This window comes from Gorilla gorilla, chromosome 10, assembly GCF_029281585.2.
Source record: "Gorilla gorilla gorilla isolate KB3781 chromosome 10, NHGRI_mGorGor1-v2.1_pri, whole genome shotgun sequence".
Classification (NCBI taxonomy): Eukaryota; Metazoa; Chordata; class Mammalia; order Primates; family Hominidae; genus Gorilla; species Gorilla gorilla.
Window position 1 is genome coordinate 42,245,680 of NC_073234.2, and position 288,358 is coordinate 42,534,037.

Genomic DNA, 288,358 nt, shown 5'->3' on the forward strand with positions numbered 1-288,358 from the left:
TACAGTGGAGGCAAGGAATTGCAACTTTTTTTTTTTTATTATTGTACACCTTGAAGGTGAGGATAATTAAGTCCTGTTGTGGGGTTTGAGGGCCAGATTCTAATTTTTGGAGTTTTATTTAATGTCGGGAGCAGATTGGGTAATAAAATGTATATTGAGAATAAGATGGCCTTTTCACCTTTTAGGGTCTAGGGCTGTAAAGCATCTCAGGGTTGCTGCCGAACGAGCCATGAACTGGGCTGGGTTTTTATATTTGATGAAAAAGCCTAAACGCTTCTGATTTGCGATAAAGAAAAAGGAGCATTAACCTTGACTATGCCTTTGGCTCCAGCCACTTTTTAAGAGTACATTGCTGAGCAGGTGGGGGAGGGCTAGTCACGGAATGAAACTGTAAGCTGGACCAGGTGTGAGGAGGGGAGGTGATAAAAAGATTACAGGGTGGAGGAGCAGAGGCTGAGGAAGAATTGGGACCTAGCTTGGCCTGGTGAGGAGGGGAGAGGTCAGATGGGTCTGTAGAAAAGGAAGATTAGAAAGACTCAGCGATGCTTGGGGTTGGGACTGAGGGGACAGGTGGGAGGGAAAGAAGGAAGATTTGGGACGACTTGCACTGGGCACAGAGACTAGGAAGGGACTGATGTGTAAAAGAATGCCTGGACGTCAGGCATCTCAGACCATTTGCCCATTTTACGACAAGAATTATTTAGATCTTGTAGAATGGAAAAATTGAAAGTGCCATTTTCCGGCTATTTGGAACTACCGTCGAGTTTGTATTGGGGTCAAGCGGCATTGCAGAAGAAAATGAGATGCTTAGATTTTAGGTCAGGTGACAGTTGAAGAGGTTTTAAGTTCTTAAGAATATAGGCTAAGGGAGAAGAAGGAGGAACGGAAGGTGGAAGCTTGCCCATAGTGAAGGAGGCAAGCCCAGAGAAAAGAGTAGAGACATGGAGAGGGGGTAGGGGTTTCTTGCCCTCCAGAAAAGCAGAGAAAGGGTTGGGGCATGGAAATAAGGAATTGGGGCACAGAGATAAGAGGTTGGGGTGCAGAAATAAGGGATTGGGGCACACAGATAAGAGGTCAGGGTGTGGAAATAAGGGATTGGGGCACAGAGATAAGAGGTCGGGGTGTGGAAATAAGGGATTGGGGGTTCTTGCCCCCTAGAAAAGTGGGACTTGCTGCTAAGGGTGAAGGAGAAGGGGTTGAGGGGTACTTGCCCCTCCCCTAGAAAAGCAGAGAAGGGGTAGAGACAAGGAGAGAAGGGGCTGGGGTACTTGCCCCTTCCCCAGAAAAGCAGAGAAGGGGTAGAGACAAGGAGAGAAGGGGTTGGGGTACTTCCCCCTTCCCCAGAAAAGCAGAGAAGGGATAGAGACAAGGAGAGAAGGGGTTGGGGTACTTGCCCCTTCCCCAGAAAAGCAGAGAAGGGGTACAGACAAGGAGAGAAGGGGTTGGGGTACTTGCCCCTTCCCCAGAAAAGCGGGACTTGCTGCTAAGGATGAAGGACCAAGGCAGGCGTCCCTGCGTGGTCTGACACCCTTGAAACGTGAGTGTATAATCAGAGAGGTGTCCCTGCAATGATCAAACACCAAGGGAAGACTGCCTTCCCAGTCCGTGACCGGCGCCAGAGTTTCGGGTCCACGGATAAAACGTGTCTCCTTTGTCTCTACCAGAAAATGAAAGGAATTGAAATTAAGAGAAGGGAGAGATTGAAGTGTGGTGCCAAGAATGAAAGGAGAAAGAGGTTGAGGGATAGTGAGGGAGGTTGGAGAAGAGAGTAAAAAGAGGCCGCTTACCGGATTTGAAATTGGTGAGATGTTTCTTGGGCTTGTCAGTCTGAGGACCTGAGGTTGTAGGTGGAACTTTCTAACGGAGCAAAGAGCAGGAGGACGGGGGATTGATCTCCCAAGGGAGGTCCCCTGATCCGAGTCACGGCACCAAATGTCATGCGCGTCCGTATGAAGAGACCACTAAACAGGCTTTGTGTGAACAATAAAGCTGTTTATTTCACCTGGGTGCAGGTGGGCTGAGTCCAAAAAGAGAGTCAGCGAAGGGAGATAGGGGTGGGGCCGTTTTATAGGATTTGGGAAGGTAATGGAAAATTACAGTCAAAGGGGGTTGTTCTCTGGTGGGCAGGGGCGGGGGTCACAAGATGCTCATTGGGGGAGCTTCTGAGCCAGGAGAAGGAAATTCACAGGGTTAATCACTCAGTTAAGGTGGGGCAGGAACAAATCACAATGGTGGAATGTCATCAGTTAAGGCGGGGCAGGGCCTTTTCACTTCTTTTGTGATTCTTCAGTTACTTCAGGCCATCTGGGCATATACGTGCAAGTCACAGGGGATGCGATGGCTTGGCTTGGGCTCAGAGGCCTGACATATACCTAATCATAACATCACTTTGTTGTGTTATGGTATAAATATCTAAAATTATAACTTGTTAATTTACAATAAAATTTAAGGGTCCAAAAAAGCAAAATAAAATATCTTTTAGGCTTCACTCCTCAAGTAAAACACAATAACAAAAATAAAAAACAACAACAGCAAACAAAACCTCTTGCTTCTTGTTGGATATTGAATAAAGCTTTATGGTTTGCCAAACAAAGCTCTTCACAATCCGATGCACTCTGTCTTTCAAATCATCTCTTCTCTCTCCCTCTACTGCCTCACTGAATGTTTCTCAAGTCCTGGACATACCGGGTCCTTTCATGATACTGCCTATGCATAAATTCTTCCCATTTCCTAAAACATTCCCGCTCACTCCATTTTTTTTATATAAGCTACAATTTATCTCTCAATACTCAGCTCAAACATTAGGTCATCAGTGAGACTTCTCTAGTATTGTTGAAAGGACTCTTGCACTGGTCTCCCTGCTCCCATAGCTCCAAAATATTATTACGCCATGATATCATAATTTATCTGTTCATATCTTTTGCTCAAAGCTGTGAGTGCCTCAAAAGCAGAGTTGTTAGTGTACTTATTTTTTAAAATATCTCCTCCCATTCAAAATGTTTCTTCTGAGTGTTGTATAAATATTTCTCAAATGAATGACTTGATATAGTAAAATCAGCAAGAAAATACAGTTTGTAAGGAAGTTAATGAGGTTGTTTTGTATAAATATTCATGTATTATAAGCCATCAGAATCTCCAAACACAACACACAGCAATCTCCCTCCCACACACAACAGGCCAGGGACTCACCCAGGAGAGCATGCATTCATGCCCAAATCAGCACTACATGTGCGTGTGGCTGCACCCTCTCCCAACAGCGCTCGGAGTCCCCCTTAGGGTGCTTCTCTCAGCCACCTTCCACTCTCTTTCAGAGCTCAGATTCTCAACTCTCCTTCCTTGCTACACTGAACCTGATGTTGTCACCTCACCTATCTGCATGAAATGGTGTAGAAAGTATGCATACTGCTACTTTCTAAACCACTTATATTAATCCAGATTCCAATTTTTTAGCCAATAGTGGGCTATGTATTTCAGTAGGTGTTTATTTAATTTTCTTATAGAATGAAATCTCTCCCTTAAGCTTCTCTGATTTCTTTCCTTCATTATTCTCCCTTTTCTCTTTTTCTGGCCCTTCATAATCTATTTCTGGGGCTCTTGGCACATTTCCTATTTTATTTCTCACGGGTTTAGATCCACCCATTCCATGTATGAATGTAAAGGAAGAGAACGCAGAGAGAAATGGTTGCAGGGGTATAGATCAGTGACAATAAGCCAAGATCCCCTGCCAGGTTGCACCAACTGTCTTTTTTCCCACTGCCTTTAATTTGATAGCAGCCAGGTACCAGGAGCATCATCAAACCCATGGCAACTCCCCCTGTCCTTCTCCTCACCCATAATAGCAATTCCAATCACCTGCAAAGAGATGTCAACAGCTATGTTAGTAGTCTTTGTATATCTGTTAGATACAAAAAGGAGCTGGACTTGTTCTATGGGGTCCCAGAAGACAGAACCATCACTGATTTTTGGAAAGTATAGGAAAACAAATTCCCTAATAAATGAAAGCTACCTGACAATGGAAGAAGAGGCTTTGTGAGGAGGTGAATTGCCTTGTCACAAAATTTGTCAAGGAGATTCAGGAAGAAGAGACCTCTGGGATCACCCACTCTGTGAATGCTACTTGATATAAAGACTTCTTTTCTTTTTCCTGTTTTTCTACTTTTTACCCACATTTCAAGAGATTCAGCTAAGATTATGAAAGCTGCTGAAACAGATAGTATATGCTTCAGTTAGCCAGTCTTTATGTCCCTTAATCAATGTTACTGTAATAAAAATGCCAACTTCAGTAGAGATGGCTAGACAAGTCCATGTTGACTGAGCCCCATGATGTGGAGTACTGATCCACTAGTAGACTTAAACAGTTATTGTATGCGTTCCTAAGGGACAAAATTTATTTATTTTAATCATTAACTTTATGTTCTTAGATTAAATGACATATTCCTTTCTTATGTCTCACTTGGGCACAATATTTTCTTTCAAAATATTAAGGCACAGAAGTGAAGCCTCACAAAATCACTCCTAGAGTGATTTACAAATTGAAAATTGTAGTACGTTATTGGGGGAAATTAATTTTTAAATAGATTTGCTTTTTATATAACTTTTGAATTATTTAATTGTCAAGCTTATTCTGAGTTCACATCTCATTAGTGCTAACTGGTATGGCTTTCAGATTTCCCTAATAGAAAAATTCTTGTTAATTTGCGATGTCTGACACAATAATGAAATATTTCAGAAATTAGATCTGCAACTCAGATTTATGAGTGAATCCTCAAATGGTACAACATGGGACTTTTTCCTTTGTTTATGAACCACTTGCAGTATTGTAATGTTATATTACCATGAAAATAGTTCAAATTGTGTTTTTGAAATGAAATCACATATGTGAGAAATTGGACACCAAGAGGGTTGTATTCATGAATAAATGGTTTATTGTCCATGACTTCAAATGGTGGGTTTAATGCTTAGAAGAAATATTCACATTTTACCTCCTTTGAACAGTATGAACTCGTATAAATGCTCGCTTACAAAAGTAAGTTAAATTTTATACTTGAAAATACATTGTTAAATTTTCAGATTTCAGCCCCAAAACCCAACAAATTTTAAAGCTGAATTGCTTGTGACAATGTGAGGTAGGATGAATTAAGGGGAAATTACTGAGTTGAAAGGAAGATCTTTCAATCTGGTCCATTTTCACTATTAATTAACTGTGACCTTGCATAAAGCCTTTAGCTTAATCTTTAAAATGACAGAGGAAAAAGGAATGGGATTATATAGACTCTAAGATTTCTTCATAAGGTTTTTTGACTAAATAGTTATCTAACATCACTCATGTGCAGTCAACCCTTGGGCTTTTGTATTCTTCTTCCTCTTAATATTTACTCTAATATTAATTTAAATCTGAATTGTAAAATAAAATATAAAACGGTACACAAAAGTTAATATTCAAATAGTGATTCACTACAAATTGACAATTATTAGTACATCCTTTTTGCACAGTAACATTTTCACCCTACATGAAAATGGTATCAGTGTTCTCAAGGTTATAAAATATGGCATATGTTTTATTCATTTATCCACTTATTCATCATATATGTATCGTGCAACTGAGAACACATTGTAAGAGGCAATGTTTGGGTGGTTGTATTTCTGTCAAGAATAACTGGCTCCAGGGCCATGGTTTGAAGTGTGGCTGTCTTGGGGACCCCTTCCCCCACACCATACTGATGGCCTTCCCCGGCTGTAAACACCTTTTCACTGCCAATTCATCAGCCAGGGCAATTTTGAGACTTCTGTTGCCCAACCATTCTGCTTCTCTTCAAAAAGCATTTCAGACCTCTGACCTAGGGCACTGTATTCTAGACAAGGGCCACTCAGCTCTTTCTATGGGGATGCCAGTCTTAACCAAAGAAAGACATGAATGACATTTTAGTCACTAAAAAGAATAGGATGTGGAGTCAAGATTGAGGAGTCAGAGCCAGTTCTACCAGTTTCAACAATTCTCTCCTTGTCTCTAAGAACTACTTCCCTAATATTCAAAATGGGTATTAATATCTACCTTACACTTATTGAAAAAAGCAAGTAAAATTAATAAAAATACATTTTTGAAACTGTATGGTGGTATATAATTTTTTATTGTCTTATCTTTTCTCCCTCTCAAGTAGTCTCAATAATCATATGCTCTTTTCTCTCCCTTCCTTCTTTCCTTCTTTCTTTCCTTTCTTCCTTCCTTTTCTTCCTTTTTTCCTTCATCCTCCTTCTCTCCCTTTCTCCTTTTCTTCTTCCCTCCTCTCTCTTCTTTTTCCCTCCATCTCTTTCTCCCTTCCTCCTTTTATTCTTTTCTCCAAGACATTTTTTGATTTTCTACTATGTATCAGCCACTTTGTTCCTAAGTAGAGTATAAAGATGGATAAAACTGGTGAAAAGCATGAACTCTAGAATCAGACTGCCTGAGTTCAAATCTTAGCCCTGTCATTCACCGGCACGTGCCCCAGAGTAGTTAGTTAACCCCAATGTGATTCTATTTCTTCTTTAGTAAAATAGAGATAGAAGTATTTTTCCATGCAACAGGCTTAGCACAGTGCCTAATACATTGTCAGTCTTCAAAAACGAAGAATGCACAGAGATGTTGAGCAGGGAAATAAACATACAAGTAACAAACTCTATTTAGAAATACTGTGAAAGTTTTCACAAAAGAGAAGCCCTTGGGATGGGTTTTGAGAGATAAAGAAGAGTAGCAATAGACTAAAAGTAGCAATATTTGTTCTTAAATTAATAAATTGAGTAAGTGGGGAGACATTTCACTCATTCATTCAGAGATGTTTATTATGTGGGGACCAGACTGGGCACTGAGGATATAAAAATGAATATGTTATTTAGGAAGTATTAATAATGTTTAGGAGTGGTAATGATATAGTGGTAATGCTATAACAGAGTTGTATGTATATTTGTCTTTTAGCTATATATACTAAAAGATGATATAAAAGTGTCTGGGATTTGCCTCAGCATAACCCAGGGTGTGAGGAGATCATGTACGTATGAGAGTGTATAGAAGAAACGAGATTGGACAAGAGTTGATAAGCTGCTGCTCCAAATTCATCCTCTATGCTTTTATACATGTTTGAAATTTTCCTCAGTCACAACTTTTATAAAATGAACATGGAACAGGCTCCCTTTACCGTCAACTGTGGCACATATGCCTTGCAATATGATGTTCGCATAAGGCTATTTTGAAACAGTGGCTGGGAACCCCAAGGTTAACGAAGGATGTTGAGGTTTTCAGTGACTCTCTATATGGATGTTTTTCTTATTCATCACATTAGTGGCTCCCTTGATAGGGACCTTGGAATACTTCCTTTTTTAGTGTGAAGTAAATGAGAGAAGCAGGTGGAGATCTTGTAACATAATAGTAGGTAGTTTCCTCATTCTGGTAATTATATGGCACTTCCATTGAAGCTTCTGGAATACTAACATTCTTTCAAGAGATACATAATCTATCACTTTTCTGTAGAGGGATTCAAAATTGGAGACACAAAAGTGAATTAGTCATTATGTTGCCTCTCCATAATGAAATAGCTGATGTGCTATTACCTCACATTGCTGTCTCACAGCCTTTATGATTTTACCTGCCTCCTGAATGTCTGTGTTTAATACCTTTCTCCAGATGTCTTAATCTGCATTTAATTCCTGCTTGAATCTAGTTTTATCTTTTGCTCAGATTTCTAAGGTCTTTAGGCCCATTCATGTAGTTTCTCTATTCCTATAGTTGCTTGCCAAGCCACCAAATTTAATATCATTAAAATTTTCATTGTTGTGCTACAGCCTTTTTTTCCAGATCATTAAATAGAAGCAAATATGTGGGAGAAAGTGTAGGAGGGAGCTGCAAATAGCATTGTATTAATTAACTAAAAAAAAAGAAATGTTTTAATTTTAAAAGACATAAATTTCTGTCTAGATGATGATATAATGATTCATCTGAGATTATTCATATATTGCTTCTTATATCCACCTCTTTCTAAAAGAAATGTAAGTTAGGGCATGTTTACCAAAAGTTTCACTAAAATAGATTAAAAGGTAGAATTGAGGCTATAAAATAAATAGCAGCCAATATTAATGGTGGCTGATTTCATTGCTTTGATGATTAAGCACAAAATTGGACTACCCTAGAGTTACACAATAATGTTTGACTATCTTCTTTTCTTAGAACTAGTTATCAAAAAAACATTAGTTTTTATATGTGAACAGATTAAAACTTTTTACCTCTGTAGTTTACTAGACCAGCATCCTAATTAAAATTAGACACTGATGCCAATTTAATCATTGAATCACTTTATTTTGTTATTATTAAATTCAATTGAGGTAAAATATATATTGAATAGCTTTGGATTCTAGATTGAAAATGATAAAAAGGGAAATTGCATGTTAGTACTTTCTTTGCATGTATCACTATATATATAAAATGTAATCAATACAATGAGTACTATAATAAAAAGAATATATAAACTCTTATGGGAACAAGGATTAGAGGAGGTATTAATTCTTCCTTGTGCCTGTAAGTGTGAAGAAGGCAGAAAAGAAGCCATTCTGGCTTCTACCTCAGCTGATGCCATGAGGAGAAAAAGCAAAGCCCCAGACAGAGTCCCCAGTTGGCCATCGAGCCATAGCTTGCTGTACCAGTCACCCCAGCTGAAGGCCCAGTCCTCAGACAGCGGAGACAATCTGTCCTCCCCACCTTCCATGCTCTGTGCAAATTCCTCACTCACAATAACTACCATAGAATGGTTGCTGTTTTATCCATTCATTATCTTATTACATTTTTTGGAGAGAAGAAGGATTGTCATACAATAATAGACAACCGAGAAACTGATCAATTTCAGGCCTGGATTTCTGTAAGATCTTCCTCATCCCTCTGCCTATGCTTTGTCTCCGTTGGTTTCCACATTACTCTCTATGCTGCAGAGGAATCTTTGAAGATACATCTCTAATTACATAACTTCCTTGGTTAACAGACCGCAAGGATTCCTCATTGCTGTCAGAATGAACTCTAAATCTCTTCATATGACTTCATAGGTCATTTACAATCTCACCCTTTTCCCCATATGCCCCCTCAATTGTATAACATATCCCAGCCGTATGGACAACCTGCAGTTCTGCCAGATGTGCCACAGACTTCTCAGCCTGTGAAGGCGCCCGTGCCTCTGCCTGAAATATTCTTCGTCACTTACTCCGAACTTCCCACCTTCCCTTTCATCTGGTTAATTCATATTTATTCTTCAGATTTCAGTTGACATATTTAATCACTTTTTCCTTTAGGTGTTGCCTCCCCAGAAACAACACCTGCAAACCCTGTGTTGTGAGGATCCCTAAAATCCCTCTGCACCTCGATTGCTCCGAAAATACCATCATCATGGATTTACTCTTCAACTTTTCCCCATCCCACCGCCAAGACTAAATTCTGCTAGTGGTTGACACCCATAAAAGCTGGCATACTTCTACTATTATATCAACTTCTGCCATGTTCTTAGTAAAATATCTCCATGGAAGGCCAAGGAATCCAGTTTCCAACCACGATTAACAGATTGTCTCCTATTTTTGGAGGATACTGCTCAAGAGTATTCAAATTTGTGTGGCAATCCTATTTAATGCATATTTATTAGAAACTAGGAATAAGATAGCTAATTCTTTCTGAGTTGTCATGGAGAAAAGATGTCCAAACCTGGGCTGAATAAGAAGCTCTGGATCCCCGAGATTCCTTTCATATTCAAAGCTGTCAAGTTGCCTCTTTATGTGAAGGTGGTAACTCATGATTTCTTCTCAAACCTATAACTGCATGCCATCGAGGAAGAAGAAATGGAGGCAGTGATAGGACAGGATGATGCTTGAAGCAGAAGGTACGGAAGATTACATGACTTTCAGCTGTTCTATGTAATAGGCCTGGACAGAGGTATCAGGTTCAGTCTGCGCTTATAGAACCTTAGGAAAAGACGCTAAGCAGAATCAGGGAGCATCTCTGAGAAACAGCCCCAGTTCATGGCTGGCCTGGATTTGTTTCCTCTTGAATTTCCATTGGCAGAATCTGCAGCTCTCCTCACTAAACACCTACTTTTGTCTGGAGAGGTAAATTCTATACTTTTGTGATTTTTATACTAAGATTTCCAATGAATAAAGCTATAGTTTTCATAGTTAGTCTTTATTTTTCTTATTCTTATGGCCAAAAGTTTTTATATTTTGGCCTTTCTTTGGAACTTTCCATGTTTCCTTTGGGCTAATAACTTTCAGCCTTGTTACCCTTTCCCCACTACCCACAGTTCCTTCAGGACTATCCCCCCAGTTTTTCTTTAGCTTTTTTTCCCCAGATAACATTTTCAGCTTTGACAAATTTGCATGAAGTCAAAGGGCCCCCACAGGTGTTCCTGGACTCCACTCTGGAAAGCATTGCATTAGGGATCTGGTCTCTTGGCTCCTTGTCATATTGCATTGCAAAACAAGATTACTTGCTGTGACATAGCATGAAGCAAAAGCAGAAAATGCTTCATAAATAAAGAACAAAACTATTGGAAACTTTGCCATTCCAGTATAAATGAGGAGTATCCAATGAGAATACACTTCTACAGACTGCATTTAGTTGTTTCAGAATTTCTGCAAAATGAATTTATTTTTCTTATTATGGTATTTCTTTGCAGTTGATGGGTCCTCAGCAGGCAGAGGAATGGTATACATAAACATGTCTCTGCAATCCTGTAGAAATGTGAATCATAAAAAGCTATGGCATACATTCTACTCTACTGTGTCACAATAATCAACAGTAGACAAATTTTGTTTGAAATTCCAAAATACCGACTGATCTTCCAGTAAGACACACTAGAATAGTCTTAAATAATGGTAGAAATGAACTTTCCAATTTCTTTACAATAGAAATTCTTACATTTAATACATTTTTATGAATCCCTGGTTTTATGCTACATGTGCATCTAATAACAATATAATGTTGTCCATCTACTATGGGCTAGCATATGAAGTACTTTGAAAAATCTAGAAACATATTTGACATGATCCCTACTTCAAGACCATTAGTTCCTGATTAATCAAACTGTAAAAGAAATTCTCAGGAGAAAAAAAAGAAAAAATGTATAAGATTAATGCTAAAGGATAATCAAAGATTAAATATCCGATGGACATGCCTGGAATTATACCCAGAAGGAAATAATTTAAGATTCATACCTCTAAAATTAAACAAATTAAACGATTATCATTTCTGCCATTCTACAAATATTTGTCAAATGCTTATACTGAGCACAGAGTAAGATTAAGAAAGATAAACAAGAGCTCAAGTTAGACACGGACAGGTAGGGAAGGCTGGGGTGTTTCTTTGGTTGAGGTGGTCAGGGAAGTCTCCCTGGAAAGGCATATGCACTGAGAGCCAGCAGCTGCAAAGGAGCTATGAGAAATAGGAAAGAGGAAGACAATGACCTGTGCAGCATGCGAACTAGTACAGAGCTCCCTCAATTGCTTTTGGTTCCTAACATGAATCGTGTGTTTTCACCTCAATGCCTGAAATACACGTTCCCCTCCTTTTGCATACCTTTCATTCATCCTCTTAGTCTACACTCAGTTGCCCTTTCCTGTAGGAAGACTTTCCACTTTTCTTAGGCTGCATTTCAGGGCCATTCTTTTCCCCTCATGACTATCTCTCCAATTTTACATGGCCTATAGGACCATCTCCTCCAGTTAACTATGAATGATTCAGGAGCCTTGAATGGGCTCTTAAAACTGTGCCTTGAATGGGTTTCTACTCAAGTAGCCTAGCAGAGCTCAATAACTACAGTAGACATTTCAATGGTACCCAATATCCAGTCTTTAATTCATGCAACAATTATTTATTAAGCACACACTATATACTACATATCCTCTCTTCTTTGCTCGTTGAATTCTATTTTGTTTTCAGCAGCAATTTCTGGCCAAAGGATTTTATTTTTAATTAATAAAAAATGCTGGCTGGGCGCAGTGGCCCACGTCTGTAATCCCAGCACTTTGGGAGGCCGAGGCAGGCGGATCATGAGGTCAGGAGATCGAGACCATCCTGGCTAACACGGTGAAACCCCGTCTCTACTGAAAATACAAAAAATTAGCCGGGCGTGGTGGCGGGCGCCTGTAGTCCCAGCTACTCGGGAGTCTGAGGCAGGAGAATGGTGTGAACCCGGTAGGCGGAGCTTGCAGTGAGCGGAGATCGGGCCACTGCACTCCAGCCCGGGCGACAGAGCGAGACTCCATCTCAAAAAAAAAAACAAAACATGCTGAACTAAATCTCCCAGCCACTCTTGCGCTAGATGACAGCATTCTGGTGATAATATATTAACAAAAGGCTACTGGGGGATTGGGGGGAAATTTTGCTTTCCTGATATATTAATGTATGGCTCTCTTCTTTATGACTTCCTTCTTCTGTCCTAGAATACATACATACATGAGGCTGAATTATAAGGGGGAAAGCTATACAATCAAGATAAAAGAGGAAATATCTAGGAATCTGAGTCCTTGATTATTTCCTGAATCAGCCATACAAACCTCATTCTTTTTCATGAGAAAAATAAAACCCTATTAGCAAAACCATTTTAGTTGGGTTTCTGTTATATACAGTTTAATGCAACCCTACCTGATAAAGAATCTAGGAGGATAGAGACAGTATGGAGAGGAAGCTGATAGTTACACCCCAGATTTACAAATTATCAGCCAAACAACCTTTGGCAAAATATTTAGTTTCTCTATGCCTCAGTTTCCTTATTTATAAAATAAGGACAATAATAACAGCCAGTTCATAATGTTGTTGTAAGAACTGAATGAGATTACATAAGCCAAGTTTCATGCACGTTGTCTGGAAAACAATAATCAAGATTAGCTGTTATTATTATTATTCAGTATTTGCTTGTTGAATAAGTGAATGAATAAGTAATTTTTTCTCTTCAGACTCTCTAATGAAGTTATCACCTTTGGGAAAGAAATAAAAGAAATATGTGACAACAGAGACATCAAAATCAATAGATGTTTAAATCAGTGTGTTACCGATTTTACAGAGTACTTTTATTGAAAGTAAACTTTTTATTTTAGAACATCTTTAGGTTTTTTACCAAAAAAATTTCAAAGATAGTAAAGAGAGTTACCATATACCTCATATCCAGTTTCCTCTATTATTAACTTCTTACATTAGTATGGTACATTTGTCGCAACCAATATTGATACATTATTATATATTAACTAAAGTGCATTACATTATTTAGGCTTTCTTACTTTTTATCTGCTGTCCTTTTTTTGTCCCAGCATCCCCTCCAGGATAACATTATGTTTCGTGATCATGTCTCCTGAGGTTCCTCCTAGCTATGACAGTTTTTCAGACTTTCCTTGCTTTTGATGACCTTGAGAGTTTTGAGGAATACTCGTCAGGTATTTTGTATTAATATTAAGTCCCTCAGTTGGGATTTTTCAGAGGTTTTTCTCATGATTAGACTAGGGCGATGTGTTTTGCAGAGGAAGACTGCACAAGTAAAGTACCATTTTCATCACAACATCTCAAGGGCAAATACTGTCAAGATGACTTGTCACTGTTGATGTTAACCTTGATCACCTGGCTGAGGTGTCGGGTTTATGCACTATGAAGTTACTATTTTCCCCTCTTTCCATACTGCAGTCTTTGGAAGAAATGCACTATGCACCGCCCAGATTAAGGAGTCAGGAGTTATGCTCCACCTCTGTGATTTGCCCTAAGAGGTGGGCATCCTGAGTTTATTATGGTTATGATGAGGTTTTTATAATGATTATAATCACTAAAGTCCTGGATCTTTTTCACCAAGACTGGGGGAAAAACGTAGACTCAAGAAAGGAAAAAGTGGATATTTAACAAGTATTGCTGACTGACTGAATGAATGAATGAATCCATAATACAGCAACTGGAAGTTATTGGTTTGTTCAGTAAAGAATTTCAGAACAAATAATGATCTGAGATGTTTTCTTTTTAGTGCTCCCAAAGGTGACCTTATAAGAGTTAGAAATAGCCACTGTATTTGAGTCATATGCATCCTATTACCAAATGATTTCTAGGGCAGCAAAGCCTACGAGTTAGACCATTGCGTTCTGCCACTAGACACACATGTTCAAATCCAAGGTCCTCCTCTTTGCCACTCAGTGTCTCATCTCTAATACAATAGTAGTACCTACCTCCTGGGAGAGCGGTGAGCATTGAATATGTAAACATTTGGAAAGCCCTTGACATACTGTCTAGCACCCAGTAATTGCTGTGAAACATAAATTTGATCCTTTTTGCATATACTATATTTATAGGTTTTTATATTTCAAAAATTAAAATGTAAAAGGTCTAGCAAGAGGGGATGATATCTTAAGCCTATGCAGTTTTTTAGAAAAACAATTAATTAGAAATTAAAATATATTTTAAAGAATGACAAGCATCTTAAAAGCAAGTAATTTGTTTGTTTTTTTGTTTTGTTTTGCATTGTTTCCCCTATAGAAACAGCTTATTTTGATGCTGAGGATAAATGGCATAATTTGTGTTTGAACTGTTTCTTTCCTAATTGTTTTTCCTCTTTAGCTTTTTTATCCCTTACTTTGTGCAGAACTTTCCTATTGGGTCACTAGTGAGTAAGACCTTTGAATAGACAGCCAGTATATTCACTGGTACACTCTATTCATTTCAAAGTGTTGCTTTTCTCACTTCGCTCCTTTGCACCTAAAGTATTTTAAATTTGATTGCCGGGGAACTACCCTCAAATAGTAGATCCAGTATGGGAAACTGGACTTGTTTAACTTTTGCCATTAAGAACACTATAAAAACGGAGCAAGCAAAAGGTTTCTTTCTTCTAAAAACAGCATTCTCCTGGAGTCAGATAGGTGTTAAATATTTATCATGCTCTCTCACTTACACTTACAATTTCAACTTCACATTCAGCTTCATCGTAAGTCATGAAAAGTCCTAACTTTCTGGGCTAAGATTCATTTATGAAGGAATCTTAAAGAATTCTACCACCAGACGCTAAAGAAAAATAGGTCATTGTTTGTGATTGAGTACTAGTTGGAAGACCCAGAGGGAAAATTTGACAGGAATTAGTGCCTTTTCCAACGTTCCCATAGCCAGCTGGAGATAGCGCTGACTCATCATTGGGATCAGAACACAGGGTTTTCAAGACGTCCTCGCAAGGCCTTACTCAACAAATGCTTTTTGTGGATATAGAGTGGCCCAAAGGAGAGAATTTACTGCTTCATATCTGAGTTATAATCAATTCAGGGATTATCAAATAAAGAGGGATACTAAAGAAAAAACGGTATCAATAGATCTTCTCTTTCTATTCACAGTCTTTTCAATTTGATCCTCTACTACCTTCTAACACACACTAAGATTCATTAATATTTAATACTATGAAGGCCCCAAAAATGTGTGATAAAAAATCTTTGAAGCATGCCTAATCTCCCATGCTCTGACCTCCACACACAGCACGTGTTTTTGTGCCCAAAGAAGCATCTTACTTAAGGTGTTTTTTCTCTAATCCAAAGCTATAATGTGGAGACTCTAAACCTAACTGCATTTTAAAAGAATGTATAAATGAATCTTTTAGTTCATTTTGTACGTCAAAAGTGGTTCAATCTAATAATTATTGTCATCAACACAATTAGGGCACACAGAAATCTGAAATTCAAGAAATTAATATTGGTACATAGAAAGCCTCATGATTCATTATTTGTATGTAATGGGAAAGAACTATTTTAGATTATGCTTCTCCTCTCCTAACACAAAGCCAGCAGTTGTACTGTCTCCATCATTCAAATGCAATTCCCATTCACACACAGACATACCACTTACAACACAAACACACACACACATACACACACACCTGCAACACTTAAGAGATGATTTTTCATACTCCATTTGTGCAATAAGAACTTGAGCTAGTTTTCAGAATATATTAGAAACACGTAAACCTTCTTTGAAAATATGGTTGATGAAGACTCCATGGAAAATCTGACTTTGAATAAATGCAGTGAGAAGTCCCGAGAATCTTCTGCAATATTTATTAAAAGCCTTGCCCAGGGAAACAACTACTGCAGGCCAACCACGTGGGGCATAATTGATAAGGGGTATAAGAGAAGCAGAGTAAAACATGCCAAACCGATGGTGAAAAAAGAGAGTGCAGACCAAATCAAAGATATTTTTTTCTCTGATTAGTTCTGGCTAAGGGTATCATCAATTCCTTTTTGAGAAGTTATTAGGAGTTAAGACATAATCTGTACTGTACATGTTTTATAAATTGTAGCATGGTCTTATAGGGAATCAATGAAGTTTATGCAGATAGACAAATAGACATGTAAGTCTAATCATTCCCATCAAGATTCTAGTGGCTGAAACATACTTGTTGCTCTTTAAATGTACACCTTAGGTTACCTACATATCACAGTAAAAAGGACATTACTAATCCACCTTCACAGCCACACAGATAATTGGGTTTGCTGGCCAATGGCAGCAATCATCAGTGTTATATTAATTTCCTATAGATTATAGGAGGCCAAATGAGGAAATGGAATAGAAGGGATAGAATTTGAATGATCACTGTCAATGCTGGTTTACAGCCCTCTATGTGTGTAGTTGAACCATTATAAGAAAAGTATAAACATTGTTTTCACTTGCCACAATCAACTCATAAACCCAAGTGAGTTTTTCCACCCCAGGCACTGCAGACAGAAGGGGGCATTGCAGCTCTATAAAATACACTGTGGATTTTTTTTTTTTATTTTTTTAATTTAGGTGTACTGAACTACCACCAACTACAAATTTGTGAGGGTCTGTGGTTTAACTCCAATCATAATACAAATATGGAACTCTATATTCTACAGAATGAATTGAGTGACAGCAGAGAGACACAAGAGCTATAGTTAAGACACTTTTCTAAAAAAAAGTAAGATGATAGTCAAGAGACCTTTGGCAACTTAAATTTGATTTGGTAATAGATAAACTCCACCCTTTCTACACATTTGGTACCAGTGCTATCTCCTCTTCTGAAACGTAAAGGCAACATTTCTGCCTTGGGCAATTTGAAACCATAATGAATTCATTTTATTCTTCTTGGATATTATTCACTGGGGTGAGAGTTGCAAGAGAGGAGAACAAGAGTGAAATATCCTTAGACAGGCAGTTTCAATGATGTGGTTCCAACAATGATCATGCCAGATGTCTGATGGCAAGTCCTATTATTGTGATACTTCCCGCCCAATAAGAAGTTTGGAAACTCAATAGATGCCCTGAAACTATTGCTTCCAAAGCTCAACTTAGAGTTCCTCCATCTCTTTCTGACCCTTGGTGTAGCAGTTTAATCAAATGTATCAGAACAGACAGCTGTGGTTCCCTTTTCATTCTGAAAATAATGAGACCAAGAGTCTGTGAGTCTCTCCAACAGACAAGACACCTCCTCCATTGACAGACATCTCCTTCCAGCTGCTTTTAACAATTTGAAATTGATTGAATCTGCAGCCTTTGAGGGATAATAGCCCCTCTTAACACTTTGAGAGGTACACAACTTGAAATGTTTCATCGTATTTCATTTCAGTGTTTCACACCGCTCTTCATTTAACCATCCAGGAAATGTAAACAGGACACTGCTTCACACTCCTGAGAGCCTGTAACGTTAAAACTTGTTTGCATGACCCTCACTGAGTAGCCTAATTAATCATCTCTGGGTGGTAGACTACACAAAATCACATTAGTCAGTTAAGTACGCATTGCCTATATCAGCAAATACTCTGCAAATATATTTTTTGGAGGTGGTGAAGGTGGCTGTCTTGCTCTTTAATGTTTAAATGTTTAGCATTTATGTTTTATTTGGCTGCTAAAATTTCAAATTTCCTATAAGCAGAAGTATACATATGACATGGTACCTGAAGCACAGTTTAAATCAGAATCATGTCCTAATTGTAACAAATTTCTGAAAGGCAAATAGTATTAGCTTAGGTTTTTTTTCTAAGGCAATACTAGAATCCATGTTCATCATTCAGACGTCCATAATCATTAGCGGCTCTTACTTGGCTACCTACCAAGAAGTATTCTTTGCGCATCATAAACTCTTTAGACAAGGTTTCCTAAGGGCTGCCTATAATCCGAGAATATTTAATTTTGGGTGTCAGTTCCTGCAGTGTCATTATAATGCCCAGTCTCCTATCTCTCTTACTGCCTTGTATTTATTCCTAACTACATCACAAAGATTAACTGGATAATTGTTTTTACATTCTCCCTGGATTCTTCAGGATTAGATTCCATAGAAAGGGAACCCATTAAACCTTTCGGGTGCAAAAGCACAAAGAAGCAAACAAATAACCATTAACCCTCCCACCACCCCCAGATCCCTGCCAGTAATTTTATAATATGTGTTCAGCATATGCACATCAGACAACAGGAGCTTCATGGAAGAAAAGTAGAATATCACTCTTATTCTGATAATTAGACAAAAGGACACAGAAAACGGCTACACCAGCATACATGACCCAGATGAGAACTATTTTAAAAACCTTTTTTTCTAAAAAAAAAAAAAAAAGAGAGAGAGAGAAAGAAAAGCCTGCCAGTTGTACATGTATTTCTGACTTTTTAGAAAGGTTCTAGCTGTATGAGATCTGGAATCAAAACCTAATGTGACCTACATAAAAGAAACGCTCTGATTCCCTAATTAAACCAAGCTGTGGCTGCAGGCTCTGCAAATAGCTGCCAAAAAATCATCCAATCAATCTTTCGACTGTCCTCCAGGAATGTAGCGAGGAGGGTGGAGAGGCCGAAGATGGCCGCGAGGATGCGGAGGCCAGGGAATGTCCTTGTTCATATGCTTGCCCCACAGTGAGGGTCCTGCATTTCCAGCACACAACACCGAGTACAGTACACGGAGCTGAGAAGCAAGGGGACCAGCAGGGGCTGAGCAGAAAAACAGACTAAATGTTTTAACAGCTGCTCTTTTTTTCTTTACCTCTTTCGCCCAAGGATCTGATTTCCTTCTGAAGGGGTGGGCTTTCTACGGGCCACGGGCTCTGCTCAGCAGGCCTGTTTACTTTGAGAAGCAGAGTTCTCCTCTCCTCTTCGACAAGAGCTTGCTTTTGAGGAGAGAAAAAGAGTGGTTAAAAAAAGGGGGGGAATTTTTTACAGAGTTCATATTAAAGCATAACCAGTCACAGAAACTGCAGTTCATCTGAATTTTAAGCAGACTGGTAACAAATGAAGAAAAAAAACTCACATTCTTCCTTCTGAATGTCTAACAGGAAAATTGTTCTTCAGGAAAGATGGAATGCCATTCCTATGTAACTTCCTCTTCTATTTCAGAGTTCTTCGATGATGCAGAGGGTATGTTAATTGAGAAGGATTAGAAAAATAATGCAGCTGCTAAAAATTGGAGGCAAATAACTTACAGAGAAGCAATAAAACAAATGGCAAAGGTGCTTTCTATAAGCCAAACCTCTGGGGCTGCCAATATCAGATAAAGGGCAAAAACTCTATTTGAAAAGAGCAGTTATTTATTTTCTTTGCTGAAACTTCTTTGGTTTTGCTATAGAGTATTTCACCACACAAAACATTTCATGAGAGATGTTGTCTTTCTCTTTGGCTCACTGCATAATGGCCATTCATTTAAACATGTACTTGCACTGGTAACACATAAGGTGGTTTATTTCATGAGAAGCATATATTATCATTGTGTGAAATTTGAATAATCAAATGTAAATCATAATTGCAACCACTACCCAATTATTCCAGCTAATGTCGGAAAGCCAGACAAAAGTTACCTCCTACTGCATCCTTGTCAGACTTTATTTCAGTTTGTATTTACTGAATCCATTTATTTCTGCAGCACCTCAGCTCACTCTCACCAGCCACAGGTCAGGCTGCTAAATTCCTCACTGTTTCATATTCATACCATGTCTCTTCTCTGTTTACCCCTCATCCCTTTCCTCTTGAGTTTCTAAGCTTCTAGCCTTCTGAGCATTACCACTCTAGGCTGATTTTTACAAAGTAGCCTCCTCCTTGTTATCCTCCTGCCACTCCCAGTTCTAACACATTGCATCCCTATATTCTGCACCATTCACATTTACGTTATATTTCATTCTCTTTTGAATTGTCCTGTATTTGGCTTCATGCATCATATTCCCTCAACTACATTGCAAACACCTTGTAAAAAGAAACAATACTCAGAGTTCTTTCTGAAAAGTTGAAAAATCCTTTAGCATGATACAGTTTTTTAGTTCCTTAGAAGTTGTGTCAGTCTTGTCACTGAAAGTCCCATGTCCCAGAAAACCCTTTCATCTCAGCTGGGCTGGTTGGTAACCCTATCCACTAAGCATAAATGAAAGATTCAGGAAAAAAAAAAAACAAAAAACCTGTGACTGACTGTGGAAACATTAAATAATTATAATGTTTTCAATATTTTTATATTTAAATGGAAAAACTAAAGGTCATCATCAAGTGAATTAAAATATGACAGGGAAACCTAATCAGTATGTACTATTTACAGAGATCTATTACACATGAAATATACAAACAAGAGGAAGACAAAGGCATGGTTAATATAAACCATCGAAGAAGATGGAGTACTGGTTTATACTAATCTCAGAATTCTGTCCTCTCCTCTATTTATTCTACTTCTCTACTAGCCAATGCGAACAGTGAGAACGGAGAGATGATTATCCTCCAGGCTCCCCTGGCCAGAATAAGAATAACTAAATTACCTATACGCTTGGGTCATGCACACATTATCCTGCATCTCAACAATTTGCCTTTTGATTTTTCTTTTACTGCCTTAATCTTAGTGTTGTATTGCTGTGAGTTTACTGGGTGTACTTTAGTCCCCATGGCCTGTTAAGGGATTTTATAACAGCTTTCAAGTCACGAGAATTTTTTTTCATAATATTACTCTAGGAAGTTACTTGAGCTCGGTGGACTTGATTAATTTTTCTAGTTATATAATTAATAATAATCATATTACCATCCTACCCATGTCAATGTGTTATCATTTCAACAGTACAATGAATTTGCTAAATAATTAATATATTCACAAAATTATTCTTGAGTGTTTCCTTTTCAAGAAGTTTTCCTAGCCCTCTGGAAGGTGTGAGGGAGATGGGCAGGTATAGACAAAGATGAGAAAGGCCCTGCCCCTGCCCTTAAGGGGCTCGTAATCAGGTGGAGGAGGTGGGTGCAAACAACGTCATGAAATGGATCTGAAGACAGATAGAAAGATCAGTGAAGGTATGACAAGGATTATGAGTAGGGAGTTAGAGATCAATTTTGACTAGAAAGCTCAAGAAAATGTAAGAGAAGAACTGATCAGAAACTTTAAAAAAATGCATTTGTGACAAAGAGAACCCCATGAATATATAGATGAATAAAGCCATAGAAGCAGTGGAATGGAATATACATGTATACAGTGACAGTAGGCAGGGAAGGGAAGTAAGGATGTGTGAGAGACAGAGGGAGACCACAGTGAGAGACAGAACTGGAAAGGTGGGTCAGGTCTAGAATCAGGGGGTCAGAAAAGTGACTGATGTTAATTGAGCTTTCACTAGGGGCCAGACACTATACTAAGTGATTTGCAGAAGTTATTTCATGTAATGCTTATTTCAACCTTGAGACAGTTATTTTTATCTTTATTTTACAAACAACAAAACAGGCTTAGAGAAAAATAATAATATACTCACATTCACACAGCTAAAAGCCACAAAGCCAGGATCCAAACCCAGATCTGTTTATCTCCAAACTCAAGTAAGTCAAACTCTTTCCATTTTTTCACATGATTTGGATTTTATTACAAATACAAGGAGTTATTAAAGATTCATGAATAAGGAAAGAAAAGGACCAGGAGAGATATCTGGATTAATTGTATGAATGTGTTGGCAGGTGCAGAGATTAAGATGAAGAGACAAAAGACCATGAAGATTAGCGCCAGGCTAGAGTCACTGAGAAAAGCAAAACATTGGAGAGAGATTTCAAAAGTAAATCCTAAGTTTAAGATGTAGTAGATCCATTTGGTTTATTGGTCACAAGTCACAAATGATTTTAAGGAACAGTGCCTGTGAGAACACTGGTGTCATCTATCAAAGTCATAGTCTATCTGCCTTCCTAGAATATGGAAAATGGAGATTAAACTTTCTCCTTGACACATTTGTAGATTTTTTTTAAGTATGCAAATCAGTATTAGGAAAATTACTTTGTTTCTGTTAAACAGTAGAGTAGTGCCTCTCAATTCAATAGTCATGGGTATTTATTTTGTGCAAGACTACTAATTCAAGTGAGTCTCATTCATAGTGAACAGTATTTTGGGTTTTACCAGTTTTATAGATGGGTTTAATCCAGTCTGCACCTCCATAGCTAATGAAATGCCTGGTTTACATAGAGGAAGGTAGAATCCATGACGATGGATTCAAGATCAAGTTGTGATTCAAGGAGCAAAAATGTGGTATGGCTTCCTATCTATTTTGAACATGTTACTGAGATAAATTGATTTTTGGCTGGATGCGGTGGCTCATGCCTGTAATGTCCAAGACTGAGACGGGCAGATCACTTGAGGTCAAGAGTTCGAGACCAAACTGGCCAACATGGTGAAACCCCGTCTCTACTAAAAATACAAAAATTAGCTGGGCATGGTGGCGGATGTCTGTAATCCCAGCTACTTGGGAGGCTGAGGCATGAGAATCGCTTGAAACCAGGAGGTGGAGGTTGCATTGAGCTGAGATCTCCCCACTGTACTGGGTGACAGAGCAAGACTTCACCTCAAAAATAAATAATAAATAAATAAATAAATTGATTTTTAATAGCCAAAGGCTGATGAAATCTACAATATAATAAGATAAATGCTTGGCCGGGCACGGTGGCTCACGCCTGTAATCCCAGCACTTTGGGAGGCCGAGGCAGGCAGATCACAAGGTCAGGAGATCGAGACCATCCTGGCTAACGCGGTGAAACCCCGTCTCTACTAAAAATACAAAAAATTAGCCAGGTGCAGTGGCAGGCACCTGTAGTCCCAGCTATTCAGGAGGCTGAGGCAGGAGAAAGGCGTGAACCTGCAAGGTGGAGCTTGCAGTGAGCAGAGATCGTGCCACTGCACTCCAGCCTGAGCAACAGAGCGAGACTCCGTCTAAATAAAAAAAAAAAAAAAAAGTGCTTTAAAATTGTTAGCATATTGGAAGGTTCCAAAAGAATAGTAGAATCAGAATTAATTGCATAAACTAAATGTTGAAAGAAGTGTCTTAATATTTAGAACTCTTTATCCATTGGTGGTAGAAACTTGTCAGAATAGCTTCGATCATTGCAGTACTGTGGCTCAAAGATAGATTGGATAAAGTAGTAGAAATACTCATAGTATATATTCCATCGGACAAAGAGCAGATGGCTGGAGTGGTCTCCAGTGCATGTCTGCTCTTCTCTATTACCATGTAATGTTTACCTGTAGAAACAATGGTCTCTTCCAAGCCTAATGATGATGATAGGGGTGATAATCCTAATTTATTAAACACCGATTACATGCTAGGTACTATACTAGCTATATCACATACGTTTTCTCATCTTATCTTTAAAATGATCCTCTGATGAAGACACACTGGCTCCTTATATAGAGTAAGAACATAAGTTGCGGAAGTTTCAAAAACTTGCCCAATGTCACTTGGCACAAAAAGTGGCATATCTGGAATTGAAATACAGGCTTATCAGACTCTAAAGCATGAAATCCTTATTCTACTCCAGGTAGGCTCTCAGTCCTAGCTGCATATTATAATCACCTGGGAAGCTTTCACAAAATTTCAATGCCCAAGCCTCTCTGCTAGAGATTGATTTAATTTGTTTGGGGTAGACCCAAGTACAAGCATTTTTTAAAAATCTCCCCAGGTAATGGCAGCCAGTGCTGACAGTCACAGTTGTGTACCATGCTAGCAATCAAAGTGTTACGAGTCTTTGGGAATGTTATTTGAAGGGGAAATAATAACCTTCTTATGTCCATTCTTTTCGCTTTCCACCCACCTCTCAAATGCACACCCTACTTTCAGGTTACTGAACAATAAAAAACTTTTAATTATTCAGTTTAGTTAAATAACCTAAAAGGTCACAGATAATATTCAAGCTAGATCTTGGTCCCCAAAGAGAAGGTCAAGGTACTAGGCATCAAGTTTTTGTTAGTGCATCTTCAGATTTTTCAACACAGAATTCCAGGCAAATGTAATTCTGTCTTTAGGAAAAGCATGATGTTAGTGTCTACATGCCATTTTTAAAAAATCTTAATGCATAAAATGTGTCTTAATATGTCTGAATCATCACTCAGACTTCCCATTCAGGAGGTGCAAAACCATGAACAAAAGAACAAGGGAGAGGTAGAGGAGAATGATCAAGTGAATAAGACTAATAGGCAGATCAGAATGACAGCAAGTGGCTGGTGAAACACTCACGACCCCAGGGTTCTAGGAAGATTTGACTGCACATTTTGGTACCAATGTTATGGAGAATTTTTCTCCTGTTCTAGAAGGAGAATAGCTTCTAATGAATATACCGTTCTTAGTATTTGTTTTTATAACTTTATTTTTCCTCGGTGTCGGAAGCACTCATTTCCTTTATTTGCCTTGCTTTTTCTTCAATCCTTTTCTCTTTTTTCCTTCCTCTTTAAATCCAAACCACAAACATGCCCTGTTCAAACCTGTGCATTTTCGAGAACACAGACACACCCAAGCTGATGAAGAAATCGAGAGACAGGGCTAGGAATGATTTCTTAATGCTTCACTAGGTGCCTGGTTCTTTCTTCTCCATAGCTGTTTCACTGTCAGACAAGTAAAAGAGGAACCCCAAAATGATGACCTCTTCCTCAACCTTCTGACAGTCAGACTAGGTGGCAAAGACAGTGATGCACCCCAGAAACTCCCTGGGGTTCTAGGGACCATGACAACCCTTCTCCTCCCCTCTGGGACTTTCTTTATCCAGAAGAGAGCCAGACATTTTAGCCATACAACTCAGATTTTACACAGAATTGCTTAAGAGGAGAATGTATACCAGAAATCAGAAACATGGAGTTTGGAGAAAGAGTTCAATAATTGAATTCAGGCTGATTATTTATCTGCTATATGGACTTGAGAAATTGTTATTTAAATTCTCAAAGCCTCATTTTCCTTATCAGTGAATAGGAATGAAAACATAACATGCTTATATGGGTTGATATGAAGATTCAAAGAGATATGTCTATAAAACCCTGAGTATACTCCCTGTTCATTTGTACAAAACGTATTTATTAAAAACCTAACTGAGCCAATCATGATTGGAGGTGCTTAGGATTTACCACTGGATAAAATGGACAAAACAACTTCCCCTTGTAGTGCTTACATTCTAGTAAAGGGAGACAGCAACAAAAGGAGCAAAGGAATAAAATGCACTAAACCTTACATGGAGACTAAATATATATTATATGTCTAATATACAGACAGCTTTCAGTAAATGTTAACAAAAATAAAGTATAATGCCTCAAATTATTAAAACACTTGCTAGGTAAAAATATCAAGTATGTTTTCTCATAACCTCATTCTATAGAAGCTTATGTAACAAATACATTAAGCTAGATATAAGGAAATATTGCATCTTCTAAACTTTTAAAGAAGTGTTTGAGACAAAAATCTAAGGTTCAGTAATGTTGAATCAGCTCTTAGATTGACGTCATAAAAAAGAACCACATGTGCAATTACACTAAAACTATTCCCCAAAGCTTGTATAACTCTTTGGGTTGAGGCCGTTGGGAACCAATCCCTAGCTCTAAAAGACTCCATCACTATTTCTGCTTGAGCCACACACAGATGTGGGCAGCTAGCTAACACTGTGTGTGTTGTGCTATATGGAATTCCTTGCTTAGTCTCACAGAGACCTCCCACATTTTCAAGGCATTTAAAGTTTCATCTCACCAGCAAGCATTACCTTGTTTCCATCACCTCAGTAAACGGATGAACATTGCATCAAACACTGCCCTAATCTTTTGCATGATTTGGAAAAGTCTGGTTTGTAAGCTAATAATAAACAATATATTTTCCACTTAAAAATCAAATTTCATTATATCCACGAGCATGGCTGTGTGAACGCAGTGGACTCCCTACAGAGTCAGAACAAGGTTTATGAAATGAAATGACCCCTAAAAAGCCATGGTTCAAGGCATCATGGAAACATAAGCTGATCACATACAAACAAGCTGGGAACTTTTGTTTTTAGGAGGCCTCTACAGGAAACACTAAATCTGCTGCTAGATTTCAGCAGCTGCATCTGGCAGGCTGTAGCATGCATTGCTTTGCTGTTTGGCTTACTTTCTGGCTGGCAGAGCTCTAAGGAGGATGTTAGCAGCCAAACAGGTTTGAGCTGTGAAACTATGAGTTCATGTTAAACATAGAATTTACATAAAATAAACTAAGTCTCAGTAAATAGGATTTATCACTTCTAGGAAGGGAATATGTGTCTTAGTCTTTTTTCCCCCAGTATTAGCCTCCTAAATGTTTATAACTTGATTTTTTTCCCATGTATCATATACCCACTCCTTCTGCCTCATTCCAAGAATACTAAACTTTACAACTTCTTTTGTTGGGCAGGCAATATCTCTGTATTTTTATCTTTAAAACAGATTAGACCTGGGAGGGGCAACATAGCACAGTGATTAAAGTTGGGTATTTAAAGCCAGAATGACTTAAACTGCTTCGTAGGTGTGAGACTTTGAGCAAGTCATTTAAACTCTAAATCTCAATTTCACCATCTATAAAATGGGAGAGATCTGTCTCATATCTCTGTTGAGAGAATTATGAGATAATGTATAAAGCATTTAGCATACTTCCTGGCACATGGGAGAGATTTAAGAGAGCTTGCTTTCTTTTTGGAGGATTAATTTGTGAATAATTGCAGAGGGGATCATTGCATGTGGTTCTAAGTACATGAATACATTTGCATGTAAGCTGCAGTAGGTATATGTATAATACATATGTACCAGATTGAAAGTAGTTCGGTGGTTTTAACATAAAATGGATATAATTCTGATTGAGGGAGCCATTCTGTTCTTTCCTTCCCAGAGCCCCTTTGAACTTTCTGACCCTATATTATTTTGCAGAGGCAATGACTGGAAATTCCCTTTACATCCTACTCAACCCTCAACAATTCTATCTTGTGTTTTGCTTGTGATTTCAGGAAGACACTTATCTCTGTGCCCAGGAAAACACTTTAATTTGCACCAGTCCTCTAGAGTGTTGACTTTCCAAACAAGGTTTAGAAGAAGTCAGCTGGTTAAGAAAAATATCTAAGCCAATGAAACATTGGCTTTAAATTATTTTAGATCATGATCAAAGTAGTCAATCACCAAGAAACTATAAAAGTCATTTGAAATATATGTTCAAGATCCCAGATACACCTATTTTTATCCTGAATTACATAGGCTCAACAATTCATTTTTAAAAAATTCATTGAATATCTGTTTGCTCAAAAATATATTTCTTTATGACTGCAAAGATATAATGAAACTTAAGTTTACAAAACACTGTAGTTAAAAGGGAGATGATCTCCTTAAGTCTGTGTGAATAAGAACTTTTTCTCTTACAAATGAAAGAACGCCAACTCAAACTTGTCTGTAGGGGAGACAAGTGTTTTGTTGGATCACAAAACTGAAAAGTATAGCGGTAGACTGACTTCAGATATAGCTGAATCCACGTACCAAACTCATTGTCATAATGGTCATTCTGTCTCTCTTTCTCTCTGTCTCTCTCCACCCAAACCGCATTTCACATCTCTGCTTTCTTTATTTTGGATTCTGTCTCAAGCAAATTCTCTCCATCTGGTGGCAGAGATGGTCCCTGACAGCTTCATGCCTTCATGATTATTTCAGCTTATGTATTTTGAAAAATACAAAAGGGCTTGCTTTCCCCCAGTTCTATACAGTTTACAAATACACACTATTCCTTTTTTTTTGAGACTGAGTCTCGCTCTGTCACCAGGATGGAGTGCAGCGGCCAATCTCGGCTTCAGCTCACTGCAACCTCCACCTCCTGGGTTCAAGTGATTCTCCTTTCTCAGTTTCCTGAGTAGCTGGGATTACAGGCATGCGCCACCACGCCCAGCTAATTTTTGTATTTTTAGTAGAGATGAGGTTTCACCATGTTGGCCAGGATGGTCTCTATCTCCTGAGCTCGTGATCTGCCCGCCTCGGCCTCCCAAAGTGCTGGGATTACAGGTGTGAGCCACCGCACCTGGCCACAAATACACACTATTCTAATCCTGTATTGCTCATATGCTCAACCCAGGGGAGTCACAGACCATCTCTGTGTCTGGGAATAGGAAGCCCTGCAGTAGCGGAGCTGATGGCCACTGACAGTGACTGAGAGTCCTTCTGGAATACATTGGGAGAGGGGCAATTCCCCCAAAAAAGAATGCCAGGAAGACAAAAATAAGGTGTTTGCTATTCAAATCCTTTTTTTCCTAGATAAGAATACCGAACTACGGCTTAAAGAGAATAAATGACTTGCCTAAGAGTAAACAGCTGCTGATAATCTGGAAGTAAAATTCAAGTTTCATGACACTTTCCATTACATTACATGCTTCCTTATGATAAGGAGGAGAGAACAATACATAACTCCAGAGCCACTGTATACCAGAGTGGCTAAATGCACAGCCCAGACATCCTGGTTTTAATCCTGACTCTTACAGCCTGCCAGGTCTGTGTGCTTGGAAAGATAATTTATCCTTCTGTGATTTAGTTTCCTCAGGTGGGAAACAGGGAGAATAGCATCTGTTTCATTGTGTGGCGAGGAACAAATGAGTTACAAACATAAAGAATTTAAAACAGTGCCTGGCATATTAGTATGTACAAATGTTTGCTATGATGATGATGAAATGCTTATAGGAAGCAAAGCACTTTGCATACATATTATGCCATGTAATCTTCATGGAAGTTTATGAGGTAGGCATGAACATCCTCACCTGACAGAACATACTGCATCCTTGAGAAATTTAATCACATGTTCAAGATTTGACAGCTGAGGTTTGAACTTCTGTCTGACAAGAAATCCTGTGTGTTTAACATGATACTAGTATAAGTGTCACAAGATGTGTTCAAAGAAAATGCTGTATATGTCTAAAGGAGATAGCTAGCACGTCCAACTGAAGTGTTAGGAATCTGATATCAAGAAAGAAGAAACTGACCCAGCTTTTGGCAGGTTGTATTTAAATAATTTAACTCAACAAATATTCATGTGAGCACCTACCTTGTCAAAATACAGCAGTGGGCTAAACCTATAACAGCTTGTTAACTTCAAATTTGAGTTGGAAATGAGTAAGTAAGCAATTTAGGCAAAAGGCTCTAGATGGAAAGATACCAAAAGAACAGGGATGTGGTGTTGGAGAAGAGATCTGGAATAGTAGTCAACTTGGACTTGTCGGATGCACTATGCAAACAATTAGGGAGAAAAGGAATTGGAAAATACTGGGTACTCCTACATTATGGAGGCATCTGGAACACTAAAGAGAGGCTCCAGCCGGGTGTGGTGGCTCACGCCTTAGTCCCAGCACTTTGGAAGACCCAAGTGGGTGGATCGCCTGAGGTCAGGAGTTCAAGACCAGCCTGGCCAACATGGTGAAACCCCGTCTCTACTACAAGTACAAAAATTAGCCAGGCATGGTGGCGCTTGCCTGTAGTCCCAGCTACTTGGAAGGCTGAGGCAGGAGAATTGCTTGAACCTGGGAGGAGGACGTTGCAGTGAGCCAAGATTGTGCCACTACACCCTCCAGCCTGGGCAACAGAGTGAGACACTGTCTCAAAAAAAAAAAAAAAAAAAAAAAAAAAAAGAGGTTCCAATGCATTCAACCCAGTGGATGGTGACAGATTACTGAGAGGGATGGAAGGAGGAAAAGGACAATAATGCAAACTCACACACACGCACCCCAAAATACGACCTGGAAAACCACCCCCAACCCAGATTCGAATGACATCAGTTGACCAGCTTATTGAATGATATTTCTGTTTAATAAAAAGAACAAATTTACTTATGTTAATTTTTGGTAACGTTGCAAGCTTTTCCCAAAACAAATCACTTGAAATGCTATTTCTGTTTCTAGCAAAATACCTTTTCTTAATGTTTTTCAACTTTGCATTTGGTTCTGTTTGCCTCATGGAAAAGATCCTGTTTGAAGTATCACTGAAATATCTGCATCACCTACTTATATTGCTATTGTCATGAGTAAAAAATGAGAAAATGAGTAAGGTTTTACCATACATAGTGGTGCAGAAAAAACATTGTCAACTTTTAATATATTCTTCTGCAGATTAAAGGTTGTTAGGTCTTGTGGATTTGTAAAAAAGGGAAAATAGATGTTGTCATGGTTCTTCACAACAGTGGCAGGGATGAGATTTTTGGCTACAGTATATTTCCGGAACATTATTGTAGCAATGAAGACACACTATGACCACAAGAAGATTTTTTGGCCTACCAAAGTATGCGTTTAAAGATGGGAAATATTCAAGGGATAAGAGTTGTGGAGTATCTAAATTAAATTTTAAACTTAACACATTTAGCCCCTGTCCTCTCATTCAATCAATGGTCAATTTTAATACGTTAACAACGTGAGTCTGGATGTGAGAATGTAATGCTTCAATGCACTCGTTCCTTTAAATTTCTTACATGTCATTAAAATGTTTAATCCACAACAATTCCAGCTCACTTTGCAAATGAAGAAATCCAGAGATGGTTGCTTCAGGTCACACAGTTGGTAGGCACCAGGGTCTAAATTAAGGCCCAGGATCTCTGACTCTCCAGGCTGCTGTACAGTTTTATCAGCAAACATTCATTTTTTCACAACAAGTACTTATATGTTTTCGCATATTTAACATTAATACAGAGGCCGAAAGATAAATAACTGCTACTCAAGGTAACCTGTCTTTGTTTGTTTCCAGCACTCCAGGAAATAATCAAGAAAGTCTAGCTACATAAAAAACATTAAATGAATAAACAATGTGCTTAGCAATTCTGACCCCAACTTTTTATCTCATCATCAGGTACTAACAAACAGTTCTGGGACCCACATAGATCCTTGGTCCCCACTTTAAGCAACACTGATCTAAATTCTTGTAGAGTTGGCCATGGAAATCCAAGCACACTAAAGATTTTGCAGTATCCAGAGAGAAAGGATAACAATACTCAAATAAGCACTATAAATGATGACTTCAAAAGGCTCCGTGACAAGGATTGACACTCTTCTTATCTATGAAACCATTTTTCTTTGTGAGTTGAGGAAAAACACATATTCTAAGAATGAGGTTAATCTTCCTTTACCCGGCACGTGTTACTCCTCTTTAACATGAACTTTTTATTCCCTACAGCTCCCCCTCCTCTCCTGAAACCACTACACACCTTATACACGTTATGTACAGACAGCCATGGGCATGGATCAAGAGAGAGAGACAGAATGCTTTTGCCTAAGCCAGGCATCCCCTACAATGTTAAGGTTGGCTTCAAAAATGGAATGGAAAACAAAGTTTTATGTTGAATGAAATATTCTTTTCGGAGATTTTATTCCCTCTACTCTTGGGAAAGTTCCTGAATAAAAAATACAGAGGTAGCCAGGTCACTCACCTCTATAAATTGGCATTGAACAGGGTAGGTAAAACACAGGAAGCAAAGCTATGTAAGAAGGAATACTTAGAGCTAATTACAAGCAAAATTTATTCTTTGTCTGCCTAATGCCAGAGTATTCTATCAATTCAGTTTAAAAACAAAACTAAACTAATACAACTTAAAACACCTTCTTACATTCTTCCTTTAGAGGGGGTCCAGAAAAACAACATAGCTTCAAGTATATTCTTTTTTTTTTTTTTTTTGAGACAGAGTCTCGCTCTGTCGCCCAGGGTGGAGTGCAGTGGCGCGATCTCGGCTCACTGCAAGCTCCGCCTCCCGGGTTCACGCCATTCTCCTGCCTCAGCCTCCCAAGTAGCTGGGACTACAGGCGCCCGCCACCATGCCCGGCTAATTTTTTGTATTTTTAGTAGAGACGGGGTTTCACCGTGTTAGCCAGGATGGGCTTCAAGTATATTCTTAATGTATACATGTCCACACTGAAAACTCTTTTGAAATTCTAAGAAAACTTTGGAGACACTTAAACCATGACACATTTTCCAGGGAGTATTTCAGGAATTCTTTAAAAAAAATATTTTGATAAGATGTAAAATCAAACATGTCTTCTCCCAAATGACCCAGAAACTTTTACCCAACTATTGCCCAGTTGTGATTCTATTCATTACTGAGACACAATTCTGAAGACTTAATTTTACCTCATTGGGAACATGCACTTTTAGAAGATAATTAAAAAGGACACAAAACTTTGGAGCTTAAATCACAGAAGAAACAAGAGCTACACTACTTAAGGAAAGGGGGAAGAAGAAAGGCTACTTCTGTTTGTGATGCATTAACATAAATGGCTGAACTTGAATTACCAGCAAACTGCTAATATATTAGTAACCAAACATTACTTCTAAGTAAAAGTCAAATTATGTAAATTTTTTTAATATGTCAATATAAAATACCCAATAAAAACACCCAAATATGGATTATTAATTTTAAAATGAGTGAGACCTGTGCAAAATTTCACTCATCCTTGTTCTGATATCAGGATTAATTTCTAACAGGTCTGCTTATATCTTCTTTTAATCAGGAATAAAGATTTAGCATAAATAATAAAATGATGTTCTTCACTTTGCTAGCATTTCATATTTTCAATACAAATAAGTTCTGGCATTATTCAAAACAGAGAAAGAAAACTTGAAGAGTAGTCAAGTAAATTATGGTAATAAACTTGATGGCATATTATGCAGGTATAAGATTATATTTATGCATGATAAGGATTAATATGCAGAAAAAATTATAATACTAATTGGAAGATACTAACTTTGTATCTACTGCATTAAAGCATCATGAATATTTTAATGTTTATGTAAGGTTGATGAGATTTCTATTGTTTTCTGTCTTCCTTTTTAGATATGTAGTTATGAATTATAATGTGTAATGTAAACCAAAAGAAAACATATATTATTTGAACTAATGGGTTACCTAATAACATTTGTTTAAATATATTTTAACCTAATCCACATTTTCTCAATAAGTTGGAGTAGCATTTTAAAAAATAAATATGATTAGTTTAAAATCTTTTTCTAATGAAGCTGTGTTACATTTAAATTTAGTGGGCATTTTTATGGCCTACAATAGCATATGAAGTTTTTATTTACATGAAGAAAAGATGAACACTTTTTAATGAGTAGTTCCAGTTTTAGAATAACTGTGAAATTATTCCACAGGAAATAGTGCATTCTCTATTCAGCCTTCACTCTGCCAAAATAAACAAGCTGAAGAGTAAAAGCCCTCCCCAAAATGCCCCGTAGTTAATAGACATACTTTAAATTTACCTACCGAGGACCACAAAAATCAGCTTTTACATCACTCCAAGTAAACACAAATCTATTTTCCTAAGCACTCCAGTTAAACAGTAAAACACCAGGCAGAGCTACCAAATATTCATTCCAGAAAACAAAGCCCATGAAGAGTGTAATTATTTTGTTCTTTCTTTAAATCTCCTTGCCAAGAATCTGAACTGGATTAAGTATTCAACGCCAAGAGATTAAAGATGTATATCCCTGTAGCTAACACTGCACACATCTCCACATAATCACTGGGATTAACTTTCCAAGGAAGTAGATCAAAGCTTTATTTCCTTGTGGGTATCTGATAATAAAAGCCAAAGCTAAGTCAAACTCTCATCACTTTTGCATCTATACTTAAGCTACTGGTTCAAGAATAATCAGAATATGTAAAAGATAAGGTCAGTGAGAAGAAAAGAAAACAAAAACCCACCCTATTTCACATTTACCAGTGACAATACTAGACAGGTAAACAATGAAAAATAAACAGGAAATTATTTGAAATTTTCAGAGCATAATAATAATAGTAGAGAAATAATGAGCCTTTGTAAAATGTGAGTGAACATTTACTGAAATCACAGTATATAACTATGTAAACTAAAAATAAATCATCCCAGCTATTTTATGTCAAATCTTGACAATGAATTATGATGAATCATTGCAATTAGCATCTTTAACTGCAGAAAGTTTGTTGCAAACTAGATGATATAGTTTTTTTAGTTCCAGCCCATGTTAGGAAAATTGGCTGCTAAATTGAAGAACTCGAATTTTCTCTACAAATTAATTGATTTTTTGTACTTATTAGTAAAAAATTTAGGTATTTTAAAAATAAATAAAATAAAATCATATAACCAAGTTGTGGAGTAGAAGTTTACTTTGACTATGTATTCCTGGATACTGCTTTTTCCCTGGTGGTTGAGAGAGATCCACAGAGAATTCCAAGGGGAAGAATCTGGCCTTTTGTTATAAATATTTCTATATTTCTACCAGGAAAAACTCTGGAGCTCTCTGCTGCTAAGTACATCACAAACATTAAGCCATATTTGATGAATCAGCCTTCTGTTACATTTTAAGAAATAGATTTATTTTTTCATTGTTTCAATTTCCTTACTCGAAACACCTTTATCAGCAACCTTTGTGAGCAATAACAAAAATAAACCAATATTGAAGAGACAGAAATATTCCAAGAAGGAACTCCTAGAGAGACAATTGTTTCCTCTGGGCATGTTAAAAGATTTTGAATCTTCAGAAGATTTATCTTTTGCATAGACTAAACAGTCTAACTTAGGAAAAATGACCTGGGCTTTAAAACATCTCTAAAGCTTAGAGACATTAGGACTAGTATCAATGAAATTACAAGACCTTAAGACAAAACAGAAAATCTTCCAAACTTTGGGTGTATTTTTATCTCACTCAATTTTATTAAAAGATGTTAAAAAAGCTATCAATACAAAATCATTCTGTATGAAAAATATCTTTGTAATAATGCTACTTTAATGGTCATTCATAAGCATGTAATTACACTTTTCGGTAACACCTAGGATATCCAGAAAAGTTAGTCACTCAATTACATCTTTTCTGCCATACATTAATTATATAATATATATTTATTTTATATTTTCAAATATCTAACGTGATAGTATTTACATTTCCCTCATATTAATCACCCCATTATTTTACTCAATTTAAATATTTCTAAAATTAATATTACTATTGAAAAATAATATATCTTCTTTTCTGGAGGTATATTAACTTTCATGCAATGACGGGCATATGAAAATTTTCTTTTCTCATAAAACTTCTAATAGAAAAATGTGATCTAATTATATATTTTGGAAAACAATCATATTGCTATAAATTATAACTGCTGCTCTGGGAACAATGTAAAGAGAAATCTAATTGTTTATGACAGTGTTAAACTCTTATAATAAGAAAAAGTACATAATCAGTTAATGGTTCATGATTTCTCAATTATAACTTAATAATTGAATTTACTCGATCAGATTTTTACATGGTGAGCCAAACTCTACAAGGTGATGGGGGAAAGCTAGCCTCCAGGGAGCATGTCGGTTACTAAGTTTAACCACGTGATCATGAAATCATGAAGCTGATCTCAGGGAAAGTAAATCATTCAATTTCTCAGTACATAGAAAAGAAAGGAAGCATTTGGCTTGTATCTAGGGTTTGATTCATGTCTTATGTCTCTGTCTATTGGCTTGTAGGGGTAACTTGCTGGAAAATAAGAGCTTTAAAAAAGGCAGTCATATAGAACTAGACCAATGTGCTAAGGAAAGTGAAACAAAATTGATGGTAGAATTTCTCGCTTCTTGTTGGGTGATGGGAGAAACACAACTGGGCAGTTAAAAGGCACAAAAGTCTCCAGACACACCATCTTTTATGTTGGCAGTTCAGTCTGGCATTCATGCCTTCTCTAGCCACTATCTACCCTCCTTACAATCTAGATTATACAAAGAAAATAGTAAAGCCAGAGAACGTCTCTCCAGAAAGAAAAATAAATCTTCCCATCGCTATGATCAGGCCTCTTTAATACTAGAGTTCAACCATGATAATCACAGGAAGGACAGATTTCAATTAATGACAAACCCTACTAGCAACAACACCAATAGAACCAACATTGACAGCTACCTGTTATTGAAGGTTCACTCTATCCAGGGCACTGAGCTAAGCTTTCTCCTCCATTATCTCATTTTACCAACAATCAACCCTTTGAAGTGCAAATCATATCATTTCTCTTTAGAGCAGAATGTTGAGAGACTTTGTACAGACAACTTCCCAATATTACAGCTGATATTTAAATGGAGACCATTGAACCCAGAGGTCACTGAGCTACGCTGTCTCTGAAGGCAGTCACTATCAGTACCATTAAACTAGTGGGACACTAAAATGAACACTCGTAGATTTTGCAATGAGCTTCTGCTAATTGTTTCTTCAGGTTTAAAAACTGCATAAATACACACACACACACTCACTTAATTTTTTGTATTAATTTTTGTTTGATTATTCATTTTACCTTTTGGATAAGTCCTCTCAGAATCATAAATTCCCTTATGTATTTAAAATAAAATTTTATTTGTGATAACCACTTTTATGTTATTCAAAGCAATGCTTCCAAGTCCCTCTTTTCACATTGCCTTTTCCCATTTTCCAAATCAGCTCCCCTTTGTGTATGCCCTTATAACCGTGTCATTAGCTATAATAATGATTGATCTATCCTCCTTCCAGCCTTTAGCCATCTGTGCAAGCAAAACTTTCAGCCGAGACATTTTAAGCATTAAACATATACTGGAGCTCTGTTCAATAGATCTTTCATAAATCCCCAGCCCCCAGCCCCAGAGAGTAAGAAAAGTCAGGTCATGAGCAGGAAGTAATGGAGACAAGGCAGTTTCTGAGCTGAAACACAGACTCAAAGCTGGTTTATTGTTGTCATGACTACGAGTTCCACATGCCTAAAGTCACTGGTTTCTGAAAAGAATGATGCAGTGTCTAGCCTTACAGCTGGACATATAAACCAAATTAGTCTGCCATGCCTCTACCTGCTTTGTGGTTATTAGTGAAAAGAGCAATATATCACACAATCAGTCATGCAGCAGTTAAGCTCCGCACACACTGCTTTTTCAGATCTGTAACTCATTTTTCTTCCAGCTCTCCAGAACAATAACTTGAAATCTGCAGGGAAAAATCAAAGAAATTTTGACAGATATTTTAAATTTTTGAATGGAAGATAAACCAAAAAGCAATTTATAGTGTTTTTTTTTTTTACTAACACCACCTTAATTTTAAATCACGCAAAGAGTAAGAGGATTTCATAAATTCTTTATAAAGGAGCTCAAAACTTCACTGATTTGCAAAAGACTTAAAAAAAAAAAGAGGGTGTTTCAGAAAGGAGAACCCTAGTTTGCCTGCTCCAGATGTGAAATGAGAGCCTTGAGAGCTGGATTCTATTCCTTGCTCTCCAAGTGATTAATTGAATGACCTAGGGGAAGTAATTTAACCCAGCCGTGTAAAAAGAAAATATGCATTTACCCACAAGAACAGGGTGTCTAAGTTGGATCCACACCTGCACCACTGATATCACTGCCTCTTCTGAAGCACTCTTAAGATGCCCTCCCTTGCTTGTACCCCTCCCTCCAGTCTACCCTCATTTGTCTCCACCTCCTGCTTTAAACTCTTCCAATCTTATCAAGCTCATAAATATTTTAGATTCCCTGCCTCCTTCCTCCACCTGGTTCTGTTATATCTCTAGTATGTACTCAAAGAAAGCTCAAAACTGTAAAAGATTCAGTCTATCTTTGTCATCTCACTCTCCTGGCCCCAGTCCATTTGGGGCTCCTTTTTCAAACTCTTGGCATATTCATGCTGTCCACATGGCTGTTGGGAGTCTCACTCTAAAGTATCCAACTTGGACTTGCCCTCACTAAGCAGGTATCTGTGTCGTAAAACTTCCCTATATCCTCTCTCCTTTCTCCTGTCAATGGTCAGTTTTCATCATCTCTCCCTATTTAGTACACTTTGTATGGCCAGTTCATCCTAGGTGGAAACAGGTATGAGGAGTGACAGTGGAAACCATTGCTCCAATGAGCAGTCAAAGGTAGCAAGACTGGAAGCAGAATTGCTTCTTCGGCAGGGACACATAAAATTAGGGGTAAATGAGTGGGTGCTGCCCATACTACAGTATAATCTCATGTTGATAATAAATTTAATATGCTAATTTGTTCCCCTTTGTAGGTAATATACTCACACTTTAGAGGAGCCATCAGCTTATATTAATAGAATGAGTATAGTGATATAGTGATAGAAATTTCAAGTATTATGACAGCCAGCGAGTGACACCTTTTTGAGCCTGGAAAGTTGTTTCTTGGGCACTTGGATCTTAGGTAGTTGGATTGCGTCAAGTCTACAAGTATTTGAATCCAGGTGAGCCAGAATTATCTGCGACTGAGAAAAATGCAGGATAGAAGACAATTTTAAAGCACTGTGCGATTGCATGGAGTCAGCCAAAACAGGAGTTCAAACCATATCTCATCGTATAATCTGTAAAGTCTCTTAGAGAACGTTAGGTACCTGTTCTTTGGCCAGTGGGCACAGTACAGAACAACAGATCCTTTGAGGATCCCTATACATGGTTGATCATATACTATTGAGGATATTTTGCTAGATTTATTTACATATTAGAAAAACTTTTCATTAAAATGCACAATGACTCATCTGATTTAGATTTGTTTTAGTTTTTTTCCCCCAAGTACTAAGAAACAACTTTAATTTAAATAACCACTTTACGATGCCTCCAGGCAACTGCAGCACATGTTTGGTTATTGATGGTCCTGTAGAGCTTTAACCAGTTATAGAACTCTATAGAATGTATTTGTTTTGGCAGCTTGGCTTTCCACACAAAGGTAAAGATCTTGAAAAGTGTATACAAAGTTTTTAATATCTAGTTAGATGACCGGTTGTATGTTTCTAAATATAAATGTGAACATACATATTTGAAAAATCTACCTATATGACATTAAAATACAATTAGATTTTATTTGAAATAATTAAAAACTAATTGGTCACTTAATAACATTAAGTGACACATAAGGAAAATGAGTTAAATAATGTTTCTTAATGAAAGAATATTTATTCTTAACATTAATTACCCTAATCATGGCTTTAAACATGCTTTTGGATGATGGCTGGGTCAAAGAGGTCGCCAGAGTTAGGGAGGACAGTAGTAAGGAAACACACCTGCAAACATCAGAAACATTTTGGTGTCTACTTTCACTTATAGAAAAAGAACAAACAAAAATTTGATAATTTGGAAATACCCTGAACAAGTAAAATTAGCAAACCTATAGCATATTCTTTATTCAGGGATGGGCCATTGTACTATACCCCTAAACAGTCCATTATTATATCCCTAGATTACTTTCTATGTTAATGGAATGGAAGTCTCCAACTTCCATTCCTCACCCTAGTCTTCTGCCTACAAGTATATACCATCCCTCTTAACAGGCCTCACAGAGGAGCATGAGACTTAAGAGCCAGAAAGTAACTGATAGATCGACAAGAAGTAAGACTGCCTATGAAAGGCAGGGGTTGGTGGAGACTGCCAAGAACATTAATCCATCTTCATTTCCCTAATGTTCATCTTTATAGTCAATCTCACAGTATGCTATGAAAGATAAGACAATGGTTAGGTTTTTTAAAACATTTTTAGGTTAGGTAAAATTTCTGCTAATGAATGAGAATAGTCATCATTCAATCACCATTATCAGAATCAATACACCACCCACATCAGCATCCCTAGATGTGCAAAGGTCTTCCAGTACTGCATGGCTGTGCAAACACAGAATCTGTGATTCTGTGGTTCCCTTCCACCAACTGAATCATTAGGACTATAGTCCTGCAAGACAGGTGCCTTGAGGCACCCAATTGTCCTTCAGCATCATGTCCTCTTTCTTTGTGTCAACATGGGAGTAAGAAGGCCAGGTGGTCTGAATAATGTCCATAAAATTCCATCCCCTATTTTCCCATGTGACCATCTTGCTTCCTGGTTGCTATGGATTTTATCTGTGATGTGTAGTATCTGATTCTTGCTGATCCATTTGTATACAACACCATGAGGAATATGTGCAAGTCACTGTTACATCTGAGTAATCCACAAACCTCAAAATGTTTCTCTCTTTTCCACCATGGTCAATTAACCCTCCATTCCAGCACTCTCTGCACCTAAGAGAGCAGAAAGAAGCATATTTTACACACCAGGTTGAGGCTCCACACAACCATCCTCTCATCTTCATCAAGAAACTGTGATCTAGCTTTATTGTTGCTGCTATAGTTGGTTTCTCGTAGCTCCTTTTTTTTTTTTCTAAAGGTCTCCAACACAGGTTTAAAGAGAACAGAGCCAGAAACTTTAAGCCCTGCCTTGAGGTGCCCAATTGTCCTTCAGCTTCATGTTCAATACTCAAGCAACTGCTTCTCAAATCTCTCTCTGATTACAGTGAAAGTTGTTTCCCAACAGCTGAAGGATCATACTCTTCTTGTGCCAACCTAGACAAAGCCAGTCATTTATTTTTCCTGTCAAACTCTACCAGCCCCAAGATATGTGATATGAACCTAAACTGCAGGGTACACAGCTTAGACCTCAATTGAAGAGCCTAATATGACAGGCAGAATTAATTGCACCTAACTGGAATGGAAAGAACACCAGAATTAAGAGTCAAAAAGCCTGGGCTTCCTCTGCCAAGCCTGCCCATAATCCTGCATACAAGCCAATTCACCTCCCCATCTCTGCTTCTTAATCCAAAATTGACACTTTTGTCTAAAACCTTCAAAATATTTTGAACCAAATTAATTATTTAGAAAATGAAAATAGAAAAATGTCCTGCCTATCTCAGATGATTTACTAAAGTATCAGATGAATTAGCTGTATAAGAGCTAAAACAGTTATTGAGCATCTTGTGACCTCTGATCACACACTTGGAAAAAGGAGGAAAATGGCACTAAACTAGATGTTGGCTAAAGTTTCTTCCTAACCTATAATTCTGTGGTTCAATTAAAGTAATAAATATGCAAGCTCTTTCAAATGTATACTATTATTAAAAATATGCATAGCATGTTTTTATTTTGAATTGACTATCTGAAAAATCATCAATGTGAGCATAAACTAAATTTTCAGCACTTAAGGTATATTTTTTAAATTTCTGGAATAATAAATTAAATGACATTCCCTATTTAGAGTATGAGTATTTCCATTTTAGAGAAATGAAAGTATAAAATTATCCATTTTAGTAATCCTCTAATTCTCACAGAGAAAATGTAAAGCTACTGCCATTTAATATATAGAGAGCACTTCACATTTTCAAGACTTTTAATTAGATACTCCTCACATACACCTGAAGAGTCAGAGTTAGTCACCCTCAGCTAATAGATGAGGAAAGTAGAATATAGAAAGTCAGGGGAATTGCCTAAGATCTTGAGGCCTTTTAGTAGAAGACAAGATTGAAGAAGGATGTAGACTCTGAGGATTGTGCTTAAAGCTGGGTCAGTGCTTCCCGCCACAAATCTTTGTATTTCAGCCTCCTCCTATCACACAACATACCCAGTAACAGAAACAAAGAAACAAACCACTGTCCTAATGTTTAAAATTTCATATTTAATTTTGTTCTTATGTATAAATGTAAGATTTAAGTGTCATCCATTCATTTGCATTTAAAAACAAACTTTAGTTCTGAAGTTAACTTAAAATTTTAGTTTAAAATCTGCTGTCTTTATTCATGTAGCTGGTTTGTTAAGTACAATGCAAAAGATAAACTTAAGATTCTAATTTTTAAAATTGTTTCCCACTTTCTTATAATTCTACTTCATGGAGGGAAGTTTGGGGTTGTTCTATTTTGATTTAATTTGCTTAGTTTTGTTTTGTTTTTTAATAGTTGGAGAGATAGGGAAAAGTGTTTGCCTCGTCACTGGGTCTGGCAGGCTCCTGTCTTTTCTGGTCACTTTCAGGCAATAAACATCCCTATGATCACATTACATTGCCAACACAATCTCAAGGCAGTAGTTTTAGGTTATCCAGTTCCAGATAATAATCAGAATTATGAGTACCAGTAGATGTCCATCATCTCCCTCCTTCCAGCCAAGGTTTTCTAGAATGGAGACAGAGCTAGCGTAATAAAGGAGCAAGAGAGAAGAATTCTTACGTGGCTAGTACCTGGCCCCACTGTCTGGGACTGGCAGATGTGTAAAGTTAGGCCTGAGGAGTGCTTCTAGCCTTTGGAGGTTCTCACGCAATGTCCCTTGTGTTGATTGGGATAGGGTAAGTATGCTGTGGTAACAATAACCCCTAAGAATCAATGGCTCAAAACAACAAAGTTTATTTTCTGTTGACTCAACATGTGCCTCCAGGGTGGCAAAGCAGGCTGTGCTTACTGCAGTCATTCAGAGACTTAGGCTAATCAGGATTCCACCTCACAAGACATGATTCTAAGATCACAGTGGCAGAGAAAAGAGAATAACGTGCATGTGCTGGCTCTCACATGAAAGTCGAACACCACCTCTGCTCACCTTTCATTAGCCACACTGAGTTTACCAGGGCAGATATTTATAATTCTCCTGAAAGGCAGGGCACTGAATATACGAAAATAGCATTGCAGACTACCACCAGTCTGGCTTCAGCTCCCATGGTACAGGATGTTTTCTTCAGCTAGACATCTTGATCCTCTCTACAACTCTGATTTCCCAATGCCCATCCTCCATAAACTCTCACTTTTCTGTTATTTTATCCTCTGGCAGAAACAACTCTAGGCCAAAATTCCTATCATGGACTCTATACCTATGGCCTGGAATTCACGTACTTTTGGCCAGCCCTCTTAGAGGACTACCACTAATTCACCAAATAGCAGCAACTTTCTCTCTTAATCTGTTCTGATGGTAGGAGAGCTCACCAGGCAGCCAGCAGCAGAAATAAATACCCCCACAACTTCAGGTGTCACATACTAAAGTTCTTATCTATCCCACCTTGAGTGGGAGGTACAGATTCTCAGGGCAACAGTTCTCCCCAGTAACATTTCCTTGGGGATTTCCTGGAAATTCTCTTTTCTTGACTTTCTCTAGACTTCTGTATTCTTAAAGCATTTGACAAGATTAGAAGTTATGGAACCTGGCAGGCTGTGGTGCCTCACGCATGTAATCCCAGCACTTTGGGAGGCTGAGGCAGGTGGATCACGAGGTCAGGAGTTGGAGACCAGCCGGGCCAATATGGTGAAATCCCGTCTCTACTAAAAATACAAAAATTAGCCAGGTGTGGTGCCGCATGCCTGTGATCCCAGCTACTCGGGAGGCTGAGGCAGAAGAATCGCTTGAACCCGGGAGGCGGAGGTTGCAGCGAGCTGAGATCACGCCATCATACTCCAGCCTGGGCGACGACAGAGCAAGACTCCATCTCAAAAAAAAAAAGAAGTTATGGAACTAGTTCTTGAGAGTTTTCTTTGACAATGTTGTATACGGTCTGTCACTCACTGAGTATCTGATATCCATCTACCATGTACTGACTTCTCTGCCAAAATTTCCAAATCAAGTCTACCCTGCCCTCTTATCTTTATCACAGAGGCTGTTTCGCTTACAACAATTGTTGATGGTCATGTCTGAACTATAATATCCCTCCACTCTATTTCTGGTAAAATTCCTACAGCACCCATCCATCCACTAGTGTGGACATGGTCTCACTTGGGGTCGATCACGGTGTCTGAGTCCCCTGGTCTTAGTGAGTGGTTGAGGGATAAACACGTGACCTGACTAGCATGAAGCAGGGCTTTTTTTTTTTTTTTCTTTTTTGCTGAAGGGGAAGGAGAAAGGTTTCTCTTCCTCCTCAGCTGTCTAAAGGAGGAAGAACAACTGCTCTGCCTGGGAAGGCAGTGTGGAGGGAGCACAGCTACCATGCCTCCATACTACAGGAGAAATAACCACTCTACCTGGTCAGAGCTTCATGCTCATTGGGCCATGGAGTCAGATTACCACTCTTAAAAAGAAGTAACAGACTCTTGCCCCGGATCCTGTTTTCTGTCTTCCAGATATCTAAGAAACACAATGGTCTCTTTTTCTTCTTTGCTGCCATGCAAAGTTAGGGTACATAAGATCTAATTTCAAGAGATAAGCCTGACCAAAATGTCTCTCTCTTTCTCTCATTTCTGTTAGCAAAGAAGTGCATGAAGCAGGCCCTCAATCCTCTGTGAAGCTGGGTAGATAGGTAGACAGTTAATTATGTAGAAGCATAGGTGGTTCTGAGACTAAATTTGAGGAAGGAGTAAACCTATTCTACAGTCAGTCCATTGTTTTGCAGTGGTTGACTTTATGCACTGATCCCAGTTGTTCTAACAGTTGTTACCAGTTATTCTCTTTCAGGTAGAACCCAGAAGTTAGGAGGTGTGAGTAATTGGCTTAAAGCACCAGAGGATTTGCTAACTAGAACTGGAAGAGAAAGAACTACTTTCTTTTCAAACAATGAAACTGGAGGAATGTGAGTCTGGAGTTCTACCACACACAGAGAAAACCCATCTGCATCAGTGAAAAAATAAAGCCAACCCACAAATAAAGGCAGAGAGTCTCGAAGGTGATGACCTCCAAGGCCTCCATCATCCCTAAGGACAGCTCTGCACCTATACGAGCTGCAGTTGCGTTACAAGTACCAATAAACCACCTTTGTTTGCTCATGCTAACTGGAATTGGGCTTTGACATCAGCAACTGAAAAAAAAAAAATCCTGATTGATACAATTCCTGACTGCTTCTTAAGACTACTGACCCCTTCCTCTGTATCTTTTCAGCTGCCTATTCCATTGGCCCAGTGCACCAGGGATCTAATAAGAATATCATTTAGAGCCAAACTACACTGGGAAGGACACGTACTCACCTCCGCCAAACACATGCTTACTGGCATTTCCTAACTAGTAATAAAATAGAATAAGTAGATGTACATACTTAGAAGAATAAAGTGGAAATGCACAGGGAAATCTACTCATCCAGTTCACAGCTGTGGCCCATATCCCCAGCACTCAGCAATATTTGGCTCCATTGTTCCCTTTATCACATTTGCTTCTTGAAAAAAAATCTTTATGGTTCATGTCGGCTCTTAGAAGTAAAGCCAAAGACCATGTTTATACTAAAGCATCTTTTTCTAAGGATTCAAGTGCAGGGGGAGAAATCTTAATATAAGTAAGGAAAGAATTATATGGATCTTTATTTACCAGAGATAATTATTTTATAACACACTCAGAATGCTCTTACCTTCCTTATGCTGCAGATCCTGGTGTAAAATTACAAAACCATTATATTTGGTAAAGAAAATAAGAAATTTTAAGGGTTGTTAACCCATCGTGTTTTTATCACGAGGAAAACCTGCGTAAAGTTATATAGCATGGGTCCTTCTGTAGTTATGATGCACTGAGAAAGTATGCAGTAAGTGGAGGTCCAACCTGGTACTAGCAAAACACAAAGCGGGACACAGATACTCCAGGACATAGTGATATTATTTTAAAATGGATGTTTAGATGTGGGAGAGGCAATAAATAAAATGGGTTTCTGTAGCTCTATTTCTTTATTTTTATATTAGCTAAAGAGTCTGCTTATATACATAAAGTATATAAAGAAGGTAACAGCTACAATGCTTTGATGCTTTGGCAAAAACTACCCAGAGTGTAAAAGTACCCTGTAAATAAAAGCCTTACCTATGGGTTGCAGGTGCTTACTTTACCTCAGGACAATATGAGAAAATAAATAAGTAATGTGCATATAACATATAATGACATTCTGATGAATGTATTTCCCTCAAGGCTCTTTTAAGCACCTGTTGCCGTACAGTGTATGTTTCTTTGTTCTGGGTGCACTAGATGAGTAAATCATTTAAGGGGTCTTAATCGAAAATTTCCAATATTTTATAACAATATTTTATATGCTGTATAGATGCCAACTCATATTATTGAAGGAACAAAGATGTTTATTTTGTAAGAAGGAAAGAGCACCTAGGCTATTGGAGATAGCAGTAATCTGACATGTAATAAGGCTGTGTACTCTTCGCCCTGTTCTCTGCTCATGGTTCTCCCTCTGTGATTATATTGGCATGTGTGTTTTCAGACACAGCAGAAGACGGGAATGAACGACTGGAATTTCAGGTCCACCATGTACAAAATGGGGCCAGTCAGTGTCACAACCTTCAAATTGTGTGGTGAAAAATTATGCATAGTTTTGAGTCACTTGATTTTAAAAATGATAAAGATAAAATGATTGGGTTTTAAAATATTCTTTGTAATTCCTACTTTTTGTGAAATATATTCTTATCTGTAGAAACAAGATATTGAGGTAAGGGGTCATTTAAAGTCATTTAAAAGATGTACTGCTCAGAAACATTCTAAGACCAATAGGGCTCGCTTTAGTAAAAAGAGAAAAATAAATCCTAAAAATATTAACAGATTTTAACTTGGGTTCTAAGTTAAGACAACATAATATCAAACATCTCATAATATTCATCAGATTTTTATTAGAATTAAGGCCTCAGACAGGCAGAAACTCTATACAATATGTGAGCAGGTTGTGGGTACATCAGTACTCACAGGTTAAGTTTGTTTTGTCTTTTTTTGTCTTTCTTACCACCAGCAGAAGAGATAAAATTGCAGTGAATTTGTATCCTAATCCAACCTAATTCCCTTTCTTTACCAGTAAACTGTATTAATTGGTTTTCTGAAACCGAAATATTAGGACTACCAAGTGGAAAATAATTTGTTGTAAGCCTTCTAAACACTGTGATTGTCTCTAGTGATTTTTCTTGCAGGAGGAAGAGCATCCACGAGACTGTCTGCACCCTGAATACAGCCTGTAAAATTACCCTGTCCTGGCCAACGTAAGAGGGACAATCAGCAAGTGGTCATGATTATCAACAAGAAATAAACAATGAATAGATTAGAGCCTACAATACTAAGCAGTCTTACTGCAAATACACTGCACTTTGCCACTCTAAGATGGCACACATTAAACTTTCCATTGTGGATGAATTTACATCTACAGCTTTAAAGGAAGAGTCTGGAGAAGCATAGCAGCTTCTGGGCCTCTCCTCTTGGGCATCGCTTTCCATACACTTACATGTTAGGCATTCAGAAGAGAAGAAAGGAAGTGACAGGGTGTGAATACTCCTGGCGGAGATTTTCCTGTGGCCCCCAAATTTTGTAAATATAACAAAATTGTTTGAAAACAGTAGCAGCAATCACCAGCCCCAATCAAAATCATTTCTGGCGGCAAATCATTTCAAAATGTATCTGTTATTGATGAACAGTGCTCATTTTAAAAATTGTTTTTCAAATTTTTAATTAAAATAACATACAAATTTCTGTGCAGTAGGATAAAGAATAGTAGGTTTCATTTGATCAATGCCTATTATACATCAGGCACTGCACCAGAAACTTTCTAGGAGCTATCTTAATCCTTGTAAGAATTCTATAAGCAACTGCTATTTTGCCCATTTTATAAACAATGAAACTGATAACCCTACCATGTTAAATAGATTCCCCAATATCAAGCATCCAGTAAGCTATGAATATTTAAGCTTAGGATGCTTGAATTTCAAATCTTGGGATATTAAATTTCAATATTACTTATATCTCAGAGATTAAGAAGATAACACACACTTTTTTTGTTTTTGTTTTTTTGAGATGGAGTTTCACTCTTGTTATCCAGGTTGGAGTGCAATGGTGCAATCTTGGCTCACTGCAACCTCTGCCTCCCAGGTTCAAGTGATTTTCCTGCCTCAGCCCCCCAAGTAGTTGGGATTACAGGTGTGTGCCACCACATCTGGCTAATTTTGGTATTATTAGTAAAGACAAGGTTTCACCGTGTTGGCCAGGCTGATCTCAAACTCCTGACCTCAGGTGATCCATCCGCCTCGGCCTCCCCAAGTGCTGGGATTACAGGTGTGAGCCACCACACCCAGCAGATAAGATGCTACTTTCAATGAAATATTTTTTCAAAGAACCTGTTAAAGATACTGTTGAGTCTGCCTACAAATGTGAAGAAAAGATCTCTTCTTTTGCATCTTGAGGTTCCAATGTCCGTGCCCACACTTAGCTAGTACTTCTCAGTGCACTTACCTCCCTGAAGGTGAAACCAGATGGCTCAAGAGCTGTAGTTCAGGCCAGTTACCTTCACTATTCTATCATACAGATTTCTCCAGAGAACATTCCTTCTCCCACCCTAGAAAAAATAAGGAAGTTAAAACATAGTCTAAGTATTACAAGACAAATTTATAAAGTTTTATATGGTGCAAGATTTTTCAAACATTTATGAGTGTATTTCTTCTCATAATTTTTCCCTGTAAACATTATGGCATAAGAATAGTTTCAAGAAACTTTTGAGAATCACAACTATATATTTTATTTATTATCACAATACAGTGAGAATATGGCAATAACTGTTAACAAATTGAGCAACATCAGAGGCAGATACCATTTTACTCAGTTTGGAAATGAGTGTTTGAATGTTCACAGGTAGGTCTAGAGCTTGATATTCAGCTCCCAGACTGCATACATAGTAATGACATCTTGTTCCTAGGTTACATAGCAGTGACTAATTTCAGTGCAGCTGAGTCATTTCCTTTAGGATTGGAACAGATTACTTTCTCTTTGGTTAAGCACAGGTATATTAATGTGTTTGAATTTGGGAACAAGGTTTTATTAGATATAAAGGTGATAAGAGAGAGAGAGAGAGAGAGAGAGAGACAGAGAAAGAAAGAGAGATGCTTACAGTGTGAGAGGATGAGGAAACATGACTGATAAAGGAGCACAGATTTGTGTTTCAAACCCAGAGTTCATTCTGAATGGGATACATGCTCACTGAAATGGTAAATACATTATTTGCTAACACTTGAAATTATCAGTTTTCTCTTCTTTTTTTTTCCTTTTTTTTGAGAAATTGAATTTGATTAAATCAAATGCACTTATAATGGGGTTCCATCATGTTGATATAAGAATTGTTAGGGTACATGGAGAGAAAAATATTTCTTGGATTATTCTCCCTGGTTACTAAAGACAAGAGTCAATGTCAGAGGAAATCCACTGTGACCAGGACCCCGCTGGATTAGTTTCTTAGGGATGCTGCAGCACAGTACCACGAAAAGGAGCCTTGAAACAACAGACATTTATTCTCTCACAGCTCTGGAGCCTAAAAGTCCAAAATCAAGTTGCCAGCAGGGCCGTGCTCCCCTCTGAAGGCTTAGGGGAGATGATTCCTTGCCTCTCCCAGCTTCTAATGGTCCAGTCTTTCCTTGCCTTTGGCAGTCTACCTCCAGCCTTTGCCTCCTTCTTCCTGTGGCCTTCGTCCCTGTGCATATGTGTCTGTGCTCTCTCCCCTAAGGACACCATGAGCCACTGGATTTAAGGCCTACCGTAAATCCAGGATTATTTCATCTGGAAATCCTTAACTAATTACATCTGTAAATACCTTACTTCCAAATAAAGTCACATTCTGAGGTTCTGAGTGAACATAAATTTTGGGGGACACTATTCAACCCACTGCACACCCTCAGACATAAGCAGGAGATGCAGGCCCTTACTCTGTCTCCCACTCTTCAAACAGCTTCACAGATGACAAACACAAAAATATGGCCACACATGCCGGGGGCACAAACAAAAATGTGTATGTATTAAAGAACGCATGAGCACCTCTGTATCTCAGGGTCTGACACTCAGCACCATCACAGCACAACCTGTGAGCCTAAACATCTCTTCTGTGACTCAAACAAATTAAGCCCCAAGGAAATGTTTTTCCTAATCTACTGCTCTATGTTCCTAGGACAGAAGGCATCTATCTACAAATGCCATGATTATGTGGGTTGGCAGAGAGTGGTTCTGAATGCAAAAAGAGTGTAAGTGGCAAAAACAGTTAAGAAAGAGAAGACAGAGTTTCCCTCAGGGTGGACCTAGGCGTGCAGCAAATTCAGGTTCTCTGGCACTGTAGTGGTAGTCGCCGGCCCAAGTTAGAGGCCAGCTGAGAAGTCTTCGTGCCTCAGATTTGCTGACCTACAGAATGCTTCAGTATCCTTAATTTTTTTTTTTTTTTTTTTGAGACGGAGTCTTGCTTTGTCGCCCAGGCTGGAGTGCAGTGGCGCGATCTCGGCTCACTGCAAGCTCCACCTCCCGGGTTCACGCCATTCTCCTGCCTCAGCCTCCCGAGTAGCTGGGACTACAGGCGCCCACTACCACGCCCGGCTAATTTTTTGTATTTTTAGTAGAGACGGGGTTTCACCGTGTTAGCCAGGATGGTCTCGATCTCCTGACCTCGTGATCCGCCCGCCTCGGCCTCCCAAAGTGCTGGGATTACAGGCGTGAGCCACGCGTATCCTTATTTTTGTAGAATGTATAAAGAATGTCTTTCATGTTGGTTGGAATCTGGCATACCTAATTTAGGTATCTGGCCAAAAAGAATACATACTACAGCAGAAAAATATGAAGAATATGAAGCCCAGAAGCAAACAGACCAAACTCAAGCCCAGGAGTTATGCAGATCTCAAGATAGAGATTTTGAAACTATGGCTAAATTACATACTCCAGTAATGGTGGATGAAGTTGTTCATTGTCACCACAAAAAGGACAGATTTTTTCTAGATATGACATTTGGTTCGGGAGGGCACACAAAAGCCATTCTACAGAAGGAGTCAGATATTGTTCTGTATGCCTTGGACACAAACCCGACAGCTTATGCATTAGCTGAACATCTTTCAGAGTTGTATCCTAAACAAATCCGAGCTATGCTGGGCCAGTTCAGCCAGGCAGAAGCCTTGTTAATGAAAGCTGGAGTGCAGCCAGGGACTTTTGATGGAGTTCTTATGGATCTTGGGTGTTCCTCCATGCAACTCGATACTCCTGAAAGATTTTTCCCTTCAGAAAGACGGCCCCTTGGACATAAGGATGGATGGTAGCAGGTACCCTGACATGCCCACTGCTGCTGATGTTGTGAATGCTTTAGATCAACAGGCACTTGCATCTATCCTGAGAACATACGGGGAGGAGAAGCACGCCAAGAAAATCGCTTCAGCAGTTGTTCAGGCACGCAGCATCTGCCTCAGCAGCTTGCCAACATCGTCGCAGGTGCATTTCCTCTCTCTGCTATTTATGCACGAAAAGACTTGCTACAGCGACCTACCCATATTGCCACCAAGACTTTCCAGGCTCTTCGCATATTTGTGAATAATGAGCTCAATAAACTCTACACAGGACTGAAGACAGCTCAGAAGTTTCTGAGACCTGGTGGTCGCCTTGTTACCCTCTCCTTCCATTCACTACAGGATTGTATCGTCAAAAGAACTCGCTTGAAATAGCATGACAGAAAGGTTTAACCTAAGTGTTAGACAGCAAGTGATGAAAACATTGCAATTGAGTTCAGACCACGAAAACACAGAAGAAGCCTCTATGAGAAGAGCTCCTTTAATGTGGGAATTGATATACAAGAAGGTACTTAGTCCATAAGATCAGGATGTACAAGATAACCCCAGAGGGCGCTCAGCCAAGCTTAGAGCCACTATCAAATTATAAGTTACCATCACCTTATTCTTCAAATTTTTTCCGCAATTTCTCTAGTCTTTACTCATGGTATGTTCCTGAATGTCTTGATATAGGTTTAAGTGTGGGACAGTCTAAAAATTGATAACATTTAGCATTTTTTTTCCTCAAAAAGAAACTGTGGAAAATATTAGCATGACAGAGAAATTTCCACGCAGGGAGCAGCAGCATCTCAAGACCGGAAAAATGTATTAATTTTGCATCACATTGGACTCTTGAAATGCAATCCTTCCTCTGGCCAGGAAATTTTTTTTAATAATACTATATTGTGTTTATCTAAATACGTAAACTCAAGCTGTCAAAGATATTATAATCATATCTGCATGTCCTACATTTTGAATTTAGATGTTCTAATTTGTGCTGGGTGTGGTGGCTCATGTCTGTATTCCCAGCACTTTGGGAGGACGAGGCAGGTGGATCACGAGGTCAGGAGATCAAGACCATCCTGGCTAACACGGTGAAACCCTGTCTCTACTAAAAAATACAAAAAGTTAGCCGGGCGTGGTGGTGGGCACCTGTAGTCCCAGCTACTCGGGAGGCTGAGGCAGAACGGCATGAACCTGGGAGGTGGAGGTTGCAGTGAGCCGAGATCACGCCACTGCACTCCAGCCTGGGCGACAGAGCAAGACTCTGTCTCAAAAAAAAAAAAAAAAGATGTTCTAATTTGCAGTCTTTCTCTGGCTCAAGTAATAATGACTATGGAATGAATTTTAATGTCCCTACTTGTGAATAATTCCTATAGCTTTCTCAAATGTAGGCTTTTTACCAATTTTATATTTTAAAATATTTGTTTAAATATGTGTTATACTCATAAAATTTCATTTTTCAAATTATTGTCTATTATTTTTAACGGATTTTTCAGTATGATATGGCCATTTTGTTCATGTATCTCAAAGTAAAAATGTAAAATCCTTACAGAGAATTGTTTCACAAAACTCATATTTCATGTCAACTGTATCTAATAATAGATCACAATGCCTTTAGTAAGTAATAAAGTCTCTTATTAGAATCTTGTATTTTTAATTGAGCTAATCAAAATAATTCAGCCAAATCTATTTGAAATAGAAAGCTATCTATTTAATATAGTAAAATCAACACTCCCTTAATGTTGTTACAAAGATATGGTAACTGTAATAAGGGTAAAAGTTTATTCAGGAAAAGAGTGCTTGGTAGAAGATTCTTTAACAAATTGATGAGATTGATTCATAATTCACATGTCAACTTTTTATATGTAATATGTACTTCTAATTTATTCAGTTATTCAGTGAGCACTGAACTTGTCATTAGAAAAGCAAAGGTAAGTACAATATACATGGCCCACAATACATGTCCTGTAGAGGTTAGTAGAGGAAAATTATGTTAGTTATAATCACAAAAATCAATACAAAATGGACACAGTGGTAAATACTACAAATAGGTCATGCATGGTACTGTAAGAGCATCTAGTAAGGATTTTATCTGTTGTCAGAAACCAGGTATGAGAACATCATACTTGAATTGTGACCCGAAGGATGAGTTGGAGATAATTAGTCAAACGGCACATGGGGTATGGAAGGAGGCATGTTGATGAATGATACATATAAATACTCTCTTAAATAGTTAACCTTGAAATCATATTTATGTGCTATTAATGTGCTTAGTAAACTTTTTTCAAATACAGAAAAAAGATTCTCCGTTATGGTTACAAATTTTAAGTTGGTGAATCCAAGTGAATGAAATATCAGCATAACTGTATGGGCAAAATAGATTAAGAATTAAATACATGAATTTACCTCAGACTTATTTTATCTACCTCTGTAATATTTAACTTTAGTACCCAGGCTTGTTTACTACTTCTGCTTTACAGGCTTTATTTAAATCTGAACAATCCTACAGGGAAATGAGGATTAGAAAAAAAATCTGGAGAACAATATGCTTGAAATAGAAACAAGAGAATGCACCTAAGTTAATTCCCTGAATCCTACTTGAACGATGTATGAATTTCTCTTTGCATGTAACTCATATTTGTGAATGAGACATATTCCCAAAAAATTATTATCCCTGTATGTGGTTGGAAAATAAAAGATCACATTTGTATATTCAACAATCATTCACCTATTTCACAAGTCCTTTTTTCATCCTTTATAGTATGGGAATTATTTTTTACGTTAAATAGAAACTGAATGTACTGGGTTGAACAGTGTCCCCCGAAAATTAATGTACTTCCTAGAGCCTCAGAATGAGACTTTATTTGGAAATACTGTGATTGTGGTTGTAAGCAAGCTAAGATGAGGTCATACTGGAACAGAGCAGGCCCTTAATCCAACATGACTGGTGTTCCTTATAAGAGAAGACAGGCCAGGCGTGGTGGCTCACGCCTGTAATCGCAACACTTTGGGAGGCCAAGCCAGGCGAATCGCTTGAGGCCCAGGAGTTCAAGACCAGCCTGGCCAACATGGCGAAAATTCAACTCTACTAAAAATACAGAAATTAGCCAGGTGTGGTGGTGAGTGCCTGTAATCTCAGCTACCAGGAGGCTGAGGCACAAGAATCACTCAAACCCAGGAGGTAGAGGTTGCAATGAGCCGAGATAGAGCCCTGCACTCCAGTCTGAGCAACCTGAGTTTGAGACAGAACGAGACTCTGACAAAAAAAAAAAAAAAAAAAGAGAGAGAGAGAGAGAAGACAGAGACACAACGGAGAATGCCACATGGAGCTGGAGGCAGATATTGGAGTGATACATCGTGGCAACCATCAGAAGATAGGAACAAAAGCATGGAATAGTTTCTCCCTCAGAGTTCCAGTAGTTGCTACCCTGCTAACATGATTTTGCACTTCTGGCCTCCAGAACAGTGAGAGAATATACTTCTGCTGTTTTAAGGTACCCAGTTTGTGGTAATTTGTTATAGCAATCCTAGGAAATTAATACTCTGACAGAAAAAAAATCTTGGATAATATGCATGAGAAAAATCCTTCAATAAACACAAAATTGGTTTCAAAATTTTTTCATGTAAAGATTAACTTTTCTGTAATTAGTCGTGTTTTATAGTCATTCTTGCCTGTTTCTTAGTCTTTGTTGTAGGATGCATAATAAAATACCTGAATGAGTTTTAAATGGTTAACTTTGGAGAATGGTTTTGAAAAGTTCATGCAGTATACAGAAATAAAAGCTGACGTTACAATGAAATTGCATCACATTTCCAATAAAATATTTCTGAATCTCAAAAAAAATAAAAAAGAGAAGACAAGTGCATTTGTCAATTATTTCCTCTCAAATAGATTGTTACATAATAAAATGTCACTCTCCAGTAGTGCTGAGGCTCCATTTAGTTGCTATTCTTCGCAGTATTCTTTTTTTTTGAGATGGAGTTTCACTCTGTCACCCAGGCTGGGGTACAGTGCGGTGGTCCAATCTGGGCTCACTGCAGCCTCTGCCTCCTGGGTTCAAGCAATTCTCCTGCCTCAGCCTCCTGAGTAGCTAGGATTACAGGCGTGCACTACCACCCCCGGCTAATTTTTGTATTTTTAGTAGAGACGAGGTTTCACCATGTTGGTCAGGCTGGTCTCGAACTCCTGACTTCCAGTGATCCATCCTCCTCGGCCTCCCAAAGTACTGGAATTACAGGCGTGAGCCACTGCGTCCAGACTCTTCATGATATTCTAATTTGTGGATTTGGTTTGTGATCCAAAATGTGTGTGAATTAGCATGGTATTCACACAGTTTTACTTGCCAGCTGGGGAACATTTGCAATATTAAACTTTTAATATTTCTCTTAAGCGTGAATATATATGTACATCTATCTATGTCTAAATCACATACATATTAAGTGTGATACTCTTTATTTGGGCAACTAGGTAAACACTGACTACAAAAATTGGGAATAGTTTCATTTTAAAAATATTTAATTAGTTAATTAAATTTTTAAGTGTTAGCTTTAAATAATTGAGATTTACTGTTTTTATTTTTACTTATTGTAAGCTGTAGTCTATATTTTAATTTTAACAGATGACATTGCATATTTTAGAAAAAACTTTATAAAATAATTTTAATATTTTACATTCCAGTTAGTTTATACTTCTGATGGTAATATATTCAAATTGCATACACACTGAAAGTAGTTACATTTTATTTAATTTATACTATGTTGAAGGTATATTCAAATAGTGTATACTTTAAAATTAATTGAGTAGAACAAAAATCAGAAAAAAATCTTGAGTATAGTTATATAATTAGTGGTTGTGACTAAATGAAGACAAAGTAAAGTTGATGAAATTAATATATAATGATATATTGTGTATATTTTTGTTTCACTACTCCAAATTTTGCCAACTCATCAGTGAAACACTCATATCTGCACAACAATAATTAAATTCATTTCCCTGATATTTTGCTTTTCAATCATCAAAACAATTACTGAAAATATTTTTAAACTATTATTATTACAAAACTATTGCAACACAAAAGGATAAAACACGTGTATAATAATTTGTTAGCTTGATTTATAATTGTTAAATACTTAAATTACTAAGAAGCACTACTTCATTAAGGAACAATCTATCTTATGCAAAACGAAAGAATAACTTGATAAATTTTAATTAGTATTTTATTTCTCTTAAGTGGCCTCCCTTTATTCTCTTTTCCTGGACCATGCAAACTTTAGCAGTAGTCAGGGCCTGAACCTGTTCTCAGAAGATAGGCGGCAAGTGATTGGTACATAGACAGCTACTTTTCAGGTGTCCCTATTTAGTTTACTAGGGCTGCCATAACAAAGTAGCACAGACTGCTGGCTTACACTACAGAAACTTATCATCTCACAATTCTGGAGGCTGGAAGTCTGAGATCAAGATGTCAGCGGATTGGTTCCCTCCGAGGGCTGTGAGGGAAGGATCTGTTCCAGGCCTCTCTTCTGAGCTTGTAGATGGCCATCTTTTCTCTGTCTTCATATCTTGTTCCCTCAGCATGTGTCTGTGTATAAATTTCCTCTTCTTACTGGATTAAGGTCAATCATATCCTTTAGGGCCCACCCTAATTACCTAATTTTAACTTAATTATCTTCTAAAGACCCTGTGTCTAAATACATTCTGAGGTCATGGGAATTTTTTAAAATCATATGCATTTTTAAAATTCAGCCCATAATACCCATACACAGACATGAACATGTTTGCACTTTGGTTTCTTTCTATTGGATTGAACTTTATTGTCCATAAATGCTTGGATATTTTTTGCAAGACAATTGACATATGTCACCTGGATTTTAGCCACAAAGGACAAAGGCTTTGTAAGTATGATCATTTTTCTGGATTTAATTTTGACTCATTACCTTAAAATCATTAACAAAATTTTATATGATAATAGCTCAGCTAATAGATATAATGCGGCATTCTCCCAAAAATCTAGTTTTGCTGTGTTTGACAGAGGAAGTAGTCCTCTTCAACTTTATTAAGATTTAGCAATGCTTCATTTTTTTGTCTTATGCAATTATTCTTCAAGGTAATAAACATGAGTCATTCTTTTATGATTGTTAATCTATTTTTATGTATCTGCATAATATGTACTTCATGGACTTTAATAAAATCTGAAGTGAGGTCCCCTTGAGGCCATTTCCAGGCTGGTTTTGCTGCAAACTGCAGTGAGTGGAAATTCAGTTAGCTCAGCATACAGTGTGTTTCCCTTTAAAATAGACGGGCTAATAGGAAGCATGTCTGTGCTGGCCTGGTATTATGGTTTGGCCTCAAATACTGGTTGTTAAAACAAACTACACACCATCCAAGACCTAACTGCCAATAATTCCATGGTGTAACATAACTTAGCTGAATATGCTTTTAGTTTGGAAAAGGTAAATAGGAAACAAGGTAGCAAGAATAAGCATGTCTGTAAGTATGCCATCTAACTCTACTTCTGGAAAGAATCCAGGAGATTACAGAAGGACTAAACTAAATCAGATAATTCTGTCAGTTTTCTGTTATGAAGAAATGTTCTATCTGAAATAATCAGTAAATACTTGAACTATTTATGGGTTCTACCTAGGATGTAAATATGAGACATTAAACTGACTGTCTGGTAGCATGGAAATTTTGTCTACACACAATGGAATTCCAAATATTTTTTTTTTCTGTAAGGGCATTTCCTATGGTCTTTCTCTTCCATACCTCTGCCAAATGTATAATTGCTCTTAAAATCATTGTTTCTTCCACATCACCACATTTTATTATTGCATATGTCTATCCTTCCTATTTATTGCAAATCTCTATAGGCCAGAAATGCTTTTTCTATTTTTTTAATTCACAATCATATTGTGTTACACAGTTTAAAAATAGAATAAGAATAGAATTAAATGAATTTTAAATTTTACAATCAGAGAATGAAAAGGGTCTTCAAAAGTCACTGCCGAATTTCACATTTTCGGGAAACTAGATGTCTACATTAGTGACAAACCCCATAGAAACCCACAAACACGTCAGAGAAGAGCTATGAGCCTTAACATAATTTTTTAATGCATAAGCCAGTTCCTAGTGCCATGCTTTGTATCAATGATTACATTCACTGCCAGCCACACTGTGACGATATGTACTTCTCTTACAGCTGGAAAGTGGAGAGCTGGTTGCTGGATGTCAGTTCTCTGTCATTTGGTGCCCACATCACACAGAAAACCCAGCGTCGGCATAGTCCTTTGCATCAGTGACAGATGTCAGTAATATAATGTTGATAAGCAGTTGCGTTTGGAAATTAATATATTTAAGTGTTCTTCTCACATGACTTACCTTCTTAACAATTACTGAATATTACTACATGCTGATTGAGACATATATTCAAATTCAGGGTAAAATTTTGTTTGTGTGTGTCAATTTTCTATTGACACTTGTGATTTCAGGAAATACTTTCATGCCTCCTTAACGCAAACACTACTCTTCATCTTATCTCCAAAGTCCCAGAAATGGTCTGGCACATAATAGGTGGTCTTATTTATTTACTTAGTTAATTATTTAAATTTGGCCATTCTTTGAAAAACAACGATGTTCTTGATGACACCTCATCAAAGCTAGTTTATTTTCTTACCGTGACGGCTTTATATTCCAATTTCCCAGTTTTGTAAGGGATTCTTCTTTATTTATTTACATCCAACTGAAATCCCTTTTGCTTTAATATAAGCCATGTTTTTCTCATACTCCGGAACAAAGAAAATATTAATTAAGCATCATTTATTTATGCATAATACTTTTTGCCCATCAATTCTTACTTCTAGAGTTCGACCTTCCCTCCATAACTCCGCTGTCTGCTTTTGCCAAAATAAAGCTTCATTTGCAATTGTGTTTGCAAGCCTGTGTTTGTGTGTATGTGTGTATATACTGTGTGGTAAGGGTGGCTGTGCTAAATGGAGATGGCAAATTGATTATTATCCTAACTCTTCTCAAGAAACTCATGAGTTATGCATGACCATTCTATGGCTAATGCGGGCATAGGACATTCTTAGGAACAGAGAAGCAGATGCTGGCAAATTTCAATGCCCTGTAGTAAACTACATTTGAAAAGCAGTAGCTAAAATATATATTTTTAAATACAGGTATAAAACAAAAATAGGGGCATAAGACAAAAATGAATTTATACAACCGTAAACCAAATAGATATGTGTAACTATTTTTTGTGGTTAATATAACCGGATGCTGGAAAAGAATACCAGGAATCACGGCGGGGATGAGGGAAACTGGAAATTTCTAACAATTGAGAGGACCTGGGTTTGTCTGATGCCAAGATATGCTTTCCCACTACACTTCCTCTTAATTATCATATTCTTAAATCTTTTAAAATATACCACCTTCCATTAGAAATGCTGTTTATTATCTACAAAGGATAAAATACATTTAAAATTCTCTGCTACTTACTAATTTTGGGAGCCTGGTTAGAATGTCCAAACCTCAGTTATCTCATGTTTTAAAGGAATGTATGATACCTTCTAGGACTGCTTTAAAGATTAATTGAGACAATGTCTATAAACACCTGGCAAATAATACAAGTTCAGTTAATATAGGTTGATATTTTCTTGGCACATTACTTTTGGCATTGTAAACCCTGCCCCTCCCCAAAATATTGGTGGAATGTATGCATGCATAACAATAAACTGGAGTAGACTTTTTAAAAGAATAAATACTTCAAAAACAAGCTTTTACATAGAAGCCATTTTGAAAGAGCTCCCAATAGTCAAATATACAACAATTTGAGCAATAAAATAAAAATGTGGTGTTAGATTATAACCCAAAATATAAAATAAATATAAATGAGTCTATCCTGATATAAATTAGTAAAATAAAAAAGGGACAAATGTCTTTTATGAAAGGATTCCGATTAATATATGTAGATACTCCCTATGCCAGTTTAATCATCTCTCCTGTCTTGAGTCTGGGCTGCATTTAGGACTTAGTGACCCTCTTACAAAGCATACAGTGGGGAAAGGAGAAAAACTTTACAGTGAAAAGACCTGAAAAACACTACATGAAACAAGCAATCAAGGTTAACGTCGCCAGTGGTGGTAGGTCACAGTACTTCATAAAACTCCATGACCCCAATCTGACCATGAGGAAAACATGAGACAAACCCAAATTGGGGGGCATTCTTCTAAATATCTGACCAGTATTCTTCAAAACTACCAAGATCATGAAAATAAAGAAAGTCTCAGACACTGTCACAGACTCAAGGTGACTGAGAAGATGTGAGGACTAAATGCAAGGTGAAATCCTAGGTTGGATCCCAGAACACAAAAAAGACATTAATGGAAAAACTGGTGAAATCCAAATAAAGTCAGTAACATATTTAGTAGTAATGTACCCATTTAGTAGTAATGCACCCAAAAAATTAAATAAATGAGGAATTATGCACAGTTCTATAAGGTGTTAATATTAGGAGAAACTGGGTAAAATGTATTAAAACTATGTACTACTTTTGCAACGTTTTCTAAATCTAAAATTATCCCAAAGCAAAAACTGTATCTTAGAAAAAAAAGACGAAAATCTTTATATGTAGCATCATGCATTCTTCATTAGCTAATTTCAAACATAAAGAAAATCCACCCAAGAAACTGAAATTCTGCCTCTTCTGCTCATCTGTAATATTATAATACAGTGTTTAGTGAAGCTGTGAGGCTTAATCAACTCGAAACGCAACATCACAAAGCTCTTTGAAATCCCAAGATGAAAGAAAATTATATAACTATGTAAATAAAGTCTTAGTTTGACCATTCAAAATGTTTCTCGGTACATACCTAAATAAAGAAATGAATCTGTGAGCTGTTTTCTCTAAACAAATACATTCTGTGTGTAATGATGAGTGCACAGTGCCAAAATACCTTATGGGAAGTTGCAAAATCCAATCAACTTAATTATTAAACATCTTGTGTCATGCAGTCTCACCCCCACAAAAAGTATTCTTGCTTACCACACCTGTATTTTTGCTTTTTGCTTTTTAAGGTATTAAAATTTAGACTGCATTCAGGAGCAGAATGGTACTTAACTTTCTATTTGAAAACTGTCAGGCAGCACTTTTAACGTATTGTGGGATGAGAGCCATCGTATGATTGGTATTCCATCAAAATTACCACTCTGCAGAAATGATTCAATTTAGTTGGAGTAGCTAAATTGCCTTCATGTGACTTCCATATTTTTCGACACATTTCCCATTGTCTAATACTCAGGGTCATTATTGGATAATATTAATATTAAACAGGGACTCTGTTCTCTGTGGTTCTAGAGACTCTCTCAGACATCTGACACCCTTAGCCCCAGCCTTTGACCTTCCACATCATAAAGTTTAAATTTTTGGTTTCAACTGACAAACTTATAATAGACTGTCATATTTTTGGTTAAACATGGCTGTAGCTACTAATACATCCACACTACATTATATTTAATTTGGTCAGTGCAAACTAATGGTCAATCTGGTGAACAAAAGTTTTAGTTCAACTGTTGACCGAGCTGTGCAGCTTTTATTGTTTGCTTCATTAGAAGGTTGATCCCACTAATCCAAAATGAACTTAATTAGGATGTCTTTTTTGCTTGTTCTCAAAACATGTATTTAAAATTCAGGTCATATAACAGGGAAAGCATGGGCTTTAAAGTCATGCAGATCTTCCTGACAACTTTATTAACTAGCTGTGTGACCTTGGCAAGCCACTTGACCGCTCCAATCCTCAATTTCTTTTTCTGTAAAATGATTATAAAAAATATTAACCTTACATAGCTATTGTGAGGATGAAATAGATTAAAATGTGCAAAAGTACTTAGCATGATGCCCGACTCAATAAGTCTCCTTTCAACACCAAAATGATGTTAGAGACTGTAGTTACATTCCAAGTAGTTCACAAAAACCAAGACAGCCACATTATGTAACAGAAATATGTCTATCTCAATGAAAAAAAATAAAAGAAATCATATTGTTGCCACATGTCTAATTAATGCAACATAGGAAATAAAAAATTAAATAAATGAGGAATTAAAGTTGTGTTCCTACATGCAACTTAAACATCTTGATTATTGGTGCTTGAAAGAAAGGTATATTTCATAATGAAAGTTAAAAGTACCTGAAGCTTTTCTAGTGGTTTGTTTATCTAATAAATATTATCATTTTCCAGGCTGGGCACTGGAAAAAGGGAAAAAAAATTATGCAGTGAGCAAATGAAGATGGGAACACTTCACTCTTGTTGCTTACAGTCTGGTGAGGGAGATATTTAAGAACAGATTTATACTTTCAGGCTGAGATAAGACCCCTGATGATGCAGTGAATAGAATGATGGAGATAATGATTTCCCTGGATGGTGGAAAAGGAGTAAGGACATGGTAGGGAATCCAGAACCAACTGACAAAGGCAGAGTGTTTATATGTGAGAGTGATCTATGGGATAAAACGGTAACTGACTTGTAATTGGTGAAAACAAGAGTGAGGATTTGTTGGTGCTTCCCCACGGGGAATGACTCAGGAAGGGAAAGAATGAAATGGTGAGGAGATAGTGTTTCTCCTACATTGTGGCTAAACCTGGGAGGGAGCTGAGTGCAACCAGTTGTTTGCATGTAGAGATGTGTGTTTGTGAGGCTGACATTGGCCACTAAGAAATGAATACAAAGGTAGTTGATCCCAGAACAGTATAGATGACCTGTTTTGGAAGAATACAAATATACATAAAGCATGCCTGGACAATAAGAGTATTAGCAATAGGGCTGTACCAGAACCATGAGCTTTAGAAAGGATAGTTACAGTCAGCAACCAAAAAAAAAAGGATGTTTTCTTTACGTGAAAAATGCTTCAAACCTGTGTGAGTAATTCTGGAATTTTCAATAAGCCCAGTTGTTATAAGGAATGACTCACTCTTGCCTAATAAGTGAAAGAATGAAGTTTTAGAAACAAAATCATCTGTTCCCCAGCCGGAATGGTTTATTTCACAACTGAAAGTTTAACATTAAACAAATATAACTCAAGTCACAATGCAATGATGATTGATGTTTTTCATCAACATCCAATTATCATTCCATCAAACACTGTTGTCTGGGCCAAGTAAAACATAGAGTATGCATCTAGAAAGGGTTATTCTCTACACCTTTTCAAAATCACTTGCAGGATATAACTACACTTACTGAATTTCTGACTTGTTAGAGCATGTCACAGGGAACCTCTCCAAGTGAATTTGGGTGTTGTGTTATCGCATGTGCTTTCCAAAGTATATTAGTTGCTTTTGCTATTTGAACTTAAAAAGGAAGCCCCTTTCATTTCTTTAACTTACTCCTTTAGAATAATCTGCATCTGTGTGTTCTTTGTCTTTTGTTAGCTGTGAAGGCAGCTACTTAGGTATCAGGCATGATGGCAGGCTGTGGTGTGAGGTCTTGTAGGAGGTGAGGGAAGCTGATGGGATTTCAGGAAAACAAAAACAAAATAAAAACATCCCTTTGACTGGGCTTCAAAGGAAGCCATCACATTCAGAAACAGCTCTTCAAGAAAACACAATCACTTCCCATTTTGTTCTGTGCTAAGCCAGTGGTTCAAAAGAGGAGTGATGGATGGCTTGGAGACTGCTGCAGTTAAAAAAAAAAAAAAAAGAAAAAAAGCCTCACATTCCCAAGGATGCCTTTTGTCCCAGATCACTCTGCAAGCAGCTCCCTCAAAGAGCCAGGAAGCTTTCTCACCAATTCTCAACCTCTCCTCTGGGGAGGCAGCAACAGCTGCTTCACCATCAGGAGTGACTTGCTGAGGAAGACAAAGAACGCACCTTTCCTGTCTGAAACTTCAGGGAGGGCTGAGCACTGAAATGTAATTAATTGCTCAAATTGGAACTTGGCCAGAACCCCAAGGCTAACAACGTACTGTTACAGGAGGGGGAAAAAAAGCTTTAATGAACTTAGGAAGAAGAGATCTAAAAATTATATCAAAACAGACAACACAACTTTTCCCGCCATGGCTTATTTCAGCAGGGAGTGACTTGGAAGGGAGGTGGGAGGGAAGAGTCTGGGTCTCCTGGAATTCTGGCTATCCAAAATCTGAATGAAATCATTGACTTTGCCTCACTTCTAAAAACTTGCTTCAACCTAGAATGATAATTAGGAAGCAGATCTGGTTTAATGTATTATTAATTTAATCTTAACCTTAGTTAAAATTCATAACTTCCTATTAAGGACATGGGTTCCTGTTGAACTGGCCTATTCCAAAGCTTATAAAGAATCTGTAAGATTGCGCAAGCAGCATGCAGAGGCCTGAACCTAGCCCATGACAGGTTCTTCTCCCATCTCATCAGAGGCCCTCTGAGCACCGTCCCTGAGAACACAGGGAGAGGAGCACGCAGCCATGCAAATTTAAATTTAATTCCATGCAGCCATGCAAATTTAAATTTAATTCCATTCAGCCAGCATTGGTGGGCCAGCTGGGTGCTAAGAGATGTTCAGTATCAAAAAGAGTATCACAGACAAGAGATGTTAATGAACCACTTTGGGCTTGGGGAACAAAGAGATAGGCAGCCTGTGATTTGAACCCAGAACATTAGAGGGAACCAGTACTGAGAGCACTGACTATAGACATCGGCTCAGAAAGCACAGCCAGATGCACCAGATACAGCACACAAAGTTCCGAGATGGTCCGTGTGCATGTGCAGGATGCCATATTTGCCAAGCGGAATAGTGGTTTCCCAGTGGCTGGGTATGGCCGACGACAAAGGACCCAGAGCAGGAGATGTTTGGCAAACAAGAGCCCTGGAGGTTATCATTCACTCTTTCAACAAATACATATATTGAGCATCTACTGTGTTATAGACATTGTGCTTAATGCTGGGGATATAAGTGATCAGCATGGTGGACACTGCTATCTAGGAACTTAGTTCACAGGGAATAGTAAGCCAGCGAAGGATCTGAATTTGTGGGCCAGATTCTAGTCTCCTCAGCAAGTAAACCAGAGGCCAGCCTTCATGTTGGAGTTCCCCATTCTAGATGGTGACAGGTTACAAATAAGGAACTAAAAAACAGGAAAATCAGTCTGCTAGATAACTAGTAGGCTTTCAAAGTAGGTTTCTCAGAGCTATCAAATGCCCCTGCATTGGCAAAGAACAGAGAGAAGAAAGAGGAGGTCTTCATTTGGACCAATATATCTATATACTTTCATCTGGCTTCCTTGTAAATAAACGTACTTTGTCCTGGTTGAAGAATACATTTCCTAATGGAGTGATTAAAATATCAAAGTAATACCATGCTCCAAGTTTGTCATTTAATAAATGAAGCTTATTTATTTATTTAATAAAACAAATAATACTTATGTATTTATTTTAAAATTAGTAAGTGGCAAATAAATAAATTTTATTTCCCTTTTAGTAATTTTAAAAATACATAAATTGTATATATTCTATAAATATTTATCAAGCATTTACAATGTACTAGGAACTGTGCCAGGTCCTCTAGATGCCAAGATTAAAATAACAAAAGTCCTGCCCTCAAAGAACTTGTAGTCAATTGGAGAAGACAGACAAGTAACTAGCTATTATAGCTATGCCTTAGCTGCCTTTTCTACCTCCATCCCTATCCTACTGGGATTCGAGTAGATCCAAGGTAGATTTAGGTGCTAGAGGTCAGAGTTCAGGCTAGACTAGGAAATCACAATGAAGGTGGATTGAAGCAGAAAGATCCACTTCAGAGTAAAATTGAGTTAAATGCATCAAGTGATTCAAAGGCTAAATTGAACACTAAGGTGAAGAAACAAGCCCAAAGTCTGCAATACTGGGTAGATCTAGAAGAAAGTGAGATGAAAATTGCAGAAGGAAACTGTGTGTGATAGAGACAGAGAAGAAGGTTGATCAAAAACTGAAAATATAGCTTATTGATCTCTAGCTTTATAGGGTTGGGAGGCTAGGCAAGTTTAGAAAAGTCAATACAGGGTAAAATAAAGACAAATGTATAAAGCTCTGGGAACATAAAGGAAGAGGACAGACCTCATTTGTGATGCAGCAGAGATGGTGAGAGTGGGCTTGCGGAGGTCTTCACAGATGAAGCAATGATGATTTGATTCTCTAAGCCTGAGCAGGAGTTAGCCAGACAGGGGAAGAAAAGGGCATTCCAGGCAGAGGCAACCCCCTATAAAATCACGGCAGCTTCGGAAACCTTGTCACAGTTGGCTTGATAGCTGGGCTTCTTAGGAGCAGCTGGAGATGAAGCTAAACTGAAGGCAGGAGTCAGATTGTTAATTTCATTTTAACTCTTTAATGAACTAGTTTAGGGAGAAAATTTTCATATTTATATAATTTGGATAGTTAACCTATAAATCACAAACTTTTAGATTCAGGGAGAGTATAGAAAGTATCCAATAAAAATGTTTTTATTCACTCCCTTAAAAATAAGTTTCTATTTAGTCCACCATAAGCCAACTAGAATCATTTGTGACTTGCTAACAGTTGAATTTCGCTTCCTTTCTTAGGAAAACATTAAATCTGCTTAGTTCAGTTAAAAAAGTGAACATAGCCATTTTCATGCCTCCTGATGAAATTATGGCCCCTTATATGATCCCAATACTTAATCACTGTTAAATATAAATTTAACTGCTGAGGGTTTAAGTTGCAAGGCTTGTATTTTTGGGTCTTCAACCTCTCGTATATTTATTTCCTCAGATTTTTCTGACTTTGAAATTGCATGAGATCGATTAAGTCATTAGCCACAAATTAAAGATTTGCCACAAGATTCTTCAGTCCTTTTTAGGCTAACATGTTGCTGCTGGCTGTTTATGGAGCTAATCTTAATCCAACATCAGGTTGCACTTGGTTACTGTTCCATCGTTTAATCAGTTGTTTGGGTGCTTGTGGTGGTGGTGGTGTGTAAAATACTGTTCTTAATTATAAAACTCCTATCCTTGGATCAGCTTGTCCCAGATAACATTTGTTTCATCTTTATGCACATTCTTTTAAACATTACCAAATGTGCCATCACAGAAAATCACTGATTAAACATTTGGAACAAGTAGCTGGAATCATTTGGTGCTAACAGCAGCCAAGGCAGAGATTTGTGTTATGCAAAGCAGGAAACTGTGAGCACTTTCATCAGGTCTATTTATTGTTCAGCTTAGTTTATACTCTTTATTCTGGATGAATTAATAATAATCCTTTAGAATCACAGAGCACCTTTATTATAAGAATACAAAGCATTCTCTCATACCCTCTCTCTACTCATTTTGCAACATCCCCATAATGCAGGAAGGGTCAGGTATTCAGACAGGAAACCAAAGCAGACGCTAAATGACTTTCCCCAGGACATATGGTTAGCCACAGACAGAACCATAACAAGAATGCGAGTCCCTTGACATCAAGGTCAATGTTGATGCCATCAGACTGGTGGTTCTCAAAGGATGATCTGTGAAGCCTCTCAGCTTATCCATAGTCTGGGGCTTGTGACGTTAAAGTCAGCCTAAAACACTTCCACTCATTGCTGCCATTAATTCCACACAATAAACATCTGGGATGTGACAATAGCTGTAATGTTGTTTGCTGATGTGAGGTCTCCCATCTTCAAAAAACATAAAAACAGTCCTTTCCTTGAACTTTCTTTGTGGGCTACTATTCATTTCATTCACTTCTTTCTTTTCTCCCTATCAAGAGCAGGACTCAGGCATGCAGGCTGCAATGCTAGCACATCTTCAAACTAATAACTTAAATATTTGTTCAACACTTATTTAGTATAGATTGGTAGACACTGATTTCCTATTAGTAAATGTATTCTAGAAAAATGGATACACAATAATTCACTTCAACTGGCTGACATAGGTTTAGTTCTTGTTCTTCAGTTTTATTTTTGCAATAATTTTCCAAATCAGATGACTTCTTAGGAAACATATTAAAGGATTTGAAATTTAGGCAATAAAATAAATCACTTGTTCCAGTAAACAGCACCACACCCATACATTATTCAGTTTCAGATTTAGCTGACTATGACCGCTGAGTTAAGATTACTGAACTTTCACATGTGTGCTGAAAAACACTACAACAAAAACCCAAAAACAAAACAAAAAACACAGAAAGAGAGATCAGCATCTAAGACAGGAAAGTTCTAAATATTCAGTGGAGGGCATAGTCCACTTTGCTGAGAGAAGGACCAGCTTTCATTTTGCTAGTTATGTGAAGAGCCCTGTGTAGAGCTTTAAAATCACTGGCACCATATTTCTGATTTTTTTTTTCAAGATCTATAAACCTGTAGTCCTAACCTTTCTCACAGCTCCAGGTCCACATTCCAATGGCCTGATTGAGAAATCCACGTAGAATACACTGCTCTATATCAAACCCAGCAGGTCCAAACTAACTTAACATTTCTCCTTTGAAGGAGCCACAAAAGTTCTATAAAGGAGACACAAAAGTATTTTTTTTTCATTTACACTTCCTTCTGAAGGGCCACTAACTTCAGCGTTTACCCACTCATTCATTAAATAGTCCATTCAAGGTTCCTGAACACTATTCTAGGCACTAGAAAACCAGAGAACCTCAAGAAATAACCTAGTGAGAAATGATAGCTATCATCCAAAAATTATAATTATTTCAACTGCTCCACCCTAGCTCTGTTACCTCTTCCCTAAACAACTGCACTTCTCTTGGACCTTAATCTATCTGTTTCTTTCCTGAGTCTTTCCTTTTACTCTACAACCAGACTGATTTTATTAAAATCCTCTCATAAACATTCAGTGACTTAGCAGAGCCAGTGAAATAACAGCCTTCATTATTCCTCTCTGAAATCCTGGCAGGGTGTTGTAGAAAATCAAGAACTCACCTGTGCTTGGTGACGAGAGCCAAGACTAAACCTCACTATCAATGTGAGCATGACATTATGGAGCTCTCATTTGTAAGATGAGAAGACCAGATTTCAAAAATTTACATTTCTAAAGTCCTTTCCAATTTTGAAACTTTATGCTTTTGTCAACATATATATCCTCCAACCAACAAGCTTCTTGCTTTTCCCTTGCTGCCCCTGTTCCTCTACTCCAGCATCATGCCTCTAAAATACCCTTCTTCACTCTTCCTTTTCTCTCCCGTTAAAAATCATACACATCCTTTATGGCTTTGTTCAAATGTCGCCTTTTAAGCTCCCAACTATAAGTGAGCTCTCCCCTCTCAAACCCTCATCTGACTTTGTACATGCCACTTTCTTAAATCAAGTATCTGTATTTAAAGTGGCTTTAAAATTTACACACTATAAATCAGATATAATTTAAGATGTAATTACATTAGGAAATGAAATCTAATTATAAGCCCCTATTTCTTTGAACAGTAATGGAAAAAAAGACCCATTCTAAGTAACATACTCTACTTCTGTTTCAAGCTTAGCCTTCTGCAGATTAACTTAGTCTATTTAAGTGCACATGCTTTCTTGGTTATCTCCCATCCCTTCACCGTCTCCTTTCTTCCCAAGTAGTTTCTAAGCAATGAGATTTCTAGAAATCATTATGGTGGCAGGTGTGAGAGGTCCCTGAGACATTTTCAGTCCTCAGCTCCTCACTGGTCTCACTGATCTGTGTTGCTGCACTTGACCTTTAGGCGAAGGTTTCTTTTCCCTCTGCATCTACTGGTGTTCCCCGAGCCTTAATACACTTGCCTACACCTGCTGCTGATGCCCACAGGGTCCACAGTGACTCCTGACCCAAGGATTTCCATTTGGCCTTTTACTTGCCCTGACATCAGGTCTCCTTGGTTCTTCTTTCTGCGAAGGGGAATTTCTACATCTACTCATGCCATACATACACCACACGGAACCAGAGTTGGGTAGGACTTCATCTTGAACATTCTTTAAACTGAACACATACACACACACCATCATTTCTACTTGACGAGAGTCACTCTATGCCATTGTTGGATAAGAGTAGGAGACAGTTATAGACCTTAAAATTGTACTAATTATTATTTCAGAGCATGGTTTCACTCAACCTGCTTTATCTGTACTTGGGAATATGCTTTATTGTCCTTATTAGAAGAAAACTGTGTTTAAATCCTGGTTTATTCTTCTGTTTATCCTACTCTACAATCTAGCTTTAGAGCTTTGCAAATTTTCTGCCATGTTTTTCTCTATCAGTTTATTAGATGTTGATTTTTCTTCTTTTTTTTAATAGCATAGGAAAGAAAAGCAGGTATACAGAATAGACAGGTCTTAGGAAATGGAGTAAAATTATTTCTGTGTTTTACAATTTGAAATTATAAATACTTATCACAGAGGATACATTTGAAAATTAGGAAAAATTTCACTGTGATTGAATGAATTACAGTGTTTATATGATATGGATGATTTAAAAGCCCATATAATCTTAAATCACATTTACAAAAAGTATCATATCCAGGCCTTAGGAAGTTGATCAATTATGATTTGTATGCAAGTTACAGAAAAATGTACTACATTGCTTTAAACAAAAAGGTGCTTATTGTTTCCTGCAACAAGTAGTGTGGTGATGGCAGTCCATAGAGGCTATGCCAGCTCAGTGACAGAATTCAGGGCCTAGGCTCCCTCTATTTTCTGGCATCAGCATACACATCCTCATAATTGCATGAGCGGAGCTACACTTTTGTATTAATCCGTTCTTATGCTGCTAATAAAGACATACCTGAGGCTGGGTATTTCATAAAAGAAAAGAGATTTAACGGACTCACAATCCAATCCAGCTGGGGAGGCCTCACAATCATGGTGCAAGATGAGGGAGGAGCAAAGGCATATCTTACATGGTGGCAGGCAAGAGAGAGAGCATGTGCAGGGGAACTCCCATTTATAAAACCATCAGATAACGTGAGACTTATTCACTATCACGAGAACAGCATAAAAAAACCCCACCCCCATTATTCAATTACCTCCCACTGGGTTCCTCCCATGGCATGTAGGGATTATGGGAGCTACAATTCAAGATGAATTTTGGGTGGGGACACAGCCAAACCACATCAACTTTTAAGCATTACGTCCTTACCCTAGACAAGAGAAAAATAAAGGATCCTTCTCCTAGTAAATTTTTGCCCTTTTATTCAGGAAGAAGTATTATTGGGACTTCTTCCTACATATTAGCTAAACATGCTACAAGTCCTCTGCACCCCCACTCCCATAGCTGGAAGAGAGGCAGGGACAGGAAGTGCTTTAATTTTTTTACCTCTGAAGACAAGGGATGAAAAGTGAAAAGAGGGTTGTGAGGCCACAGCTTGACTATTTTTGCACTAGTTAGAAGATTTCTGAAATAAGGTGCTCAATTTGAGTGTCATCTTTAAAAAGAAACAGATGATGAAACAGATGTTGCTAAAGAGAGAAATATTTAGCCTGAAGAAGAGGAAACTGTAGGAAACAGCAATAGGCATTATTGCTGTCTTAAAATGTTTGAAGGGCTAGATAGGAAGGAGGAGATTTGTTTTGTGTTCAAAAATGCAGCTCTAGAATCAATGTGTGGGACTTACTGGGGAACTATTCCTACTTTATCTTAGAGCTCATTTGTTTTCATGGAAAATAAACTGAATCAAATTATATTAAAACAAAAATAGTTAACAATGACAACACAGAGGAATGTTATAGAACATGATGTACAAGAGTTATTCCAGGACCTCAAAGCCATTAAGCAACATCTCTCATTCCTCCCCTCCCCTCCTCTCCTATCTTTTCCACCCTCCCTTCTCTCTCTCTCTCTCTCTCTCTCTCTCACACACACACACACACACACACACGCACACTTGTTCTCACATATCTGCTTCACTTTGCACATCTGCAGCATTAGTCTCTCTCCACACACAACTACTCTCCTGCTAGACTCATCCTTTTGCTCATGGTCCACCTCAAGAATTCCAAAAAGATGAATTTCCACAGTTTAACAACCCAGTTTCTGGTCCCAATTCCAAATTTCTGAGAGGAAAATATCTCACTGGACCAACAAAAGCCCTATGTCCACCCCTGGTTCTATCAGATGTGATCAGGAAAAATAAAGATACATGGCACTATCCTTATTTACTGTGGATGAGGCAAATTCTCTAAGAAGTCTTGTAGATGGAAGAGAAATCATGGCCACATCAAGTAAATATTTCCATTATCTGCCCTCTTCAATTCATCTTACTCTATACTGTCAAATTCATCTCTCTGGAAGACAGTTCAGTTTATATCACGCATCCACCTATTCACAAATTTTCAATGACTAAACTTTGTCCATAAAATACTGCCTGACATTCAAGGTCCTCACAATATGATTCCAATGCACTTTTCTCATTTTATTCTTTACTATTCTCTTCCCTTGTTGTAGCCAATAGAGCTAGCTATTGTACCCTTTCCTCTATAGTTTGAGTGACCACCTGCCAGTTTACCCAGAACAGTCCCAGTGTTTTCATCGCTTTGTTGTAATTATTAAATCTGCCCCCATTTACTCTGCAATAGGTCCTGGTTTTGATGATAAATGAAAGTTCCTTCTATCTAGAGGCCCATCCCCTTATCAACACTAAATTCCCAAGGCTTAACAATTATTCAACGTGCAGGAAAAATGCCAACTTATTTTTACATAAAGCATTATCTGACATAGTAAGGCCAAAATAACACCACCTTCCTCTTTAACTCCTATTTCATTTGCTTCTCCTGTTTATGATCCATGAAACATCATATACTTTGTTATAATTGGAACTTCTTACCGTCCTTGTTTTCACTTGGAAGACCCAAGTTAATAATTATATAATGATCTTGTTTTGGTTAGAAGATAAAACCAAGGGATGTGTTCAGATAACCTAGATGCTTATCATTCTATAGACATACACCTTGAAAGCTCTAAGTAAACAAACATGTATGGATGAATAAAATCACCTGAAACTCAAAATTTAAGTTGCCTCAGTGGCTGTTTTAGGAAACTGAAATAAATTTCTTTCAGTTCCTGTTAGTTTAAAGAGTGGTTGACATATCAGCTAGCACAACAGAGGCAGCTGGGCTGGGGATGGTGGTAACTCTCAATTCAGTTCTTACTCTCAGCCACCTCAGACTTTCTTACCTTTGTTTGCAACCACCTTCCTGGTGCTGGAGCAACGCCATTGCATAGTCACAGAGTAGGGACCCTTAAGACAGACCAGCCTGGAGCCAAACCCCAGCTTTGTCACCTATAACTCTATGACCAGGGCAGTTGTTCATTCTCTGTAAACCTGTTTCCTCACCCATGAAATAAAGTGTGATAGTGCAAATCCCATAGAGTGGTTTTGAAGACTAAAGGAGATAATGTGTATAATCAGCTTGCATAATATGTGTCCATATTGTATTTTTATCATCATCTGGTTCAAATTCTATGAAATATGTATTCTCAGGAGTACATGGAATTACTACCAGCGTTTAATAAAGCTACTAACAAAAAGCACTGCCAACAGTTGGAAGGAATAATATATCTCACTAGCATAAGTGCCACTGTTTTAAAAAATAAAAAGATTAGAATCAATAAAATAGAAAATAACATAATAGTATTTTGAATATGTTTAACTTATATTATTGTTATTGTTACTATTAGTATATCAAGAGAGGCCACAGTATAACTGCTAACAGGTGACTGGACATTTGCGTTTGGATGTTAAAAGTGATCTTCATATTTGAAAAGGTTGGTCGTTCTTGCCTTTACCAGAAGGGCTTTCCAACAGTAACACGGACCCTCTCAAAAGAGAACTTTCATTCACTTTTCCACAATGTTTATGACTGACTATTCTCCATGAAATATGTACTTGGCTTCGCTGGCTGCAGCAGGGCTGGAGCACTGAGGCTGGACTGGCACCTGTGCCAGAATGTTCTGGAATTGAACAGGTGGGTGGTGACTGTTTGCCCAGTCAAGGAAGTGACAAGGAACTGAAAGTGCAGTCAGGCACAAGAGCCTCTGGGAAGTGCCAAATCAAATTCCCAGACACCTGTGCAAATATGCTGTCAATTAAAAGTTGCTGGGCAGGAAGAGAAGGTTCAAGTGTAAACTCAAAGAGATGCAGCTTGGGGGACCTAGGGGAGATAAAGTTGAAAGTAAAGGCTATGATGAGTGGCATGGGATTATCTCTGCCTTAATGAGCGAGCAATTGCCTCAACTGTTTAGTGGAGGTCAGAGCATATAAAATCTAAACTGGCACGTGAACAGTGTGTATATTGTGGTCCAATCATGCCATTTTTAATGTAGACTTCTGATATCTTCTACTTGAGCGTCAGCACTTTATGTACAAAAGTAAATTGACTTAAATTTATATTCTACATAATGTCTAGAAGAATGTCTTGCACATATTAGGTGCTCAAGAGATATCTGCTAATCATTAGCACTGTTCAGCATCAGAACAGGCAGCCTTCTTTGATGGTAAACATTACATCCCTGGAGGTATTTAAGCAATGTCTCATTAACAAGTGTGTACTGCAAATTAGAAAAGGTTTAATAAAACATCTGTTATTGAAGCCATAGAAAAATTGAACTTGAAGACATCCAAAATTGATTTCAATCCAAGAATCAAAGATTCCATATTCTGAGAGTTAACATTCATAGCTTCTATGACAATGAAAATTTTTATTTAGTGATTTAATCTGCTGTGTTATTGAAAAAATAGATTTCAAGCAATACTCTGCTTGATGAAAAGCATTTTCTTAATTTCCTATGGATTTAAAAAATTGTATAATTGCAAATGTTCATTAGCATATAATTAAATAACCCCGTTTCCCTGGTTACTAATATGTGCCAGGGTGTCATAATTATACGAGTAATTATGAAAGGAGAATATATGATTTGGCAAACTTCTGAAAATTATTATAGATTCAGAGAAGCTCTACTTTGGGGAAAAGACATTAAAATAGGGCAGGATAAAAAGAATATAGAATAAAAGAATAAAGAATATAAAATAGGGCAGGATAAAAAGATAATAGAATGAGAATATTACATAATAATGCACCATACATGAAAAGTCTGTTCTAATTTCTAGGGAAATAATAGAGGAATGCAATAAAATCTGTCCACCATCCATGGAGGTCCAAGTGTTTGAAGATGTTTTATGTACTTTGCCTTTTTATTGTACCTCTGATTTTGGTTAGTTTATGGCTCTGCCTCAAGTTTACTTTTATGGAGATTAATGCAATTTATACATTATATTTTATTTTATGATATACTTAACAATAAGTGCATAGTAATTAAGGCTGTGTGAGATTAAGGAAAAATGCCCAGGAACTAAATACCTTTTAAAACAATATGTTCTTTGAGTTTAATAGCATTTGAACTATTTAATAGCTTAAATTAAATTAAAGTTAATAGAGTTTAATTAAAGTTATAGTCAAAGGAGAAATATTCTCTCATTAAAAAGAAAGTGTTGTTCTGGGGTCATGAACGTTTTTCTTGATTCTCAATGAAGAAATCACTTCTTGCTATGAGGAGTCTCCCAGCATTACAGTCTTGTCAAAGGACCATGAATTAACTACATTGTGTGAGAGTTAAGAGTATTCCATTTCCATAGGTAACATTTGAAATTCAAAGAAAACCCCAATGTTAGTTTACAGAAATTCTTAACATGTCAGGCCAATTAAAATTCTATTACTTTCTACATATAAATATGGAAATCAAAATTTTTACACCAGCAAAAAATGATCGACATAAAGTGAAAATGGAGAGTAGCTCCTTTGGCCAATGTTGCGCTTGGGGTCACCCAGAGATGCTGTTTCTAAATTGAACAAATAAGGACTTGCTTAGGACTTGTTTGTTTCTCATTCAGATTGTGCAATTATCGACTTATTTTTTGCACTGAATGGAAGCCTAAAAAGTAGGGTCAGGAGAAGAATTGATGAGATGACAGGAGACCCATAGAGCTGCTGAGAGCCATCAGGCTGACCCTGGCTGATGTGTGCCTTTCTGGCCTCGGATGAGACTCACTCTTAAAACTATCCCACTCACTGTCAGGCTGTCTTTCTTCTTAACTTAGATTGGTTTGTTTTTCTGGATGTATAGATTAGCATGTGGCATATGAGCCAAATACTCTCTCCTGTTTTCCTTAATTAATTAAATTCTAATTCTCTTAAAAAAATCAAATTCCAAACTTCTAAAGCAACAATGTAAAGTTAATTTTTAATGCAATTTTATTCAATGTGTATCTTTTTCCTTATAGACACAATACAGAATTTTTAAAAATAAAAATAAACCCCAAATAAGGCACCCACCCACACATAGCAAGGTAAGGGGGGAAGAAAAGGAAATTATATAGCTACAAAATAGAGGAATAAAGACTATCCAACTACAAACTGAACTTTTTTCCCCTTTTGGCTTAAATGAAATGAAGCTGGAGTGATGCTAATCTACATTGTTATTTTCGTGGAAATAATAAAGAATGACATAAAGTCTAATCCCATATGCACTGGAGGCCAAACTACCTAACTCTGCCTTGATTTTGGTTTGTTTATAAATGTATCTCAAATTTTCTTTTGTAATAATTAATGCAGCAATTGTTGCATAGCACTTGCTACAATGCAGCTGTTGAATAATGATTGAAAAAATTAATTAATTAGTGAAAGAATATAAATTTCAGATGTCTTCAGTCATTTACTTAATTGCAATCCTAATGAAAAGCCCATTTTGAGCTATCTTGTGAATATGATAATAGAATAATTCTATCATTTCTTAAAAGAAAAAAGGAGGGACTTTTTTCAATCATTAACTTAAATCCTTATCATTATTCTTAAATTTTAAAACAGATCTTTAAAAGAATATTTTCAATTATAGAACTTTAAAAGAAAATATATAATTGCGAATGTGATTTGATGGTGACTGGTTTCTTCGTATTAATCTTTGGTTTGCCTATCTTTTTTTAATAAAACAAATGGGGATTAAGGTATCTTATTATCCAAGTCACAATCAGCAGGTTGGCAGAGTATAAAAACCACGAAGAATATAATTCTGGTTATGCTTCTGATTAGCTGTGTGAATTTGGGCAAGCCATCTAGCTCCCTTGAACCTTAGTTTCCTTACCTGTAAGAAAGAATCTCACTCAAAGGTTGTTGTGAAGATCAAATGAGATATGAGTGCATTATAAAACACTATGTCAATGTAAGGTATTTCTGCCATAATTACATAATCTCATTTTGCAAGTTAGACCAGTCAGGGATTAGAAAATATATAGGGAGAGTGGTGTAATGCAAAGAATATTAGATCTGGACTCAATAAACATATTCGAGTCCCAACAACTCTATTTTGTGACCTAGAGCAGAGCCCTTCACCACTCTGAACCTCAGTTTCCTCATTTACAGAATGGGGATAATACCGTTGAGATCTAAAATATATATAAAAGCACTTGGCAAATTTACAAGTGCTACATATGTATCAACCATAATTCTCAGTAGCTATCGCGTTTACAGTAAACGTGTGAAAAACCACCTAAATCCACCTATAGTTGTTCAAAAGTCAGACGGAGATATTACGTCTCAGCACTGATGCACATCACCAGACACTTGGACTTTTAAAAACCATTGTACGTGAGACGAGGTAAAGGTGGAGAAAGGAGTACTGTGGGGACTTAATTATCAACTTAATGGCAAAATCATTGAAAAAAATATAAGATTTCAGGGCCAGGTGCGGTGGTTCACACCTGTGATCCCAGCACCCTAGGAGGCCAAGGCGGGAGGATCACATGAGGTCAGGAGATTGAGACCGTCCTGGCTAACACAGTGAAACCACGTCTCTACTAAAAATAGAAAAAAAAATGGTCGGGTGTGGTGGCGGGTGCTTGTAGTCCCAGCTACTCCGGAGGCTGAGGCAGGAGAATGGCGTGAACCCGGGAGGGAGAAGTCGCAGTGAGCCGAGATCGTGCCACTGCACTCGAGCCTGGGCGACAGAGCGAGACTCCATCTCAAACAAACAAACAAAAAGACAAGATTTCGGGAGTCTGTTTTGTTGAATGGGGTTTTAGTAACTTGGTAAACACAAACACATGCCAGATTTAAAATGTGGCCTCACAAGAAAAACAGTCAAAGTTGTGATGTGGAAAGGTGTTAAGCTTATGGAAGGTGAAGCAGAAGAAACCTCTGACTAGATTGGCAATGAAATAAAGAAATGCAATTGACAAAATTAAGGAGAGGCAGGAGCCAGAGTCTTCTCTGTGAGGAAACTTAAACAGTTGGGCTTTCTCCATCTCCAGTGGAGATGCAGGCAGGGCTGCAGGGTCCCGGGAGCTTCTATGTCCAACCATAAAGAATCAGGAACCTGCAGTGAAGGCAAAGTGTAGCCATCTAACAGCTACTTGGTTTTGTTCTAAAACTCCAGGCGTTCTTCTACTCAACTGGAAAGCTCCCAACATGTTTTTCCAACCACCAGGTCCAATCTCTTCGTGAAGAGCCATGACCAAGAGAACAGGATTGCTTGGCTGGAAGGGATCTTAGAAATCTAAGAGTGGTTGAGGGTTTGCTCTTTGGTGTTGATCTTCCTGGTTTCCAGGTCCAATTTTGCAACTGGGTGTGAGTCCTTGAGCAAGTTATTTGGCTTCTCTGAACCTCAATTTCCACAGCTGTAAAAGAGGAATTATAATGTATACATTGGATTTTGTGAGGATTAAGTGAGAGGATTAAATGCTTGTAACCTGGTACATTTTAAATAAACAATAAAGTAATTGGCTATTATTTTATTTAATTCCTTCATTTTATGGATACAGAGAAGATAATAACAATAAATATAAGTAATGCCTGGTGTAGCACTTCACCTTATGAAAATATTTTCCCATGCATTTCCTTATCTAATTCTTTTGCTGCCCTACAGAATGGGTTACTATTAGCATTATTTTGCAGAGCAGGAAACTAAAGTTTAGGCAGATACCATAACCCGTTGAAAATCATGTGAGATAATGGCTATTTCAGGACTCAAATGCAGGTCTTTTGAGTCTCAGAGCAGTGTGCTTTCATCTGAATCAGGCTAACCCTAGGCAGAAGTATTAACAGTCGCTAACATTCGCTCTGGGTTAAGCACTGGCTGGGCATTTAAATGTGTTATTCCATTTAAACCTCACAACAACTTTATGGTAAAGACAGTATTTGAGTTTCCATTTCAAAAAAGTTAAAATAACAAGCACAAGGGTCACTGAGTTATTAAGCAGTGGAGCCAAGTGTGCACCTAATCAGTTTCGTGTTTTATCATTGAACTAAACTGTCTACAGATAGAAGCTATGCAAGAGGACAGTGTCTTAAAAGAGTGTGATCTTCCAGTAAGTCATAGCCTGTCTTTATCCGGCACCAGGAGAGGTGTGGGAGAACACGGAATAATAATATGCAAATATCATTACATATAAGCATTGTGCCAGGCACTTTACATGTATTACCTTCATAGCAACCTCAGAAGGTATATGTTACCCCCCCATTGAAGACATGAAGGAATTATTCCTTGCTTAAAATTACACAGCTAATGGCAGAGCTAAGATTTGAAGCTCTTGACCTTTCTGCAACTGTGACACTGCAGCTTTTAGAGCACAGAGGAACTTAGACATCATTGCTGCCAGTTCTCACCCTCACCTATGAGCAAACTGAGATGGTAAGATCCCATGTTTGTCCTCATAGGTAGAAACTGCAATAGAGGTCAACTTGTCCAACTTCCAGCCCAGTGATCTTTCTGCCTCCTCATACAATACAAACATGACCCCTGCCTCAGGGAGCTTATACTCCAGTTGCAGAAACACGAATCATCAGAAAGCAGCATAAGTGAACATGTATTGGAGACTTCACCCTATGCAGAAGAGGCATGTTTTCTAGAATTTAAAGAGAAGCAGAGTCAGTGAGGACAGGAGAGGCAAGTGGGCAGAGGCTTTCTACTTTAATGCACATAAGAATCACTTGGAAGAATCCACTTAAATGCAGATTCCCAAGCTGGAACCCAAAATTTGAAGTCAGCAATGTACATTTTTTAACAAACAGCTCTGACTCTGAAGTATGCGCCAAAATTCACTACTTTGGGAAACAGGAAATTTGTGAGTAGGTTCAAAAGAGCAGTAACGATCAAAACGGGGTATAGACAATAGGAACAGATTAAGGAGGATTTTGTAAACTAGGCAAAACCGTTTCAATTTGTATGATAAATTGGGACATTTTGGAAAAGGGGTGAAGATTAGTAAGAGCTGTGTGAAGAATGGTTTAAACCAGAGAGAACAAGGAATGAGGAGGAAAAGATAGAAAGGCCTGGGTGAGAAAGGGTGTGTTTTAGAGGCGTTTCAAATGAAGCCAATAGGAGCGGCAACTGGTCAGATGGAGGGGATAAAGGAGATGGATGTAGGAGCACCTGATGGAGGAGGAGTAGCTGGGCCTGGCTGTAGATGCACACGGCTCTATCGAGCTAAAAGTTAATAAATACTATTCTAGTTGTACACCATGACAAAGTTAAAAATTCTTCATGAAACATATAGTCATAAAAGGCATAAAGTGTTCCTTTCAGCACTTCCTACGTGAAAAAGGAAGCCAAACCTCACATTCCTCACAGTGTCCTGAAAAGAACCCTTTTAAAAGACACAAATTAAAAAATGTTGTGCTGATACTTGATCTCACCCAAACCAAGAGGCCCTGGGTTTGGCTCAGAAAAGGGTGATTATTTAACTCTTCTTCGGCAGTTTTCTTCATACTCTTCATTTCTGCCCAAAGAAACAGAAGTGAAAAACTAATGCTGGATATTCAGAAAACTATTTTCCAAAAATTTTAAAATGCTCAAACAGCATTTTAAAAAATCTTTTTTGCAGGTAGAGGAAAGATGAGGTACTAAAATTGGATATCAAGGACTCTTAGTCTCCAATGAGTAATCTTGTTGAAAAAAAATAAAAAATCAATAAGATGACCGTACAACTCAAACAATTTCTGCTAAACCAGATAAATCTCCAATAACTGTGAGAACTTTCAGATTTTTTTTTTTTTAACTAAAGGGCCCAGGTCTTTGAAGTTTTTTTTTTTTTTTCCATTAACACTTGAAAAACAGTAGCAGGACTCCAAAGTCTAAATACTGTTTAAGATAATTTCAAAAATGAAAACCTGAGACTTAAAGGCAAACCAACTAAGTGATCATATGTATATGTTTTCTTAACTAATCATACACTGTAGCTGAGCACTCCAGAGACACCGAAAGTTTGGAGTTTAAAAACAAACATTTTAATTGGATTACAAAGTCCAGTTCACTAGCTAGAACATTAGCAAAAGTCAGTAGATCTGCTTTGTTAATCTACAAACTTTTAAAAATTAACTTTATACGCGATCATTTTATACATTATACATGATCATTAATATAATCCAAGTTTTTCAACTTGAGAACTTCAAGTGTTTATAACTTAAAAAGAAAATATAATTTAGCTGCTCTTATTTAGGAAATTTATTTGAGGAATATAACTGAGAACTCTTCTATGAAATGAACTGGTCAATTAGGGTTCACATTAATAGAATTTTCAGTATATTTATTCCAAAATTAATTTATTCATTTAAAATATTTAAATATTTTATTTAAATTGTAGTCATTCTTATTTAACAGTTCGATTTAATTTTTGAGTAAATTGAGCATCTACTATATAATAGCTACTGCTAGGGATTGAAGAAAAGATGGTTGAAATGTGTGGGAAGGTGGGATTACAAAAATGAATAGCTCAGAGTCTAGTGAGAGAGAACTGTGCAAATGGCTAGAATTTAATGTGAGAAATACTGTAATGTATTAACACCCAATGTTGTAGATACACAGAAATATAAAGGGGAAGATTTCATTTGAAGCTGATCTTAAACAATAAGTAGGAACTAGCTGGGTAAAGGAGAGTAGGGTTCAGGGTAAGGCATTCTTGGCAGGTAACAAGACATGGAAATGCTAAGAGATATGAAATGACATGCCGTTTTGAGAAAACTACAAGTACATCAATGTGGAAAATCAAAGGGAATCTTAGAATGACAGGATCTCAGAGAGGATCTTAGGAATAGGAAAACACAAACTAGCCAGATTGGGAAGGGGGTTACATGACAAAATCCTATAAGAAGGTGGAAGCTCTTGGCAGTTTTTACTAGGGGAATGCCATAAAACAATTGGATCCTAGAAAAAGAACTCCTGTCTGAGTGAAAAAAATAGATTAGAGTGAAAGCATCATTCAGTTTAGTTACAAAGCTAGCGCAGGCATAGATGTAGGCAGGGATGCTGACAAGTGTACAGAGTAGATTAGATATCCAGGAGGTCCACTGAGTAGCACCAGGGAGTGGGAGGAGCTGAGTGAGAATAGGAGCAAAATTTCCAGCTTGGTTGCTGAGTGAAAGACTGTTGTGCACCAAATAAGCTGGGGGATAGAGCCTGCCATATATATTATTTTATATCTAAGAATAACTTAAATGCTAACTAAGACATCAAGAGCATATGCTCCTCCCCTGGCCCCCCACTTATTTATTCAGGACTCTGGAAAGTGGATGTGGTGTCAATTTACTGTCTGCCTCATGGCAGAGTATGTCCCACAGCCACTGATGTCACTCAGTGGAGCACAAGGTGGGCAACAAAATGGACTGGAGATTCATAAATTTCTAGGCTATCCATGGTACTTTCCCATCTTTGGTGGATAATTATCCCCAGGAAGAATCCACATTAGGCTTTATTATTGAGGAAGACCCTGGAAGTCAAGGGTTGAGAAGGCAGAGAACTCATGGCCAGGGAAGATGTGATAGAGCATCCGCATAGAAATCCAGTTCTGTGAGAAATTTAATCCCTGAGAAGTTAAATGTTTTCCTGTTATCATCCTCCTAAGATCCTCTCTAAAATCCTGTCATTCTAAGATTCCCTTTGATATTACCACGTTGATGTACATGTCGTTTCCTCAAAGTAAGTCAGCAGCATTCCTTTCATATCTATTAGCATTTCCATATAGTTATTTGGAAATGGTTATTGAAGGGATCTCTTCATACTGCCTACCTATGTCATTTTCCTACGCCATTACCCAGAGAGAATATGCAATTTGGTCTGTATATAAAATCAAGTACATAAATAACTAATATCGCAGTTCAAGAAATGGTTTGAAGAGAGGTTCAGAATACAAGTGGTGCTCACGGAAGGGCAAAGAACACCCAGTAGTGAATCAGAAAATATAGAAGTAAGACATGTTGCTTTGAATAATAGTTTCAAATTCAATGAACAGAGGGATTGGAGGGAAAGACCATCCCACTCAGAGAGAACGGCATGTCCAAAGGCCCAGGGAAGAAAAAATATTTTACGGAATTTCAAGTAACAAGGAGGAAGAGGAGTATAAGCAAGGAGAAAGCAGACACAGGAAAAGAGAAGAGCCTGGCAAGGTTAGGGGTGGAGAAATGTGGATGGTAGAAACAAAACGGAAAAAGAAGCCACGTAGTAGATAAACGTGTCCACGAATGCCCTGTGTCCAAGCTTCTCAATCTCTATAATGAAAGAAGAAATGCCTTCCTCTCTTTCTCCCCATAAGCAATTTGGCATTTTCACTCTGTTCCTACAAGGTGAATAGAAATCTAGATATATAGTTATGAATCTGAATGATAATAGCTAATGTTTACGACCTAGGCATTAGAGTCATAAATTATCTCATTTATTTATTTTTGTTTTAGTCTGATCTTATTTGTTACTCAAAAAAATCTTATTTTTGACTGGATTCAGACAGAAGTAGAAGCTCGCTGAGAGGAGAGTCTGCATCTCTTGGCACTCTGTTCCTGGTGCTTCTCTTCAGCCTCTTTCATTCTCTTGGCCGAAAGTTTAGCATATTCTGCAGCCTCTTCCTGATTTTTTTAGTACGCTGCTTCTTCAGAGCAATACGCCACTGTTTGTGCTGCAGGACACATGGAGTAATAAGACGCTGAATCTGTGCTTCAGTCCTAGGTTTCTTACCTTCTTTGTTGAAGGGCTTTCTTACAACATGCTCACGGACACCATCTTTAGGGAAATTGAAAAGTTTGTGGATTCTGCTAGCTCTTTTGGGCTCCAGGCAACAAGGCACCGTAGTACCAGTCAGTCCAGGAATATCCTTCTCTCAAGTTGAGAACGCTCAGATTGGCATCTACAACGTAACCACTAACAGATTTCGCTTTCTTTCTCTAGTTCTCCTTGGTCTGTAACAGGAATGCCCCTTACTCAGTAGCAGGTGGACACAGCCATGGGTCAAGACACACTGCTTCATAGGGAAACTTTGTTTCTCGTTCCCATCATTTATTCAAACAACGTAGCCCTTCCATTCTTCACCTGGAGCGTCAGCAGCAACTTCTGTGGCCATACGCTTCTCATAAAAAGTAAGAATTTTGCATTCATCAATCACTTACATGAGTTTCTGGCAGCCAGTGGCTGCGAAGAAGATGTTCAGCTTCATCTTGAAGCTGTTGATGGTGGCCTCCCAAATTATCTCATTTAAATAACACAAAAACTCTATGAGGCAAGTAGTATTATTATTCTTCATTTTAGATGGCAAAGCTAAACTTTAGTAATGTTCATCCAGTAAACAGGAAAGCCAGCATTCAGATACCAATGCAAAACTAAAGAAAAGGATTTGTTCATGTGCTCTGGATATCTGATCTCTATAAGTGTTCTGAATGAGTCAATTTAGTCAAATCACCAATTTTGCCATTTTTGTAAAAAAAAAAAAAAGTAAGTCAACTAAAAATAAACATCCTATTCTACCAGCAGCTGAGAGGAATGCTTTTCTTCCTTTCAATCAATCACAGGTTTCTGACAACCTTCACAATCAGAATCAGTCTAGCATACTACCGAAAAATTCCTGCCTGAGCCCAGTGGGCCCCAAGAACCTTAGAGAATCAGATAATCCCTTTACTAAACGGCATCATCAAAAATGTTACTTTTTCCCTCAAAATCAAAATATAAACATTGGGGGAGAATCTATCTTAAATAAAAGCAAGAAATTAATCATAAAAAGAATTTGCTTGAAAGTGTCATAATTTTGCAACGGTTTTACTTTTCTTCCATATGTGTAAGGGAGAAAAATGTGCATGTATAAACATAGGCTGTTTTACCTTCAAGTGACTCCAAGAAAGAGTCATTTTTCAAAACAGAGTATTTATATGTAAAACCTGCATAATAGCAGTAATGACTGTTTTTTGTTTAGTTTTTAAAAAGCAGCCCACCTAAATGAATTCCTACCTGCCAGACAGAATTGGAGTTAGCTAAAGAAAAAGAATACAGGGACAGGATGGGGCGCTAACTAAAATGCCTTTTCCAAATTCTCAAAATGCAACTAGATGGACTATTCAAATTAAGCATTGAATATAAGATTCAGAGGAAAATTCTGTTACAGAAGCAGTAGACAAAGAGACAAGAAGTGATACCAACTGCTTCCCTTCTTTTTGTACATTTTCCACCTTGAATCCCAAGGAACAACGTTCCAAACCTCCTATTCTTTCCTGGCTCTACGGTGCCTCTGAAATCAGTGATCCTGATAAATAAAATCCCATGAGGTCTGAAAGCAGTAGTTTCATGGACAACATTTAAATTGTTTCCATGTGCTTTCTGCTTGCACAGGATCAATCATCATGATTGGTGTATTATAACTTGCCGTGACTAAATTGGTCTCTCTCCTGTTGTTTTCTTTTCCCCAAGGAACTCAATTTTCCAGCAAAGAGCCTTCTGTTTCCCTCTATTTTTTAAATTTTCATATTAACTATAATACAAAAGACTAAATGAAAATTCAGACTCAGAGATTCTTGTTTTTAACCCACTGGCAGGCATCTATTCCAGTGAAATGTTCATTTAACATACTTTATTTTACATTTCCATTTATTTTTGTATTAATTTTCAAGTCCAATTTTTGGATTAATAAGGCTCTCAGTATTAATGAGAAAATCATTTAGAGTACAATGGAATTTCAGTCAAGAAAATATTGTTCTATTTTTGATACATTTTTTATCTTTCAGATGCTGTTTTTTAAAAATAATTAAAAGAAAAGTAAACTTTAGAACAAGGTGCACTTTTTGATATATTTCATATAGGACATGAAAAAGGAAGAATGTGTTATTTAAATCCCTGTTCTGAAGCATGCCTTTCCTCTAATTTCCATAAAATATTGGAGAATTGTTGGTGTCAGCTATATCAACTAGCTCTTGATCCTATACAGTATTGCACACATAGATTTTTGGTTTTGTTCTATAATTTTCCTTGATAGGGTGTACATTGCTAAAAGGCAATGACCATGTCTCTCTAGAGTAATGATTTGTTCATGTGCTCTAGATATCTGATCTCTATAAGTGTTCTGAATAAGTCAGATTAATAGCAAAATACATATGTGATCAATGCCCCAGAATCTCTATAAGTGAAAGTAACTATAAACGAGCAATTTGAAAGCAGTAAGATCCTCATCCTTTTCAAAAGTGTCTATATTTCCACCGTTTTTTAGAATGCCATAAAGGCCACATTATTAAAACCAAGAGAGAACATAAATGTACATGAGAGAGGTCACATTCTGGCCCTTCTCAAACTTTTCCACAGAGGCATCACTGGTGAGGACGAAAATGAAGAGTGAATACATACACCCTGGAGTTGGAGGGCATCTCCCAAAGCAACCCATCTCCCATCTGAAATTTCTTTGAAGTCTTCTAATATTGCTTTAACATGAATGCAAATTGTGCCTCCTGCTCCCCAATATATCTGTTTGATTTAATATGAAAATTAAGTTGCTTATCTGGGTTAAAACTGACAGATGAAGAAAGTGTGGCTTGGAACTCCTGCACTCCCTTGAAGACCTACCAAGGCATGCTAACCTTTAAACTGCTAATATTCATTAGCAAGATGCCAAATAGATGCATTGGCTACTTGCAATTGATTCCTCATTTTTTGGAAAGATTGAGTGAAGACAGAGATTCAGAGACTGGAGGAGAAGCCAGCAGCGAAGGAAAGCAAGCTTCAACTCTAATGATACTCTGATGCTCCTGGGAGGAAAGGAATGCCACAAGAAAGAGATAAACTGCAGAAGGAAGGCTTGCAGGGAACCACAATCAAATTTACCTCACAATTTGCCTAAGGCCAAAGAAAGAGGCTTAATAGAAAATCTGGTGATTTAATTTGGTGATTAAAAAAAATGCTCTCAAAAAATGAGTGAAAAAAACGCAAGTAATTAAAACTATTCTTTTAGCAATAAAGGAGAGAGAACTCATTCATTTGCACATTTTAAAAGCATAAAACTAAAAAATGTTGGTTTCTCGTATATTAAAAATAAAGTTATACAGTAAATCTCGTCTTAATAAGACATCTCCAATTATATGATTCAGCAGAGTGTAGGCTGTAATTGTTTTAATGACATTTTAAATGATGAACAAAAGAAAAAAATTATGAAGGGCTAATGACATACAATGAAGCAATATGCCATCATTCTTTAGGATATAAATATTATTCCAGAGAAAGTCTTAGTTTTAATTAAAATTAAATGGAAACACACAATATTTGTACTAAAGTCATATTATAGTGCTATGTTCAAGGGAATAAAAATTTGAATGTAAATGTGATCCCAAAGCCAGGTCTCTTTTGGTCAGGGATATACAATATCATGTTTTCCTGAAATTCATACCTTTATATCATTAAATTATATCTTATTAAAACATTGAAAAGTATCAGTGCGTCCTGAGAATATGCATTCTGGATGCCTTTTAACAACACATGAAACTGCTAAAATTCTAAACCCATATTCAATCAAAGCAATCAAAGTTATCTTGTTTCTTTGCCTCAACCTAGTGTATATAGAATTAGTTGATTGTTTTTCCAAGCTCTTTATGGTGGAAGTTTCACATGTGTGAAAAAGATGAACTCTATGTACCTACTCGTCACTCAGCTTTATCAATTTTTCACCAATCATGTTCCTTTTATTGTTTTATTCTTTGCTGGAATATTTTATAGCAAATTCCAGACATCGTGTCATTTTACCCAAAAATATTTCAATGTTCATATCTAATCGATTTTATACAATCTTCATTGCCATTATAAAACAATTTCTTCATGTCATAGTTGATTATATTTACTATTAAATTCAACAGTTATATTTTACTAAATACGGTAGATATAATTTAGTATTTCTATATTATTATGTAAGTGTAAATATTTAGTTTGGCCGTACATGTATTTTCCAGGTCTAATGTTTTAATTAAGTTAACTGGTAAATTCAGTTAAAAACAATGTTAAAGGGATTTTTTTTTTCTTTTGCTTGTTTTTGCTATATTAACCAGTCAAATCAGTTAAATTATCTGTGGTTACAGACCTCATCTTAAATATAAGCATCTGGGTGTATACACACTGGGCCAAATCAACCACATCATAGTCAACTTTTGTAGATGACACATTATGTCATCATAAGAATAGATGATTAGTATTAAAGCAAATAGATTATGCTGAGATTACTCCAAAGCAATTAAAACAGAGAGGCAGTAAGGGAGTGGAAGGAGAGCTTTGGAATTCACACAAATATAGGTTCTAACTCCTACTCTGCTACTTAATGCCTTTGTTAACTTCAACTAGTTAGCTAAGAGCCTGAGTCTCAAAACCACACCTGAAGCACAGGGATAAAAATACCATTGTAACTATTGTGAAACATATAAATTCTTACACGAATTATAAAACATCTGCCATATGATAGGCACTCAAAATTTCTTCTTTCAAAACTTCTTAATCAATATCCAACAATGAGATGGAAGCAACCTAAAAAATCACCCTCAGTTCACATGTCTCTTAAACATTTTGTATAATATTTCAAACACTGTCTCATACGATCAGCAGTAATAGACCATCGTCATTCAAAAAATACAATTTCTTTTTGCTTTTTCATTAGACAGATGTAAGAATTTACTTGTTTCTCTTATGTTAGGCAATATGGTAAAGAAAGATAACCAGCAATCTAAACTTTACTTGGAACAAATTACCATGAAATAAATCATCTCAGTCATATTTTTCTCAGATAAGTAGCTCAATGAGATATGTCTTTGGGGGTTAAGAACTTTACAAAGCTGTTATTATTGTTTTAAAGTTTACAGGTGAAGCAACAAAGGCTCAAGGACACAAAAAGTTTCAGAATAAAAACTTAGGACACATTGTTTGAAACTAAATGCATTCCAATAACTTATCCTTTATTTAGATTTAAGGATGTGTATGAAAAGCATTCTATTGCCCCAGAAAAGGAGGAAAAAGTCAGTAACACGTATTTAGACATTGTATCATTTTCTACATTATTCTGGAATATCAACATTAAGTCATGATGTATCTATCCAGCAATAGCCTTGTGAAAAATAAAATACATACATACACACAAAACCCACCTGTTCCAATAATTCCACTGCGCTTTTGCGGCTCCCTGAAACTCTCTTTGTTGATGAAGATGCTTTGTAATGCAGCAAGGTTGAGGGTTATTGATCTATAAAAGTCTTTATGATTCAGCTGCTGTGGAACTGTCTACAATACCCAGGCCTCAAGGGTGTGATTTTTCCAGTGATGCCAGGTTGATTCTTGGAAATTTACATGCTGCTATCTGTTTGACAATAAATTGCTCTGGAAACTCTTATGTGATACACATTCAGGGCTCTTTATAATAACAAGCTGTATATCTTGATGGCCAATTTGTCTTTTTTTTTTCTTTTGAAAACTGGTCTTAATCTACTGCAGAGGTCACTTATGAACAGAATGCATTGCCTGCATTGGTTGTGTGAAGTAAGCACATTCTCTTAGCTTCAGATTTCACCCCAAAGTACTACATTGCTTTGTGCTGCTTACCTGAGAAACTGACAAGATTCAGTTTTCAACAATTTCTTTTTATATGAGAAAACATACTTAAAAGGTAGTCATTAAGGGCACAAGCTCCAAAGCCAGACCGCCTGGGTTGAATTCTTGGCTCTGCCATTTACTGGCTCTGTGATCTTGGGCAAGTTGCATAATCTCCAGCTTTAGGTTCCTTAGATGTGAGATAAGAAAACATGTAAAACATGTGGAATCATTTCATAGAATTTTTGTGAGGATAAAATGAGTTAAGAACATTGAAAATTCTTGAAAACCACCTGGTACATAGTAAGTTCTCAATAAATATGAATCATTGTTATTATTAACATACATAAAAGATCTATCACAATTAATATTTGAATGCCTACTTCTTGCCAAGCACACTGTGTCAGTTACGTTCAAAATATTTTAAACAATTTTCACAGTAATATTTAAATATACATCTTTATCCTTGTTTTGCTAAAGAGTAAACTAAAACCCAGAGAGGTTATGTAAATTGCCTAGACAAACAGAGTTGACAGAATGCTGAGCTGGGAATTGAGTTAAGGAACAAGGATTATAACTGCTCCATGGTGACCTTACATTTGGCCCTCCAGGAGTCTGCTGATGGGTATACAATGCATTCATATTATTACAAAAGTTTGAGATTTTTAAAAAGACATTTTCTACGTTAGTTAACATAAATATTTTAGTTATTTTTAAATGCAGTTACAATAATTGCTAATTATTCTGATGATAGAAACATTTAATAAACTTTTGCAATTTTCCTTGTAGAAGCCCAAGGATGGATGGGCCACAGAAGTGTCTCCTGGAAGGGGAAAAAGCCCATGGATCAACGAGCTTAAATGAGTTTAAAAGCTCATGGATCAATGAGTTTAAAGTCAAGCTCTTTCCTTGTTAGCTCCAAGACTAACTGATACTCTTAGAATATGCCATTCCTTCTACCTACATGTGCCACCCGCTCCCATACCTTCTCCATGGCAGGCTCTTTTTCATTCTCAAGCTACAAGCTTAAGTTTTTTCCTCTCAGAGGAGTCTCCTATGTCTAACCTATATGATCATCTCTATTGTTATTTACATCACCACTCTGTTCATGTTGTTTGAAGCCCTTTTCATAATCATCAATTTAATATGTTTACTTGCTTGTTGAATACATCCCTGTTTATAAATATAAGATTCATGAGAAAATGGACTATAGTAAATATTCAATAAATAAATGCTAAATAAAAAGTGAATGAATGACCCACAAATATATAGATTTCATCTCACATTTTTCAATTTTTCTGGTCTTAAAAAGATAGCTTCTAGTATCCCAAATGTAATCCTTTATTCATGGAACTCTTTGTTTTTTAGGTGTATCACTAAAGCTTTTTAAAAAATCATAATACTCTTAGATATACAGCATTATACATCACTTAGAAAATTAAAGAAACCCATCAATTAACCTTCTTTTACATACTTAATTTCAAACAATTGTATTCTTTTTCCTCTATTAATGTCAAATATACATTATGAAGTAGACATTGCAAAGTATGCACTGCAAAATGAGGACAAAAATACAACTGAATTCATAGAGTTAAAGGGATAATTAAGTCATATACATGTTAAGCACTTAGCGGAATGCCAGTACAGGTTAGTCCTCCTGTAATTTATTGTTTTTTTTTAATAAATATAACAAAGATGGTTTTTTATTATTTTAGCATTGCCATTGGTTGGTATAGTATAATAATGATGAAAAATCATCAATACTACTTAATACAATGTTTTAAATAGAAGAGGTAGTTCATAAACATTCATTGTTGCTCAAAATAGGGATGTCTCAGTTTAAGAAAATGTTAATACTAAAATTCAATAGGTCAATTCTTTCCATCAGAAAAAGATTATTCATTTTATGAATCATTATACCTGTTTTTTTGTTTTTAAATAGTAGCTTTCACAATGGGATTCAACTCTTTCTATAGAATAATGACAAGTGGACAGAAACATCAGTGCTAGTACTTGGGGGGAGTGGAAAGAAGGCATCATGAAAGAGCAGCCACATAACATTTTATAAAGAGTTATGTGTCCTTTCAAGTAGATAAAACATCACATAAATTATAATACAAATGAACAGAAAATGTGTTTCAATGTTCCAAACTTTAATTTATATCAGCTTTTCGAGAACATATCAATTTAATCAAATAGCACGACACCTGCCATAGAAAGAATCAATATGATATGGGAGACGAAGGGCTGTTGTGCTGATGTGAGCCACAGGAAGTGATAAAACCATTAGTTCTTAGTGAAGCACCTAATGTCCCCTCAGATAATATAAAGAAGGTCTTTAAACAAATAGTGGTTTGGGGCCAGACGGCATGGCTCACGTCTGTAATCCCAGCACTTTGCAAGGCCAAGTTGGGTGGATCACTTGAGGTCAGGAGTTCGAGAACAGCCTGGCCAACATGGTGAAACCCTGTCTGTACTAAAATACAAAAATTAGCTGGGTGTGGTGGTGTGCACCTCTAATCCCAGCTACTTGGGAGTCTGAGGCAGGAGAATCACTTGAATCCAGGAGACGGAGGTTGCAGTGAGCTGAGTTGACACCACTGCACTCCAGCCTGGGCAACAGAGCAAGACTCCATCTCAAAAAAAAAAAAAAAGGAATAAAAGGGTGTTTGGGCAGGAAGCAGTAAACAAGCACTTCTTTTATTGTATAATCTTAACATTAATAGCAGCGTTCATTTACTCTTCAGGTATGATGCAGAGCAAGGGTTGGCAAACCTTTCTATAAAGAGTCAGAAAATATTTTAGGCTTTGGGCCATAGAGTCTCACCCTCAACTACTCAATCCCACCATTGTAATGCAAAAGTAGCCATAGTTGTCACATATATGAAGAAGCATGACTGTGATCCAATAAGACTTCATCTACATAAACAGGTAGTGGACCAGAATTGGCCTGCACGCTGGTAGTTTTCTGACTTCTGATGTAGGGCACTATCAAAACTAATGTTTTGGGAGTAACTGCCATATGTCTAGTCCGGTGGAATCTCTTTTACTTCCAAAATTCTTTTTGTTACTTTACCTTCTAATAGCTTTCCTCACAGGTTGTTGTGAAGATTAAATGAGAAAATCTATGTAAAGTGCCTGAGACAAAGTTTCCAAAACAATTTAGCTCAAATACATAAGCATAGACTCTAAAGCTAGATTGCCTATGTTGAAATACTAGCTCTACCCTTTATTAGCTATGTGGTCTTGTACATGCTATTTAATTTTCCTGTACAGTAAATCCTCCCTTAATGTCATCATCCATAGGTTCTCAGAAACTAACTTTAAGCAAAACATTTTATCACAGGTTATTGACATAAGAAAGAGATAAGTTCCTATATTTCTGGTCACAAAACATCACTAAACTTCTAAATAAAGACCTCAAACACTTCTAGTATTAAACATTGAAATAAATGTGAGTAATACACACATTTAAGAAAGATTAACAAAAACAAGTATGATAAGTGTTTACCCACTTATTCCAGTTCAGGCCTTGGATGGCTGGAGCCTCTCCTGGCATCTAGGGGAGCAAGTCTGGGACCACCCTGGTCAGGACACCATTCCATCATAGGACACACTCACGCACACCCACACTCACTCAAACCGGGGCCATGCAGATGCAATTCACCTAATGTGCATGCCTCTGGGATGTGGAAGGAATCCAGAGTGCCTGGAGGTAACTCAAGCAGACAGAGAATGTGCAAACTCTACACACACAGTGGCCCCTGCCAGAGTGAAGTTTTTTTTTTCCTCATCAGTGTTAAAATGAAATAATGTTGAAAGAAACTATGTTATTCAAGGATCTGCTGTACTTCAACCTTTCGCACAGTGAAATGAGATAATAACAACACTTAGAGGTTACTGAAGGAAGATGAAATGAGTAGAAGTATATGAAGTGTTTAGAACAGTGCCTAGCACACACTAAGCACTATATGAATGTCAACTATTGTTATTGTACTGTTATTGTTGCAGTTTCATAACTCAGTTAACTTGGTTCTCTCTATTTAACTGAAAATCAGAAAGAGCTACATTATAAATGTGGTATAAAAAATTAATGGTAGGAGAGCTAAGAAAGAAAGAGACCATGATATGCTACAGTTAGGTTCTGGAGGTCAAAGTGGACAACTCAGTTGGGGTCAAATGGTGTAGAATGTTAAATGATATGAGAAGGATGTTGGACTTCATCTCCAAAGAAAAGAGGAATCGCCTAAGGAAATTTGCCAGTTTGGATCTAAATCTGATTAATGATAAATAACGGGATGGTGAGGCAAACATGAATTTTAAAGACCATGTCCGGTAGATTTAACGAAATAAAAATTAAAAAGCACAGGGCCCCAGAGCCTTATGCTCTGGAAATATCGTGAGTGCAACGCTGCCTATGTTGCTTAGATTTATGCACATGGAACCTGAGCAGTTTCCCCGAAGGTTCGCATTATCCTCTAGTTGACCTGCAACAGTGGGAGGGGTGCAGAAAGGAAGGGCCCAAAGCCAAGAACAAGTTTGTCCCAGAAATAGAAGGATTGTGACAAGAAGCTAAAGCCAAAAGCAACTCATTTTCTCACACAAGATTGAGGAAGAAGAAGAAAGCCTAGTACAGAGACCAAAGCCATTGTAGCAAAAGAAAAGAGTGAATAAAAACATTTAGATCAATAGACAAACAGCAAAAGGGCCATCTGAGCAGAAGTCTGTATTTCACTATATTTCACTACAGTAGCACATGATAATACAGGACTATGTTTTTAAATACAACCTACCTGTAGATTAATATGGTAGAATCAGCAGAAGGCCAAAATGCACTAGAACTCTGGGTGACCAAGAGACACCATGGAAATAGCTGGCCTTGGGGTTCAGGGACATGTACAAATCTAGGACAGATCTGGTTTATCTAGAACAGTGCTGTCTAATTGAGATGTAAAGTAATCCATATGTGTAATTTCAAATTTTCTAGTAGTCACATTTTTTAAAGTAAAAAAAAGTGAAATAAATTTAGGAATGTATTTCATTTAACCCAATGTATCCAAAATACTATCATTTCAACATGCAATCAATGTTTTAAAAATGAGATATGTTACATTATTTTCTTTTTACTAAGTCTTCACAATCCAGTTGACACATATAGCACATCTCAATTCTGGTGATGAATTTTCACTGGTAATACTGGCCTTTATTTAGATTTATAAAATTTACAGATGGAAAAGTAGATTTATGAACCTAAGTTGCTCCAAACGTACGTAAAAGTTTTCTAATAATTGAATTGAATTGAATTTTTAAATTGATTTTTAATTAATGAGAATCAAATGAAATTAAATTCCTGTTCCTCAGTCACACTAGTCACATGTTTTATGTTCCTTAGCCACATGTTGCATGTGACAAATGGCTAACATATTGGACAGCTCAGAAAGCTAGAACCTGGTAGGGTTAGTCCTGAAGGAGGGACACCAATAATTGAATGTAAAAAAGGTGCTTAAGAGACTGAATGCTGGATGTCCTTAGGGTTTAGAGCAGTGTTCTTAACCCACTGAGTTCTACCATATTTAACTGTATCTATATCACAGTATTTAGAATTTTATTATGTTAATACTGCACTCAAGTCATAATTATGTCATAGTTGAGGACAAAAAACTATATTTTATAATAATTTATGTATTTTTATAATATATAAAAAACTATATTTTATAATAATTATTTTTTAATCTTTATAATGCTTACCACATTGTAAGAACATAGTGATCATTAAACAGTTGATCAATTGGTTGACATAACTGATTACACTGTAGTTCTTCATAAACATTTAAATACTGAAAAGCCACAGGTTATTTTGATCAGTGCCTCATTGGAAAGGCTTATATGAAAGAAAGAAACAATGGCTAAGATGAAGAGGGAAGAATTTCTAGACATGGAGAATAGAATGCAATGGCTTAAAAATAAGCTAACTGTAGGGATAGTGAGGTAAGCGGAGTAGGAAGTAGGTGCCTTTTGGGTAGAATAAAGGATATAAGCTAGAATGTAGCCCAGAGGGCAGTCTATAGTTTTGAGAAACAGTAGAAGGTCCTGAGCCACAAAATTAAAGTAGGGGCTTAATATGAGGGAAGAGCCACTGCATGTGTATAAAAGTAAAAGAAACAGCATATTATAAAATTGCACTCGAAGACAATTCTTGCTGTGATGTATCTGATCATGGAAAGGTAAACACAGGCTAGGCACTGTTATTTGTACCTATGGAAATGGATAGGGAGGGGGAAAATCAGAAGATGCTGCAGTTATTGCTATAAAAAACTGGCCATAGAATAATAGAATGATAGAGCACTCATTTAAAAGTTCATAGAATTTCCAAATGTGGTTAAATTTTAGCCAGAGAAAACTTTAAACACTGTATAAAACTGGCTCCAAAAGTTATATGTGAGGTCCTCTACCCAACTGCACATGTGGCTTAAAATGCCTGGAGTTATTTATACAAAAGCAGGTAGCTTATTTAAACATCTATTTTTCATATATCAACAGCTTTTCCCAGTGAAGGAAATGGGGGCAGTGCGGTTCTAGGACCTTCTAACCCCTCCAAAGTGAATGTTGTTTGACAGTCTGCGAATGATTTAATAGTCAGACAGACAGGGCTTATAAAACCAATAATTCCCATCTCAATATCTTTTTGAAATATAAACACATGTGATGAATTGTGTGTGGATAGATTAACTTTCTGAGCAACTCTAATGAGTAGAGAATCAAGAAATAACAAGGCAGAGTATCTGTCTTGTATTAAACTACGATCATTTTTTTAAACTTTCAACCCACTATTGAATCTAATTTATTTTTCTAAGAGCAAGCAGTGCCTGTCCTGTATAACTGCAATGGGCCCAGTGAGCTCTAGCATGTGGACATTGGTTTTCCACCTTTGTAGGAGAGAGGAGAGCTGCATGACTCAAGCAAAATGTTCACCCGGAGCTCCCTTTTCTGACTGCTGTGACTCAGTTAAGCCAAGTCTCAGCTTAATGGCAACATAAGCCAAGTTGGCCTTCAGGATATCTATCAACCTTTGGATGCCCTTCAACTCCAGCTCCTAGTTACAAAGTTTTTAGGGTTCTAAGTCACTCCCTTACTGATCAATGCCCTCTCTAATAATCCATACACCAGACCCTATTAACATCACAATTTACCATTTTTGTTTATCAATCTCTTCAGTCTCACATAAGCTAATCCTTGCTAATAGGCATATTGGCTTGTTAGTTTTTACTAATCCTGGACAAGATAATGTCTTAAATAGATAAACATGTACCAAGACCTTTAAATGATCCCTAATAGAGGATTATAGGTGACTGCAGCAAGCCAATGAAAAGACAAATTTGAGGAGTGGGTTCCTTGGTATTCTTCAAATAATATTTATTTGAAAAACGTCTTCTCCAATTATATCTAGGAATATCTTTAGCCAAATCCCGATGCACATCTCCTACATAATTTATCTATACAAAAAATATGTACCGAATTTTAAAAAATGTGTAGTGGACACTGTGCTAGATGTTGACAATACAAAGGTCAATATGATTGGTATTCTCAAGAAAGTCACAATCAAGCATGGTAAACAAACATATCAAATAGTAATTGCAATATAATAAGTCATAATGAGCAAAATCTGGTAATGACACAAAGAAGGGAAAAATCACTTTCTGGAAGATCAGTGAAAGGTTTTCTAGTGGGAAGTGAAAATTGGGCTGGGGGCAGAGAGACAGAGATAGAGAGAGAGAGAGAGAGAGAGAGAGAGAGAGAGAGAGAGAGATGAGAAGCATGAAAAACAGAGAGAAAGGGAGAGAGACTGGTACTGACTGAGATTCCCGGGAGACTTTTGCTGGCCAAATAAAATTGGGGTAAGGGAGCAGAGAAGACAGCGATTAAAGTTATTCTCCCTACCCTCTAAGGGAATATTGTTTTAGAAGGATGAAAAGGATAACTAAAAGAGAGAAAGTAGAATTTTCTGAAAGAATTTGAAATGAATTTACATCTAACCCCAATGGGTCTAGTTATAAAGTAAACTTATTTCCTTCTTGGTCTCGAAATATCCAATTACTGGAGTTGCCTTAAGAAGAAATTGCATGTCTTTTTTTTTTTAATACATAGATGGAAAATACTTTGTAACTCTAACAATTATTAAGTTAAAATTACCTTTGGTGAAATAGTATTAAATACAAAGAGCACATTAAGATCTTTTTTTATATTCTCTTGTAATAAAATAGCAGTTTGCAATTAGTGAGCACTCATGTACCAGACACTATTTAAGCAGTAAACGTATATTAATTTGCTTAATCTTCACAAGTACATATGAGGTAGCTATTATTAGGATATCAATTTTACAGATAAAGGCACAGATAGGTACAGTGACATGTTCAAGATCACACAGCAGGGAAGTGGTACAGCTAGGATTCAAACCCAGACTGTCTGTTTCCTGAGTCCAAGTTCTTAATTACCACACATATTATTTCTTACAATGATGGTAACAGAATTGCAAAATGTACTAGTTCTAACAAAACAAACGGAAGATCGGAACAGAATATTTTAAAGAGTTACATTCTCCAGTGGTCATGTGGATCATCATGACTTGTCCCATGTTGCTATATATATCTATACATATTTTTTGTATAGATAAATTATGTAGGAAATGTGCATCGGGATTTGGCTAAAGATATTCCTAGATATAATTGGAGATGATGTTTTTCAAATAAATATTATTTGAAGGTCTACTAAGATTGCTTTAGTTTATAAAGACTATGATGGAAATGAACAATGGAGTTATATTTAAGAGACTATGACTAAACTCTGAAAATATCTCATAAGGCATTTATTTGTGTTACCATTTTGTCCTGGTAGATAAATAAAAACTTAAACCAATCTAGCCATGAAATTGTGATCCTCCCGAGGCTGACATAGACAGGACCTCTCCCTATTTAAGTAAATGCTGACAGCAGAACCTGCACTAATAGGAGCCAGATGGCTTAGAAGAACACGACTTCTCTGCTCCAAAACAGAAAACACTCCCATGAAACTTGAGGCTTGTGCTCCACCCCAGCTCTATCTGGCAAGTGTCTGTGAGCACACGTGTATATGTAATGTGTTATGTATGCATGGTTACAGAACAATATCCCAAAAAGGACAAAAAGAGTTTACCAAAAGTGGTTAACAACTTATCTTTTATCTAGCACATGAAAATTTTCCTGCCTTTAGTTACATGAAGAGTCCTCACTGCCCTACTTTCTGGGAGAGGAGTGAAGAAATCAAGTGTTACATGTGCCTAACTGAGAGATATTTTTATTTCTGAAAGAAATAAGTCAAAATGAGCCAAACTTCCTTCTTTAGTAGTAAGGAAGAAAATTTCCTTGTCAGCAAAAAAGAAAAAAAGGACATGACCACAATTTGCTCACAGATATCTAGCCAATAAATATGAAAAGGAATTATTTAAAGCCAGTAGAATGTAGTCCATTCCCTCTATTAAAAGGCCCCAATTATTTTCCAAAGCCAATATTCTACTTGGATGCAAAGAAAGCTAAGGTGGAAATCAAAAGAACTGGACATTAATCTCAGTTCTCCCTTCCCTGAATCACTCCACCTTTTTTTCTTCAGCTTCATCTTTCGATAACTGAGGGTAATAATGCCTCATAGGATCATAGTGGAGATAATAAAATAATAAACATAAAATAAACTTTGGTGCTTTGGCTATTGATAGCTGATATGAAAACAATTTAAATATTAACAATGCTATAGAAATCATATTCTTTCTTCAGCTCATAGTTTTAGCAGAAAAGACTTATTCCACTTACTATGTAATAATTAAGCTGTTATTGTATCAAAGTAAATAAAAGAGTATTCAGGAAAAAAAAAGTTGCCCTACTAAAACTTGTTATTTAAAATGTGTAAAATGTGGGCCATAATGTAGAACAAAAATAGAGGAAAATGTGCTTGATGGTCAGTAAGTAAAGATTTGTAGAGGAGGGAAGTTACTTTGGTAGAAAAGCAAGAAGTTTATTATTCCATGGCCACACATTTGTTTTACGTACTGGAAAGCCACAGACACAATCTAAGCAGCTGTAGGAGCCCATCATGTTGATTTAATTAGCTTTAAAGACGTGTTCTATGATCTCTATTTGTACAATTGTGGAAGTTTACTCAGATGAATGGCAAAAAGAGCAACTACACATGCTGCTCTAATTCTACAAAACTGAAACTGGTAAAACTGAAGTGGAGGAAACACTCTTTCTGTGACTATCAACCATCTTCTTTCTTTCCCTTTAACAGTTTCAGAAAAAAGGGTCTCATTGATAGCAACAACAATAATTAGTGAGTGAGAGTGACTTTCACTACCATGGCTGGCTCAAGACTAACTTGTTGTTATGAACATTATTTAACCAAATCTATCCAATTAAGTATGGAGTTATCAGCATCAATTTATATGTGACATTTTGCTAACTCACCAGAAAGAACTGCTGATCATTTGTTTCTTAAACATGAGCTAAGGAAATCTTTGTGTTGTTAAAAACACGATCCACAAAGCCATATTGAGAGTCTTTTCTTTTTGGCCAACACCAGCTTATCTCTTACCAAATTTGTCCTTTTATTTGTAACTATGTTTGGAATTTAAATACTGTAATGATCACCCTTTTGAATTGGCTACTGCCTCCACAAGTCAGATACCAATGATAGAGCATGTATATTTGGTATTTGGAAAAACCATCTATCTCTATTAGCTGTATACATTTTTCCTAAATGCAGCCCAACATTATAGATATTTTTTCTCCTTAATTTTATTCCAGAAGGTGAGGAGGACAGACACAGGTATACATATTTTTAAAGAACACTTTTAGCCGGGTGCTGTGGCTCATGCCTGTAATCCCAGCACTTTGGGAGGCTGAGGCCGAGTGGATCACTTGAGGTCAGGAGTTCGAGACCAGCCTGACCAACATGGTGAAATCCCGTCTCTACTAAAAATACAAAAATTAGCCAGGAGTGGTGGCGTGTGCCTGTAATCTCAGCTACTCACGAGGCTGAGGCAGGAGAATCTCTTGAATCTGGGAGGCAGAGGTTGCAGTGAGCTGAGATGGCGCCACTGCCCTCCAGCCTGGGTGACAGAGCGAGACTCTGTCTCAAAAAATAAATAAATAAATAAAAATAAAAATAAATAAATAAACCTTGGGGGGAAAAAAACATTTCTGCATTGTGCTCTTCTTTACTGCCAATTCTGACACATCTTTCTTCATGTTTACTCCTTACCCACATGCTTTTTGTACCAATTTTAGGTCTAAAACAAATACATACATAAAGTGAAGTTATGCCAATGGAAAATTTATTGACAAATTCAAAAACTTGAAAAATTAAGCTAGTCGTGGTGGCTTGCACTTGTAATCGCAGTTACTCAGGAGGCTGAGGCAGGAGGATTGCTTGAGGTCAGGAGTTCTAGACTAGCTTAGACAACATAGTGAGATTGTCTCTAAAAAAATGTAAAATAAATAAATAAAATTTGAAAATTTCACAAGATGAGTAAAAGGATACGGATCATAGTGAATCCGCCTTATTGATCTCAAACTTCTTCAAGAAGAATCTATGTGTGCAAAGGCCTCACCAGAAAACACAGCTGCTAGTATAGAATGCATTCCAAGATGACCTCTTGGAGGTTTCAAGTATGAGGCACTTCGATGATCTCTAAGAAATCACATATTGGGATATATTGGGAAATTCAAGAATGAGTTCACTCCTCATAAACGTTTGAATCTATTCTTCATTTGAAAATCAAAATGACATAAAATCTGGTTTAAAATATTTTAGAAATTATACACAGGCTGAGTGAAAATGAACTCTTACTTTGCAAACATCCCCAGGGGAGCTCTCCATTGTCAGAACATGCTCCCTACCTAGACAAGTCTCTTTAGCTTCTGAAGATTGACACGTGCCTCTCACAGCACATTTCCAACTCAAGGATGTTCACAAAGGGTGGAGCTATGCAGATCACATTTGCCTCATTGTGTTTCCTTCAGAAAAAAAAAAAAATCAGAAAGAAAAAATCATAAACGTTGATGTCTGTAGCTCTCTGAAGTCATAATATTCTATAAAATTTCTTGCATGAAGCTTACTTGATACTTTTATGCCAAACATCCAATTTAAGTCAGAGGAATAAACTGCCTTTGTGAGAAAACTAAAAAGAAAAATCTATTTTGAACTTCACATTCCTTAATTTTTAGTCAAAGATTCCCAAAAGACTTAATACTCTCGCAAGCCAGTTTAAAAATGATCTAAAATCCCAAATAATTCATTCTTATAATATTAAGAATTGAGATAAGCATTATGCATTTCTTTACAAAGGAGCTATTGAGATTCTCCATATCCATTATAAATTTGAAAAATTTAATATTATATCAAAACAACATTTAACTTGCTAACTTTAATTCTAAAAATTTATCTAAATGAAATCATATGGTACAGTACTCCAGTATATATAGTATCTACTTTACCTTGCCCGGTTTTATTGCCTTAGCACAATTAACTCAGAATCACCCATGTTCATAAATGTTCTTGTATTCATCAATAGTTCATACTGTTATATTGCTGAGTAGTATTATATAAATATACTACAATTTGTTTATCCATTTACCTATTGGTGAACATTCAGGTTGTTTCTAGTTTGTTCTCATTACAGATAAAGCCGGTAAAAAAAAAAAAAAACCCTCATGTAGACATTTGGACACATGATTTCTTTTCTGTGGGGTAAATTCCTAGGAGTGGAATGGCTGCATTTCATGGTACCTATATACTTTAAATTTCTATGAAACTGCCAAATTGTTTTCCAAAGTGAATTCTTACTACCTCGTGGTCGATACTTAGTAAGTTCCGTCTTTTTAACTTTAGCCATTCTAATAGGCTCATACTGTAATCTTATTGTGATTTTTATTTATATTTCACTAAGGACTAATAATATCCAGAGTCCTTGAATCCATTTATTTGCCATCTGTATTATCTTCTTTAGTGAAGTGTTTGTTTAAATGATTTCCTCTTTTTATTGAATTTTTTTCTTGTTATTAAATTTTGAGAGTTTTAAAATATATTCTGAATACAAGTCCTTTATGAAAAATATGATTTGTAAACATGTTCTGCCAGGCTGTAGCTTGCCTTTTCATTCATTTTTTAACCGTGTGAAAGACCAGAAGTTTTAAATTTTTATGAAGTCCAATTTCTTAACATTTTCTTGTGTAGATTTTGCTTTAAGTGCTTTACCTAATAAATGTTTGCTCAATTAAAAGCTACAAAAATTTTCTCCTATGCTTTCTTTTAGCAGGTTTATAGTTGTAGGTTTTCCATTTAAAATTATAATCCTTTTTTTTTTGGTGCATGGTATGGATTAAAATTGTTTTGTTGTTGTTTTTTATTTTTTACTTTTTTGTAGATGTATATCCAATTGCTCCAGCACCATTGTTTAAAATATTATCCCTTTTCACTGGATTGCCTTTGCATTTATATTGAAAATTAATTCTTCATATATATGCGGATTTATTTCTGGACTCTATTCTTCTCCACTGATCTATGTCTATCTTGACACTTTCACCACACTGTCTCGGTTACTGTAGCTTTATATTAAGTCTTGAAATCAGGAAGAATTTAAGTCCACCAATTGTGTTCTTTTTAATAGTGTTGAGTAATTCTAGGTCTTCTCCATTTTCAAATCACTTTTATAATCAGTTTGTCAACTTCTAAAAAGATAGCCTACACTGAAATTTTGATTGGGATTACACTATATTTACAAATCAATTAGAAGAGAATTGACATCTTAACAATAGTGAGTTTTCTAGCCCCTTAATATAGTATAATTCACCATTTATTTAGGTATCTTTTTCCTTTATTTCATCGTAAGTATGTCGTTTTCAATGTACAAATTTTGTACATTATTGCTAGATTTATGTTTAGGTATTTTATATTTTGATGCTACTGTAAATGGCAATGTTTTCTTAATTTTAATACTTACTCATTAGTTTATAGTATACTGAAATACAATTATTCTTGTGTATTGACCTTATGTCCTACAAACTTGCTAAACATATATTAGTTCTAATAATTATTTTGGTAGATCCCATCAAAATCTGTATATAGACAATTATGTCAATTGTGACTAAAGACAGTTTTACCTCCTCCTTTACAGTCCAGCTATCTTTATTTCTTTTTCTTCTTTCATTACATTGGCTAGAACCTATAGGACAGTACTGAATAGGAATAGTGAGAGTGGAAACGTTCGTACTGTTTCTGGTTTTAGAGAAGAAATAATTCAGCTTTTCACAATTATGACAACAGCTGATGGTTTCTGGTAGATGACTTTTAGCAGATTGAGGAACTGCCTTCTATTCCTACTTGGATAACAGTTTTTATCAGGAATCAATGTTGAATTTTGTTAAAAGTTTTTCTGTCTCTATTGAGATACTTGTATAGTTTTTAATTAATACATTAGCCTAGGCAACATAGAAAGACTCCATCTCTACAAAAAAAAATTGTTTTAATTAGTCAGGTGTAGTGACATGCATCTGCAGTCCCAGCCACTCAGGAGGCTGATACAGGAGAAACCCTTGAGACTAGGAGGTCAAAATAAATCACAATGATTGATTTCGAGATGTTAAACCAACACGGCATTCCTTGGAAAACTCTACTTAGTGACAAAGTATTATTCTTTTTATAAATTGTTAGATTTGATTTGTTTAACTTTTTAAAAAAATTTGTGGCTGTGCTCACAAGAAATAATGATGTACAGTTTTCTTTCCTTGTGATGTGTTTGATTTTGAAATCAGGACAATAATAGTCTCATAGAATAAGTTGGGAAGTATTCTCTCCTCTTAAATTTTCTGGAAAAGCTTGTTTAAATTTCTTTCATGTCATTCTTAAATGTTTGGTAGAATTCACTAGTTAAGATGTCTGACCTGAGTTTTCTTTGTGGAGAGATTTTTAATTACAACTTCAATTTCTTTACTATGACTATTCAAGTTATCTAATTATTTTTGAGAGAGCTTTAACAATGTGTGGTTTACATGGAATTTGTCCATTTTATCTAAGATGTTGACTTTATTCCTATAAAGTTATCTTTTTAATATTTATAAAATCTGGAGTCATGTTACCGCTCTTATTCTTGATATAGGTAATTTGTCTCTTCTTCCCTTTTTCTTAATCACTTGGACCAAAGGTTTATCCATTTTCTTTGTCTTCTCAAAGAACCAGTTTTTGCTTTCACTTACTTTTTCTCTATTGTTTTTAAGTTTCCTATTTCAATGATTGATTCCCACTGTGACTTTTATTATATTATTTCTTCTCCTTACCTTGAGTTTAATTAGTTCTTTTTTTTTTTCTAGTTTCTTAAGGTGGTAGCATTTAATTGTTATATGTTCTATTTTCATTTTCATTCAATTCAAATAATTTCTAATTTCACTTTTTATTTCTTCCTTGACCTCTGAATTATTCAGAAGTCCATTATTTGATTTCTAAATATCTGGGAATTTCACATATAACTTTTTTTTTTTTTTTGAGACAAAGTCTCACTGTCGCCCAGGCTGTAGTGCAGTGGCGCGATCTCCATCTCAGCTCACTGCAACTCCGCCTCCCGAGTTCAAGTGATTTTCCTGCCTCACCCTCCAGAGTTGCTGGGATTACAGGCATGCGCCACCACACCCAGCTAATTTGTGTATTTTTTGTACAGATCAGGTTTCACCATGTTGGCCAGGCTGGTCTCGCACTCCTAACCTCGGGTGATCCACCTACCTCAGCCTCCCAAAGTGCTAGGATTACAGGCATGAGTTTTGCAGTCTCAATATATCTATTGAGACTTATTTGGGGGTCTAGAATACGGTCTATTTGGGTAAATGTTTGGTGTGCACTTGGGAAAAACGTTTATCTGTTGTTCAGTAGTGGGTATTTCATACATGTCAACCAGGTCAAATTGGTTGATAGTATTTTTCAAGGCTTCCATATTTTTTCTGACTTATGCATCAAACATTGAGACAGTATATTGAAATCTTGATATATCACTGTGGATTTGTGTATTTTTCCTTGCAGTTCTTTCAATTGATCCACTGACTTGCACTGTTTTCAGAGAAATCTGCTGTCATTCTTAAAATTTTCCTTTCTATGTAACATCTTTTTTTCCTACAGCTGCTTTTAGAATTTTCTCTTTATCACTGATGTTGAGCAATTTCATTATAATATGTCCAGGTTTAGTTTTCTTTATACTTCTGTGCTTAGGATTCATTGTGTTTTGTAGATGTGTACAGTTACAGTTTTCATCCAATTTGGAAACTTTTCAGCCACATATCTTCAAGTATTTGTTCTGTTTCTCCCATTTCAGTAACTTCAATTACTCATATATCAGTCTCTTGAAATTGTCTCATTGTTCAATGATGCTTTATTTATTTCATACAGTTTATCCCTGTATTTCATTTTGGATAGTTTCTATTGCTATGTCCTCAAGTTCACTAATCTTTCCTCTGTAATGTCTAATTGGTAATTCTATACAGTGTATTTTTGATCTTAGAAATTGTAGTTTTACTCTCTTGGAGTCCAATTTGGATGATTCTGTATCTTTCTGGTCTCTACCAAACTTTTTAAATATATGGAATACAATGATAATAACTGTCTTAATGTCATTGCCTGATAATTCTGGGTTGCTTTTGACTAATTGATTTTTCTCTTCATTATTAAGAAGAGAAATTTGGTAATATGTATTATGAAGAGAACTATGATAATCAGTAATATAACATATTATTTCTGTTTCTTTGCATACTTGGTAATATTTGATTGATGCCAACATTATAAATTTTATCATATCAGGTACTAGATATCTTTGTTTTACTAAAAATATTTTAAAACTTTGTTCTGGGATGCACTTAAATTACTTAAAAATATTATTTCATGCCTTTCTTCTAAGATGTGCTAGGTAAGATCAGAACAGCACTTAGCCTAAGTTTAATTAGTCCCTTCTAATGAGGCAAGACCATTCTGAGTTCTCTGCCCAGTGCCCTGTGAATTATAAGGTTTTTGAGTCTGACCAGTAGGTATTATTCACAGTCCTTTGAGAGTGCTAGGCATTCTACCCACCGATACTCTCAATTGGCTCTTTGTCAGCCTCAGGTATTTTTCTCACACACATGCCTATCAATACTCTGCCAAATACTCAAATGGGACTCCTACGAGCTTTAAACTTTTTTCTCCCCATGCAACCTGCTATCCTCCTGAATCCTGTCCCCTGAACTCCAGGTATTTTTATCCCTCCATATTCCCAGTTCCATCTCCCCAACTCAGGCAGTCCACCAAGCTCTGCCTGGGTTCTCTCCACTTATATCATGGCCTAGAAACTCTATCAAGGCAGTAACCTGAGGCAATCATAGGACTCACACCATTAGTCTCTCATCTCTCAATGTTCATTGTCCATCAATACCAAACACTGAGCCAGATCCTCAGTGTTTCTCATATATTTCACCTTGTTTTCTAGTTCACATGGGTGGGGAGAGGGTAAATCTAGTCCCTCTTACTCCATCTGGGTTGAAAGCAGAAATTTAATATTTATATTTAATTTTTCAGTGCTTCCAAATTTGGTTTTCAAATGACATACATGAATTTATGAACTTAAATATTTTATCCACAAAGAAGTATACTATCTTTAAGTATGAAAATATTTCTATAGGAAGACATGATGCAATAATGAGTAATGAACCATTATAAAATTATTTAATCCTTTCTCCCAACCATTTCATTCTTCAGTGAAGCTGTGCAAAAATTATTCCTTCAACATTTACTCAGCCTTCTCAGTCTAAGTCCTTCACTAAGAATTGGATTGGAGAGCAAATCCGACTGGCCCTGTCCCCAAGGGACACTATCCTTTGAGTTTAAGAGAATAAATGGCTTGCTCTTGCTAAGGATATGTTAAAGCAAAATTTTAACTATTTCCTTTCAACAAAATATTTCCTTATAGTCCCCACAGTGTCCTCTTGGGGAGAAGAGAAAGTAGGTATAAAAACTTTCCACATTTAATATATCATTAGCCATGTGATTCGATGTGATTTGAAGTTGTCTCATACACTTTTACTGTAAAAAAGAAAAGTTTCAAAAGAAGGCATAAGTTACAAAAATTTTAAGGCAAGCAAATGTCTGTGAAAACTCTAGTGCCTCTCCATATAGTTGAGATTTAGTATGTGAACAAAAGACCTAAAGAAAAACCTGTCTCACCTAGCTAAGGGAAGCAGGTAAGCAAAGGATATAGCCTCCTTCTTTGGGGAGAGTAGAATTTCAAAGGCTTAAAGTTTGGTACGGAGCAGTGGGGAAAGAAAGAGGAGTTAACTGATACCACTGAAGTTAATGGGGAATTGGGAAAGTGTGGCTGAGAAAAACTCACTTTCTACTACTTTTCCTTCTATTTATTTATTTAAATTTTTATCTCAAAGCTTCATTTTTGTACTTAAATATATTACAAGTAACTTGCATAATAAATATGATGTGGCAGGATGCAATTAATCTATTTTTCTTTATTATCTACAAACATGTATGGTGTATACACATATACATTTTTGCTGATATTTGAATTTAATGCTTGGAGTTGCATTGCTCAGATATATTATTTACACTTGAAATGAGATTGTTCTTATGAGATGTTCCTATCAATTTTGATAAACATAGGCTTGAAACTTTGTAGCATCATTTAGATAAATTCTGGAAATCAATGAGTTTAGTTTCCTTAAAAGTAAAAATATGACATTATCAATAAGCATTTTGCCTAAAGTCATGAGTGGTACCAGTAACACTAACAACCTCAGGGAGAGAATTCTTGTTCTCAGTGATGGGGGCATCAGCATCAGCTGCATCATGTTTGAAATCAGAGCACAGGGTATCAAAAGACACAAGCATCATGCTTGATTTCCTTGGAAAACATCTCACTTGTGGAGCAGCTAAATCAGAAAGTGAGCTTAACACATCAAACCCAAATCCAAATCATTTGAAATTCCTTCTATCCATACCTCACCTCCCATCTATGATGAAAGGAAAGGTTTCAATTAGAATAAACATATACTAAGAATGTATTTAAATTACCAGGTTAAATCAATATTAGCCAAAAAGCAGGGTTATGTGACCTCTATTCAATAACATAAAACTTCTGATGGTAGTTTAAATATACAGGACTCTTCTACAATGCTAGCAATACGTCTACACTAGTAATTATGATGCCAATAGGGAGCATGCTGGAAAGAACACAAAAGATTCAAAGAGGAAGACATGATTAAGTCCACACAGAAGTATGAGAGACTTAATTAATGAATCCAGGAGCTGGTTTTTTGAAAAGATCAACAAAATTGATAGACCGCTAGCAAGACTAATAAAGAAGAAAAGAGAGAAGAATCAAATAGACGCAATAAAAAATGATAAAGGGGATATCACCACCGATCCCACAGAAATACAAACTACCATCAGAGAATACTACAAACGCCTCTATGCAAATAAACCAGAAAATCTAGAAGAAATCGATCAATTCCTCGACACATACACCCTCCCAAGACTAAACCAGGAAATACTGAATCTCTGAATAGACCAATAACAGGCTCTGAAATTGTGGCAATAATCAATAGTTTACCAACCAAAAAAATTCCAGGACCGGATGGATTCACAGCCAAATTCCACCGGAGGTACAAGGAGGAGCTGGTACCATTCCTTCTGAAACTATTCCAATCAATAGAAAAAGAGGGTATCCTCCCTAACTCATTTGATGAGGCCAGCATCATCCTGATACCAAAGCCTGGCAGAGACACAACCAAAAAAAGAGAATTTTAGACCAATATCCTTGATGAACATTGACGCAAAAACCCTCAATAAAATACTGGCAAACCAAATCCAGCAGCAAATCAAAAAGCTTATCCACCATGATCAAGCGGGCTTCATCCCTGGGATACAAGGCTGGTTCAATAAACGCAAATCAATAAATGTAATCCAGCATATAAACAGAACCAAAGACAAAAACCACATGATTATCTCAATAGATGCAGAAAAGGCCTTTGACAAAATTCAACAATGCTTCATGCTAAAAACTCTCAATAAATTAGGTATTGATGGGACATATCTCAAAATAATAAGAGCTATCTATGACAAACCCACAGCCAATATCATACTGAATGGGCAAAAACTGGAAGCATTCCCTTTGAAAACTGGCACAAGACAGGGATGTCCTCTCTCACCACTCCTATTCAACATAGTGTTGGAAGTTCTGGCCAGGGCAATTAGGCAGGAGAAGGAAATAAAGGGTATTCAATTAGGAAAAGAGGAAGTCAAATTGTCCCTGTTTGCAGATGACATGATTGTATATCTAGAAAACCCCATTGTCTAAACCCAAAATCTCCTTAAGCTGATAAGCAACTTCAGCAAAGTCTCAGGATACAAAATCAATGTACAAAAATCACAAGCATTCTTATACACCAATAACAGATAGCCAAATCATGAGTGAACTCCCATTCACAATTGCTTCAAAGAGAATAAAACACCTAGGAATCCAACTTACAAGGGATGTGAAGGACCTCTTCAAGGAGAACTACAAACCACTGCTCAATGAAATAAAGAGGATACAAACAAATGGAAGAACATTCCATGCTCATGGTTAGGAAGAATCAATATCGTGAAAATGGCCATACTGACCAAGGTAATTTATAGATTCAATGCCATCCCCATCAAGCTACCAATGACTTTCTTCACAGAATTGGAAAAAACTACTTTAAAGTTCATATGGAACCAAAAAAGAGCCCACATCACCAAGTCAATCCTAAGCCAAAAGAACAAAGCTGGAGGCATTATGCTACCTGACTTCAAACTACACCTCAAGGCTACAGTAACCAAAACAGCATGGTACTGGTACCAAAACAGAGATATAGATCAATGGAACAGAACAGAGCCCTCAGAAATAATGCCGCATATCTACAACCATCTGATCTTTGACAAACCTGACAAAAACAAGCAATGGGGAAAGGATTCCCTATTTAATAAATGATGCTGGGAAAACTGGCTAGCCATATGTAGAAAGCTGAAACTGGATCCCTTCCTTACACCTCATACAAAAATTAATTCAAGATGGATTAAAGACTTAAACCTTAGACCTAAAACCATAAAAACCCTAGAAGAAAACCTAGGCAATACCATTCAGGACACAGGCATGGGCAAGGACTTCATGTGTAAAACACCAAAAGCTATGGCAACAAAAGCCAAAATTGACAAATGGGATCTAATCAAACTAAAGAGCTTCTGCACAGCAAAAGAAACTGCTGTCAGAGTGAACAGGCAACCTACAAAATGGGAGAAAATTTTCGCAACCTACTCATCTGACAAAGGGCTAATATCCAGAATCCACAATGAACTCAAACAAATTTACAAGAAAAAAACAAACAACCCCATCAAAAAGTGGGTGAAGGATATGACCAGACACTTCTCAAGAGAAGACATTTATGCAGCCAAAAAACACATGAAAAAATGCTCATCATCACTGGCCATCAGAGAAATGCAAATCAAAACCACAATGAGATACCATCTCACACCAGTTAGAACGGCGATCATTAAAAAGTCAGGAAACAACAAGTGCTGGAGAGGATGTGGAGAAATAGGAACACTTTTACACTGTTGGTGGGACTGTAAACTAGTTCAACCCTTGTGGAAGTCAGTGTGGCCATTCCTCAGGGATCTAGAACTAGAAATACCATTTGACCCAGCCATCCCATTACTGGGTATATACCCAAAGGATTATAAATCATGCTGCTATAAAGACACATGCACACGTATGTTTATTGCGGCACTATTCACAATAGCAAAGACTTGGAACCAATCCAAATGTCCAACAATGATAGACTGGATTAAGAAAATGTGGCACATATACACCATGGAATACTATGCAGCCATAAAAAAGGATGAGTTCATGTCCTTTGTAGGGACATGGATGAAACTGGAAACCATCATTCTCAGCAAACTATCGCAAGGACAAAAAACCAAACACCGCATGTTCTCACTCATAGGTGGGAATTGAACAATGAGAACACATGGACACAGGAAGGGGAACATCACACTCCAGGGACTGTTGTGGGGTAGGGGGAGGGGGGAGGAATAGCATTAGGAGACATACCTAATGTTAAATGACGAGTTAATGGGTGCAGCACACCAACATGGCAGATGTATACATATGTAACTAACCTGTACATTGTGCACATGTACCCTAAAACTTAAAGTGTAATAATAATAAAATTTAAAAAAAAAAAGAAATATGAGAGACTTTATGAAGTAGGGGGCGTAAGTTGGGGAGGCAACACCTGAGCTAAGACTTAAAGAATATCAGTCCATTTATTTAAAAAGTATAGTGTAAAATTATGCAATATTATACAAGTTATCTGCATTTAAAATTCCATGTTATATTGAAAAGGAGGTAGAAGGAAGAGATAGAAGAAAATTATAGCATGTTAAACACCATATCTCAAAGAGAGCCACTCAAATATAATATTTTACTCAACTTTGAAAATGAGCTGAATAGAGATTAAACATAACTTTTGAAAATTTAAAGGAAGCCACTTTGCAAAAATTATACTTTCCAAAAGAGTGGAAGACATAAAAGATAATAAACCATGTACTATACTGTAACGTAACTTAAAAAAATTTTTTTTCAAGACAAATAAAAATTTTAAAGGGGCAACATAGAGGCAAGTATAGAGAAACAAAAAAGAAAAAGGACAAAATGACAGGAAAGTGCACTATTTATTTAAAACTTTTCAAGTATAAAATGGATAATTACTCATTGTTAAAATACTTGTAAACTGAATCAAAAGACAAAATTCGGTGCTTACATGAGTATGCTGATTACAAAGAACAAAGCTAAAACAACATCACAAAAATCCAAAAACGACAGACAAACATATTTTAGACAAATTCAAACATAATAGGTTTAGGTATTCGAAACTCAATATCAGAAACATTAAAAATAAATATCAAATAGATAGTTTTTAAAGAGTGACATTTTAACCTGATAAAGGATAAATCATTAAGATAGCATATACTTTTATGCCCTAAATCATATTTCATTAAATATTGTTAATAGGAGAAATAGGCAAAATCACAATAGTATAGAAAACTTAATATTGACACATTCTTAAATAGATCACAATTCAAAAGCATTTGGCTTATTTATCTTTCAATATGTCTTAGTGACATCAACATTTACTTAATAATTCAAGTATTGGAAAAAGGTAGAAAAATTGTTTCTTAGTGAAGAAACAAGTTATCAAATTTAGAGAGAGCTAATTAAAATTTTGGAAGGCAAATGTCAAATGGTCAAAAACAAACATGAACATAGAAGATAGTGTAATTAAAAAGGCTGATTTCATACACATACACATACATGCACACACAAAGAGGAAACTGTATTCTATACTGCTCACGAAATATTTGTAAAAAACAAATATTTATGTTAGAAAACCTGGATAAAAATGGAACCAAACAAAGCACTGAACAAAAATATAATAAACTTTTTTCTGAGCTAAAGAAAGAACTCCGTAGGTAGATTGAAAGGTCACACATGTTCCAGATTAAACTAGTGATAAAAGCACCCATACTTACATGAATTTCAGCAAAATTTTTGGAATTCAAAGACATAGAAAATACATGTTTTTAATCCAAACTAAAGAAACAGGTGTCCTAAAAATAAATCTGGCATCTTTCATCCTTTTCTGCAACTGTAAATTTCTAAGACAATGGGAAAACAGCAAGACAGTTTTGAGGAATAAAGTTATGACCCAGAATTACATGTGCAATGAAGTGGATATAATGATAATAGGCATTGTCAGAGAAATGAAAGAGACATGAAAATGTTCCAAACATGCTCTTTTCTTGACAGTATCACGTGGCAAGCACTATGCTAAACAGTTTACATGCATATTTCATCCTCATATCATCCCTATAATGTGACGTTTAAAAAGGAAGAACCAAAGCTTGAATTAAGCAGTTCCCCCCAGGATCACAAATACAAGGTATAATAAGAACTTCAACCCATGTCTCATTGACACCAACGTCCTTGCTCTTATTCACTGATTTATATAACTCCCTTAAGTAGTTATTAGGATATCTCTGCATCAGTATGTTAGACAAATAATACGGCAAGCTTCATAACCATCCAAGGGCTTCCTAATTAGCCCCATAGCCTTCAAAGTGCATATCCCCCCTTCCCATCACCTTGCTTTATTTTGCTTGTTTTGAACATCAGTGGACAGAATTGGCCATGGCATGTATCACCATTAGTTCATGTACATCCGTCTGATTTACACCATTTTTTCCAATAGATACAAATCTCGATCCCATTCCTTTCCCTCCTACAAGAGCATCACTGGCTCTTATTTATTTGCTCTTTTCTTTTAGTCTACCTTCCAAATCATTGCATTCTTGGCCTCTGTAAATTCTGGATCTAATGATCTTCCTTGTCTTTTTTGAAACTTTTTGGTTTTGTTTTACTTTAAGCACATGGTTCCTAGTTGCCTGGAAAATCTTCTTCTATCCCATTATTTTCAACATTTTTGCATCATTTTAAGTATGTCTTCATTATCCAAAATATTACTGAATATTATATTTAGATCCAGCCAGATCGAGTTATGATCTTTGAATTTATAGATCATATTTCCTTTAGTTATACTAAAACTGATTTCTATTGGCATATTTTGTATTATCTATGAAACACTCCGTGTTTTTGTTTCCCCTTTTTTTTGTTTTTCTAGGCTCCATTGGATATATAGATAGAATATTTCTTTTTTTAATGTAAATGTAATAAAAGCCATGTTTATTCTTCTCTTTTTGAGGCCAAGACTAATGTTAATTTTTTTCCAATTAGTGTCTGAGGTTTTCAATATCCATATGTTCCCTTGAATACAATGGGAAGCTCAATATGCTCTTACTTCATCTGTTCCACAACCATCCTTCTCAGGCCCATATGGGTTTTATCTGAAATTGTTCTGCCAGATTTTTGTGGATATACAGGTTTCCCTTTCAATCTTTCCTCATTTATATAAAAATACATTATATGTATTTATTTATTCTAGAGACACAGTTTGCTCTGTTGCCCAGACTGAAGCACAGTGGCATGATCATAGCTCATTATAGCCTCAAATTCTTGGGCTCAAGCAACCCTCCTGGCTCAGCCTCTCAAAGAGCTAGGAATCCAAGCACACGCCACCATAGTCAGCTAATCTTTTTATTTTTTGTAGAGACAGGGTCTCACTATGCTCCCAGGCTAGTCTTGAACTCCTGGGCTCAAGCAATGCTCCTGCCTCAGCCTCCCAAAGTGCCGGGATTACAGGTGTGAGCCACTGCACCTGGCCATTTTACTGAATTTTAATATAACCTAACTTGATATATTTTATCTCTCCCCCTCAGTTCATTTCTCATCTTCTTGGTCTATATTGCCTAAGAATTCTTTCAGAGATGGTCTCTGTAAATTTTCTGAGACACATAACCAAACCTTCACATTTATATGATAATTCACCTGCATATAAAATTCAACATTCTACATATTGCTCATGCTCTCACACCCAGTACTTAAAACTGTGTCATGATCCAAATTAGGTACCAATAAATATTTAAGTGAGTGAATAAATGAATTAATGAGTGAATGGATGCAATTATATTATTAAGAAGAGTGTAACTTAAACTCTGTGAAGAGAACCTATAATATAAAATGGTTCTGCCGGTTTCAAAAATAGCAATACTTGAAACTAGAATACGCCATATTGTTTTCTATACAAATGCTGTAATTTCTCCCTTCTGTCTTGGTGACTCTTTCCCAAACATCTATGTAAAGGATAGGCCCCTTCCTTCATATTAACTCACTTAAGCCTGAAAACAGCCCAAAGAGGAAGATGAGATCATCTCCTCTTCTGTTTTTAGAAATAAGGAAACTCAGAAGTTCCCTAACCTACCCAAGGCAATAATTGAAACATTGGTCCTCTGACAACAGGCACCAAACCCTCACTTTCTGATATTCCTTAACATCTTCCAGTGGAAGAGAGGACAAATACAGGTGACTTTATGAACAGGAACTTTTCATCCTATTGCCTGGATAGACACTGTATTAGTCTGTTTTCATGCTGCTGATAAAGACATACCCGAGACTCGGCAATTTACCAAAGAAAGAGGTTAATAGACTTACAGTTCCACGTGGTTGGAAAGACCTCACAATCACGGTGGAAGACAAGGAGGAGCAAGTCACATTTTACATGGATGGCTGCAGGCAAAGAGAGACCTTGTGCAGGGAAACTCCTGTTTTTACAACCATCAGATCTCATGAGACTCATTCACTATCACAAGAACAGCACAGAAAAGATCTGCCCCATAATCCAATCACTTCCCACTGGGCTCTTCCCATGACATGTGGAATTTGTGGAAGTTACAATTTAAGATGAGATGTGGTTGGGGACACATCCAAACAATATCAGACAGGGACAATAATGATGAAGCAATCTGGTAAAAAAATAAATAAATATGTAAAATCAGTCAAAACAGGAAACCTTCCTCTGTAGTGTTTCTTGTTGCTTTGTAATCTTTGAAATTTATTAGGAAAAAGATTATGTAATGAGCAGAAATGGAAGTGTGCTAAAACACATATCCAATAACCTCTTTATCTCAATTTATCAAAAGACTACATCATTTCTTTTCTCAAAATCTCAGCTTCACAAGACGTTTTCTTAAGTTCATAAAAGAAATGAATTTCTTCCTATCTCATTGTCCTCTTGCTACTCTCAAGTAGGCCATCGTGTCTATTGTTCCCTTCTTTGTGTCCATGTGTACTCAGTGTTTAGCTCCCACTTGTAAGTGAGAACATGTAGTATTTGGTTTCTCGTTCCTGTTACTTCACTTAGGATAATGGCTTCCAGCTCTATCCATATTGTTGCAAAGGGCATGATCTCAGTCTTTTTGATGGTTGTGTAGTATTCCATGGTGTATATGTTTTCTTTATCCAATCCACCAATGATGGGCATTTAACTTGATTCCATGTCTTTGATATTATGAATAGTGCTGCAATGAATATAAGCGTGCATGTGTTTTTATGGTAGAACAATTTATATTCCTTTGGGTGTATATCCAATAATGAGATTGCTTGGTCAAATGGTAATTCTGTTTTAAATTCCTTGAGAAATCACCAAACTGCTTTCCATAGTGGGTAAACTAATTTACATTCCAACCAGCAGTGTATAAGCATCCCCTTTTCTCTGCAAACTCGCCAGCATCTGTTCTTTCTTGACTTTTTAATAATAGCCATTCTGACTGGTATCTCAATTGTGGTTTTGATTTGCATTTGTCTAATAATTAGTGATGCTGAACATTTTTTCATATGCTTGTAGGCTGCATGTGTGTCTTCTTTTGAGAAGTGTGTATTCGTATTCTTTGCCCATGTTTTAATGGGATTGTTTGTTTTTGCTTCTTAATTTGTTTAAGTTCCTTATAGATTCTGGATATTAGACCTTTGTCAGATGCATAGTTTACAAATATTTTCCTCCATTCTATAGGTTATCTGTTTACTCTGTTAATTTATTTTGCTGCACAGAAGCTCTTTAATTTAATTGGGTCTCATTTGTTAATTTTTGTTTTTGTTGAAATGCTTTTAGAGTTTCCATCATGAAATATTTGCCAGGGCCTGTGTCCATCCAGAATGATCTCTTTTAAGTTTTCTTCTAAAGTTGAAATGACCATACCAACTATAGCAACTTACAGATTCAATGCTATTTCTATCAAAGTACCAACAACATTTTTCACAGAATTAGAAAAAAAAACTATTCTAAAAATCACATAGAACCAAAAAAGAGCCCAAATACCCAAAGCAATCCTAAGTGAAAAGAACAAAGCCAGAAACATTACACCACCTGGATTTAAACTATAGTTCTAGGCTACAGTAATGAAAACAACATAGTGCTGGCACAAAAATAGACACATAGACCAATGGAACAGCTTAGAGAACCCCAGAAATAAAGCTGTAGTACATCTACAACCATCTGATCTTCAACAATAACAAAACGGGGAAGGACTCCCTACTCAACAAATGGTGCTGGAATAACTGCATAGCCATATGCAGATGATCAAAACTGGACCCCTTCCTTTCACCACATACAAAAAAATCAATTCAAGATGGACTAAAGACTTAAATGTAAAACCTAAAACTATAACAACTCTAGGAGAAAACTTATAATACCTAATACCATCCTGAATATTTTTATAAGAAGAAATTTCATTAGAACTTTGAGCAGAGCTCTTTGTTGTAAAATTGTCTTCCTACATTTGTTACATATTTTAAGAAAAGATTCCATGTTCAAATTATTAACTCCATCTTTAATCACAGATTGTAGACAAAATCTTCTATAGATCTATCTCAGAGAAACAGAGACCTGCTCTCCAATTTTCAAAAAATTACTAGATAAGCCAGATGTCTAAATAAACACGTGTGTCTTGAAACATGGCCCAAAGTTCAAGATAACCTGGTCTGTATACAATTGTAGGAGTGCATATTCTTCATCATAAACGCCACATTACATGGTCCTGCAAAGAACTTGTCTCTGGGGCTACATGGGAAGAATTTTTTAAGAAATGAAATATTGAAGGAGGCGAAGGGAAAAAAGCAAAGTAGTCTGGTTTAGAAATTTGAACCCAAAATCAATTCTGAGCTTTTAGAAAAAACCAAGACCTTCATTACCATACATTAAGTAGGAAATTCGTATAGACCATTGGCCTTAATGTTAATAATGGTGGCTAAATCCACCGAAAAGACTGGTAGCTTGGGCTGTCCACTGAAGACTGTCAGTATCATCCAGGAAAGTCCTTAAGAATTTGAGCTTAGAAAAGAAATCCTCAGGGGTAGATCCTATTGAAAAGTTTGAATTCTTTGAATTACTCTATAGGCATTTTATGTCTATTTAGCATAGTCCTTTCCTAAGAAGGCTCTTCACTGAAACTGAATCAGAATTCTCACTCCATTCTCTAGTGCGTCCTCCTCTGAGCCTCATTGTGAAGAATTTCTTTTAAAACCTAAGGCCTGAAAAAGTTTGCTTCTTCTGAAGGATAGTTATGCTTCCTCTGATCTGATAATAAAAACTAAGTAACTGACCAAGACTCACTTTTTTCTCAGAGCCAAATCTAAGTCTGAATAATAGTAACTACTTAGAGTCTAATCACCAGCATATATTTTTTCTACCCAGTATGTGACTTTCTACTTCTGCTTATATTTCCCTTCTTCCCTACTCTGTATGTCTATTTTATCATTATTTATAACATGTGTTCCCTTTATAAAATGTTTCAAATCCTTTGTGGACCAAGATGGTAAATAAGTAAGGAACTAAATAGATATGTATGATCTATCTCTTTAATACCTTGATCCACCTATTAATTTTTTTTATTCTCTCTCCCTTCCCAAGGCATCCCCTCTTCAGTGAACAGCTACACTGTCTACTCAGACTTCATGCCAAAAACCTAGAAATCATCTATAATTATCTTTTTGTCACCTTTCACATACAACTCACTAGTCAATTATATTGGTTCTTCCTCTAATTACACCCTGTTTGTTTTTGGAGGTTTTTTTTATTTTTCCCTCCATCTCTATCCCTTCTGTCCTGAAATACGTTGTACCATCTCTCTTCTGGATTACTACACTTGCTTACTAACAGTTGTCTACAGCCAGGCGTAGTGGCTCACACCTGTAATCCCAGCACTTTGGGAGGCTGAGGCGGGTGGATCACCTGAGGTCAGGAGTTCAAGACCAGCTTGGCCAACATGGCAAAACCCCATCTCTACTAAAAGCACAAAAATTAGTGGCATGTGCCTGTAATCCCAGCTACTAGGAGGGCTGAGGGAGGAGAATCGTTTAAAACTGGGAGGTTGAGGTTGCAGTGAGCCAAGATCCTGCCACTGCACTCCAACCTGTGCAACAGAGTGAGAGTCCATCTCAAAAAAAGAAAAAGAAGAAAAAAAAAGGAAAAAAAGTTGTCTATTCTTCCACTCCTATCCTACTAAAATTACCTTTTAATAGAATGATCCTTCAAAATATAAAGCAGATATTTTTCTCTGCTGCTTAACATCTTCTTACAGCATTTCATTTCACTTTAATGAATTAAAAGCCATAGTCCGTGGTCCGTAGTCCATGGCCAAGAAGGTGCCACACAGTCTGGTTACTGCCTATGTCTGTTCCCCCAATTCCAATGACCCACCCACACTGGCCATCCTTCTGTTTCCTCAGACATGCTGAGTTTATTTCCATCTTTTAACTTGCCTTTGCCCCGAGACAGAGTATTGTCCCATGACTGCCTCCTTCCTCTTTCAGGTCTCACCGACCCACTTCAAGTGCTATCTTCTCAGAAATGCCTTCCATTGCTGCCCTCACCCCCACCACTACCAAATTAACATTGCCACCTGCCATCACTTGCCAGTTCTTTCCTCAGTTTTATATTCTCCATTGCACTAATCACTGCCTTATTATGTTTATTACTTATCTTCTGCCTTCAAAGATAAATATCTTGAAAATAAGAACATTGCCTCTCATGATTATTGCTGCATCTTCAGATCCAAAATCACACATAATTCGTGCGCTCAATAAATACTCACTGAATGAATAAATGCTTATTTGTTTCAGAAATGTAAAGCTTAGCCACTTGAATTAGGCCAGTGAAAAATAGTAAAGACTAGGAAAACGTACTGCCTTCCAAGAGCTGCAATCTATTTGGAACGACAAAGTCAATATATAGAACACAATTAGAAAAAATGCAAAGATGATCTAGGGAGGGCAAACACTTGTCACTGGAAATAAACCCGGCAAGTTCAAAAGTTTCAGCAGCCTGTCTGAAGCTTTCTGCAGTCAGAGTTTGCTGCTCCTTACTCGAATGCTAGGCTGAAAAGGGTGAAGTATAACCTTTAGGATATTAATACCTATCTGTAGAAGAGGAAGACAGACCACATATGTTAAAATCCTAACTCTGACTTTTATTCTCTGGGTCAATTGCTGTTTCTTATATTTCTTATTTATAAAAAGGGAATAATAATGGTGCCTAACCAGGAGAATTGCTTCAGCCCCAGAGACGGAGGTTGCAGTGAGCCGAGATCATGTCACTGCACTCAGCCTGTCCAACAGAGCAAAATTCTGTCTCAAAATAAATAAATAAATACATAAATAAAAATAATAGTGCCTAACTTATTCATTCAGTACCATCGAGAGCATTAATCAGGCATTAATCTGGGAAGAGTATTGACTTAAAAAGATAAGGGTCCATTCTCACTGAGTTTCCTTTCTAAGAGAATACCTGGGTTGATTATATAAGATAAAGATGGAAATGCTTAGCAGAGTACCTGGTACCAAATAACCACTCAAAATTTTTAGCTAGTATAATTTTCACTAGGTATGACAAAACATTGTAGGTCTGGAAGCAGAAAAAAAATCTTGAAAGCAGTGCTTTAGAAAGAATAATCTGTTAGAACGAAATAGAAATGATTCAACAGCATTGAGATTAGAGATGGGAAAACTAGTTACAAATTTTATTATTTGTATGGTCTTGTATCATTTTGCCAAAAGTAAGTATAATTCCAAAATCGTATCTTCAATTTTACTCTGATAACCTTCTTTACGGTAATTCAGTTGCCTTGCTCTTGCCAATAATAGATTCTGGCAATGAACTTTAATTTGGCAGTATACTTAGAACCAAGAATAGACAATGATATAGCAAAGACCATGTTATAATTCAGCATCCTCTCATTTTTTATTTATTTACCAATCACAGATGCCTAATACAATAAGTGCTGTGCTGAGCATTGCTTTCTAAAATAATTACATAATTAAGTAATTTCTGATATCTGAGAGTTTGCAAGTAGTGGAGATGAAAAATATACAACAAGCATATTCTTGGAAGAATTTTTATTCTTGCTGTGGACCATGAAGTTTTATTCTTGTTGGAAGAATTTTTATAATTGTTGCAGGCAATTTAGTATGGAAGTTACAAAGAGGAGCAAATGACTGTCAGAGAAGACTTCATAAAAGAGACAATGGAACATTCAAGGATGAGTAGTAGTTTGCCAGACATAAAAAGAAGCAAAAATAATAGTATTCTTTGTTGATAACAATAGTGATCACTAACATTCATTGAGAGCTTGCCATGTGTCAGTTACTATTCTATTTTATAAGAATTAGCTGATAATCCCAATGATAAGCCATGAAATGGCTACTTTTGGTATTCTTGTTTGGTAGATAAGGAAATCAAAGCCCAGAGTAATTAAGTAACTTGTTTATGGACACATACCTATGAAGCAATAAAATATTATTTGAATCCAAGGAATCTAATTCAAGAACCCATGTTCATGATAGGTCATATTCTTTCCCTATAGCATATACTGTATTCTATTAGCTTCACATCTAATTAATGTTCTGGTAAAGAAAGCTAAGAGGGAGACATAAACAATCCTACTTTCAATCCCTATCTATCCAGCCACCCCCAGTGTGGATAGTTCCTCCAATACTGATTTCCCACATATTGTGAGAGCATGGAGTATAATCTCTTTACCTCTCCTTGGTCATGGGACAGAAACACAAAAGGCTTTTGTGCCACAATCAATTAGATATGGAACAACATATCCATCCCTGGGAATCACCTGCTACTTCATCTATCAATGTCACCAAAAATATTGGTGACCTTAAAGAGCAAGGTCAGGAGAATAAATACCAGAAGAATTTGAGAGATGCCCAGTTCTACCAATCGTTTTCCTTTTCAAATTGGAACAAAGTAGCAAAAATTCTTATTCACAGCAGGAGTATCCCCTGACTATGAGTAAAGAAATTTCAGAAATAAGAAGGGAATTTAAGGCAAATGATGTATATTTTGGTTTTATTTGGGAAGTAAACCCTCTAACAATCAAAGGATGGGACAAAATTTTCAAATTAAAAGAATACAATTTCTTGTTTTTATTTTTTGTTTTTCTTCAGTTCTTTTTTAAAAAAAGAAAAGAAAATAGGATATATGTGCAGAACGTGCAGGTTTGTTACATAGGTATCAGTGTGCCATGATGGTTTGCTGCACCTGTTGATCCATCCCCTAAGTTCCCTCCCCTCGCCCCTCACCCCCAATAGGCCCCGGTGTGTGTTGTTCCCCTCCCTGTGTCCCCTATGTCCATGTGTTCTCAATGTTCAACTCCCACTTAAACAGGCAGTGTTTGGTTTTCTGTTCCTGTGTTAGTTTGCTGAGGATGACGGCTTCCAGCTTCATCCATGACCCTGCAAAGGACATGATCTCAAGGAATATAATTTCTATGTTCTAAAAAAAAAAAAAAAAATGCTTTCTTATTTTTCTTTCAAGACGGTAACCTAAAAAGTAAGAGAAAAACATCTTTTTTACACCCAAGTATTTTTCTAAAGCCAAGTACAAAACTTATCTTAATATTGTACAAAACACCCAGAATATAATCTGGACTTTTTAGTAACTAAAATAATTTGACTATCCTAATGTGGCCATCTCATACCTAATTTGCTGATTTTAGACTAAAATAATCAAGTAAATATAAAGCCCCAGAATGAACAAAGCTTGCCTAATTCCAGCAATTCCATTTTCATGCAAAATACATCATTTTGTAATGATGCGGTAACATACTGTATGAATAGATTAATGTATATCTTTACATGTTTTTAAGAGTAGTAATATAGTACAGTGGTTATGAGAACAAATTCTCAAGTTAGACTGGCTGTATTTGAATCCTAGCTCCTCCAGTGACTAGTCATATGATTGAGTAAGTCATTCAGCCATCCTAAGCTTCAGTTCCCCCTGTTGAAACTGGTTATATTATTAGCATGTACCACATAGACTTGTTAGAAAGATTAAATAAGTGAACACATGTAAAGCTTGTGGAACAATCTGGCGCACAGTGAGTTGCAGTGTCTGCTAATACTTGCTAATGTTGTTTTCATACATTACATCATTTAATCTTCAAATTAACCAAGATATTTAAGTAGGACAGATACAAGCCATCTTTGTCTTTTTTAATGCACTATATCCCATAAGCTGTATTTTTTCTTTCATGAGTGAATGCGTGTGTGTCAATGAGTTAAAATCCTGCACACATGCCTTGTACCCTGAGATTGTAAATTTCACAATGCCTTGCATACTGTAGTCTCCAATTAAGAACATGGTAAATGTTTGAGATGGGTATGGTAACTACCCTGATCTGAACCCTATACATTATATGTATCACAATATCACTGTGTGCCCCATAAATATGTACAGTACGTGTCACTTTAAAGAAATTTTTTAAAGAATGTTATGGTAGACTATTGATAAAAATGATACTGGGTTTATGCATCAATTTGTTGGACATTGGCAAGAACTTGCAAATAAGTGAATAAAAAGATAATGGTCAGAAATATAATTCTTTACTAGGAAACATTAGCAAACAAAAAATTTAGAGGTAAGGAATTCAGATAGGAAAACACAGATTCTACCTGTACTATTATTTAGCAGCTGAGGAAATGTAGACCTCCTAAATCTAAGTGGTTTGTCTATTAATGATCATCCATTTGGAAGAGTTAAAGTAAGTTCACCACAACTATCAATGTTTATTTATATTAAGTACCTGTGTATCATTTGTTTGCTTTTGTTGTTGTTGTTGTTGTTGTTGGAGACAGAGTCTTGCTCTGTCGCCCAGGCTGGAGTGCAGTGGCACGATCTCAGCTCACTGCAAGCTCTGCCTCCTGGGTTCACACCATTCTTCTGCCTCAGCCTCCCAAGTAGCTAGGACTACAGGTGCCCGCCACCATGCCCAGCTAATTTTTTTGTATTTTTAGTAGAGACAGGGTTTCACTGTGTTAGCCAGGATTGTTTGCATTTTTTAAAACACCACAAATTCTTCTGGAGTCACTGGGCCCCAGAGCCCCCTTCCCAGACCACTGCTCAATCCAACTGGGTCAGCCTGGGGTCCACTCTCAGGTCCAGCTGAACCACTGCCAGCGCCCATTTCCTCAGTCTGCGTCAGAACTGAGGCCTCCAAAGGATTCCACTCTGCGATTTACCTGACAAGGCAAATCATATTATTTGTTATAGACAAATTAAAATCTATTAATAAAATCATAACCAGAATGTTGAAGGAACTTGCAACCATATTAAAAAAAAAAAAAAAAAAGCCCAGCTGGGGAAACTGGGCTGATCAGCAGGGAACCATGAGGGTTATGGTTATCATGGTCATGATAACTGACTTGAACTAGGTGAGAGGCGGAGATAGGGAACAAGAATTGAATTGGCTCTTATGTTACTTCCAGCTGGAGGCCTGGAACTAGTGACTAAAATTAAAGGAGATAGATTTGGACTTAAGAGACAGAAGACTTACTGACACTAGAAGGTAAAATAGGTTCTTTGAATGGTTCTGTGTTCCTTATCCTGGAGCTAGAAAGGGAAGCAGGGGCTAAAGAACAACTTGTTAAAGATGCAGTAGAGAATATTCCAAACCAGCTGGATGGGTAGCTGTACTGAGTGACCTTTGAAGTCTGAAAAGTCGGAATCTATGACTCTATAAAACTATGAAATATAAGGAAAACATGAATAAACCGAAGCTCACAAAAATGATTTCTAAGAAAGCTTTCCATTATCAAGATGAATTTTTCACATATCTAAAAATGAAAATGCAATAGGCTGTTAAATATATATATATATATATATATATATGTACTGTCACTGTACTAAGCATTTTTACATACTGTTGTGTATTGGACTGTGTTTCCAGAATGATATGTTGAAGTCCTAACCCCCAGATCTTATTTGGAGATAAAATCTTTATAGATATAATCAAGGTAAACCATGAGGTCATACTGAATTAGGATAGGCCCTAAATCCTATGACTGATGTCCTTACACAAAGGAGAGATATGAGACACATGTATACCCAGAAAAGAAGGCCACATGAAGATGGAGGATGAGATTGTTGCTAAGTGGCCACAAGCCAAGGAACGCCAAGGAAAACCAAGGATTGCCAGTAGCCACCAGAAGCTAGAAGAGGCAAGGAAAGGTTCCTTCAGAGCATGACCCTGCCAAACACCTTAATTTCAGATTTCTAGCTTCCAGAGTAGCCTTTACTCTGAGAGTAAAGTAAATACACTTCTGTTGTCTTACGCCACTTTGCTTATGGTAATTTGTTATGGCAGCCCTGAGAGTCTAATACACATGGTTTATTTAATTTGTTTCTTGCAGCAGCACAAAGGAAAGTATTAATATTACGATCTCCACTGATAGATTTTTTTTAAAAAAAGCTAAGATCTAAGAGGTCGGAAAACTTGGTCAAGGTCACATGCTAGAAAACAGCAGAATAAGATGTCTCCATCCAGGCCCGTATTCCTGGGAATCCCATTCCCTGCTCCGTGTTACCTCCAACAAACTGCGTTCACTTAGAGAACATCACAGTTTCCATTCGACTATTCTCACACATCTCAGGGTAGTACGGTTTTTAGCAGCCACCATCTCTAGTGAGCTAGGGGTTCTAGCAGAACCTGATTTAGGTGGGATAGATAAAGTCCAGGAACCAGAATCAAAGTGCAGATCCCCGAAGGCTTCTCTTTAGACCAGGTAAGTGCCTATACTCACCTCCCGGGTAGCCACACCCCTCCTCCTGTCCCATGTCTCATCTAAAATATTTTATGTTCTAAATTATAATTTATTGGGAATAAAATATAATCAAAGGTCTGTATTGAAGACTTTCTATGGGGAGAAAATACTCACTTATACAAATAAATATTCCTAGTTGTTAACTTTAACAATCAGGAAACAATGCGGGGATGACCATTTGAAGCCATCACTGGTTTCTATTGTAGTCAAAGAACTGATCGAAAAGTGTCATAAGTCTTTTGTACATCTTTAAAAAGATTTTTTAAACCACATATACAGAAAGCAACAAAGAAAGCTACAATGATGGGTGAGCTTCTGAGGAACTTTGATGGAGGCTGACATCCGCCTCTCACACATGTGGCTATCATCTGGACGCTCATCTGTTCCTTTGCTGCAAGAAAGAGCTTTTGGCATGAGAAATCCATTGGCTGCTGGTAAGCTGCTGCCAGGCAAGCCTCCAAGTGCTTACCTGCCCGCTCGAGAGAACATTTTAAAATATTTATATATACATGCTAATAAAAACTAAACCAAACAATGTACCCAGGTACTTTTTAAAAGCCACCGCAATACTATGTCATCATATTTGAAAAACTGCTAAATTTTACTTCTGAGTAAACACTTCATAACAGACATGCTGGAAATATATATATGTGTGTGTGTGTGTGTGTGTGTGTGTCTGTGTATGTGTGTATGAGTAGGATATGTTATATATATACATTCTAGTAGGATACTGTTATGGATACATCTATATATAATATACATCTATATATTATATATACACAATATATACACATATATACATAATATATATAATATAATATGTATATATACATATTATATGTATATAATATATACATCTATATTATATATATCATTATCATATGTTTCATATATGATGTATATGATTTTATATCAGATATCACATATATATCAGATATATATCTGAGATACATATATAAGATGATATATATGATACATATATCAGATATATATTTAATATGATATATTTCTAATATCTCATATGTGTGTGTGTGTGTGTGTGGTATCCATAACAGTATCCTACTAGTATGGTCTCAAACCTCTAGAATATAGTTACCTATACATAAATAGATAGATAGATAGATAGATGATAGATAGATAGATACATAGATAGAGAGATACATAGATACATAGATATATACATAGATAGATGGATAAGGTCACAAAGCCTCTGCAAAACCTGTTTCAACTCCCAGGATGAAAGCAGTGTTTTTCTTCAAAGGAAAAGCCCCTAGACTAAAGGTGACTTACTCTGACATTCCAAATTCACCCAACATCTATTGGGTAGATACTCCTCGTCTTGAGGCTCTGTGGTAGACTGGGGTTATAACAGTGATGAAACAACAAGGCAGAACAGCATGGTGAGTGGAAAAACACTGGCTTGAGAGTCAAGTTTCAAATTCCAAGCCTAATTTTCACTAGCTGTGCTGCCCTGCATATCTCATCTGTGCACACAATCATAAGATCAACCTCACAGGCTGTTAGGAGTATTCAATGAGACGGTGCATGTCCAACACCTAGCCAGGCCCTGCAAGTGTTGCCATGCCTCAATAAGTGTTCCTTCCTTTCCCTCCCAGTGGGAACTCATGCCCTCCTTTTGACAGTAGCCTCAGATTCATATGGGTCTTACTCTACTGCCAGTGCCTCCCTGTATCAGACATACCCGCCCTGCGCAAACCTCAGGCCTCCTGTCCTGTCCCTGAGGCAGGAGGCTATGGAGGATGTTCAATTTCTCTGGGTATAGCATAAAGAGGGGCCCCTGAAAACAGACTGGTTGTAAAAGGGTGAGACTTGAGGTCATGTTTAGGATTTCATACTTTATCATAATAGTAATTGGAGCCATGAAAAGGCTTAAAGCAGAATTTCCCTTTTATAGGTTTACTCTACCACTGGAGACAGGAGGGGATGCAGGAGGACTTTTGAAGTAGTTTAGTCAAAAGATACTGGGATTCTGAGTTGGAGGACGGGCAGGTGTCAATGGAGAGAAAAGTAATTGGATGGATTTAAGGAAAAAATACAAGTGAAATGTCTGGCTGGAGATTGATTAGACATGGAGTAGAGGGAGAGAGAAAAAAATCAATAGCACATTCATAATGAACAAGATCTTAGAATAATATTTCGCACATAATGAACATCTGATAAATGTTAGTGATTGTTATTTGATTTTTATACCTAATAAACAATGTATTAAAGTTTTCACAGATTACATATAAATTCAATTTTTTAGTACAAAATTATGAAAGGATTTCCTGTAACTTTGCTCTTGAAATTCTTTGGCTAAGCATCTCACTGAATCTACAATTGGTTATAATTTTATGATAATCATTTTGCATACTCAGAAATTCTTACAAAAAGAGAAATCTAAATTACAGTTTATTTCCAAATATTATGAAAATTTTATGAATACTAATTTTAACAATTAATGAAGTTGACTTAATATTATATTTTGTAGGCATTTCATTAAACATTTATCAATGCTGGTTTTATGGTTTTATTTTTGGACTTTGGAAGATATCATTTGTTTTCAGGGCTCAAATATTTCCAAAGGACCTTTAAAAAGCTACTAGGACCTAAGCTATGTGCCTGTCATGCCTAATGAATACAATGAATCTGAAATGGTGGACAACTGAGAAAGAATAGCATGAAGCTAGGGTTTTAACAAATAGGATTCTGTGAAAAAGAGAAAATGGCATAATGTGATGTGATTTTTTTGGAATTCTTATTCATTGGTTCCCAGGCTCTCTCAGCCTTAACATGGGGAGTTTAACAAATGTCATCATAGTTTAATAAACACCATTTACCCATTAGTTTAATAAACACCATTTATACCATTATTATCTATAAATGAGGGCTCAAGAAATATACACTTTGTTGTACTGTTTAAGATGAGAATCACCACATCTATAATGATTATCCTCTGAAAGTACTGCACTTTCAAAAAGACAGCAAGCATTACCTACTTAGAATGGAGGTAATGCTTTTTAGCTTAAAAGGACATTAAAAATCACATATGTGAAAAAGGAGAAATGGCTTGCCCAAGATCATTTAGCAGCTACTGACCAAGGGAGTCACTTCCAGGAATATGTTGACTAGTTCTTTCCGGTGTTGGTGGCTTTGAGGGACAACTGAGTGCTACTCAGGGACTGGAGACCTGAATCTCCATATCACCTCATATGGTGTTCAAAATGTTCATACTCTGGTCCCATATGTAAAGGTAAAGTCCTTAAAAATCACTGTGAAAAGGGGAAGCCTCACACACCGTTGGTGGGAATGCAAATTAGTATAGTCTCTAGAGAACAGTATTGAGGCTTCTCAAAAAACTAAAAGAAGTTCCTTACAATCTGGCAATTTCACTACTGGGTATATATCCAGCAGAAAGGAAATCAATACATCAAAGAGATGTCTGCACTCCCATGTTTATTGCAGCACTATTCACAATAGCCAAAATATGGAATCAACCCAAGTGCCCATCAATGGATAAAGAAATTGTCATAATTAAAGCAGACCAGGTTTCATAGCATACATAATCCCACAAATTACATCTTTAATAAATTTACTTTTAACTGAGTTACATTAAAAGTTTGTGTGCCCAGACATAGCCTCAAAAATATGTCCATACTACACTGAAGGACTGAAATAACTATAGATGGACATTTTTTTAAATGTATATTTCCATGGTAGAATAAATACCTTTTGTTTTTGTGGTTTCATAAATAATTTTCCCTGTAATGTACTGCAGGTTAAAATATTTAAATTTTCTACAGAAAAGTATACTTCTTTATGGAATAAAAGAGACCTTCAATGCTGGACTGCATTGCTGAAATACAGTGCAGCAAAGTATTCATCAGTGGTACCCCCCATCACTTCCTAAATCGTAAGTCTTACTTTTTGTTAATTTAACTTTTAAAAATGCATTTTTCAAGTGATATCTTGACATTTCCCCTTTTCATCTGCCCCAAGTATGAAAGGGTGGGCGTGCATAACGTAGGACAGGTAACCGAGTGTCTCTCACTTGCCAAGTTTCAATTAGGATGACACTGATTTATTAGTGTTTGCATAAATTTTATCTCCATTGAAAAATACATGAGAAAAAGTATTATAAATATTAACTCACAGAGACAAACACCATGATAAAATATTTCCCCCTCACACTTCAGATTTACTGAAAGTCAATTTTATCAATGCCTAGGTTATTTTCTTATTTAAAACCAGCTAGAAATGTTGACTTCATATAATTGTAAGAAATTCCCTATGTTCATTGTGATCAAATAGTATCAAGCTATCAAAATCTTTATGATTTCAAGTACTTTTTTAAAAGACTAAGTATACATTATTAATAAATGCAAGGATGCACAGAGAATTCATATGAGCAGATATAATAATTCTGGAAGAATGAGGTATGTGGTCATGAGGCCCTCCATGGAGACCCTGCCATTCTGGTTTAGAATTGCTGCATTTTTCACTCCTCTATTCTAACATACTTTCAATTATCTACAAGCTGTGGCAGACTGATGACAAGTGTCAGCCAACTTGCTCCCGCATAAACCCTTTTACCAGAGACACTAGTAAGTAAAAATTAGAGAGAAGAAGAAATTACATTGTTTTTAGTTCACATATATTATTTTATTATCAAACCTCCCAATACAAGAAATTCATCTGAAAGAGTATTTTTCCAGGCAACAATGACAATTTAGGCTGGCTAAGAAATACATTAACCAGGCTGGGCACGGTGGCTCACACCTGCAATACCAGCACTTTGGGAGGCAGAGGCGGGTGGATCACCTGAGGTGAAGGAGTTCGAGACCAGCCTGGCCAACATGGTGAAAACCCATCTCTACTAAAAATACAAAAAAAGGCAGGGTAAGGTAGCACACACCTGTAGTCCCAGCTACTCAGGAAGCTGAGGGAAGAGAATCAATTGAGCTGGGAGGTGGAGGTTGCATTGAGCCAAAATCCTCCCACTGCACTCCAGCCTGGGTGATGGAGTGAGACTCTGTCTCAAAAAAACAAACAAAAAAAAAAAAAAAAGAAAGAAAAGAAATACATTAACCACCTCTCAGCTGAATATTTAACAATGAAAATAGGTTCACATATTAGATTTTGCTGCATCATCTTGGACAAAAAATTCCAGCAACTTTTCTGAGTTTCTGGATCATTTTAGATGAAGAATATCTTGAAACTTCAAGGCAGGTTGTTTTAAAAAGGGTTGGGGTGGGTTGTGGAGATGGTTAATGGGTGCAAAAATATAGTTAGATAGAATGAATATGATCTAGTATTTGATAGCACATCAGGGTGGACTATAGTCAGCAATAATTTATTGTACATTAAAAAAAGAAAATAGAATTGGAATATTTCTAACACAAAGAAATGATAAATGCTTGAGGTGATGGGTACCCCATTCACCCTGATAAGACTATTGTACATTGTATGCCTGTATCAAAACATCACATGTATCCAATAAGTATATATACCTACTATGTACAGACAAAAATTAAAAATAAAATAAAAACAAATGAGGAAACAAAAAACACTGCTACCATTTGTAACCACTTTAATGTGTGAATCAGGATTTTCTCAATATTGTGAAACCAAATAATACAGAAATCAATTTGATGCTACAGTTGATATAAGGTTACAACTATTTTCTCTAATATACCTTTTAAATTTTTGTGCTAATCAAAGTAATTTCATTGTTCTTATTAACAGATTTATAATAAGCATATTATATGAATTTGAACTAAATATACATCTTTGTATAAAAAAATTTAAATCTGATTTCTATACTGGAGTTTCATATAAGAATGTCATGAAAAAACTTCCTTTGAACACTACCAGTATAAATAAAGGACAAGTGAAATTCTAAAACAGAAATATTGGAGGTGGGAGGGACTGATAATACTAGGTGTTTTAAGGTCTAAAGGAGAGCCGTGAAGTGGTATGGGAAATTTCCTAAAGAATGCTGATAATATTCTCATCTTGAAACAAGAAGTGGAAAAACACACTAACTATATTTTAGTATACAACGTGTTTAGCTTCAAAAAGTTGCTAACAGATGAAACTTAGTGTTCATATGTAAAAAAGAGAGAGATTGAACTAAAAATTAGTTAGACTCTATAGCTCTCTGAACTAGTCTTAGGAGAAAATCAACCAAAAATAAATACCAGAATAATAACTGCAGAAAATTTGCTGGAGGTAGGGTTGTGAAATTTTTTTTAACATTTTGCCATATTTACTTTTTTCTTTTAAAATATTTTTAATTGATACTTAATATTTGTACACATGTATGGGGCAAAGGGTGATGTTTTGAAACATGTATACATTGTGTAATAATCTAATCAGGGTATGTAGCATATCCATCACCTCAGACACTTATCATTTCTTTGCAATGAGAACATGCAAAATTGTCTCTTACAGCTATTTTAAAATATGCAATACAATATTGTTAACTATAGTCATGCTGCTATGCAATAGCATACGAGAACTTATTTCTTGTTTTTATTATCTGTACTCCAGTTATTTCCAGACAGATCATGTGCTCTTAATCCTCAAAATCTCTTCAACTTCTCCATTTAACTGCAACATTCTTCTCTGCTCTACTCTTGCCAAACCCTAGTTCACCACTCAAAGCTCCATTCAAAAGTTACCTCTTCAGAGAGTCTTTCTCAATTCCTCCAGGCACAGTTGGCCTCTATTACAGTACTATCATTTTTATTGTAATTACTTGTTTTGAAAACCTATCACCCCATGACACTATATGATTCTCAAGGATGATAACTCTGCATTATTCATTTTTGTATTCCAGCAACTATTACAGCACCGAGCACATGCATAATCGATGCTGGGTCCGTATTCGTGGAATGGATGAGCTTAAACACATGCACACACATGAATACCCACAGACACATTCTGCTTATATTAATGTACTGTGCTATCTCAAGTAGTTTATTTCACCATCTGCAAAATGGCTTTATCTCTCCTGATTAACATTTTAAAAACCTATAGAAATATTTTTTAAAAGCAGGGGGAAAGGTACTTTCAAAGAAAAACTTGAATCTTTAAAAATATACATAATGATGCCAACAGTAATCATACATTTGATAAATAACATTTGGGCACTAGGCACTGACAGGAGAGGTCTCTCTTGTATATTATAAAACACACTCGAAACTCTTTACCCTGTAGCCAGTTAATATTGTTTATGATAAAAATATGATGGTGATAGTAATGATAAGGCTGATGGCATTTATTCCATTCAAGAAGTGACCACAATAATTAATTAAGGTAGGAATAAGTAATACTAATACAAAGAAAGGCACTATATCAAAAGCTGTTTCAAAGCCCAAAGGAGTCCCCATTTTAACAGTTAATGTGGTTAAAATAATTTGTTCAAAATAAATAGTGCCATCCAACAAGAGCTCTTCAAGTTCACAAAGCATTTACTTTTCTTGGATGCATCGGTTATTTGTTTCTTTTGATCTAATATGAGTTCATTTTCTATTACCATGTAGTCTTTCCCATTTCAAATATCCTACACCGGTTGGTTTAAAAAAACATTAATAATAAAAATAAAAATATAAGCCACCTTTCAAGAAACATTTACACATTACTAAAACCATGTACTGAAAATGGAACTCAAACTTGGAACTAGAAAAGTGATGACAAAGAATGCCCTTAATACCCTCTCTTCCCTAAAATCTGCAGAGAGCATTTTTACTAGCTAATTCAATACAAAGAAGGTGAGAATTAGCCCAGCTTCATCTTTTTAACTTGCAGACTAGGAGCTTGGTATCTAGTAATGATTTTAACAAAATACCATTGCAAATAAACAATGTGAGGTGTTTACAAGTTCAAAAAATTACATTGCATCTTCTCTCTCCTTTTTCTCTCTTTCTTTCCTTCCTTCCTTCCTGCAGGTCTGAAAGAAATCTAACCATTTCTTAGCCTTGCTTGTTTCCATAAGGCCACTTCTAAATTTTTCCTTGATACATGTAAGTACAAAAAAAAAAAAAAAAAAAAACTTTACCAGCTGTGTTCCCCACCCCGCCATTATTTACCCAAACCACTTCATTGCCACAGTTCAGGGATGCCAGTAGTGAAGGCTCACCAGCGACTGCCAATACCCCTGAAATATCAATACAGTAAACTAGTAGGCATCAAAGGGATTCCTAAATAACACCAAGGACAGTTTTATTACCCATAAAGTAGAAAACCCACACAGAAGAGAAGCTGTCCTGGCTTTACTGTTTATTGGCCAGGTGGAACTGATTAAGAATGTGAGAATCTGTGGTAGGAATAATCATGGGCTTCTTGTGTTCAACACAAAAAAAGGGTTTCACATAACCCAGCAATAGCAGGGCATTAGTGCTCCACACTTGGAGCTATTTATACTCAGAACCAGGCTAGACAGGCTGGCTCAGAGGAAGTAATATTAAGGAAGAGTATAGAAGACAGAAAAGCTATTCTCAAAAACCACAAATAAAGTACAGCAGATTACAATTCCTTTGCAAATGAAAGTAAGGATTACCCCAAGTGAATTCAGTCCAGGCAATATTAAGATGGATGGGTAGCTCATAGCCAGGTCTGGTTTCATTTGAAGTCCTCTTTACCAAGAAGGCCAAAAATTGCATTCCCTGTAGGAAATACTTTCTTGTCTTTAGGCTGCTTTACCAGATGTTGAAGTGGGAAAAGATGCTACTGGAGAACAGTGTGAAGAAGTTTGATCAGGGAGAGAGGCATTTTATCTTTAGTCTTCACATGAAGGAAAATAGTCGTGTTTATGAAAATCATAAAGTAGCAGAATCCAGAGAGATATAATAGATGGTCAGCATTCATGGTATGAATATTCTCTACTTTGCAAAAGACTGTGATGCAGCTTTGCTTTGAATGTGTTCCTATTACATTCTACAAATGGTTTTATATTCAAAATTATATACATTTATGTTTCCACAGGTATCCATTTTGTAATCTAGAAAGACTACTGAAAATTATCCCCAAAAACCTATATATTACATGTATTACATGAAAACAAGTTATGACTAAAGAACACAAAAATATTACCATAAACTTTCTAGAAAACTTGATAGGTTTTCATGGAACAAGAAAATCAATATAATGAAGAAAATAAGGTTTAGATTTAGGTAGAAGTTCGCTTTTAATAATTCATTCAGTCTATATGAGATAAAAACTCTTGCCAAGGATTTTTACATCTCTAGTTTTCAAAACACTATTAATTTCAAACGTTATCCCATTAAAAATTTTAAACTTTACTTCATTAATTATAAATGAGTATCAAAGGAAATAAACTATCCTAAATATATGAAATATAATTTAGTTTTTTTTTAAAAAAGTAGCTCCTTTACTGAAGGAAATAACAGTAAAACTCTAAGGAAGTGAAATATGAACACATAATAGAAAAGCACACATGTTCATAAACCATGCATCAGTTATCAACAAAATAAATATGGAAACTTAGCAAGTAAAATTAGAGTTTAGAATCTGATTACATTACTATGGTATATATTGTACCAAAAGAAAAATTAAAAGTCAAATCTAACTGTATCAGTGTGTATAAGAAACCATTCTCTCACAGTACATCTGTGATTACTTAGAGTATAATTCTTTGTGATTCTCAGTATCAAAGATCATCCAAAGCTATAAGCAAAGTAAGAATCTTTTAAGCATTTGTTATATTCTCCATGATGAATCCAAAGTCTGCCTTAACATCTAGAGTTAAATTTCATAATGTCTAAATTCTGTTCCATTTAAAGACTAGAAGTAACTCATTTCATTTGATCATCACTTTCAATTTGAAGGACTAGAATATTCCTGGAAAGAAGTGGCTTTTTGCTCCCTTTATATTATTTGTCCACTATCTGTATACAGAGGATGAGGCATGATGTCATGCAACAGCTGTCTGGTCATGCATGAAGTATGAAGAGGCACGGAAGGGGAAGAGGTGTGTCTTACATGGCAGCAGGCAAGGGAGAGCATGTGTCAGCACAGAAAAAACTACCATTTATAAAACCATCAGATCTCATGAGAATTCACTCTCTATCACAAGAACAGCATAGGGGAAACCGCCCCCATTATCAATCATCTCCCACCTGGTCTCTCCCTCAGTACCTGGGGATTACAATTCAAGATGAGATTCGAGTGGGGACACAAAGCCTAACCATAACAGCATCTAACCAGGTTCAATGACAACATAAGGAAGAGTTTAAAAGGTATGCCTAAATTTGAAAATAGAGTTTAGGTGGAAATAACAGGTGAGACTATTTTGTTAATGGTATTTAATGTCTAGACTAATGTCTACCTCAATAAACACATTGTTTTTTTCTGACGTATTCTAAATAACTTTCTATTAAGATTTTCTCTCAGATATGTTACCATTTGCAATTATCTTAATAAACCCACAGCTTCATTTTGAAAGTTGTATTGATTTTAGAAAGGGAAATTTCTATGACTGGCAAATGGCTTGTACATCTGCTCAGAGAATGGGAAGTTGTGAGGCCAAGCAGCAAACAGAAGGCAAAGTCTCCTATGAGAGAAGAGAGTCATATGTGCTGAGTCATGGTCTAAAATGATCACAAATCAAAACATGGAGTGCAGGAGAGGCACACTGGTGGCAGGGAGGAGAACATTCGGGAACTCCTAACACCCAACTACTTTGCACCCAGTGAGGTCAGCCTCCTCCATCCTACCTGCCTAGCAATGAACACATGTCCCTCCAGGACCTTGGTTTAGTAAGGCCTTGACAAGGCCATCCTGCATCCTTTACTTCCAAATATGGACCTGCACGTGCATATTCCCTCCTGAAATGTATTGTCAGAGTTACCTGATATGCTTTCACTCTGCTTAGAAGTATTTGAACTTCTAGAAGACCCCTACCAAACTTCTGGGGACAGTTCTATTTTCATTGTATGTGACTTCATGCCTAACCAATTTATTCCCTTCAAGGTGATCTTACAAAATGCAAATTTGATCATGTTCTGCTGTTTGAAAGCTTTCAAAGAAAAAAAAAAAAACTTTATTTTTCTAGTCAAAGCCTCCATCTTTGCCCTGTTAGACAGCCTTACGTATGCTGGGCATAACTCTGACTCCTTTATTATACTACTGATTACAGTGTAATCTTATTGCTGTTGTTATATTGTTAAGTATTATTATCATGCTTATTGTTTTCCACTTTCCTCTACAAAACTATTGATCTATAAAGGCACTGCTTGTTCAATGCTACTTCCTTAGTACAGTGTCTGTCAGATAGCCAGCACTCAAAAATAGTTTTTGAATGAATAATAAATGAATGAAATATATTACTCTTGGCTTCTATTGTTCATTTCTGTCTTACAGAAGTTATATTTTGGGAGAGGAGTATTTGCCCTGGAAAATTAAAAAACTATTTTTAAAACAATTTTCTTTCACATTTATATATAACATAGATGACACATTGTATTATATGTCAACATATACATATGTTAGAAAAGCTCAGGACTGCTGAGATTTTGCTATTTGTACATATATTTGGAATCAGACCCTCCGCGTCATTGTCATGGTTGTCTCATGAACGTGGCACAGCGTTGTAGCCTTGATATGGTATCAGAAAATCTCAGCAGCTAAGGCAAATGAAGCCACTGAGACTTTCAGAAATTACCCCTGGTGGGTAAACGTTCACATCAGTGAGGTCTTGACACCAGTAAGAAATAAAGAACATTAGAAGAATGGTGTAAAAACACCCTTGCTTAGATCATTCTTTATCATGGTTGAAAAGTTCCAAACACCATGTTGGGGCAGATGCAGATTATTATTGGCCTTTACATTTCTGATTTCTTTTTCCTTGTTAAAACTTCAAACTGAATTTATTTCTCCTTGGGGTCTTCCATGCACTCCCATCCTAAATCCCTTTTTTTGTAGGACAAATCGATTTCCTTATGGTGCACTTAGCCAGGACAGGAAGACCTTCAGCTTTCCTCAGCTTTCTGTGTTCTTCTGATTGGTACAAACTACCCCAGTGAGCTGGATTCCCTTGACCTTTAACTTCTTTCTTCCTGGTCTCTGAAATAAAATCACTTACAGATGAAGGAAGGCCGAAAAACTGAAAACATTCCGGTACTAAGATGGTTGAAGTTTCCCCCAAAGTAGCTCTGTACATTTTATTTTCTTGTCACCCATTTGATTTCTAGTCCATGATCTGGCTCAAAAGACATAAAAGGAAGCCAGAGATGTTGGGGTTAAAAATTGATTTTTTCCTCCTTTAGAAAAGGAAAAAATATTATCACACCAAAGTATTTTCTTTTTGAAAATTTGTTCACGTGCATCAGCATGTGTAAACCTTAGACTTCAGGTCTAAAGAAAAACCAACCAAACAACAATAACAACAAAAAAACCTGTTCTTATAAAAAAAGGACTCAAAACTTCAATTAAACAAACATTTAAAGAGTACCTAATTTGCACAAATTACCTTGAATACAGTGGAGAGAATGCAAAATAAATAATACATGGTTAATGCCCATTTGAAGATTACAGTGCATGGTGAAGACAAAAGAACACATTAAAAAATTTAATACACTACACTGAATAAATGTATCTTTTACAGAGCACTATTGTACTGTAAGCACAAGGACATTCACACATGCACACGTGCGTGCACTAGTGCATGTATAAAATTTTCTGTAATTATCATAAATTTCTTGCAATACACATGCTTTTTATTTGTTTGTTTGTTTTTTTGAGACAGAGTCTTGCTCTGTCGCCCAGGCTGGAGTGCAGTGGCGCGATCTAGGCTCACTGCAAGCTCCGCCTCCCGGGTTCACGGCATTCTCCTGCCTCGGCCTCCCAAGTAGCTGGGACTACAGGTGCCCGTTACCACGGCTGGCTAATTTTTTGTATTTTTAGTAGAGATGGGGTTTCACCGTGTTAGCCAGGATGGTCTTGATCTCCTGACCTCGTGATCCGCCCGCCTCGGCCTCCCAAAGTGCTGGGATTACAGGCGTGAGCCACTGCGCCCGGCCTACACATGCTATTTTTAAATGAGGTTAAGAGACTTGTCAAAGGTCACACAAAAAGTCAGCTATTAAGTGGCAGGGCTAGGTTTTGAAGTTCTATCTCCCCAATACCAAAGTCCATGTTCTTTCCACATAGCATCCAGTAATAGGTACTATATATTATAAAAGTCCAAGCAAAGTGAGATGAAATTATAGGAGGAAACAATGACAAAACAGAAACAAGCTGCAGTTGATGTAAAAATGAGAGAGTAATGGGTGTTTATGATAAACCAAAACACAAGAAAATCTTTTCATGCCCAAGTTGTAACTTTTACCAAATCAATCATGAAACTTCCAAGAAGGAAACAAGAAGGAAGCTATTCTCATCTCAGGCCTTCCGATTTATACTGAACAGAAACTGGCCCCTCACAATTGTGTTGCCAATCATTGGCCCATGTTTAATAATTTAAATCATTTGAAATTCCACCATAGTTAAGCATGTCTGATATAATATATAACTTGAGCCTGATATAAATTAGATATAATTGATGTACGTGTGATGTTATTTTGTGTGCTAATATGCTAACTATTCCAGTGAATACAATGTAACTCATCTCTCTCATGGGTGCATTTACAACTCCAGAAGTTAAACAGCATCTTTTTTGACATTTTAAATCAGGTCCATGAATAAACGGGAGAGGACCTAACACTTCTTACAAAAAATCAACTAACAGAAATGTTAGAAATTGAAGCAATTATCTGGAAAATTCAGGGTGCTCAACTGTGACAAGAACCGAGAGCCTGGGGCAGAATACATCATAGAGACAAAGTTCAAACCCATCCCAATCGTTTACCTACATAGTTCAGACACTCAAGGCCTTCAGGGTTCACATAGATTCTCAATGGAGAAATCCCTATATGGCCACTTGCCCAGTCAACAACAATTATTCCAAATGAACAACTATCTACACATACTCTCCGAATAATTGCAACCACCTGATTAACTTAAGAACAGAACAAAAAACCAGGACATGTAAGAAGCCTGAGAATAATCTTCTAAGACCACAAGACCATAGCTGTTTGAATTCCCTAAGACTAAAGCTCTAAATATTTATACCCCAAAAAAGGTCTACAAAGTATAATAATTTATATACATATATAAATGAATTATATACATATACTTGTATGTATATGTTATATATAATTTATATGTATAAATTATACATATGTAAATTTAATATATACATATATGAATTCAATACATGTATAATTCAATTATACACATATATGTATATAATGTATAATTTGTGTATATATACATAAATTATAGACATATACATAGACATATAGACATATACATATGTATATAATTCATTTATGTACCTATATAAATGATTGTTCTTTGCAGGCCTTTCTGCGGTGATATTTATGTACATAAATTTATATACATATATAAATATATATGTATGTCTATACCTGTGTGTGTGTTTATATGAGCTACACCAAATGCTCCCAAAAGCACTCATTTGGCCACAAAGAACTGTAAGGTAAAAGAAGGGAAAAAATGGATTTTCCACATTTCCATTTCGAAAAACTCACTTCTGAAAGCATAAATTCCCCTCAGAGATGTAACAATAATCTTAACAGAAAATACGTGGCATGACCTTAACCATGTGGCAATATCTCATGTCCAAGCTTCCCCAAAATATCTAATTTTCAAGTTAGTGTTAGTTTTTCTCAAATTAAAATCTTCCTGTGAGGACATGGGGCATGGCAGCCACCACAATCTCACAGGAAGATTCCCTAATAGACAAACTGTATAAGGTTCTTTACTGGCGTCTCCTGCCAGGGCAGGGCTATAGAGAAGTCCCAGTTCAAATAGATCCTGAAAGGACTTTGTAAATCTCTGGGGCTTCTACCAAGTTGACGTGCCAATACATATGACTACTAATATCAAGGAAAACATAAAACACAGCTTTGCCAAAAGAGACAGTTTTGTCCCCTTGGACTGAGCAGCAAGAATAAGTAAAACATGTAAAGATAAAGCATCACAAATGCATCATAGCCTAGTGCCAGAGGCAGTGCTGCAGAAATGTGAGAATCAGGGACACACAATGAGAACAGAGCAGGAAATAATCCCTGCTCAAACCCATGACCAAGAAGCAAACTCAATAGGGTCTTATGGTCAAATCCCACTACCTTAATGAAATCAAGGTCAATGGGTAGCTCAGTTCCCTTCACTGAGGATCCTGAGTCTTACAGTCAGAGCCCATTTCCTTGATAAAATCAAGGCCATTGAGTGATTTGGCTTCTCCACTAAGGTCCTGAAAGGAAGCCTGGGCAACATATGGAGACACCATCTTTACAAAAAATAAAAAATAAATGAAAAAACTTAGCTGGGCATAATGGTGTGTGCCTGTGGTCCTAGCTACTGTGGAGGCTGAAGTGGGAGGCCGGCTTGAGTCCAGGAGTTTAAGTCTGCAGTGAGCCGTGATCATGCAGCTTGGGCAACAGAGTGAGACTCTGTCTCAAAAAAAAAAAAAAAAAAAAAAAAAGCCAGTCTCCATCCAGCTCTTCTTTTCTTTAATGGACACTTCCAACAAGAGGTGTCTTCCACTCACCCCTTGTTTTGCTTTATCTGTGTATTTTCTTAGTACTGAGCACAGTGCTAAGCACATAGTAAGTGCTCACTGCATGTTTTCATAATGCAAATATTCGAAAACAATGATAGAGATGTCCACTCCCACTACTCACACAATTCAGGAATCCAGTCTACTTCATCCCTAGTGAATCTTCATCCAAAATCTACTAGTACTTCAAAAAATAGGAGTAACACTGCTTTTCCAGGGAATCTATTGTATTATCAGCACTATTCGGGAAATTTTGCCTATAAAAGTTATAAAATGCCTCCTCTAATTTTTACTCACTGATCCCCCAGTATTGACTACATGGAGCAAACACAGGATACATCCACCTTCTACATGTCAGCCCTACAACATTTAAAGACAGCTACCCAGTCTACTCCAAACGTCTCATTTCTAGACTAGACATACCCTGTGCCTTCAGCTAGTCCCTTATGGCATAGATTCTTAGTCTTTGACAATGGAATTTATTAGGAATTGAGACCTTCAGTCATATTTGAAAAGTAGAACATTGATTACAAAGTAGTATGTGAAGAATTTCCTAAAGTCTGGCTCGCCTTCATACATTTTCCATTTCTAAAATCCTGACCGTTAGATATTCCTTCTTTGGAGAGAACTTCACTCCAAATATCTGTTAAAATACAAATACTCTAGGGAAATCAAAGCACACTTCCCATTGTCATTTAGTAGTTTCTTAACTTGGACTTCTTAATCAGATAGTAAAGTGTTTCCTTGAAAGGGAAAAAAATAGAGCTCTATTTGAATAGGAAACTATTTGATTGTGTGTGTGTGTGTGTGTGTGTGTGTGTGTGTGAGAGAGAGAGAGAGAGAGAGAGAGAGAGAGAGTCTCACTCTATTGCCCAGGCTGGAGTACAGTGTGGCAATCTCGGATCACTGCAACCTCCGCCTCTCGGGTTCAGGGGATTCTCGTGCCTCAGCCTCTCAAGTAGTTGGAATTACAGACATGCGCCACCACACCCAGCAAATTTTTGTATTTTTAGTAGAGACAGGGTACACCATGTTGGCCACACTGGTCTCAACCTCCTGACCTCAAGTGATCCGTCCACCTCGGCCTCCCAAAGTGCTTACAGGGATTACAGGCATGTGAGCCACTGTGCCGGGCCTCTATTTGATATTTGAGAAGAGAATATGAAGATGCATACCAGGTGGTATCCATACTGTTAAACGCTTAGATTGTTTCCAACTTTGTGTTTTAATCAATAATGCTGTGATAAACATTCTTACATAGAAATGCATATACTTCTGATTATTTCCATAACATTTATTTCTCCAAAAAGAATTTGTTACAACAAAATAGATAAGAATTAAATTTTAACATATTTCTTATTTTCTGAGACATAGTCTCACTCTTTCACCTAGGCTGGAATGCAGTGGTGAGATTCGGCTCACTGCAGCCTCTGCCTCCCAGGTTGAAATGATTCTCATGCCTCAGGATTACAGGCACCCGCCACCATGCCCAGCTTTGTTTTTTTTTTTTTGTCAGTAGAGACGGGTTTTCACCATGTTGGCCAAGGGATCTTGAACTCCTGGCTTAAGTAATCTGCCCGCCTGGGCCTCCCAAAGTGCTGGGATTACAGGCGTAAGCCACCACACCAGGCCTAATATAGTTTTTAATTAAGTAATACATGAAAACAAAGAAGGAAAGGGGAAGGGAGGGGAGGGAACGGGAGGGGAGGGGAGGGGAGGGAAGGGGGAAAAAGGAAGAGAGGACTGATTTTAATGAAGCTGAACTACCTCGTACCACCTGACTTCTGGTCCAAGACAGAGCCACTGTTACCAGTTTGGTGTAGGTCCTTCCAAACTTTTCCTTAAACATTTGCATATAAATATAAAACCACAGAAAATATATATTCAGTTTAAGCAAATATTATATCATATTATTTATTCTTACTTAAATGTACTCTTCCCACTCAATGATATATCGTAACTGTATTTGTAGGTTTTACACATACAGCGACCACATTCTTTCAAACAGCTAAACAGGATTCCACAGTTCCTTTACATTTCTAAAATCCCCTACTGATGAAACAAAATGAATTTCTTTTCTTTCACACAACCATTCAGTGACTATCTTTGCAAATGCTTCTTTGAGCAAATTTCTCTGATGTCTACTGTGAAGCCAAGCTGGTGGCTCAAAGGTTATGTGCATTTTAAATGTTAATAGATGAGGTCATATTGCTCTCTCAGGTCTGTGTGAGTGCCTATTTGCCCACAACCTGGTCAAAATATGCTATTAGCAAATATTTAAGCTTGCTGATCTGGTGGTTTAAAAATAGCACCTAATTTTTATGTGTTTTTTTTACTATTAATGAACTACATTTTAATATACATTATCTATCTGTACTTTCTTTTCTATACATTGACTATTTATATACCTTCCTGCTGTTCTATTGATTAGTCATTTTCTTACTGAATTTTAGGGGTTTCTAACACACCCAATATAGATACCAATCTTTTGTTATATGTGGTACATGTACTTTTCCAGTCTTTCACTTGTTTTTAAAATTTTGTTTATGGTCTATTTTGGCATGGCATTTAAATTGATGTTTTAATAAAAGACTTCCTCATCTTAAGGCATGAAAGATACTATTCCACATTTTCTTCTGGCAGGTTTTTAATACACTTGACTTGTATTCTTTAATGGTGGGAAGTAGAAAGAAATTTTTTTTCAAAATAAAGAGTTGTTCCATAATTTTTCCTATGAATTTGAAAGACTACATTTATCATATACCAAATTTTGATTTACACATGGTCCATTTCTGGGATTCTGTTGCATCCCGCCGATCCTATTTGTCTAGCCCCAAACTGTTGTAATAACTAGTAACTATATGTTTTAGAATACTGTAAGGCAAGCACCCCCTTTGTTTACTTCTTTTTTAAAAAATATTGATTCTTTAATATTTTCCCTTCATACCAGGTTCAGCTTGTCAATTTGTATTAAAAAATCTTGAGATTATGATATAAGTAGTATTTAACCTACAGATTAATTTTGGAAGAATTCACAATTTTTATGATTATTTTTTATATCCATGATTACAATATGTCTCTATTTATCCACATTTACTTTTCTAAACCTAAAAAATATTTACTTTAATTGATTAATTTTTATGAATATCTGATAGTACTATTAATATCTACTAGGCTACGTCCTGCCACTGCTGTATTACTATTCTTTTGCAAAAATTTTCTGGCACCTCCTACCTATTTATTTTACTACATAATATTTAGCATAATTCTATCTAGTTCTAAAATAAAAACCGTACTTTGTCTTACCATTATGAAAAGGTACACATATTTCAAGCAGAGGTGAGAAAAGGGAAGTCGAGAGGAGTCCATTCCAGCCAGAAGGAAAAGCCTGTACGGAGACAGACAAATAGGAAGCTGCAAAGTGTGCCTGATGATTCAACTGTGCGCATGCTAGGAGCTCAGGTTTGGGTGTGGCAGGTAATGAATGACAGAAGGTCAGACTAGAAACATGAGTGGGTCAGCTCATGGAAGGCTTGGATACTCCACACACTCTGACCAGACTCTATTTACTTATATAACTATGGGGTGGCACAAATTTAAATGTAGGATTTCATCACCAGCAGAAAATCAACATATATTTCAGATGTGATTTCAAATATAGAGACTCAGCACAGATGTGGGATGCATCTTCACTGATAGGTTGATAATGCTCTGGGTTAAGAAATCCATCTGATGTGTAAAATCAGGAAATGAGCATTGTGAGATAACAGAGAATCAGTCAAGTCAAGTTGATAGGCTTTTCCCCTGGTTGTGGAAATTAGAGGAATAAATGCCCACTGGATTCACAAATAAGTATTATCTTGAGCAACAAAAGTAAACGAATTTTTATAGAGGTGCGTGGATGCCTGGTACAGTGGTGGGAGACTGTAATCCTAGCTACTTAGGAGACTGAAGCAGGAGGATTGCTTGATGCCATGAGTTCAAGACCAGTTTGGGCAACATAGTGAGACTCTACTTCTAAAACAAAACAAACAACAACAAAAAATTTTAATCAGCTGAGTGTGGTGGCACCTGCCTGTTGTCCCAGCTACTAGGGAGGCTGAGGCAGCAAGATCTGTTGACCCCAGGAGTTAGAGGCTGCAGTAAGCTATGATCATGTATAGTAGACGTACCCGATAGCAAAATCTTAACCAAATCCTGAGAATGACCCTGTTTGGTAGATGCATCTGAATGTATATACGTTCAGAATTCCAAACTGTGGAACCTAGGAGTAGCCAACACCAAGATTCATTCCTCATCTATGAAGAACACCTGAGTTTCTGGCCTGTTCCCTTGGAACACGGGCCACTCGAGGAATCAAGCCCCTTTGTTTTGGGTTAAATGAAGGCTGCCAGGTGGAGGTTGTTAGGGAGAGGGTGCTAAGTGAAATGTCATATAAACCGCACGCTTCTTGCAAGTGGTTGCAGTTCTCCTGTACAGCTCACTGCCACTGGACCAGCCCTATGTGTAAGTTTCCTTCAGTAAGACCCCATGTCCTGTTTGCTGGGTCTAAGTCTCTTTCTCAGCCTCCTGAACCTGATGCTATCCCTACTGATGTTACTGGAGTGCCACTTGCACTCCAGCCTGGGCCACACAAGACATTTCATCTCAAAAAATAAAAATAAAAATAAAAAAATACAGGCCAGGTGTGGTGGCTCACACCCGTAATCTCAGCACTTTGGGAGGCCCAGGCGGGTGGAACACCTGAGGTCAGGAGTTCGATACCAGCCTGGCCAACATGGTGAAACCCTGTCTCTACTAAAAATACAAAAATTAGCCAGGCGTGGTGGCAGGCACCTGTAATCCCAGCTACCCGGGAGGCTGAGGCAGGAGAATTGCTTGAACCCGGGAGGCGGAGGTTGCAGTGAGCCGAGATCGTGCCACTGCACTCCAGCCTGGGCAACAGAGAAAGACTTCATCTCAAAAAAAAAGCAACAAAATACACATACATATATATATATATATGTACATATATATATAAGTACATATATATATAAGTACATATATATATATATAGATATAGATATAATTTAAAGTGGGGGTGAAAGTAAGACCAGGAAATGAAGCCAGGGACAGAATTTTCTGAGAACAATAGGGCAGGGGAAATGTCAAGTGTGTCCAGGTAGCCTTCGGCTTTTACTACTTCACTCCTCCTTAAGATAATTACTTCCTTCTTACTAACCTCCCTCTTCTCCTGTCTCCAGGTGCTGCTTGCATCAATGCTGGTTCAAAGAAAAACTATAGCTGGACAGCAGTTAAAGCAGTAAAACCAAATTTTTGCAGGACTATTGTAATAGGTGAAAAGAGACCTCAGTACAAAACTAGATTAAATTCCAAATACAGCATGGGCAAGTGGGACTTTATAGCCAAGGAGCAGGGTGAGGGTCAGTGGATAAAGGAAACATTGTGGGTATTGGAGTTTCTTACTAAACCATCCTAAATGGATTCTTGCTGAAGACCAGGGAGATCAGACATCACTTGGGGAGTGGTGGAGAAGGAAGAACCTGATAAGATATCAAGAATGATCTGATATTGGCGAGGTGTAGTGGCCCATGCCTGTAATCCCAATACTTTGGGAGGCCGAGGCAGGCAGATCACTTGAGGTCAGGAGTTCGAGACCAGCCTGCCCAATATGGTGAAACCCCATCACTACTACTAAAAAAAAAAAAAAGCCGGGCACGGTGGCTCACACTTGTAATCCCAGCACTTTGGGAGGCTGAGGCGGGTGGATCACAAGGTCAGGAGATCAAGACCATCCTGGCTAACACGGTGAAACCCCGTCTCTACTAAAAATACAAAAAATTAGCTGGGCGTAGTGGCGGGCACCTGTACTCCCAGCTACTAGGGAGGCTGAGGCCGGAGAATGGCGTGAACCCAGGAGGCGGAGCTTGCAGTGAGCCGAGATTGTGCCACTGCACTCCAGCCTGGGTGACAGAGCCAGACTCCGTCTCAAAAAAAAAAAAAAAATTAGCTGGGCATGATTGTGCGTGCTTGTAGTCCCAGCTACTCGGGAGGCTGAGGCAGGAGAATCACCTGACCCCCAGAAGGTGGAGTCACAGTGAGCCGAGATCACATCACTGCACTCCAGCCTGGGTGACTCCATCTCAAAAAAAATAAAATAAAATACAGAATGATCTGATACAGAGGATGGGGGATCCCGACTAAACAAACTTAGCAGGGACTTTCTAAAACTGGATTTTACAATGAGGTGCACAGATGGGCCTAGGAGAAGGTCCAGGAACCTGACTAAAGTTTGGTAAAGCAAAGAATCCTCATGATGCTCAAGCAAAGCACCTTTCTTTACCTCTGCCACTAGAAAGGAAGGCCCTTGGCTATGGACTTGTTCTCTTCTAGATGGCAATGACTGCTCCAGCTAGTGAATGACTGAGTTCTCTGCCGCTGCCTTTTGAGTACTATCGTAGCTCATCTCAGATCAAATGCCCACTTTCTTTTTCTTCCTATTATTTTTTAATTGGAATGAAAAATTTCAGCCACACAGAAAAGTTGAAATATTTAATGGAAATCTGTGTGTCCTCTCTCTTTCTCTTTTTTTCTTAAGATTCAGAGGGTACATGTGCAGGTTTGTTACATGGGTATGTTGGATGATATTGGGGGTTGGGCTTCTAGTGAACCCAAATAATGAACATAGTACCCACTAGATAGTTTTTAGCCTGGCCTCCTTCCCTCACTTTCACCTTCTGGAATCCCCAGTGTCTATTCTTTCCACCTTAATACCACGTGTAGTCATTGTTTAGCTCCCACCTATAAGTGAGAACATGCGGTCAAATGCCCACTTTCCAGGACCCCAGAAGACAAGTAGGATTGTCAGGGAGGCTTTCAGCATTTCTATAATCAAAATAAGCCAGTAAACAGGGTGGCTTTAGTAGCAGCATTTGAGGAGAAATATTGTCAAGAGAAAACAAGCTGAAATCTCAGACACCGTCTTGCCTAACGTAGGACATCTGGTTACCTTATACTAGTACAGTCAATACATCAGAAGAGTCTAAAATGCAACATCCTGATGACCATATTAACTCTCCCGTATGAAGCTTACCCTGGAATTTCCTGTATTTGTGTTTCAATTTCTGGGTTTATTTCTTCACATTCTTCATGAAAAGAGCTGGGGGGAGTGGGGAGAGAGGGCAGCAGGAAAGAAGAAAGGGAGAGAAAGAAGAGAAACAGAAAAAGTGTTCAGATTATAGCTGCTCTTGTCATGGGGGCGAGGGTGGGGGGATGTGGGGTGGGTCCGTAGCTAGATGGCATGATGAATATGTTAATTGGTTTCACCATAGTAATCATTTTACTATATATGTATCTGATAACGTCATGTTGTGTACCTTAAATATGTAAAATATTTATTTTTAAAAGATTTATGAAGGTAACATTTAAATGATCATTCCCTCCAGAAATGGGGCAGAGGGAAGTCCTTAGCCTGAGGAAGAGGTATTTTAAGCAGACATTTAATGAATATAAGCATTCAAAAGCGGTGTGAACTTATATGTGTTCTGATTACAGCAAACACCATAAAACAAATAAATACTTTCATTAGCTAAGAACTTTAAGTCACCATTTGCCAAGTTTATCTTCAGAGTCTTTCCTGTCAAATGTCAGAATTGTAATTTTAGCTGTTCTTTTAAAATAAGGCTTAATTAGGACCCAAAAGTAAGGAAGAGGATTTGACTTTTCTATGACATGGCAAAAGGGTGCAACCAGATCACATTGCACAGCCCATGGGAGCAAAGTCCTAGCTCTCAAATTTCTTTTCTTCAAAGTTATAGGAAGCTGCGACAGCTAAGATCTCCAGGGCTGTCTTTATTCAGTGGCTGAGCAATAGGACACTCACTATTCACTTATTTGTCTGCTTTGTATGGCTGAACAGCCTAAGAGTACTCTCTAATTTCATGTAGAGGAATCTCTTACACATGTAATTTTGAATGAAAATTACACAATTCTTAAGAATTCATTTTTTAAATAGTGGTAAAAAGTCTTACCAAAAAGAAATTACATTTGGTTTTAATCTACTTTTGTACAGAAAATTACTATTTTTTTAATTAATTTTTTTAGAAAGTCTCACCACATTGCCCAGGCTGGTCTCGAACTACTGATCTCAAGCCTTCCTCCCACCCCAGCCTCCTGAGTAGCTGGGATTACAGACTCGAACCACTGCACCTGACCAGAAACATATTCTTAATGTTGTGAAGTAGGCAAGTACGTCTGAAATTGCTGGGCTTGCAGGACTGAACCTGGGAAACAGGCCTTTTGCTGTCTATGACTCTGCCAAATGGTTTTCATCTTTCTTCATTCATCTAATGGGTATGATCAGTGGTGTACTAGAGCTGACTGTACACATTTCTTCCCAATTCCATATTCAATAACTTGGGTTGCTTGAAATTGGCCATAATGAGATTATTTACACCATCAACATGGGCAAACGCTACAAATATCAGAGGTTTTCCCCCAGAGAGCTAGCTGTTAAACATTTACTACACAACTGAGATTGAGTGTGATATTCATATTTATAGTGTAATGACAAGTTTTATAGGCATTGTTGAAGAGTGTGTTTGATTTTGCCATTTTCTATGTAAATTTGAATATTCTGATTTTGAAACTGATCACCAAAGCAGCCGATATGTTTATCTGAAGGTGGTCTATTGTAAACCATTAAAACTATTCCAAAAAATCATAATTGAAGAGTTTGATTCCCCACTATTTTTAAAAACAAATAACTCTTAAATGGGAATGATCCCACACTAGAATTCAACATGAATTGGTATGTTTGCTTATTCATGACACATCTGGCCTATCACAAAGCTCCATTTGCCTTTCAGCATGATGAGAAATTGACTGAAGCTGACATTAAAGACCCTCAAAAGGTATTTTGTCCTGAACCTTTAAGGGTTAGCTAGAGCTGGCAAAGGTTACAGAAGGAAGTAGATGTTCATAAAGTGTAGTTTGGAGTTTGATAGGGTAACATACTTCTTTCTCTTAGATCAGCAAGGATAACAGAAGGGACCAGACCACACAGAAGAGATATCACCTTTGTGCAGTTCAACACAGATACTCCTTTTAGGATAGATACAAATCTGTCCAGAAGGCCTCCCAGAAGGAATTGTATACTTGCAAAACCACAAACCATGGACTTGGGTCTGTTTCTATTAGGGAATTCTTTCCCAGACATTATGTCACTTTATTTTTCTTTTAACATTGTTTGTGAACAGGTCTGCAACTATAGAAAATGTGTTGATTATACCTGTCACAATGAAACTGTTTTCCAAACACTTTACAGTTTTCATGCCAATAAAATAACTTGGAACATCTAGAGCAGATAGTTTAATCATTAAATTTTATACATATTTACTTATGACATCATTTTCTATTTCAAATATGACCAGATCCCATATTCTCTGTTGAGATTGAAGAGGTCATTTTATATATAACAAAAAAGTATCAATTTTTTCAAACAAATGATTAACCATTTTTTAAGTTGCTTTTTCAGGCTGGAAAAAATGGGTAGCCAAGCATTTTCTGAATGGTCAAAGGCATATCAGAAATATGTATTTATGAACAGTATTAGCAAGACAGAATCAATCACTTTACAGACATGTAGGCTGAGGTCTTGAAAAAAATCAAAGAATTATAGATTTTAGGAGGTGGAATCTTAGAAATCATGTCTGATTGTCTACTGTAACAGATGAAGAAGCCAAGTGGTGCAATTAGATGATTTGTTAGGGGGTCATATATCTGGCAGGTGGCTGAAGCCTTTTGGCTAAATCAGGCATTCTAATTTCTGAGACCATTTTCCATAGCACTGTGGTCTTTCCAAGATATACAGCTGACATGCCAACATAGCATTTACAGTGTTAAAATCGTGCCTCCTTTTCACCAGAGGGACTTTAGTAGATTTCAAATAAACTCTTTTGTTTAGTGTTTTCATTTTTACAATTATATAATGTAGCACCTTTACAAGGCATATGTTGACACACAGCATTAACTCTTCTAGGTTAACCATGTTACTTCAGACTTTGCCAGGGGTAGGTGTTATATTTCTGGAGATATGTTTTTACTCCAATACTTGTAGAAGTCAATATATTTCAGTAGGAATTATGCTTCACAGCTGGAAAAATTAAGACAAAAAGGTTACTTAACATATCCAAACTACAGTCATAGTTAGAGTCAGGTCATTGCTATCTTTCAAATTAGATGGCTTTCTACTCAACTACACATCAATTTAATCTTTAGTAACACAGAGGAAAACCACAAGAGAAACCTAGTAGCTTCAATTACCCATAGCAAACATGCATTTACAGATGCCACTTCAGGGGCTATAATAAGGAGAAATTGACTGAAGGTCAATTCCACATTGGGATTCCACATTCCCAATTCCACATTGGGAAAAGCCCCCAGTACAAAGCAGAGAACACATTCTGAGTTCAGCCCCCAGGTAGGAAAACCCTAATACTCTTTAAAGTAGGGATCACTATTTGGAAAATCAATTCTCTAGTCTTTGAGCTCTACTCAAATTTCATATTCATCTTTCATATGTGACTTTTTATTTGTAATGCTCAATTATTAGTTTTAGACTTTTAGAGTTGAAAGGGGTCTTGAAGATCCAGCCCCACACAGCACAGAGATTCATTCAGCATTGCAAATCGTCATCTATCTGTTACTTAAATATATCTAATGAGAGAATACATGTATTTTTTGTCAAAAATCTTACAAAGGCCCCAGTACAATGCAACACAAACATATCACTTCTGGGGTATATCTCAAAATTCATAACATCAATGTAATAATGAGAATATATCAGACAAACTCAAAATGAAGGATACTCTACAAAAGAGCTGCCAGTGTTTTGATCTTGGATTGATCTTGGACGGCCCAGCCTTCAGAACTGTGAGCAATATGTTTCTGTTATCTATAAATTAACAGGTGTAAGGTATTTTTTATAGCAACCTGAATGAACTCAGACAGTATAAAAACTGGGGAAGCCCAAGTGTTAATTTCTTATTTTGATAAATATACTATGGTTATGTAAAATGTTTATATTAGATATAAATTACATGAGAAATTAACATTAGAGGAAGCTGGGTGAAGCGTATATAGAAACTCTCTGTACTAGCTTTGTAACTCTTCTCTAAGTATAAAATTATTTCAAAATAAAGTAAAAAGTATCTTGGCTAGATGCGGTGGCTCACTCCAGTAATTCCTGCACTTTGGGAGGCCAAGGCAGGTGGATCACATGAGGCCAGGAGTTCGAGACCAGCCTGGCCAACATGGCAAAACCCCATCTCTACTAAACATACAAAAATTAGCCAGGTATTGTGGCATGCACCTGTAGTCCCAGCTACTAGGGAGGCTGAGGCAGGAGAATCACTTGAACCCGGGAGATGGAGGTTGCAGCGATCTGAGATCACACCACTGCACTCCAGCCTGAGCGATACAGCGAGACTCTGTCTCAAAAAAAAAAAAAAAATATCTTAAAAAGATATTACTTCCATTTTATGATGAAGAAACTGATTGACTAAGATGTGAGAGTTAATGAGTGAGTTTTTAACTTCAGCCTGTCCCTTACCTTTTTTGGTAACTAAATCAACGTTTTGTTGAGAAGCAGCATAAAAATGAGGGTTGGACACTTCAACGCAGTTTCTGCCACTCACAAACCTAAACAAATTTCCTTGGCTGTAAAATGTCATGGTGATTGGCACAATGTACATGCTCAATAACTGTTAGCCGCCTACTGAACATCCACTGAAGGCACAGAAAATGACTTAGCTAATGTCCAAGCAGCCACTTTAACAGCAGTCCCCAAACCTGGCTGAGCAGCAAAATCAATTGGGGAGCTTTTGAAAAAATATAAATTCCCAGGCCTCATTGCATTTTTATAAATCTCTCCAGGGGACTCAGATGTGCAGCCAAATTTGGGAGCCACAGTTGTTTGGTATTTAGAGAGTCACCAAGGGGGAGTTTTTTCTATAGTGTTCCTTGAAAGTCAAGAATTTAAACCTAAGCCTCTGAATAAAGAACCAATAGATCCTATATAATAGGTAACATTATACATAGTTTTACCTTCCCTGAGGGAGCATTGAGAAAGGGGCATTTGTATGTTATTTAAGGAAAGGTATAACTGCAGAAACTTAATCTCCTAGACAATCCTAAATGCTATTAGATATTTATGTATTCTCATTGTAATCACTTTGTATTTAAGCCTCTTGCTTTCATTTTTCAGTTTACTAGAGCCAGGAACATGCCCTTTCATTTAGCATGAGTTTGCTCACTCGATTAGTTAGCCATCATTTTTCAGAAAATAGCCATGACAAATTTGGTCCCAGGTGGAAAAATCTGCCTGGAACAGGGGATAGCATGAAAACACCAAGTGAAGACAAAGAATAAAGAGGGGACATTGCATAATGATTTATATTTTCACTTAAGGGCCAGGACTATTGGCTAATGAAGACCGTGCATATTTTAAAAAATATTTACATGCATATGCATGCACACATACATGCACGTGTGTGTGTGCATACACATATACATATGTAAACTAAGATAAAGCCAAATAAATGGTTTTTGGGGGGTGGGATTGATAAGGCCAGGATGAAAGACAAAAGTGAAGAACTAAACAAGAAAATAGAGAAAAGCAGGTGGGTTACTAATAGAAGCAAAAATATTTTGGGGAACTGAGTTCTACCACCACCAGCAGCACTTTAGGGACACTCAAATCACTGGTACTGATTGAAGAAGTATTCAAATCACTGGTATTTCCGCTTCAAGAATAAAGATGTTTCCCAAGGCCTCGTTCTGTCTTTATTTCATAACGTACCTTGGAATTCCTATATTCATGCTAACTGCTCCTTTGGGACAGAATTTTATTTTATGCTCTTTTATTTTTGTTACAAAGAAGTCTGTAAGAATTGTGATTAAAAACAACATTTTGTGCTGTGCCTTTTAAGCATCTGCACATGCTCTGCAATCTTTGGCCTAATTTCTGTTCTTGCTGTGTTCCCCTAAAAAGCTGCTCTGAGAACACAGCATATTCAAAACCAATGGGTACTCTGTGTATGGATTAACTCCAGGAGTTTCATACAAAGATAAGGCAGTGGCCTGTTAATGAGCAAAGGTCAGGCTTGACTTAGAGAATGGTTTCCCCGTTGCTTAGCCTGCTGCCTTCTCTCATCACATCATAAAAGCTTCTAAAATGTAAGTAGTCCCATTAATTAAATTTTAAGGAAGATTTGAAGTTTATGTGTAGATGTGGGGTATTTTTTTCCAAATGGCCTTGTAGTCATAATAATTTAGAAAAGTGTGACATTAAAATGTCTTCATAGCAGGCAATAATTCTACTTCTAGACATCTATCCTAAGAAAATTATCAGATGCCAGGCGCGGTGGTTCACGCCTGTAATCCCAGCACTTTGGGAGGCCGAGGCAGGCGGATCACGAGGTTAGGAGATAGAGACCATCCTGACCAACATGGTGAAACCCCATCTCTACTAAAAATACAAAAATTAGCTGGGTGTGGTGGTGGGCGCCTGTAATCCCAGCTACTCGGGAGGCTGAGCCAGGAGAATGGCTTGAACCCAGGAGGCGGAGGTTACAGTCAGCCAAGATCATGTGACTGCACTCCAGCCTGGTGATAGAGGAAGACTGTGTCTCAAAAAAAAAAAAGAAAGAAAGAAAGAAAATTATCAGATAAGCTATGATTTATATAAAAATAGTTCATCATAGCATTATTTATATTAAATACCTATAAACAATCTAAATGCCTGACTTAAGGGAATAATTATATATAATAGGGTACAGCTATATAATGAAAAATTAGATGACTTTACATTTATAAAGAATTATTAACATGAGAAATCTTTATGAAAATAAGTTTTTAAAAACGCAGAATATTACATTGTTTCTAATGTATAATTTAAATCAAATATAAATGAGCATATATTTGTGGCAGCAGAAAGTAACAGTTCAGACTGCTTGAATTTACATTCAAACACTCCACACTTTACTCTGTGTACCTTTGGCCAAATTATTTAACCTCTCTGTGTCTTAGTCCCCTGTAATATTGGAATGGTAATATTACCTACCCCATAATATTTTGTTAGAATCAAATGAAGAAATGTATATAAATCACATAGAGAAGTGTCTGGTTCATAGTTCTCAATAAATGTTAGCTGGTATTATAATTATGTTATTGTTTTGTTTTTATTATTATTGGTATTACTATTATTATTAATATATTTTAAATCCAGGAGGGAAGAAGACCCAAATGTTTACAGTAGTTACCTCTACATGGTAAGTTTAATATGGCAGTGTTTCTATTTAAGTTTTTTCTGTTTTTTAAGAATTTAGAACAAGATGCATAGTAGGCTTTTAAAATCAATGAAAAAGAAAATCACCTAATACAAACATGAAAAACAATCACTATGACAATTTTCAATCCTCAAAATGCCAAAGTGTATGCACTATAGTGATGTCCACAGCAAATAAGTAACACGTGTCACACACTGAACTCTTAACACACTGATGTTATTTCCAAGTCACTGACTTCAGCTTCTTAAAATAAGAAGGGTTTCCCCAACTGCTGAGCTATAATTTAAGCCTACTCCTGCCCACATAATTGTTAAAGTCAGACCAACCCATTCTTATTTGTTGATACACTTTATTTATGTCTTGATTTTGAAGAAATACCCTTAAATATAACAGAGTCGGCAATGGCTATAGGTTTGTTTTGTTTAGTTGTACTCTGTCATCAAAAAATATATATCATTCAAATGAAACAAAAAAGGTCCATGATATACAAATGAACTTCCAGTTCCAAAATGAAATGGAATCAACCCAAACTAAATATGTAGGATTATTGCCACAGAAAATAATTGAAAAATTATCATGGAATTTAGTTACCAACAGTGACATATCTTAATTTGATTTACAAGCTGCCACCCTCAAGAGGGTAAATAAGATTTGATAAGACCTATAAACTTTCCAAGTCTCTGCATTACTTGTCCCTTCAGTCCAACCACCTAACACTCTCTAAAGAGCTCAAATTTCCACCCTGGGAATCCCCCGTCATGTTTAATTCAACTGACACATACAAAATCTCCTCTTCTAAGAAAACCTTAAAGGCTCAATTTCAAAAGAATCTTTTCATATGTTTTATATTTAAATCTATAAAACTAGAACCAACCAACTTCTGAAATCAATAATATACCAGTTCTAAGATAGGTTTATTTCATTTTATTTTTATTTTTTATTACTTATACATCACTCCAGACATGGTATATGCAACCGTGCAAATGTTAAAGCTTAAGAAGTCCTACAAACTCATTCTTTTGACAAAGGGAATAAACCAATTATAGCTGCTTTATGAGATCACAGTTGAGGCACGTGGAAACAGTATTTCATTTATTTGGCAGCCAGATCCTTTCACACCTGAAGGTAGCAAAACTTTCAAACAGATCGTCCACAGTAATAAGAAGATGAACCTATTGTTTGAAGCCAAGTACGACAAACACAGTATACACATTTAAAGAAAAAGAAGTGAAAGAAAGAAAAAGCATTCACATGTTTGATATAAATTGGCAATCACATGCCATACAACATAAGATACTCAGGCCAGTGAGCCTCATTTCTGGTTCCTGCTGTGCTGTTGTCCAGCTCTACGACCCCAGACAACGTAGTCACCCCTTAAGACCTTTGTTTTTTCTTTACTCTAAAAATGAAGGTTTGGGGCAATATATGCAAAATATGCACTATATGCTTAATGTATAGGTAAATGAAATTGACTTTTTCTCTATTACTACCTTATAAAGTAAGAAAAAAAGCTAGGTGGATTTTTGCCAAACTTGGAGGATATTTTGGGGTGAGAGGACTTAATAGACAAGCTCCAAGGAATATTCGCTTCGGGCGCCTATTGATGAAAGTAAGGCAGTCTCCACTGTCAAAGAATTGAGGAGAAATAGGCTTTGATTTCAAAATCAAAGGGCAGGCAATCCAAATTTCAGGAGTTGATTGATAATGGAGCTGCTCCTTACTTGGGTAATTCTAATAGCTAGCTCAAGGGTGAAGAACAGCAGGAACATATTTATTTAAAGATTGTTAATTATTTTTCTGGAACAATCCCAGACTAGTTATAACACAAATTTAAGTTTGCACGTATATAGAGAGAGGAAGAGAACTCCTGGTTGAATATGTGTTTACAAGGTGTTTCAGGGTGGTCTCCTTAGAGCAACAGGTATCGCCACTCCCCTCCACCTTCTTTACGGCCTACTTGATCCATTATCTCCCAAGGAGGTCTTTTCAACCACTCTTTCTTCCCTGGCTCCTTTTCTACATTATAAAACCATAACCTGCATCTCTTCCCCTGTCTAAGGGGCTCTGCACCTTATATCTACCAATGTTCTTGAGAGTGGCCTGTATTTGCTGTTGCCAGTCTCTCACTTCCCACTCTCTACCCCACCCACTGCATTCAGACTTTTTGTCCTATACTCTGACCAAAGTACCAATGACCCTCCCAACAGCCAAATCAGCAGCTACCTCTCAGTCTTTGTCCTGGCCCTATATGCAGTATTTGATACTGTTTGACCTACTCTTTCTGGGATGTCAACCCAGTGCCACAGTTTTACCGTCATCTCCACATTGGTCTTTATTGCTGGCCCTGACCTCTCTCATAAGCTCCACTCCGATCTACATGCCAACTGATTATTTCTTCCTGGATGTACCATGAACTCTCTTAAGACTCAAAATTTAAATCCATGATTTTTCCCTAAACCTGCTTGCCCTCTTTATTCCATTAATAAGTTTGGTGACATTACCATTCATACCCTCAAATAGTACTTACCTGAGAGTCATCCACATTTCCTTTCTTCATCACCTCTCAAACTCAGTTATATGCCTAAGTAGCTTTTACTTTCAGTGTCTAACTCTTATTCCCAATATCCTCAATAACTCACAGAAGAAATGAAGCACTAGCCTCTGAAGTGGACTCTGCATCCCCATCTCACCCACTCAAGTCCATTCCTCCCAACTGAGTGTCACAAGGTTTTTTCCCTGGCTCTGCTTTCCTCCCTGAGATCTTTTCCTGGGTGATTTTACAAACACTCAGAGTTGCAGTCATTACGTATCAGCAGGTAGCTCTCCTACTGATAATCACTACTTAACTTCTGTTCCAAACATCAGTATAAAATTACCAGTTGTCTGGTGGATGTTCAGCATATAACAAACCTGACAGCAAAAACTTAACAGATTTTCTTCTTCAAAAATCCCTTCCCCTACCTCCTATATTCACTATTTGGGTTAATTGCAATACTCAGCAATGTCTAAACTGAACTCAATTACCTTCATTGAAAACCTGCACCTTCCATCTTGGAGAATCCATTTAACTTTTCAGAAAAACTTGGAATCATCTTCAGCTCCTCCTTCTTGATCATCAGCCACACGCACAGGCCAAGAAACTCTGTTGATTACAAGCCTGAAATGCCTCTTCCAAATACATTCTTGCTTTTCTGTTTTGGTGTTCTATTCATTCTTTTCCATTATGAAAGTAATTTAAATACATTATTTAAAACTCATAATTAGAGAAAGAAAAAAATCCCACCCACATGATCCAACAATTTGTTAGCATTTTGCTGTATTTCTTTCTAAATATTTTAAAGTGCCTTTCAGAATATAGTCATAACTATAGTATATATGCAATATATTCTCTGCATATCCCAATATTTTCATTATTTTTCTTCATGATGCTACATAAACCTTATGTCATTGTAAATGACTGCAATAATTAACCTAGTGCATGTTCCACACATATATTATAGCTTCCCTAAAATGAATTATTTTGGGATATCTTTATTCTGATATTCTTGCTGAAACTCCATACACAATTGGAGATATGACAGTTAATCAAAACAAAATGTCTACTTTACAGATATAACTTTTTAAAAATGTTTTTCAACTGCTTATCTAAATTATAACAAGCAATATTTCTCATCAGATTTTCCATAATACCATTGGACACCCACAGGGCATCGGTATTGCTACTAGATCCTCAAATCAAACTGAACAAGAATGTTAGTATCTTAACTAACACACATGAACACTTAATTCTGGTCTCTCCATGGAATCTCCTACACTAGGAGTCAGTTAAAATCTTCCTTCACTCCAGAACAACAGTAAAAGGTTTAAAGTATCAGCTCAAAGCTTAGCAAAATATAGGAGTAGAGGAAGCAGCAGCAATTTCCTGGGAGCTTACTGCATCCCCTAGCAGGTCATTCCTGCCTGGCACCACAGGGATCCATCGGGAGGGTGACCAGAGGAGCAGGGGGTAAAACTCCACAGGGAGAAGAAAATCTCTAGCTGAACTTTGTAATAACTGGAACCAGGTGAGAAACCTCTGGGCCAGAACTATGGGGAGGACAGAAATCCCGTGTGCAGACTCCACAGGTAGGGGAAGAACCAAGCCCTTTTCTTTCACAGCTGGGAGGTGGGTAGCCTGGGGCAAGTTTTCAAGCCCTTCTTGCCCACCAACTGGAAACAGACTCTGGGCTGTTGGGGCGGTGGGCACAGTGGGAGTGAGACCAGCCCTTTGGCTTGCATAGGAGCTGGGTGAGACCTGTGACTGCCGGCTTTCCCCCACTTCCCTGACAACCTGCATGACTCAGCAGAGGCAGCCATAATCCTCCTAGGTACACAACTCCAGCGACCTGGGAATCTCACCCTCATCCCCCACAGCACCCGTAGCAAGACCTGCCCAAGGAGAGTCTGAGCTCAGACACGCCTAGCCCCTCCCCCACCTAATGGCCTTCCCTATCCACCCTGGTAGCTGAAGACAAAGGGCATGTAATCTTGGGAGTTCTAGGGCCCCATCCACCGCTGGTCCCTCTCCACACTACTACAGCTGAGGCCTTCTGGAAAGTGCCATCTCCTGGCAGGAGACCAACCAGCACAAAAATAGAGCATTAAACTACTAAAGCTGAGTGCCCTCACCAAGTCCATTGCACCTCCACCCGCCAGCACCTGCACTGGAATAGGCGCCAGTATCCATGGCTGAGAGACTAATAAACAGTTCTCATCACAGGACTCTGCGCAGACAACCCCCAGTACAAGCCCAGAGATGGGTAGACTTGCTGGGTGGCTATACCAGAAGAGAGACAATAATCACTGCAGTTTGGCTCACAGGAAGCCACATCCATAGGAAAAGGGGGAGAGTATTACATCAAGGGAATACCCCGTGGGACAAAAGCATCTGCCAACAACAGCCTTTAGCCTTAGACCTTCCCTCTGACAGAGCCTATCCAAATGAGAAGAAAGCAGAAAACCTCCCCTGGTAATATGACAAAACAAGGCTCTTCAACACCCCACAAAGATCACACTAGTTTACCAGCAATGGATCCAAACCAAGAGGAAATCCCTGATTTACCTGAAAAAGAATTCGGGAGGTTAGTTATTAAGCTAATCAGGGAGGGACTAGAGAAAGGCAAAGCCCAATGCAAGGAAATCCAAAAAATGATACAAGAAGTGAAGAGAGAAATATTCCAGGAAATAGAGAGCCTAAAGAAAAAACAACCAAAAATTCAGAAAACTCTAGACATACTTTTAAAAATGCAAAATGCTCTGGAAAGTCTCAGTGATAGAACTGAACAAGTAGAAGAAATAAATTCAGAGCTCGAAGACAAGGTCTTCAAATTAACCCAGTCCAACAAAGACAAAGGAAAAATAACAAGAAAATATGAGCAAAGCCTCCAAGAAGTCTGGGGTTATGTTAAAAGACCAAACCTAAGAATAATCAGTGTTCCTGAGGAAGAAAACACTAAAAGCTTGGAAAACATATTGGGGGGAATAATCAAGGAAAACTTCCCCAGCTTTGCTAGAGACCTAGACATCCAAATACCAGAAGCACAAAGAACAACTGGAAAACTCATTGCAAAAAGATCTTTGCTTAGACATATTGTCTTCAGGTTATCCAAAGTTAAGATGAAGGAAAGAATCTTAAGAGCTGTGAGACAGAAGCACCAGGTAACCTATAAGATAAATAGCAGATTAACTTATCAGATTAACATCAGATTTCTCAGCAGAAACCCCTACAAGCTAGAAGGGATTGGGGCCCTATCTTCAGCCTCCTCCAACAAAACAATTATCAGCCAAGAATTTTGTATCCAGCAAAACTAAGTATCATATATGAAGGAAAGACACAGTCATTTTCTGACAAACGAACGCCGAGAGAATTCGCCATTACCAAGCCATCACTACAAGAATGGCTAAAAGGAGCTCCAAAATCTTGAAACAAATCCTGAAAACACATCAAAACAGAACCTCTTTAAAGCATGAATCACACAGGACCTATAAAACAAAAATACAAGTTAAAAAGCAAAAGCAAAAAGACAAAAGTACACAGGCAGCAAGGAACACGATGAATGCAATGGTACCTCACACTAAATGCTCCACTTAAAAAATAGGGAATCGCAGAATGGATAAGAAATCACCAACCAACAATCTACTGCCTTCAGGAGACTCACCTAACATATAAGGACTCACAAAACCTTAAAGTAAAGGTGGGGAAAAAGGCATTTCATACAAATGGACACCAAAAATGAGCAGGGGTATCTATTCTTATATCAGACAAAACAAATTTTAAAGCAACAGCAGTTGAAAGAGAAGAGACGAAGAGGGACATTATATAATGGTAAAAGACCTTGTCCAACAGGAAAATATCACAATCCCAAACAAATGTGCACCTAATATTGGAGCTCCCAAATTTATAAAACAATTACTAATAGACCTAAGCAATGAGATAGACAGCAACACAATAATAGTGGGGGACTTCAATACTCCACTGACCACACTAGACAGGTCATCAAGACAGAAAGCCAACAAAAAAACATGGATTTAAACCATACCTTGGAACAAATAGACTTAACAGATGTATACAGAACATTTCATCCAACAACCACAGAATACACATTCTATTCAACACCACATGGAAATTTCTTCTAGATAGACCACATGATAGGCCATAAAACAAGTCTCAATAAATTTAAGAAAATTGATATTATATCAAGTACTCTCTCAGACCACAGTGGAATAAAACTGGAAATCAACTCCGAACCTTCAGAACCATGCAAATACATGGAAATTAAATAACCTACTCCTGAATGAGCACTGGGTCAAAAACGAAGTCAAGATGGAAATTAAAAAATTACTTGGGCTGGGCGCAGTGGCTCACACCTGTAATCCCAGCACTTTGGGAGGCCAAGGCGGGCAGATCACCTGAGGCCAGGAGTTCGAAACCAGCCTGGCCAACATGTTGAAACCCCGCCTGTCTCTACTAAAAATACAAAAATTAGCTGGATGTGGTGGCACATGCCTGTAATTCCAGCTACTTGGGATGCCTGGGAAATGGAGGTTGCGGTGAGCTGAGATCATGCCACTGTACTCCAGCCTGGGTGACAGAGAGAGACTCTGTCCCCCCAAAAAAAAAAAAAATTATTTGAGCTGAATGACAATAATTATACAACTTATCAAAACCTCTGGGATACAGCAAAGGCGGTGCTAAGTTGAAAGTTCATAGCCCTAAGTGCCTACATCAAAAAGACTGAAAGAGCACAAACTGACACTCTAAGGTCACACCTCAAGGAAATAGAGAAATAAGAACAAACCAAACCCAAACCCAGCAGAAGCAAAGAAATTACCAAGATCAGAGCAGAACTAAATGAAACTGAAACAACAACAACAACAACAAAAATACAAAAGATAAATGAAACAAAAAGCTGGTTCTGCTGGGCGCGGTGGCTCACGCCTATAATCCCAGCACTTTGGGAGGCCGAGGTGGGTGGATCACTTGAAGTCGGGAGTTCAAGACCAGACTGACCAACATGGAGAAACCCTGTCTCTACTAAAAATACAAAATTAGCCAGGTGTGATGGCACATGCCTGTAATTCCAGCTACTCGGGGGGCTGAGGCAGGAGATTTGCTTGAACCCAGGAGGTAGAGGTTGCAGTGAGTCAAGATTGTGTCATTGCACTCCACCCTGGGCAACAAGAGGGAGACTCTGTCTCAGAACAACAACAACAAAAAAAGCTGGTTCTTTGAAAAGATAAATAAAATTGATAGATCATTAGTAAGATTAGCTAAGAAAAGAAGAGAGAAAATCCAAATAACCTTACTAAGAAGTGAAACAGAGATGGAATTACAACTGACACCACTGAAATACAAAAGATAATTCAAGGCTACTATGAACAACTTTATGCACATAAACTAGAAAACCTAGAAGAGATGGATAAAATCCTGGAAAAATACAATGCTCCTACCTTAAATCAGGAAGAATTAGATACCCTGAACAAAGCAATAACAAGCAACGAGATTGAAACGGCAATTTAAAAATTACCAACAAAAAAAAAGTCAAGGACCAGATGGATTCACAGCAGAATTCTACTAGACATTCAAAGAAGAATTGGTACCAATCCTTTTGACACTATTCCATGAGATAGAGAAAGAAAGAACCCTCCATAATTCATTTTATGAAGCCAGCATCACCCTAATACCAAAACCAGGAAAGGACATAACCAAAAAAAAAAAAAAAAAAAAAAACTTTCAAGTTCATATGGAACCAAAAAAGAGCCCGCATTGCCAAGACAATCCTAAGCCAAAAGAACAAAGCTGGAGGCATCACGCTACCTGACTTCAAACTATACTACAAGGCTACAGTAAGCCAAAAGAACAAAGCCGGAGGCATCACGCTACCTGACTTCTAACTATACTACAAGGCTACAGTAACCAAAACAGCATGGTACTGGTACCAAACAGAGACATAGACTAACGGAACAGAACAGAGCCCTCAGAAATAATACCACACATCTACAACCATCTTATCTTTGACAAACCTGACAAAAACAAGAAATGGGGAAAGGATTCCCTATTTAATAAATGGTGCTGGGAAAACTGGCTAGCCATATGTAGAAAGCTGAAACTGGATCCCTTCCTTACACCTTATACAAAAATTAATTCAAGATGGATTAAAGACTTAAACGTTACACCTAAAACCATAAAAACCCTAGAAGAAAACCTAGGCAATACCATTCAGGACATAGGCATGGGCAAGGACTTCACGACTAAAACACCAAAAGCAATGGCAACAAAAGCCAACATTGACAAATGGGATCTAATTAAACTAAAAAGCTTCTGCACAGAAAAACTGGGAAAAGGATATGAACAGACACTTCTCAAAAGAAGACATTTATGCAGCCAACAGACACATGAAAAAATGCTCATCATCACTGGCCATCAGAGAAATGCAAATCAAAACCACAATGAGATACCATCTCACACCAGTTAGAATGGCGATCATTAAAAAGTCAGGAAACAAAAGGTGCTGGAGAGGATGTGGAGAAATGGGAACACTTTTACACTGTTGGTGGGACTGTAAAGTAGTCCAACCATTGTGGAAGACAGTGTGGTGATTCCTCAAGGATCTAGAACTAGAAATACCATTTGACCCAGCCATCCCATTATTGGGTATATACCCAAAGGATTATAAATCATTCTGCTGTAAAGACACATGCACACATATGTTTACTGCAGCACTATTCACAATAGCAAAGTCATGGAACCAACCCAAAAGTCCATCAATGATAGACTGGATTAAGAAAATGTGGCACACATACACTACGGAATACTATGCAGCCATAAAAAAGGATGAGTTCATGTCCTTTGTAGGGACATGGATGAAGCTGGAAATCATCATTCTGAGCAAACTATCACAAGGACAGAAAACCAAACACCACATGTTCTCACTCATAGGTGGGAACTGAACAATGGGAACACTTGGACGCAGGGTGGGGAACATCACACACCGGGGCCTGTTGTGGGGTAGAAGGAGGGGGTAGGGATAGCATTAGGAGATATACCTAATGTAAATGATGAGTTAATGGGTGCAGCACACCAACATGGCACATGTATACATATGTAACAAACCTGCATGTTGTGCACATGTACCCTAGAACTTAAAGTATAATGAAAAAAACCTACCAACTGAAATCCTTGATGAACATTGATGCTAAAATCCTTAACAAAATACTAGCTAACCAAATCCAATAACATATCAGAAAGATAATCCACCATGATCAAGTGGGTTTCATACCAAGGATGCAGGGATGGTTTGACATATGCAATTCAGTAAATGTGATACACCACATAAACAGAATTAAAAACAAAAATCACATGATCATCTCAATAGATGCAGAAAAAAGCATTCAACAAAATCCAGTATCCCTTTATGATTAAAACTCTCAGCAAAATCGGCATACAAGGGACATACCTTAATGTAATAAAATGTATGTGTGTGTGTGTGTGTGTGTGTATATATATATATATATATATATATATATATGAATGATGGAACACTACTCAGCCATAAAAAGGAATGAATTAACAGCATTTGCAGTGACCTGGATGAGACTGGAGACTATTATTCTAAGTGAAGTAACCCAGGAATGGAAAACCATACATCGTATGTTCTCACTGATATGTGAGAGCTAAGCTATGAGGACACAAAGGCATAAGAATGATAAAATGGACTTTGGGGACATGGGGGGAAGAGTAGGAGGGGGACAGGGATAAAAGACTACAAATATGGTGCAGTGTATACTGCTTGGGTGATGGGTGCACCAAAATCTCACAAATCACCACTACAGAACTTACTCATGTAACCAAATACCCCAATAACTTATGGAAAAATAGAGAAAGAACGTATTGCTTCTAAGTTCAAAAGCTAGCTCCTTCATTTACTTAGCTTGTAACTTTAAGCAAATTTATTTAGCTTCACTCGGCCTCAGTTTCCCCATTGATGGAATGATAATAATAAGAGTAATTACTATATAATATTATCAGGAGGAACAAGACACAATATAAGTTATATGAAGTTCTTGGCTGGGCACGGTAGTTCACCCTTGTAATCCCAGCACTTTGGGAGGCTGAGGCAGGTGGATCACAAGGTCAAGAGTTCGAGAACAGTCTGGCCAATATTGTGAAACCCCGTCTCTACTAAAAATACAAAAATTAGCTGGGTGTGGTGGCACACATCTGTAATCCCAGCTACTTGGGAGGTTGAGGCAGGAAAACTGCTTGAACCTGGGAGGTGGAGGTTGCAGTGAGCAGAGATCGCACCACTGCACTCCAGCCTGGGCTACAGAGCGAGACTCCATCTAAAAAAAAAAACAGGAAGAAGTTCTTAGTCAAGTGTCTAGGGCAGTGGTCCCAACCATTTTGGCACCAGGGACTGGTCTGATGAAAGACAATTTTTACAAGGACAGGAAGCAAGGAGGTGGTTTGGGGATGAAACTGTTCCATCTCAGATCATCAGGCATGAGTTAGATTTTCATAAGGCGCATGCAACCTAGATCTCTTGCATGCGCAGTTCACAATAGGGTTCAAACTCCTATGAGAATCTAATGCCAAGGTTGATCCGACAGAAGGTAAAGATCAGGTGGTAATGCTCCATCAGCCACCACTCACCTCCTGCTGTGTGGCCCAGCTGCCAACAGGCCTTGGACTGCTACCTGTCCATGGCCCAGGGGTAGCAGACTCCAGGTCTAGGGTATGGCAAACACTGAAAAGTACTGGCCATTATAATCATTTATCAGGCTTGGAGAGTAAAGTCTAGACTCTGTCGTCATCTTTTTATTGCTGTGGGGTTAATAAGCCTGGGCCTACATCTCATTTTTGGTTTTATTTACTCACACTCCTGGGTTTTTCTGCCAGTCTTGGGTATTACTGCATCCTTTATCATTGGGAGATAGTAAATAGCCTGAGTAAACAGGATTACCACTCAGTCCACGGCTCACTACATCTCATGCCACCAACAGAAAGACCTGTGGGCACTGTAACTACCTGATTCATATCCCACCAAACTGACATTGAGGTTGGCTCCTGTCTACGTAACAGGCAAAAAGCAAAATGTGTATTAAAATAATTTAGTTTAAGAGTCTATAACTTACTTTGACTGGATTTTACCAAAATGAAAAAAAATTTTAATTGCTAATTGAATTTATCCATGCTTCTAGTCTTATGGTTTTGGTCACCACTTATTTTCTCCTAGTTTTGAAGGAAGTGGTAGGAAACCATTTTCAAATTTTTCTAACGAATGAGTTTCTTCATAAACATGATTCTGATTTTCCATGTGTATGTATTTGATTTTTCTTTTTTTCAGTATTTACTTAGGTTGACATCTGAAAACCTATATAAGAAGTGCAAGTGAATGAAAGCAAATTATAAATAGAAGTGATTAGCTCTCCCCCACTAACCCCCCAAAAAGGAAAAAGACTGGCTATATCTTTAGGAAAACCTAACTTGTCCTCTTTTATAAAACATAGCAAAACTACCTATAACTAAAGCACTATAGATATTAGTTTGGTGATTCATAACTTACTATTAAAATATTGCTAGCTGGGTGTGGTCACATGCAACTGAGGAAGCTGAGGAGGGAGGATCGCTTAAGCCCAGGGATTGGAGCTTCCAGTGAGCTATGATCTTGCCACTATACACTAACCTCAGCGACACAGTGAAACCTTGTCTTAAAAAATATATATTAAATATAAAAATAAAAAACAAAATATTACAAATATGGCAATCAACATATTACTGCTGGATCAGTTTGAGAAAATGACTACAGAGATTTAGGTTTTCATAGAGAAGACAAATTTTCATTTTCTTTCTTTTTCCAATTTTCTTTAAAAATATTTCTAAAGTTAATTTCTTATAGCAGCTGTGTATATCCCCAAGTGTTAAACAATCTAATTCAAAAGTCAAGTAAGACTGAAATATTATCTCCATAAAATATAATTAAGAATTTAAAGGTAATATTTTAAGTTTCACCTTGAAGACTATATGTGTTTTTCTCCCAAGGCAATGCCTCTTTAAAAAATCCTAAAGTAATCCCCATTCATACAGTTAAGACATGACTTTATAGTTTTTACTATTAAGTGGAAAAAATAAGTTTTGAACCATTAAAGGCTGAATGTACCCTATAAAAAATAAAACAGGAAATGCAACGACAACTTCAACTTAAGCTGTATCAGTAGCCGATTTAAGTTATTCACTCCAAACAGTGACACTCTTCCTTCCCCCAAGGGCTTTCCATTTCCTTCTTTTCATCTATTCTTTTGTTTTTTTTCAAGTATAACTGAGTTTCCTACAGGAAAGGGAAGCTGGAGTAGCAAAATTTAAATGCATGCACACCCCGTTTCTACTCATTTTTCTCTTGCAGGTGGCTAGAAGTAAGATGTACACTTACTTTTTATTTTTCCTAAAAATACACCCCTGTCACAGGAGTGAAAGACATTTTCTGTGAAATTATAACTAGCCTTACTAAGTGAATATACCCTTTCAAAAGTAATTGAAAGATAAGGAAATGTATCAAGGCATGAGATAAAACAAAGTCAACATTTTAGCCAATGTTTCGTTAAAGTGACAGAGGAAGAGAACAATTCCAGCAAAACAAAGCAGAAAACCCAAGTGGCTGATAGTTCCACTTATAAAAACTTTAGAAACAAACCAAAATGATATTAGAAAAAGAAACCTAACAGTTATTTTTTAATAGCACAATTGTTGCTAATTATGTAAAATCATTGTATTTTTCTTGTCACTTATCATATTTTGATTGTATGCTATGCAATCTAGTGAGCACATTAAAAACACTAAGTCTCACAAAAAACTGTCTGAAATAGATACTATTATACCTGTTCTACAGATTGGAAACCGAGCCTTAGAAACTCTCAAAACATTGCCAAAGATCACTTAGGATTTGAACCCAGGGCTTAGCCACCATGTAAGTTGATAACATTTCTCCCTACCTTTTCATGTTCTAGGTAGCTACTAATTGCATGGTACCAGGTATTTGGTCTTTATTCATTAGATATTATTAATGTGACCCATTCTTTCATTATTTTATATCAAAATAAATGCTCTTCAACTTTCCTCGGGAATTGCTACAACAAGACTCTGTTTTGTTTCTTCTGTTTTGTGTTCATTCAAGTAAACATTTCATTTAGGCTCCTCTGGAGGCATAATTACTTGGTTAGATCACTCTAAAGTTCTCCAGTAGCTTTTTCCCCTCATTTTCTTAAATATTTTCATTAAGTACTCAAAAACTATTTTTAAAAAGGTCCAAATTGTTAACAACAACAACAACAACAATAATTTCCTAGGCTTATCTATCCTTCCCATCACCTCTACCTAATATCTTTACATCCTTACCTCAAAACATTTATTAAAGGTACTCCTTTTTCTCAAATCACATGACTACCACTCCTTATGCAGGGAATACTATAACATTCTCCTAACCCAGTCTTCCTGACACTACTTTCCTCCTCTTCTAGTTTGTACCAAATACCTCTGCCAGAGTGATCTTCCTGAAACGTAATTTAATTTGATTTCAGACTGCAGTTGAATTGATATATTGTTACAAAATATCACATATGCAAGAGTATATAAAATACATACTTAGCATTTAAGGAATAAAATGAAACCAACAACTAAAGGTCTACTAACTTCACTGAGAAAGAGAACATTCCCAGTATTTTAGAAGCCCTTGTTTGGCCTTCCCAGATCTCAGTCTGTCCTTCCCCCAAGAGGTGAACACATTCCTAAAGTTTGTACTAATTATTGTCTTGCTTCTCAATTTAGTGTGGTCACATAGCATGTGATTCAAATTTTATATATATATATATATATATATATATATATACACACACACACACACATGTATTTTAGTGTTGTCTGTTTATTTGTACTTTATTCAAATGGGCTCATACTGTACATATTCCTTGGTGATCACTCCTTTTTTACACTACTATGTTTTTCAGATGCATCCACGAATTACTGCGTCTAGCTCTGTTGCATAGCATTTCTTTGTATCAACATTACAAAATACATTTATCCATGTTACTGATGATATAATGTGAGTTATGCCGTGTATTAGTCCGTTCTCACACTGCCAATAAAGACATACCTGAGACTGGGTAACTTATCAAGGAAAGAAGTTTAATTGACTCTCAGTTCTGCATGGGTGGGGAGGCCTCAGTAAACTTACAATCACGGTGGAAGGCTAGAGAGAAACAAGGCACCTTCTTCACACAGCAGCAGGAAGGAGAAGTACTGAGTGAAGAGGAAGAGCTCCTTATAAAACCATCAGGTCTCGTGAGAACTCACTCACTATCACAAGAACAGCATGGGGGAAAGTTCTCCTATGATTTAATTACCTCCACCTGGTCTCTCCCTCGACAAGTGTGGATTATGGGAATTATAATTCAAGATAAAATTTGGGCGGGAACACAAAGCCTAACCATATCATGCTATAATCTGAATGAGTATAACCAATGTAGTGATACAAGGAGGTGAGGCCTTTGAGAGCATAGTAGGTCACCTGGGAAGAGCCCTCATAAATGGGATAGTGCCCTTATAAAGAAGATCCAAGAGGGACTCCCACCCTTTGCCACATGAGGACACAGTGAGAAAGTGCTGTCTGTGAACAGGCCCTTATCAGATGTTGAATCTGCTGGCACCTTGATCTTTGACTTCCCAGCCTCCAGAACTGTGAGAAATAAATTTCCTGTTGCTCACAAGCTACCCAATTTATGATATATTATTATAGCAGCCTGAATAGGCTAAAACAAGTTGTTCTGTTATTTTGTTACTATAAGCAAACTGCCATGAACATTCTTGTACATTCCTTTGGTGTACATATGCTGGAGTTCCTATACAGTAGATGCCAGGATACACTGTACACAAACTAGTTTCAAAGATTATTTCCAAGGTTTATACCAATTTATACTCCCACGTGATTTCTCTTTTCCTCCACATCAGAGATCAGCAAATCTCAGCCACGAACCCAATCAAGTTTGCTGCCTGTTTTTGTAAATAAAGGTTTATTGGAAGAAAATTATGTTCATTTGGTGAGTTATTGTGTGCAGCTGCTTTTGTAATACAACAGCACAGTCAAGTAGTTATGAGAAAATTTATGCAAATCCTAAAATAATTACTATCTGGCCCTTTACGGAAAGTTAGCCAGTCTCTGTCCTATATCCATGTAAACACTTGATATTTTCTGACTTTGAAAATCTTTGCCAATTTGGTGCATAATAAAATACCTCATTGTGATTTAACATGTAAATAAATTATATTTTACTTCATTACTAATGATGTTTATCATCTTTTCATATGCTTATGGACTTTTCTGATTTCCTCTTCTGTGAAATGTTTATTCATGCCTTTTGCCAGTTTCTCTATTCGCTTTTGTTAGGTTTTCTCCCCTTTTTAAACCATAGGAGGACTTTGTATATACTAGTTAGCAAACATTTTTCAGTGACATGTGTTGGAAATATTCTTTCCCAGTCCCTGGCTTATCTTTTACTCTCTCTCTCTCTCTCTCTGTGTGTGTGTGTGTGTGTGTGTGTTTCCTGAAACAGTGTTTTTCTGAACAGAAATAATTAATTAATTAATTTGAGACAGCCTTGGTCTGTTGCCCAGGCTGGAGTGGAGTGGTGCTATCTCAGGTCACTGCAACGTCTGCCTCCTGGGCTCAGGTGATCCTTCCACCTCGGCCTCCGAGGTAGCTGAGATGACAGGTGCATGCCACCACACCTGGCTAATTGTATTTTTGAGAGAGACAAGGTTTCGCTATGTTGCCCAGGCTGGTCCCAAACTCCTGAGCTCAAGTGATCCACTCATCTCAGCCTCCCAATGTGCTGGGATTACAGACATGAGCCACTGCACCCAGCCCAGAAATACTTAATTTAAATGCATTTAAATATGTTAAGAGATGCTTCTATATCCCAACAACAGGATATACAGAGGTATATTGTCTTTTTAAAGTACATTTCTTAAATATTGCATTTCACATTTAGGTCTTTAATCCAACTGGGATTGATTTTTGAGTGTGAGATGAGATAGGGCTTCAATTTCACTTTTCATCCTCAGGGGTCATCATTTTTTCCAGCATCATTAATTACATTGTTTTTTTCTTTTCCCACTGATTTGCAATGTCTCTTCTTCCAAAAGCCAAATACCAAATAGGAAAGAATCTCTGTCTAGGTTCTTTATTTGGTCCTAATGTTCTATTTTTTTTGTACTGTGACAACACCACACTGTCCACTGTCACAATATCTGATTGGTCAAGTGGCACATGGATCATCTCTGTTCATCGATACAAACGGTAGAATTAGTTTGTCCAATTCCATGAAAAACCAGGTTGAAATTAATTTGAATTTTCAGACCAAAGTTGAGAGAATTCACTTCCTTATAATGCCTGAGAACATGGTATATAGGTTGTGCATCTCTTATCCAGAATGTTTGGGACCAGAAGCATTTGGATTGTTTTGAATTTTGAGGTATTTGAATATATATAATGAGACATCTTGGGATGAAAACCAAGTCTAAACACGAAATTTACATACATTTTATATACACCTTATACACATAGATTGAAGTAATTTTATACAATATTTTGAATCATTTTGTGCATGAAACAAAGTTTTGTCTACATTTTGACGGCGACCTGTCACATGACATCAGGTGTAAAATTTCTCCACCTGTGGCATTATGTCAGTGGTCAAAGTGTTTAGGATTCTGAAGCACTTCAGATTTTGGACTTTCAATTAGAGATGCTCAACCTGTATATGTCTCTACTTATTTAGGTATTACTTAATATCTTACAATAAAATGTTATAATTTTCTCAATTAAAGACATTAGTGTATTTTAATAGTTTTTTTGTTGTCATGGTGGTTATTATTGTTATTGTTGATTTAAGAGCTATTAAAAAAAGTTTTTTGGTTTGTTTTATTTTAATTACATTTCCTGATTGTTTAATTACATTAATTACATTTCCTGATTGTTACAGGCATGTGGATATACAATTGAATTTTGTATACAGATTTTGTTATCAAATACATTTGCAAAACTCTTTTAAACTGGTTAGAAATTATGATAATGAGCATATTTGTCTTGTTCTGGATTATATTTCACTCCAAGTATGACATTTATAATATACTTCTGGATATGACCTTTTTCAGATTTGGGAAATTCCCTTTTATTCCTAGCTTGCTAAGATCTTTCTATCATTAATAAATATTGAATTTACCAAACTTTTTTTCTGTATTTATTAATATAATTAAGCACTTCTCCTTTAATCTATTAATGCAGTAAATTAAATTAATTAATTTGCTACCAAATTAACCTTGGTTTTCTAGGATAAAGTCTGGCTCATTAATTCTGAGCATTCTTATATAATTAAAATATTTAAGGCTATGAAATTCATTCCAAAATTTACTTTACTTTCAACCCACAGGTTTTGTAATATATTTTTGTTATTATTTAGTTTTAAATACTTAACATTTCAATTATGATTTCTTTCTTTAAACCTATCAGTTATTTGAAAATGTATTTTTAAGTTTTCAGATATTTGTTTTTTTCTTCCTAGAATTATGCCTAGATTGATTTTTTACTTCCTTGGATGGTATTTAAGAAATGTGAGTTATATGGTTATCAATGGCTTAATATTTGTTGAGTATATCTTTATGCCCTAGAACGTAGTCAACTTTGCCTAGAATTATGCCTAGATTGATTTTTTACTTCCCTGGGTGGTATTTAAGAAATGTGAGCTATATGGTTATCAATGGCTTAATATTTGTTGAGTATATCTTTATGCCCTAGAATGCAGTCAACTTTCATAAAGTTTTTCCTGTATTTGAAAAGAATATTTATACCCCAGTTGTGGAGTATGATGTTCTCTGAATGTTACACAGATCAAATTTGTTAATTGTACTGTTCAAATCTTCTGTGGAATTGTTGATTTTTTTCTGCTTGATTTATCAGTTACTGAGAGACGTAGTATAAAATCTCTGGCTATACCCAGAGACTATATTATTAGGTGCATATAAGAATAGCACTATTATATCTTAGCAGTGGTTGAATTCTTTATCTCTAGGAATGCCTCTTAAAGTTTACTTTTTCTGATAATAAAATGACTACATTAACTTTCTTTTGTTTATCAATGAGTGGTAAACAGAGTTTGTCTGTCTTTTGGCTTTAAATCTTTATCCAGAAGTTTTAAGTGTATATCCTGTAAACATAATGCAGCTTGATTTTTGTATTTTATTTGTTTTTAAATCCAATTTGACATCTGTTTTTAACGAGAAAGTTTCGTCTATTTACATTAATAGTGATTACTATTATATTTTGATTATTTCTACACTCATATATGCTTTCCACCATTTTCTTTTTTTTAAATCAAGAAAATTGAGTTACTGAATCTTCAAAAAAAAAGCAAATGAACTTATTTTACATAGGTAAGACGCATTGCAGAAAATAATAAAACACAAATTATAAACAAGAATCTTTAAAACACTTCCATATGCATCACTCTGGTGTATACCTATTTATATTTTTATTATTTTTATAGGTTCAATTATATTGGGTATAATGAGATATGTATACATACATAATGTTGAAGTTTTCTGAGGAGGAAAACTATGAAATAATATTTAAGGAGATTTCCTTAGTAGTATAAAACAGATTAGAGGAAAGAGATTAGTGTCACAAAATGTAGAAAAAAAATAAGGCTGCTATAGTTTTCTGAACATAAGATAAAAGCATAATTACAGGTGCGTTTGAGCACTCAGCACCTAGTTGCCCTTGATAAATATGTCACTAAAACTTAAAAGCCAGAAATGTTGCACTAAGTTTGAAAGCAAATCTTCATATCCCTACCATTATTAAGGTAAGACATTGTTTTAAGTTATAATTCAAGCATAGTTTAAAGTCACTGAATCTTAGCTCTTTAATGATATCATAAATCTCAGCTGTGTGAAATAGAAATCAGCCCACGTTTGGAAGATCTTGACAAGTAGTTGGAAGGTGAATTAGTTAATCAAAGTTCTGTTCATTTACATGTCGTCAAATTAAATTGGGGCGATAGTTTCACTGAATTAACCAGTTGTTTAAGTGTTGCATAAATATAGCCTTAGTTTTAAAATTAAGAACTGGCAGGATTTCTTCTTAGAAGGTTGCCAAGTCTGGGGCTATTAAAGGCTATCCCATCCCAAGAACTTTCCACTTGTAGCTGTCAAGGATCTTTTTTCTTAATTAAGCCAAAATAGCATGATGTCTGAGAGACTTCCTGATTGTAAATGAAGTGTCTTTGGAAACCTTTCTATGTCTTCCAGGCCTAGAGACAGATCCACGTGCTCTTAAGATTCATGTACACTCGAGTGGGAAGAGCAGGAGGAGGGAGTGTTGCAAGGAAAGGGAGCACTGGCCAGTGAGTCAGGTGTTGCTGAGTGGGACTTGCCACAGGAGCAAATATGTCCATTGGGGATTTGTGGCTGTCATAAACAGTTTCCATAAGCTGTCGGGCAGCTTTGTTTCCACACTATTGGGACTTTTTAGAAAGGCACCCAATGTCCTGGCAGAGTTCACCATCTTAGTTCTTAACATCCACACTGATTTGTCCTTTGTTCAACAGCCTAGTTCTTCCGGCTCAGGGATCTACATGTTCTTCTGAAAATGGCCATATATCACTTTCTAGACCTGATACTCAGTATCGTGGTCATTTTCCCTCTTTAAGTTTTTCCCTTCTCCCTTTATTCATTTCAACACACACACATACACACACACACACCTCTTGAGCATGTACAATGTTCTAGGCCCTGGACACTTAGCTAGGTTCAGGGAGTATGGTGATAAATAACTTAGAAATAATTTCTGCATTCTCAGTGCTCATAATAGTAGGGACACATAGCAAAGACATTATCCACGTTCACTCTTGATAATCTTTTTATCAACTGTTGTCCCAAATAACCCTTTTTTTCCCCCACATAATCTCAACCCAAGAGTCTCTATATTTTTTTTTTTTTTTTTTTGAGACGGAGTCTTGCTCTGTCGCCCAGGCTGGAGTGCAGTGGCGCGATCTCGGCTCACTGAAAGCTCCGCCCCCCGGGCTCACGCCATTCTCCTCCCCCAGCCTCCCAAGTAGCTGGGATTACAGGCGCCTGCCACCAAGCCTGGCTAAATTTTTTTGTATTTTTAGTAGAGATGGGGTTTCACCATGTTAGCCAGGATGGTCTCGATCTCCTGACCTCGTGATCCGCCCACCTCGGCCTCCCAAAGTGCTGGGATTACAGGCGTAAGCCACCCCGCCGGGCCTGAGTCTCTATTTTTTTCAATGACTGGAATAAATACTCCTTTTGCAAAATGTGGCCAAGAAGGACCCAGACAGATGTCTTAGACAAAGACTGTAATCTGTTAAGAGTCATACCACATCAGATTTGGGCAAAAAGGTAAAGGATTCTGGATATAAGAAATAATTTCACTTTCTCCACACTAAATACAGCTGCTTATTTTTAGTTGCCGGTTGTTGTTTTTCTTTTGGGAAACTTTCTCTCTTCAATGAAAATTCAATGGTGACTCATTGAGACCCCACAAGGAGAGGACTGTGCTCCATGGGACACCTGTGGATAGGGCCACCATGGCAGTTCCCTGGTGGAGTGGGTCTGCTGGGCACATAGCCATCCCCGCAGGCCAGCTCTGACCCAGGTTACAGTAATGCAAACGATTTGCTTTAATCCAACCAAAATAAAAGTAGGCAATCCTAAAGCTCTTTAAGAAAAATCTTGTTCTACCTTTGACCCAGGCTATTTTTCTTCAATATTTAAAGTTGAAAGACATCGCGTGCTTATGCTTTTGTTTCAAACCAGAAAATCACCTTTATTGTATTTGATCACTCTCTTACTTTAATTTGCAGACTTGCTTATTTACATAGCATATGCTGGACTTTAGCCTAATGTTTAATGGAGATAATAATACAAGAACTTTTTAAAACTTGTTAGCTAGGAAATACATAAAATACTGACCTTGTGGGTAAGTGTCTTTTGCATACATTTTTAAGCATTAGTTGCTTACAAGTTGCAAGAGTGAAGTTTTTAACATGACTCCTGGGAGAATTATACCAGTCTTTATGGAACACATTGCTCACAGCTGTGGTGAAATAGCGATCACTAAAATTCACAGCACTTTTTATTCCACATCAGTGACATCACTGGTGTAATTTAACTATAATTCACATGTGGGAATCAATTGTCTACAAATTGAAATTCTCCACAGACTGATTCTAAGATGGGGAAGAAACTGTAACATAAAGCTATTATATGATTTTATTTTGCATTCATCATTAATGTCAGTTTCCAAAACATTTTGGATAATATTATCAGAGGGTATACTTCTCTTCCTATGAAAGCAGATGATATTTTGAAGATACTTTTTAAGGTACTAATAGAAAGACACTGTTCCATGAGACCAAAGTGCTGCTTGGTCTTAGCTTCTCCATTTAGCTTTCCAGCTACACGTTCTACTGTTTTTGTTCCATAAAGAAAGACTTTCTGTTTAGAAATGTGACAGTAAGACAGCTTGTGTCTAAAACCTAATTCAGTGTCCCCTGGTCATCTCTTGAGGAATCTGAAATTACAAGGAGACACAACTGGATTGTTTTAGAATATTTAGGTCCTACTGGAGAAGAGTAAGATAGAAACAAGTAGAGAATTGCCCATTATTAAGTCTCTGTTGTTTTATCGCTCATATTGACTTGCTTCAATGATAACTTGAATGTCACCCTGTATCCTTCTGTTGGGCAAAATTAATTTCTGATTACTTTACAGGATGAAATAAACCCCAAATATTTTTTTAATTAATAAGAAATAGACCACTCCTTGACTTCCTTCATTCAAACAAGAGAAAATAAACCTTCCCATGGGGAAATATGGTCAAGGAAATAGAATTCAGGACTAGGCTAGAATGGCCACCTGTACGGAGTACATTCTGCTCAAGGGGAATATTTGCAACCAGAAAAACAAAGCTTCTAATATTCATTCATTTAGACCCTCAGCATAGATATGTGAAGCTCTGGTTATGTGTCAGCACTGGGGATTAGACATTCTATAAGGTTTTGTTGATTACTACAGCATGGCTGGCATTGCTCTGGGCATGGAGTTTCAGTGGTAAACAGGACCAAGTTCCTACCCTGCGGGGCTTATATTCTGGTGGAGGGCATAAACAATACAAAATACAGATATAATTTCAGATAGTGGTAATACAAAGAAGAAAAATAAGTCCCAGAAGGACTAGAGATTGCCTGGAGGCAGGGAGAGGAAGAAAGCTATTTTGAAGATGTGGTTAGGAAAGTTTCTCTGGAAAGCGAAATTTGAAAAGAGGCCTTAAGGAGGCGAGAATGAGGCATGAGGCTCTGGCGTTCCAGGTGGAATGAACAGCAAGGGCAACTGGCCTCAGATGATAATAGCCTTGGTATGTGCCAGAAATAAAAGGAAGGGGAGCAAGTGTGGTATTTCCAGGGAGAGATAAGGTTGAGAAAGCAAATGGATCCTGTGGGGCCTGGTAGACCTCAGGCAAACCTCTGGATTTTATTCCAAGTGTGAGAGAAACCATGGGAAGATTCAGAGTGGGAGAGCAGCGGAATCTGGTCCATGCTTAACCAGGAGACATGGGTTGCTTTGTGAAGAAATGATTACAGGATTTGAGACTAGTATCAGAGATGGGGTAAGGGGCTTTCCCATTAATTCTGGTGAAAGACGATGATGGCTGAAATAGGGTGGTGGGAGTGGAGGTGTTGACACTGGTCAGAATCAGTATGTATTTTCAAAGTAGAGCTGACAGAGCTTGCTGAGGTGGGAGGTGGGTTGTAAACTGTGAGAGAAAGAGAGGAGTGAGGAAGATCCCTAAGAATTTGGGTGAGTGGATAAAAAGTGATACTACTAGCTGAGATGGGTATTCAGATCATTAAGACAGGCCCTGGACTCAAGATGCAAGGAGTTCACATCACTGGAAATAAACCAACCAACACACACACACATACACACACATACACACACCCACACACCCCTAACAAGTGTTACAATAAAAATATACACAGGAATTTCCTTATCTCTGGATTTTTCATAACTTTCATTTAAATGATTCTCCTTTTGTCAGTTGCATAAATAGACAAGTGAATGATGTGGCCTGCTGCTATGTGGATATCTGATATTTCTGTGCTGGCTGACTGTACAAATTAGTTTGTACAGCAGCAGATTCTTCATGGTTATTTACCATATAAGTATCTATTCCTTCACATCACAGAAGGTATTCTTGTCCAGTAAATATCCCTCCGCCTTTCTTCAAATTTCCAAACTTGTCCAGGCTATGATGATTACTCAAGATAGAATCAGAGTGTCTTTTTCTGTATTCCTTAAGATTCATCTATATTCTTTGATGGAATAAGATGGAAAAAGAGAAGAGTTTATGCACGCTTAGCATTTCATCACCCATGGAAAGAAAGCATAAGAAGAGCTACATGGTAATAGAACTTCTTCCTCACAATTCCAGAGTAGCAACTTGCAGATTCTCAAATTTTGGAGGGTGTGTTAAACTGCAGATCCCCAGAACCCATCTGTAGAATATCTAATTCAGTAAGTTGGGAAAGAGCCAAATAGTCTTTCTGGTTTATTATTATTATTATTATTATTATTATTATTATTATTATTATTATTTTAGAGACAGGGTCACTGTCACCCAGGCTGGAGTGCAGTGCCATGATCATGGCTCATCGTAACCTCGAATTCCTAGCCTCAAGTGATCCTCCCACCTTGGCAATGCAAAGTGCTGGGATTACGGGCATGAGCCACCATACCTGGCTTGAATAGTTTTCGTGTTCAATAATCCTCCTCCATGTCTGATGCTAGATTTACACCGATCATCCTTGGAGAACCACCATCATCTATAAATTGTTCAGTTTTATCTTAGTGTGTTGTGCCTTCTAAACTGTAGACAGAGGAATCATATTCAGGATAAAGTTTCATAATTAAGGAGGATAAAAGATGAAAGATATTTTAAAGATTCTCTGACCTAAACTTTTTATTCTTTTAAATATCAGAGTTATAAGAAGCTGACAGCTCTTAATCTCAGATCTAGTCATATATAAAATGCATCTTAAAGATGTAACTATAGTTACCAAATATGGATTGCCTTAGGATATTGAAGCTATTTTTAATGGAGGCAAGAATACTACATTTGAGTGATTCTATAAAAGATGATTTTTAAAAACTTGCCTAGGGCAAAACTTTTAGAAAGAGCTTTTGTGGCTGCTATCAGTATGTTCAAATTATGCATAATTTTGTTTCTACCATTCTTGTCTTAGATCACCAGAACTCAAGTATAATTGTCAACATGATGGAGAATACTATCCTCACCTTGAGACATTTGTCATGTACTCTCATGAACACTATAGAAAAAGATCTAAAGTTATGGTAAAAACATAGTATATTTTCTTGTTTACTTCACAAGCTTATCAATTTAAATGAGTAATCACAAACTTCAAGAAAATGTCCATCAACTGTTAATGCTATAGAATCCTTTTGGAACAGACCTACTGACATTTAATGCAATTAATTATTCATGTTTCCGTTAACTTCCTCATAATGTATTTTCATTAGGTGAAATAAATGTTTTATCCAAATTCCTATTGTTAAGATGCCTTGGCTTTAAAAAATATTACCATTACATTAAATAATTTAATGTTCTAGGACTAACTGCCCAAATAAGCTTTACTTTTAAGAACATATTTTTTATATATCTGAAAAATTCGATATACTTTTATATGAATTACTTTTGTGCATAGACTGATAAAATCATAATTAGAGCTCTCAATATTGGATGATAATAAAAATTCAAAAATGAATTCACAGCTTTTAACACAAGGAGTATATGTCTCTAGTACTTTCTCTTATCAGAAAATATAGATTTTATCAGAATTCTAGTAGGTTCATTTTCATGATGTGTATTGTGTTACTCATAGCAGAAAGTATTTATCATGTTACTGAATGGCTTAAGTATAAATTAAGACAATGAATATAACTTAAATGAATATAATGACTTTTAGAATTTGTGTTGTGTCTGAATTTGAGGGAAGATTCTAACTCAGGCCTCACTGAGGTGACTCAGGTAGTCTCCTAAAGAACGGAAGCCTCTGAGATGTTCCTTTGGCAGTGGACTTGAAGCTCAGCCTCAAAACATAAAAAGCTGAATGGGAAACTAGAATTTAAACTCAGCCAATTTGGGATACTTTTGTTTAACATTTTTTCCTTATACTGTTCAGAAGTTAGAAAAGCATAAAAATTAGCATTTGCCCATAAACAAAAAGAAAAATTCTGTTACCACGTGTGAAGTATCTCAACAGTAAAAACAATCTCTAGCATTAATATTTCATTTCCCTGGACTTGTGGGACCACATGCACCCCATTCATGGTTCCCCTAATTAGGTGCAGCCCTAGACAAAACTGTGAAGAAAGAAAAGCCTGTTTCCCTTTCTGCATCCTTTTCCTCTTCTGATTACCAACCACCTAGGTTCTCCTGTGAGCCAAACTTAGTTTTATAGAACACTGACCCTAAAATGTCAATGATACCTTATGTAACACTCCTGGAGGTGAGGGTGTATTGATATTGCCAAAGAGGACTTCAGAAAGACAGTAATGTCTGAACCCCATAGTTCATCTCTAATGGTTAGATTCCGAGCACTACTCTGATATCTGGGCAGGACATCAACCTTCACAAATCGGACCCTAAAGTGATTGATTCATACATCTGCATAAAATGAATCTTTTTTGGATCAATGAGGAAAGGAGAAAAAAAAGGAGGGGGAGTGATTGCAACTGACCACCTTCAAAAAACCAGGCAAGGTCCATACTTTCCTTATTGATTTCAATCTATTGGAAACTCCTTTTTAGCACTAAGGAAGACAGTGAAAATCCCTGCTTCTTCTGACTCTAGTGGAAAGCAGGGTAGCATAGTGGTCAAAGGGTACACTGTGAGGTCAGGTTGACTGAGTTTGTATCCCAACTCCATCACAGGTAAATTCCTTAGCATCTCCATCCCTCTGTTTCCTTATCTGGTAATATGGGGATAATAACTTAGAAGGTGATTATAAAAAATAAATTAGTTAATAATATCAAATATCTAGAGAATAGTAAGAGTAATAAGAGCTTGATAAATGTCAAATATCATTTGTATAGCTGAAAGGGCCTCATACCTCAATGTCTCCATATTCATTTCTATAAGGCACATAAGCAGAAAGACATCCCTGATACACATGAGAGTGTGAGATAGAAGAACAGTAGTGTTCATGCAAAAGTGTTTAAAATAATTGTAACTATTAGGCCGGGTGCCGTGTCTTATGCCTGTAATCCTAGCACTTTGGGAGGCCAAGGCGAGCAGATCACTTGAGGACAGGAGTTCAAAACCAGCTTAGCCATCACGGTGAAACCCCGTCTCTACTAAAAATACAAAAAATTAGCTGGCCATGGTGGTGCGTGTCTGTAATCCCTGCTACTCAGGAGGTTGAGGCAGGAGAATCACTTGAACCTGGGAGGCGGAGGTTGCAGTGAGCAGAGATCATGCCACCGCACTCCAGTCTGGGTGACAGAGCGAGACTCCATCTCAAAAAAAAAAAAAAAAATTGTAATTATTTAATTTGCAAAGAGATAGCTAAGGAATATTGCTGGTGACAGCTTCCATTTTGCCCAGGAAAAAAATAGATGAAACATACTCAAATGACAAGAGAGCAGAAGTTTATTTATGTGGGCTGTAAAGATGAATGTTCTGACTGAAAAAAAAGTTTTTCAAGTCTGAAATAACTGCCGTGAGAGCAGAAGAGGTTTCCTGCTGTAGTCACAGTTGTGCCTGGGGCAAGCAGATGAGTGAGGTGTTCTTGCAGAGCATCTTCATGCTCCACGTCAGTATTTCAGCAGAAATCTTTCTGCATGGATGTATATACATAGCAGAAGTGTGGAAAGCTTTGGGCTAAATTTTAAGATGTTAGCAAGAAAGTATCCGTACTGTCCGTACTGTGACAGGTGCACAGCATCTTGCTGAAACTGACCCCATTCCACCAAATTATCCCTCACTGTCTATTTGAAAATACATATGTGGAATCATATTGTAACTCGATAGCGATCCTTATATTTAGGGACAGAAGCAGAGCTTTTAGTGCAGGGAACTTGATTCTGACAATGTTTATGACAAAGTCACCTTAATAATTTGATAGTCAGGCCTGGGTAAATGTAATATGTGTAAGAGGATGAAACTATAAATAAAAGCAATAAATAACTCATGTATAAGTGCTCTCATGGTTCTGAAATGCAAATTAATTCTTAGAATAGTGCATAGGCCAACTGTTCATCCAAGAAGTGGGAGAAAAACATTCTGCAAAAAAGTTCCCAGGAGGGATATATAAGCCTTTTTAGTAAATAAGCCTAATGATTCTTTCTGAACTCACGGCATAAATCATAACAAATTGAGTTATGCAGTAACTTCTTGAGATGGCATAATAAAATTCCTACTAAAAAAAATCTCAGAATATGTACAGTATGCTGTCATAACAGACAGATTTAGAGCCTTGTATTAAGGTTAAAAGTGGTTTAAGTTTTGTTTTCATTTTAAAATTAAATATTATTTTCCTCATTCTATTTTATATTAATAGTTGAAGGTTTACTTAATCCCAACATTCCATTGGAAATTAATCTCAGCAGTGGGATGTTTCCGTAGCGCACTCACTTTGTCTCCCTGAATAATGAAAACAGCAATTTGGAAGTAATAGGAACTAGAATCTATATGGGACATTATAGTTACAAAATATTGTACTACGGTACAGCAAGGTATAATTTTTCACTGGATTTTACAGGTGAGAAAAATGGAGCATAGAAGTGTGAGGAAATCCAAAGTTACAGCGTTTCACCTTCTGACCACCCCGCTTCTTCTCTGACAATTTTTCAAGCATTTAGATTTCTGTATTCCTGACAGGGTAGGCTATTTTACATGAGTTGAGATTCTCAGTGGAGTTTTAGGATTGCAGCTGGCTACGGAAAAAAAAAAAGAGAAGAAGAAGAAGCAAGGATTGGAAAAAGAAGAGAAAGTGTTCTGAGGTTCTCAAAGGAATGGGAAAGCTGGAGACCACTCAAAGGCTCTACTGCTGGAAAGGACACTCTGCCTTAAGGAGGGTCTGGCGGAAGCTGAAGGCGCCCTCCCCCTTTTCCCATTCCCTACCCCATCTCCAGACTCCCAGCAGCTCCAAAATGATTTCCAGGATATCCAGTGTTGTCTACAGTATGAGTTTTCCTCAGAGCTTACATTATTCCCAGAGGGTGACATGGGAAATGAGTAAAATACAAAATAGCATATATTAATTTGCAGTTGAGATAACACTTTGTTTTCAATTCAAATAATATCACACAGTTGGCCAACTTGAGAAAAACAGATGGGTGGCTATCTTTATTTTTCTAAATATTTTCTGAAAGTTAAGACATGTTCATAGCAGGGGTTGTGTAAAGTAATCTGCTCTCTAAGTGAAGCTGTGCATTTTGTGTGTTTGTATGTGTGTGTGTGAGAGAGAGAGAGAAAGGAAGGTTATCTATTTCTTCTAAAATGCCTTAATGAATGGGAAAAGATATGGTTAAGTTACAAAGTACAGCAACATTTGCTTTTGGCATCATTATCTGGGGATTTTTGTGCTTTTCTTCCTCCTTTGCCTTATCTCTTTTCCCTTTTCACAGCTCACACTTACACAAACTGTGTCATTCATTGTAATGATAAAGCAAGTACTGAGTGTTTAGCTTTCATTCTTGTCCTTGGATGTTAAAACTGACAGTTTAGCACCTCTATTACTTTTTATCGGTGAGTCACTGGCCTTGCCAGCACTCAAGATAAGAAAGTCTCACACTTGCCAGAGAAAGAAAAAAGACCAGGAAAACCAAAAAGAGCACTGGGGTTGGGTTATGCTCACCACAAAATGGGCGGTAGGAGACCCTTTTGAAAATGGATGAAACTTGCCATTCACTGGGACACAGCTGGAAACGAGAAACTGTCTGGTGTGATCTCAGCAATTTCCAATGGAAAGCTAACTTCCAACTAACTGGTTAACCAATGTAAACCTCTGAAGGAGTAGAGAAATCCAACATCTTATCTCATTTTATTTCAAATGTTAAAAGACCTCTGGTCAAAATGAATTTGACTTTCTCATACTAAATTCTTATTTGTAAGACATTAGCCACAAAAACTGAGATTCAACATTTGATAGCACTGTGTCCTGTGTGTGTGTGTGTGTGTGTGTGTGTGTGTATACAAGAAAATGACATCATAAGAGTATCAGAGAATTCAGTGATACACTAATCCTGTTTCTAGGTCACTGTTTCTCCCTGATACATTTTGGGAGATTAAACAGAATTTTATGTACCTCTTCTTCCTCTATTACAACTATCTTTGCTGTCACTCTGCCTTCATGCCTATTTTCTACTGTGAAGGAATCAGAACAGAGCTGTAAGGGACCTCAAAAGATATTAGTTCTCATCTGCCCAGATGGATACCCAGTGGAAGTTCTCTCTGCCCTGTGGTTCATGAAAGGTTTCAGAAGCCTGTGAAAATATTACATTGATGTAAAGTTTCAGCCAGGCAGGTGGCTCATGCCTGTAATTCCAGCACTTTGGGATGCCGAAACGGGTAGATGGATTTCTTGAGCCCAGGAGTTCAAGACCAGACTGGACAACATGGTTAAACGCCATCTCTCTCTCTCTCTATATATATATATCTATATATACATATATAAAAAATACAAAAATTAGACTGGTATTGTGGCATGCGCCTGTGGTCCCAGCTATTCAGGAGGCTGAAGTGGGAGGATCGCCTGAGCCCAGGAAGTTGAGGCTGCAGTGAGCCAATATCCCGCCACTGCATTTCAGCCTAGGTGACAGAGTGAGACCCTGTCTCAAAAAAATAAAAATAAAAAAATTAAGTTTTCATGTAGGACTAGTTCCCCTTTGTATTGACCACATGGTTAAGCACATATCGAAACGTAGAACAGTGATTTTTAATGTGCGCTGTATTCTTTCCATGTCATCCTCTTTTACTCTCTCAACGATCACATTAAGTTCTGAGTAAGCTTAAGCCACACCCATAAAACATCCTCTGTTGATTAATTCCCAAATACAATTAAAGTGGAACAAGATCTTACTTGCAAAGTAACCTTTCCAAAAAAATCTCCTAGATATTTGTAATCTCCTCCTCCCATATTTACAACTGTCTTATCTTCATCTAATTGGATAGCATCGTTTTATCGATTACCTTTAAAGAATCTTTCCCAACCTTCAAATTCATTATCATAGAAACAAAGGTATTTTCTTGTTGCACTTGTATTTGGTTTACACAATATTGTGTAACATTAATAATATATATAAACAAGTCTGTAACTACTGTGGATCAGCACCTGACAGGTAGGAGCAAATATGCAAAGGCTGTTCTAGGGAGAGGCTGGTAGTTTCTAGATTTCAGCTGGTCACAGGCATCAGTCAGGTTGTACAGAGAGAACAGAGTGACTGCTAATCCAGTAACTGATAAATGGAAGCCAGCCATATAAGATTGTTTTTTATTGTATTCCCAATTTACAGACTGAGAAACTGGGGTACTGAAAACTTAGGTAATTTAACTTCACAATAGCTGGTAAAACCCTTAAAGGCAATAAGGAATACATGGTTATCGGAAAATTCTATAGTATTACCTGGGGGTTAGAGTGAAAATGGTCTGTTACATTCCAGTCAATACTGATGTGCTGGAAGTAAACTGGAGGTATAGATAGTTAAACCTGACTCAGGGAAGTGTTTGCCAAAGAAGGAATGCCATCAACCAGGCAGAAGAAGGAGCAGAGAATGATTTGGACAGAAGAACCATCTGCAAGAGGGCTGAAGGCAAGAGCACAACTGGGAAGAGAATTGCAAGTAGCTCCTAGAGTAGGAGAAAAATGATGAAAGACAATGAATTAAAGAGATAAGTAGAGGCTCAATGCCAAAACAAACAAAAAAAACTGTATAAGTCCCTCTAAAGAATTTGAACTTTATTCTCAAGACATTAGGAACCCAAGAAAAGAACTGGTCAGTTGAGTCACAGGCTGAGATTTGACCTTCAGAGATATCACTTAACTGCCCTGAGGAGAAAGCAGTGGAATGCCTGATAGGTGGCAAGAGCTGCTGGTGGTCTGGATTTGCATAATTTCTACAGAGAGAAGATACATTTAGGAGCTAGCTTTAACACGACTTGCTAATTGATTGACTGTGATGGTGGTGGTGGTGGTGGTGAGAATGAAGTAATGTTAAGGTGACTTTCAGGTTTCTGGGGCATTCATCTGGATGGAGGGAAGTATCCATTCTTTAAGACAGTGAATTCAGCAGGAAACAAGTCAGTTTCGAGGGTGGTGAAATTTAATTCTAGACATGTTACATCTGAACATCCAATTTTTAATGACCTGTGGGTAATTGCACATATGGATTTCAAGTTTAGGAAAAAGACCTCGGCTGAAATATGGATGTTGTATATGTCAGCATGTAAATGTAAATGGAACTCATGGAAGAAGATGAAATTATACAAGGAGAATAAAGAATGAGAAAAGGAAATGAGCCAAAACTCCCCAAAATGGTAGCGCATTTATATCCCTGTCATATGTCTCACGTCTCAAGAGCAAGCCTCCATGCTGATGTTACCTTGCTTACGCATAATGGCATGTGTACAATGGAATCTTTCTTCTTTTTAAAAACTTCAATGAATTATACCTAATTTTCCTTGTATGAAATAGATGGGGGGCCGGGTGTGGTGGCTCACGCCTGTAATCCCAACACTTTGGGAGGCCAAAGCGGGCGGATAGCCTGAGGTCAGGAGTTAGAAACCAGCTTGGCCAACATGGTGAAACCCTGTCTCCACTAAAAATACAAAAAAATTAGCCGGGTGTGGTGGTGGGCACCTGTAATCCCAGCTACTTGGGAGGTTAAAGCAGGATAATTGCTTGAACCCAGGGGGTGGAGGCTGCAGTGAGCCGACATCACGTCACTGCACCCCACTCCAGCCTGGGTGACAGACGGAGACTCCATCTCAAAAATACAAAAATAAATAAAATAAATAAAAATAGATGGGGGCTACTGAGCTGGAAAATCCTTACCATGACTGTAGTGTGTTTTGTCTACTTCCAAGCAGACAAAAATCATAAATTCAAAACCAAGGTGCCATCATTATAGATATTTTCTAATTATAATTATACATCATCCAAAAAGGTAGTAGGGTTGTTGTTAATGGTAGCTGGAAATAAGAAAATGGGATACCATATCTAAAATAGGGTGTGTTAACTTCAAAGTGAGTCTTTTCATTCCCCCGTAAGTGGGAGTGATTTGCTACAGTGAAAAATCAATGGGCTTTAGAGTCAGGGTTAAAGTCTCAACTCCACAAGCTATCTCCACTCCTCAATCATGAGCAGTTTACGCAACGCCAAGGACAGACAAGCTTGGGCAGACAGCATGCAATAAACAATGTACAGAAGTCAAAACTTACTTTAAGCTTCCAGGGTTTGTTTTTTGGTTTGTTCATGTTTTCTGTCTTGCTTTTATTTTTATTTTTTTTGCAACAAACACATTAGTTACGTTCTCTAGGTCTATTTCCTTACCCAGAGGAGGAAGGCCCCTTAGAACATGATCTCTGTGGTCTCCATTAGTTTCAACATCTTGTGGCGCTGATCACCTGTAAGTTAAGGAACAAACTTCACTGGGAAGTCCTGTAGCCTGAATCCAGCCCCAAACATCCACTCCCCCAGCTGAGGAGGCCGGGAGGTACTTTTACCCTGGTAGCATTCTCCATCAACATGTGTCATTACTCAAAGCGCAAGTGGACCAAGGTGCATATACTAATTTTTTCCTCCAAGGTCTTAGTTTTCATTTTACTTTGAAATGTCACTGTGACTACTTTTATTATTACTATTACCAGGAATCTATGATTGCCATCGAGGTCTATTAGAAGGTCATCTCCCACCCCCCACCCCGCCCAGCTTTATCCAGTGCACGAAGGCTGGCTATTTGTAATTCAATATACACTTTCCAAAACCACGAGTTTTACGTTTTATTATTGTTTTTACTTTTGAAGCCGATGTATGGGGGAAAACCCACCAGCATTAACGTTAAAAGAACTGTTTTCATTGAAACCACTCTTTCATCTGTGGATGGTAGGATAATTTATCAGTGTCTTTAATTTGGAATTGAAAAGTTTCCTGAAAACACTGCTAATTAAACTTTACTTCCCTGAAGTTCTCCTAAATACCTCCAACTCCGAGAACTAGCCCAGTATTTGCTCACTTCCTTTTGCCTTTCAACTCCATTTGATGTATGTTTCCCACGACGTAGTGGAGACTTCTGGCTGGAGAGGCTGGAAAATATAACTCTGAATTTCCTACAATCTCAGCTCCACTTTCTCCCGCGCGTAGGCCCCCGGCTGGAGCGGTGTTATTGTCACGTGGCCACGGGGACGCCCGCAGCCCGGCCGGCCAATGGGCGCGCGTCGGCCTCTACCCGCCCGCCGTGCTACTCCGCCGCGCGGGGACTTGGCGCAGCGCCGCGGGGTGGAGGCGAAAAAGTTTCTTTTGCAGACAAGAAGGGGCTTCGGCGAGCCGAGGCTGCTCAAGCTGCAACTCTGTTGCAGTTGGCAGTTCTTTTCAGTTTCCCTCCTGCTGTTTGGGGGCATGAAAGGGCTTCGCCGCCGGGAGTAAAAGAAGGAGTTGACCGGGCAGCGCGAGGGAGGAGCGCGCACGCGACCGGGAGGGCGGGCGTGCACCCTCGGCTGGAAGTTTGTGCCGGGCCCCGAGCGCGCGCCGGCCGGGAGCTTCGGGCAGAGACCTAGGCCGCCGGACCGCGATGAGCGCGCCGAGCCTCCGTGCGCGCGCCGCGGGGTTGGGGCTGCTGCTGTGCGCGGTGCTGGGGCGCGCTGGCCGGTCCGACAGCGCCGGTCGCGGGGAACTCGGGCAGCCGTCTGGGGTAGCCGCCGAGCGCCCATGCCCCACTACCTGCCGCTGCCTCGGGGACCTGCTGGACTGCAGTCGTAAGCGGCTAGCGCGTCTTCCCGAGCCACTCCCGTCCTGGGTCGCTCGGCTGTAAGTATTCTTCCTGCGGGGGGAGGGGGCCTGGGCCGCTGGAGATTCGAGAAAACAGGAGCCGGCGAGGAATGGGGTTCGGCGTGCAGTCTCTTTTTTCCGAATAGCTCCTTCTGGCCCAGGCCGCGATCGGCGCTCCGTGGGCGTGGAAAAAGAACTGTCCGGGCCTCAGTTTCCCTCCCACGTGCTTTGCGGGCAGCGCAGGTGGGCTCTTGGCGTGTCCTAACTGGCTGCAGGTAGACCAGGGGTGGGGGCCAGTGACGACGCCAGAGGTCGGGGATGAAGTCCTGCGCCCTAAGCTAGCCAAGGGGTTCAAATGCTTGCTCCTGCCAGGCCCAGGGGAGATAAGTGGCAACCTGCGCACATCAGGAGTTTGCAGTTCTCGCTGAGTTATGATTCTGGTTCAGTTTTAGTTTCTAGCTGCGTCAGACACCTTTTCCTGTTCCCACCCAGTAACTGAAGTCAGGCTTTTCCTTTGGGAAACCCCCTCAACAGAATTCGGTCACTCTCCAAGTTATGGTGGACGTACTTTTGTTGTTCTCCCTCTGCTTGCTTTTTCACATTAGCAGACCGTAAGTTCCCACTCCTCAACCAGATCGTAAAGACTGGTCGGTAGCTATGGAAAGGGAGGAACTCGATTATTCAGAATCAAGGGCGTGATTTCTGTAGCTCCTCAGAACGCCCAGACGGTTTAGGGGAGAGCTCAGGGAGCTCTTAATGCAAGTTTTTGGATTTTTAGCTTTGAAGTCTGAAAACCTGAAATCACTGCCAACTGCGTGAAGAACAAGGAAGAAAATGTAATTTAGTTGGAAATGCTGATCTTTTCCAAATGTCATCTCTTTTCTTCCTCAGTCCCAGTTTTAAAATTGGAGTGCTGTAAAAAGTAAACAATCAAAACTTGTATTTTTTAAAGTAGTTGTTGTGTTTAAAATAAGTGCACTTCATACGTAATCTTATATTTTGACTTAGCAGAATTGCAATGAAAATTTTAAGTTTTTAAAACAATTCTAGTGAACTATTCCAGTGCCCTAATGTGGTAGGAGGTTTGGTCAGGTGTTTAAGAATTTATATTTTAAAATTATTGTGCTAATCTAAATAACTTTTGTGAATGTAGAATTGTTGGCCATCAGAAAGTATATTCCTTGTGTTTTTAATAAGCCGTAATTTAATAAAGTATAATTAGTATTGGATTGATATTTAATTTCTTATCTTGGGACGTTTTATTTCGTAGTTTTTATTGCAATTGGAAGAGGAGATAAGGTCTTTAACCGAAAGCAGGGAGACTTTCAATTAGTTGTGGCTAATTCTGTTCAATTGCCTCTTGTGGAGGTCATGCTGCCTTATTCATGAGTGAATGGCTCTATTGACAACATATGGAACTGAACATGTAAATGACTGGAGGTGAACACTTAGGAATAATAGAGGGATGAGAAAGAGAAAATGAATACAGTGCTTCCTGGAGTGTATTTAGATATGCTTAGATTATTCACGGCATCTAACTTGTATTCGATAGTTTTTCAATGTCAAGTTGTCTGTTGTGATCATGCTAGTGTGCAGTACTTTTTTTCTTTTTTCCTGGATTTAGATGTTTAGAAAAAAAATCTGTGTTGCCCTTGATCAGAAGTTGAGTTGAACCAAAAGGGGTTCGATACCTATTTAAACATTGTCTTAAAAGTAGCTGACCTAATTAGGATTTTGTTTTGCAGATAATTTGGTGGCACACTAAAAACAAATTAGAGTTTATTTGGTTAGCACAGTCTTTAATTACATTTCCGCCAGCAGTAAATTGTCTCAATACTAGCCCACATTCCTTAAATGTATGTGAAAATAAGTTCCACTTGTATAAATAAGCACTCAGTCTGTTGTCAGGAACCCTGCTGTGATCACTCATTGGACAGCTCTGTCATTCCTGTACTTCTGTGACTTTTAACCATCTTTGTAGGTGTCACCAAACCATGTGGTCTGGATTCTTTATTGTAAATATTTCTTTTGTTTGTACTTAAAGCTCTAGAGGTCTCCTCTTTCCACTTTTGAAAGGAGCAGAAAAACACGTGGAATTGAGTTTTACTTTCTCTGTTATTTGGTATTTTAGAATAGGTGGCCTAAAGAGCTACTAAAGTTTTTCGTAATTAGAAAAATCGTCTTAAGGAGATGATTTCCGAGTTCAGATATAAATAGAAAAATGCATGTTTTTGTTCCCCATATCTTACCTTCCCTTTCCTTGGGTAATCAAAATAGTAGGAGTTTGTTTTTGGACTGGCTTATGAAAGCACTTTTCAGAAAAAGTTCAGTGTCTATCTTTTGTTTCATTTGTTGAATTTGCAAGTTTAAGAAAAATTACGTGTGTATGTACTTTTTCCACTTTATTTGGTTGTGATTTATTACTATAGGAGTCCCATGTGTGAAAAGTTGAATAGTTTGAGCTGTAAAATAATAATACTGTATCAGTACTCCTTTTAGAAAATAACCTCTAATGCTTTAATGAAAGTGGCTCTTAAAAAGTAACTATGTGAGCGAGACTTCGTCTAAAAAAAAAACAACCCCGTAACTACGCCAAGCCTTGCTCACAACTGCCATTAAAGGCAAGCTAGAGTTTATGTCGAGAGTTTGCGCTTAAACAGTTCTCAACCTAAAGAGGAATGCTTGTTAGAATGTTATTTAGCCCAGCGACGGAAAAGTTGCTAAATTGCCAATGAGAACTTCCAGTGTTATTAAATTCTCACTGGCATTTCAGAATTATTTGTCTTATGTAGAAATGTTTGAGTTCTCAACAGGACCCAGGCGAAAGTCCCAAAGGTAGTTTCTGCTGGTGTGACTTCTTTAGTGTTGACCTGTTATAAATCTTATGGTCCGGACCACAGTTGGGGGTGGGGTGGGGGTAATAGTCCTTATGGTTTTCACAGCTGTTTTTCTATATTTTCCAGACTAAAACTTATATAGCAGGCTGATTTATGAGTCACTTTGGATCAGTGTCTTAAAACAGCTATAGCCTGGCTTTTTGTTTTTCAGCTTTCCAGATTTGTGCTGAATTAGCAGCTCTGCAGGCCCCAGTGGGATTGATTAAGAAGCTGTGCCGGATTTGCATCTAAAATTTGACTTGGAAGTCAGATTTCCAAATGCTAAAAGGAATAAAATGATAGCTTGAACCAAATGTTGCAAATTGATTATTTTCATATATATTTATTCATTTGCTAATATTCAGGAAGAGAGAAGTCTGTCTAACCATATAGAAAGAGTTTGACTTTCAAGTTTTGGCCAGCTGAGCTCTGGGTACATAGTTAACACTTCCGTACCTTACTACCTTTCCCATTCATTAACCCCACTACAAAAAGTTTTTGTAAAAGTTTTGTGGGGAAGATGTTATTAATGGAACTCTAAACATGAAGAATCTGCCTTTCTTATTGAATGTTTTATGATCTGGGTTTAAGAAAACATCGACGTTGTACAACTTGAATCTGTTTTTAATGGTCTAGCCATAAAAACAATGTAAGGAAGATTTAGGAAAATGTGACATCCCTTAACTGGAAAGTAATCATTTCTCAAATGTAAACTATATTAAATCTAAATTTAGGTACACTAAAAGTTTCATAGCTGTAAGTATTTAGCAGTAAATGTCATTTAAGGGGCTTTTTTTTTTCCTCCTACATATAATGTAGTTTTAATAGTACACAAAACTCAGGAATGGAAATGTGTTGCAATAACTGAAATATTCAAAGTTTCAAGCTCTTGCTTCTGGATCAGAAATGAGGGGTCCCCAGCATGTGCACTGGTCTCTGAAGGGAGTTTCTTATTTTTTACAGGTCTTTTGTAGGAGGAATCTTATCCCATTACTAGTTGAAAAAAAGTTAAGCACTCCGTCTCATTTCTCTCACAGGATTGCCCTGTGAAATAATCCTTAAAATGAAGTTAGTGCTCAGTTTTAGTGTTTTTTTATTTTTAATTAAAAAGAGAATCACCTGTGTTAAATATTAATGCCAGATTGCTTCCCCTTTCTTTTTAAGACCTGAAACAATAGGGGACGCAGTTTTACGCTGGCTCAATGCTCTTTAGTTAAGTGGGTCCAAATGAGACTTTCTGTTGACTCAGGCTACCTCCCAGGTGAAAGACTCTTTTCCTTGGTTGTTTTTTAAACCATGTGGGAAATCTGTGACTGTCTGGGGTGCTAAAAGCACACAGGTTTTGTTTGAATCCTAACGTGAGTTGTTGGGCTCACGGTTTCCTTGATGAACTCCAGATGGACTTGAGCTGGGCTGTGAGGGAAAGTGTCTGGCTCCAGCCAGCGTGGTGAGCATGCACAGCAGTGGTTGTAATTGCAGGATTTTTATAGTTTAAAGACTGTGCCAGATTTTTTTCATGTTATAACTGTACCAGAACAAATCTACTCATGTCTGTCACTGTCTGGTAGGTCTTTGGGCAAACATACTTCAAATAAAACCTTGCAGATTTTTTTTTTTAGGTGAAAAAGAGAATCCAGGTTTATTCTCAAAACAAACTCAAAGACTGAAAGGAACTCTGATTTCTAATTGTTAACTAAACACTGAGTAACACTGTGCTTCTCTGGAGGTGATTTCTCTTTATTTATTTTTTAGGAGGGGTGTACTTATGCATATAACAAATAATTCATGCTTTTCTCCAATCAACTTTGGTTATTTAAAAATCTCCGTTTTAAACACCAAAAACGTTAGTATGGGTTGGATAACCCTTTCAGTGGGAAGCTTCAAGCCATACTATTTGTTATCCCGGTTTTTCATCACTCTGGAACCATTTCATTTTTATTACACTATTTTGAAGGCACATAGTCAATGTATTAACACATATGGGGAATATAACCAAGAATATTTGCTGGAATTTGTTCCATATTTTGAATCTTAAATGAGATGACTTTCTAGCCTAGAGTATTGTATATGTATGAGTTTGTTATTGTTTTTAATAGTAATGATGTTCTATGGAAATTGTTACTAAGTTAAATTGAGTTATTGAGTAAGAAGCACATTTATTTTAATGATTGAAATCTGTTCACAAGTTTTTGTGCAATCTGCTGAATTTTGTTAGATGGCAATGTGGTTTAAATTTTATATTATCAGATATTGAGATTTGGGGAATTTAAGAAAGCAGAGGGTTCAGATTGTTTTCTGCCCTCTCAACACTCACACACAAAATAATGCTTTAAATGATTTGGTGCTTTAACGCAGAGAAACAAATATGTATGCAAAGCAATTTCTGTTTTCCTTGACTGCAATAAGGACATTGATGCTTCAATGTATGACAATAAAAAGATTTCTTTAGAGGCTTTAGTTTCAGCAACCTCCCTAATTAGCTCCTTTTCTTAAACCATGATGTCATCATATCAGGTTAGGAGTGGGGAGATGGGAGGGTGAAGCAGACCTGCCAGTTCACAAAAGATCTGTTCACCATGTGCCAAAAAACATCTCTTAAAACATTTGTGGGCTTAAAGTATTTGAATCTGCCAGTCTCCCTAAACTAATTTTGTCCTTGGAGCTTGTATTTTTGAGTTTGGCATTTTGGTTGCCATCTAGTTTGTGGACAGAATAGACCAATTATTTCTCCTGCTCCCACTAGTGTTCACAGAGATACTTCATAAGCCCAGTTAGCACTATTAGTGATTTTTAGAAATGACTTATAATTTTATTTTTGTTTTCTTATAGAGACTTAAGTCACAACAGATTATCTTTCATCAAGGCAAGTTCCATGAGCCACCTTCAAAGCCTTCGAGAAGTGTGAGTCTTCGTTATTTTGTTTTTAAGGTTTGAGTAAAATACATTACCCCTTATACTATTTAACCGTGGGGAATACTTGGATTATAGTAAGTTATTCAAAACTTTTAACTTGGGGGAGGTATCTTGAAATAATATGTAAAGTTTTCACCTCTGTGAATTACAGATTACCTAATCAGCTTTTCTTTTTCTTTTTTTTTGGCATTTGTAGGAAACTGAACAACAATGAATTGGAGACCATTCCAAACCTGGGACCAGTCTCGGCAAATATTACACTTCTCTCCTTGTAAGTGAATATCAGCAGAATTCCTCATGTATGTTTGCAGGAACCTTGAGTGGGAGTTCCATAGGGACTAGCATAGAGATCTTAGAAGAAAAAAATGGAATATTTTTTTTCAGGGCATAGTAAAGATACGCGCTTTAAATTGGTTAACTTGTTTTCTAGCCTCTAACTCTGTCACCGCTAAATTTCACGTATTCTTATAACAGCACACTTTACACTTTGCTATTGTTGCCGAACTGGTCTTCAAGATTCAAAGAGGCCAGCTTTACACCATAGAAATGTGTATTTTATCATATTCTGTAGACTAGGACTTTAATTCTGGTATTGCTCAATGGTTGGCATGGGGATCTGTGGGTTATGTATTACGTAGTTCCTAGTGGAGAATGATCAGAGTTGTTTTGTGAGGAGAAACTGGAGTTGAGAATAAGCCATTGGAGTATCCTCTTTTAAGTGTGGTACCTGCAGTGGAAATCAGAGTTCAGAGACATCAACTCAAAAAAAAGTAAATATGTGACTGAAGACAGAAATAACTTTGCAGGTTATTTTGCAAATATGAGTTTTCAAATACGATTAAGGTTGTACCAAGTTTTCTGTATTTTTAGTGTAGGTAACGTTGTATATACATGCACTGACGTAGGTTTTGGAATAATTTTGACTTTCAGCATTTAAAGGTAGCATTTAGAATGCCTGTAGTTTAATTTCTAAAATCTAATTAGCTTACCACCTTAATCTTAAATAATTTAAAAATATATTTAAGCTACTGATGTTAAAAAATGTCTTTCTTTAAGCAACTTAAGGAAAAAACCACCATTGTTAGTTGCTTCTGAGAGAGGTGTTGGGAGGGTTGAAATTATACAGTAAATTTCAGGAAAGCTGTTCAATTAATAGAGTGATCACTACCCAATTGCTTACATCTGGTGATTTATAGAGGTTTGTTTTTACTGAGGGCCCAGGTCAGCTAAGTCACGGGTGCAGCCGCTGTGTCTGCTTTCCTCTATTTGAATAAGAGCTAAGTGACATTTGATACTGATGTGGTTTTTCCAAAGATCAGAAACAGAAAGGAATGAAAGAAAAAGCAGTCGGTATTTGACAAATAAACATTGTATTTAAAAAACATTTTTATGCTAGCATAAATACCTTTTTTCTTTGTCTTTTACAATTGCTTAAAATTTTAGAATCTAAATGGAGTGCTGGTTTTGGTATCGTAAACATCTGCAGCTATTCTTGTTTGACCAAGGTGGCCTTTTTAAATTCCGCTTTGCTCTTGCTGTCCTCGAACTGCATATTGGCAGATTCTGTCAGTATGTTTAAGAGAGCTTGAGGGTCATGGCATACTTCATGGCTGAGAGGATCTGCAGTGCAGTTTTGTAATCTGGGCGGCATGGGGAAAGCAGTCTACTCTTTGGCATGGTATAGCGTTGAGAGCATTAAGAACTTGTGAGGAAGTTAGAAAATTATAAGTAACCTAGTGTTTTATACTTTTTTTTTTTTTGAGACAGAGTCTTGCTCTGTTGCCCAGGCTGGAGTGCAGTGGCACGATCTTGGCTCACTGTAAGCTCCGCCTCCTGGGTTCACACCATTCTCCTGCCTCAGCCTCCCAAGTAGCTGGGACTACAGGCGTCCGCCACTACGCCCGGCTAGTTTTTTGTATTTTTAGTAGAGAGGGGGTTTCACCGTGTTAGCCAGGATGGTCTCGATCTCCTGACCTCGTAATCCTCCCGCCTCGGCCTCCCGAAGTGCTGGGATTACAGGCGTGAGCCACTGCGCCCAGCCCCTAGTGTTTTACACTTTAACGTTATAACTTATAATTAGAAAGCTACAATGATCTCTCAAAAGTTAGAAATTTGTGCTCCTTTAAAATTTGTCCTCTTCTCCATATTGTTTTTGTGTTTCACTTTAGCAAGTGCTGGGTGTGAAATCACCCTGAATAATTTCACTTTCTTTCTCCTTAATGTGTTACAGTACCTCTGGCCAGTGATTGCTTTGTTCGTCTCACATAATGATACATCCAATGTGTTACCTAGATTCCATAGACTCTGCGAAGAGTAATTTATATCATGGGCCTGATAATTCAATGTGGAGAGTAAAAACTTCTTTTTATACCTATGAAATATCTTGAAAAATTTACCTCTCTGGTTGTTTTCATCTACGAATGTTTTGTTTCCTCCTGCAGGCTTGATTGGATATTGTAATATACAATCATTGTTTCTCAAGCACTTTTAATTTGTGTTGTGTAGAGTAAAACATTTTCTTTTATATAGAAACACTTGAAAATAAAGCTAAAAATGAGTTCTGAAATGCTTTTCTGAGATTAAAAAAAAATCTGTTAAGTTATATAACATGACACAGATTGAAAACTTGCTGTAGCATCACAATTAAATCTCATATCTTTCAAAGTAGTTTTTAGAATGATTTGACTTTCATATTAAGAGTTTTCTGTGGTTGTTTTTTGTTTGTATCTTTTACATTTTGCAGAGGAAAACATTTTTATGAGTTATTTGCACAGGTTAAATAGTTTGAAAGCTTGTGTGTAAAGAAAATGAGTAATTAGTTGAAGTCTTAACCATAGGATTTAATATTACTGCTCCATACTCTTTCTACTCTGTGCCATGAAGACCCCTCCCAGCTGGAGGGGCTGCATGCAGAGAAGACTGTCCTGGTGAGACTTTTGTCTTCTCTTAGCTATAGGAGCCAGGAGCTGATAATTAGATCAAAGGGTACCGCATGTCCAGAGACAAATTCAGTTAGGGACCTATTCTCATAATATCAGGGAATCTGGGATGATAGGAATCTGCGATAATCTTCCCACTAACAAAGCTCATCTCTAACCTTTTTAGGAATCTTTTAGCATGCACAAGGCCTGAATAGACATGCTTTCCTTTGAATCCCACACAGAACTAGCTCGGAAGTCAACCAATGTGCTAGGTGCAAGGCATGATTTGTATGTTTTTTAAATTTTTCTCTCACAATATCCTAGCTATTGCAGGATGACATATTTTAAAAGAAGTGGAATAGTCTTTGGAATGAACATATCTTACAGTAAAACTCTGTTGACCTGGCTTACATGAGGGAGTTGATTTTTCTGAATGTATGAACTCTGGCTTTGCGTGGTGTGGAATGACCTGCTTGAGCATTGGACATGATTGAAATCTGTGCCTTGGGTTAGGGAAGTTTGAATCTGTGAGTTCTACAGCATTGTAGTTGAACAAAAGAGCCTTGTTGGTTATTAAATGGAGCTAGTTGGGTCTTAGTCTTGATGCTAATGGTTTATATAGTGTTACCCAGCATTCAGATGCTTGCCTGGTGTCCTAGAGTTGAAGAATGTTAGGTCAGTGACTGTCAAAGAGGCACCTAGGGTACTTGTTTTTTTTGTTTTTGTTTTTGTTTTTTTTTTGAGACGGAGTCTCGCAGTGTCACCCAGGCTGGAGTGTAGTGGCTCAATCTCAGCTCACTGCAAGCTCCGCTGCCCGGGTTCACGCCATTCTCTTGCCTCAGCCTCCCCAGCAGCTGGGACTACAGGCGCATGCCGCCACGCCCAGTTAATTTTTGTATTTTTAGTAAAGATGGGGTTTCACCCTCGTGATCCGCCCGCCGCAGCCTCCCAGAGTGCTGGGATTAAAGGCGTGAGCCACCGCGCCCTGCCAGGGTACTGGTTAGATTATCAGACACTATCCCTAGAGATTCTAAATTAGTAGATTTGGGTGGGGCCCAGGAGTATCCATTTTAACATATGCAATATTCTTATCAGATATTGCATAAATATTTCTAGAATTACTGATAAAGGTCATATCATGATCAACTAAGCCTTTTCTCTTTATTTCTTATCTCAAAAGTAAAGCATTTCTTAGTCCATCATTGTCTTTATAGCCTGTCATCTTCCCAGAGGTGACATTGTCATCATTCCAGAGAGGTTATTATATATATTGATTACCTTTGCTGGTAGGACAGCAAAACATGTGCTCTACCAATGGAAAGCCATTGAAGAGATGTAAAGCAGAATGACATGATCAGATCTGCTATTTGAAAATGTCATACTGTCTTTAGTGTGGCAAATGACCTGGAGGTGGCAGGAGGATGGTTTAGAGGGGCAGATAATTAAACCACATGACGGTTGAGAAGCCATGGTGGCCTGTTCTCCAGTGAAGTCACGTCAGTAGAACAGTGATTAAAAGTAAAGCTCAAGTCAGGTGGCCTGGAATTAACTTCTGGCTCCACCCTTTGCCAGGTTTGTAACCTTGGGCGAGTTACTGACTGACTGTGTCAGTCATCTCTAAAATGAGAATAATGCTGATGTCTATCTCGTAGAGTTATTGTGAAGATACAGGGAATACAGGTAAAGCTGTCTTGCATGTACTGAGTGCTCAGTGAATGTGAGCTGTGATAAGGATGACGATTCATTCAACTACAATGTTTTGAGTATCTACTATGTACCAAGCCCTCTTTTAAGTGCTAGGACACCCAGTGAAAAAGCATACAAACTCCCTCTTATCCTGACGCCTGAGGCTTCCATTCTAGTGAGGAGAGAAAAATAAATGAAGAAAAGAAAAGATAACATCAGTTCATGATCAATGCTATGAAGGGAAAGAAAGGAGAGTGAAGGGATTAGAGAGCTCTGGCAATTGTTCTTTAATGTAGTCAGGAAAGGCACATATTTACCAAATCCTACTATGTTCTGGGTACTGTTCTAAGATTAGGATTCAGAAAGCAGACAGGAATCCCTGCCCTCTATAGCTGACCTGCTCATGGAAGGAGAAACACAAAAAATAAATAAGAGACGTGATCAGAAGGGGATTAAGTGCTGGAGAGAAGCAGCAGGGAAGAGGTGTAGGAAGCATGTGGCCAAAGAGGGGTTTTACAGTTTTAAATGGGGATGTAGAGAAAGGCTTGCCAGGAGGAAGATACTTGAATCGGGGACTGAAAGGGAGGGAGGGAGTTGTGTGTGTTTCTGGGGACATTGAGTCATCTCTGCTGAGCCTGCCCTGCCACATTCAGGCCCATCTTACCTTGTATATCCAACTTACGCAGTAATTAAATAATTTTGTTATGTTTTTCTCCTCTGCTGTATTTTGAGGCCTCTGTAGCTGACTCTTCTTTTCCTCAGCACTTAATGCAGGTATATGGCATAAGTTAGTGCTTAATTAATGTATGAATTACATTATCTATGAATGTATGAATTAAAGAATACTCATGGAATAACCACATGCTGCTGCACTTAGCGTAATTCAGACAGATCTCCTTCTATACACTTAGTTTAAACCAGTGGCTAAAGATTTACGGTGGCAACAGCATACCTATGTTTTACATACCTTGTGTTCAACTATGCACGCTTGAGAAAATAATAATGATTCTGACAATAGCAGCAATAATTAAAAGGAAAAAAAGAACAAGAGAAGTCACTTAACACAAGGATTCAGCTGACCACCCTAGCTGGTGAGTGCATGCCCTGGAGTACGTATGAGGTGGGAAATAAAAGCCCCCTTTCCCATATGCCTTTCTAAGCATGAATATCTCAGCCCACTGAGGGTGACTTTGGTGTTCAGGCATACAGCTTTTTCACAGCCCCTGTGCCCTTCACATTTCTGAACTACTTTAACAGGCCCTGAACTAAAAATTTAACATGCACAACAGTGACAAAACCCTCCTCTTTCCACATTGAAGGAAACCCATCTCTTCCCACACTGAAGGAAAACTGCCCGTGTTAGATTCATTGAGAGGGGAAGACTGTCTACATAAAGTACCTTGCTGGTGTCGTAAGAGATCTTCAAGGGTGTGTTGATGATACATGGTTTTTCCGCCATCTGCTGGCTTGGAACCTAATGCCGCGAGATGTGGTTCCATCACATCATGCATCCTTCTGTATTGGAGATGCTTTGGGGGTGCAGGAAATTAGGACAGTCATGCCCATTGCTGTGCTACAGAGATCAATACTGGGTGGTAGGGAGTATTGGCAATTTGTATGTCATTAACTATAGTTATTGTAGAATCCCAAGGATGGCAATTTTTCTTTTCCAGTTTTGAAGCTTTCACAAGCACAGCATGTGTAGTCTCTAATGACATGGTCACACATCTCCTTCCAGGGTCCAACTTTTATCTTAGCGAGCTCTCAATCCCCTCAGCCCACTACAGTCTCAGACACACAGAAGGTGCTCACTAAGAATCGAGTAGACAAGAGAAATCACGGGCCCTTGTGCGTTAGAAGAGAGCCCTGAGCTGGGAATTGGACTCACAGATGCACAGGTTTTCGTCTCGTCTCACACTACTAACCTGTCTGACCTTAGACAGACTTAATTAACTTTTCTTTGTTTATCTGTGAAAACAGTCTAAGATGTCTGCCCATCTCTCTCCTGGGGTTCCGGTAAAGGATCAAATGGCATAATGTACATGAAAGAGTTCTGAAAGTGTGAGTGCCGGCAGCTGCTGCTTTTGCATTGTGGTGGGCTTGGCAGAGGAGCAGAGACTGGAGGCAGTGGGCCAAAGTGGATTCTTGAATGGGAGGGTCACAGGAGGAATGCAGGATTTAGAAACATTATCCTGGCAGCAAGAGATGAGGGAAGGAAAAACCATTTTGCATTGGGGGTGAATTTTCAGGAAAACTTCTCTCTTCATGGTTCCTAATAATTTTGGTGGGTACTCAATTATAAATAACAACAATATTTGTAGCCTGAGGGCTTGTGTATCTATAAGGTGAATTTCAAGCTCTTCAGAATGCCCAGCAACAATGCCTACTGTGTGCTAAGTGCTAGGGAACAAGGAAAAATAGGATTTGGCCTCCACTTTCAAGGTGCTCTGAACAAGAGAGAAGACAGACGGTAAAGACATAGCACACGTGGAGTGTGCCTGGGACAGTGGAAGATGCCTGGGCACGTACCAGCACATAGGTTTCAGGATGTGTGGAGCGTGAGGGGAAGTGAGGTGGAGAAGGAAGGAAACTTGTGTGAGTTTGCAGGGATCAGCTCAGGAAGCTTCTTCCATGCTTAGGTGGTTTGCATGTTTGGGGAGTCTTCATTGAAGACTTTTTTTTTTTTTTTTTTTTTTTTAAAGCAGGGGAATAAAATGACTACAGTTAAGCAAAGAATCTACTTTTCTCCTTGTGTTTGATAGTACTAAAGGTCATTTCATTTTCATTCATTAAAGTCATTTAATTTTCAAAATCAAGTGGATAAAAACAAATAAATGTGGCTTTGATAATAATTTTGACTTGCCAAATGCCTCTTTTCCATTGACCCCTGGAGCTGTTCAGTATTGTGAGCCCTACTATGTGTTAGGGCCACATCTCTTTTTCTCACAAAGGGAAACTGGCCACGAGGTGGGAGTCATAGGAGCGTTGGCTTATGAATGATGAATAGGGTAGAGTTGGCCATAGTGATCACAAATCAGATCTGCAATATTCTGCTATTTATATACTGAACCCAGCACCATATTAAGTGAGAATTTCATTCATAAGCGTGCATTTCTCATTACATTCCAAAAATCAGACCATGAAAAAAACAACTTTGGGAAACATTTGAGAGACTGTTGCTTGAGTACATGGCACAGAGTTTATTTAACTCATCAAACTCAACATATAACTTTAAAGTAATATTGATATTTTAATATGCTCTGAATTCAGAGGTAAAGTTGCAAAGAGGGAAGGCAAGCATTAAATGTGTTTTCAAGTGAGGGTATCTCTTAGTAACATGCAGTAGAGCGCAAATAGTTGCTTCCTTTTTTATAAAAAGGGAACTTTCATAACTCAGTATTTGAAAAGTGGTCATCAGTTTTTCATATTAATTATGGAAGTTGAGGAGCAGCTTTAGCCACAGTTAGAACTTAAGTTTCTGGGGAAATTGGAGAGTTTTGTTTTTATTAAGTGGACAGAAACCATATCCCATCCTTATACTCTGATCTGAGTATAGAGAAACCCATGGAATTTGACCATCTTTACTGCCAAATTTATCTAGAACGTGTGCTGTCCTGATGCAGATGAATGGGCTGTTTGCTTCACATGTAAAGGACATCATTTTATTAGAGGTTGTCCTAGTTCATTTTCTGTGCTTATAACAGAATACCTGAAACCTATGCAGAAAGCTATACAGAATACCTGTAGAGTCTTTAATTTATGAAGAAAAGGAATTTATTTCTTATTGTGGAGGCTGAGAAGTCCAAGGTTGATGGGCCTCATTTGGTGAACCTTTTTGCTGGGGGGGACTCTGCAGAATCCCTAAGCCGGTGTAGGGCATCTTGTGTCAAGGGGGCCTGAACACGATAGCTCAGGTGTCTCTTCCTCTTATAAAGCTACCAGTCTCACTCCCATAATAGCTCATTAATCTATTAAACCATTAATTCATCAATAGACTAATCCATTCACGAGGGTAGAGCCCTCATGACGCAATCACCTCTTAAAGGGCCTATCGGTACGACCACATTGAACATTACATTTCAACGTGAGTTTTGGAGAGGACACATGTTAAAACCACAGCAGGGGACTGCAACCTTCACCAGTACATACAAACCAGATATTACATTTAATGGAAATAAACTTATGAAGCTCAAGTCTTACAAAATAAACACATAAACGTCTTAATATGATAAGTTGTAATCTTTTATTGGATTTTAAATGTTTATAGATGACTTACACATAAAAGAGAGTTTACTATACACAGAGCTGTATTTGTGACAAACACTGTAAGTTTATCTTCACATTTAAATATAAACTGGCCCCCAGAATTCAAGGTTGCTAGGTTTTTGAATTCTCAATTTAGAATGACTGTATTTGACACATAAATTTGTAATTGCTGCATGATTCCTTAAACCCTTCAACAGTTCCCATTGCTCTTAGGTGAAGAAAAAAATCCTCCTCAAGACGTACAATGCTCTGCATGATCTGCATCCTGTTGGCCCATTGAGCAGTCTCTGGAGTCACTCCTCAGTTCTCCAGATGTGCCAGGTTGTTCCAGCCCTGTGTTCTTTTGCATACGTATTTCCCACTGCCTAGAATACTCACCCTGCCTGCACTGTTTAAATCAGACTCTTAGGTTTCCCCTTATACATTTTTATATCTTCTTTATTATAATGTCTACTTTATCATCATATAAGTAATTGTATTTTTTACTCATCTATTTGTTATTCTTTTAAAAGTTTCCCCCACCAAAATGAAATTTTACAGCAGCTGAGATCATGTCTGTTATTTTCTCCATTGCAACCCTGGCATGTAGCATAGTGCCTGGCCCATGGTGGATGCTCAGTACATGTGTGTTGGATGAATGAATGGATGGCTTAGTCCAGATTAATATATATGGGTAACTTTTCTGTTCCTGTGTCTCCATTGTTTTCCTTAATAAGACTTGGTTTTTCTAAGGTAATGACAATTTTAGATTTGACAATGACCCATTTTGGGCAACCTTTCTGTGGTGTTTCTTGAAGCCCGTAAAATTCATTCCCACCTGCATGACTTGACTTTTCAGTATAGCTTGCCACAGAAACTCTTGTATTACCGATATTTATCCTGAACCCACACTATTCCCTCATGCCCTCTCTCACCTTCATTCTAGTAATAGCCATTTCAGTTGGTGCTTTAAAGTATCAGGTACAGCTTCTACCAAGAGACTTCTCTGTGCCAAAAGGAGACTTGTTCTACCAAGAGAGACAAGACAATAAAGCTACAGCCAGTTTCTTTTCATGATTGGGATGGCAAGATTCAACATGTGTCTCTGTCCTGGCCTAGTTACTTTTCCCCCTTCTCTTCCTTATTTTGGTTTCTCAGTTGTCTTCTATAGGGCAGAGGTTCAGGGTCCTCGTTTGATAGAGACCAAAGCAATGAAACAGAGCTCTAGCAGTACCACCTCCTCTCTCTTTGGCTGAAAGTTGCTTAAGTACTAAATTTAAAACATGAAAGAAAAGGCAATTCTTCACAGAATTGGAAAAAACTACTTTGAAGTTCATATGGAACCAAAAAAGAGCCCGCATCGCCAAGTCAATCCTAAGCCAAAAGAACAAAGCTGGAGGCATCATGCTACCTGACTTCAAACTATACTACAAGGCTACAGTAACCAAAACAGCATGGTACTGGTACCAAAACAGAGATATAGATCAATGGAACAGAACAGAGCCCTCAGAAATAACGCCGCATATCTACAACTATCTGATCTTTGACAAACCTGAGAAAAACAAGCAATGGGGAAAGGATTCCCTATTTAATAAATGGTGCTGGGAAAACTGGCTAGCCATATGTAGAAAGCTGAAACTGGATCCCTTCCTTACACCTTATACAAAAATTAATTCAAGAGGGATTAAAGACTTAAACATTAGACCTAAAACCATAAAAACCCTAGAAGAAAACCTAGGCATTACCATTCAGGACATAGGCATGTCTAAAACACCAAAAGCAATGGCAACAAAAGCCAAAATTGACAAATGGGATCGAATTAAACTAAAGAGCTTCTGCACAGCAAAAGAAACTGCCATCAGAGTGAACAGGCAACCTGCAAAATGGGAGAAAATTTTTGCAACCTACTCATCTGACAAAGGGCTAATATCCAGAATCCACAATGAACTCAAACAAATTTACAAGAAAAAAACAACCCCATCAAAAAGTGGGCAAAGGATATGAACAGATGCTTCTCAAAAGAAGACATTTATGCAGCCAAAAGACATGAAAAAATGCTCATCATCACTGGCCATCAGAGAAATGCAAATCAAAACCACAATGAGATACCATCTCACACCAGTTAGAATGGCGATCATTAAAAGGTCAGGAAACAACAGGTGCTGGAGAGGATGTGGAGAAATAGGAACACTTTTACACTGTTGGTGGGACTGTAAACTAGTTCAACCCTTGTGGAAGTCAGTGTGGCCATTCCTCAGGGATCTAGAACTAGAAATACCATTTGACCCAGCCATCCCATTACTGGGTATATATACCCAAAGGACTATAAATCATGCTGCTATAAAGACACATGCACACATATGTTTATTGCGGCACTATTCACAATAGCAAAGACTTGGAACCAACCCAAATGTCCAAGAATGATAGACTGGATTAAGAAAATGTGGCACGTATACACCATGGAATACTATGCAGCCATAAAAATGGATGAGTTCATGTCCTTTGTAGGGACATGGATGAAATTGGAAATCATCATTCTCAGTAAACTATGGCAAGAACAAAAAACCAAACACCGCATGTTCTCACTCATAGATGGGAATTGAACAATGAGAACACATGGACACAGGAAGGGGAACATCACACTCTGGGGACTGTTGTGGGGTGGGGGGAGGGAGGAGGGATAGCATTAGGAGATATAACTAATGCTAAATGACGAGTTAATGGGTGCAGCACACCAGCATGGCACATGTATACATATGTAACTAACCTGCACATTGTGCACATGTACCCTAAAACTTGAAGTATTATAATAATGAAAAAATAAAAAAAGAGAAAAGGCAATTATAAATATAAACACCTGCTTTCTAATACTTAAAATCACCTGCCTGCCATCTCCCTGTCTCTCATATAGCTTTATTGAGCAGATAGAGCAGTCTCTAGAGTGAGGTGGAAGGCAAAATGAAATATTAAGGTAACATTCATGCTGCAGGTACCATACAGTGTACGATAAACATAGTAGACATTCTTCGACTGTCATTTGTAGTGTGCATGAGCAATTTTAACCATTTTTAAGGTAAGAAATTATGAAATAGAATCAAAATGAGCATTTTTTTTACATTTTTTTTTTGAAGAATAAGATGCTTTTGAATTGAGTCACATCGCTTTGTGATCCCACACAAAGTATCGACCTAGGATAGAGGACAGTACTCTTCAAAGATGAATGGATGTTTACAGACTCAGGGAAGTGGTCAATTAATTGTATAAATCTCTCTTTCTCTTATTCTCCTCTGGCCTTTCCTGTCTTAATTTCCTCAGTACAGTTGCCATGTAAATTTCAAAGAAAAAGTGAAAGGAGTTAGGAACAGCTTGCTGTATTGTATTATATAACTGGTTATAACCCATTTGTTGATAGTTTAGTGCGTTGTTGCATAATTCTAGTAACTTGGAATCAGAAGAGACATTTTTCTCTGTAGAGAAATCCCTGGAAGGGTGGTTGTCTGACCGCCCTCTCCTTAATCACTTCTAAGAACGAAAGCTCATTCTTGGTGAGCAGCCTTTCCGTAGTGACTAATTCTAATTGCTAGGTCTTGTTATACGTTAAGCAGAGGTCTGCCCTTCAGCAGCTTCTACCTGTTGTTGTTCTGTGTGCTAGAGAGAGCAGTTCTCTTTTCTGCATAATTCTTGTGAGTCTTAAAATATGAGATTTTCTTAAAGCATTCCTTTCTCCTGGGTTAAATTCTCATTCCCATTTCTTGTATGACATGAGGTATAGACAAGTGCTGTCCAATGGCACTTTCTGCAGTGATGGAAATGTTCTGTATCTGTGCTGTACCCGGTGGTAGCCACTAGACACATGAATATTGAACACTTAAAATGTGGCTAGTGTGACCCAGGAATTGAATTTTCAGTGTAAATTTAAATAGCCACTCATAACTAGTGGCTGTTATACTGGAAAATGCAAGTCTAGAGCCTTAAAGTCCGCTCCATCACACACCTGTCTGGCATGGCAGTATAAACACAATGGCCAGAACAAGGTAACTGAGCTGTGGTCTGACTTATACAGAATATGGTGGGGTCATCTCTCAACCAGAATACCAGACATTAATGAAGTTTCAGATTATATTAGCATTTTAAGTACCATGTTGTATTATTGGCTCATACTGAGTTTGTAGTCAGCTGTTATTAGTAAGCTTGTTGTCACTTTTCATAAGAATTGCTTTTACATGGGCCTTGTAAAAATGCTTGATTAAAATTCCAAAACACTGCCTTATCCCAGCTCAATTCTCATCTTGCTTTTTGAGCATATTTTAGTATGTTGAGAGGTTTTGGATCACGATTCATCAAATATGTGAATTACACTTTTAGTTTTGTGGCATTTGCACTTGGTCATTCACATCTCTATGTTCATACAAATGTCGACAGCACAGGGCCACAGTAGCTGCCACCAGCTGCTTCCCTAAAGGTTAATGCCAGTCTGTGAATAAAGACAAAGGATGTGAACTAACCTGCCTATGTGATAATTGTCACCACATTTTCTATGCCTTATTCACAAGGACAAGATAAATACTCGGGTGAAATAAAGCTATTCTGTGTCTGCATTCTAGTCCGTTGGTCTGTGTACCGTATCAGAAAATAAAATGAAATTAGTTTAACTGAATGTGTTTATATGGAATCAACTGTCTATATGATAACTGATGCAGTGTTTTCTGGTTTGTACTATCATCTGAAGTGAAAATTCTTTATGTAGGCTAATTTTAAAAAATACACAAATCTAAGTTGAATTTTTTTTCAGTAAAACAGACTATAGTAACTTAATGGTTTTATTTTGGTGTTTAGAGAAAAACTGGTTTCATTCATTGAATTTCTACTGAAGGCGTGCTATTAAGCATGATGGACTGAGTGCATTTATTTCACTCTGCTCCTTCCTAAAATCCCTTTAAAATAAAGGAATAAAAAAGTGCATGCCAACGGGAGCAAAGAGAAAATAGAGAACATGAAGAGAAGATACAGTTCAAATGAAAGATGCCATACAAATTTTGCAAGCAAATGGATAAATTGTAACTGATTTAAAAGAGAGAAAAAGTGAAGTTGATTAAAAAAAAGGTGCTTGAGAACCTCAAAGTGGCTTAGGAATTTAGAACCTATAAAGATGGGAGTGCAGAGTAGGACTGAAAACAGGATTGGTTAAAACTTTTGTATAGGAGGATAGAAGTAATCAGACCTCCAGGTTTCCCCTCCAAAACTCAGCCCAGTAACTACCTTTCCCATGACACAGAGGTCTGGAAATTTAATTTTGGGAGACCTTAAATAGAAAGTACCTGGGATTCAGGACAGAGGCCCAGCTGTGCAGGGGTAATGATTGAGGGGGGGCAGCATCTTCTGAAATCAGGAAAATTAAGTCAAATATGAATACTGAAGGCAACACCCCCAGCCCTCAGTTTATTTCCTGTTAGCCTTCCCAGATGGTAGCATCCAAGCTCTACTCACCAGACTGGAGATTGGAGAATTTGAGAGAAGATTCACAGAAACTGACATGTGGCCATTTCGTCCTAAAATAGGTCCCTCCTTCACCTGTGCTGGCACTCACCATTCAACAAGCCCATACCACGCACAGCCCTCAGAAGGCTTTTAGTGCTTTTTATTAAGTATGAATGAGTAGCCAGTGATCATCAGACTTTTGAAGACGTTTCTAACAATGAAGTCAGAGTTTGAAACAAATGAGAAATGAGAATCAGAGATAAATGGAAGGAGAAAGGAACATCAAAACAAATTTAATATCTTTGGAGAGAAAAGAAAAGGTAGTATGTCCACAAAATCAGAAAAACATGATGAAAAAAACAGTAAAAGGAATATTCAGAAAAGTTAAAAACACAGTACCAGACACTTTAAAAAGATAATAAAAATGTTGGGAGAAAGTTGAAAAACTCAGAAAAAAGAACCAAAAAACAAAGGTATGGAAATCATGGGAGGAAAAAATAAGAAAATAGGAAGATGAACTAAAAAGGCTAACACTTATCTAATTGGAATTTCACAAAGAGACGTCAGTGGAAATGGAAAGGAGAAAACTATGAAAGATACAAAATTTTGAATTTCCTGGAAGTGAGGAATATACATTTCTAGATTGAAAGGACCTACTGAGTTACGTCTCAATGAAAACAAGGCAAAGATGGTCCTATGAGGACTGTGCTCCTAGCACATCACCATCACCTGGGAACTTGGTAGAAATGCAACTTCCTTGGTCCCCACCCACACCCAGAGAAAAAGAAGCCCTGAAGGTGTGGGCTTAACAATCTGGTCTTCCAGAAGCCCCTGCCCACCAATCCTGATGTGTGCTAAAGTTTACAAAACACTGGTGCAGAGAGTCAGAATGGCCTCTGGCTCCCCAAGCTGGCATCATCCATGAGCAGTGTCTTCAAAATCCTAAGAGAGGCTGGGTGCGGTGGCTCCCACCTGTAATCCCAGCACTTTGGGAGGCTGAGGCAGGCAGATCACGAGATCAGGAGATCGAGACCATCCTGGCCAACATGGTGAAACCCCATCTCTACTAAAAATACAAAAATTAGCTGGGCGTGGTGGCGTGTGCCTGTAATCCCAGCTACTCGGGAGGCTGAGGCTGGAGAATTGCTTGAACCAGGGAGTCGGAGGTTGCAGTGAGCCGAGATCGTGCCACTGCACTCCAGCCTGGCAGCAGAGCCAGACTCCGTCTCAAGAAAAAAAAAAAAAAAAAAAGGGAGAAAAGGATTAATAACCTAAACTATACACACCCAAATTGTCCTGTAAAGATATTTTCAAACATGAAGTGACAGCTTTTACACATGGTTTCTTGCAAAGCTAACAAAAGATAGACCCCAGGAAAATGAAAGAGCAAGCCAAGAAAGAGGAAGACTAGACAGCCAGGTAATGGGACTCCCAGGAGGAGAGAGGTGAAAGAAACCCCCAAGAGGGAGGGTAGGTTCTACAAGAGGCTACAGTATTTACATGATGCAGTTGTATGACTTCTCTGCAGCAAATCTGGTCATTTGCAGTGTTTCTCATCCAGATCTAGAGTCACAACTCATTAGAGCTGGAAGAGATCATTTCATTTCATTTCCCTCTGTTTACAGGTGAGAAAATTAAGGTTCACAAAAACGTAGTAGATAAAGACCCAGAACCAGGAATAGAATCTAAATCTCCTCTCTGGGGAGCTGTAGTTTGAGTTACTGTGTCAGATCTTATCAGCAGGTTGATTAATATAGAGTATCACAGTTTTATGTTTACGCTTTCTGGCTGGCAGCAGTAATGGACATTTTGTTTTCTGATGTTCATATGCATTTTGAACAATAGCTAAGATAAATCCTTATGGTGCAATCTACAGCTGCTCTTGAGTGTCTGCACTCTAGTTTGTTCACTCTGGGGTCTTGTACCCATTCATTTTATCCCGAATTCTGGGGAACCAAAGGTAAATCAGAGGTTCTGTCCACTCGCAAGTAAATCACAAGCCTAGTAGGGGAGACTCAAACCAGATCAATGGTCTGATATGTGAAAATGACTGTGGAAGGCCTCTGCCCCAAAAAAGAAACAGTAAAAATTTTTAAGTTTACTAAATCAAAGTAGAGTCCATTTTTATTGTACATAAATTACTTCAGATTAAATATTTTTTCAATGTTTTCTTTATCCTGTTGTCTTCTAGGATTTGCTTTTCAAATTTCCATTTACATAAAGGACTAGATTGATTTATACTTGGAGATCAAAGAAGGGCTGTTTTGTATGTGGTGTGAATGGGGCTTTTGACTTATTTTTCTTTTATTGATTTTTTGTTGTTGTGTTAAGAGACAGGGTCTTGCAATGTTGCTCAGGCTGGATTTGAACTCCTGGCCTTAAGTAATCCTCCCACCTCAGCCTTCCGAATAGCTGGAATTACTTGCATGCACCGTGGAGCTTGGCTCATATTTCTTTTTTCATTTTTAACGTGTTATGACTGGTGCATGAATAAGACACTGATTATTGCAGGACCTCTATATTAAAATATTAATACGTGGCCATCTTTATTATGTTTGTGATCCAAAGGATAATTATATTTTATGTTGACCTGACTTTTTGCTGAAAGAACTGATTCTTTGCTTCTTACACCAACACTCGTTTGCTGGTTAGTGTCCTTAATTCTTCATCACGAATCTGTCTCCTTACACAGGTTTCCTCAGTTGGCTTTATTCTTTGATGCCACAGTACCAATGGACCAGTCTAAACATGTGTTCTTTTAATGAAACCTCTTAATTATCTTTTTAGAAAAGAGATGAGCAGTTTATTTTTTATCTATATGAGAGGAGTTCTTTGCTTGCCAAATTTCTGTTAAAAGTTGCCTGATATTATGGGGTGTTAGTTATTCCAGTCAAGATAGTTTTCAAGGAAGCTTTTCGGAGGGAGTGGGGGGTTATTGTTGGAAATATAAGTGACCTTTAATGTGTTTGCAGAATGTAGTGTTTTCTTTAACAGTTTGTAATTCCTTTATAAATGGTGCTAAGCTGGTTGTTTGCAAGTTATATATAGAAATTAGTATTTCCTTGGGGCCAGGCTTGACTGTACCAGTCAGTACATTTAATCTGCTTGCTCGATGGTTGTTTGTATGGAATGACCACAGATTCAGCAATTTGTTAGTTGCAGTCACTGAATTGGACTTAGGGGCTGTGGTTAGAGTGATGCATTCTAAGAAAAGACGGTATTGCAGACATAAAAAATGGCTTCACATTAAATTTCAGTGCACGCATCCTCTAAAAGGCAAATGCTGCATGCAGATACCTTCTCTAAATTGCCTAGATTGCATGTCCTTACACATCACAGCTGCAAGGTCCTAAGCTGCCTGTTATCCATGTACTAGGTAGGAGACAGCTAAAACTATTGACAGATATACCTTATTCAACAGGAAGCTACGCTTTGGTTGGTTTATGAATTCCAGTGTGAGAAAACCTGATATTCTGGTTCCTCACTAACAAAGAATATTCCACTCTGTGGTTCTCCTTTCAGACCCTGGAATTAAACTAACACCATTTATATCCACTTAAGAGAGCATGAAGGTTCTCTTGAGACACTTATGCTTTCTGGAGATTACAGTGAATCAAGAAGTAGAACCAATCATCACACTAAGTGGTCGTATCACTAACCTCATAAGTTATATTTGACTGTTGTTAATTTGGTCCAGATTTAGATTCAAGGCAGGTGTTAAGAGTATCCGAACAAACTAGCACAGTTCTTATATGTGAGAATAATGCACTTATCCATTTTCTTAGTGATTACAGATGCATTAAAATGCCAGTATTGGGCTTTTCTGGGCAGTAGCATCTCACACCTGAGCACAGGTGGACCCTAGTCTGCACTCTGTGTCTTAGAAAACCTTCCATATCAGAAGCACCAAATGCAATGGTAATGGATAGTGAATGAGAACTCCAGTAGAGCTGAACTGGGTCCCTGTGGCCAGAGGCTGCAAGCTGGAAGAGCTGATCCTGTATGTCAGGGAAGGAGAAAAGCACAGTGTGTGCCCTGGAAACCAGAGGAAGTGTGGTGTTTCGCCCCCCAAGTGGGCATCGAGGTCGCCCGTCATCCTTCTGTCGTCTGTCCTGCATGAAGTTAGGAGCCTCCGATTGGTGCCCTTGCACCTGGTCATGCCCTCCTCCTCCCAATCTTTCCACCCACAGCCATCAGAGTAGCCATTCTAAAATGTACATGTGATATTGTCACCCCACCATTTGACATCCTCTGGCCCCCTCCCCTCAGTTGATCTTGAGATAAAGGTCAAATGCCTGATGTGGTTTCCAGGGCCCAACTTGACTGCTGTCATCTCCCAGCGGCCTCACTCTTGAGCCTCTTCTTTCTCCAGTCTCCACCCGTGCACTCTGTACTTAGCCATCAGGTGTTCCTTCATTTCCTCTAAGGGAAGCTTTGCTCTGCTCTCACTTGCCCAAATCTTTGCCTCGGCTTAGAGCACTAGCCTTTACTGTCCCTTGCTGAGCTAACTCATCCCACAGATTTCAGTGTGGCCGTTTCTTCCCTTCCTTTGGGAAGTTTTGCTGACCTCCACCATTCTAGAAGTCTGTCCACAGTACTTCCACTGCCCACTCTTCCTTTCCTGTCGCTGCACTTACCGCACTGGACAGCTCCCTGTTGCCTGCTATCCTCCCCACTAGACTTTAAGCTCTGTGAGGTCAAGGGGCATGTCCATCTTGCTCATGTAGAACTCCAGTGCTCTCAGAGTAAATATCATCAGATGAAAATGGTAAGCCATGTTTGCCTCTGCATTTTAAAGGTATTTGGCAAAGTTGGCTGAAAAGTGAAATAGGCAACAAAATGAAACCATTATCATTGGACCCAAGAAGCTGAGGCCAAAATACCTGGTTCTCCTGTTTTTCCAGTGGCCTCTTAGAAGCCTGAGGGAACCATCTGGTGTTCCTGACCAACCCAAGTCCCCAGGCCTGTGTGTCCACAAGGGACTAATTATACTTCACTTCAGAAATTAGTTAACCATGGAACTCCCTGTACTATCAACAAACATAGAAGACCAAAATATTCGTAGCCTCTAAGATGGATTTGTACGAGACTGAAACACCTTCCAGTATTTACAGTTTATTTTGTGATTTTTGAACAATGGAAAGATGGTATTTCCACATTAAGTAATGGAAAAAGGTATTCAGAGTTTCGTTTTTGTTCAAGCGTTGCACATTTCCTGCCAAAAATAGTAATTAACTACAGTGCTTTTTAATGTGTTGATCAAGTTTGGCATTTATTCCTATTTGGAGAAAAATGAAAGGTGGGGTTGAGTTGAATCTCTGTCTACTAGAAGTGGGTATTTTTGACCAACTCCATAAAATATGTTTTTTTTTTTTAGGATTTTAGATGATAAAAAAGATTTTTTAATCTAGCTTTTTTAAGGTAGTTGTCTCCCATTTTTAGCCCTCTTTATTATACAAAGCAAGTTTTTTGTTTGTTTGTTTGTTTTGTGTTAAACTGTTATGGTGTATATCAGGTGGTTACTTGCCAGTTAGTCTGAGAGCTAATAAGAAACGAGTATTTGGATTTAATTCAGTTCCATTAGGACAGACTTAAATTTTTGTGATACAAGGACTATTATTCTCACAGTTGTAAGGGATTTTTGTGCTAGGAAGCAGTGCTGACAAAGACAGCACTGTGCACGCTCCATCTATAACTGAGCACTTTCACACTGCAATTTAGGAGGTGTGCAGTTCAGGAAATTGCTGGCTTTGGCTGGAGCATACTTTTACTGCAAGGAAAGTTTTATTCGTCACTCAAGTAATTGGCAGTTTTAATACCTTGTTCATAATTACCTTATAAACAAACGAATATATAAACCAAAGATTGTATGGTCTGTTATCTAACTGGTAGCCTTATTTGACCAACGTGATAAACACCTGTGGGCCTCCCTGCCTCCCCACCCCCAACTAATTTGCTTTATTTATTGGACACATCCATAGCTGAGTGTTTTGTTTTTGTTGTTGTTAAATACAAGTGTAGCTATACTTGCCTCAGACAGCCTGGGGACCAAAACCAGATGCAAAGTTTGAAGGGAGATAGGGCTAGGGATAGGGGAGGGGATAGAGAGAGGGGCACTCGGGCACTTCAGAGTGATTCCAGTGTTTGTAGGAGGACGTCCTACTAATGCAAACATTTGGATTATGCATTTAAGAGAAAACTTTTGTCCCCTAGAGCAGTGTGGTTTTATTTAACCCACACACCCTGACCCTAAGGCCTTGTGGCTTGTCTCCTGGATGGAATCCATCTCCGGGACCTAGGAATTGACTAATTGTCTCACTTGCATTACCCTATACCTCACAGCTAGATCAAGGACTTTATACACAGGCAAATCCAGATGTGGGAAATGGTCAAAATCAGAGGTCATGGCTGACTTGACTCTAAACAAAAGCCTCTAAGACTTTATGGGAATCTGAAGGGCTTGATATTCATTTGTGACTTGTACATGGGACTGCTGAATCGTCTCTTTTTTAAAACTTTACTATTATCATAAAGTTCAGCTCTTAAGATATACGTTATCTATGCTAGTTACCTGACATTAGATTTTCTGATGACTTGGATTTTAAAGTTGGAAAAAGACAATCCACCCACAGTCCTTAAAAATACTGTTCAGAAGAGTTTTAACAATATTTCGAGAAGCTTTCTTAATTTGTTCTTTAAATTTAAAATGTATGCCCGTTTTATCCCCTTATTATTCTCTTGTGAAGAAGGTGGCACCTGACAGAAAGTCGGCCATCTGACTCTGGTAGATGGTAAATACATGCAAGCCCTGGGGCCTCCTCTCACCTGCAAAGTGGGCAAGCACAGATTGGGAGGGCCTCTGTTCTGGGGCATTCTTAATGTTGGCATGATGATGGCTCAGTGAGCCAGGGTAGATTCCCAGATCAGTTTAAAACCAGAAGTTCAGCATTTTTGCAAGGTGGGAAGTAGCGGCCTTTTCAAGGGAGGTACATATCTGCATAAGAAATTAAATGCCAGAATATCTTTCATACTCTGTATTCTGTGAAAGAAGCCTTAAGGGATTGCTTTAGGAACAATCAGACTTATTCTTTGAGCTGGCTCGGGAGTGCTTGAACTTGTTAGGTGAAAAGCCCTAATTTTAAGATGTTTTGTAATGTCTGTACCAGAGAAATTTTATTATGATTAAAGGGCATAATATATGAAAAGTGTTTAGCATAGGGCTTGGCACTTAATCGATCTTCAATATTATTAGATTTTATACACATTCTAAGGGTGATATATAGAGAGAATTCTGCTTCTAAGAATATCTCAGTATGGCAGAGAAGACCAGTGGTGTAAGTTTGATGTCAGCTTGCAGCACAAGATTTTGTGAAAATATGTAAGAGGTACACCTCACTTGGGAACCTACTGTGATAGTGAGAGACTGATGAGTTATAATAATGCAGAAGAGCTCAGAACACTGTAGAAATCCAGTTTTGGGTGCAAAAAGTACACAAGATATATCTTGTAAGTTTTTTTTTTAATCGAAGATTAACTGCAGACCGTGTACAAACACCAGTGTGTGACTTATATAAGACACAGAATTCTGTTTAGAGCATTCAGATTGTTTCATTGTTTCTTGCGTTGTAAAGAGGAGACCTTTCTATGATTTGTAGGTATCCTTTCTACCTTGACGTTATTTTCTCCTGCCAAAAGATGGTCTAAAAAAGACCAAACTGCCTGATCTAATATGACAATTAGGATGGCTTGCACATCCGTTTGATTGCTATTTTCTAACAAAATTGTCATTTAATGCTGCATTTTCCCTTGGGAGTTACTATATTGATTGATGACTTTTGAAGAACTTTGAAATGACCCCTTTTTTTTTTTCTGTTTGTTTCTTTCCATTTGTTCAGTATAACAGTCACCAGTAGAACTTTAAACAATGGTAGAAGCATTCTGTATGTGTGCTGTACCATTTGATAGCTACCAGGAGTGGATGGCTATTGAGCACTTGACATGTGGCTACTGTGACTAAGTAGCTAAATTTTAGCATTTAATTTGAATTAATTTAAATTTAAAGAGCATCATGTGGCTAGTGGCTGCCATACTGGACGTCATGGTCTGATGTTTAAGACTTCTAATGTAAAACATGTCTGGATCTAATTATGCCAAGGGATTATTCAAACTGGAGTGCTCTTCTTATGTAATACTTTTGTACTGTTGAAAGGGCTGGAGCATATTCATTGGTATTGAAGACTATGGCAGTGCCTTGAAACTTGCCATTTCTTAAAGAAAAGAGGATCTCTCTAGCATGGTTCTAGAGAGATCCCCAATCTGACAAATATTTTAAATTCATTGGCACCTGTAATATGGGCACTTTTCAAGAGAAGAATTGGAAATAGATTAGGAATCAAGAAGAAGGAATAGGGAATTAACTCATGAGTGCCTGGTATGCCACCTTGGTGTTAGGCATTTTGTATACCATTTAATAAGGAGAAGGGAGCAGAGCTGTTAAGAAAAATAGCCAGGTGTGGTGGCTCACACCTGTAATCCTAGCACTTTGGGAGGCCGAGGCTGGAGGATTGCTTGAGGCCAGGAGTTGAGACCAGCCTAGACAACATAGTGAGAACCCCGCACTGTACAAAAAAATTAGCGAGATGAGGTGGCACTTACCTGTAGCCCTAGCTACTTGGAAGCTGAGGTGGGAATATTCCTTGAGCCCAGGAGTTTGAGCTGCAGTGAGTTATGAGTGTGCCACTGCGCTGTAGCCTGGGTGACAGAGTGAGACCCTGTCTCTAAAAAATAACAATAAATAAAAATTTTTTAAAAAAAGAAAAATAGGATAAAGAAAAATCAAACCGCTGTCTTTAAGTGCATAGCATTTAGACAGCCACAGCTGCCAAACAGAACCCCAGATTTATATAGGAATGTTTTCCACATATTTGAATATTATGATTTATGATTTAATGAATAACTTAAAATGGCCATAGTATTGCTCTTTAACTTTTAAAAGTACTGTTCAGATTAATCAGTTCCACATTTCTGAAGAACCAGTCAGGAATAGAAAATATTTTTCTTCTTTCAGATTGTTGTACCGTTAACCTTATTAACTGTGGTTTCTTTTAATTCTAGGGCTGGAAACAGGATTGTTGAAATACTACCTGAACATCTGAAAGAGTTTCAGTCCCTTGAAACTTTGGACCTTAGCAGCAACAATATTTCAGAGCTCCAAACTGCATTTCCAGCCCTACAGCTCAAATATCTGTAAGTGAAGTTTTCTTTAGCAAAAACTTTCACCTGTAATGAAAATATTACAATGAAAAAATAAGATATAACAAACTTTGTCTACTTTACTACTGATGGATTGAAAGTATAATTTATTGACTTGAAATTTGCTGTAAGCTCGAACGACCACAATCTTCAGTTTATTCTTACACTTTCAGATTACAAAAAATTACATATTTTTTATTAGAAAACCTAGATGGTGTGAAAAATGCTCATTTTTAAAAAAAACAATCAAAATCAGACCATTGCTATGTTTTGTTAATAAATGAATGTCATAAAAAGTGGATATTTATAAAAAAATTTTGCATCCGTCACATATTTTAATCACTCTTTTCCCAGCAATATGTGTGAATCTTAACATCTGTCCTTGAGGACCTAAAAAGTAATTATTTTAAGTTTCCATTGATGGTTAGGTTCTCTGGAGACTCCTTCTAATACAGAGATGGCCTGCACTTTAACTTGCAAATAAATCAGAAGGAGAAGCTCATCTTTAAACTTTAAACAGGTATCTCAACAGCAACCGAGTCACATCAATGGAACCTGGGTATTTTGACAATTTGGCCAACACACTCCTTGTGTTAAAACTGAACAGGAACCGAATCTCAGCTATCCCACCCAAGATGTTTAAACTGCCCCAACTGCAACATCTGTAAGTAAAATGTCCTCTTGGATACTGTTTCTCACCTCCTCCAAACCCTTGGTGTCTTTTCCTTAAAATCTACAATGTGGCAAAAAGGAGTTTAGGAACAAGGATGTAGCTGCCTTCCCTTTGAGAGTTGGAGCTGTAGAATTTCCGAATGGGAAAGAGCCTGAAACATCATCTCGTCACCTCGTGCCAGCTGCTGCTTGACAAGACACGTTAGATTTTTACTGAAAGAGTGAACAGTGTAATCGTTGAACAACGCTGGTACAAAAGTGCCATTGTGGCACTGAAAAAATCCGAGGTCTCAACAGCTGTGGTTTATGAGAATAATACCAGCAACTCCAGGAGGCTCTGATAGCTTAAGTGGCTGTAAAGATCTGTCTCGTTAATAATGGTAGAGCGATCTGTGAACAGACTCCTGCAATAGGGCAACTTTGGCTGCACATTACAAACACTTGGGGAGCTTTTAAAAAGCTCACTGCCCAGGCCACACCTTAGACCAATTATATTAGGACCTCTAAGGGTAAGATCTAGGCTTCGGAAATTTTTAAAACTCCCAGGTTGCGTCCAGTGTGCAACCAAGGCTGAGAACTACTGCCTTAAAGAGAAAGCATTAAACCTAAAAAGAAGGGTGAAAGATAGTAACTGACTTGTAAACAGATTGTACAGGATAAACTTGAGGCCCAGCTCCTTGATAGACCTCATGTTTTAGTGTAACATTCAATAATTTCATTCTGGATTGTTTAAAAACAAATCTTAATTTGTTTGTGTCTATACTGAGTGGACAAGACTTTAGAAATTAAAGTGCAGTCTAGTTTCAGTATTTTATTATTCCAAAAACACATGACACATTTCAGTAGGAGATTCACTGCCTGCTTAACAAATTGAAATTCTTTGCAGTAAAAATGTTGAGAAACTGAAAACACTCTATGTAATTGAACACTGACTGGTTGAACTATATTGTAGTAATGACACATTTTATTACTACCTCCAGAATTTAATTGTCATATAAGCTAACTCTTGTAATACTCAATTCAGCGAATTGAACCGAAACAAGATTAAAAATGTGGACGGACTGACATTCCAAGGGCTTGGTGCTCTGAAGTCTCTGAAAATGCAAAGAAATGGAGTAACGAAACTTATGGATGGAGCTTTTTGGGGGCTGAGCAACATGGAAATTTTGTAAGTGTGGGTCATCACAGTTCCTACTGAGGTAGTATGATCATAGAATGCTCAGTGTACATTCAGCAGGTCTTATGTGAAATCCTATGTTAAAATCTCATCATCCACAATCTTATTTATAATTCAGTATTCAGTTTTGATTCAGGTAATGTGATCGATAATTTATAAGTACCTAAATTTAGTATAGTATAGACTATATAGTATTTTTTTGCTGACGTCTTCATATAACAAAAGCTAAACATCTAATAACAATAGGAATCTGTAATAGGTTGTAATCATATGTCCCCTTTGAAGAGACTAGATAATGAAGTTTTGATCCTGCTTTTGATTCTTACTGTAAATGTAGGCAGCTGGACCATAACAACCTAACAGAGATTACCAAAGGCTGGCTTTACGGCTTGCTGATGCTGCAGGAACTTCATCTCAGCCAAAATGCCATCAACAGGATCAGCCCTGATGCCTGGGAGTTCTGCCAGAAGCTCAGTGAGCTGTGAGTTGCCTTTTATTCTCCTCAGGTTTGAGAGCAGGGATCATGCCAGGGCATGAGCTTCTTACCACTGATCTGTGAAATTTTCATAACAAAGTTTCCAAGGTGACAGCTTTTTTCACATGCAACCTAGTCTTATTTTTGTTGTGATAAGTTGAAGCCAGTTCTACTGTTGCAGTTCTATGGCATGTTGGCAAAAGCAATGATGGTTATTTTCAAGTAAAGAGAACGTATTTTTTTAATTACTGATATTAGAAATATTTACTTGGGTATTATTAAGGCAGAATTTAAAAATAAGGATTAGTGTAGCTCATACAGTACCTGTCTTTTGGAAAACAAATCATTGTGTTGAATTGAAAAATAAAAGCTATTGCTTTTCTCTTTTTTCTTTACAGGGACCTAACTTTCAATCACTTATCAAGGTTAGATGATTCAAGCTTCCTTGGCCTAAGCTTACTAAATACACTGCACATTGGGAACAACAGAGTCAGCTACATTGCTGATTGTGCCTTCCGGGGGCTTTCCAGTTTAAAGACTTTGTAAGTTACACGTTTTGCTGTCAGTACACGAACGTAATTGGTTCCTAAATGTGCCCACTTTTCTCCTAGCAGATTTCCTTTGTTGTCAAGGAAATGCATACAGCCTCAGAAGTAGTATCTTAATCTTTCCCAGATCAGTTTAATTAAAATGGATCCATTTCATCCATATGTGTTTCGTAAAGGGATTAAAAAGGACAGTGATCAGTTTGTTTTGGTGATTGCAGTGAACCTTCTCAGGATCTCCAGGAAATTGGTAACTGCTTAAGAGGGGAACAATTTTAAGTCCACTAAGTTTTCTTTGTAAAATACAGACTAAAAATTACTTAGAGCAAAAAGGTCTACAAAGGGCAAGGAAGATACTGTTTATCATGCCAGTTATATCCTCAACCTGATCTCTGTCCTAAGAGAAAGAAAAGGGAGTTGAATTAATTGACCTTTGAAAAATTTCTCAAATGGTAATTTAAGGTTGTGCAATGGGCTTTTGATTTTTGCTTCGTCAGAAACTTTTGCTCTGTTCGCTATTTGAAGCATTACATAATTGAAAGACATACTGTATGCTTTGGCGAACTTCTGCATGTGTGGTTGGAGGAGTGGTTTTAAAGTTTAATGTATTTTTCAGACTGTTCGGATCATTCAGAATGTAGTCATTTTGATAGAGGAATTAATAGGGCCAGTGTCAGCTTTTTCTGATTTTAGGGAAAAACTTAAAATGTTGTTGAGGGAGTCAGGCAGGGTGTAAGAAGTAAGTTGGAGAAAAAGAGTTTTCTATTATTTTGAGAGAGGTGGAGATAATGTGGGGAATTATGAGAAATTTTTTACAAATGATGTGCCACCTGGGTGGTGATACTAGGCTTTCTGAGCTTATCACTCTAAAGGGAATGTTTGTTTTAAAATTAGGGATCTGAAGAACAATGAAATTTCCTGGACTATTGAAGACATGAATGGTGCTTTCTCTGGGCTTGACAAACTGAGGCGACTGTGAGTATGAATTGCCTCATAATTTAGCTCACTCTTTGATTTAAAAATTTTGTCTTCACTGAAGTCAGCTATACAAGTTGACATCATGAAGAGATGAGAAATCAGTGCTTAATCTGGTTACCACCCTTGATCCTCTCCCCAAATGCCTGCTGTTGCTCAAGATGTATATTATTAACTTTTTCTTCCTTAGGTGAAAGTGTTTTATTCAACACTTTAGTATGTGTAATTCACTTTAATATCCTCATAATAATTTTCATCTATGTTGAGGGCTTAGACTTTTGGAATTATCATTGCGTAAAAGTTAGTGCAGGCACTTCCACATTTTGAAATCCTCAATGTTGTACTGTCCTCGTAGGAATTTTTTTAATGAAGTAATCTAGTAGCCACTGATAATGCTGTGGTAGGTTACAAGCAAAACAGGATGAAAACATCTTATAATTAGCCATAAAATGGTCTTGCAGATGGTCAAATTACATGTGTTAAGCCAGCAGTATTCAAATTCAGCTCCCTATAGTCCCAAACTCCTATGGATGGAAGGTATCCACAGAGAAGGAGAGGAAGGAGAAAACGTTCACTATTACCTGCTTTGTTAGTGTTCTGAGACAGTTTACTTGAAATAAAGTCTCTACCTATTCCTAAAAGGACTCTGAAAAACAGTGATTTAACTTAATCAGCAGAGTGACTTACTGAATACCTATTTTTGTTGGGCTCTTTGTTGAATGCTTCAAAAACCATGTTCAACTACATTATTGAAATAGATGGCATGGACACATTTTTACAGGATATATTGTTTAATTGAAGAAAATGGAATTGCTCACACATAATTTAAAAAGCAGTTCTGTTTATGAGAGTTCCACCCCAAAATGGCTTTTTAAATTAAGTGTTCCAATGTAAATTTTTTCCCCAGGATACTCCAAGGAAATCGGATCCGATCTATTACTAAAAAAGCCTTCACTGGTTTGGATGCATTGGAGCATCTGTGAGTAGCTAGAATTTAGTTACCCTAAAGAGAATCTCTAAGATGGTTTTTACTTATGTGTCATGAAAGATAAAACAAACTGGAATGTAATTTTGTTGGCATCCTTCCGGTTCCATAAAATATATTTAAACATCTCCCTATCTTTCTATTTCTTTCTCTGTCTACCTACTTACCTACCTACCTATATAGAAGTATACAGGTATATGCTTTCCTTTGTATTTAAGGACAAAAGCTATATCTCCTTAATGGGTTTTTAATTGTTTTTCTCAAACAGTGATTATTTAATTAAAAAAAAAAACAAACTACTAGGTGTAGTTCATCCACTATATATCAGGCATTGTACCACATATTCACATATATTCTCATTTAATTCTTAGTCAGAATACAGTTCAATAGCTATTATTATCTTTATTGTTAAGCGGAGGTTCTAAGAGTTTATTGGTTCCACTGGCCAGTTAAAGGAGATGACTTGGCTTTTAAAGAACAAAGACAGTGTTCCACAATCCTTAAGAGTGACATAGGAGAGTTTTAGCACTACTTTGAGAATTGTTGGTCTCTTATTGTTGTTTAATTATGAAACATACAACCCCCCCTTACCATTGTTCTCTTTTTTGTTGTTTTCTTTTGTTTCGTCTTGACCCACCAGTTAGTAGCTGTCAGAAGCAGGACGCAACCCGGAGCTGCCCCCACTTGCACAGTGTCCCTGCATCACACTAGCTCTTGCCTGTACAATCTCTGCCGCTACTCCCAGTAGCTCCTAGTAACTCCTGGCACACATTTCTGAAATGTCATTTAGGGGCTCAGGAATTTTCAGCCACTAAGAGAGGAAAGCTAGCTAACATTGATAGGAATCAAAACTTGCATGTTTTAACTAAGGGAACCAACCAGCTGCTTATAACCATGGATGTATGTTTTACGCTTGTACAGTAAAAGTACAAAGTAATGTATAATATCGACTCTGACTGTTAAGGAATGCTTGTATCCAGAAGTTTTAATATGTATTAACCAGGACAAAAGAAGTTACAATTTAAAATACATATTGGGTTCTCCTATGTGTGCTGTGTATTGAGAGTGAAGATTTAGCTGTTATCTGTAAACCACTGTGTTTGTCACCTTCTGACTGCACCAGTTCGTCTGAGGGAGACTTGGATCGTGAGCCAACCTGACAGTGAGTGCGGCAGTTCAAATTATAGTAGAATGATTCTGCAAAGCTGAGTTTTGGAAGGGCAGACCAACATTGCAGTATTTATTGAAACCGATTATTTTGAAAAGAAAACTAGCCAAAAGGGTTTGTCATTTGGCCCATTCCGTTTCTGGGAATGTGGAATTAGTGGATCAGTGGAGTATTAATCTCTGCTTCAGTTTTCTTAAATCTTCCTTGATTGCCTCAGCCTCTTCGTCTAGCCATGTCTGGTCCCTTCTTTCTTTGTCTTCTCTTCCCACTTGTCTCACTCAATATTCCCTTTGTATACTGTGACCCCTGTAAAGAAAAACAGAGTGGTAATCATTGTGGTGAATACTTTAATGCAGAGTGCTTATAAGTCTCTCTATAAGGAGAATTGACCCAGAATATGTGCTCATTTTATGAATTTCCTGCCTGAAGTATTCATTTTAACAAGTATATCTTGTCTGAACATCTTACTGCATTTATGTTAGTGAGCTGTGGGTGACAGAATTAGGTTAATGGTTAAAAGCACAGGTTTTGGAATTGAAAATAGTTGTTTCAACCCTTACCTTCCCCTTTCGTGCTGAGCTAAGTAGTAATACCATCATATTTTGGGTTGTTGTAGGAATAAATGCAGTAACACATGTAAATCACTTAACTGAGTGTGTATCTTCAAAAATACTGTGTAAATGTTTTATAAAAGCGTAATTATGAGAAATTTTATTTGTATATTTAGAAGTTTCCAGTAGTTGCTAATTTGAATAAAGAGTAATAGAATGAAATAACAGAACAGCATGGGCCCTAATGAGTCAAATAATCTTTAAGTGATGACAGAAAGTGAATCTTTTTCACTAAAACAAAACCTATCTGTGATACAAATGCCCTGGGTCTTCAGCACAAGCTTTGCGGTGGATTCTTCTGGGGTTGCCCCAGTCATGTATTTAACACATAGAGGGAGTATTTGTTTGGCAAATGGGGTGGGTAGTGTGGGCCCAAACTTTGTCCAAAAGCACGAAATGATGGTAGTTTGCTCTGATGCATTTGATTTGGTGATTTTTCAGAGACCTGAGTGACAACGCAATCATGTCTTTACAAGGCAATGCATTTTCACAAATGAAGAAACTGCAACAATTGTAAGCTTTTCTTTTCCTTCTAGGAGTCTGAAAGTATAGTGGGGAAAACTGTCATATGGTGTGGCACCCTGGATTATGTATCTATAAAAAGTGCCTGGCACATTCTTAACATTACTTAATTTTTATACTAGGCAACAGAAAAGGAGTTTATTTGTTCTTTTTGTTGAAATGAGTTTTTCTTTCTATTTTAAATTCGCAACTTTGTGGGACCAAATATAGTACAGTCACCCAATATAGTAGTAATTTTTTCAGTTGTAAGGAACTTTTGATAAATCAACACTTCTGTCTCAGTAGGACAGTAAGAACAACAGAAAATCATGCTAAATACATTTCTTGTATTTTAAAATGGACTGTAGGATACTTATTCCATGGGATGTGTGTATTCAGTTTCCAAATTCATTGCTTTGTTAATATTTACTTGGGTTTAGTTTACTTGTAGAAATCTGCATTTCATACAGAACAAATTGAATGTAATTACTCTCCTCAGGCATTTAAATACATCAAGCCTTTTGTGCGATTGCCAACTAAAATGGCTCCCACAGTGGGTGGCGGAAAACAACTTTCAGAGCTTCGTAAATGCCAGTTGTGCCCATCCTCAGCTTCTAAAAGGAAGAAGCATTTTTGCTGTTAGCCCAGATGGCTTTGTGTGTGGTGAGTATAAGTGTTGCCCTTGCCTTTTGTTTATTCTTTTTTCCCCCTCCCATTTATCCAAATAATGGTTTTGAATAGATTTATGATCTCTTTATAAAGCTTTTATTTCTGCTGAGGTAGAGGAAAATGGGTCTATAGTTTGCTGATTATTTTAATTTCACAGATGGGAAAGAGAGTTTTCTAAAATTGCTTCATCTTTGTTTTGGCATCAGGATGGTGTGGTGGAATGAGAATGAAATTGGATCTTGGGAGAATGGAAGGATAATCCCAGCCCTTCTACTTAACTTAAATTCCCTAAATGTTAGTCTCTGCATCCATGAAATGGGGACTCTCCTTTCTTCTCTTCCCAACTCTGAGGCTTGTTTGGAGGTTTACATGAAAGAGAAAATTATTAATGATTTATGGGGTGCTAAAAAATTAACTATTGGTAAAACATTTACAAGTAATAGGAAATGTGAATTTATTATAAATAATTTTAAGGTCCATTGTTTTAGCATCCAAGAATCTCAGCATTAGAAATCTAGTTACTTGAACTTTACATAGCTAGTTAGTAGCAGATCTGGATTTAAAAGAAAAGTTTTCATCTCTGGTGCAACTTTCTGTCTATTACATGATGCTGCTATTTACTATTAGCTGCCATGGAGACCTCTGTAAAAATAAATATGTTTTATAAACCAATAAATCAGAATTTGCTTTTATTTAAGCATGGGTGTTAAAATATTAAGAACCTTCTTTTGCATCGGCATTTAAAAATTTACTTAAAACTGCTTTGTCCACGATATATATTTTTAGGTTGCATCATTAAGCAGTGCCAGTAGTTTCTGGAAATAAAATCTCTGATGTAGCTTTTGGAACTGAATAAGCTTTTGGCATTCATCTGTAAGGGCCTGAACTGCTCCTTTCCCATGGTCCTTATTTCATAGTTTTTTAGTCCCAAGATCTGATCCCCCTATTACGTTGAAACACATGTATAGTATCCATAGTTTTTTTCACTTCCTTGTGAATCTGAACATCGATTTATTAGATGAGAATTTCAGAATAGTACAGAAAACACCTCGATTACAATATGCAGACATTGAAAAACAGCAGCACTGGAGTTATCAAAGCATCCCCCATAACCCATTCAATACACATAAAAAGTTGTTTTTTCAAATAGTAGTAGCACCCAAATGGTACGCTTTGGTAGATCTCAGATGTTTCCTTCTGGGTTTAGATCATGGCTGAGAAACTGAAGTTCAAAAAGGTAACTTTTCCAAAAAGTAACAGAGAACTAAAAATAACTGTTAGAATGAAAGAGTTGCTTAGCTCTAATTATAATGTAGCTTTGACAGGGTGGCACAGCAGCATGATTGGCCACTCAAAGCTCCAGGCCGAAGCCAGTGTCTTACAGTTTGTTTTACAGATGCTTTTTCTTTTGCTATCAGCTTTTTTTTTTTTTTTGCCTCTACCTAAATTACTGTTTTTTAATAGTGGTTCTGTTTTGGTAAATGGAGTGTTAATGGCTGTCTTTGTTGATTAATCATGATTGATGTTTGATTTCCTAATTTTGCTGCTCATTATCTGGGGAGAACATGGGAACAATTGCAGTTTCTGATAGTAGTAGCATTCAAAAATGATCCCTGAGCCTGGAAGTTTTTAAACTGCTTTCTTCTTCTACTTATAGAAAGCATAAGGGATCAGGAATAAAGTGTGGGTTTTCTGATAGCTCCAAAATAACAGTCTTTTCTCAGGTAATAGTGATTGATAAATAGATCTGCATCTGTATTCGAGATGAATGAGTTACGTTATAAATACTCTCCCAGTGTATCATTTCAACACGGGGACGGCTAGTCCGTCTGGAAAACATACGCAAAGGGTAAAACCTAAGCCACTGTTTTTGCATTTCTTGGTGTTCAAATTTGAGTAGTATTTGGACTCTTGAGCCTTAACATTGTTTTGTCTCCTCCTCTCCATTTTTAACAGATGATTTTCCCAAACCCCAGATCACGGTTCAGCCAGAAACACAGTCAGCAATAAAAGGTTCCAATTTGAGTTTCATCTGCTCAGCTGCCAGCAGCAGTGATTCCCCAATGACTTTTGCTTGGAAAAAAGACAATGAACTACTGCATGATGCCGAAATGGAAAATTATGCACACCTCCGGGCCCAAGGTGGCGAGGTGATGGAGTATACCACCATCCTTCGGCTGCGCGAGGTGGAATTTGCCAGTGAGGGGAAATATCAGTGTGTCATCTCCAATCACTTTGGTTCATCCTACTCTGTCAAAGCCAAGCTTACAGTAAATAGTATGTGATCTGACTTTTCCTTTAGCATTTAAAGATACCTTTTAGAAATAGAAAGCACCTGTTTTTCTCCCTTAATCTTAACCCTATCTTTTCTTCTCACAGTTCCCCACCTGACTCTTCCTTTCCCTACCTTTCATTCCACAAAATTAAGATTCTTGGTTATTTGTATCTAAACCTGCAATTATGTTGAAGACGACACCGTACTCAGTGTGGTGAGTAACACAGAGATGAACCAGACATGTTTTTGCTCTTTTTTTTTCTTTTTTTTTTTTTGAGATGGAATCTTGCACTGTCACCCAGGCTGGATGACATCCTGGTTGCAATCTTGGCTCACTGCAACCTCCACCTCCCAGATTCAAGCAATTCTCCTGCCTCAGCCTCCTGAGTAGCTAGGATTACAGGCGTGCGCCACCATGCCCAGCCAATTTTTTGTATTTTTAGTAGAGACGGGGTTTCACTATATTGGTCAGGCTGGTCTCGAACGCCTGACCTTGTGATCTGCCCACCTTGGCCTCACAACGTGCTGGCTGGGATTACAGGTGTGAGCCACCGTGCCCAGCAATGTTTTCCTCTTTGAGAGTTTACAGTGTAGTATACTGATCTGGAAGGCTGCAAAGCATCACGCTGGATGCACACTGCCTTTAATTCAGAGATCTGTGTGTGAATCCTGCCACTCCTGCGTGATTTTCAGCAGGTTGCTTCACGTCTCCGCCTCCAGTTCCACATCTTTCAATTAGGGATAATAGGACCTGCCCCCTAGAGGCATTATGCTCATTTAGTGAGATAATATGTGTAAAGGATGTGGCTACAAGGTAGTGCTCAGCAAATGCACTGTTAGCCACTGTTAACAGAAGTCTATTCTTGTTTGCTTTGTGTGGTAGGTATACAGTTTTACAGTAGGATCCTTGCCACTTTATCATTTAACTATCTGTATCTGCCATAGTAGAAGATTTTGAATATGATTCATTAATGCATTCACTCAGCAAATGATGGCTGTGGCCTGGCACATAGAACAGTTTTGAGTTTAAATTGTAGGGCAAAACATGTATCTTAAAAGTCACAGAATGTTACAGCTACCAGGAGAGACTTTAAAAAAAAATAGATGAAGTGAGTGGTCAGGGTACAAAGAGATTAATTGATACACCCAAGATCTCACAGTTCATTGTTGAGGAAACTAAGAAGTGGCAGAAAATAGCAGGAAGACCTTCATTCTGAGAATCAGATGACCTCTGTTTTATCCTGACTTCATTGTTTCTGTATCTGTAACCTTGAGCAAGCCTTTTAATCTTTCCATCTCAACTTTAGTTTCCTTGACTTGAAATTGGAATTAACCCCTGCCCAATCTATGTCAGGGACAATCTGTAAGTATCAAACAAACAAAAAAATAATAAAAAGGAATGCAAGTGAACCTGTAAGACTCCACTGTGCTAATGCCTATATTGTTTCTCTGATTTCAGTGCTTCCCTCATTCACCAAGACCCCCATGGACCTCACCATCCGAGCTGGGGCCATGGCACGCTTGGAGTGTGCTGCTGTGGGGCACCCAGCCCCCCAGATAGCCTGGCAGAAGGATGGGGGCACAGACTTCCCAGCTGCACGGGAGAGACGCATGCATGTGATGCCCGAGGATGACGTGTTCTTTATCGTGGATGTGAAGATAGAGGACATTGGGGTATACAGCTGCACAGCTCAGAACAGTGCAGGAAGTATTTCGGCAAATGCAACTCTGACTGTCCTAGGTGGGTGAATTTGTTAAGATTCTGTAGTATAAATCAGTCTTGAAGATACTAGCTCATCCAAGGTCCCTAAGTACCAGAAGTTGTGAGAGTAAGAGATGAAGATGTATGGGGCATTGCCTTTTCCTAGAAAGTATTAATGCAAATGGCCTCTTGAACACTTTGAAGTCAGGGATTGCATGACATCCTCAAGTCTGGCCACTGAGGTGAATCCCTGCCCCCTCCATCCTGAAGAGAGGGGCCGAGGAAAAATTGGGATGCTTTCCCTGTTATGGGGGATCACCCTCCCCACTGTGCTGTCTATATCAGTAGTCTTAACACCATAAAGAACATTAAAAAAAAATGTAGGAACAAATTGGGAAGGCCTTACTCTCTTTTCTCAGCCTACCATACCTCTCTGGAAGTCAGAGTTTTTTTTTCATCTTTTACCTAAACAAATGCTTTTTAAAAATGTAAACACAATTATTATTCACGTATCTTTGAAAGAGCTAATTAAAGTAACCTATTAAGATACTAAATAATGAAAGTAAATTATTGTCAGAGTTTTAATATAGGCTCAGGCATCCGGCCCTAAAAAGTTTCACTTAAAAAACTTAAGCATTCTGATTTTTTTTATTTATCAACATACCCTTGTGCTTGAAATTATTTTTGTACTTTCTATTTTTAAAAAGCTTTTGTTTCCCACTCTCCCCCCTACTACCAGCTTCCCAACTTTTGCAAAAGTGAGGGAAGCTGAGATTTTAAAAATAGTAGATATTATCCTTAACTGGTGTTATGAGTAAATGACAGCAGAATAGTGAAATACTGAATGTTGTATATGTTTAGGCTCTTAAAAAAGCATGTCCAGTAAGTTGTGGGAGAATAAAATTTTAGGTTACAATTTGAATAAGTTTAAATGCTACATTTTATGATATGGAAACTAAATTTTATTTGGGAAATTAAAAGCACAACTTGTTATTTCAGAAACACCATCATTTTTGCGGCCACTGTTGGACCGAACTGTAACCAAGGGAGAAACAGCCGTCCTACAGTGCATTGCTGGAGGAAGCCCTCCCCCCAAACTGAACTGGACCAAAGATGATAGCCCACTGGTGGTAACTGAGAGGCACTTTTTTGCAGCAGGCAATCAGCTTCTGATTATTGTGGACTCAGATGTCAGTGATGCTGGGAAATACACATGTGAGATGTCTAATACCCTTGGCACTGAGAGAGGAAACGTGCGCCTCAGTGTGATCCCCACTCCGACCTGTGACTCCCCTCAGATGACAGCCCCATCGTTAGACGATGACGGATGGGCCACTGTGGGTGTCGTGATCATAGCCGTGGTTTGCTGTGTGGTGGGCACGTCACTCGTGTGGGTGGTCATCATATACCACACAAGGCGGAGGAATGAAGATTGCAGCATTACCAACACAGGTGTGTAAACAGAAGCTTGGCACAGGTCACAGGAGTCGTGTGTATTTGTGGTTCTGCAAATACTTCTAGAATGTGTGTCTTGCAGTCTGAGTTCATCTCAGAAGGGTGACTCATTTGTTTCAAGCTGCAGAAATATGATTCGCTAAAAAACTCCAGCCCTAAATAAAGCTGATGTTTAAAGATTAATACTTTTTGTTAAAATGACATCAGGGTATCCTGTGGCTGTGAGATAAAATCCAAGTCACTGACTAAAATATTTCTAACTCCTTTATAAGATAGTGATGGGGAAGCAGGAACAGCCCTTTAATGATAAGGTTTACTCTCTGCAGTAGTTGTATGTCTTGTTGTCTATGCGTATGTGCATGTACTTAGGTTGGATTTTATTAGTGGAAGAGGGGCTGTGACTTGATTAGTATGTGCAAAGTCAGATATTGATTAGTAATATTAAGCAGGGAATATGGCAATAATCAAGCATAATTCGAAAGCTTAGATACTGTCCCATGAAAATTCTTAGGCCTTCAGCCTTTTAAAAAATGTTTAAATATTTGTTGTTTTGAAATTTGGGAGGTGCATCCAATGGGTGATAAAACAGAAAGTCAGCTTATACGTCCCAGAGCAGCAAAGCCCTAATTTGCCGTTCCAGAGTACTGTACAATCGAGATGGTTTTGCCAGAGTAGATCTCCCCTAATTTGATGTATACAGAAGCCAAAATAGTCTATGCCATTCACCCGGGATGCCTGTGGGACAATTAACGATCATCCTTGGTTAATAAAATGCTGCTGTTTTATTACAGATGAGACCAACTTGCCAGCAGATATTCCTAGTTATTTGTCATCTCAGGGAACGTTAGCTGACAGGCAGGATGGGTACGTGTCTTCAGAAAGTGGAAGCCACCACCAGTTTGTCACATCTTCAGGTGCTGGATTTTTCTTACCACAACATGACAGTAGTGGTAAGTGTTTAAAATGAATGTGGGCTGTAATTGTTTTGAAGTCATAAGGTGAAAGGCTCAGATATGATATTCATTTTCACAAGACATTGATAACACTGACATTTAGGACCTGGCCCAAGATCACTAGCAAGGTTGAAATTGTATAGTTCTATACCCTTCTCTTAAATACTAGGAAAGAAATAAATCTTTGTTTCTAACAATAAAAAAAGACTAGTAGGTTTAGAAAAATGTAATTATTCCATGTGTAAAGGATATTTGTGTATCCTTTACATTATAAATGTTCTTTGGCCCTTAAATGATATTAACTGGTTACATGAATGGGCTTAAAAGTCTAACAGTTTACATTATTTTCTTTAAGAAGTCTATTTTTTATTTATTTATTTTTATTTATTTGAGACGAAGTCTTGCTCTGTCGCCCAGGCTGGAGTGCAGTGGCGTGGTCTCAGCTCACTGCAGCCTCCACCTGCTGGGTTCAAACGATTCTCCTGCCTCAGCCTCCCAAGTAACTGGGACTACAGCCACATGCCACCACGCCTGGCTAATGCTTTCTTTTGTTTTTGTATTTTTAGTAGAGACGGGGTTTTGCCATGTTGGCCAGGCTTGTCTTGAACTCCTGACCTCAGGTGATCTGCCTGCCTCAGCCTCCCAAAGTGCTGGGATTACAGGCGTGAGCCACCGCACCCAGCCTCTTTGAGAAGTCTAATTCTGACCCTTGCTTTCAATGCTGCATAGTTTTGAGAATAATAATGGAGACAGCATAATACAAGAGCACAGGTTTGGTACAAGACCTACTACTTACTGCATGTACTGTGGGGCACATACAATACTTTCTGGTGAGGTACTTGTGCAAATGAAATGAAGATGGAAAACTACATGGCGCTAGGCACGTATTAAGGGCTCAGCAAGTGGAAGCCATCGATGTTATTCTAAAATATATGACCAACTTTTCCCATAAGTATTTATTATACGCTCTGTGCCAGACATTGTAGTTGGGAGAGAAGTATATGTTTTCAATTTCACAGTTTCGTCAGAGGTGAGATAAACTAAAAGTGCTTGGCAAGCCAGAAATAAAGAGCATAGAGTTACAGGATCTGAGCATAGAAGTGAGTATTCTGGTTAGACCCATTTAGAGGCAAAGAGTGGAGACCCAAGCTCATTAAAGCATAATGGGGTTAACTGAAAAGACACTTAAGGAAAACCTAAAGGGACAGAACTGGGGCATAATAATGCCAGGCTGCCTAGATGCTGAGGCTGGAGATGAGGCTGCTCCCAGAGTAGCTCTGGGCCACCAGCATTACTGTGTCACGTTCTGCATATTTGCTTTTCTCTCAGCCCACCACCTCTGACTGCCCAGTTTCTGCTTCCCAGACACATTCGTCATCGTGACATCTCTAACCCTGATGATATCACTTACTCTTCACCTGCTGTGTCCAGCAGTAAATGGCGTATCATTTCTGTGTTGTTTGGTTCAGATACTCATGAGATGATATGTTTAGCTGAGCTTATCTTTGAGATGGGCATTAAGAGGTCATTGGCCAAGTGCCAATCCTGGTTCTGGTCATCTGGGACCTTTTGTAAGAAGGGGACAGTGCTGATGGTATGTGGTTTAGACCATGGCTGCTTTGGCTGCAGGATCTGCACACATCAGTTTCCCTTAGAAACCAAGTGAGCAATAAGGCCGCCACACCTAGCACAATGGCTAATTAAGTCCTCTAATAAATTTTTTAAAACGCTACTGTAAATTTTTGCAATTTTTTTGTCTATGTGATGTTCTAGTCAAACTTTCATCTATAAATATGGAAGATACCAAAACTGGGGAGAATGTTGAATGGCACTTGAATAATTGGATCATTGACTAAGATTTTTGTTTCAAAGGGACCTGCCATATTGACAATAGCAGTGAAGCTGATGTGGAAGCTGCCACAGATCTGTTCCTTTGTCCCTTTTTGGGATCCACAGGCCCTATGTATTTGAAGGGAAATGTGTATGGCTCAGATCCTTTTGAAACATATCATACAGGTAGGTGGTTTTCTTGCTTGAGTACAGTTCTGTTTCTTAGAGAGACTTCTAGATGTGCTAACTGTAATCTCCTTCTGTTATTACCCCCATATTAAAAAGGTTGCGGTCCTGACCCAAGAACAGTTTTAATGGACCACTATGAGCCCAGTTACATAAAGAAAAAGGAGTGCTACCCATGTTCTCATCCTTCAGAAGAATCCTGCGAACGGAGCTTCAGTAATATAGCATGGCCTTCACATGTGAGGAAGCTGCTTAACACTAGTTACTCTCAAAATGAAGGACCCGGAATGAAAAATCTGTGTCTAAACAAGTCCTCTTTAGATTTTAGTGCAAATCCAGAGCCAGCGTCGGTTGCCTTGAGTAATTCTTTCATGGGTAAGTTTATTAAGTTATCAGGTACCTCGTCTGAGGATCCATACTCCAAGTTGTGTGTGAGAGAGCAATGACAGCCTTGAATGTCAAACTGGTAAAAAATGGTTTCTTGAATGAGGCTGCCATGACATCCGACTAGTTAGTGTAAATGCCTCCAAAAGCAAAGTCAGAGGTGGGATTTTACTTGATGATGTGTTTAATCTATAACTAAGCCTCAGGAGCTTTCTGGGTAGCACCGTGTGTGGCATCTACTCCAAGACAAGGGTTTGGGGAGGACTTAGGAGCTCAGCTTGTCAGCCATGTGGAAAAAGTGGTTTTGGGCTCCCACGGCCTTTGGGGTGGAGTTGTGTGCTCTGCATGATTGTGGTTTGGTATGTCTGGTGGCTTCCAACTGAACCCGCAGTCGAAGGGTGGAAAACAGCATCCTACCTAGCAACAACTGCTAGTCTGACAAGCTGGACTACCTTTGGCCAAGAAAACCAGCCTTAAGGTCCAAGTTGGTGGTGTTAGATGCTGGCTGGCACTGAGATTAGGTAGTGAATTTTTTCGTCTGATGCGTGGGGATAATAGGATGGAAGAGCTGAGGTCATCTTTTCACTGAACAGAGAGATGGAAAAATCAGCCACAACTTGCCATGTTGACAATAAAATTAAAAAAAGGAGAATTTTCAAATATTTTACCCAACTTCTACGAAATGTTATGTTTTATCACAATGTAATTATTTATATTCCTTTTTTGGAAAAAATTAAAATAATATGCTTTGTATAACTGAGGCAAGAATTTGATTCAATTGAGTAATATTTGGCTACAATTAATGAAGAAAGGGCAGGACACAGGTTTATTTTGAAAGAAAATTTCTTTATTTAGCCTCAGTTAACTTGGATGTTACCATCCAACGCACCCGTCACCAAAATTGGGCTCTCAGCTAGGATATGGGGAAACTTATATTGGGGAACTTTATTGCATGACCATTAACATTACTACAGGTCATGAGAAATGATAAAGAATAGATGCATTTGTTCAGTGGATGTAAATATGAGGGAAGGCAAATGTCTTTTGCTCCATTCTAGAAGTGATCTGGCTGTAACACAGATGTACATGTATGTGAGTGCCATAATGTGGACTTGTAGAAAACACTTACTCATATTCATGGGGTAAGATGTTCCTTCATTTGCAGTGGGTTTTATTGATTCACATGCTAGCAAAGGGACCCATGTGCTCAAGGTGTTTCTTTCTTTCAGGTACATTTGGAAAAGCTCTCAGGAGACCTCACCTAGATGCCTATTCAAGCTTTGGACAGCCATCAGATTGTCAGCCAAGAGCCTTTTATTTGAAAGCTCATTCTTCCCCAGACTTGGACTCTGGGTCAGAGGAAGATGGGAAAGAAAGGACAGATTTTCAGGAAGAAAATCACGTTTGTACCTTTAAACAGACTTTAGAAAACTACAGGACTCCAAATTTTCAGTCTTATAACTTGGACACATAGACTGAATGAGACCAAAGGAAAAGCTTAACATACTACCTCAAGTGAACTTTTATTTAAAAGAGAGAGAATCTTATGTTTTTTAAATGGAGTTATGAATTTTAAAAGGATAAAAATGCTTTATTTATACAGATGAACCAAAATTACAAAAAGTTATGAAAATTTTTATACTGGGAATGATGCTCATATAAGAATACCTTTTTAAACTATTTTTTAACTTTGTTTTATGCAAAAAAGTATCTTACGTAAATTAATGATATAAATCATGATTATTTTATGTATTTTTATAATGCCAGATTTCTTTTTATGGAAAATGAGTTACTAAAGCATTTTAAATAATACCTGCCTTGTACCATTTTTTAAATAGAAGTTACTTCATTATATTTTGCACATTATATTTAATAAAATGTGTCAATTTGATGCCAAGCCCCATTTATACAATAACAATTTTTATTTTTAGCACAATTTAGGCTTAATTAGTTCACATTATCATGTCTCAAACGGATGGGAATTATATTTAGCCCATTAAAGTATGAACAAAAATGACCGTTTTTTCTACCTCCCAGGATTGTTGTAATACAGATTGAAATCAGATTGTGCATATGAAAGCACAATTGTAAACGAGAAGGAGCTACAGAGATTTAAGGTACATTAATTTATTTCTAAATCTACAAACAAAAAAAAGATTTGTTGTTGTAATCTGGTGTAATATAGTACAACTACCATAAATCACTGCTCAATTCATGTTTCTTTAATTATAATAATGGTTTACGTGGTCTAATGCCTTATGCTTATCCAAGTAGTTTCACTTTTGCCGTCCCTTTTCTTACAGCAAGCGAGTGGTTTATTGCATATGTCTGTAGCTAAAATGGCTCTAGCAGAAGTGGACTTTCATGCACTGTTCCAGGTTGTAATGAGATGCTGCTAGAATTGTTTTCTGTTTTTATTGATTTTCTGCTGAAAGAGCAGTTTGTATATAAATGGTACTTCTAAGCTGTTTTTGAACAATTACCAAAATATTTTCTTTGATCATCAAGGTTTGGTTAAAAACTAAGTATAAAATCTCTTACTTAAGCACATAAAACTATTTAAAACATTTGTTTTAAAACAGTATTCATTGAAAAATGTAATTACATGACAGGCATATATACACAGAAAAATGAATATAACCATATATTTTTTTTAAATTATACTTTAAGTTTTAGGGTACATGTGTACAACGTGCAGGTTAGTTACATATGTATACATGTGCCATGTTGGTGTGCTGAACCCAGTAACTCGTCATTTAACATTAGGTATATCTCCTAATACTATCCCTCCCCGCTCCCCTCACCCCGCAACAGGCCCCAGTGTGTGATGTTCCCCTTCCTGTGTCCATGTGTTCTCATTGGAATATAACCATATTTTCGAAACTAGATGACACAATTCAAAGTAACTGAAAGGAAAAAAAATTCAGTTTAATAATTTAGATTATAAACCTTTTTCTTCTTTAGTAAATTCTAGCTCATATGTGTAGTTTAAAGAAAAACCCTCTTGCTCAAGATAAATTGGCACAAAAGGAGTTAATATAGCGCAATAAGCTTTAAAAGTCAACTAACCTCCAAGGTGTGAATTTATGCCATTGTCTTGTGTTTGAACTAAACTGAAAGCAGCTATTCAAAAAGCAGATTCTTCTTAGAGAATATGTTGGGGTTAAAGTCTTCCTGCTTTTAGTGAGTTTCAAGCTTTGTTGCTTGTGAGCCAGAAGCCTGGAACCCAGATTGCAGTCGATTTTCCTGCTTTAATTTAGACGCCAGAATCCAAGACAGGAAGTTGATCCTTCCTTGGACCACCAGTGACTAAGTACAGAGAAGTAATTTCGTATGCTTTGGCTTGATCATATTGCCAGATTTTCAAAATTTTATTGTTAATTTGTCTTCATTATTGCCAGATGGTGCCTTTTTCAGTTATTATGAACTTCTTTTAAAGGATTTAATTTTTCCATACTTAAGCACAAAGGTTTAAATCATTAACGCCTGAAATTCAAAAATTAGATTCACTCTACATCAGTATGATTTTACCCTTTTACTGGGTGTATGTGCTGAAATTTGTGGATTAGATGTGATGTTAACTGTCTGGAGAAAGAGTAGGAACTTGATTTCTCTTTGACATTTGCAGGAAAAGAATATATATGATTTTGAGCCTCCAAATTGAATTAACAAAATCAATCTAGTAGGTGGTAAGATAACCTAAAATAACATAGACTCAAGGTAAAAAGCCTAATGTAGATAAATGTCACATTGCTTGGAGGAATACTTAAAAATTCCAGTTTAATCCTATGCTTTTTGATATGAGTTCATGTACAACATATTTTAATAGATGTTCACAAAATTTCTGTATTATTTATATCTTAATTCCACTATTGGCACTAATTGTAGAATATTGGGGGAAAATATTCCTTAGTTCTGGCAAAATTTTATGAAAGTTAAGTATCTGTGGAATATATATAATTTATTTTCACAGCCTTTCTACAGAAAGAAACCAAAAGTTACTGCTCAGAACAGAGCCATACTACTTTTTAAAGATTGACAGAACCAAGGAAAGTGGTTTGGTGTTTCTACACACTTGGGAGGCTTTATTTCTTTCAATTCAATGTGATAGGAAGTAATTTATAACCAATATTATGATAGATGTGCTACACTGGTATTCTTCAAGAGAATGGGAACCAAATGTCCTTGCAAAATGCCTGAGCTGTCCTTCCCACTCTTGCGAACTGAAATGATCAGATTTATGTAATAGGATAATTTTGAACTCATCGTTTAAGACAGCATTCTATTAACACCTTGGATAACACAATACCCTGCCAAGAAAACAATTAGTCTTCAAAGAGAGGTACAGTTTCTTCATGAATTGAATAATTTTCATACCCCAGAAATATCTAGGTGCCAGAACTTAACCTTTTTTATGGGGCATTTCTTAAACTAATGTGTAATAGGAAAGTCCTGAAATAATTGTCTTGCTTGGTCTCAAACGTGAGCTAAAATGGCACAGAAGTATTTTCATTGGTATTTTATTTTAATAGAGAAGAGGTTTTGCCCACATATTTTCTGAATTATCTCAATATCTTGGGCCATTTGGTTTTTTGTTGTTGTTGAAAAATCTGTTACTGAATGGGACGTCTTTTGACAAAGACGTTTTATTTTACTCAAGGTATATTATTAAGATAAAACATATGAAAGTCTGTATTTTAGATTAAAATGTGCATAATTCATCAAGTCCATTCTTACTACTGTAAAAATTACAAGTTCATTTTTCATTCCTATTTTTTTTTAGTGTCAGATCTGGATTCCATATCTGCCTACATGATGGTTGATATCCATGAATACCAGAAAAGTTAAACCAACATTCACATGTGGCTTTTAATTAAAATTACATGTTTTAATTAAAGAAATTTTAAGAATACAGTTTAAAGAATATGACAAGGGAATTCACAACTGTATAGTTCTTGCTTTTCTTCTATAATTTTTTTATATACCTTTGTTGGGTTTCATGTTGAACTTTGTCTTCTATTTTACAAGTATAACTTTTTTCTTAATTCTTTTTTTCTTCAGTACAACACCTAATACTTTTATGAGGTTATTGTAGTTGTTTTGTTGGTTATTTTGAGATTACTTCCTATGGCTTTATTTTGATCTAACTACAGCTCAGAGTTGAAATTTGGTAACAATACACTCAGTTTTCAAACATTTCTTATGCTCTGGTGATGTGAAAAATGAATAAAATCTTATTCTAATTATCAGTGGAACAGGAGGCACATTCGTGAATAAATACTTATTATCGATGTGTTAAATGCTATAGCTCAGTAGGCCCCTGTAATTGGCAGTGATTGTCTCCGAATGTTTACTTTCTAACTGTACTACCTGGAAGTGTTACATGCACCTCACCAGCATGTCCCAGGCTAAGCCAATTATCTCTTTTCTCCACCTGCATTCCACAGCAGTTCCAGTTCTGGTACTCTTTCTTGTTTAATCACCAGTAATCACCATTCCTGATGGTTTTGCTCCTGAGTTTTCTCAAGGCTGGTGATACCTTCCCTCTTATCCCATTGCCACAGCTGAAGTTCAACCCCTTGTCTGTCTTTTGTAGCAGTGTTTTAACTAGTCTTTATCCTCCTTTGTTTTATCCAATCCATTGTCTTTGCTGTCACCAGAAATACTTTTTTCTAAAATAAATCTGAATGGGCCACCTCCCTGTTTAAAAACCTTTGATGACTAATTTTAAATCCTAGTTATGTCATATAAGACCTTTCGTACACATCCCAGCTCACCCTTCAAGCCATGCTCTCATCACCCCTGAATGTTTTGACCATACAGTACTCCTTATCCGCCCCTGTGCACTGTGTCCTTTTATAAACTAAACATCATTGTATATATTATCTCATCTTCAGTTCTGCAAACATTTGAGTGGCTACCGTGCTAGGTGCTATCTTAGATGCTATGGCTATGGTAACATTACTAAGACAAATATTCTCTCAAGAAAGTGCTAGATAAATGACAAACCTTTTGTCCTGAAATGTTTTTTCTTCTTTCTCACTTGGCAGAATCCAGTTCTTCTAAGACAAAGCTTTTGCTTTTACCCCAAGCATAATAGCTGTTTTCCCGTAGAACCCTGTGAACCATCTGAGAAAATCACAGGGAAGCAGATAGTTACTAAGCCAGCTGTGATATCATTGTATAAGAAATACTAAAAACAGTTAACCTCTGTGTTAATCACATACTTTCTAGGAAGAAATGAAGTAAAACAATCTGAGTTTTTGACAGTCGCCAGATGATGTGGTCTAGCACTTAGCAGTGTAATCACATGATGAATTAGATGATGTGTGGGCACTTAGCAGGAAGTCAACTTAGGCAGTTTACTAAAGGTAAACAGATGGCCACATGCATCAAGAGATTTTTTTTTTTTTTCTGTAGGAACAGTGAGTGGCTCCAAGTTAAGAAGTATGGGGTTTATGGGGAAACGAACTATAGTGTTGTAGCTGGAGTGAGAAGTTGCTGTCCCTCCATCTTAACTTTGTCCTCAACCTATAAATATGATTGTGAGAATCCTATAATTCAATATCTATCTTCCCTTAACCTTGCCTCTAGATTATCCCCTCTCTTATTTTTCTCATTCAAACGTCTCAAAATCTTAGTTCCTCTTCAACCTAGGAAGATCAAAATTTGTTCATGTTCAATTGAAATTGCTTTTGCCAAGATTGCCAGTTTTCCTAACTTCCAAACTTGACCATATGTTTACAGTTTTTATTTTACTGGACTAAAACATTGTTGTAGCACCTTTCTGAATCTCTGCATTTTTCTAGTCCTACTTGTCTTGCTGGCCTTTTTCCTTTGTCTCTTTCATTGATGTATCTCCCATGGCCCACTTCTTAAAAATCAGTGTTACTCAAGGTTTAAACTTGCTTGGAGTGTCTGATATCTGTCTATTCATTACAAAGTTAATTTTTTATTTGCTTGGTATATTTTTCCTAGTTTTGTCATTTCCAATCTTACTGTCCCATTTTTGAAGTACCTGAAGTAGCCAAAGAAACAAAGTAGAATAGTAGTTACAGGGGCTGGCAGGAGGGGGAAATGGGAGTTCTTGATTAATGGGTATAGATTTTCAGATATGCAAGATGGAAAAGTTCTGGAAATCTGTTCCTGAACAATGTGAATATGCTTAACATTACTGAGCTATATACTTAAATTTTAAGATGGTAAGTTTATGTCGTGTTGTTTTAATCACAATAAAAAAATTGTGTCTGTTATAATCAAAATATACTTAAAACTTTTCCCAACATGGTCATCTATAGTTTTTTATAGGCGTGTGTATTAGGGTTCTACAGAAAAACAGAACCAATAGGATATATATAGATATATGGGAGGATTTATTATGGGAATTGGTTTATGTGATTATGGAGGCTATGAAATCCCACAGTATGCTGTCTGCAGGCTGGAGAACCGGGAAAGCCAGTGATGTAATGCAGCCTGACCCAAAGACCTGAGAACCAGAAAACATGATGTAACTTTCAGTCCAAGACCTAAGGCCTGGGAACCTGGAGCTCTGATGTCAAAGGACAAGGATAAGGTGGATTTCCCAGTTCTATCACAGAGTGAATTCACTTTTCTTCCTGTTTTTTGTTCTATCTGGGCCCGCAATGGATTGGATGATGCCCGTCCACACTGGTGTGAAGGGATCTTCTTTACTCAGTCCACTGATTCAAATGCTAATTTCTAATGGAACCACCCTCAAAAACAGAAATAATATTTTGCCAGTTATCTGGGTATCCCTTAACCCAGTCAAGTTGACATGTAAAATTAACCATCACAGTGAGTTCATGCTATTATCATTTGAGAATTATGAATACATTTGGAACTTTTTTTTTTTTTTTTTTTTTTTGAGATGGAGTCTCACTCTGTCACCCAGGCTGGAGTATAGTGGCTCACTGCAACTTCTGCCTCCTGGGTTCAAGCCATTCTCCTGCCTCAGTCTCCTGAGTAGCTGGGATTACAGGCATCCGCCACCATGCCCAGCTAATTTTGGTATTTTTAGTAGAAACGGGGTTTCACCATGTTGGCCAGGCTGGTCTTGAACTCCTGACCTTGTGATCTGTCTGCCTCAGCTTCCCAAAGTGCTGGAATTACAGGTGTGAGCCACCACGCTCTGCAGAACTCTTTCTGCTATTTTTTTTTTTTTGTTCTGTTTCTCATCATTTTTCTTTTTCTCCTTTTCTTGACTTGAATTTTTTTCTTGTTTTCCCTTGCTAGTTTGGAACTTACAGGTTAGTTATATTTTTATTCTTTGTAAAGTTACTACTAAAATTTTAACATGTTTTCTCTCTCTCTCTATCCCTCTCGTTTTTTTACTAATAAAGGGTTATACTTCTTTGTCTTCCCAGAAAAGAAAAGATAGTGATTTAACAAACTTTTCATGCTCACCTACATTGTCTTCATTCATATTTATTAGAATGACCAACATACTTTACCATTCCTTCAATCACTTTAATTTCATTATGTTTGGTTAATTTTTCTTCTTGATAAACCAGTTGTCCCTCAGTATACTCCAGGGATTCATTCCAGGAGCACCTGTGTATACCATAATCCACACATACTCGAGTCCTGTGGTTGGCCCTGTGAAACCCACATATTTGAGGTCAACTTTCCTTATATGAAGGTTTGGCATCCCTTGAATATTGTACTTTTGGTCCATGTGTGTGTTTTTTTTTTAATCTCCATATAAATGGACCCATGTAGTTCAAATTCAGACTGTTCAAGAGCCAGCTGTGTATTCCTTAGGAATTATTTTAACCTGTTAAAAAATATGTTCTCATGGCTTTTGTGGGTCTAAAGATATCCTCATCTTGCCCTAACTTGAATAATGGTTTAGTGAATAAAAAGTATTAAATTGGTGGTTGTGGTCGTTTTACTTGACTGTCTTTCAGAATCATTTGTTGAAATCTGTTCTCACTCTATTGTTAGTGCTCTGCTACTGATCCATCTTTCCCTCTGGTAGCTTTTAAGTCTTTTTGCTTTGTCTCTCATCCTTTTCAGTTTCATTGTAATGGTTCTAAATGTGCGTTTATTTAACATACCTGACCTGATGCACATTTAATCTGAAAATTTGTTATAATTCTGGAAAAACCTTGACCTTTTAGAAAACTGCTTACCTGTCTTTCCATTTACTCTTGAATTCTCAAATCCCTTTAAGATGTGTTTTGGAGCCTCAAATAATCTTTTATATTTCTCATTTACTCTCGTGTTCTTTCTAGGTGAATAATTATCTTAATTATTAAGATTAATTATCTTACTGCTCTAATTTTTAGCTGCAATCTAAAAAGTCCTTTTTTATGTCAAGGACTGTATCTTTACATATGTCAGAATGCTAGAGGTTTCTGTTTTTAGCCATTTCTTATTAAATTGTATCTGCCTGCTTGTGTTTCACAAAATTATATGGTGCTTTCTTGTGTCTCTGATAATCTTAAAATTATTTCAAAATCACCAAGATTGTTGTATATTTTTTTTTCGAAACTGACACAATCTCTGTGTCGTTTACCATCTCTCTTAGTTTTGGTTGTGTGCTTTGGAATTTTTGTTTGCAGGTTTATCTTTTTCCTTTTCTTCCTTTTAGGGTTGACTCTCCCTTTTTAGTGGTTTTATGATTGCCTTGTGGTACCACGGGACTCTTAGTCCAGAACCAGCTTTTGTATTAAAAGCTAGGGATGATGTAGGTACCTGTCATAGTCAGTCATAGAGCTGGCCAGCATTGGCTCAAGTACTACCTCCTTCAAGCACTGTAAGTTCACAGATTGACATATACCTTAGTCCTAGTCAGTGGTCACTGCTGTTTCCATAGGTGGAGAGCCCTGCTCCCGTGTCCAGTTTGAGCCTGCCTCCATTTCCTGCAACACCAAGGGAACTTTTGGCTCTTGATTAAGCTTTTGGCTCTGCCAGTGTTCTGACTTAGAGCTTTATAGAGCACTGACTTTAGTCTCTGTCACTGCTGTGTGTGTGTCTGTTGTTTTTTGTTGCTTGAGTGTGGTCCATAAATATGTTCTCTAATTCTATGTCTCATATGTAGCCATGTGTATGTACCATATATGTGACACATACACATGCATATATGTTTATATTTGCTGGGTGAAGATTAAAGCATAGTGCTATTCTGGCCATAAAGGGATTTCCTAACTGAGGAAGAGACTGTGGCTCTAGCTTTTGTGATTAGATGGAGTTTAACATCACTAAGCAAGATATGAAACATGATAAGCTTGGAGAGAGGACATAATACATTTTATTTTATACAATTTGAAAGATTTATTAGAAAACTAAAATAGAATTCCAATAGGCTCTTAGAAAGTGGGTATAATGTGAAAATGCTCGAGATTGAAGAGGCGAGAATCACTTGCATGCAAGTTAGAGTCTAGGTTCTGAGAGGTTACAAGATGAAGAGAGTTTGTTGAGTGTGTAGATAAGATACAAAAGTATAGGGGACAAACAGATGAAGTGGAATCGAAAGGAAACCTGAAAAGAGTTTTCAGAAAGGTAAAAGAAAAATGAAGAGCAACGAAGAGTTTTAAAATGTATTCATTGCCTACTATTTATTCAACAAACATGCATTGAACACTTTTTATTTTTTGTGTTCTGCAGAAGATACAGTGACAAAAGATGCTATTCTCATTGAGCTTATAGAGAAGGATAGATGATTATGCAAAATAAATGCTATATAGTATGTTACATAGTGACTAGTGCTAGAAAGAAAAAGCAAGGAGATGAGTTTACTAGTATTTGGGGTGGGGGCTGAAATTTTAGATAGGGGAAATTCACTCATTTGAGCTATGTCCTAAAGAAGTGAGGGACCCAGTCATGTTATGTGCAGGATAAGCACTCCACAAAGAATGGACAAACTGCCAGTGAAGTGGTGTTGGGGCAGGAGCAGGTAGCTAGAAGCAGCTGGCCAAGAGAGAAAAGAGTCACACATGAAGCCAGAGAGGTAACACAGGGGTCCTAAAAATGGCCTTACATGCAAGGACTCTGGCTTTTTCTCTATGGTACAGGCATAGAAGTTGAACGACTTTGGTCAGAGGGAAGGCATGTTAACAGGTTCATTTTATGGCTATGCTGATGATAAACTAAAGAGGGCAAGGCTGGAAGCAAGAAGACTATAACCGTTTCATAATCCAGGCAAGATGTGATAGTAACTTGGACTAGAGTTATACCTGTAAAGGTAGTGAGGTTATTGTTTATATAGCCATAGGTTGGCTGTAGGGTATAACATAAAAAGTGGATTCAAAGATGACCATAAGGTTTTTGGTTCAAGTAACATGAAAGATGGAGTTTTCAAATCTCAGATGAGGAAGTTTGCGGAAGGATCAGGTTCATAGAGAAGGTCAGCTGGTCGGGCGCTGTGGCTCACGCCTGTAATCCCAACACTTTGGGAGGCTGAAGCAGGCAGATCACCTGAGGCTGGGAGTTCAAGACCAGCCTGGTCAATATGATGAAACCCCTTCTCTGCTAAAAATACAAAAAAATTAGCTGGGCATGGTTGCAGGCACCTGTAATCCCAGCTACTTGGGAGACTGAGGAGGGAGAATCTCTTGAACCCGGGAGGCGATTGTGCTGCTGCACTCCAGCCTGGGCATGACAGAGCAAGACTCCATCTCAAAAAAAAAAAAAAAAAAAAAAAACAGCTCAGCTTTGGATATATGTACGGATTCTGAGGGACATCTCAATGGAACTGTCAAGTTGGCAGTAGTTGAATATGAATCTAGGATGAATGTATAAACTCAGGAGTCATTAGCATAGAGATGGTATTTAAAGCCTTTGAACCAAATTAGTTCACCTTGGGAGTGGGCATAGACAGAAAATAGACAAGGTCCAAGCTGAGCTCTGAGCCTCTCCAACAGTAACAGGTCTGGAAGATGAGGAGTATTCATCTAAGCTGATTGAGAAGGAGCCACTAGTTACATAGGAGGAAAAGAAGCAAAGGTAGTGAAAGCCAAGTGAAAAAAGTATCAAGGAGAGGGGAATGACTGACGGACATGGTTTGGCTGTGTCCCCATCCAAATCTCATCTCAAATTGTGCTTCCTATAATCTCTACATATCGTGGGAGGGACCCAGTGGGAGGTAATTTTATCATGGGGGGCAGTTACCCCTATGCTATTCTTGGGGTAGTGAGTTCTCATGAGATCTGATAGTTTTATAAGGGGCTTTTTCCCCTTTGCTTGGCACTTGTTCCTTTTGCCATGTAAAGAAAAATGTGTTTGCTTCTCCTTCTGCCATGATTGTAAGTTTCCTGAGGCCTCCCAGCCCTATGGAACTATGAGTCAATTAAACCTCTTTCCTTTATAAATTACCCAGTCTTGAATATGCCTTTACAGCAGCATGAGAATGGACTAATACAGTAAATTGGTACTGGGAGTGAAGGTGCTGCTATAAGGGTACGTGAAAATGTGGAAGTGACTTTGGAACTGGGTCACAGGCAGACATTGGAGCAGTCTGCAGGGCTCAGAAAAAGACAGGAAAATGTAGGAAAGCTTGGAACTTCCTAGAGACTTGTTGAATGGCTTTGACCAAAGCGCTGATAGTGATATGGACAATAAAGGCCAGGCTGAGGTGGTCTCAGATGGAGAAGAGGAACTTGCTGGGAACTGGAATAAAGGTGATTCTTGCTATTCTTTAGCAAGGAGACTGGCAAAATTTTGTCCCTGCCCTAGTGATCTCTGGAACTTTGAACTTAAGAGAGATAATTTGGGGTTTCTGGCAGAAGAAATTTCTAAGCAGCAAAGCATTCAAGAGGAAGCAGAGCATAAAAGTTTGGAAAATTTGCAGACTGACAATGCAGTAGAAAAGAAAAACCCATTTTCTGGGGAGAAATTCAATCTACCTGCAGAAATTTGCATAAGAAATGAGCCAAAGGCTAATTGCCGAGACAGTGGGGAAAATGTCTCCAGGGCATGTCAGAGACCTTTACGGCAGCCCCTCCCATCACAGGCCCTGGAGGCCTAGGAGGGACCCCTAGGGGGTCCAAGGCCCCCCTGCTGTCTGCAGCATCAGAACTTGATGCCCTGCATCCCAGCTGCTCCAACTGGGGCTAAAATGGGCCAACTTACAGCTCAGGCTGTGGCTTCAGAGGGTGCAAGCCCCCAGCCTTGATGACTTACACATGGTATTGGGCCTGCAGGTACACAGAAGTCAAGAATTCAGGTTTGGGAACTCCCCCCTAGATTTCAGAGGATCTGTGTAAATGCCTGGAAGTGCAGACAGAAGTTTGCTGCAGGGGCTCAACCCTAATGGAGAACCTCTGCTAGGGCAGTGCAGAAGGAAATGTGGGGCCGGAGCCCCCACACAAAGTTCTCCCTGGGGCACCACCTACTGGAGCTGCGAGAAGAGAGCCACTGTCCTCCAATCCTCAGAATGGTAGATCCACTGACAGCTTGCACTCTGTGCCTGCAAAAGCCGCAGACACTCAATGCCAATCTGTGAAAGCAGCCAGGAGGGAGGCTGTACCCTGCAAAGTCACAGGGCCGGAGCTGCCCTAGGCCACAGGAGCCTATCTCTTGCATCAGTGTGACCTGGATGTGAGACATGGAGTCAAAACAGATCATTTTGGAGCTTTAAGGTTTAATGACTGCCCTATTGGATTTCGGACTTGATTGGGGCCTGTAGCCCCTTGGTTTTGGCCAGTTTATCCCATTTGGAAAGGGTGTATTTACTCAAAGCCTGTACCTACATTATATCTAGGAAGTAACTAACTTGCTTTCGATTTTACAGGCTCCTATGTAGAAGGGACTTGCCTTGTCTCAGATAAGACTTTGGACTTGGACTTTCGGGTTAATGCTGAAATGAGCTAAGACTTTGGAGGACTATTGGAAAGGCATGATTGGTTTTGAAATGTGAGGGCATGAGATTTGGGAGTGTCCAGGTTTGGCTGTGTCCCCACTCAAATCTCATCTTGAATTTTGGTTCCCATAAATCTCATGTGTTGTGGGAGGGACACACAGAATTGAATCACACACATGATTCAATTACCTATTGATAGGAGGTGATTGAATCATGCAGGCAGTTATCCCCATGCTGTTCTTGTGATAGTGAATTCTCATGAGATCTGATGGTTTTATAAGGGGCTTTTCCACCTTGGCTTGGCACTTTTTCCATCCCCCACATGAAGAAGGACGTGTTTGCTTCCCCTTCCACCATGATTTAAGCTTCCTGAGGCCTCCCCAGCCCTACAGAACTGTGAGTCAATTAAACCAATTTCGTTTACTAATTATCCAGTCTTGGATATGTCCTTATGAGAGACAGGACTAGCTGGATTTCCTAGGCCGACTAAGAATCCCTAAGCCTAGCTGGGAAGGTGACTGCATCCACCTTTAAACACGGGGTTTGCAACTTAGCTCACATCTGACCAATCAGGTAATTAAAAAAAGCTCACTAAAATGCTAATTAGGCAAAAACAGGAGGTGAAGAAATAGCTAATCATCTATCGCCTGAGAACACAGCGGGAGGCAGAATGATCGGGACATAAACCCAGGCATTCGAGCCAGCAACAGTTAACGTCTTTGGGTCCCCTGCCTTTGTATGGGAGCTCTGTTTTCACTCTATTAAATCTTCCAACTGCACTCTCTTTTGGTCTGTGTTTGTTATGGCTCGAGGTGAGCTTTCGCTCGCCACCCACCACTGCTGTTTGCTGCCATCGCAGACTCGCCGTTGACTTCCATCCGTCCGGATCCAGCAGGGTGTCCGCTGTGCTCCTGATCCAGTGAGGCACCCATTGCCGCTCCGGATCAGGCTAAAGGCTTGCCATTGTTCCTGCACAGCTATGTGCCCGGGTTCATCCTAATCGAGCTGAACACTAGTCACTGGGTTCCACTGTTCTCTTCCATGACCCACGGCTTCTAATAGAGCTATAACACTCACCGCATGATCCAAGATTCCATTCCATTGGAATCCATGAGGCTAAGAACCCCAGGTCAGAGAACACAAGGCTTGCCGCCATCTTGGAAGCAGCCTGCCACCATGTTGGGAGCTCTGGAAGCAAGGACCCCCCAGTAACATTTTGGCGACCAAGAAGCGACCTCCAAAGTGGTGAGTAATATTGGACCACTTTCACTTGCTATTCTGTCCTATCCTTCCTTAGAATTGGAGGAAAATACCGAGCACCTGTCGGCCAGTTAAAAACGATTAGTGTGGCCACCGGACTTAAGACTCAGGTGTGAGGCTATCTGGGGTTGGGAGCCTACAACCAGCTTCCACTTTCAATTTTCTTGGGGAAGCTGAGGGCTGACTAGAGGCAGAAACCTGTTGTCCCAAACTCCCGGCATTAGCCCATTGAGATCATGGCACAGCCGGAAGTCTCTACTTAACAGTTGCCCATGTGTGCACCCCTACCTTTCCTTTTGACCCATACCTCCTGGGTCCTGACCAGGACTTTCTTGAAAGTGTAGCCCCAAAATTCTCCTTACCTCCGAATCTACTTCCTCTGATCCCTGCCTCCTAGGCACTAATGGTTCAGACTTTCATTTCCTCTAGCAAGTTGTATCTCCAAAGGGATCTAAGGAAGCTCTAGGCTGCATCCTTACGCATCTAGACAATAAACCCAGGGAGTCTTATCCCTGGTGTCCCTCCTGATTTAGGTATACAGCTCTCAACATGGGCAGTTACGAAGGACCCGTTCTCTACCACCCTTGCCAGGGTCCCAAGTTTGTAAATGGCTAAGAGAGAGATGGGAGAGAGAGAGAGAGAGAGAGAGATGGAAGAGAGAGACAGAGGAGAGGGGGAAGAGGGAGAGAGAGAGAGGGAAGAGAGAGAGGAGAGAGAGATGGAGGAGAGAGACGGAGGAGAGAGAGACAGAGGAGAGAGATGGAGGAAAGAGAGATGGAGGAGAGGGAGAGAGAGACAGAGAGAGAGAGGAGAGAGAGAAAGAGACGGAGGAGAGAGAGAAAGAGACAGAGGAGAGAGAAAAAGAGGGAGTCAAAGAGAAAGAGAAAGATAGTAATAGTAAAAATCAGTGTGCCCTGTTCCTTTAAAAGCCAGGGTAAATTTAAAACCTACAATTGATAATTGAAGGTCTTCTCCGTGACCCCATAACACTCCAATACTACCTTGTTGTCAGTGTAAACAAGGGCGTAGCCTGAAAACACTGAGACCACTGACAACCCGTAGCTTTCCTATCAACCCTTCATTAACCCTGTAACCCGCGGATGCCTTCAATCTGTAGCGGCAACTGCTTTGCTAACAGAAGAAAGTAGAAAAGAAACTTTTAGAGGAAACCTCATTGTGAGGAAACCTCATTGTGAGCACACCTCACCAGTTCAGAATTATCCTGAGTCAAAAAAGAAAAAGGTAGCATACTAAAAAATCTTAAAGTATGGGGCTATCCTGTTAAAAAAAGGTAATTTAACACCAACCACTGATAATTCCCTTAACCCAGCAGATTTCCTAACAGGGGATTTAAATCTTAATTACCATATAAAGGTCCAAAAGGACCTAGGAGGAATTCCCTTCAGGACAGGATGATAGATGGTTCCTCCCAGGTGATTGAGGGAAAAACCACAATGGGTATTCAGTAATTGATAGGGGGATTCTTTTGGAAGCAGAGTTAGAAAAATTGCCTAATAATTGGTCTCCTCAAACGTGTGAGCTGTTTGCACCCAGCCAAGCCTTAAAGTACTTACAGAATCAAAAAAGATTATCAATATCCTGACTCAAAAGCTTACCTACACCCTCTCTAAATGAATTTGCATAAGAACTGTTGTTTATGAGAATGCATCTTGATGGGGCAGCTTGGTTGTTATGAAATACTCAGGAACCCAGCCCAGCTCTAGGACTCACCCCTGAGCACAAAAGCAATGTTGGGCACCCTGGTAAAGGACCACTAGAATTCAGCAGACCAGACCCCTTTCTCTGTGGTCAAGAAAGGCGGGAAAAGGGGTGCAGGACTGCTGCATCAGTGAGCATAACTAATCTGATAAGCAGAAGTCCATGGTGGTTGCGCACCCTGGAAAGGAATAAGCATTAGTACCATAGAGGACACTCTAGGACTAATGCTCATCGGAAAATGACTAGGGGTGCTGGCATCCCTATGTTCTTTTTCCAGATGGGAAATATTCCCCCCAAGGCAAAAACGCCCCTAAGATGTATTCTGGAGAATTGAGACAAGTTTGACCCTCAGACGCTAAGAAAGAAATGACTTATATTCTTCTGCAGTACCACCTGGCCACGATATCCTCTTCAAGAGGGAGAAACCTGGCCTCCTGGGGGAAGTATAAAGTATAACACCATCTTACAGCTAGACCTCTCTTGTAGAAAAGAAGGCAAATGGAGTGGAATGCCATACGTACAAACTTTCTTTTCATTAAAAGACAATTCGCAATTACGTAAAAAGTGTGATTTATGCCCTACAGGAAGCCCTCAGAGTCTACCTCCCTACCCCAGCATGCCCCCGACACCTTCCCCAACTAATAAGGACCCCCCTTTAACCCAAACTGTCCAAAAGGAGATAGACAAAGGGGTAAACAAGGAACCAAAGAGTGCCAATATTCCCCGATTATGCCCCCTCCAAGCTGTGGGAGGAGAAGAATTCGGCCCAGCCAGAGTGCATGTACCTTTTTCTCTCTCAGATTAAAGCAAATTAAAATAGACCTAGGTAAATTCTCAGATAACCCTGATGGCTATATTGATGTTTTACAAGCGTTAGGATAATCCTTTGATCTGACTTGGAGAGATATAATGTTACTGCTAAATCAGACACTAACCCCAAATGAGAGAAGTGCCGCCATAACTGCAGCCTGAGAGTTTGGCGATTTCTGGTATCTCACTCAGGTCAATGATAGGATGACAACAGAGGAAAGAGAACGATTCCCCACAGGCCAGCAGGCAGTTCCCAGTGTAGACTCCCACTGGGACACAGAATCAAAACATGGAGATTGGTGTCGCAGATATTTGGTAACTTGCGTGCCAGAAGGACTTAAGGAAAACTAGGAAGAAGGCTATGAATTATTCAATGATGTCCACTATAACAGGGAAAGGAAGAAAATCCTACTGCCTTTCTGGAGAGACTAAGGGAGGCATTGAGGAAGCATACCTCCCTGTCACCTGACTCTATTGAAGGCCAACTAATCTTAAAGGATAAGTTTATCACTCAGTCAGCTGCAGACATTAGAAAAAAAAACTTCAAAAGTCTGCCTTAGGCCTGGAGCAAAACTTAGAAACCCTATTGAACTTGGCAACCTCGGTTTTTTATAATAGAGATCAGGAGGAGCAAGCGGAACGGGACAAACAGGATACAAAAAAGGCCACCGCTTTAGTCATGGCCCTCAGGCAAGCGGACTTTGGAGCCTCTGGAAAAGGGAAAAGCTGGGAAAATCGAATGCCTAATAGGGCTTGCTTCCAGTGTGGTCTACAAGGACACTTTAAAAAAGATTGTCCAAGTAGAAATAAGCCACCCCCTCATCCATGCCCCTTATGCCAAGGGAATCACTGGAAGGCCCACTGACCCAGGGGACGAAGGTCCTCTGAGTCAGAAGCCACTAACCAGATAATCCAGCAGCAGGACTGAGGGTGCCCAGGGCAAGTGCCAGCCCATGCCAGCACCCTCACAGAGCCTCCAGTATGCTTGGCCATTGAGGGCCAGGAGGTTAACTGTCTCCTGGACACTGGCGCAGCCTTCTCAGTCTTACTCTTCTGTCCTGGACAACTGTCCTCCAGATCTGTCACTATCCGAGGGGTCCTAGGACAGCCAGTCACTAGATACTTCTCCCAGCCACTAAGTTGTGACTAGGGAACTTTACTCTTTTCACATGCTTTTCTAATTATGCCTGAAAGCCCCACTCCCTTGTTAGGGAGAGACATCCTAGCCAAAGCAGGGGCCGTTATACACCTGAACATAGGAGAAGGAACACCTGTTTGTTGTCCCCTGCTTGAGGAAGGAATTAATCCTGAAGTCTGGGCAACAGAAGGACAATATGGATGAGCAAAGAATGCCCATCCTGTTCAAGTTAAACTAAAGGATTCCGCCTCCTTTCCCTACCAAAAGCAGTACCCCTTAGACCCGAGGCCCAACAAGGACTCCAAAAGATTGTTAAGAACCTAAAAGCCCAAGGCCTAGTAAAACCATGCAATAGCCCCTGCAATACTCCAATTTTAGGAGTACAGAAACCCAACGGACAGTGGAGGTTAGTGCAAGATCTCAGGATTATCAATGAGGCTGTTGTTCCTCTATTTCCAGCTGTACCTAACCCTTACACTCTGCTTTCCCAAATACCAGAGAAGGCAGAGTGGCTTATAGTCCTGGGCCTTAAGGATGCCCTTTTCTGCATCCCTGTACATCCTGACTCTCAATTCTTGTTTGCCTTTGAAGATCTTTCAAACTCAACGTCTCAACTCACCTGGACTGTTTTACCCCTAGGGTTCAGGAATGGCCCCCATCTATTTGGCCAGGCATCAGCCAGCTCTCATACCTGGACACTCTTGTCCTTTGGCACGTGGATGATTTACTTTTAGCTGCCTGTTCAGAAACCTTGTGCCATCAAGCCACCCAAGCACTCTTAAATTTCCTCACTACCTGTGGTTACAAGGTTTCCAAACCAAAGGCTCAACTCTGCTCACAGCAGGTTAAATACTTAGGGCTAAAATTACCCAAAGGCACCAGGGCCCTCAGTGAGGAATGTATCCAGCCTATACTGGCTTATCCTCATCCCAAAACCCTAAAGCAACTAAGAGCGTTCCTTGGCATAACAGGTTTCTGCCGAATATGGATTCCCAGGTATGGCAAAATAGCCAGACCATTATATACACTAATTAAGGAGACTCGGAAAGCCAATACCCATTTAGTAAGATGGACACCTGAAGCAGAAGCAGTTTTCCAGACCCTAAAGAAGGCCCTAACCTAAGCCCCAGTGTTAAGCTTGCCAATGGGGCATGACTTTTCTTTATGTCACAGAAAAAAAACAGGAATAGCTCTAGGAGTCCTTACACAGGTCCGAGGGATGAGCTTGTAACCCGTGGCATACCTGAGTAAGGAAATTGACGTCGTCGCAAAGGGTTGGCCTCGTTGTTTATAAGTAGTGGCGGCAGTAGCAGTCTTAGTATCTGAAGCAGTTAAAATGATACAGGGAAGAGATCTTACTGTGTGGACGTCTCATGATGTGAACAGCATACTCACTGCTAAAGGAGACTTGTGGCTGTCAGACAACCATTTACTTAAATATCAGGTTCTATTACTTGAAGGGCCAGTGCTGCAACTGCGCACTTGTGCAACTCTTAACCCAGCCACATTTCTTCCAGACAATGAAGAAAAGATAGAACATAACTGTCAACAAGTAATTGCTCAAACCTACGCCACTCGAGGGGACCTTCTAGACGTTCCCTTGACTGATCCCGACCTCAACTTGTATACTGATGGAAGTTCCTTTGTACAAAAAGGACTTCGAAAAGCGGGATATGCAGTGGTCAGTGATAATGGAATACTTGAAAGTAATCCCTTCACTCCAGGAACTAGCGCTCAGCTGGCAGAACTGATAGCCCTCAGTTGGGCACTAGAATTCGGAGAAGGAAAAAGGGTAAATATAAATACAGACTCTAAGTATGCTTACCTAGTCCTCCATGCCCATGCAGCAATATGGAGAGAAAGGGAATTCCTAACTTCCGAGGGAACACCTATCAAACATCAGGAAGCCATTAGGAGATTATTATTGGTTGTACAGAAACCTAAAGAGGTGGCAGTCTTACACTGCTGGGGTCATCAGAAAGGAAAGGAAAGGGAAATAGAAGGGAACTGCCAAGCGGATATTGAAGCCAAAAGAGCCGCAAGGCAGGACCCTCCATTAGAAATGCTTATAGAAAGACACCTAGTATGGGGTAATCCCCTCTGGGAAACTAACCCCCAGTACTCAGCAGAAGAAATAGAATGGGGAACCTCCTGAGAACATAGTTTCCTCCCCTCAGGATGGCTAGCCACTGAAGAAGAAAAAATACTTCTGCCTGCAGCTAACCAATGGAAATTACTTAAAACCCTTCACCAAACCTTTCACTTAGGCATTGATAGCACCCATCAGATGGCCAAATCATTATTTACTGGACCAGGCCGTTTTGAAACTATCAAGCAGATAGTTGGGGCCTGTGAAGTGTGCCAAAGAAATAATCCCGTGCACTGCAGGCCATACATTTCAATCCCTGTATCTTTACCCTCCTTGTTAAGTTTGTCTCTTCCAGAATCAAAGCTGTAAAACTACAAATAGTTCTTCAAATGGAGCCGCAGATGCAGTCCATGACTAAAATCTATTGTGGACCCCTGGACTGGCCTGCTAGCCCATGCTCCAATGTTAATGACATTGAAGGCACCTCTCCCGAGGAAATCTCAACTGCACAACCCCTACTATGCCCCAATTCAGCAGGAGGCAGTTAAAGTGGTCGTTGGCCAAACTCCCCAACAGCAGTTGGTTTTTGCTGTTGAGAGGGGATACTGAGAGACAGGACTAGCTGGATTTCCTAGGCTGACTAAGAATCCCTAAGACTAGGTGGGAAGGTGACCACATCCACCTTTAAACACGGGGCTTGCAACTCAGCTCACATCCGACCAATCAGGTAATAAGAAAAGCTCACTAAAATGCTAATTAGGCAAAAACAGGAGGTAAAGAAATAGCCAATCATCTATCACCTGAGAGCACAGCAGGAGGGACAGTGATCAGGATATAAACCCAGGCATTCGAGCCAGCAACAGCTACCCTCTTTGGTCCCCTCCCTTTGTATGGGAGCTCTGTTTTCACTCTATTAAATCTTGCAACTGCACTCTCTTTTGGTCCATGTTTGTTATGGCTCGAGCTCATCTTTCGCTCGCCGCCCACCACTGCTGTTTGCTGCCATCGCAGACCCGCCATTGACTTCCATCCCTCCGGATCCAGCAGGGTGTCCGCTGTGCTTCTGATCCAGTGAGGCACCCATTGCTGCTCCGGATCGGGCTAAAGGCTTGCCATTGTTCCTGCACAGCTATGTGCCCGGGTTCATCCTAATCGAGCTGAACACTAGTCACTGGGTTCCATGGTTCTCTTCCATGACCCACAGCTTCTAATAGAGCTATAACACTCACCGCATGGCCCAAGATTCCATTCCTTGGAATCCGTGAGGCCAATAACCCCAGGTCAGAGAACACAAGGCTTGCCACCATCTTGGATGCAGCCTGCCACCTTCTTGGTAGCTCTGGGAGCAAGGAACCCCTGGTAACACTTATAGCAGCATGAAAACAGACTAATATACTGACCATATCAAGTCGGCTAACAAGATGAGGACTGACAATTTATCAGTAAACTTAATAATGTGGAGATCATTTGTGACCATGATAGTTACTGTTTCGATGGATTCATGGGTGCAAGGCTTGATTACAATGGGTTCAAGAGAGAGTGGGAGGGGAAAAATTAGATAAAAAAATAAACAATCCTTTCAATTCTACTATCAGAGGAACAAGAAATAGAACAGTCACTGCAAAAGAAAAACTAGGTAAAAAGAGGTTTGTTTGGTTTTGTTTTATAAGATGATAAGTAAAAGCCCAGCATATTTATATGCCAGTTAGAGAGATCTGGTAGACAATTAAAAATTACTGATGAAACAGAGAGAAGGAGACAGAGAAACAGAATTTCAGGGCCTGAACCTAGGAATGTACCTACATGTTCTTTCTATGTCAATTCTGTGGAAAACTCCAATAGAAGGCATGCCAAGAATGGTCTTTAGTTTTGAGCATTCTTATGACTCTGTCAAATCAATATCAGAAGAGCAGTGGTGGTAGAACCTAGGTGAGTTGAATAGTGGTTTTGAGGTGAAGACAAGTGTAAACTGTTACCAAGGAGTGTGTCAATGAAGGGAGGTTGAAAGATGAGTTTGTACCTTGAAGGAGGGCAGGATTAAAAAAAGTTACACTTAGGGTGGGGAAAAACATGACTCAGTTTATAGACTTGGAAGATGAAGTCAATGAAAATCATTCTTAAAATATGTGGTCATCTTGGCTAATTGAGAACCAACCACAGCATCTTGGATATTTTACAAGTAAGTGAAACTAAAGCCTATTTAAGAGGTTAGGTCATGATAGGTATTTTGTGTGGAACTGGAAGCTGTAGTTCCTAATCCTCAATTATGTAATTGTGTTTGAGCTTGTGAACTGTAATATCATTTTCTTTAGATATTGGGTCTTCGCTCTGTAGCCAGATGTAACTAATCATGCCTGCCCACCAATGCAATGCTTTCTAAGAATACAACGAGATGGCTCATAAACTCTGGACTCCTATTGACCATATTGTAAAGATTAATGATAAGCTAAGTCTAATGATGTGTTGTATGATTAAGTTACTACTTTGTGACCAGTTAGATACCTATTGGTAAAAGCAGTCAAATTATGTATCTACCTTTTCACAATCAAGAAGGCTCAATGACTTTCTGAGGGGATAGTTGGAAAGAAATATATGAACTAAATCTATTTTATGTTTTAATATTTACAATAGAGTTTATTTTCAGGGAGGCCATATTTTTAGAAATGTCTGGGTATTTACTATTGAATGAAGAGAAAATATGTCAAGAGGATGAGAATAAGGGAGAAACTTTCTGATATAAAAATGATTATATCAGACCTCATCAATGCTTTTTAATTACTGTGAAACAAGCACTGAGAATGTTACACAAAAAAACAAATGTTTATAACTTAATGTGGCACAGTAGTTTAATAACGAGATCCCAGATTTAGGAGTCAGACATATCTAGACTCCAATCTCTACTCTAACTCCATACTTAATATATGAATTATTAATATCTCTAAGCCTCTATTTTATGTGTAAATTGGAAATAACACCTACTTTTCAGGGTTACTATGACTGTTATATGTAATGCAAGAGTGCATGATTCCCAGCACCCAGATTAAATAAAGATAGCTACTAACATTCTTTTTTTTTTTTACTCTTATTATTGAGTAACATGGGGCAAATAGGAAACATGGTTTTATTTCTGCCCGTAAAAATCTAGGGCAAATACTATATTTGTTCTGGAACAATGAGACCTACTCCTACACTTACCTCACTTATCTCACTCTGATATTATAGATTTAAAGGAAAAGCTATACTTATGATCATACATTAGAGATCAAAGAGTTGGGTCTAACTTGAAACTATACTTTGAGTGCTTCTGGAAATTATTTTTTATTTCCTTACTTAGGAAATGTGGTTATTGAAAAAAGTATAGTCTTTGTCATGAGAAAGTTGTGGAGATCAAGGGAAATGACATACCAAAGCACTCAGAAAACTGTACAGTGCTCTATAAAGAATGGGTGTAAGCACCCAGGATACCACAGGGGAAGCTGGATTCCCATGTTCTTATTGTGGTTGAGCTGGTATTTTTTGAATGATCCTAGGGCAAGTCCCTTAACTGTTCTTGGGGTCAGCAATGAAGAAAGAGCACCGAAAGTTGGTTACAAAGAGAAGCTTTATTCGAATAAAGCTTCGCTTTGTAGCTTCCAGAGGCTCTTCAGAATAGGTAACATAACCTGCTCTCTAGAACACTGTAGTTGCATTTCAACATAGAGACCAAGAAAAATGAGAAAATGATCTCTAAAGACTTCATTTTCTAGGAGTTTATGGAATTGCTACAGAGTGGAGTTGGCTATAGATAATTTAACAAAGGTTCATTGAGTATTTATGCATAGAAATGTACTGTCATATTCTGTAGGGGAAGGAAAGGCAGGCTTTTAAGGAGGCAAAGATTAATAAGATGAAGAGATAGATTCCTGCTCATCTCTACCACTATCTCAATGTGGTCCCAAAGAGTAGCAGAGACAGTGTCCAGAAGGCAGAAGAAGTGAGTGGTTCTGACTGGCAACCATCTGGCAAGGCCAGATATAATACATTAGGAAGTGGCAGGGATCACGGTGTTCACCAAGGATGCCAACAGGTAAAATCATGTTTGCCAAGACATTCTGGGAGTTTCACTACTATTTGGGAACTCTTGCATATAACCATTTGTACCAAGAACCAAAATTATAGTGAATGCGTCTCTTGTGCATTCTCACCATGACCTCCCTTTTGCCGATTTCTTCAGGCTCCTTCCACTTGGACTCAACCTCAGACCAGGTGTTTCTAAATACATAATGTACATTTCTAATGCAGGAGGAGTGAGGCCTAAATGTAAAAAAGAACTATTAAAGCTAACTACTTTTTTTGTGTAAATAAAGGTTGTAAGAAGAAAAAATTGTGAAGTTTTTTTTTTATGCCCCCTCAAGGGAAAAATGAAGCCCACCTTTTAGAGCCAGGTGTTCTTTATAGTTAAGTGATAAATGGCAAGGAGAAGCTAAGCTCACTGGACTTTTCACAGAGTAATAAAAGTTTATACTGGCTTTATTAACATGTATAATGTTAAACACATTGCATAAGAATAAAAAGAAAAATATGGTCTATATGTTCAATTCTTTTGCAAATCTCTCATGTCCACAGGTAACTGGGCAATTAGGTAGTCTAAAGTGGGCCCAGGTTCACCCCCTCCCTCACCCCACTTCATTGCTACAGATGCTAATATAAATCAATTAGGGGCTGACACAGCAATTGGCTGCCTGACAAATGTTCCATAATAATGCAGCTCAAGAGAATGTGGAATTTCTGAGGTGCTGGTTATAACGCTTTCAATAATAGCTGTAAATTCCATGCCATGTCAGCACAGGTGGAAAGCTGAGTCGTAAATAAAATGTTTCCCCAATTCCTAAAGAGCTCCCTAGATGATTGACCAAAGTAAGTTGGGATTTAATTCAACCACTTAAGCTTTCAGGAAGTAAAAACCAGACCTTCATCAAATTTAGACCAAAAAAAAGGGAGGGAGGAAGCGGGGAGAATGTGTGTGTGGAGAATAGAGGGAAGGAAGAAAGGAAAGAACACTGGCTGCCAAGTATGAGAATGAGCACGGGCTGCTCCAGCTGAAGCCATTAGAGTACTCATTATTTGGAAAATAGTAAAAGACCCTGGCTAGACATGTGCTCAGTTCCATGGGAGTAATTAATGGAGGCACGCCACTGCCACTTCAGCCCCCTTCCTGGAGCACAGCATGTCATGCATGTGGTGACTTAAATTTTCCATTGTATTTTAATGGCTAATGATGGAAGCACTCTAGCAGACCCCCCTTCCAGTTAGAGAAGCCTAGCCGATTACCTTATTTGAATGGGGGATGAAGGGAAAGCTGAAGTTCTCACAAGCATTTTCTGGGCATCTCCCCAAGGAGATGTATTTTGTATTCTCTACAACTTTTAACATAACTCTAAAAACATAGTAGACACACTGATACTACATTGAAGAATGAATAAAATCAAAGGGTTGTCCTCAGAGATATATTTTAGGACATGTGAGATAAATACAGAAATATTAGCAAGTTTATATGAAGTCCTAAAATTTGAATATACCCCATGTTACCTTTTTAAATAGAGAATTATTACTCCGTCAAATTTGCCCTTAATTCTCTATAGTTTTAGATGCCATTATGTCCAAGTATATTTTGAGTATTTATGAGAAGAATAAAAACCTCCTAGAGATGTAAGTATTGAAACATATTACTATCCAAATTGATGCTAATGCATACTCTTATTTCCAGAGAGATGCCTAAGTAGAGAGAAAGAACTCTTATTGCCAAAATAGTAATTGGTTTTATTTTTATGTTCTTGCATTTCACATTTTATCTAGCTTCTTTGCAAAATTATGAATGTATATGTTTGTGCATAGGTGTGTGTTTGTGCAATTCTGAGTACGTTCTTAGTATGCTTCTACTAAAGATACTAAATATCATAAGTACATCATTAAATTCCTCTCCAATATAATAGCTATAAAGCTATATTACCAAGAAGCTGAGGATAATATAGTCTGTTATGTGTGAAATGATGAATACTTTTCATATTTGTGAATTGCACTTATGCTTACTGTTCATGAAGCTAATTGTGACTTTCATTAGGGAAATCAGTAATTTCCAGTGTATCTGAAATTTCCAAGTAGACATACATTTCTTCTCTTGACTTGTGCTTCAATAACTAATTCACCAGACATTTTTATTATCCATGTCATCAGACAAGACCAAACTCCTGCTTAATCAAAAGTAATTAAGAATAATAAGCTATTTTAAAATTGAATGTATTTTGGTTGATTTAGTATATTTTTAATTTTTATTTCCTGGCATAGATACTATCTATACAATTCCTGGAAATATAAGACCTGAAAAACAAATCTTCTACCCATCTATTTCTATAATCCCAACCTACTCTTCTCATCATGCACTGGACTCAACAATATTCAGATTCAAATGTGCTATGCTTTTCCCAGTCTTCAGGTCTTATAGCACATACTATATTCCCTTTTCCAGAAGATAAATCCTCTACTCTTTAGAATAACTACAGCTTATTCTTAAGGTCTCAGTTTCAAGATTCCCTTCCCCAGGAAGCAGTGGCAGACTCTCTAAACAAGTACTCCAATACTCCTACATGACTATTTTAATCTCCCCTCTTCACAAGCCTCTAAAACCTCCTCATCCCCTCTTCTCATTCTCAGATAATTTTATTGATAAATAGAGGCAAACAGAAGTGCATTTTTACAAGTCCCACTATTACCCACCTACCTCCATCTATGCCCAAATAACTTGGCATCTCTCTTAGTTCATCTCTTGGATGAACTATCAATTCTCCAACCAAAGGTTTGAACGTATTGTACTGTTTATGGTTTATGTATCACCACAGATCAGTGTACTTTCCTTTTTCTCTGCCTGGAGCAGCAATGACAGTTTACACCATTAAAAAGCTAGGTTCATACTGCTGCTGCCACCAGACAAGGCGCGTACTCTGGGAGCTGCTTCAAGTCTTCAGTCATTCGTAAGCATAACTCAATGGCAGCTTTCTTACTCCTTGCTAGGGACGCACACCTCTTGCCTCCCACCCCTCATCTTCCCTCGCTGAGGCAACTTTGACATATGGGAGGCATGAACAATTGAACGAATTCTTCTCCCTGTCTACCCCTTAGATGGATTCTTTGGGAATTCACTAACTTCTCCGATATAGTATCTCTGAAAATGTCTTGCAAGATTAAGCAATTCGTTTGTCACAAAGCTATAGTCAGATCCTACATATTCTCTTATATTTGATTTTTTTTTTCTTTCAGACAACACTCCTTTTATGCTCACTTCTGCTTCCTTGGGTGGGATTTCACCCTCATGATAAAATGTTAACACATAAGCCTTTGTTTTAGTAAGAACACACGCTAAGACACCCTCTACCGGTGCACTGGGTCCTCCATTGCTTACTCAAGCACACTGCTCCAATAATCTCCCCTCTCTTGCATCATCTATCTTTTTCTGTGTTCTGAATTTTTCCTATAAAGATACAGACCATTGTTATTTATTTCACATTAAAAATAAAAATCTGGACACCACCTGGATTTTACTTCTTTCTTCATCTGCTCCATTTTTTTCCTTTTTCTATTTTTCAAACTGCAAGACTGTTGGAAGAGTTGTATCTAACTCTTGGCTTCCTTTCCTTTCATGAGTGTATCCCCACCTCTTCTCTAAAATTGTTTCTGTCCTCGTCACTTATAACTTCCATGTTTCTGAATCTAATGGTCATTTCTCAACCTTCCCTCTACTTGACCTACCAACAGCATTTTACACTTGATCCATTGTGCCTCTTTATAACAGTTTATTCTTGTGGCTTCCAGGATATTTTACTGGCTTTCTTTCTATTGTAAGAAATTCTCCTTCTCACTCTCCTTTAGTGATTCCTTCTTATATTCCCAGTCTCTTAACATTGGAGTCCTGGGGCTTAGTCTTGAACCTCTTCTTATCTCTATTGATAGCCCATCTTTAAGATAGTCGTTGTCTTGTCCAATGACTTTAAATAACATCTAAATGCTGATGACGCTCATGTCTATATCCCAGCCCTAATTCCTTCCCCAGATTCCTTCTATACCTCTGCCTCTGTGACATCCCCCATTAGATGTCTATTTGGAGTCTTGAACTTCACATTCTGAACTTATTATCTTTCTTTCTCAAAAGCTGCTTCTCCTGTAGCTTTTTCTTATTTTTTAATGGTTATTTCATTCTGCCCTTGCTCATATATATTTTTAAAAGTCACTTTTAACTTCTCTCTTCCTGTAATACCCTATTTTCAATGCATCAGCAAATTATGTTGACTCTGCTTTCAAATTATATCCAGAATCCAGCAACCTCTCACCTCATACCTTGCCACTGACCCATTCCAAGCTACCTGCATCATCACCTGCACAAGTACAATATACTTATAGTTGGTATCTCTAATTCTATATTTGCATTCCTTCAATCTATTCTCAATAAAACTACCAGAGTGATCATATTATAACATAGAGATCATGTGATTCCTATCCTTGGAACACTGCCATGAATTCAGAGTAAAACACAAAGACCATTACATTGGTCTGCCAGATCGCATAGGATCTGAATTACTGTTCACCTCTTTGACAGCATCACCTGCTGTATTGTCTCCTTCCTCACAGCCTCCAACCATGTGGACTACTTACTGTTCAAGGAAAGTGTTAGACTTGCCATGCTGGGCCCTCTCTTCTGCTTATCTCTCCTTCTTCCCCTTCCTTTCCCTCTTCCAGAATAATCCTCCTCTAAATACCATATGGCTCACCCTCTTCACTCCAGTAGGTCTTCATCAAATGTTACCTTTTCTGGCAGGCTTCCATGATTCTTTACCTAATTCCGGTTGCTCATGATTCACCACCCACCTTCCAGTTGTTTTTTTTTCTTAGAATTTACCACCATTTCACCTACCTTGTATTTTATTTGTTTGATTTTCTCTCTTCCTTCACTAGCATGTAAGCTCTGTAAGGGAAGGGATATTCAATAGCGGCGTTCATGGCAGTATCCTCAGCGTGTGCAGCAGCACCTCACACATAGTAGGCAGTTAGTAAATATCTGTTGAGTAGCAACATGCCACACTTCCCCTCCCATCTGACAGTGAGTGTTTGTTAAATGTCTCTCTCCCCAACCTGAGTGAGCAGTTTGCTACAGCAGGGTCAGTTTCCCCAGGGTATAGTATAGGACTGGTGTGAAATTAGATGCCCAATAAATATATTTTAGAAAACCAAATGCGATGTTCCTATTATCCATGTGAATTGCTTATTTATATGCATTTAGATGATTGATTTGCTAAGGTTTATATGATGTCGATGGGAAAGTCAACAAGTTAGCTTTTGACTTAGCCTAGTATATTAACAGCCTTTGCCATGGTTTTAAGAAACACTCAATCTATTTTGTTATAAATACATTAGCAAGATTTGGGTTGGCACTCATTACTTAAATGAGTTGCATATCCTAGAGATAATGTCCCCATTTACCGTGTTAGAATCTGAACCATATGGATATCTAAAACCAACTTCTCCTAAATGCTTATTGCAATATTTCTCTAGTTCCCACTCCCTCTTTGTCCTTTTAAGGAAAGCAACAATAACAACAATGCCACACTTTTCTTATTGTTGTTCTTATTATGAAACTAATCACTATAAAACTTTGGAGACTATAGTTAAGAAAGAAATTTCAAATCATCTGCCATGGCTGTGTTCAGTAATAACCTGTGTATACATGTTATATATATTACCTGCTTGAAATCTGATCATACTTTTATACCTTATTTTCACATAAAACATTATATGTACAAATATGTATAGTGCTAAATATACTATATATACATATATATCACACACATATATGTAATACACATATTTTTAAAGATATATCATAATTTATTTAACCATCTTCAGATTGTTGATTATTTAACTTTTCTCTAATGAAAATAACACATTTGATAAATCTTAGTTATTTGCTCAGAACTTAATATATTTTGAGAAAGATATATATATCTTAATATATATGTCTTAATATATATTATCTTAAATATATATATATATTTAAGGCTTGATATATTTTGTCCTTTTGAAAGATTCCATCAATTTGCACTCACTTAGCTGTGTATATCAGGGTCTAATTCTTCATGGCTTATTAGAAGTATTATGATGTGTACAAGTTTTTTACAATATGAGAAGTGAAAGATGAATTCTCATTGTTTACCTAAAAATTCTTCAGCACTTACTATATGCCAGAAAAACACATTTTAGGGGATTTAAAATGAATTACAGAATTTAATCCTCACAATAACAGTATGAAATATTCTGACATAATTCCTCTTAATACCATTATATCAAAAGCAAGGAAAATGAGGAACAGAGACTTTTTCATAGTTTGAAATGTTAAACTAAGTAATTTATCCTTGTTTAAATCTTTTAACTTGTAGTTAATCCTGGATTTGGACATATACTAACTTGTAGCTTAGTTAATCCCTGTGACAGTAAGATTGCGTTTCTTCTTACGTTTATTGGTTATTTCTTTTTCTTATTTTTGTGAATTTTCTATTTAAGACATCTTCATTATTCTTTTAGAGTGTTCACCTTTTATTGATATGTAAGAAATATTTATATATTAATAATAATGCTTTGTGGCATAGCATGCATATGTTTCTCATGTGTGTTGTTTGTGTTAATTTTGTATATAATAATTTGTCTTAAAGAAATTTTTGTATTTCATGTAATCACATATATCACTTGCTGTTCTTATGATTTCTATTTTGTTGTAATATTTAGTAAATCATTTTCATATCAGAGATATAGAAATAACTACCTATATTTTGCTGTAGTTCTTTCAGGATTTCTCCTTTAACATTTAAATTACTGGTCTATCTAGAATTTATTTTGATGTGAGAAAGAGACTTGTTTTTTCAGATGATTTAACAGTGTTCAAGATCACTTATGAAATCATCCATCCCCTTTCCACTGGTATGAAATGCCTCCTTTATCATATACTAAATTTTTATGTCTACTCGGATTCATTTCTAGATTTTTAACCTTCCATAATTGTGACAATGCAAATTTCGAAGTGCCATTTTATGAGGTTTTTAGTGTTGTATTTTGGAAAGAACATGGGTTTTGGACTTACTAGATATGTCATTCTCGCCAAGCAATTTCTTTGATCCTCTTTCCTTTGTAAAAAAAGGAGAGAGCATAATATTTGTCCAAACAATAGCTAAGCTTATGTGCAGCAAAATTTTGACTTTTTATGAAAAAGTGTTTAACCAAAGAGCACTACACATTTTCATATTTTAGATATTTTCAGCTGCTGTTGTATGTGACAGGTATTTAACCATCATTTTTAAAAACATTAATGGGGGTTGCTGGCAAGACGGCCGAATAGGAACAGCTCGGGTCTGCAGCTCCCAGTGAGATTGACACAGAAGGCGGGTGATTTCTGCATTTCCAATTGAGGTGCCTGGTTCATCTCGCTGGGACGGGTTCGACAGTGGGTGCAGCCCAAGAAAGGCAAGCTGAAGCAGGCTGGGGCGTTGCCTCACCTGAGAAGTGCAAGCGGTCAGGGAGCTCCGTCTCCCAGCCAGGAAAAGCCATTAGGGACTGTACTGTGCACTCCAGCCCAGATACTGCACTTTCCCCATGGTCCTTGCAACTTGCAGAACAGGATATTCCTTCTTGTGCCTACACCACCAAGGCCCTGGGTTTCCAGCACAAAACTAGGTGGCCCTTTGGGCAGAGACCAAGCTAGCCACAGGAGTTTTTGTTTTTTCATACCCCCATGGCACCTGGAACGCCAGTGAGACAGACTGTTCACTGCCCTGCAAAGGAGGCTGAAGCCAGGGAGTCAAGTAGTCGGGCTCAGTGCCCCACAGAGCCCAGCAACCTAAGATCCACTGGCTTGAAATTCTCACTGCCAGCACAGCAGCAGTCTAAACTCGACCTGGGATGCTCAAGCATGGTGAGGGGAGGGGCGTCCACCACTGCTGAGGCTTAAGTAGGTGGTTTCACCCTCACAGTGTAAACAAAGCTGCAGGGAAGTTTGATCTGGCCGGAGCCCACCCCAGCTCAGCAAGGCTGCTGCAGCCAGACTGTCCCCTCTCTGGGCAGGGCATCTCTGAAAAAAAGGCAGCAGCCCTAGTCAGGAACTTACAGATATAACCCCCACCTCCCTGGGACAGAGCACGTGGGGGAAGGGGTGGTTGTGTGTGTCTAGCTTCAGCAGACTTAAACATCCCTACCTGGCAGCTCTGAAGAGAGCAGCAGATCTACCAACACAGCATTCAAACTCTGATAAGGCACAGACTGCCTCCTCAAGTGGGTCCCTGAACCCCAGGTATCCTGACTAGGAGACACCTCCCAGTAGGGGCCAACACACACCTCATACAGGAGAGCTCTGGCTGGCATCTGGTGGGTGCCCCCCTTGGATGAAGCTTCCAGAGGAAGGAACAGGCAGCACTCTTTGCTGGTCTGCAGCCTTCACTGGTGATACCCAGGAAAATAGGGTCAGAAGTGGACCTCCAGCAAAATCCAGCAGACCTACAGCAGAGGGGCCTGACTGTTAGAAGGAAAACTAACAAACAGAAGGAAATAGTATCAACATCAACAAAAAGGATGTCTACTCAGAGACCCAATGTGAAGGTCACCAACTTCAAAGACCAAAGGTAGATAAATCCATGAAAATGGGGAGAAACCAGTGCAAAAAGTCTGAAAATTCCAAAAACCAGAACCCCTGTTCTCCTCCAAAGGATCACAACTCCTCCCCAGCAAGGGAACAAAACTGGACAGAGAATGAGTTTGATGACTTGACAGAAGTAGGCTTCAGAAGGTGGGTTATAACAAACTCCTCTGAACTAAAGGAACATGTCCTAATCCAACGCAAGGAAGCTAAGAACCTTGAAAAAAGGTAGATGAATTTCTAACTAGAATAACCAATTTCGAGAAGAACATAAATGACCTGATTCAGCTGAAAAACACAGCATGAGAACTTCGTGAAGCATACACAAGTATCAATAGCTGAATTGATCAAGCAGAAAAAAGGATATCAGAGATTGAAGATCAACTCAATGAAATAAAGTGAGAAAACAAGATTTAGAGAAAAAAGAGTGAAAAGAAATGAACAAAGCCTCCAAGAAGTATGGGACTATGTGAAAAGATCAAATCTACGTTTGATTGGTGTACCTGAAAGTGATGAGGAGAATAGAACCAAGTTGGAAAACACTCTTCAGGATGTTATCCAGGAAAACTTCCCCAACCTAGCAAGGCAGGCCAACATTCAAATTCAGGAAATGCAGAGATCACCACAAAGATACTCCTCAAGAAGAGCAACTCCAAGACACATAATCTTCAGATTCACCAAGGTTGAAATGAAGGAAAAAATGTTAAGGGCAGCCAGAGAGAAAGGTTGGGTTACCAACAGAGGGAAGCCCATCAGACTAACAGTGGATCTCTCAGCAGAAACCCTACAAGCCAGAAGAAACTGGGGGCCAATATTCAACATTCTTAGAGAAAAGAATTTTCAACTCAGAATTTTATATCCAGCCAAACTAAGCTTCATAAGCAAAGGAGAAATAAAATCCTTTACAGGCAAGCAAATGCTGAGAGATTTTGTCACCACCAGGCCTGCCCTACAAGAGCTCCTGAAGGAAGCACTAAACATGGAAAGGAATACCTGGTACCAGGCACTGCAAAAACATACCAAATTGTAAAGACCATCGACGCTATGAAGAAACTGCATAAACTAACAGGCAAAATAACCAGCTAGCATCATAATGGCAGGATCAAATTCACACATAACAATATTAAGCTTAAATGTGAACAGGCTAAATGCTCCAATTAAAAGACACAGACATGCAAATTGGATAAAGAGTCAAGACCCACTGGTGTGCTGTATTCAGGAGACCGATCTTAAGTGCAAAGATACACATAGGCTCAAAATAAAGGGATGGAGGAATATTTACCAAGCAAATGGAAAGTGAATAAAGCAGGGGTTGCACTCCTAGTCTCTACTAAAACAGACTTTAAATCAATAAAGGTCAAAAGAGACAAAGAAGGGCATTACAAAATGGTAAAGGGATCAATGCAGCAAGAAGAGCCAACTCTCCTAAATATATATGCACCCAATACAGGAGCACCCAGATTCATAAAGCAAGTTCTTAGAGACCTACAAAGAGACTTAGACTCCCACCCAATAATACTGGAAGACTTTAACACTCCACTGTCTATACTAGACAGATCAACAAGACAGAAAATTAACAAGGATATCCAGGACTTGAACTCAGCTCTGGACCAAGTGGACCTAATAGACATCTACAGAATTCTCCACCCCAAATAAATAGAATATACATTCTTCTCAGTACCACATTGCACTTATTCTAAAATTGACCACATATTTGGAAGTAAAACACTCCTTAGCAAATGCAAAAGAACAGAAATCATAACAAACAGTCTCTCAGACCACAGTGCAATCAAATTAGAACTCAGGATTAAGAAACTCACTCAAAACCGCACAACTACATGGAAACTGAAACTGAACAATCTGCTCCTGAATGACTACGGGGTAAGTAATGAAATGAAGGCAGAAATAAAGTTTTTCCTTGAAACCAATGAGAACAAAGACACAGCATGCCAGAATCTCTGGGACACATTTAAAGCAGTGTGTAAAGGGAAATTTATAGCACTAAATGCCCACAAGAGAAAGCAGGAAAAATCTAAAATTGACACCCTAACATCACAATTAAAAGAACTACAGAAGCAAGAGCAAACACATTCAAAAGCTAGCAGAAGACAAGCAGTAACTAAGATCAGAGCAGAACTGAAGGAGATAGTGACATGAAAAACCCTTCAAAAAATCAATGAATCCAGGAGCTGGTTTTTTGAAAAGTTCAACAAAATAAATAGACCACTAATCAGACTAATAAAGAATAAATGAGAGAAGAATCAAATAGATGCAATAAAAAATGATAAAAGGGAGATGACCACGGATCCCAATGAAATACAAACTACCACCAGAGAATACTATAAACACCTCTATGCAAATAAATGAGAAAATCTAGAATAAATGAATAAATTCCTGGAGACATACACCCTCCCAAGACTAAACCAGGAATAAGTTGAATCCCTGAATAGACCAATAACAAGTTCTGATATTGAAGCAGCAATTAATAGCCTACCAACCAGAAAAAATCCAGGACCAGAAGAATTCACAGTCGAATTCTACCAGAGGTACAAGGAGGAGCTGGTACCATTCCTTCTGAAACTATTCCAAACAACAGAAAAAGAGGGAATCCTCCCTAACTCATTTTTTGAGGCCAGCATCATCCTGATACCAAAGCCTGGCAGAGACACAACAAAAAAAGAAAATTTCGGGCCAATATCCTGATTAACACTAAATGTGAAAATCCTCGATAAAATACTGGCAAACCGAATCCAGTAGCACATCAAAATGCTTTTCTACCATGATCAAGTCAGCTTCATCCCTGGGATGCAAGGCTGGTTCAACATACTTAAATCAATAAACATATTCCATCACATAAACAGAGCCAATGACAGTAACCACATGATTATCTCAATAAATGCAGAAAAGGCCTTAGACAAAATTCAACAGCCCTTCATGCTAAAAACTCTCAATAAACTAGGCATTGATGGAACATATCTCAAAATATTTATCAGAGCTATGTATGAAAATCCACAGCCAATATCATACTGAATGGGCAAAAACTGGAAGAATTCCCTTTGAAAACTGGCACAAGACAGGGATGCCCTCTCTCACCACTCCTATTCAACATAGCGTTGGAAGTTCTGTCCAGGGCAATCAGGCAAGAGAAAGAAATAAAGGGTATTCAATTAGGAAAAGAGGAACTCAAATTGTCCCTGTTTGCAGACGACATGATTGTATATTTAGAAAACCCCATTGTCTCAGCCCAAATTCTCCTTAAGCTGATAAGCAACTTCAGCAAAGTCTCAGGATATAAAATCAATGTGCAAAAGTCACAAGAATTCCTATACACAAATAACAGAGAGCTAAATCATGAGTGAACTCCCATTCACAATTGCTACAAAGAGAATAAAATACCTAGGAATACAACTTACAAGGGATGTGAAGGGCCTCTTCAAGGAAAACTACAAACCACTGCTCAAGGAAATAAGAGAGGACACAAACAAATGGAAAAGCATTCCATTTTCATGGATAGGAAGAATCAATATCATGAAAATGGCCATACTGCCCAAAGTAATTTATAGATTTAATGTTATCCCAAGCAAGCTACCATTGACTTTCTTCACAGAATTGGAAAAATCTACATTAAATTTCATATGGACCAAAAAAGAGCCTGCATAGCCAAGACAATCCTAAGCAGAAAGAACAAAGTGGGAGGTATCATGCTACCTGACTTCAAACTATACTACAAGCCTACAGTAACCAAAACAGCATGGTATTGGTACCAAAACAGATATGTAGACCAATGGAACAGAACAGAGGCCTCAGAAATAATGCCACACATCTACAACCATCTGATCTTTGACAAACCTGACAAAAGCAAGCAATGGGGAAAGGATTCCCTATTTAATAAATAGTGTTGGGAAAACTGGCTAGCCATATGCAGAAAGCTGAAACTGGAACCCTTCCTTACACCTTACACAAAAATTAACTCAAATGGATTAAAGACTTAAAAGTAAAACCCAAAACCATAAAAACCCTAGAAGAAAACCTAGGCAACACAATTCAGGACATTGGCATGGGCAAAGACTTTATGAATAAAACTGGATAAAGAAAATGTGGTACATATACACCATGGAATACTATGCAGCCATAAAAATGGATGAGTTCATGTCCTTTGCAGGGACATGGATGATGCTGGAAACCATCATTCTCAGCAAACTAACACAAGAACAGAATACTAAACACTGCATGTTCTCACTCATAAGTGGGAGTTGAACAATGAGAACACATGGACACAGGGACGGGAACATCACACACTGGGACCTGTCAGGGGGGTGGGGGGCTAGGGGAGGGATAGCATTAGGAGAAATACCTAATGTAGATGACAGGTTGATGGGTGCAGCAAACCACCATGGCTTGTGTATGCCTATGTATCAAACCTGCACATTCTGCACGTGTACCCCAGAACTTAAATTATAATATAAAAAAAATTAATGGTAGAAAACAAGTAGCTTAAGAAAATTAACTAAAATAAAAGAGAAATTATTTTGCCAATTCTGATAGTTTTAAACCAGATTAGTATTTTTTAAGAGAAGGCAGACCCTTTTTGACACATCAGGGCAAGGCCCCATGGGTTTTCTCAAACAGCTGCAACCTTCTGTTTATATTGAGTAGACTTAAGGGTTTCTAGTGCTATAATACAATCAGTCTAGGCAGGAAGAATGGCAATCACATGAAGAGAAAAAGGTGAGATGTCTTGGAGATGGTCTTCACCTGAAACATTTCCTAAAGTTTGGTCATAGACCCTGAAATTGCACAACCTCTTGGGTTTCAACAGCTTTCTCTGATTGTGCAAAGAGGCCTCAAATCCAAGTGGTAGCGCCACTATGGTGCATTTCAGGCACTATGACAAAAATCTTAGGATATATGTGTGCTGATATCTTCACTCAGCTGCAAATTCTTCCTTTACTGAACTCCATCTTACCTGAAACCTGTGTTACACAGATAAGTATATACAGCCCTAGATTAGAGTTCTTTGTTCTCTAGGTGTCTATTTACTTAGAGTGAACTCTTGGATAAAGTTGTAGCCCAATGCCTTTTATAGAGGAGTAACCCAATGATGTGATTTGATCTGTTTTGATTTGTGTCCCCACCCAAATCTTGTGTTCAGTTGTAATCCCCAGTGTTGGAGGTGGGGCCTAGTGGAAGGTGATTGGATTATGGGGGTGGATCCTGCATAAATAGTTTAGCACCATCCCTTTGGAGTTGTTCTCATGATGGAGTTCTTAGGAGATCTGGTTGGTTAAAAATGTGTGGCATCTCCCTCCATTCTCTCTTCCTCCTGCTCTGGCCATGTAAAGGGCTGGCTCCTCCTTTGTCTTCTGCCGTGATTGAAAGCTCCCTAAGGGCTCCCCAGAAGCAGAAGCTGCTATGATTCCTGTACAGCCTGCAGAACAATGAGCCAGTTAAGCCTCTTTTCTTTAAAAATTACCCAATCTCGTGTTTTTCTTTATAGCAGGGTGAGAATGGACTGATGCACCCAATATATGTTGGTTTCTTGAAATAAGCCAGTGACTGGGGGAAGTTATTAAAAACCATAAGAAAACAAATTCTGCAATCACAGAAAGGAAAATTAAAAAACATTTTGTCAATCATGACAATTTTGTCTTAAACTATTAGAGAAATGTACTTAGTATTTTTAAGAGTTTCTACATTCATACCCCAAACTATCTTCTAGTGGTTGCCTCTCATTATTCTGCAACAGCTTCTACATTCTCTTTGGTACAGACCTCATGAATGGAAGTTCTAGGCTCACAGACTCTGTACAGCCTCTCTCTCTCTCTATGCTTCAAATACCTCCCATTTTTAAAGAACCATTTAAAAATATATTTCTTCTGAGAAGTCACGTATACTTCCTTATATAGCTGTCCATATTCATAGCTGTTACAGTTTTCATTACCCATTTGAACTTAACTTATTGAATGATATTGTTGGTTACTTTTTACATATTTATATTCCACTTCTATAGCTCAGAGCATTAATTCTTTGATGGGATTACAAGTCTGTGCCTTTTTAAACCATCTTTGAAACTATGTCAGTGCCTCGGTTAATGCTAAATAAATAGTTGCTAAGTTAAATTGCCTTCCCAGCACACATAGTATGTCTAATATATTTGCTTGTCTCGATAGGCAGCTTAAAAACTCTCTGGAATCTGCCCTTCACTTTATCATTTATTTCTCCTTTCTCTTCTTCTTGTAGCCCATTGTACTCAGAGGCTGCAAAACAAATGTTAATGGCCATGATCTTTTCAATCAGCAATTTGTAAAGTGGGTGATTATCATCTATAAGTGACAAGGGAGACACTATTTTCTATTTATGCTAATAAAAGACTTGACTTATGAAGACAATATCTGCAAACAGTGAATGGTAAAACTAAACTCCTTAGTTCTTCCAAAGCAAATGTGGTCCATTTTCAGGAGGAAGAGTGACATCTATTGTTCAGAAGATACTTGTTGGTGTTTTCTGTTTTTAATTTCTGCATCGATTCATGCCTGTGTCAACAATATAAGCTATAAATAATAGCATGTCTAACACAAAGTTGTACTTCTCGGCCCTTTGTCGCATTGGATATCTAATTTCAGCCCTGTTTGGTTGTAAAGCTTATTGGCAGTTCACACATTCAGCAGTAGCTGTATTTTAATCCATGCCTGTTTAAACAGCAAGTCATTGAAGATTGGAGAAGGGCTATGTGAAAACACAACTAAGCCACAACTTTTTAAATTCCTGAAGAAAACCATGACTTATGAAGAAATAATTCCTTTAAGCATGCCTGGTGAAATTTGACTTCTTTGTATAAAATTATAGTTATCTAATTTTAAAGAAGAAAAAGAAAGCTTTAAGTTATATGTTACATGTGACCTATGTAAAAATAACTTCTCCTAAAATGTCATTGTCAACAGCCATGCTGACACTGACTTGTATGTAGTCAATTTGTATTAATATTTTCTTGAAGATGGAGAATGGCCCAGTGGGGATAATCTGTCATCCAGCCTCAACTTCAATACCTCCAATGACAGGAATTTCACTCTTTTTTGAGGCAGCTACAACATAACATGGTACAACCTGTCTTAGCTTTGTTATAGTGTTGTTGAACAGATCCATTGGTAACATGTGCATGAAAGCATTTTGAAATGTGTTGAGTACTACTACAAGATGTGATGAATACAGTGAAAGCCATGTCTATTCGGAATTCTAGAGGAAGCAGTTCATCTGTATGACATAACTTTTACAAGCTGATTATCCCTTTAAATACTACACAATCTATATTGGAAACTGTGCTAGAGATTGGTATTTCTAAAGAATATAACCATCTTTGGAGTTTTTTTAAATGTTTGTCCAAAGATAGTTTAAATTTCCATAAAGTGCTCACAATCAGCATTTAAAATACTCTAATTTATTTATGTTTTATAAATTATAAAGTTATATTAGTCACACAACACAAAATACTTAGTATGTCCTAGATGCACTATATGTTGTGGCATAAAGTCCATACCCTCAAGACAGTCTCAAAATGAGTTGATTTCAAAACAATGTGGGATGAGAAAACTGGAGAACATAAAAAGGAGGATTTAGGCCCAAAGTTATAAAAGATATAGTGGAATAATTGCCAGAGGAACTGATAACATTGAATGTTTATGTGTTAATCAGATGAAAATAGAGGGGGCAAAGTGAAGGGACAAGAAAAGTAATTCTAGGCAAGAGAATAGCATGAGCCCAGGCACAGAGAATAATCTACTATATAAGGATTGGCTGAGAAGGGAAGGAGAGAAAGAGCTGAAACTATGGTCAATGGATGTTTCCTTTTCTCTCAAGGATGTTTAAAAACTAAAAAGGAGGAGCCAGTAAAGATCCAAGAGTGTAGAAAATGAAGAGAAACAGTATACTAGAGGGAGATGAAGAGAGACTTTATAGTGGAAAAAATAGAATCTAGTAAAGATAGTTGGGTCTTTAAAATGAGAAGGACATCTTATCCTCTGAGCCTGAGAAAAGTAGGGAAAAAGGAAAATTGATGATGGTAAATTTGTGAGGAAAAATTCAAGGAAGCACATATCTGGTCAACTCAAGATATTTGCCAATTTTATTTCCCTTTGGTCAGCTTTGTTATATGCATCATTACATATGATTAAATTCATCAACTCTGTGTATAATTTGATGAGTTTTACAAATGTATACAGTAATGTAATCATCACCATAATCATGACATACATTTTTATCACCCCAAAAAGTTCTAACATGTGCTTTTGTAACCATTTTCTTTCCTATACCTCCTAGCCCCCCAAAACCGTTGATCTTCTTTCTGTTGCTATAATTTTGTTTTGTTTCTAAAATTTCTTACCGATGAAATCAATACAGTATACTGTCTTTTGTATCTAGCTTCTTTCACTTGAGATTCAGCTGTGTTGCTTGCATGTTTTGATAGTTCATTCATTTTTATTGCTAAGTGGTATTCCTTATATGAATAAAACACAGTTTATCAATTGACCAGTTGATGGATTAGATTCTTCCAAGATTTTGGCTCTTATAAATAAGATTTCAGTAAACAATCAAATACAAGTATTTTTGTTAACATAGATTTTTATGTTTCTTTTGTAAATATCATGAAGTGGAATGGCTGGTAAGTGTTATGTCTAACACTTTTTAAAAAACTTTTAAACTATTTTACATTCCCAATAGTAGTAGTTGAAAGTTTCCATTGCTCTACTTCTTCATCATACTTCATATTATCAGTCATTATAATTTTAGAATTCTAATAGGTGTGTAGTAGTATCTCACTGAAGTTTTAATTTGCATTTCTCTAATGATGAATGATGTTGAGAAATTTTTCCACCTGAGTGTTTACCATCCATATATTTTCTTCGATGAAATGTCTGTTCATCTCTTGACTACTTTATATTGGAATATTTGCTTTTATATTATAGACTTTCAAAATTCTATATATATTCTGAATATAAGTTTTTTATCAGTGATTTGCAAATAATTTTTTGGAGTCTGTGGCTTAACTTTTTAATCTTTTAGTGGTGCGTTCATGAAAAAGCCAATGTTTTAAAATTTTGATGAAGTCTAATTTCAGAATTTTTCTTGCATAATCATGCTTTTGGTGTTGTACCTAAGAAACATTTGCTTCACCCAGCGTTGCAAAGATTTTCTCCTATATTTTTTTCTCTAAATTTTAAAGTTTAAATTTTACATTTAGCTCTATGATCCAGTTTTAGTTAATTTTTATATATGATATAAAAATACAAATAGACATGGTATACGAATTTTCTTATTTTTTTCAAATATGGCTGTCCAAAAGTTCAGCACCATTTGTTAAAGGGATTATCCTTTCTCCATTGAATGCTTTTGCAATTGAAAATCAATTGATCCTACATGTGTGGGCCTATTTCTGGACTCTATTTAGGTTCCATTGATCTCTCTGTTACTCTCCAATACCACATAGTCTTGACAATAGTAGTTGTATAATAAATCTTGAAACCAGATAGCATAAATCCTCTGTAGTGGGCTGAATAGTGGTCCTCCACAAATGTCTATGTCCTAATCCCTGGAACCTGTGAATATTACCTTATTTGGGTATAGGGGTCTTTGTAGATGTAATTAAATGTAAGAGTTTCAGAGAATGAGATTATCTGAATGGACCCTAAATTCTTTTAAGTGTCCATAAAAGAGACACACAAAAAAACACAGATACAGAGGAGGTGGTGATGTAACCACAGAGGCAGAGACTGGAATGTTGTGGCCACAGGTCAAGGGATACTGACAACTTCCAGAAGATAAAATAGGCAAGAAATGGATTTTCTTTTACAGCCTACAAAACAGCATGACCCTATTGACACATGATTTCAGAATTCTGGTCTCCAGAACTGTGAGAGAATACATTTCTATTGTTTTAAGCCACTCAGTTTGTTGTAACATCATGACAGCCACCCGAAACTAAGACATCCTCCAACTATGTTTTTCTCTCACCATTGTATGTATGCTACTTTATATTTCCTTATGAATTTTGGAAATACCATGCCAATATCTACAAAAATGGCAGGAACTTTGATTGAGATTGCTTTGAATGTACAGATCAATTTTAGAATAGTTAGCACCTTAACAATAGTGACTCCTTCAGTCCACCTGTATGGTATCTCTGTCCGTTTTTTAAGGTTTTTCAGAACTTAAGTTAGCAATGTTTTTGTGGTTTTCAGCATATAGTTCTTGTACATCTTTATCAGATGTATTCATAAGTATTTTATGTTTTGATAATATTAAAATGGTTTTGTGTTTTAGATAGTCAATTTTTGATTATTCATTGCTAGTATACAGAAATACAGTGGGTTTTTAAAATATTGATCTTTAATCCTGAAACCTTGATAAACTAACTTATTAGTTATAGGAGCATTCTTTTTTAGATTACAAAAAATTTCCTATGCAGCCAATGATATCATCTGCAAATAAAAACAGTCTTACTTCTTCCTTTCCAAGATGGGAATGATGTTTTAATTTCTTTTTATTGCCTTATTACACTGATTAGAACCTCCAGTGCATGTTGAATAGAAGTGTTGAGAGCAAGCATCCTTGCGTGTTCTGATCTTAGAGGAAAATACAGTAACTCAGTCTTTTACTAATAATGATATTAGTTGTAGATTTTTTATAGGTGCTCTTTATCAGATTGAATAAGCTCCTTTCTAGTTCTTATTTTCAGTTTTTTTCCTTAAATCAGGAATAGAGTTTGCATTTGCCAAATGATATTTTTTAATCTATTGAGATGATCATGTTGTTGTTGTTTTTGTGTTGCTTTTTTTCTAGTATTTCTGATGTTTCTGGTCTGTTAATACAATAAATTGTATTGTTTTATTTTCAAATGTTGAATCAAAGTTGCATTCCTAAAATAAACCTCATTTGGTCATTATGTATAATCACTTTAATATATTGTTGGATTCACCTTGCTAAAAATTTATTTTAGAATTTTTGCGTATGTGAACATAAGGGATATAAGTTCATAGTCTTATTCTTGCCGTGACCTTCTCTGATTTTGATATTGGAGTGATGCTGACCTGATAGAATGAGTTAGGAAGTCTGTCTTCAAATTTCTGGAAGTGTTTGTGTAGAATCAGCACTATTTCTCAGTTAAATGTTTGGTAGAATTCACCACTGAAGTCATATGGGCCTGGATTTTTGGTTTATTTGTTTGTTTTGTGAGAAGTTTTTAAAGTACAAATTTAATTATTTGAATAACTGTAGGGATATTAAATTATCCATTTTATTATTTAAAAAATTTTTATTGATACATAATACTTGTACATATTTATGGGGTACATGTTATATTTTGTTACATGCATGGAATGTGTAATAATCAAATCAGGGTATTTAGGATATTCATTACCTCAAGTATTTGTGATTTCTATGTATTGGAAACATTTCAAATCCTCTCTTCTAGCCATTTTGAAATAAATAGTACATTGTTGTTAACTATAGTCACCTTATTCGAAGATTAGAACTTTTTCCTTCTATCTAACTGTATATCTGTACCTGCTAACCAACCACCCCCTGCCTCGTTGCCCACATCCTTGCCAGTCTCTGGTATCTATCATTTTACTCTCTACCTCCATGAGATTAACTTTTTAAGCTCCCACATGGAAGTGAGAACATGTGATATTTGTCTTTCTGTACCTGGTTTATTTCACTTAACATAATGACCTCCTGTTCCATCTATGTTGCAGCAAAGTGACAGGATTTCATTCTTTATTGTGGCTGAATTGTATTCCATTGTGTATATGTAGCACATTATAATTTTTTAATTTTTTATTTTTTAACTTTTATTTTCAGTTCAGGAGTACATGTGCAGTATTGTGCAGGTTTGTTACATAGGTAAATGTGTATCATGGGGGTTTGTTGTACCAATTATTTCATCACCCAGGTATTAAGCCTACTATCCATTAGTTATTTTACCTGATCCTCTTCCTCTTTCTGCCTTCCACCGTCCAATAGACCCCAGTGTGTGTTGTTCTCCTCTATGTGTCCATGTATTCTCATGATTTAGCTCCTTCTTATAAGTGCAAACATGCAGTATTTGGTTTTCTGTTCCTACAATAGTTTGCTAAGGATAATGACCTCCAGCTCCATCCATGTTCCTCCAAAGGACATAATCTTATTCTTTTGAATGGCTACATAGTATTCCATGGCATATATGTACCACACTTTATTTAACCAATCTATCATTGATGGGCATTTAGGTTGATTCCATGCCTATGCTATTGTGAATAGTGCTGCAATGCACATACACTTGTATGTGTCTTTATAATAGAACTATTTTTATTCCTTTGGGTATATATCTAGTAGTGGGATTGCTGGGTCAAATTATACCACATTAAAAAAAATCTATTCATATGTTGATGGATATTTAGGTTGATTCCATATCATTGCTATTATGAATACTGCTGTAATAAACATGGGGGTACAGATGTCTCTCAATATAATGATTCCTTTCCTTTGGATAAATATCCAGTAGTGGGATTGCAGAATCATGTGGTATTTCTGTTCTTAGTTTTTTGACAAATCCCCATACTGTTTTCCATACTGGCTGTACTGGTTACCATTCTCACCATAAGTGTATGAGAGTTCCCTTTTCTCCATATCTTCATCAGAATCTCGTTTTTTGTCCTTTTAATAGTAATCATTTTAACATTGGTAAAATGACATCTTATTGTGGTTTTTATTTGCATTCCCCTGATGACTGGTGATATTGAGCATTTTTCATATACCCATTGGCCATTTGTATGTCTTCTTTTGGGGAATGTCTATTCATGTCCTTTGCCCAGTTTTAAATCAGATTATTATTATTATTATTAATTATTATTATTACTATTGAATTGACTCCCTTATATATTTGAGATCAGTCCAATGCCAGATAATTAGTTTACAAATATTTTATCCCATTTAACAGGTTGTCTCTCCACTCTGTTGATTGTCTTCTCCACTATGCAGAAGGTTTATAGTTTGCTACAGTCCCATTTATTTATCATTGTTTGACTTTGCCTGTGCATTTGAAGTCTCGGCCACAAAATCTTTGCCTAGACCAATGTTCTGAAGTGTTTATGTTTTATTCTAGTAGTTTTATAGTTTTGGCTCTTACTGTTAAGTCTTTAATCCATCTTGAGTTGATTTTTTGTATTTGCTGAGATAGGGATCCAGTTTCAGTCTTCTGCATATTGACATCCAGTTTTCCCAGCACCATTTATCGAAGAAGGTGTCCTTTCCCCAATGTATGTTCCTGTCAACTTTGTTGAAAATCAATTGGCTGTAAACAGTTGGATTTATTTCTGCGTTCGTTCTCTATTCTGTCCCTTTGGTCTATGTTTCTGTTATTATACCAATACCTTGCTGTTTGGTTGCTCTAGACTTGCAATATATTTTGAAGTCAGGTAGTGTGATGCCTCCAGCTTTCTCTTTTTGGCTAGGATTGCTTTGGTTAGTCAGGCTCTTTTTTGGTTTCATGTAAGTTTTAGGATTGTTTTTCCATTTCTGTAAAAAAATGGCATTGGTATTTTGAAAGGGATTGCATTGAATCTGTAAATTGCCTTGGGGAGTATGGTCATTTTAACAATATTAATTATTTTGGTTCATGAGCATGGAATGTCCTTCCATTTTTTTGTGTTGTCTTCAATTTCTTTCATCAGTGCCTTGTAGTTTTCCTTGCAGAGGTCTTTCACCTCCTTGGTTACATTTATTACTAGGTACTTTTCGTGGCTATTACAAATGGGATTTTGTATTCTGCAACTTTACTAAATTTATTTATTAGATCTAAGAGTTTTTGGTAAAGTGTTTACATTTTTCTAGATATAAGATTATATGCAAAAAGGGCCATTTTGACTTCTTCTTTTCCAATTTCAATGCCTTTTATTTCTTTCTCTTTCCTGATTGCTCTGGCTAGCACTTCAAGTACTATGATGAATAGGAGTGGCAAAAGTGGAGTTCCTCGTGTCTTGTTTTAGTTTTCAGAGCAAAGGCTTTCAGGTTTTTCTCATTTAGTATGGTGTTAGCTGTGGGTTTGTCATATATAGCCATTATAATGTTGAGGTATGTTCCCTCTATGCCCACTTTGTTGAGAGTTTTTATTATGAAGGGGTGCTGAATTTTATCAAATGTTTTTTCTGCATCTATTGAGATGATTATAGTTTTTCCTGCATTGGGTTAATGTAAGATATCACGTTTATTGATTTGCATATGTTGAACATCCTTGCTGCTTTGGATATATCTCCCTTGATTATGGTGTGTTATCCTTTGGATGTGTTGTTGGACTCAGTTTTCTACTATTTTGTTGAGGATGTTTGCATCTATGTTTAGCAGGGATATTGTTCTGCAGTTTTTGCTTGTTTATTTGTTTCATCTTGCCTGGTTTTGGTATCATGGTAATGCTTGCCTCATAGGATGAGTTAGGGAAAATTCCATCCTCTTCAATTTTTTGGAATAGGTTGAGGAGAATTGATATGAGATCTTCTTTGTAAATCTGGTGGAATTTATCAGTAAAGCCATCTAATTCTGGGCTTTTCTTTTTTGGGAGACTTTTTATTATTGATTTAACCTCATTACTTGATATTGGTCTGTTCAGGTTTTCTATTTGAGACTAGTTTTCTGGGTCAGAATATGGTCTCACTTGAAAATGCAATGTGGGCACTTAAAAAGAATGTATGTTCTCATGTTTTGGGGTGGAATGTTTTATACTTGTCTATTAGATCAAGGTGATTATTTGTATTGTTCAGGTCTTCTATATTTTGTTACTTGTTCTACCAATAACTGGGAAAGAGTGTCGAAATCTCCAAATATACTTTTGTGTTTGTTTATATCTCTTTGCATTTCTGTTGGTTTTGCTTCATATATTTTTGAACTCATTTATATGGTGCAAAACATTGAGAACTGTTATGCCCTCTTGATGAATGAACCAGTTTATTATTAGGAAATTACCTTTCTTCCCCTGGTAATTTACTTGTCTGAAATTTAAATTTACTTTTTTTGATATTAATAAACCCATTCTAGCTATCTTCTGTTTACCGTCAATAGTATATTTTAACATCATTTTACTTTTAACCTATTTGTATCATTATACTTAAGGTGAGTTTCATTTTAAACATCATTTTATTTTAACCTATATGTATCTTTATACTTAAGGTGAGTTCCTTGTAAGTGGCATCTTGTAGGGCCTTCCTTTCTTATTCAATGTTACAAATTCTACTTTTTAGGTATTTAGACCATTATCATTTAAGGTGAATATGTATATGGTTGTGTTTAAACCTGCCATCTTTCTCTTTATTTTCTCATTGTCACATTTGTTTATGTTATTTTTCTTCTTTTTCTTTTTTATGATCCCATTTTATCTTTGTTGTTGGAATATATATTAGTTATAATACTTTGTTATGTTACTTCAGTGGTTGCTTTGGAGTTTATAATATGTATTTTTGACTTACCAGTCTCCCTGCAAGTAAGAGTCTTTACTTCATGTGTAGCCTACAATAGAAACTTCCATTTCTCTGCTTCCTGACCTTGTGTTATTCATTCATTTTGCTGCTACATATGGTGTAACCCCACATTACACTGTTACTATTTTTTTAAACAGTTGACTATCTTTTATATGGGTTTAAATAATAAGAATAAAATACATTATATTAACCTATGTAGTTATTACTTATGACACTCTTTATTCCTCTGTGGAGGTTCAAGTGTCTATCTGAAATCATTTTTCATCTGCTTGAAGGACTGTTTTTACATTTTTGCTTGCATTATCATTTGGTGACATTCTCTTTTAAGTACAGACAATTTTTTCCCAATATTGAATTAGTACATTTCTTACTACTCTAACCCATCCCCTGTCAGATATAATGTTTCTAGTCTAGCTGTTAAAGGCCAGCACTATTCCTAGGAGAGGGTTGATCATGTTTCCCTCTAATTCTTTCAAGTGGTTCTTTCTCTGGCCTTAGGTAATTTTCTCACACGTAAGTATGGATAAATACTCAACAGAATACTCTGAGAAAGACCCTCTGTAAATTTCCAGGGTTCTTTCTCTGCGCAGATCTCTCTTCTCTGATATTTTGCCCTGTGAACTCTACTCAGCCTTGAATTCTGAGAAAACCCACGTCCATCTCATCAGCTCAAGGAGACAGGCTCTGCTTGAGTTTCCTCTCACTTTGCTTGTTGCTTCCTAAACATCTCCTTCAAGCAGTAAGCTAAGGCAATAGTACAGCTCACCTTATTGGTTTTTCTCTTTTGTTGCCTGAGGTTCAATATCATTAAAACCATTTATTTCATACATTTTTATAGTTTTTTAGTTGTTCCCATTAAAATAATAAATCTGGTGCCTGTTACTTCATCTCGTCTGAGAATAAAACGTGGAATTTTTAACTGTATTTAATTTCAATTCATTTAAATTTAAATAGTCACATCTGGCTATATTGAATAGCACTAAATAGAAGGTACTGATTACAGAGATATTCACATAGTGAAATTTCACTGAACTGTGTACTTATGATTTGCACACTTTTATGTATGTGTAACACTTCAACAAAAAATGGCTGAAGAATTAAAATGCTATTCTTAAACTTGTTCATCAGAAACATCCTTTTTTTCTGAATCATTGCTCAGGAAAGCTAACACTCTCTCTCTCTCTCTCTCTCTCTCTCTCTCTCTCTCTCTCTGCGTGTGTGTGTGTGTGTGTGTGTATGTGTGTGAGAGAGAGAAAGAGAGAGAATCATGAAAGTTTTAGCAAGGAAGAAGTAACCAAATAATGCTCTCATTATTTTATTTTCCAGGAAAGATGAAAGAATGAATGAGTGGTAAGTAAAGCATGTCTGTATAAATTACGTATGCCACATTCACATTACAAGATTAAGAATCGTGTCATCTTTAAACTCCAGTGAAATTAAACTGAATGATAAAAAATATACCAGGTATAGTAACTTTACTTAATATCTTATACCTGATTTATTCTTATTATATACTGGAGTTAGTTTAACTAGTGTAATTCCTACCTTTAAAAAAGGGTTTTTTTAATGTGCCTAGCCCTAAGTGGTTCAACTTGGCTTTATCTTTGCATATGACGGAGGTGTGAGGAGGCAATGTGTATTTATAGCATTAGGAGAACTGTAAAATGGGTCATGTTTTTAATTTTTTGAATAATTCTATATTTCCCTATAGCCTGATTTCCTTTATATGTGGCCTGTTTCTCTTCCTGGGGATGAGTCTGACTTGGTCATTCTATTAATTTTTCTTTTTTTTTTTAAATGAAGTCTTGCTGTTATCCCCCAGGCTGGAGTGCGATGGCGTGATCTCGGCTCACTGCAACCTCCACCTCCCGGGCTCAAGCGATTCTCCTGTCTCAGCCTCCCGAGTAGCTGGGATTACAGGTGCCTGGCTAATGTTTGTATTTTTAGTAGAGACAGGGTTTCACCATTTTGGCCACATTGGTCTCGAACTCCTGAGCTCGTGATCTGCCCACCTCTCCTCCCAAAGGGCTGGGATTACAGGCTTGAGCCACCATGCCTGGCCTAATTTTTCTCTTTTATTCATGGATCCATCCATCCGTCCATCTATTCATCTATCTATCGATCTATCCATTTATCCAACACATATTGATTACCTGTTTTGAATTGGGAAAATCACTTTAAAAAGAATAGATATTTATCTTAATACAACTTACAAACCAGTAGGTACAACACATATGAATGAAATAATGATTTAAGTTATCATACATGGTATAAAAATGTACAGTGTTAAGTGAGGATATAGCAATGAGACCAGCTCTAGTGTAATTGGGTCAGAAAAATGAGTCTTCATAGTGATATTGATGTGAAGCCTGA

At 37.6% G+C, this 288,358-nt stretch overlaps 1 protein-coding gene, 1 long non-coding RNA gene and 2 pseudogenes across 5 annotated transcripts; 2 read left to right on the forward strand and 2 right to left on the reverse strand.

The window, feature by feature from the left end:
* Positions 1 to 36,864: 36,864 nt before the first annotated feature.
* LOC129526051 (uncharacterized) lies at positions 36,865 to 190,516 on the reverse strand. 3 transcript variants are annotated; one of them, XR_010129316.1, is made up of 5 exons: positions 190,259 to 190,516; positions 189,577 to 189,650; positions 48,090 to 48,192; positions 40,128 to 40,190; positions 36,865 to 37,145 (listed from the first exon to the last, which is right to left on the reverse strand). It is a non-coding gene; the product is annotated as an uncharacterized lncRNA (long non-coding RNA). The 3 variants fall into 3 exon arrangements; XR_010129317.1 differs by lacking the exons at positions 189,577 to 189,650; positions 190,259 to 190,516 and adding exons at positions 65,977 to 66,203; positions 70,654 to 70,734; XR_010129315.1 differs by lacking the exons at positions 189,577 to 189,650; positions 190,259 to 190,516 and adding an exon at positions 70,654 to 70,734 and having other exon boundaries at positions 36,885 to 37,145.
* On the forward strand, positions 50,333 to 53,511 carry LOC101127205 (12S rRNA N4-methylcytidine (m4C) methyltransferase-like; annotated as a pseudogene).
* LOC101123704 (small ribosomal subunit protein eS6-like) lies at positions 83,563 to 84,285 on the reverse strand (annotated as a pseudogene).
* LRIG3 (leucine rich repeats and immunoglobulin like domains 3) lies at positions 190,364 to 238,835 on the forward strand. 2 transcript variants are annotated; one of them, XM_004053475.4, is made up of 19 exons: positions 190,364 to 191,049; positions 196,716 to 196,787; positions 196,996 to 197,070; positions 220,244 to 220,375; positions 220,902 to 221,045; positions 222,078 to 222,221; positions 222,568 to 222,711; positions 223,104 to 223,247; positions 224,145 to 224,225; positions 225,133 to 225,204; positions 227,431 to 227,502; positions 227,990 to 228,153; positions 230,116 to 230,436; positions 231,894 to 232,175; positions 233,136 to 233,588; positions 234,383 to 234,541; positions 236,417 to 236,560; positions 236,660 to 236,935; positions 238,174 to 238,835. In XM_004053475.4, the coding sequence occupies exons 1-19, from the start codon at positions 190,814 to 190,816 to the stop codon at positions 238,416 to 238,418; spliced, it is 3,360 nt and encodes a 1,119-aa protein (XP_004053523.1). In that variant the 5' UTR covers positions 190,364 to 190,813; the 3' UTR covers positions 238,419 to 238,835. The 2 variants fall into 2 exon arrangements, with proteins under 2 accessions (XP_004053523.1, XP_055215198.1); XM_055359223.2 differs by lacking the exon at positions 190,364 to 191,049 and adding an exon at positions 191,084 to 191,621.
* The last annotated feature ends 49,523 nt before the right edge of the window (positions 238,836 to 288,358 follow it).

What these genes read in the sequence shown, in the direction of transcription:
- LRIG3 (XM_004053475.4), top strand. Translation starts at nt 190,814, where the DNA reads ATGAGCGCGCCGAGCCTCCGTGCGCGCGCCGCGGGGTTGGGGCTGCTG. An exon ending in CCGTCCTGGGTCGCTCGGCT is followed by an intron (nt 191,050 to 196,715) that starts GTAAGTATTCTT and finishes GTTTTCTTATAG; the next exon opens with AGACTTAAGTCACAACAGAT. An exon ending in TTGGATGCATTGGAGCATCT is followed by an intron (nt 225,205 to 227,430) that starts GTGAGTAGCTAG and finishes GTGATTTTTCAG; the next exon opens with AGACCTGAGTGACAACGCAA.